This window comes from Xiphophorus hellerii, chromosome 19 (genome assembly GCF_003331165.1).
Source record: "Xiphophorus hellerii strain 12219 chromosome 19, Xiphophorus_hellerii-4.1, whole genome shotgun sequence".
NCBI lineage: Eukaryota > Metazoa > Chordata > Actinopteri > Cyprinodontiformes > Poeciliidae > Xiphophorus > Xiphophorus hellerii.
In genome coordinates this window covers 23,566,643-23,811,794 of record NC_045690.1, presented here as the reverse complement: position 1 = coordinate 23,811,794, position 245,152 = coordinate 23,566,643, and the positions used below count along the sequence as shown (strand labels likewise).

At 40.6% G+C, this 245,152-nt stretch overlaps 15 protein-coding genes and 1 long non-coding RNA gene across 25 annotated transcripts in view; 8 read left to right on the top strand and 8 right to left on the bottom strand.

The window, feature by feature from the left end:
* Positions 1-5,393: 5,393 nt before the first annotated feature.
* arg2 (arginase 2) lies at positions 5,394-13,748 on the top strand. Its single transcript, XM_032547486.1, has 8 exons — positions 5,394-5,848; positions 5,965-6,037; positions 10,625-10,799; positions 10,920-11,079; positions 12,268-12,362; positions 12,475-12,579; positions 12,662-12,798; positions 12,884-13,748. Exons 1-8 carry the CDS (start codon positions 5,735-5,737, stop codon positions 13,063-13,065), a joined length of 1,041 nt encoding a protein of 346 aa, XP_032403377.1. The 5' UTR covers positions 5,394-5,734; the 3' UTR covers positions 13,066-13,748.
* Positions 13,749-16,224: 2,476 nt separating this feature from the next.
* On the bottom strand, positions 16,225-20,574 carry vti1b (vesicle transport through interaction with t-SNAREs 1B). Its single transcript, XM_032546368.1, has 6 exons — positions 20,337-20,574; positions 20,191-20,249; positions 18,613-18,810; positions 18,311-18,484; positions 18,078-18,139; positions 16,225-16,925 (listed from the first exon to the last, which is right to left on the bottom strand). Exons 1-6 carry the CDS (start codon positions 20,566-20,568, stop codon positions 16,832-16,834), a joined length of 819 nt encoding a protein of 272 aa, XP_032402259.1. The 5' UTR covers positions 20,569-20,574; the 3' UTR covers positions 16,225-16,831.
* Positions 20,575-21,545: 971 nt separating this feature from the next.
* rdh12 (retinol dehydrogenase 12) lies at positions 21,546-29,775 on the top strand. Of its 2 annotated transcripts, none has more exons than XM_032546367.1 (7): positions 21,546-21,708; positions 22,249-22,364; positions 23,134-23,289; positions 23,383-23,487; positions 24,593-24,802; positions 25,789-25,978; positions 27,960-29,775. In XM_032546367.1, exons 1-7 carry the CDS (start codon positions 21,635-21,637, stop codon positions 28,060-28,062), a joined length of 954 nt encoding a protein of 317 aa, XP_032402258.1. In that variant the 5' UTR covers positions 21,546-21,634; the 3' UTR covers positions 28,063-29,775. The 2 variants fall into 2 exon arrangements, with proteins under 2 accessions (XP_032402258.1, XP_032402257.1); XM_032546366.1 differs by having other exon boundaries at positions 21,547-21,708; positions 22,246-22,364.
* Positions 29,776-29,882: 107 nt separating this feature from the next.
* On the bottom strand, positions 29,883-68,343 carry zfyve26 (zinc finger, FYVE domain containing 26). Its single transcript, XM_032546365.1, has 43 exons — positions 68,233-68,343; positions 66,701-66,973; positions 65,403-65,478; positions 65,163-65,249; positions 64,927-65,058; positions 62,690-63,029; positions 59,540-59,664; positions 59,253-59,417; positions 58,532-58,620; positions 58,243-58,394; positions 57,951-58,148; positions 56,438-57,007; positions 55,843-56,007; positions 54,889-55,043; positions 54,549-54,792; positions 54,183-54,446; positions 53,975-54,094; positions 52,844-53,014; positions 52,436-52,672; positions 52,256-52,361; positions 50,616-51,484; positions 49,405-49,604; positions 49,100-49,204; positions 48,825-48,947; positions 48,342-48,518; positions 46,147-46,396; positions 45,183-45,281; positions 44,911-45,098; positions 43,997-44,133; positions 43,183-43,211; positions 42,951-43,087; positions 42,394-42,614; positions 37,757-37,904; positions 37,454-37,663; positions 36,118-36,333; positions 35,810-36,007; positions 34,922-35,002; positions 34,698-34,825; positions 34,397-34,574; positions 33,413-33,472; positions 33,131-33,313; positions 32,986-33,036; positions 29,883-32,861 (listed from the first exon to the last, which is right to left on the bottom strand). Exons 2-43 carry the CDS (start codon positions 66,925-66,927, stop codon positions 32,652-32,654), a joined length of 7,821 nt encoding a protein of 2,606 aa, XP_032402256.1. The 5' UTR covers positions 66,928-66,973; positions 68,233-68,343; the 3' UTR covers positions 29,883-32,651.
* LOC116708504 (uncharacterized) lies at positions 32,868-33,757 on the top strand. The gene is made up of 2 exons (XR_004336696.1): positions 32,868-33,052; positions 33,136-33,757. It is a non-coding gene; the product is annotated as an uncharacterized LOC116708504 (long non-coding RNA).
* Positions 68,344-69,011: 668 nt separating the features above from the next.
* Positions 69,012-74,015, top strand: LOC116709070 (galectin-related protein B). Of its 2 annotated transcripts, none has more exons than XM_032547354.1 (4): positions 69,012-69,165; positions 69,459-69,544; positions 70,477-70,657; positions 71,853-74,015. In XM_032547354.1, exons 1-4 carry the CDS (start codon positions 69,040-69,042, stop codon positions 71,994-71,996), a joined length of 537 nt encoding a protein of 178 aa, XP_032403245.1. In that variant the 5' UTR covers positions 69,012-69,039; the 3' UTR covers positions 71,997-74,015. The 2 variants fall into 2 exon arrangements, with proteins under 2 accessions (XP_032403245.1, XP_032403246.1); XM_032547355.1 differs by lacking the exon at positions 71,853-74,015 and adding an exon at positions 70,735-71,421.
* Positions 74,016-75,408: 1,393 nt separating this feature from the next.
* plek2 (pleckstrin 2) lies at positions 75,409-81,607 on the bottom strand. The gene is made up of 9 exons (XM_032547353.1): positions 81,474-81,607; positions 81,171-81,335; positions 79,893-80,077; positions 79,712-79,803; positions 78,650-78,837; positions 78,436-78,537; positions 76,909-76,992; positions 76,644-76,722; positions 75,409-75,689 (listed from the first exon to the last, which is right to left on the bottom strand). The coding sequence occupies exons 1-9, from the start codon at positions 81,525-81,527 to the stop codon at positions 75,562-75,564; spliced, it is 1,077 nt and encodes a 358-aa protein (XP_032403244.1). The 5' UTR covers positions 81,528-81,607; the 3' UTR covers positions 75,409-75,561.
* A 3,315-nt stretch (positions 81,608-84,922) lies between these two features.
* tc2n (tandem C2 domains, nuclear) lies at positions 84,923-98,597 on the bottom strand. Its single transcript, XM_032546462.1, has 12 exons — positions 96,309-98,597; positions 95,298-95,391; positions 95,009-95,215; positions 93,932-94,093; positions 93,271-93,350; positions 91,996-92,065; positions 91,070-91,170; positions 90,499-90,609; positions 88,865-89,056; positions 87,145-87,259; positions 86,855-87,054; positions 84,923-86,422 (listed from the first exon to the last, which is right to left on the bottom strand). The coding sequence occupies exons 2-12, from the start codon at positions 95,362-95,364 to the stop codon at positions 86,312-86,314; spliced, it is 1,416 nt and encodes a 471-aa protein (XP_032402353.1). The 5' UTR covers positions 95,365-95,391; positions 96,309-98,597; the 3' UTR covers positions 84,923-86,311.
* Positions 98,598-98,707: 110 nt separating this feature from the next.
* Positions 98,708-116,859, bottom strand: fbln5 (fibulin 5). 5 transcript variants are annotated; one of them, XM_032546461.1, is made up of 12 exons: positions 116,390-116,859; positions 116,261-116,313; positions 116,019-116,145; positions 115,895-115,943; positions 113,599-113,877; positions 106,667-106,789; positions 104,655-104,771; positions 103,945-104,061; positions 102,153-102,275; positions 101,841-101,967; positions 101,531-101,726; positions 98,708-99,393 (listed from the first exon to the last, which is right to left on the bottom strand). In XM_032546461.1, exons 2-12 carry the CDS (start codon positions 116,284-116,286, stop codon positions 99,232-99,234), a joined length of 1,446 nt encoding a protein of 481 aa, XP_032402352.1. In that variant the 5' UTR covers positions 116,287-116,313; positions 116,390-116,859; the 3' UTR covers positions 98,708-99,231. The 5 variants fall into 5 exon arrangements, with proteins under 5 accessions (XP_032402352.1, XP_032402349.1, XP_032402350.1 ...); XM_032546458.1 differs by having other exon boundaries at positions 116,243-116,313; positions 116,390-116,855; XM_032546459.1 differs by having other exon boundaries at positions 116,243-116,313; positions 116,516-116,855.
* Positions 116,860-118,808: 1,949 nt separating this feature from the next.
* On the bottom strand, positions 118,809-142,383 carry trip11 (thyroid hormone receptor interactor 11). Its single transcript, XM_032546456.1, has 21 exons — positions 141,787-142,383; positions 138,065-138,141; positions 134,647-134,757; positions 134,259-134,561; positions 133,930-133,998; positions 132,930-133,095; positions 132,509-132,835; positions 131,997-132,037; positions 131,800-131,898; positions 130,703-130,912; positions 127,543-130,482; positions 127,301-127,441; positions 126,628-126,821; positions 126,229-126,392; positions 125,993-126,096; positions 125,789-125,888; positions 124,035-124,116; positions 123,100-123,214; positions 121,224-121,346; positions 120,330-120,471; positions 118,809-120,251 (listed from the first exon to the last, which is right to left on the bottom strand). The coding sequence occupies exons 1-21, from the start codon at positions 141,923-141,925 to the stop codon at positions 120,037-120,039; spliced, it is 5,862 nt and encodes a 1,953-aa protein (XP_032402347.1). The 5' UTR covers positions 141,926-142,383; the 3' UTR covers positions 118,809-120,036.
* A 10,354-nt stretch (positions 142,384-152,737) lies between these two features.
* ezra (ezrin a) lies at positions 152,738-170,340 on the top strand. The gene is made up of 13 exons (XM_032548209.1): positions 152,738-152,978; positions 156,331-156,414; positions 157,493-157,588; positions 160,195-160,469; positions 162,426-162,509; positions 162,766-162,912; positions 163,596-163,692; positions 163,816-163,979; positions 165,251-165,381; positions 165,817-165,977; positions 166,193-166,285; positions 167,764-168,036; positions 169,224-170,340. The coding sequence occupies exons 1-13, from the start codon at positions 152,967-152,969 to the stop codon at positions 169,386-169,388; spliced, it is 1,782 nt and encodes a 593-aa protein (XP_032404100.1). The 5' UTR covers positions 152,738-152,966; the 3' UTR covers positions 169,389-170,340.
* Positions 170,341-171,661: 1,321 nt separating this feature from the next.
* kcnk3b (potassium channel, subfamily K, member 3b) lies at positions 171,662-178,479 on the top strand. Its single transcript, XM_032548168.1, has 2 exons — positions 171,662-173,072; positions 177,493-178,479. Exons 1-2 carry the CDS (start codon positions 172,790-172,792, stop codon positions 178,383-178,385), a joined length of 1,176 nt encoding a protein of 391 aa, XP_032404059.1. The 5' UTR covers positions 171,662-172,789; the 3' UTR covers positions 178,386-178,479.
* Positions 178,480-187,736: 9,257 nt separating this feature from the next.
* On the top strand, positions 187,737-198,328 carry marc1 (mitochondrial amidoxime reducing component 1). Of its 2 annotated transcripts, none has more exons than XM_032547838.1 (7): positions 187,737-188,046; positions 189,288-189,458; positions 191,745-191,907; positions 192,934-193,074; positions 193,285-193,346; positions 193,518-193,589; positions 198,081-198,328. In XM_032547838.1, exons 1-7 carry the CDS (start codon positions 187,796-187,798, stop codon positions 198,205-198,207), a joined length of 987 nt encoding a protein of 328 aa, XP_032403729.1. In that variant the 5' UTR covers positions 187,737-187,795; the 3' UTR covers positions 198,208-198,328. The 2 variants fall into 2 exon arrangements, with proteins under 2 accessions (XP_032403729.1, XP_032403728.1); XM_032547837.1 differs by having other exon boundaries at positions 187,739-188,046; positions 192,931-193,074.
* A 6,225-nt stretch (positions 198,329-204,553) lies between these two features.
* On the bottom strand, positions 204,554-222,383 carry hhipl2 (HHIP-like 2). Its single transcript, XM_032548118.1, has 9 exons — positions 221,827-222,383; positions 218,476-219,128; positions 216,383-216,526; positions 213,382-213,713; positions 213,110-213,236; positions 212,821-212,966; positions 212,660-212,741; positions 207,111-207,193; positions 204,554-205,602 (listed from the first exon to the last, which is right to left on the bottom strand). The coding sequence occupies exons 1-9, from the start codon at positions 222,217-222,219 to the stop codon at positions 205,049-205,051; spliced, it is 2,514 nt and encodes an 837-aa protein (XP_032404009.1). The 5' UTR covers positions 222,220-222,383; the 3' UTR covers positions 204,554-205,048.
* A 2,932-nt stretch (positions 222,384-225,315) lies between these two features.
* Positions 225,316-236,706, top strand: wdr32 (WD repeat domain 32). Its single transcript, XM_032546765.1, has 7 exons — positions 225,316-226,041; positions 227,499-227,612; positions 228,537-228,734; positions 229,519-229,721; positions 231,089-231,166; positions 231,250-231,395; positions 232,697-236,706. The coding sequence occupies exons 1-7, from the start codon at positions 225,569-225,571 to the stop codon at positions 233,066-233,068; spliced, it is 1,584 nt and encodes a 527-aa protein (XP_032402656.1). The 5' UTR covers positions 225,316-225,568; the 3' UTR covers positions 233,069-236,706.
* Positions 236,707-238,063: 1,357 nt separating this feature from the next.
* LOC116708761 (probable carboxypeptidase X1) overlaps positions 238,064-245,152 on the bottom strand; it is a 15,669-nt gene continuing 8,580 nt past the window's right edge. For all 3 annotated transcript variants that reach the window (XM_032546762.1, XM_032546761.1, XM_032546763.1), the window contains 6 exons: positions 243,522-243,718; positions 242,625-242,804; positions 241,572-241,866; positions 240,470-240,609; positions 239,836-239,938; positions 238,064-238,748 (listed from right to left, as the gene is read on the bottom strand). In XM_032546762.1, the coding sequence (XP_032402653.1) occupies positions 238,444-238,748; positions 239,836-239,938; positions 240,470-240,609; positions 241,572-241,866; positions 242,625-242,804; positions 243,522-243,718 (1,220 nt within the window). In that variant the 3' untranslated portion in view covers positions 238,064-238,443. The remainder of the gene's footprint in view (positions 238,749-239,835; positions 239,939-240,469; positions 240,610-241,571; positions 241,867-242,624; positions 242,805-243,521; positions 243,719-245,152) is intronic.

Below are 245,152 nucleotides of genomic sequence, written 5' to 3'. Positions count from 1 at the left end.
ATGGCCGGGGTGTCAAACTCCAGTCCTCAAGGGCCGGTGTCCTGCAACTTTTAGATGTGCCTCTGCTGCACCACACCTGAATAGAATAATTAGGTCATTAAGGCTCTGGAGAACTGAGCTACACAAGGAGGAAGTAATTAAGCCATTTCATTCCAGTGTTTTGTACCTGTGGCTCATCTAAAAACTGCAGGACACCGGCCCTTGAGGACTGGACTTTGACACCTGTGCTATATGGCGATTAACATAAATGTACAATCATAAATTTTTTATTATTTTTTCCATTCATCCATATCTAAGGGAACACACTCACACCTAGGGAGAATTTCGAGTGACCAATTAACTCTTACCTGGCTGTCATGTTTTTGGACTGTGGGAGGAAACTGGAGGAAACCCACGCATGCAAACTCCTACAGAAAGGCTGGGAAGCGAACCCACAACCTTCTGACTGCAAGGCAACAGCCTTACGGACTGAGCCACTGTGCAGCCCAATGTATTATGGCATTCATATTAATATATCTTTGACCATTTTGACGTCACCGCCGTCCTTGACTGATGATGTTAGAGAAGCATCTAGGATGTCGTCGCCGGGTGATCATCACCCGGGCCTTTTCACGTCACTTCCGTTGAAAACAACACCACGTTTTGTTGCCCATGAATTTTAAACTTTAAATTGGATAAACAGCAAGGAGTTCACCTTTCTACAGCGATTCACTGTCGACTCGAATTACTCAGGAAACCAGCTGAATTCAAACACAAAGTTTACTATTTCAAAGCCTCTTTGCAAGATCCTTGCAAGATGCTAAAATTGGGCAATTTTTGTCATATAATGATTTATAAATCTATAAGAATGTTTCACATGTCACATTCACATCCTTCACATAAACCCCACTCCGGTTTGACATGCTTGATGTCATGTTAGACATAACATGCAGTAAAGTTAAACGTTTTTGTACTTTACTGCGATGAACCATAAATAAAGGTAAATGATCACTTATATCACTTATTAGGATCCCACTGCACATAACCTTTCCCATTTTGATTTTAAAAAAATAAAAAAAATAATGGGACCACCTTTTGTTTTTTTAACCATGAAAATGTCCAATTTCTTCATATTATTCCCTTTTCACGATGAATATGAGGTCACATGTCAATCTCATGTAATTCTTTAAGACATAACTGCATACTAAAGTGAACTTGTAGCTATGAATCAAGACTTCTACGTATATATGTACACAAAACAACAATTTATTTACTTCTGTTTGAAACTGTTGAGAACCAGAAGCAACTTTTAGCATCTGAGCATGACACCATACAGATTTGTCCAAAATTAAGCCCAGACAATAAACGTGTCGAAACGGGTTTAATACCATCAGTGCCAGTCCAGAGAGGGGAAACAGAACCTCAGGTAAAACCTCAGCGACTGGTCCTTCACTTTGTTTCAGGAGAGACTGTAGCATTCGACTGTGAACCCTCTGAGTCTCCTTAATGTCTTCAGGGATGGTTAGAACACACACACACACACACACACGTTGGCATTGGTGGCTTGTATAGGGGTCTTCTTATATATGCCAGTAACCACAGGTGAGGGTGCTGTGGGTGCTGATGCTCAGGTGGGGAGTTTTCCTTCTCCAGTGCTGAAGGTGGTGAGGTCTCTAGCTGTTCTGATGTGTTGCTACATTCATTCCTCATCTGAGCTTCACTGGACCACTGGCCTCCAAACGAAATGTAAAAATTAATAAAACAAAGCTCCTATGATCTTGACTACATTTTATGTACACTGTTACGGCCCTGGCCCTTATGGGCTGGGTTGCATGTGTCTTGTTGTCTGTCTTTGTGCTCCTCCCCTTTACAGGTGCTGCTGATTTTATTCATTTGGAGCACAGAACATTTAAACCTGGCTGTCTCCACCTTCTGGGTCGCCGTTGGCGTCCACTCTGGCTTGATGCTTGCGGTGTTTTGTTGCCAGGCCTCAGCTCCCCTCCTTTTGCACATTTGAGTTTGTTTTTGTTTTTGCACTTCAACAATTCCATATGCACTCATACATCACATCGAAACATTTGCATTGATACTGACATCCTCAATCCATTGTTGTTTGTGTTAATAAATATTCCTTTTTATGCACTTTAATCCCTGCATGGTCTCCCGTTATTGTTATGACCTTGAGCCAGTCGTAACAACACACACACACACACACCCACGCGCACACACACACACACACACACCCACACACACACACCCACACACACACACACACACACACACACACAGCAGAGTCCTATTTTTACATTAGTATGTAATTGACCACAATGACTCTGACCTGCTAAATAAAGCAGCATAACGTGACGTTGTTTGGTGACTATCATGTGTCAGGCTAAAAAAAAAAAACACTTCAGTTGATAAAACTATGATTCTCTCAGCAATGAAAAGAAAAATCACGCAGTGTTAAAAACAGTAACAGGTCAATTTATATTTTTCAGCTGGAAGAATGTGATCATAATAGCAGCTCACACATCTGCACTCGCTCCAGACATGGAGGGAGGGGGGAGAAATGGCCGTTTAATTATAACGGTCCTCAACTTTAATTTTGACTGAATAAACAGCTGCCGTCTGTTGTGCCCTCCATTAAAAAAAATAGCCGAGGTAAAGTTTAAGTAGTGAGGCATCAAACCATCAAATCCACACTAATTTGTTTTGGGAGCTTTAGGACTCAAGATAAAGATAAAGCCTTCAAACTGTAAAATCTGTACTTGGTCCAGGCTGAAAAATGTTGAATACCATTGCTGTAGCATCTAAATACTGTATTTTATTGTAAACTCCAATAGATTGTGGCATCATTTTCTCGTACGACAGGTTTTCGTCTTTGCTTTAGTTTTTTTCACATTCAGATCATATTTTTGCTCTGGAGAAGAGGCTGTAAAAGCAAGAAAGAGAATGACTCTTAGCTTTTAAACCACGTTAGATTAATAAACGTAATGGTTGGTGCTCTTTTTGTTTTCCACGACCTCAGTCAAATTTATCTTTCTAGTGAGAGAAGAAAAGTGCAGCAGCTACTGGATATTCTAAAGACTTTAAACTATATGACAGTAAAAGAGGCATTTTAAAGCCGTAACTTTTCAAAATCTTGACTTGTACACCATATCACTTCCTTCCTGTATCTGTTTGTGATGCTGTTCAATTGCTCCCATTTCCAAGGCTAGAGTCTAATCCAACATTTGTGTTGTGTGGTTTTGCATGTTTACCAGGGGTTTACCATGCATGGGTAGCCGAACCATCAAAGTTTATTGATCGTTTGATTTATTGGTCGATTGATTCCTGCTTGTTTGTCTTTGATTTTACAATTCTGCATCTTAGCGTGATAAAAACCCGTGAACTCTTGTTATGTCTTTTCCAGAATGCTTGAAGGTGAGGAAATAAATCTACCTGAACAATACATACTCAGTTATAAGACGGAAGAAAAGTCAAGGTTTGCAACCGCAAAACTAAACAAACATTTTCATATCTGCATGTTGGTCTTCGTCCCTGCATGACATGGCAACTGAGCCTCTTCTCTCACCCAAAAAGGCGCCTTCAGTTCTGAACCTGGGTTGGAAGTGTCACGGTCAAAAGCTGCAGCTGCAGTTAAGGTCATTATTGCGGCCAACATTTTAAGTTTTACCCTGACTCAACCGACAGGGGGCGAAAAATACCATCGTTTGGGTAGAAAAAACAACAACAACTTTCAGACACTTGGGGCGCCAAATATCTTACTTGGTATTTAGTGTGTGATCATAATTTGTTTTCTCGCTGTTGCCTGTCTCATGTTGATAACAGACGGCATGTGTTGCAGGGAACCAACACTTTGTGCGGTACTTCACTGTTTAAGATCTGCAAGCTGCCAAAGAACAGATCAGCCTGCTGAGTCATTCAACTGCAATGTCAAGTTCAAGTCTGAACAAATCAAGGCATGGGATGTCACTGGCTATAGAAGAAAAAAAATAGAATAACTTTACAGACACTAAGATTTTAATAAAAAATAGATTTTGTTGTTGTTTGAATAATTTCCATAAAATCCTGCGTTCATTTTGTGCTTTTCCAGATCTTTCCAGATTCTATTCCTGCACATGTCCCGGGTTTTCTCTTTTGGTGCCCCCGTGAAATTCCTTCTTAAGTGTCAACCAAATGTTGCAACTATAGGAACATCTTAACTAACCCTCTGATTTAAAAGATCTTTTACAAAAAAATGCAACTTCTTAGACTGAAGATTTAAAAAGGAGCGACTGAAGAATCATGCACAACACCGGATCCAAACGGTTCTACATTTGGATCCGAGGTTTATTTACTATGATCTTGTCTCCCATGGTGTCTTTATGTCTTGCGAAACCGTCAAGGTTTTACTTTTTTTATTATTTAAAATATGTCAAGAAAAATAAATTTAAAAAAACATTTAAAAAATTAGGGAATGTATTTATGACAGTTTACCGATTTTTGCATGGATTGCATTGTGAACTCATCTATATTCAAAATCCATCACAAAGACGACGAGCATTTAATGACCTTTGTATATAAATGTCAATTCCAACTCTAAATGCATCAAAAATAAACTTTTACTTTATTGTTTCTGCAAGTGTTTCCTCCTCTTTACGCTTAGCACGGCTTTCTGTGTGCAAACTCTAAATACTAGGGTACCAGTTTGAATTTAAGACATTGTTAAAATAAATACAACTAAATACATTTTAAATTCAAATCTTATCTCCCAGAGTGATTCAGCATGGCCACTGTACTGCAGTGCAAAAATGTGAAAAATGCGGTGCTGGTCACATTTTACAGATTGACAATGCAGCTGGTTGTAGGCTTGTTTTATAGTCTGCCAAGTTTGATTCATGCCAGCTAAATGTATGTGGTGTGTTAGAAATAAAATTTTAAAAACCAAAAGGTACTTTTTAACTTTTTTTTTTTAAATTAATCTAACGTAAAAAAGCATTTAGATTTATCTTTTGCCTTTTTAAAGTGCGTAAATTGGTCTTCTAAGCCCGGGAGTGACCCGGATGACAGAAATATGCAGATGCTCGCATGTTTTTACTAACGTTTCATAATGTTTTGCATCTGAATTTTCGGCCCCGTGCCCACCCAGGCCAGGCCAGGCCAGGCCCGTTGTGGTAGTTCGGTACCGTAAGCCGGCCCGGCAGTCTGGAAATTTCCACTTCGGTGACAGGCTGTAGATCAGAGCTCCATGACCGATCTAAGAAAAGAAAAAGAAAGAAAAAAGATCTCGGCCTACAATTTGCATTGAAAGAAAAGACACGCCCCCACAAAACGATCCCACCGATTCCGACGGCCGCCATTGGCCAGCCCGGATGCGTGTCATTCAACGTGACGTCAGAGAGCATAAATAAAACCGGACGAGCCCCCTTCGATAAACTCGAGTTGCGACACTTGAACAGCCGCCAGCACAGATAACATGCAGGTAATGTCAACTTGTGGTTGTTTGTGTGACTAAATTAGGGCGTGTTGGATCCGCGGCGAACCGCCGCTGCGTCTCTCGCGCTTCGCCTCATGAATATTCAACAGGCGTCGGACGCCAATAAAAGCCCGGCCTCCTCCTGCGCCAACAGCGTCCACCAGCGTAACGTTTCGCCGGGCTTTCATCGGAACTCTTTTCTCTGTGACTAAAGACACTGAGGATTATTTATTTTATTTATATACTTATTTCATTTTTTTTTTTTGGGGGGGGGAGAGAGGATAATAAAAGAAGAAAATGGCACTGAGGGGACCGCTTTCCCGTCTTCTCCGAACTCAACTCAGACCAACGTGCCAGCAGAGCAGAGCTCAGTCTGTGGCTGTCCTGGGAGCCCCGTTCTCCAAAGGACAGGTAGAAGAGACTCACCTTTATTATTACTATTAGTCCTCTTTCATTCATTCTTTTATTTATGAATCTACTTCTTCTACATCCCTCCACCCTCATCCCCTCTTCTGCTCTGCTTACAGAAAAGAGGAGGCGTGGAGCACGGCCCCAAAGCGATCAGAGATGCGGGTCTCATCGAGCGGCTGTCCAGCTTAGGTAGGTGAAAAGCGGGGAAGGACCGGAACGGCGCAGCGGGTGGCGCAGAGTTATTATGCAACCTCGGGTGTCTGAAAACACGGGAGGGTTTTAACTTCTACATCCGGTTTTCTCCGAACTTGTTACATCACCGCGACACGGGATAAATATACACACACCCGCGTGTAGAAGTGAGGCGCCGTTTTTCGTTTTGCTTTGCTCTGATTTGTTCTTCCTTTTTTTTTTTTTTTTTTTTTTTTTTTTTTTTTAAACTCTTTCGCCATCGCGGACGTTTTTACACGTTGTGAGGTTTTTCCTCTATTTGAAATCCACATGTCAGTGTTAGTCACGCTTTTCCCCCCCTCACGCTTTTGCAGATGCTCGGAAGGTGACTCATTTCTGAGCTTTCTTTCTTTCTTTTCTTTTTTTGTGTGTCACTGTAGCTACTGTTTTCAGACTATATACTTCCACCACCCGTTCATCCGCACCTCAACCTGCGGCTGCGCCCTGGTTACAGAAGCTGCAGGCCGCCGGCGGGTGGAGAAATCAAACCAACACCTCGGTCAGGAAAACAAACAAAACCAACAAACAACGCAATTGTCTTGCTGTGCGTCACGATTAATAAAGGAGCAATGACTCAGACATAACAGAGACGGCAAAACGTGACAGTACGCCACACGCTGTGATGAAGTTGTAGTCATCCATGATCCAGATAGCTGCGCGATTGTTGTATATTTCGTTGCCTTGCCAAGGTACTCCCACCCATAAAAACATAACCAATAGGGATTTAGATCAACGCAAAGTGGTTCATATTTGTTGCTCTCTTGGAAGGAGGGAAAAAAACAACAAAGTTTTATCATTTGCTTTTAGTTAAAATTCTAAAACAAAAATTAAAAAAAATCTAAAAAGTGTGCTGTTTGTATTCATCCTCTCCTTTCAGCCCGACTCCGCTAAATAAAACCCAACTGAGCTCATTTGCAATCAAATGAGTAAAGTGAGTTTGACCTGTGGGTCATTCTGATGGTTGGGATGACCAGGGCCGGCCCAAGCCTTTTTGGGGCCCTGAGCAGATTTTATTTCGGGGCCCCTCCGTACCAGCATGGCAAAAACCAGATACTTCATCGTTCCAACGCTAAGCCTGTGACATACCAGCGTTTATTAGCGTCAGTTGTAATTAGCTCGCATCATGTCTTTGTTGCTACGTCTGCTGGGTTTAACCTTAAAGGAATAGTAAACAAGCAAAGATGCTCTAATTAGTTAGCATTTTGAAATGGCGATCGGTGTTCAAGTGCGGCGCGTTGTTTAACTATTTGAAAGTAGCATCTGCAGACAATAAACAAGTTAGCGACTTTAATATCTTTTGCTTTTAAAATGTGGAACAGGTGTGTGAAATGTGCCAAACGTACAATCTGCCACAACAAAAATCGAATCAGAGTTATTCTGTCTTATTCAGTCTCTTAAGTACGAAATATTTCATAAACGACGGGTATTCAGCATCTGATTCAGAACAATCTTCGTTATCATGCATTTAAAACCTAAAGATTATGTCAATCAATACGAAATACACCTGATCAGATTATTACGGGTAGTTTTACAACTGTAATCTTTAGAGAATATAAACACGGTTTATGGATGGAGGGGATTTATGACACTCTCTCTGACTCTTTGAAGTACTGAAACAAATGTGAAATATATTTCTAAAATAGTTTACGATTAAGGCAAAAAATAAAATGGTACTGGAGTCGTAAAAAAGTCTTTAAGTTTGCTCTTTGTGACGTTTTGAGCTAACATGAATTATAGCAACATTTTAATTTCCCTCTGGGAGCAATCGAGTGTATTTGAACGGAGACTGAATAGTCTGTAAACTGTTTCCCTGACGACAGCGGTTACGATGCGGCGCTTATTGGAAGCGGCACTCGCTCAACTACCTAAAGTTGGACATGGAAATTCTTTATTCAACACCGGAACTACCTCAACTGCTTTTACTAAAAGTTGATATATTTCTATGCAATGCAACCTAAAACATAAACCTTTTGTATTGTGTAATAACAATCTTAAATATGTGCCTAAGGATCTCGGGTTACTGGGTTCACACACCGTCGCCTGGGTTTTCTTTTCATCAAAATGCTAAAAATTCAAGCGCAACAACACTTTGATCTCGTCGAGGCGTGCCAGGAGATGTTTTGTGGCTTCAAAGGGAAATACATTTGGCAGTCATCAGCATAGCAATGAAACGGGATCCCGTCTCTTCTGAATATTGAACCCAAAGGTAGTAAGTAATGTGGTTGAACAAGTTTGTGTTGGGGCCAAAACCGAGGTTTGCGTCCAGCTTCAGCTGCCTCAGCGACAGCCCTAGCTTGCTAGCAAGACGTGCTTCTTAACCCGAAACCGGTTGTTCTCAATGAAGCGTAGATCTTCGCTGGGGTTGTCATGGAAACGGTGTGGGCGCCATCTTGTTTGATTCACTTTAATGCCATTGCACACAGACACGACAGCGAATTTGGCAAGAAAATGTCGTCGTTTGGCTAGAGTACACGGGAAAAAAATACTGAAAAACTACAAGTGTGACTTAAAAATAAATGTAAATATGTAGAAATCTAGAATAAGTACGCAAATAGATTTAAAATGCTTATACATATTTCTTTCTAGTTTGGAAGGACAAGCTCTAAAGCAAAACATGATCTTAGTAAGTAGTTTATTTCCAGTTTAATTGAGTCATTTGGAGAATACTCAACAGTATTTACTGAAACTGATCTAAATAAAAACAGTCGTCACCTGTTCAGCACCTCTGACTGTACGACTATAAATAAAGAAGGGGAACGGGCCGAGTGTCTCTGATGCCAGCGGCTCTGTGAAATTACATAATAGCCTTCATAGCGGTGTTTGCTTTCAAACTAGCAAGGCGTAAAGCAACGGCTGCCAAGTAATCCGACCAGCTGTGCTCCCAGACATCGGATGAAATCAGAAGGGAAAGTTGCATGTGTTGGATATTGACTTTTAAAGAGCAAGTCCGACGTAGTTTCAAAGCTTGTGAGCAGAGTCGGGTTTTAAGCTAGGCCTCGTGAAAATAAAACGTACCCAATTCGCTCCTCATGTATCTAGGCAGGTATAATTTGCCTGGTAAACTTTCTAATATTTGGTCTAGAGACGTACAGTAGGTGTTACGCTGTAAAACAATGTGACTTATTTACTTGGGAAAGGTTCAATCCTACTGATGTGAACATTTCTGTTGTAAAGTGTACTTTAAAATAACGAAACAAATAATAGGTTTGCGTTGCAGTCAACAGGACGATTTGAGCGTACATGCAAAAACTGCTGTCATGATTAGCATGGCTGTCTGATGATATAACTATTATGAGGAATTACGAATGAAAGTCTTTCTTTTCTGTAGACAGTGGCCAGTACACTGTAAAAATGGGCAACGTGAATAGATTTTTCTCAACTTCTTCATCAAAAGATCTTAACTCATTGAAGTTTAAGGCAACTGGAGTGAAAATTAGCCTCCCAACGGACAAAACGGCTGCAGCGTCAGGAATGGAGTCCAGTATCTGCAACTGAACACCAACCCAACTGCACATTGTACCATCCCTGAATCTTAAAGCCGTTTGTTCATACAGTGTCTTGTGTATTTGTGCCTTAGCAATCACAGCAAGAACTTTTGAGCAATAAACAGCATGCTGTAAGAGTTCTGAGTTGGTGATTTGAACCGGATTGAGCAGAACCAGCAGATAGACCGTCCACACTCTCCTCGGTCTGTCCTGCAAGAGATGCTCGCTGTTGCATCAGGTCAAAGCTATTCCTGTCCCGCCTCGCAGGGCTGGCCAGGCCGGTAGCTCTTAGATCAGCAGAGTAATCCGACACCGCTAACAGGGTTTACATTTTCAACCCTGATGGCCTTTAAACATGGCAAATTGTTCACAATCTATCATCCTCCCTGGAGTTCACGGTTTGTTTTTTTCTTCTTCGAGTTCTTAAGTCTGCAGCAACTTTGCACGGTGCGAGGCGCAGTCACTGAAACCCGAGCCCCAGTGGGAATCAGGACAAGTGGAAAGTGCCCCGTCACTAATGTTCCACTGGCAGCCGGTGACTCAACCCTCTCAAGGGCTGCAGGGTCAGGCAAATCTCTGTGAGGAGGCGTCTGAGACACTGACACCTGGTGTTCACACCGTGCAACTGTCCGGATTGCATTGAACAGTTGAGGGGTGGCAGGTTTTATGCTCTGCAGACAGTGAGCGGTTTCTGATACGGGCGGCGGTCCAGGGCGGTTTCTCTTCTAGGGCGGCGGGAGCCTCGTTGTTTGCGTTTAACCGCTTAGAACGACACGTTTGGGATTCAGCACAAAATATTTCGGTTTTTAAGACTTTAATTCTTCTAAAACTAAACCAGGACAAGGGAAGGTAAAACTATACCTACTAATGGCAATGATGTTGTGATGTAACGTGGGTTGTGTGAAATAGCCATTAGCTGGAAGAGGCGTCGCTTCTGATCAGAGTGTTTCACAAACTGTCAAGACATGGTGAAAGTTTGAACAAATATGTATATATTTTTTTAAATAAAAGTTGCGTATTGCAGCTTGATGAAGAATGACGGTACATTTCATTTTCTCAGACTACTCTGTTCATGACTTCGGCGACCTCAGCTTCCACCTCCCGGAGACGGACGAGCCCCACATGGACGTGAAGTCCCCGAGAAGCGTGGGTGGCGCCAGCCAGAAGCTCTCCCGCGCAGTGAGCAGAGCCGTCGGCGCCGGGCACACTCTGGTCATGTTGGGGGGAGATCACAGGTATTAATCTCCAAAAAAAAAAAAAAAAAGGAGACACAAAAACGACACTTCACGGAGCACAGAATATTCTGCGCGGAGCTCAAACCGCGAGCATTTACGACTGCTTCTCACCTTTCCCAGCCTCGCTATTGGCTCAGTGAGCGGCCACGCCCAGCAGTGCCCCGATCTGTGTGTCATCTGGGTCGACGCTCACGCCGATATAAACACGCCCATGACGTCGCCGTCAGGAAACCTCCACGGCCAGCCTGTGGCGTTCATGCTCAAAGAGCTGCAAGACAAGGTGAGAAGGGCGGCGAAAGGTCTTATAGGATCATTCATTGTAGATAGAAATAATAATAATAATAATAATAATTTTAAAAAGTGGTGGCAAATATCCGCTAAGCTTCAAAAGTTGAAGATTTTCTAGAAAAAAAAAATTAGAAATAGTTTGAAAATGTTGAAAACTTTTGACTTTTGAATTTCCAATTTCCAAGTTTTTTTTCTCAAAACTTTCTGAGATCAATCTGAAAATTTCTGATCTTTTATCAGCAAATGTTCAACTTTTCAAACTCAGAAATGTCCAAAGTTCTTTTCTAGAGAACTTTGGGGATTCATCTCAAAATTTTTTAATTTTTCTCAAACAAATTTTTGACTTTTGGAACTCCTTGCTTTGTCTAGAAAATCTCAGATTCTCCAAACAAATTTTCTAGAAAATTTATCCTTCTTTTTTTCCCCCCATCTACAACCATCTTAACCCGCAGTCGTAACTTCATGGCAATAAAATACCTCGCAAATGTATTCATAGCCCTTGAACCTTTTGCACATGTTGTCACTTTAAAACGACAACCTTTAAGTTTGGTGTTTTATGTGATAAACCAACGCAAAGTACTGTATAATTTTTATTTTTGTACATTTTTCACAAACTCAAATCCAAAATGTGGGAAGTGTCTGTGTTCAGTCAGTCATTGACCCGCCTTTCACAAAGCTGAAAGTTTTGCCCGTACGTCTTTGCTAAGCTAAGATGAACTTTCTGGAATGTGCTTTCATCAAAACATTTCGTTGCAGCTCTGGCCATAACAGATTTTCTTTCGGTATTATCGCCGTTTATCTTCTTTTATCTGATCTTCAACTCTGAAGAACTTCCTCATTCCTCATCCCTCGGCAGATCCTGCCAACGACATAGCAGTGTTGGGACTTGCAGTGTAATTTTTCTACCACAAACAGCATCTTGTATGTAGGTCAAGGAACATAGGGCATCTGGTGTGGAGTCTACTTATTGAAGAGATTATGTAATGTAAGGGTACCCAAATAAAAATGCCTGAAGACAAACACACACCACAGTTTACAGATTAAAAAAAAAATATATATATATATTTCTAACCAAAATCCTGAAAAATTCTGGTTTATTTATTTAATTTTTTTCTTATTTCCTTGTTTAACAGAGCTCTACTTTTGAATTTAATAACCTTGTTTCCATCTACACACCCAGATGCCTGATATTCCTGGATTCTCCTGGACTAAACCGTTCCTCTCTTCACGGGATCTGGTGTACGTCGGACTGCGGGACGTCGACCCCGGAGAGCAGTGAGTACCAGAGTACCTGCTTTTACTTAAAATGTCTTTGACGTGTCACAAATTTTTCCTTCAAGCAAGCATTGCAAAAAACTTTTATTTGTACGCTTTCGTTTTGTTTCAGCCACATCCTAAAGACCCTGGGCATCCAGTACTTCACCATGAGGGATATTGACAGACTAGGCATCCAGAGGGTCATGGAAGTCGCTCTGGACCATCTTTTGGCAAGGTAGCGAATACTTACTGATCATGATTGATGTGCTGATTGAATTCAAAGACGCCTTGAATTCACCTTTTGTCATCACCTGCAGGAAACAGCGTCCGATCCACTTAAGCTTCGACATCGATGCGTTCGACCCGTCTCTGGCTCCTGCCACAGGAACGCCGGTCAACGGCGGATTGACCTACAGAGAGGGGATCTATGTGACAGAGGAGATTCACAACACAGGTACCAGCGTCTGCAACAACAGTCCTATAAAATTATATAGATCCTTGACTTTTGGAGTCCAACATGCTCCTGTGTCGATGCGTAGGTCTGCTGTCGGCCATCGACCTGGTGGAAGTGAACCCCGTCCTGGGGGCAAACCAGGAAGCGGTGGAGGCCACCGCGTCCTTAGCGGTGGACGTCATCGCGTCGTCTCTGGGCCAGACGAGAGAGGGCGCTCACGCCTCCATCCCTGCGGAGAAAAGCGACACGGAGCAGCTCTGCCTCTGAGAGCTTTGAGAATCGAGAGCTATCTGAACTTTAAGCCATGCCTGACCATTCCATTGTTTTTACTTTCTGCTGTTGTTTAAACTCTGGTGGAAAACAAGGGAATTTCTGGATCCATAAGCGAAAGAACGAAACGAAAGGGCTTTAAATGTCTTCATGTTGGTCATGCTGAGGAAAGTCTTTAATGTGATTTGAAAGGACCTGACGGTTTGATGAAACTGCTGCTTATCTGAAAAGCAATACTAATCCACTTTTTCTTTATTTGTATGAAGTGTTTTAAAAGATAAGGAGGTACCTGCCTCAAAGGCATGAAATAGTTTCACTTTCTTTAAAGTTCACAGTCAGGACTCTTGTTGTTTTTCGTGGCTGTGCCAGATAGTTTAAAACTACTGTAGTAACGTCACTTTTTACTTTTGGACCAGCTGTGGTTACTGTATGGAGTTTACATTGGTAGCAGTACATGCACTTTAAATATTTAAAAGATCCTTAAAAACAAAACAAAACAAACAAAAAAAAACATTTAGCATTCACTCAAACACTGGGGGGAAAAAACATATCATGTATTTTCATTAGACCTTTGGTGGTTTGTTGCTTCTACTTTGAGATCAAGACGTAATGATTATTTACAAAGGGAACTTATTTCGGTCTTCCATGATGAGTGTGAATAAATGTTGGTTTGTATACATCTCCTGTTGTCTCTTTATTTTTAGTTTCATGAAGTTGCGGCTCAACCGTCTCCGCGATCAGGCAGATGTTTGACCAAACGTCTAACATTAGAGGAAAGGAGAAACTCAAACCGTACATCGGGTTGTGTGTTTCGTAATGTTTTGGTGCTGACAAACGGATACGGTCCCCTTATTTAAGTACAGCCGTGTTATAAACGCAAGGAAAAACTGGGGAAGAGTTCATCTGAAATCACTCCGTCAATGTAATTCTTAGACCTATTTGTGCAATAGAAGAACAGATGTTTGAAATGATTTTCTTTTTTGTATTAGCAATAGCAACTCCCAAAACACATTGTGCAGAAGGTTCCTGTTCAATCTAAATCTACATTTTTACCCTCCCAGTCTCCGGTTTTCGAAGTTCACAGTCAGCACTTTATTCCTGTAAGGAAGGACAGACGGACAGATGGGTTGCTGATTGGTATGACTGATGATGGACGGACTGTGGAGAAAGCTTGACCAATAGATGGACAAACACTTCAGGGAGTGTCTTATTATTTTTTTGTCTTTCCTTACTTATTCAAAACTAGAAAATATTTTAATTTCTAGACTCTTGCTTCCAGCAATATCTTTCTTGCCAAATAAACCCGAGTGGGGACGATATTGTTGTCCTTGACAACAGGTTAGGGGTTTGGACTTGTGGGTAAGAAACCCTTAGATTTCTAATGGGATTTTGTTATGCAACAGATTGGATCGCTCTTTGCGATGGAGAGGACTGAGTGTGTGACTGATTACATAAACGTCTGTGTGGACAACAACATCCCCACCAGGACAGCGAGACGCATCCATAATAACAAACCCTGGATCACCAGTGAACTAAAGAAACTGTTAACGAAATAAAAGCCTTCAAGGAGCAAGACAGTGAGTTATTGAGGAGCATGCAGAAGCAGCTTAATGTCAAGATTAGAGTGAGCAAGGAGATGTATAGGAGGAAGATAGAAAATAAACTGCAATGGAACAATATCAGAGATGTGTGGTCAGGGAGGAAGAAGATCACAGGCTTCAAGCAAAAGGAGGATCGGATAGATGGAAGTATGGACAGAGCAAATGAGCTGAACATCTTCAACAGATTTAGTTCAGGAAAAAGCTCCTGAAAGTCCAAAGAGACACAGATGGACGACTCAACATGTGACCACAGTCTATGGGACTGAATGTCTCACAGACAACATTAAGCATTCACTCAAATGCTGGGAGAAAACAATACATATGATGCATTTATATTAGACCTGTAGTAGTTTGTTGCCTTCACTTTGATGAATCAGATATTAGGTCTTAGACTGAAACTGTACATTTTGTGGACATATATGGTGAAATATTGGATTGTGCTGAATCTACACCCTGAAGATAAAACCTTAAAAAAAATAAAAAAAGTGTATATATATATATATATATATATATATATATATACACATATACAGTACAGACCAAAAGTTTGGACACACCTTTTAATTCAATGAGTTTCCTTTATTTTCATGACTATTGACATTGTAGATTCACACTGAAGGCATCAAAACTATGAATAACACATGTGGAAATATGCACTAAACAAAAAAGTGTAAAACAACTGAAAATAGCCCTTATATTCTAGTTTCTTCAAAGTAGCAACCTTTTGCTGTGATCACTGCTTTGCACACACTCTGCATTTTCTTGATGAGCTTCAAGAGGTAGTCACCTGAAATGGTTTTCACTTCATAGGTCAACCTGCCCTGTCAGGTTAATAAGTGGGATTTCTTGCCTTATAAATAGTCATGAAAATAAAGAAAACCCATTGAATTAGAAGGTGTGTCCAAACTTTTGGCCTGTACTGTATATATAAATTTAATATATTTTTATTTTAAAAAATTAAAATATTTTAAAAATATTTTAATAAAAAAATAAAATACATTAAATATTTACTAAAATTGAATGTATTTTATATATGTAATTAATTAATATTTAATTAATTAAACATTAATTAATTAAATATTAATTAATTGTATTTAATTAAATATTAAAATTAAATATTAAATTTTAAAATATATATATATTTATCTATTTAATAAAAAATAAATAAAACCTCAAGATGCCTAAAGCACCTGATAACATCAAAAACTCGAACGGATTTGTGAGTCAAGGAAACAATTTTTTTTTTAACCTGGAAAATTCAAGTGAGCTCATTTAAATCACGTTATGTAACCCGTATGTTTACAGCGCAAAGAAAAGCAGGTCACCAAACATGTTTTTGTTCTCGGCGTGTTTCCAGGAAAGTCTGACGAGGAACACCGCGGCAGGTGTGCCTCTTCACTAGCAGCACACCAGAAATAGCCTTATCAACGCTTATTTGAGAGTAAATCCCATAGTAGCAAATGTTACTTCCCCACCGGTGTGTAAATCCACAGCGGATGTCTCCTCCCCCTCCCACCCAACTGCTTTATCTCATCCTTCTTAAAAAACTGCCATCTGAGGTCAAACATGATCTTTAATCACATGAATACTTTTAAATAAGGACTCCTGAGAGCACACTGATTACATGTACAGTTAATGTAAGAATAAAGCAGCTGCATGAAGACCTCCCATTCACTCCTAGTTCACATTCAGCATCTAATGGATTTGGGGCCTTGCTCTGATTTGGAAAACCGGCACAACGCCACAAAACAAAGTCAGCTGGTGTCAATTCCTTGATTTCTACGTCTGTCAGTTTTCACTTTCCTTCAACTATACGCAAGGAGGGTTGACACAGCTTCGTGGCGCCCGGCGCACACGTCCAGATCATCATCCCGCTGGACATCACTGGCGTTAAGAGACGGCTAGAAGAGTGCAAATGTCAGTTCGGGGTCGTTTCTGCGGGTTTGGTCCATTAACGGCTTCGAATATTCAACACCCTCGTCCCAATAGCCGATGGATACACACCCAGTCTTAGAAAAAGTTCATAGCTTCGAAGGAGTCACAGGAACGACAGACAAGTATTATTGCTACCGAACAGCTGAAAGAGAGTGTTTAGTTTAATGTCCGCGGGGTTTTTGCTCTGGATTCAGAGCTCCGCCTGTTTGCAGATGACGTTGTCCTCTTCATTTTCGGAAGAACTTCAGGTAGACCACGGCACCCAGAATGCCCAGCTCCATCAGAATGATGACGGCCAACAGCAGCTTGTTCGTCATCAGGCTAGAGGACGGGAAGGAAGCACACAAAGAGAAACTCTTGAGTTTCATTGTCGATGAACATCTACGAAGGAAAACATAAGAATGAAGAAGAACTCCATGATCACAGTGGTTATTGATGACTGATGTGAAGTCTCAAGCTTGGGATGTAACCGTACTTTGTTTTCTGTGGAGGCGTTAGAATTATTTTGTCCAAGAATATCCTTCAGATTCAAGTAAAATGAAACTTTGACTAATATTCAATCTGATAAGTAGATTTTTTACAAATTAAAGTGAGTAAGCAAGAAGAAAATTATTAGCTGAATCATCCGTCGAAACTGAAACAGTTTCTCTAGACGAGTGTTACTGGATTCAAATTACAATATAGTTCAGGTATAGTAACTTTACTAAGGTGGAGAAGTATAAACAGTCGTAATGGAAAATATCTTACAACTTTTTTACATGCTGGTAGACAAGCGTAACAATGTCCTAAAAAGTGATTTTTTATTTCAGCAGAATAATCTAGTTTACAAAAAAGGTTTAATTTGATCATTTCTATTTAGAAGGTGGACATTTTTGTCTACTAGTGTGTCTGAAGATTTCTGTGTAGTTTTTGATCATTATCCTGCAGTAACCATTTTTATTTTTGTTAGGAGAAAATGAACATTACGGTAAGATCTTTTCATTTTTCATTTTCAGATATCCTCTCTTTGTTTAACACCAAACCATCCCGGAGTGTTTGTTTGTTTGTTGTTCTGTTTGGGATTCTCGCTACGAACTGCGGCAAGACGTTTGTTGCGATTCCATTTTTTAAACAGCTGTTGTTTATCTGACTGTACATATGCACAGGATAAAGCAAGTAGCTCATTTGTTTTATCCCTTCTCTAACACAGCTGCCTTATTTGCATGGCAGTTTCACCCACTTTTTTTTTTACCATTTTGAAGAGTTGCTCACAAAACTCATCATTTTTATATCAGAGGGGGAAAAAAGGACATCGTGCTTCAGTTCTTCTAATTTCCAGGATTCTCTTATCGGCTTAAAAAAACAAAGGTAAAAATGAGAGGAAACTGAAAAGCAATCTATGTCAGTAAAAGATGAATTTATGTTAAGGTTGCTTTAAGCGTCATTATAAGTGGTGATATTAACTGGAGAGTTAATCTGCGTGGTGTTACTCACCGTCGTGACATGGAGCGAAGGATTTTTCTACTCCGGCTGAGGTTCTCTCCTGTATTCATCAGCTGAACGGAGAAAAACCAAAACACATTTTAAATAACATACATTTAACGTGTCGTTGTCTAGCAACAACATCACAGTCAGTTTCTCCTCTACGATCATGCACTCATTGCCGCCTAGCAATGCATGAATGCCACCTTTAAACTGAAACCACATCTGACCAATCGTCTACTCACTCTGTCTCTGGTCCGGTCCAGCTGCTCCCTCTGCTCTCCCAGCTCCTCGATAATATCCGTGCCGATCTGATCCGTCTCCGCGGCGATGCGCTGGCTTCGCTCGATGCTCTGGCTGGCGTTGTTCAGGTACTCTGTTCCCTGGAGTAAAAGAGCTCTCTGGGACTGCAGGTGTGTCTGCAGAGGTAGACCAAAGTGGCATCGTCAAAACGGGGTGAATTAGATTCAATTTGGACAAAAAAAAAAAAAGATCCGAAAGTGAGTGTTTTTGATTAGGTACGTATCGTGGGAATTTTGATGCTCACACTTTGTTGATTTTCAGATGAGAAAACGCTCGGATGGCTTCCCTGGACTGTCTGCGACGAGGAGCTGAACCCTTGCGCCGAGGTTTTCATGTCCCTCTGCAGCTTGCCGAGATCCCTGCGGTAGAGGCGCAGCTTTGCACTCATCGCGTTTCTGTATGAAGAAGGAGCTCCACGCAACTCCTCTTCCATGCCTTGTAACTGGAGCAAAAAATAAGAAAAAAAAAAGATGAGCAATGCCACCAAACAAAAGAAGTTCTGACTCTCTAGACCGCATGTGTCAAACTCAAAGCCCCGGGGCCAAATCTGGCCCGCCGTAGCTTTTTATGTGGCCCCCTAGACTCCAAATTACATAAATAATTCCCTCCAGTTTTTTACAAACCTACAAAATTCACACCAAAATCAACAAATCTCCACATTTTTCTTTCTGATTTTACTGCAAATTCTCTTAAAATTGGTTAAAAACGTTGAGTAATAAAGAGTCACATTTAACATCGTAATTTTAGTGCAAACATTGTAAAAATTCCAAACATTTCTAAATTGGCAACACAGAATGTGCAATTTTGATTAAAAAAAATAAATCACTAAAACAATCACAAAATCCTGAAGGAACAGCTGTTTATTGATATTTTAACAATTTAATTGGTTTTATTAATGTATTGTGGCACAACGGGCCTTTTTAGAACATTCAGATTGTTGATACGGCCCAAAATAAAAATTAGTTTGACACCGCTGCTCTAGACGATTAAGCCATCCTACTCTGTAGCTGCAAGGTTTCTAATTTAAAGGGGCAGGACATTTTCAGTGTTCAAAAGAAGTATTGACGCCCCACTTTTACAAATATTGTTGCTTTGAAAACACAAATATTGGATTTGACTGGCATTAATGAAATATGTTAACACCAAATAGGGCATTTTTGTGAAATGCTACTTGGGTTTTGATAAAAATGTTAAAAAAAAAAACTGTGGAAGGTCTTTGTATTCATTCCCCTTCACTCTAAATACAATTCACTGCAACCGATTAACTGAGTAAGTAATGACGGCAGTTCTAAAGAAGCTGATCAGAGTTAATGAGAAGATGGATTGAGTTAAATTAGGGCTGCACACCGCAAAATTTTTGTTGAATATTGACAGCGAAATTGTGAATTATAAATAGATCATAATTCTTAAAGCGTAAAACACTGTATTCTCAAAAATAACTTAAAAAAATACAGGAAATGTCTTTCTCAAACTTTATCGAGACCCCCCACTCCCCCCCCCCCAAAAAAAGACTTGCGGCTGACATCGAAAGAAGGCTCTAGAAAGCATTGGCCCAAATGGACAGAATAAAAATGCACTCCACACTTTCCAGATTTCTATTACACATTCATTTCCTTCTACCTTACAGTTATGCACCGCTTTGTGTTGGTCTATCAAATAAAATCCCAATAAGTACGTTGAAGTTGTTGGTTCATAAATGACAGATTGTCTCGAAAGTAACTGCTTATGGGGGGGGGAAAAGCATACAATTCAAATTTTATCAAAGATAAAGAGACATGTCTCCAATTTACTGCATTTAAAAGGTAAACAGACAGTAACTCACCACTTCCTCAGCCTCTCCCTGTCTCTCATCAAATGTCCTCACCAGCTTCTTCCTCTCCTCTGCATTTGAGACAGCATAAATTCAACGCTCACAGCACAGAATATCTTTTAAATGAATTATGCCAGCTGGGTGTTTACAGTGTTTACCTCCGTGGCTTGTCAAAGCCCTCTCCGGAATTAGCTTCAGCTCGTCATACAGCGACCTGTACATCTCATGCAGCTTCTCAAACTCTTCTGACGACATTTTGACTTTAAACCAAAGTCCGCTGGGCTTATTAAGAGACTCCGGCTTTTCAAACAAGACAACAACAATTACGTGCGCAAGTAAATCTGACAGTTTTGCTTTGGCTATAATCAGAACCCCGAGACTCTTCCGCATGATTGGCCCGCGCGACTCGTAGCGCCTTGAACTTCTCAACAAAAATCTAAATGTTATGTGGTTATGTGTTAAATATGGCGAATTTCAAATTTTATATTGCTGATAGCTTTTAATATAAATGTAATAATAAATGCTGTTAAATTGTAGCGTGAAAGAACTGAGGTTTTTTTGTTTTAATCAGGCACTGACGCGGGCAACCGTTGTGAAAATCTTTGGGAAGTGTAGTTTTCTAGAAAGTGTAGGTTTATCACAGTATTTCCTCCTTTCCCCCTTTTGTTTATGCTAAAGTAAATATGACATTTATAGAATGTCGATATAAATTAAAAATTAAACCTTCAAACAATGGCGTTTTAAAGTTTAAACTTAAATAATGGATACGTTATTTTTATTACTATGATTCAGAATTTGTTAGAAGTTAGTGGAGCTTGACGCTGCCTTTGTCAATTATTTACAAGTGAAGTTAATTAAAGGTAATGGGTAATGATGTTATTAACTGAGAATAAAATGCAATGTTTTTATTCATTCTTTTTCTTTTAGAATACAGTACAGAAGAACAGAATCTAAACAACCTAGATGTACGCAGTACTTATTGTGCCAATAGAAAGTCTTTATTTTTAGACTAAAAGTAGTCCATATATTTAGAAACAAAATAAATGAAATAAAAAACAAATCTACATTTATTTACCAATGTGCAAGATGATTATCCATAATTCATAATCAGTTATTATTACCAAGAAAGATAACTAAATCACTTTCTTACTTTGTGTGTGTATATATATATCTGCATATAGTTAATGTAAAGACTGTAGTTATGTTGGGTTCCTTACCTTTAACATTAATTATGTATCTTAGAAGTTGTTATTAAAATGTGATGGTCATAATTTACTTCACACACACATTTCTTTTTTTAAAACCTGGCCTTAAAAACTACAATCCCAGGATCCCGTTCGCATCGTGAGTCCGTTTCCCTCCCGTCTCGCTTCTGCTTTGACATCAGCTGTTCTGCCTACACACATCAGCTGCATCTTCTAGAAGGGGACAGCCAGGCTCAGAGATCTGCGGCGTGATGTTTGTCTTATTAATTATCGCGGGCCTCGGAGTGGTGACGCTTCTGGTGATTTTATTCGCTCCACATATACGGTAAGTACCTTTTATCCTCATGCGAATCCACGTTTCTGGCCAGATTATGCTTTGTTTGACCAGATATCGCATTGCATTGATGTAATTAGTACTACATTGTCCATTTGTCCCCGTTAGCCAATTTCTCTTCTGCGTTTGAATGTAACTGGGGTTTTTTTTGTTTAGTTTTTTATTTAAATGTACGATTTCTAAGTTTGCTGCACAATGAAGGAATGTGGGAGCTGGAAATCAATGAAACGGATTGACGGAGTGTTTGCACGGAGGTGATCCGGCGGTCTTCCGTCTGAGCTGCTCGGGCCTATCAGGAGGCTGCGCGTGGGAGGAGTTATATCTGTATGCCTCACTCCGACACGCTATTGGTTGCGGGTCGGTGCCGCTCTGTGGCGTGGGTCACACGGCTCGAAGCTCGGCGTTGTTCGGCCAAGTTTCGCGATGAATAATTAACCCGTCCGACTCAAATGTTCGTCCCCTGACGAGGTTAGGATTCAAACTGTGGCTCTACAGGGACGTGACGAGCCGCTCTGTGTTTCCAAACAGAAGATATGCAGCAGGAGCCGTGTGCAAATCCACAGCACGTCTGGATGGGAAGACGGTGCTCATCACCGGGGCCAACACAGGGATCGGGAAAGAGACCGCCCTGGACCTGGCAGTGCGAGGTGGGCTTATATTTGGGGGTCCATTTGACCGAATTCTGAAAAGTAAAAATATTTGTAAAAAAAACAAACTAGAATTGCATCTTGTACACCTACTAAACAATACAACATTTGTTAAAGGGGCAGGATTGTGTGAAATCGACTCTTTTGAGCGTTACATCATGTTATGATGTACAAACAAATCAAAAACATACCTGGGAGCGTTGCCTTAATTCTTTAATGCATGTTTGAGGAATCCTCTAGTCTCCTGTGGGAACCATTCAGCTGTGCAAAACGTTTGGGTGGAGACGAAGTTTCTACGCTTCTAGGTTTCCGCCTCACAGAGCTCCCCTTCCCCTCGATTCCACCACTTAGCTCCTTCAGACTAGCCAGCAGCAATTGGCAAACATCCGATGGAACTGCACATCTGCTGAGCTCGGTATACGTTCTACTTGTCAGTGAAATGCTGGTTTAAAAACTCCTGAAGGCGGAGTTTCAGAAAGAGCAGGAGCTTCTTAAAGAGACAGAAACCTAATTTCAAGGCGTTAAATTACAAAGCAAAGTTTCTTTTAAATTATGTGTGACATATAGACTTTTTATAACTGGAATGTAACACAGTAACTTGATTGTTCTCTATAATGGCCCCATACGTATGAAAACACATAATACTGCCCCTTTAATCCCGCCTGACATTACTCAGAGTGAAGTCCATGTGGTTTGGTTCTCAATTACATTATATTCATTCTGACTCTTTCAAATCATTTTTCTGCCTCTCTTCTCTTGAACCTCTCAGGTGCTCGGGTGATAATGGCGTGCCGAAACGTGGAGAAGGGCGAGGAGGCCGCCGCCAGTATACGAGCCGCGTACTCGGAAGCCAAAGTGGAAGTGCGAGAGCTGGATTTGGCAGACACCTGCTCCATACGAGCGTTCGCTCAGAAATTTCTGAGAGGCGAGTGAAGCGGCGGCGTCACAGCTCACAAGTAGCTGGAATTTGTTGTCATTTAACGTAACGTTTTTCCGTTTTGTTTCTCTTTTTGTTCAGAGGTCAACCACCTTCATATACTCATCAACAATGCCGGAGTGATGATGTGTCCCTACACGAAAACAGTCGACGGCTTTGAGATGCATATCGGAGTCAATCATTTAGGTAGGTCCAAAACAGAAACATGTTGGAGTCACAAATTCATCCGCAGAGGTACAGGTTTCAAGAGGAAACTGTCCCGTACGATTTTGCATCAAAGTAAAATTAAATAAATCTGGATCCATTTATTGGCCCGCCTCTAGATTCTGTTACAGGCAAACATCAAAAATGTCTTATTGAGAAATCAGGACTGGCCAAAATGTGTATCGTCGTTTTCAAAACTGACTTTTGAAATTGGCTAAAAAAAAACACTGATGGAAAAATTTGTAGTCATTTGTCTTCCTATTAAAGGAGCTATACAATTGATTGTGCAATTTTATAGCACAAGCAAGTAACTATGCTACCTTCAGTTGTTATAAAAATGCTATATATTCAAAGAAATTTTACTTCCTGATTTAACGCCTTGAAATTGGGCATGTGTCTCTTTAAGACAGTCCTGCTCTTCCTGAAGCTCCGCCTTCAGGAAGTCATCATAACATGGCTCCTCTATTAACCCCTTAACAACCTCCTTTACCAGCGTTGCACTGAGAAGTAGCTCCTCTAATGAGCTCAGCAGATGCTCAGCTCCACCAGGTGTTTGCTGATTGCTGCTGGCTAGTCTGAAGGAGCTGAGTGGGGGCGTCAGGTGAGGGTTGGGGGCTGCTCCATGTGGAAGCTGCAGCTCTGAGGAGGAACTTTGTCCTCGAAGGCGGGGCTAGGTTCATCCAGGCGTTTTGTACAGCTCAATGGTTGCCATGGAGATTAAAGGATTTCTCAAACATGTATGAAGGAATCAAAGCAACGCTCCAGGTAGGTTTTTAATGATGGAATAACATTATAACATGATTTCAAGCTAAAAAAAATTATATAGCTTAGTTAGCTTAAATAACTTTAATTATGATATATTTACCTATTTACTTGGGTAAATAAATGTTTATTGCCAGAAAACCTTCAGTGGTTATGAAATTTTAGTTAGTAAAGGTTTTATTCTGGTGTTTTTATTTTTTTTGTGTTTGAGTGTTCAACCTTGACGCTTTTTGATTTGATCCACGAACCAATACCGCGAGTTTGCAACAAAGACCCAAAGTCCTTTACCAACCACGTCGGCTTAGGTCTTGTGCATTTCCCTCAGGTCACTTCCTGTTGACGTACCTCCTGATCGGACTGCTGAGGCGCAGCGCGCCGGCCCGCGTCGTGGTGGTCTCGTCGCTGGCACACAACTTCGGCTGGATCCGTTTCCATGACCTTCACAGCCAGGGCAGCTACAACAGCGGATTAGCATACTGCCAGAGCAAACTGGCAAATGTGCTGTTTGCCAGAGAGCTGGCCCGCAGGCTAAAAGGTACACAGACGGTCAAACACGTGGGAGAACGGACAGATGACCTCTACATTCAGGGGGGAAAACCAAAAAGTTAGAATGGGGATGCTTAAAAGAAATAACTTAAAGTGACTAAAATAAATAAAATAATGCTTCGTATAGGTTTCAGTAAATGGGTACAAATTACATATTTTTTTCCAGGAAAAATGTTAGATGAATGCCATAGGCTGAACTGAAACAAAAAACAAACAGATGCATTTGGGGGGGGAAAAAAACTTTTGGGTTTTGTTGCGTCTGATCTGAATTTAACAAGGAAACTTCATCAGAGGCGACGCAATTCAAATTCCTCCCACTGTAATTTACTGAAAGTCACAGTTTGTGAAATAAAACTAATTTTCCTTCATTCTGATTTAGATTGTGTTCATTTAATCTCGACGGTTCGGCGGGAGGAGCAACCGATCGAGTTAAACTCGAGCTGAATGCCATCAACTTTTGGTGGGGGGAAAAAAAGCATTTTTTAACCCAAAACTTCAACTTAAACTGTAATTCTTACTTATATGAAAAGCAAAACAACAACAAAAAAAGCAAAACATATTAAAAAGCTGAAAAAAAAATTAATAGTGCACAAATGGGATTTTTTATTGAAGGTAAGGAGAAAAAGTGAGCTTTCAAACACAAGGCTTCTTGGTTTAATTTCCATGGAGGAAAAAGTGAACATATTTTTAAAAAGAAAAACAAATGATAGCTGTAAGTTGTCATGAAATAGCTCCCCATTTTAATATTTGAATGACTGAAACAGAACAAAGATCGCAAAAGCAGCTCAAGGCCAGAACCTGCATAAAAATCACCAGGTGAATCTCAATGCTGTGAACGCTTTGCAGCCTTCACAGTAAAGGTTTCCCTCCGCAGAAGGAGAAATCTTTTCAGTTCCCGTTTAGAAAATACAAAATATCTTTCAGTTACAGGTTTTGAATTTGAATAAATGATCTGCCGCCATTTCGCCTTCCCAGGCACCAGTGTGACGGTGAACTCGGTCCACCCGGGCACGGTGAACTCCGACCTGACCCGACACTCGACCCTCATGATGATACTGTTCACCGTCTTCTCCGTGTTCCTGAAGACGCCGCTGGAAGGAGCACAGACCAGCGTGTACTGCGCTGTGGCCGAGGAGCTCCACTCGGTGTCCGGGAAACACTTCAGGTAGGAGACGGACAAAACCTCCTTATAAAAACAAAAACCCGTCTGTTAATGGGACGGTGCTCTTTTCTGAATTATTCATCGGAGAGAAGAAGCGCCCGGAAAGAAATGTGGACATAATGCTGCAAAAGCCGGTCTGTAATTTGTTCTCGCCTCCTGTATTATTAAAGAACGGAGCATCGGGCGAGAAACTAAAAATAGGGAAAACTTGCCTTCTCAGCTGTAGAAAACCACAGCAAGTGACTATTTCACGTTTTCCGTGTAGAACAGTAAAACCTAGCTTAATATCACAACAGCTGGGCTCATTTTAAAGCTGTAATCTGAATGTAAATGGGGGCCAATAGTGAAGCTCTGCACTGGTTTCATCTACATTAATTGTCAAAACTAGGAGTAGGTGGATGAAATCCCTGTAATATTAAGATTTATTTAGCTATTAAATCTATTTTTATATAAGTAGTTCAGGAACTGTTTTTAATTTTGCCAATAAACTTTGTTTACAGAGCAGATTTTAGATGTAATAATTAAAAAAAAATTCCAGATTTTGTCACAATCTTGAATTATTCCATAGATCCAAATTGGTCTGTTTTGTGTGTCAGGATGAATAAACGAGTTCCAAGTCGCCTCCTGGCATTCTGACTTGGAAACCCAAAGTCAATATCCAACATAGGGCCAGGGGATAAATTAATTTTGAATCAATTAATTTAATTTCCTGTTTTTCCAAGATTTAATTTTCGGGGGGGAAAAAAAATGGATTTTTGTCACCAATTCATTCCTTCGTTTTGCCCAGTTCAGAGTGATGTTAGCGACCCAAGAACGGCCATCTTTTCTTTTTCTACATGCGCATTTTGCAACTTTTATTTCTATTTATTCTGACTTTGAAGTCAACTTCCAGAAGAAACGACTGAAAAAGAAAAGTTTTTGACGATATTTTCTGTCATTTGTGTTTTAATATTTTTTAATAAAAAGAAATGGGGGGAAATAGCTTAAAATCTGACATCAAATTTGATTTTAAAAATCCCTGGAGATTTTATTTTTAAACCATATCGCCCAATTCCTAATCCAATGTGGCTGCTGAGCATATAGGATGTAGTCAAAGTTGCAGAAATAAACGGCTTATATGGAGTTTTTATGTTTGGTGTCACATTAAACCGGAGGCAGACATTATACCATACAACCTCATCCTTCACAATTCTCAAATTCTGACCTGGAAAAATACTCGCCAAAGCTGAAATCAGCAACCATCCAACATGGCTGCCATCCAACATGGCTGTCATCCAACATGGCTGCCATCCAACATGGCTGCCATCCAACATGGCTGCCTCGTGTTTAAAACATAGTAAACATTGGAGGAGTCGACCGTTTATTCTGCTGTTTTTCCAATTATTTTCCTTATGAGACAAAATCAAAACAAGATGCATATCATAATGAAACAGTATGGGATTAATAGTTTGATTTGTTACATTTATTTAGTTTTAATCACACAAATGTAGGATTAATATTTGCGTGATTAAAAAACCCCCACATAAATCACATATGTGTGATTTAAATCTTTTAGGTCAAAATCTAAAATAATTTTGACCTTTTATTTAATATTTTTAAAATAATCTAAATGAAGTATTAGTAGTTTTAATTACAATTAAAATTTGTGTAGTTGTGCCATTTTAACCTTGGTTGTTTTTAGCTAGACAGTTTGAGCGTTGTCCAGGGACAACAGATGAAAAGTAGCATTTTGGCTAATTCTGGCACATTTACCAAAATTTACCATTTACCGGATAAAATAAAATTAAATTACATAGAAGGGTGGGATTTAAAAAAAAAATACAGATTAGCAACATTCTGCTCAGATCAATTAGGGTTTGGACGGTCAGTTTCTAGAAAGCCGTGCAACAAAGTCGGAATGAATGAACGGGAGCAGCTGGGGGCGACTCATGCTGTTATTAGCTCTTACATAATAACGGTGCGGGCCTTTCTGCTCCGGTTTCAGCGACTGCGCCCCCGCCTTCGTCGCTCCTCAGGGGAGAAGTGAGGAGACAGCCAGCAAACTGTGGGACGTCAGCTGCGAGCTTCTGGGCATCGACTGGGACTGAGTCCTCCTCTTCGCAACGCTCACATTTCTCAGGCTTCCTCGGAGTCCCTCACAGTTCTGTTCTTGTTTTTTCTTTTTCACATTTTTATTTCGATGTTCCGTACTGGAACATCGAAAGCTTTTCTTTCCGGTACGTTCCATAGGAAGTAAAACAATGTGAAGTTTTTTTTTTTGGTGAAATAAGATGCAGTAACGTTGGGTGTTTTGGTGCTCTGCTGCAGCTCGATAGACCAGAACCAGTCTACTGTATCGACGGTTCATATCTTAGGACTCTATTTTCATAACACAATGCGAATACAGCAAATGGCAAAAAAAAAAATTAAAAACGAACTTGATCTGTTTGTAATGCTGTTGCCGTACGATTAGCCGTCAATGCAGGGTAAAAAGACCAGCATCTTTTTCATTCTCATCGGATTTCATGTTCATTTCTTAGGAATTTGCAGTTCAATAGTTCAACTCTTGTGCCAACTTTCTTAAAAAAACAAAAAAAGTCAAAAACAGGGATTATATTTTACACTCACGTTTGTTAGCGTGACCCATAAGTGTATCGTTTTCTTCTTTATTTTAAGAGGTAAGAAATTTCTTTTCCCCTTTTCTAGTGTCCCGATTGGCACATTTCCTCAGATTTAATGATCTCCCAACTTAACGTTTTCGTTCACGTTCGTAGTTGCCGAGAGTTTACATTCTCTGTTTTATACAAGTCGAAACATGCCTTTTACGAAACTGACATTCATAGTAAGAGTTGAATGTTTACATTTTATGTAAATAAAGAGAAACATTACAACGGGGGTGCTTGTGCGGATCTTGGAATCTCAACCTGTCTCGACATTTCAGGCATTCCAGGCGTTCCGTATGAAACAGCTGGTTGCTACGTGACCCAGGGCTGTTTGGCTCTGCAAAAGGAAAATTCAAGATGGAATGCTAATTACAGGATTGCCTTTTATTCATTCAGGACTGCGTCTTGGAGGTAGACGGGTCACACACCTCAACTGTTTGGATTATTTGTGTAAAGGTATGTGTGTTTGTAGCGTATATAAAAAGAGATGGAGGGCACTGAACCCCCACACATAAAGTTGAAACGAATTGGATAAACAACACAGATAACCTGTGACAAAAGTTTAACTCCTTTGCCTTCTCCCAGTACTGTGGGAACGCACCACTCAGTTGGAAACAACCAATCAGAGATAGGCGGAGGGTTTTAGCGCTGTCGATAACTCTTGCGCTCCTCTCCTCCCTCCAACTCTTTGCTAAGCTACAGCTGATTCACCACAACAGAGTCTGCCACTAATGCTAAGGCTAGTTAGTACAGGGCATTACAATGGCAGATAAACAGTTTTTCTGTTGTTTTTCCACCATTGGCGCATTGTGGAGCATACAGGAGGTTGATTGACAGCGCTAAGACCCTCCTCCTTGCTCTGATTGGTTGGTTTTGACCAGGAGTGATGCATTTCATTTTTGCAGAACGCAATGGTAGCACAGGGAGAAGGTGGAGGAGCTCAATTTTTCACATATTATCTGTCATATTATACTGTCAAGACATGGTGACAGTTTTAATAAATGTGGAAAAAACCATTTTTGTAAAAGTTACATACTGCAGGTTGAAGTGAAGTATTTAATTATTGAAAACAAAACCAGTTAGTTTTTCCTACAAGCAGAAATTCTCTGATTAGAAACATAATCAGATACATTTAAAAATAAAGGCTATAAAAAAACACTTTTATTCTTCCAGTATCTATCTTTCTTTTTTTTTGCAAGATGTGTGTGGCTGTATTTGAAATTAAAATGACAAACACCAGAAATAAACATCTCAACAAAAAAATATATATATCAATAATTATGATTTTATTTCACAATTGACAAACAGAGCACAAAATCATTAGTCCCTGCATTTTTTTTAAAGCAGTTACTGCATTACGTATTTCATGATATTTTTCTTTTTTCCCCTAAATATTCGTTTCAGTATAAAGTGCGGCAGTGATGGGACACAACAGTCGAAGTTGAGTAGGGATAGAGTGCAGCTTCGCTCAAAATGGTTTCATTTGTTCCTCAATAATTACTACAGGAAGATTCGTCGCCAGGTTAGTGCAGAGACACGCAAGGCAAAGAGGCAACAACATCTCCACCGCCTGACGGTGCTTCTTCAAACATGTGACACATTTAATGTGACTCTAAAAGTTATACCTGGAACCTGTTGGTTCAGGAATACAAAAACAAATTCAGGTTATGTGACTCTGTGTGTGTTTTTTTTTTTTTACTCAATGTTACAAATTCGTCTGATCTACCTTAAGGACAGACAACAACAAAAAAACTAGGAGTCTGACTAAGCAACAGTGTTTCTGATCTCATAAACGAAGTGGATCCCTTCCTGCATCCCACCTGAAATTTAAACAATTAAAATGTTCTTAAATGCCCTGAAATATAATTATTTCTTTGTACAACTGCTTTAAAAGGATAGTTTGGGATATTTGAAGTGGGGTTTGGCTAAAAAAAAAATAAATCAGAAGCTCGTAATATCTTTCCTCCAGCAGATAACTTTTCATCCACATTAGAGAGTACAAGAGGCTAAAGCTAATGGCTAACCCAAGGAGAACTAAGACCAGCATAGTTGAGATTCTTTAAATGGTTCCATCACGTGCCTTCACAAGAAAATGGATAAGTTTATTTTCTTGTCAAACAACTACTGTGTTGCTACCCTGATGCTCAGTCACCTTTGGCTGCTGTTTCATAACAATGAATGATATACAGCTGCTACCGTCAAAACAAGTAACTGTAAAATGGTGGTGGGGAAAAATGTACACAGTCTCTGGAGAAGATGGAGACATTTAATATCTGCTAATGTTTGAACTGTTTCCCCAGAAATAACATTTTCAGGTTTGAATCGTTCTGAACTGCAGATAAAATAGACGACTCGGCTGGCTAGCTGTTAGCCTTCCATCACTGATTTCTGCATTGTTTTCCAACCTCACTTACTATGATGTTATATGTGTCTACTGCCAGTGAGGGAACCATTATTGATTACTTTATAGGAACCCTCCTGTTTCTGTTTAAAGAACTCAAATTTAGCTTAATTATTCTAGCTAAAAATGAGCTTAATTAACTTATTTTAGAAACTTCTACCCCTCCTCAGATAATTATTTTCAGAATCAATGGAGGCTGGAGACGATGTGTCAATGACGATGAAAAAAACAGTGGTAAAGTAAAAACGATTCCTGGTCCAAGTACTGCATTGAGGCTAGTATTTTTTTAAATTTGCCATTTTTCACTTAATCTCTATAATAGATTGGTTAGTGCGACTGGAAAAACACATTCTGGTTTCATTGCATGTTTCACACTGGAAAATGCAATGCAAAGTGAACTGTGCTCTGCTTCCTGCCTCCGCGTACCGTGTGAATAAGATCCGAATACCAACCTGTCAACGGTTTAAAGGTTCCTAAAACAATGTTTGGGTAAACAAGTGTGAATTTTTTGATACTGGAATTTAAGCTAACAAGTTAGCCATTAGCTATAACCTCCACGTCCAACTAATCTGGATAACGAGAGCGATCTGCTGTATCTAGGATATAACCTCCTCACGTTGCTTCAAACATCCTGCACTATCCTTTTCAAAGAAACAATCACTGAAAATGTGTTCTGTACACGTAAACTACGTCTCTGGGATAGCAACGAGAATATCTGTTAGGTATGTAACATTTTGACAAAGAACATTGAAAGTGGACAAACCAAAACATACAGACATTAATATCGTTAATAGAAAAAAAAAGAAAGAAAGAAAAAAAAATGGTAACATTTATCAAGGGTCAGTTTCGGATTTCTTTTCTCTTTAGGCTGAGGTAGGAAACAAACACACACCAATGCAAAGCAGCATGCGTTTCGGTCAAGTACCGTCCTTTTAAAATACCGTACCGATGAAAAGCAACGTCGTCTTTCGAGAATCGGCACAGCGGTGATTCACAGCTTTACCGCGGAAGGAACGATACTTGCGTAACAAAAGGTTTTCCAACAGGTTCTACCGTAAACACAGGGCTAGCGCTGGTTTAGCGCTAGTGTTTGCTAGCGCCAACTTACAGCACACACTTTTTGAGAAGTAAAAACTGATTCTCAAGAGTTTCACATCTGAGAAACCAATGCTACGATTTTGTGTAAAATGTTCTGAAATTAAAGGGGAAAAAAATACTTGTCAGTTATATTAGTTTTAGAAAGAATTACTGCATAATGCCAACATGATGCACAGATGTGTCCTCTTTGGTTGTAGGGGAACACCACAATTATTTCAAATGAAAGTATTTGTTCACATAAAATCTAAAAATATGTTTTGTGGCTTCTGCAGGAAGTTGAAATATTTCCCTCGTCAGCAGACTCAGCTTGGGGTTTTGAACTAAGCCCTATAAGTTTGTGCAACGCATGTAATTACCAGGGTAGGATTGCTACGATCACGCTAAAGGAGGAAGATCGATTCCTTACGGTTGTGGTGGGTAGAAACAACATGTCAGTGGGGAGATTTAAGTCGGCAGACGCTGAGGCCCACGTCGCTGTGTTTTAAACACGTAGTGTGCGGATCGCGACTCCTTTTGCTTCAGAGTCTTCCCTTCTTTACCTTGCGGTGGGCCGGCTCTGACGCGGCGGGGGGGATCTGCTGTGCTCCGAGAGCCACTGGCGGCAGATGTTCTGCATCACCGAGTCCTGCGCTCCTTCAGCCGCTTGCAGGACGTCCTGGACCAACGGGCCCGCCCGGCCCGGGTCCAGCTTCACGGCCAGCAGGTACGCCGGCCTCAGTTTACTGCACATCAGGAAGGCTTTGATCTGAGACAGAAAAGTTTCAGATGCATGCAATTAAAATTGAACAGATTTTTCTTCTGTTTTTCCCTTTACTGAAGTTCATGAAAGACTGCTTAGTGCAATGAAAGCAGAACAAACACCAGTCTACCTTGGTTTCTATGCTCTTTATCTCCATGACGAGGATTTCCAGCTCCTTGGCCTGAACCAAAACAAAGGTGAGAATCAGCCTGTCCAGACGGACTGCATGTCACAGTTTGTCCTGCAGCTTCCTTCTAGTGATTTCTGCCACTTACATCAGCCGGCCCCTTATCGGCTACAGACACACAGCTGAGGATGAGGGCGTCGCAGTCGCTCCTGGTGGCGGTGCCCGACTCGCCCACGCATTTGAGGAGCTGCTTCACGGCGCCGTACTGCCTCTGCCGGACAAGCCGGTGCCCCGCCTTGACGTAGACGGCCTGCGCCTCCAGCTGGAAGTCCTGCGAGGGCAGGAGGGGAAAGGGAAGAGAGGAAGTCGAATAAAAATTTAAAATACTCACTGTGACCGGAGCTCGAAAGAGTAGCGGCTTAACTTGTACCTGTATGACTCTGTACGCGATGCCGAACCCTTCCTCTACGTTTTTTCCTCCAAGCATCACCTGTGACACAAGTGAAAAAAAACCCATGTGATTCCAGAGTTCATTTGTTCACAAATCCTTTGTCTTGTAAAAACATCATAAAACATTAACTTTTTCCAACTTTAATGTAAGGTCTGGGGGATTTTATGAGGTAGGAAAATAAAAGACAAGTGGTTTTTGATTTTTGCCATTTTGCCTCACTAAATAATTATGGAAGGCATTTGTATTAGGTCCCCTATTTACTGTAATACCCCAAAATAAAATCCAGAGCTGACAGTTTCCTTAATTAGTCAGCACATTAGTAAACTCTGCTGACCTGTGACTTAATCTCAGTATGAATCCAGATGTCCTTTCTCAGAGGTCTATCTCTCTATTTTAATAAGCATTCTCCATCGTGAGTAAGGAACACAATAGAGCAGACGGATAAAAGTTGTGGAAAAGTTCAATTTAAAAACCGATATCACTGGCAACCCCTCTCGAAAAATGCTGCCAATACAAAGGCAAACAGAGACATCTTCGATAACGAAGACATAAATTTAAATAAATTAATTAAAAAAATTTTTTTTTAGCTGTGCCTCCCTAAACGTTTTACTGGCCTGGACACCCATAGTCAGCAGGATGATACCGTCAAAGCTACAATTAAAATGGTCTAGTCAAAGTCCAGACCTCAATCAGGTTGAGCAGCAAGACTCGAAAGTTGTTGTTTTCAAGGCAACTCTTGAGCTATTTTGTCTCATGACCTTTAAAGCTGCTAGAGAAACGCTGGGACTTTCACACATAGACACTAGGGGGTGCTAGAGCACCTGCCCTTCTTGCCCTCTGCATGAAAAAGTCCCCTTCTGAAATCCTTTTTTTTTTGTTGGTTATAATCACATCAAAATGTGACTCTTCATTCCTAAATGGATTATTAAGCTCAGAAGGCGAGTCAGAAACATCCAGCTTTACCTTGCAGGCGACCTCCATCTTCACAGAGTTTATACCGAACAGCGTCGGCGGCGAACCGGATCCGGTCGGCCTGGACGGAGGCCTGCCAGCCTGCGAGGCGCCGGAGGACGCCGCCACCGCCTCGCACCGATGCAGGAAGCGAGTCACCTCCAGCTGCAGTTCGATTGTGTTCATGTGCCTGCAGAAAGTTCAGTCACCTCTGCTTCAAATGTTCAAAAACTCCAAAGGGAAAATAACAGAGGGTACAAAACCCCCTTTTTAAAACGCAACGATAAAACCGATGAGGTGTTTATCAAATAACCTGGACACGTCGCTGGATGACATCGTCTTCCTGAAGGAGCTGACAGACGGTTTCCTCCTGCCGGCGCCTCGGCCTTGCTGCTCCTGCAGGTATGTCTTCAGGTGTTCTTTGGCTCTGGCCAACCAGCGCTGGAGAACGCCAAGAAAAGAGTCAGCCACAGGCTTAACTTAGAAAAATAAATGACAATAAAATAGTCCACTTGAAACCAAATAAGACAGAAACACCTGCTGCTCCCCCAGCTGTAGGTATGAGGTCGCTCCATGTGTGAAGAACCGTATGCAGGTCATTGCGGCGCGGACGTGATCCTGCGCAGAAAACAAAAAATAATGCTTTCAAATTCAGATTTAACACACAAAAAAATATATTTTTGTCCCTTCTGCGAGTTGTACAACGGAGTATTAGGGACAGGCTACGAGAATTTTTGTTCAATTACAAAAATAAAACCAAAAATTTCCTCAGAAAAAAACCTTTTCTCATTAAAAAAGTTGTTTTAATAAGAGAAAGGCTGGGATAGAGTTAAGAGCTGACCTGTGTAGTTCTGTCTTCATTGCTTTAAAGTCCTACCACTTGTAATTTCATGCTAATGTGTTCAAAGATGAAGTATTTTTGCTGATTAAATATTATTTGTAAAAAGCAAGATGCTCAACATTCCTCTCTTTAACGTTTTCTTATTTTTCATGTTGGAGTTCTCATAAAATGATGATTTATTCTCTTAATATTACAACTTCATTCTGGCATTATTTCAACTCTATTATCATACAACTGTATTCTTGTAGGATTATGACTTTCTCCTTGTGATTAAAAAAAATTAAAAATCATAGCCTGGCCCTAATATTCTGACGTAGAGCTGACTTGTAAACAGAAGCTGTTAAAAATGTTTGTCAAACAAGATGGCCGCCGTGGGCATGTGCATCACTCTGAAATATAGAAACCCAACGAGGGCATTTGGAGGGAGGGAGGAAAAATCCACATTTTCCAAAAATTAAATCCTCAAAATCCAAAAATTCAATTATTAAAATCGGATTATGGTTTAATCTAAATTACAAAAACTAAACCTTTACAAACAACAAGTGTTTGCCCCCAAAAAACACAGACATTAAAGCGGATCCTACCATCATGAACTGCTGCAGCTGGTACAGACAGTGATAGTACTGCTTCCGCTGCAGGAACTGGCACGAAGCGATCAGGTAGCGGCTCCACGAGTCCAAGCTGGGCTCTAGTTTTCCCATGATGCCCTGCAGCTTGCCGAGATGCCCTCGCTCCACACATGGCTGCAACACGCCCTCCAGAAACACTTCCTCGGGACACTCCTGAGCCGCCGGACGGGGTGCGATCACACACACACAAACAAACAAACAAACGTCTGGTTCTATAGCACAAGGGATCGACCCAAAGACGATCCGTAACCATGGAGCCTCACCTTGGTGAGGAGATACGTCAAGGCTTCCTCGTCACAGTTGTGGCGCATGTAGAAGCTGACGACAGCCAGGTGGGGGCCGTACGTCTTCAGGTAATGGAGACACTCCTGGTGGAGGTAGCTGCTCTGAGTCGGGGCGACTTGTCGCTCCGCTGGACCGACTTCATTCAGAGCGTCTTCCAGCTCCCGGAGGGACGCCAAAATGTCTTCGCCGTACGACTGAGGAAGGAGACAGAAGGCGGCAGTTTAACAAACAAAACAAGTCACAGCTATATGTCAGAGAATATAACTACGCCTGTCACAACAAGCAGTGAACCAACTAATCGCATGATTAACTGAAACGAGTGCGATCATTTCCGCCGGGACAGCAGCGGATCAAGAGATGCTCCTTTTTAAAGATGGTTGAAAAGCAGCCATCTTTGGAAACACTGCAAACATTTGACACCCAGTACAAAGTAGTTGGTTTAACTACCCTGTCTAAGCTGAATGATTATTAAGTAGAGATATGCAAATCTGATATTAATATCTGTATCGGTCCCAATAGTGATAAAACTTCTAGATCAGGTATCTGTGACCATGTAGCTGATCCATAAGGGCAGATCTATTCAGACTAATTCTACGTTTGTTTTTTTCTTTTTTGAGGGACAACATGCTTTATTATTAATTTTACATTATGTTTGGAATTACTAATTGTACTTTCTGCACCATCTCAAAAAAGGTTTGTTGGAGTTTATGTTTGTAAATTTCAGTATCTTTATTATTTATTTTACATTGGCTGTTATACTCCTAACTGCACTGATTTAAATTAAAGGTGTGTTGTCTTAACATGATTGACCAAGCTAGTGAAGCTATTGGTGTATTTAAGTGTGTTGCACTGGTGAGTTATCAAATAAACTTGTAAGTCAGTAAATTTATGTCTGTATTTACAAAACAAAAACATTTCAAGTCAACTAAGCTCTGTTTTTCTGTTTCACAACGGTATCTTTTGATTCTAAACCTCAGATATTGGTAAAGTGAATCAGTGCATCCCTACCATTTAGTTAAATGTTCTTTAGAAATTTATTGGGTTTTTTTCTGTGAGTGGACACATTACATTATTATATTAGTGGAAAATGGTCTCAAAATGACAGTAGTGTCGTTTATCGCAATAATGTCTGGGAAAATTTATCGCCCAGCATAATTTGTTTTTGTAACAGGCCTAAATGTAATAATACTGTAAGAACGAGGGAAACCCTGGTTTCTAAAAAGTGTAAAACTCATAGTGATGTTTTGACAGAAAGACAGGAGTGGCACCATTATATATACATATATAAATATATATAAAAATAAAGCTTCTCACCGGGGCGCAAGCGGGCCGTACGGTGGTCTCGAGGTGATGGACGATCTCCTGCAACAAAGGTGGGCCCAGATTGAGCTGGTTCCGGTCCACCGGAGGCTTCAGGCAGCGGGAAAACTTCTCCCTGGCTCCGGAAAGATTCCCGGCCTTCAGAGAACCCAGAGCCCACGCCTGCCACACGCCGCCGGGGTCGAGGCCGCTCTTTGTCGACACCTAGCAACACCGCCAGACATCATCGTCATCGTCACCAATCCGCTGAAGGGCGAAAAACTTTAAGTCGAATCAAAGAATCCCAGGAAGCCCCACCTCCACCGCCAGCTGGTAGTGTTCGGCCTCCAGCAGCTGGTTGCGCAGGCGCGTGACGGCGGTCATCTCCAGGATGTCGTCCAGAGAGGGAATGTATTTGTAATTGGCCAGCACCAGAATCTTCAACACGTCGACTTTGCTGATGTAGCTGCAAACGGGACGAATGATGAAGAAGCAAAGCTTTGAAACCGTCATTCAGAGAGGATTTAACACATTACTGTCATTCATTTGGATGGAATGATGATGCAGCTTCAGTGAAGAAAAACAAAGACATTTATTAGGCAAATGACTTTTAATTTATTGTGAATTTTTGCTAATCTACACAGGATCAACATTTGTCACACTAGCTGCTCAACCAGCCAATTTCAACTACCTCAACAATCAGCGGTGGTCAAAAATCCAATAATATTTCTGACAAAAGCTCCTTGATAGCTATAAAAAATATTTTTTTTTCAAAACAAAAAAACTATTAGTGGGGATCTATGTTTATACTTAAGCTTATATGCACACATTTGAACTTGAAAGTTAAATCAAGTCCATAATAAATAAAGACTCACTGACATTATCTACTGCATCATCCGTCCAGCTCATAAAAGGAGAAGTTCAAAAATAAATTTCCTGGATCAATAAAACCCAAAAACGGACAATTATGATGACAAATTTTGCTGGATTGTCCCAGAGATTATTGTGATAAACGTTAATATTGTAGTTTTGAGACCATTTTGCACTAATTAAATGGTAATGACATAATAATGCATTAAACACAGACTGATAAACTTTAACTTTGCACACTGGAACTGGGAGACATTTTAAATACATCAAAATATAAAACGACAACCAAAGACAACGAATAAAAAAAGCCAATTAAAAACTGAAACCATAAATAAAATGGATTATGACGTCTCTACAAAAATGCCCTTGAAAAAATATTCAAATCATTAGAATGGAAATTATTGAGCTCGTTTTAAATAATTATGCAATTAATTGATTAACTAACCTAATCCGTGATTCAGTTCAATTCAAAAATGCTTTATAGATCCCAAACAGAAATTAAATATCGTTTTAACTTATGTTATCCAAGGTTCCTCAAAGAGTTGTTGTATATGGGGATTGCTGTGAGAAGGAAGGATCTCCTGTAGCAGTCTGTGTTACAGCGGTTCTACGGAAGCCCCTGACTGAAGACTTTGTTTTGTTGTATAACACTCACATGAAGAAGGTGTGTACGTTTCTAACCTGCTCTGTACGTTCTGTAAGGACGCAGTGAGGTAAGTGGGTGAAATCGTGTGGTGAAATATCAAATAAATACTTTACGTCACGCATCCTGTGACTCAAAGGGTTGCAGGCTGGTTGCAGCGACGAGCTACAGTTTTGTAAACCTTCCGGTGTTGGTTCACTTTTGAGGAACTTCAAAACTAAATCAAAAGAATATTCCTTTCCAGGCCTTGTAAAGGAAAATGATTATTTGTTGGCGCTTAATACAGTTAATCTACGACATGTGTAACAGTTATATACAATACTCTTATTTGGAACAGGTCTCGTCTGAGATGCGGTAAGCAGACAGAGCAGGGCCCTTTGCCTCCCCCACACCAGAGCAATAAATTTGCATTCCAATGGAAGTGGGGACTACGGAGGTGTCTGTGAAATCTCATCTTAGGACGTTTGGCGCCAGGGATCTTCCGTATCAGGCAGCGATGGGCACGAAGTGGTCCGCCTTTGCTTAGATAAAAAACAGACACCTTTGCTATAAATCAGGAAGTCACAACTTTCTTTGGGGGCCTGAGGGAGTTCTAATTGGTCGAAGAGCAGAACGCCTTCTTTGCATATATTAAATAGGGAAACGCCTCTTTGGTTAAAATTTCAGGGCAGCACCGGAGAGGGGCTGAGAGAGTTTTTTCCATCTTTTTACTCCACGTGGGCGCCTTTGTCTGTCTTATGTGTTTCGTGTGTCTTCCCTTGTGTGTCTTATTTTTATGAGAAAATGCATATCTCTGTTCCTCTGCAGCTTTGTTGTCGATTGCTTTGTATGAGATTAAACTCCGTGATCTGTGACGTCAACACGTTTTGTTGTTGTTTCGTTTTAGCAGCACGCCGTCGCTCCACGTCGCCCACTGAGAGCGTCACTCGCCAAGGACTCGGAAGATCCCGGGCAAGATTAAAGAGGAAAAGAGCCAAACGTTTTGTCCAAAGCTAGCATTAAATGATCCTCTTTTTTAATAATTTAGTCCAGTCTAACACATAGGGTGTCCTAAAACTGGAAATTTAACACCACGGGACAGCACTAAAAAATTGCTCTATATTTATATGACATAAAATACCAAGTGGTATTTTATCTCCAATCTCACACTCTTTCACACCAACATAAATCGCAACACAATACAAAAACACAAAACACATTACAAAAAACACAAAACACACATCCGGCCAGGTTTCATAGTCAGTCAGAATTTCATCAGTCCCCAAGTGTCAGTCTGTGGTCATTATTCTATCAAATTTTACTGTAATTTATATCAATTTTACTAAAGTTTATATGAAATTTACTGAAGCTTCAGGAATTGTCCAATGTTTTATTAACATATTTTCATGTGTCAATTTAATTAATTTTAAAATCCAATCGTCAGGAACCTTTTAATTCCCCGTGCACGTTTAAAAAGAGAGACATCTCAAAGTTATGTTAAAATCAAACCACAACCAATAATTTTGTTTTCTGGTACCAGTTTTATGTACTGAACTCCTATTTATTTTATTTATTTATTTATGTTTTAAACTAAACGACCACGTTTTCGCCATCGTTCTACTTTCCCCGTTAAAACTGTTCTACGAACCATAGCGTATATCACGTGTCGCAACTCAGTGTCCATAAGAACTTTACAATAAAACGCAGCAAAATCAATGCAAATTCACACAAACAGCGCTATTCAAACACAGCTTCTCACTCTGCACAGACACACAGCCAGCCCGAACTCGCGCACGCACACGGCCACACACGACCACACAGATACACACGCAGATACAAACAACCTCGTGCCGCGGCAACAAACACACAATTGACCACACAAGAAAAACACAAAGAAACACAGAGCTCTGCACACACACTCCACAGAGAAGAGCCGCTAGCGTAAAAACAGCACAAACAGACAAATACAGAGAACACTAAACAAAATGATAGACAAATTAGAAAGACAGGAGGAAAAGGAAAACAAAAATACAAAGAAGGCGCCAGCTAAAAATAAAAATGCAACATCAAAGCTCACCACAATCTATACAAAGAATTTACCACAAATTCTATCAGTCGGTCTACCCCAGACCTGTTTAGTTCAGAAACAAAATACACCTCAAAGTTTACCACAAACTTATAATAAGAATTTACCACAAATTCTATCCGTCGGTCTACCCCAGACCTGTTTAGTATACCACACACTCAAAGTAAATTTTAATACACAATTTTCTTTCAATTTAGAGGCACAAGACTAAATCCTCAGGGCAAAAGAACAATAATGCAGAAAAACCCAGCCTTTTTGACAATAGGGTAGCAAATCCTATGTCCGGAACCGCCACGATCCTCTTGTTTCCTGTGTATTTCAATCCAATCAGTAATTCACTGGCTATTTCAAAGACACAATCTATCTATCTCTGCAGCTCCGAAAACTCCGCGCGGCTGGATACAGCCACAACAATCCAGCTCGCCTTTTTCGCAGCACACGGCGGTGCAAACAACAAAAGAACAATCAAAAGTATCTCACCTCACCGAGCCGAACCAGGCCAACACGTGACAGAGCCACCCGCTCAGAATCCACAACCGAACGAGCCCCCAAATTATTAAAAAAGAGGATCATTTAATGCTAGCTTTGGACAAAACGTTTGGCTCTTTTCCTCTTTAATCTTGCCCGGGATCTTCCGAGTCCTTGGCGAGTGACGCTCTCAGTGGGCGACGTGGAGCGACGGCGTGCTGCTAAAACGAAACAACAACAAAACGTGTTGACGTCACAGATCACGGAGTTTAATCTCATACAAAGCAATCGACAACAAAGCTGCAGAGGAACAGAGATATGCATTTTCTCATAAAAATAAGACACACAAGGGAAGACACACGAAACACATAAGACAGACAAAGGCGCCCACGTGGAGTAAAAAGATGGAAAAAACTCTCTCAGCCCCTCTCCGGTGCTGCCCTGAAATTTTAACCAAAGAGGCGTTTCCCTATTTAATATATGCAAAGAAGGCGTTCTGCTCTTCGACCAATTAGAACTCCCTCAGGCCCCCAAAGAAAGTTGTGACTTCCTGATTTATAGCAAAGGTGTCTGTTTTTTATCTAAGCAAAGGCGGACCACTTCGTGCCCATCGCTGCCTGATACGGAAGATCCCTGGCGCCAAACGTCCTAAGATGAGATTTCACAGACACCTCCGTAGTCCCCACTTCCATTGGAATGCAAATTTATTGCTCTGGTGTGGGGGAGGCAAAGGGCCCTGCTCTGTCTGCTTACCGCATCTCAGACGAGACCTGTTCCAAATAAGAGTATTGTATATAACTGTTACACATGTCGTAGATTAACTGTATTAAGCGCCAACAAATAATCATTTTCCTTTACAGCCTGTAAAGCTATTTGACACTTGGCTTCACGTCGCAGGGCGCGTCCTACCTGTCGCATAAAGCCAGATCGTGGCTCTGACCGACTTTCACAAACATCAGCTTGGCGCTGAACAGCAGCTGCCGCATGACGTCGGTGAGGAGGCAGGCGTCCACCTCCGGGTTGGTCAGTTTCCGGGACAGGGAGCGGCAGTGGTTGATGAGCTGGTGGCCGCAGGCGGCTTGGTCGCTGTGCAGAGACAAGATGGCCACGCAGAGGTGCGCGCTGGGAGCCTGGTGGCGTTACAGATGTTTACATTTTAGCTAGTGACACTCAAACGGATCACAATCACAGCTCTAAACATGAGAAACATATCTTTTTAAGTCGCTTTGTTCCAAAATTAAGGCTTTTATCAGGACGAATGCGGGAAGACAAGTAAACATGGAAGGAAAAGTACAACGTTAAGTTGCATATTTTTGCTCGTCATACTACAAATACAAACTTTAATGCATTTTTGGGGGGATTTATTGGGAATTATTTCTTTACAAATACACTTCTATTCAGCCTCCTGTACTCCCGATATGTCTAAATAAAAATAATGAGTTGAACCAAACAATGTAAAGTTAGACCTGTTCGTAGTAGAACTCGCTCCGCCGCTGCTGGTTCTCAGCAGGGCTTGTGCTCAGACGGATCTGTCGGTGGACCACTTCAGGCAGATGCAGCATCCCGTCCAGAGGCTCCTGGGAGACGACCGGGCTTCCAATGACTGCGCCGCGACAGACAGAGGAGCGGGAGGCTACTCAGCAAACAGAGGCCTGCAGGCGAGAGTTACTAAAACAACGGTACGGGACGTCGACCTACCTTCAGCAGACTCGGACTCCTCTTCAGAACTGCAAAAACAGAATAAAAGGAGGCGAGTTTGAGGAATGGTTGAGTTTAACTCGAGCAAACAGGTTCCTCACAGAGGAAGTTACATTTTGAATGCTTGGACTGTATGAGGCACTACGTAAAAAGACTTACGAATAAATGAAGGCTGGGAATTTAAAAGTAAATTTTTTATTTATTTATTTATTTTTTTACATACAAAAGTCCTGAGCTGGAACCTGTTTTTGACGTTTCCATTACGCCCATAAATCTGACACACAAGTCAGAAGCAACAGCGCCAGAGAACGAAGATGCTTTTCTTGGCTCACCTGGGATTCATTTGTGCTTCGAAACACGATATGATTGGACGCCAGAAAATTGTCCAATCCTATCCTGTGTTAAAGTTGTGCTAAAAGGAGTTAGCCTGTCAGTGAAACTATTCTATCCTAAATTAGCATCTCAATGCTAAACATGTAGCAGTAGCACAGACGTCCTCGATGCTAATGTCAGCATCCACAGTTCACATTTCTAAAGAAGGACTTTTTGTCAAAGAAGTTCCATGAGTGATGTGTAATAACACTTTGCACCAATCAGATGGTTGAATAACCCACATAATAGATTGAAAGCAATAAATATATTCCTTTTTGAGATTGAATGTTAATTTATTCAATAATTTAGCAGATAAATTGATTTTTGAAAGGAAAATGTTGCTTTCTTTTTGTCAGCATATGGTTTTTTGATTAAAATGTTATTATTTAAAACAACTAACACAAACTAACAACAAAAATGTACTCCTTAAAAAGGAACTCACTCTGGGTGGAAGTAAAGGTAACACTGGTCGCAGACTCTGACTTCCTCTCCTGGACGCCCGTCGAGCAGCATCTTCCGATCCGAACACGCGCTGCACACCAGGCGGCCACATCTCCGGCAGTGATGCCGTCTGTTGAACTAAAGAGCAACAGGGACGGGGACGGCGGAAATATTCAAGTCTGTTCCTTTAGTTGCCAAAAAAAACCCTCTTCTTTTAAAGCAGGAATGCCAAACTCATTTTCATCTAGAGCCACATCAAGATCATAAATGTTCACAATGGACCGGTTGTGCCTGGATAAAATAAAAACAATTAAACTGTTAAAATACATACACATCTGTCTCAGGATTCAATAAGGACTTCTTAAAATTAAATAACATTGAACATCTTTTCACATTGATCAGTATCTTCCAGATGTTGCGATTGTTTTTGTGATGTGTTGCAATCAAAATCACAGATTTTGCAGTGCTAATTAAAAAATATTTGCAATATTTTCAAATTTATGACGTTAACTTGACATCAAATAAGGCTGAAGCAGCAGCGTAGTAAAACTAAAAAAATACTGCCACCTGCAGGGGGGAGTTAGCAGCCACTTAAACCCAATGGGGCCACATGAAAAGCTATGATGGGCCGGATTTGGCCCAAGAGCCTCAAGTTTGACACCTGTGTTTTAGTGACTTACAGTACCGGAGCAACAATATAAAATACCACAAAAAAAAAAAAAAAAATTAGCAAAATGTAAATAACAGATAAATGGAATATTGTGCAAACTTTAATATTAGAAACTCAAACAGCTTTTCTATTTGTTGTTCGCTTGCTATAAATTCACTGCATGAAAAACTTGAATTCATTCGATCCCATTGAGAACTTCCAGTTTCACAATCAAAACTACAACTGGTCTTCTTGCTGCCACTCACCATGGTGAACCTCTCCCGCTGGCAGACCATGCACAGGTCGTGGCGGGTGTCGGGGACCCAGTCCTTCCGGGCCGGCGGCTGATCTGGGGGCCGGAACTTGGCAGACGAGCGCCGGCGTCGCTCCGACGAGCCTCGATCCTTCTCCCTGTCCGAGCTGTTTGCAGACGAGGTGTGTGTCGGGGTGCTGCCTGCCGTCGAACACGGGGGAAGTAAATGTGAAGAAAAGTCAAATAGAAAGAGACCAGATTATGAAGGTAGAGCGTTCGTCTCACTTGAGGAAGAAGCCGGAGATTCGATTTGGCTGAACGACTGGGTGCTGAGCTCGTGCGCGGGACACTGCAGCAGCGTGTCCTGAAGGCTGATGACGGAGTCTGGAAAACAAGGTGACGCATATATTGTTGCAATAAGCTCCACAGGGTTTTCTGAAGGATAACATACACAAATCCAATTTCGTTTTTCCCAGCAATTACAAACTCTATTTAAATAATCTTGTTAAAAGTAAAGCTAACTCCATTGGGAAACGCCATTAGAAGTGCAAGTGTCACAGCAGCTGCTATGGCTTCAGGCAAAATGAAGATGGAACATAAAATAGTTTGTTTTTTTTCTTTTTTGTTCCTTGCCAGAACTCTTTTTCATTATCCAGCATATGAGCTTTTCAGAAATATCGGAAATGACACTACAAACCTTTGGAAACAATAAAGCCACCTTCACATGCGTGAAATTGATGCAACTGAGGTAAACTAAAGCAAATTTACAGAGGATTTAGTAAAAAAAACAATAACAAAAAAAAACATGGTGTCTGCCTTTGGCGCAGCTTGACACCATCTACAAAAACTGTAGATTTCTTGTGTCTTTTTCTTTCCCCGAAGAGTTTTTGCGGCGCTAGTGGCTCGTATTTTTCCCACAGTAGGCAGACAGGAAGGAGGGTGAGGAGAGGGGGCAAGACATGCGGCAAAGGTCGTCGGGACCAGGAGTCGAACCCGTGACGTCCGCGTCGAGGACTAAGGCCTCTAAACGTGGGGCGTGCCAACCCCCTGCGCCACCACAGCACGCCCCCATATAATGTAATTTCGATGGAGGTTTCTGGTCACTGACTGTTTTTTTGGGATGCCATTGTCCTCCAAAAACAAACAATATTATTCCGCAAAAATAAATACCCCATCCATAATCAGGTAGGAAAAAAGAAAGTTAAAGTTAATTAAGCACCCTAAAAGAAAGCGGACCTGCAGCACCAACCTGAACGCGACCTCTCTTTGGGGGCGCACGAGAAGTCCAGGGCCTTGGAGGCGTAGTCCGCCAGGAGCTTATCGATGTCCTCTGCGCTGAAGCCGGCCTCGTGGCCAACCAGCAGACTGTGCAGCATCTGCACCGCCACCTCCACCCACTCCACCTTCAGGTTCATCAGCAGCTGCTCGAGCATAAGCATGGGTTCTGAGAGCAGAGGGAAATAGTCCTGCCTGGAGGCCGGTGGGAGGGTCAGCAAAACCTGGAAGTAGAAACATATTTATGTTGGGAAAGCCGACAAGAACTGGGCATCTGCGGTTTTCAGTAAATCAAATGTGCTACTTTTATAAAAATCTAAGACAAAAAAAAGAAAAAGAAAAAACGCCCGTATTACAAGGATAGTAAAAACTGTAACATTTCTGGGCTCTGCTTGTGCTTGCTTAGAGTTCACTTACTTTTAAGCTAGGCTCAAGGTGCCTAGCTTAAAGGTTTTACTCTTTTATGGAGGGGGGTTTGCACAGAATGCGCCCAGTATCATACTGGCTGTCAATAGAAGTGAGCCAGTGACAAAAAAGAACGTCGTCCAGCCAATTTGCCATAAATTTGCAATTATTCATATAAACGCAAAAAAGCTAGCTAGTTGGCTAGAAGAAAAGCTAGCTAGCTAACTAGCAAGATTCACAGCAGAGTTGGGTAGTACTTACTTACATTTACTTGAGAAACTGTTTGGAAAAGATGTACTTTTAGTAATATTTTTACTACGCTTTACTTCTTTCTTTTACTTGAGTAAAATTTCTAGATACTCTACCCACTGTCAGTAACTTCACTGACAGAAGCTCGTTCTAACCAAAAGTTCAGACAGACACACACCAGTGCTTTTTTCTTCAAGTTTCACATTGAAAGAAATAGATTTTATTTGTAATTCTTTTGCATGATTTTTGTTATTCTGTAATTATGTTATTTATATGAATAATTTTAAAAATACCAGCATTTCTTTCGGTTTTGATGTTTTTGTCATTTTTAAATGATTGATGTTTCGACCAGTTACACATCAATTGAGTAGCATTTGTTACCAAATACTTTTTTACTCTTACTTTAGTAATTTCTAGTAACGGTTACTTTTTACTTTTACTTCACTAAAACTATGCTGATGCAGTGCTAATCTTACATGAGTGCAGTTTTTGGCTACCCTCTAAGTAGCAGCTAGTTAGCGTAGCGTCAGGCATCTCGAATCACACAATAAAGATGTCTGCGCACCACTCAAAACTTTTATCTGACAAAAAAGTGATGTGAGAAAAAGACCTAAACAATTAAATAGTGATACCTCAACATAATGTAAGACTTGTGATTAACGTATTTAAGGTCAACTTACATTTATTAATAAAAAAGACGGGAACAGATTTATAGGAGAATACCTGGAAAAGATTACAGTCTCCTTGCAAATTACAAAACGTTTGGAACAGACAAGTTTCAAAATATGCTTTCGTAGGCAATGAGTTGTTCATTCATGGAAGACGGGGTGTGTCTGGGCGGAGACTTCTACTGACAAACGAAGGAGAATTACACAACAGGACACAAGGAGAACTCCAGAATGTTCTCAGCATAGGTACGAGCTGTACTTCCTGTGTTTTCAGAACACAGACACGGACATGCAGGACCAGACAGGTGCCTGGCATCCTGGCAGCGACGTGTGAAAAGAACTACAGCAGAAAAAAACAAACACAACCGAAGCATTTTGTTTTTTCTTTTGCAATTTACACTTTGTTTTTGAAGTTGATCAGAGTTTTCTAGGAACATTTCCCTTATTTGTGACTTTCTGTTTCTCTGGGGGTATAAATATGACGTAACACGGACGTGGACTTCATCTTTCAACACACACACACTTATCAGAATGAGAAAAAAGAATTCCACGGCAACGCTTGGACATCATTTATATGCCAACTTGTTGTCTTTACAAAAAACAATAACTTTTGAGTTTGCCAAACTCTACAAGTATAGTAATTATTGAATTTATCCACTGGACGCTGGATTTTATTAAATTTTCAGTTTTAAATTTTAATATTAACATGTTTTGAACACCCTTTCCAGAGTCTTAGAAATAAAATTTGAATGAACCCTCAAGTTGTCTTCATAGTTGGACATTTATAAAGCTACTAGCCACTATCATTTAACACCTAGAGATAGCAAAGGCCCTGGAACTGACTAACCTTTGAACCCAGATGAAGAGCGTGGATGTGGCGCCGACGGGCCGGAGACACCTGCCTCTGGAAGTGGACGGTGAGGTAGTCAGCCAGGAAGTGACACGCTGCCAATCCAGGGCGTCGATCCAGGGCGTGTTCGCAAACGTCAAGGGCAACGGCAACATCTGAGATGCTTTCAAGTAGCTGCGGTCACAAATGGGGAAACATTTCAAGAGGAGAAAAGACAACTAAAGGGAGTTCATGAATGTTGAAAGTTGTTTAATCTTTTGATTGTTTTTCAAGGATGGAGATAAGTTTATGGTCTTTAAATCTTAAAAACAAGAATCTATCTCCTTTGAAAAGACGGTTTCTCCTTTCTGAACAAAGTAGAGCAGATTCTCTAAGGACAATTTCTCCAATCAAGAATACTTTTCAGTTTTTCACCAATTATGTTTGTCGTCAAAAGCTCATTTTTTGATGCTAAAGTTCAATAAGGTGATTAATCCAGACCTCAAAAGCCTCATCTGTCACTTCCTCCTCCAGCAGATGAAGCAAATGCTCCGTCTGCAGCTGCAGCTTCAGCTGGTCAGAGACAGGATAAAGCTCCATCCACTGCTTGCAAAGAGAAAATTCCTGCAATAAAGAGACAAAAACAGACTAATATCAATATTTTTGAAAACTTTTTACACGTGTATTTTCATTCTCCAGGCTATATTTTTCATCTAAACTCTTACAGACAGTGCACTGATCTGCTAACTACACTGATGCGGGTTGAATGCACCCACTTTTGCCTCCAGGATCACAGACAGCATCGACTCTGGGTTTGCTTTGGATTCCGTCCTCAGCTCCTGCCAAGTTTTCCAGGGTAAGGACGGATGCAAATTCATCATCTGTGGAGGGATGAGACGGAGTAAATGGCTTTGAAATCACTAGAAAAATTAAACGTTGTTAATTGTAACACGCACAGACTGCAAAACGCTCCGTATTAAAAGCAAACGGTGACTTTAAAGGCTGAACAGGGAGCTGGATCACAAGGAGAAAAGAAAAAAAAAACGGACTGTAGAGTCAGACGTTTGAGGTTTAGCGTTACCCAGCGGTAGATGCTTAGTTCCTTCTTCTTGAGCTCCAGGTCGGCGTTGAGCGAGGTTTGCGTGTCGGGGTCATTGAGGCAGAAGTCGATCAGGTCCAGACAGGCGGACAGAGGCCAGCGCTCCAGGGCCTGGAGGGCAACACGGGCTCGCAGGTTGGCGTCCTGAACCCGGAACAGATGATCGACGCCTTCGGCTTCCTCTGCACGATGAAGGAAAAACATCTCACTGTCATCTGGAGTGTCTGGTTTTTATGTCAGTTAACTAAAATTTACTTATTTAATAAAAGAATATTTCTATGTTGAGATCCTTTAAAAACAATCTCCTATTAAGCGTCTTTTGCTATTCAATTATTAATTTGTTAATCCAAACAACTAATCGACAAACCAACCCTGCACTGTATGTAAGTCGAGTGGAAAGGCCGAACTTTCACATAGTTCATGTTGGAAGTATTATTATTCTTTGCTACAAATGATCAAACATTCAATTATGTTGTTGTATTCCAGGCACTCTCATTTAAAAAGAGCAATTGAAATATTTGTTTATTTACATCTTCTAATGTATTTCTAACATGCACTAAAAGTTCTTAAGTGGTTAAATGAATAATCTACAGAATTCTTTTTTTCTTTTCGATGAATCAATTAATCGATAGGATAATTGATTACTAAAATAATTGTTAGTTCTAAAAAAATCAGAACTGGTGTGACAGAGTTAAAAAAAATGTGTTAACAGGAAAAAGAAGTAGTAAGTTTCCACCAAAAAACTCAAATTTCTGAGATTTGTCTCAGAAATTTTCTAGAAAAAAACTTTTGAGAAGTCAAAATTTGTGAGAAAAAACTCTGATATTTAGAGATTAACTACAAAATTTCCACAAAAGTTGAAAATGATCAACTTTTCAAACTTTTGAGATTAATCTAAAAAAGATTTTTCAGTTTTTCTTAGCAAATCTTTTACTTTTTGAGCTCGGAAATTTCTGAGATTAATCTCAAATTTTCTATTTTCTATGTACAATTGCAATATGACCCTGTTGTAAAGAAAACCCTAACTGGTGCATCTCAGTAAAAAAAATAAAGTAAAAAATAAAAAGCTCCTTTAAAATAGATTTTAAAAAACAATTAAAACAAAATGTCTCATAAAAAAACATTATTCCATGGGTTTTTTTTATACAACATTCCATGAAAGCCTCAAAGTAAAAAAAACAACAACTTCCCACCTTCCAAAGCGGCACAGACCAGCAGGTGGTCCTTTAGCTCCCCCTGCTGGCTGCCTCCCTGCCCGTACAGCTCCAGCAGGGTGAGGGCTCGGCCCAGGTCTTTGGTCACCACGGCGTTTTTAAAAGCCTCGGCAGCCAGAACCTGGGTCAGCTCTTCTTGAGGTCCACACAGCAGCAGACCGATGAGTGGTTTCCCACAGATGGCGCCACCGAGGTCAGCGGAGCCCTCCTCGCCCTCGACTAACGGGGTCCCAAGCACCGGCTCTGCCATGGCGTGAAGGTACGCCTTCAGAATGGGGAACTCCCTGAGGAGGCCGTCAGCCTCTCTGGATATCTGCTCGGCGTCGAGGAAAACCTCCTTTCGTCCGCTGCGGAAGTATCCGGATAATCCGGATGATTTGGTGCGGGGGGCTTCTCCCTTACACGCCGTTAAACACGCCAGCGTGGCCAGCAAGGGGCAGCGAGACTTCAGGAAAGACAGGGCTGATGCTGTCAGGAGGAAGGTGTTTGAGGAAGACGAGGCGGAAGAAGACGAGCCGGAAGAAGACGAGGCGGAAGAAGACGGCGGAGACGTGGAGAGGTGGATGGGTGAGGAGGACGGCTCGTCCGCGGAGGCCTCGGACTCGGAGCTGCAGTCCGACGGCGGCGGTTCGGCCATCGCCAGCATGGTTTTGTAATGCTGAGAGTGCATTTGAAGCAGCAGAGACAAGCTGTCGACGCTGAAGGCTCCGCCGGCTCTCCTGCCGTCGCCGGAGGACATTTCATCGGCTGGACGCGAGCACCACACGGGCAGGGCGTCGCAGCATCTCTGAACGATGACCTGCTGGACGCTCAGCCGCAGACCCTCCTGCTGCAGCACCGACAGAACTCTGGGATTTAGGAAAAAACAAAAAACAGGTCAAGAAAAAAAAAATACACAAGTTTTAAATTTTAATTTACAGTCACTTACAGAGGTTTTTGTTCAATCGGTGCATTTTTATTGTCACAGTTAAACACTACTTTGTGTTGCTGTTACATAAAACACCTTAAGTGGCAGTATTATGTGTTTTATTATTATGTGTTTCCAACTTTGTTACTTTCAGTTGTTATTAAAATGCCATATAGTTTGACTTATAATAAATTTGACTTTGAAAATTGAAATTGGGCTTCTGTCTCTTTAAGAAACTCCTGCTCTTTCCGAAACTCATCATAACATGGCTCCTCTAGAAACCCTTTGGCAACTTTTTTTTTCTTTTACCAGCGTTTCACTGAGCTTTAATAATGAGCTCAGCAGGTATGCAGGTCCACCAGGTGTTTGCTAATTGCTGATGGCTAGTCTGAAGGAGCTGAGTGGGGGAACCAAGGGGGGGAGGAGATCTGTGATCTGGGCGGAGCTAGGTCCATCCAGGCGATTTGGATGGCTGAATGGTTGCCATGGAAGATTAAAGGATTCCTCAAACATGCATGAAAGATTCAAAGCAACACTCCAGGTATGTTTTACATACAGACAAATTCAATTTTACTTCCTTGTTAAGATTCTGTGTCTCTGCAGTGCACCCTGTTTTATCACCCTAAATGCGCTATTTCCAGACCAAAAAGTTACATAAAATATTCAAAAGTGTTTGCATGAAAACACAGTGATCGGGGATTTCTGTGTGTACCTGTCAGGAGACACCTGTCTGTCAAACAGCAGGTGTGAGACGAGCTGAAACGGGGTTTGAAGCAAAACCAGGAGTGGATTTCCAAGCTTCACTTGACTGCTTTGGTCTAAGGAAGAAAAATAAGCAGGAGTGAAAAACAGTAGTTGCTCCGGCTGGCAGAAGAAAGTCAGATAATCTTACCTTCTGAAGAGAGGCTCCTCACCAACACAGAGGCCAGTGTGTTGACGTAGTCGAGGAAGCTGCGCACGTAATCCGGCCTGCGCAGGCCTCCGTCCGGCTCGAAGGGACAGAGCTGGTCCAGGGAGCGGAGGAGCTGCTTCATGCCGGAGCGCACGGGGTGAGCGTCCAGCTCCGCCGGCTTCAGACTGGCCTGATCCACCAGCAGGGTCAAAACCCCGCTGCCCGCACCGCCGCCCTCTGGCACCCAAGACATAACCAGCAGAGACACAGCAGCTCAATGAAAATCGAATCTGACTTTACATACAAAAAAACTAGAAAACAATGGAAAAGCAGCTGACAAACAGGCTCTTTCTGTTGTATGTTATTTCTATGTTAATACGGCAGCCTCAGCTGACGGCAGCAACAGACCTGCTCCCTCTGTGGCAGCACTCAGAACCTGCAGCGGGTTCTCCAGACGCTGGGTCAGACCGAGCCGGGCGGCGATGCTCTCTTCGCTCAGAGTCGGGTGGCAACAGAGCAGCACTTCCTGGATGCAGCAGCCAAACGGGCTGGAAAACGCCTGGTCTTCCCCGGCGGCATCTGTAAACAAAAACAGACAAACGCTGTTAAAACAACAACAACAACAAAACAAAAGAGAAAGAAATTCTGTATAGCCTGTACATTTTTATTCATGATGCTTTCACACAGACAGCTTGCTATGATTTTGCTATGATATTGTATTTTCCAGGCACACGGTGCTGTTTTATAGCACAATAAATTTACCTTCAATTGTTAAAAAATGCTGTACGTATCAAATATGACTTAATGGAAATTTTACTTCCTAAATTAATGCCTTCAAATTGGGCTTTACCTTCATACGATATAGTGCAAGGCAGCTTATTTTCAAAAAGTGGCTTTTATTTCAGTCATTCCTTCTGTGAGTTGCACGACGGAGTATTATTGCGAGAATTTTTATTTTATTATGAGAATATAGTCATAATATTAGCCGAATGAAGACGCAGTTTTACCAAAACGTCTTAAAAGATCACAAGAAAAAAAGTAATTGTAATGAAAAAAAGCTCTGAGTTATAGAGATGTAACGTGAGCAGCTCAGTCTGTGGGATTCTTTCTTTGAAATGGTAATAATTACTTCATTCTCCTGACATTAAGACGTTAATCTGTTCAAATTAAACATTTATTCTTGTGTTATTTAGACTTTGTCGTGCAACTTTGTTCTATTATTACTACACCTCAATTCTTATAACATCATGACTTTATTCTCAGATTTAAGAAATTGCAAAACTGTAGCCTGGCCCTAATATTCTGTCATAAAGTTGACTTGAATTCAAAGTCCAAATAAATAGACGATGTAAAAGACATTTGTCAAACAAAAATCTGACATCACTCTGAAACCCAAGGAGTGCATTGGTGAAAAAAAACCCAACCCGTTTTCCAAAAATTTAAGTCTTCAAAAAACAAAAATTTGATTAAATCAATACAATTGATTTATTCCACAATAAGTGTTAAAACTAATATTCACATTTTACTATTTTCATTCACCTGTTTTGCCTGAAGGCTTATGAGTGGCCGAAGGATTCAGGACCTTGCTGATCTGCTGTAAAACCACGGGAAACCCACAGATCCCCTCAGAATGAGCCACTTTACGGTCAATTCTCGTCCCTTAGGAAGAATACGAAAAACATCCAAACTCACTCAAATAATCGACGTGACTACATTCATCTGACGCTGTAAAATTCAGGCGTCGTACCGCGAGCTTCGAGGCTGCTGGTGAGCCGGCGCTCCGCCGTGTCCAGCAGCTGTCGACAAGTCTTCCAGAGCTGGCAGTGGCAGCAGGCCAGGTCAAACGCCGCCATGGCGGCCGGGCTCAGCTCCTGGAGCAGCGCGTGCAGGAGGCCCGAGGCGTCCGAGGAGCAGCGGCTCAGCCAGTAACCTTCCTCCAAGGAGGGCAGCGGGTGAGCGGGCGTGCTGAGGAGGCGGTCTGCGATGTCTGAGATGGAGTAAAAAGCAACTCCTGCAGGGGGAAAACAGCAGGAAGTCACTAAAATACAGTGACTAGATACATATTAAACATGCTGGGAAAACAGAAAAAAAAACAATCCAATAGATGACAGACCTGCTGCTGCGGCACTACCGATGGCCTGCAGCGTCGACCGACCGCTGCTGCCTAGCCGACTCCTCCCGGCGCCAGGAACGGCCGCCGCTCCCAAACCCTCGGAGGAAGACGACGAGGAAGACATGGACTGACTTTCCATCTTCTGCTCCACCTGTCCCAACTCCGCCAGGACTTCTCTGTAGCGCTCCATGAAGGCCAGCTCTCCGCAACAGGGCGCCCCCGCCAGGTCGAACACCAACGACACCTGGAGAGCGCGTCGGAGATCCGTTTAACTTGCAAAAAGTACATGTTACTGTGGCGACAGCGACACACTTCCTGGCGCTACTGATTTGATAGAGACCTGATGCGCCTGCATGAAGTTTCCCCGGCGGATGCAGGACGTGAGCAGAGATTCCGGAGGAGACAACATGGCGGGCACCAACCAGCTGTGAGGATCTCCGCACGGGCAGAGCTCCAGCTCCGCACAGACCGCCGCCGCCGGCCCGCCGCCGCCGTCTGGCATCGGAGAGACGAAAAAATACGAAACAGGTTTCAATTCGATTCAGACATTTAGCTTCCAAAAAGGCCAAGACTGGAGATTTTTCTTACAAAATATATAACAATTAATCAAATCAATCGGATTTATTGATTACTGAAGTAATCGTCAACTAATTTAGTAATCGATTAATCATTAACTGGCTCATACAAACTCAAAATTATGCCCTTTGCTGAAAGAAATAAAACGCTCTAAGAGAAATAATCAGGCCAAACTGTAAAAAAAAATATACACATTTTGCCTTCAAGATGAAAAACAAAAAAAGGTTTTTTGTTTGTTTTCCAAATGTGTTTAACCCAGAATGAGCCACACACACTGATGCTAAGTGAAGCAGAAAGGGTTCAAGTATCTATGCTATGTTGTCGCATTTTAGGAAATAAAATGTTTATTTTCTTATTTAGAAAAAAGGAATTGAATTGTTTATTTGTATTTTTAAAAAAAATATTTTTAATACTGTATAAAATAAACTTAAGTGATGAAAGGACAAGTCCTCAGATTTTTTTTTATCCTCATTTTTCTTCATCCGATTACTTGATTAATCGTCAGAATGATAGGTAGATTAATCAATTACTAAAGTAATTGTTAGTTGCAGCCCTACACTTAATAACTTTTAGGATATTTCTCACAAAACACAGACGCTCCTGTGAGGAGAGTTAGGAAATGTGGCAATTTTCCATTTCTGTTCTCCCCAAGTCAATCCTCTGTAGAACCGACATTCAGCTGAAATTCGTCTCCACCAACTTGGTTTCTCAGATTTACCCGACGCGCTGGTGCTAACTTCTCCGTTATGTTTCTCTACGGAGGTTTGTCTCTCGGCAGCGTGTCTCGACGTTTTCCTCCTCTTCCTCAAACTCGACCTTTTCCTGCATCCCAGATGAGCGACAGTGGAACTATACGTTGACATCTGCACGGGGCTCTCTGAACCTGCAAGAATATTTTCCATTAATGCTTTCGCAGTCAGCTAAAAGCAGCTCGACAGTGAACTCCCAGGTTACCAACATTAAAATATTCTTGAGATAACAAGTTCATCTCAAGAAACCTATACAGAAACCTAAGAGAAGTACATGAAGTCAAGAGCGGTCGTACTCGAAAATACGTTTCCCCAATGGTTTTTTGAGAAAGCAAGTTAATTCCCAGACGTTTTCTCAAGATAACAAGTTAATTTTCCGATGGTTTTCTCAAGATCACGGGATAATTTCCCATGTCCTCAAGAAAAAGAGTTAATTTCCTGTTTTCTCGAGTTAATTTTCTGATGCTTTTCTCAAGTTAATGAGTTAATCTCCACCAAATGGGAAATTAACTTGTTATCTCTGGAAAACCAGCAGGAAATTGACTCAAATCTTTTAAAGCTCACCGTCTGCGGTGCTCTGGTTGCTGGCGATGATTTGCAGCCTCCACTGGGCCTCCGCGGTGCGCTTAGACAACCTCTGCAGGCGGGCTCCGAACGTCTCGGCCGTCACAGAGCAGCCGAGACTCGCCGCCGCCTCGGCGTCGCGAGGCAGCGCTCTTCCCGCATCCTGTCCCTCCTGCTGACCCACCACACACATGCCCTCCAACCCTTCTTTCAGCAGCTTTAAAAACCCCTCCATCGCAGCGGCGTCCACCAGAAACCCCCTGCAGCCGTGAAGGAAGTGGCCCAGGTCCAGGTGGCCGCCATGGGAACGCGGCTTCTGGTTTTCGGTCTCATCCGAACCGGATTTCCCCGCTTCCACATTTTGATCTGTTGGAGTTGATAAGCATTCTGACTGTGTCTCCTGTCCTGTCTTTGGGTCTGAGTCTTTTTGTGTGTGTTGGACAAAGTCAGAGGTGGACAGAAAGAGAAGGGAGAAGATATTCTCCAGGAGCTCCAGGCGGAACATGGCGGGTACGGTCTCCAGGTAGAGCTGACATTCGGATAAATAGTGCTGAAACATATAATGGCAGCCTGGGGAGGAGAAACGGACATCTTTAATCAGACACTGCTCTAATCGAACTGAAACCGCTCGATTTCTCAAAGCAGAAAAAATACACAAATGGAAACTGTCAGGGATAACCGCATCTTTATTTGTAGGGCGTTTACACCCCTGACAGTCCAATAAACTCAGTTTGATTTGGAGTCAAAGTTGCAACATTTGTTACATTTTTAGCTGGTGAGGTTCACTTTCACACTGCACCAAACCCTTTGAGAAACCCGTTCCCCCCTCTCGCCTGTGGGGGCGCTGCACCAAGAACCACTGAAGGAAATGACTCAAAAACACCTGAAGAAGACATGAGTGCAACTTCCTTCCTTTCAAAGCGTAATCAAAAATGGACTAACGTGAGATTTTTAGCGGATGCAGGATTTCTCTTTTGTCTTTGGTAAAAGACAATGAGCGATCTCTCCCGCCAGCGTTATTCTCTTGTGTTTGCTTAGGTTATGTTTATTTTGTTCAAATGCATGTGAATGCCAAATGGACCGGAAACCGCTCCAAAAGCAGGAAGCGGACTATATCGCAGGGCATTCTGGGTGAATACTAGCAAAACAAACACACAGATCTATCTAGCAGGAGAAATGGTTTGTGGTCTTTTGCCAACGACAAAAGTGAAATCCTGTAACCGCCAAAATGTGACGCTGCTCCATTTTTGTTTACATTTTGCAAAGAAAAAAAAAAGCTGCCGTTCATGTCTTCTTCTGAGGTTTTCGTGTCGTTTCCTTCAGTGGTTCTTGGTGCAGTGCCACCACAGGCAAAGGAGACAACAGGTTATTCAAACAGTTTGGATCGTTTGACGCGGTGCAGAGTGAAAGCGAACCGCAGCAGCTGAGAATGTTACAAACGTCGCCAATTTTGGTCCCCAGTCCGACCGAGTCTACCGGACTACCAGGGGTGAAAACACCCGCAGTCTCCTACCTTCTGAGGAAGCCGAAGTCTTGTTTGCATCCGTCTCAGCTTCTGTGGATTGGTGACGCTGCGTGGACTCGCACTCGGCACAATTCGAGTATTTATGAAAGTTGACGCACAGAGCATAGATTGCATACTTCATGGCGCAGAAGCCCTGAAACAGGACAATGTTCCTCTGCAGGCCGGCACTTTGACTGACCGCGTTTTCTGCAAGAAATCAAACCAGGAACCAAAGCGACAATTTAATATGTGACGCCGTCATCTCCGATATTTGCTTGGGAAGAAAATGTACAACGTGAACCTGTTTGAGGTGAATTTGGCAGTTGTTGTAGTAGATCTAATATCCTGCGTTCTTCGTACTCAGGCAAAGGAGTCAAAGAGTGCAGAATGTAAAGAGCCGAGTGATTGTCCAGATTCTGCAGCTGTGCCTGCAGAGCCTCCGTGGATATCCCTCTGCACACACACACACACACACACACACACACACACGCCCACGCACCCACACACACACACACACCAAGCATATTACCTATGAAATTTTTATTTAAAATCTAGAAGAACATTTTTAAAATGAGAAACAAGGAGCTTACGGATTGTTGTTTTTGCACCACTCAAGAATTCCCAGTTGGGAGGACAGAAGGTTACAGAAGTCCTGAAGAACCAAGTCATTGGCCGAACTCTGGGAAAAAAATTAATTGAAAACATAAACAGTGCATTCGCAAAGCATTAAAGACAAAGTGGAAAATATAAAATGTGATGGTCAGTGAGTTCAGATTTGTGTTGGAAAGCAGGCATGGGCTGAGTATCAAGGAGTATTAAAGTGTATAAAAATTTTCAGTAACACTTTATTTGAAGGGGTGTCCATAAGACTGACATAATACTCATAAATATGATAAAGCACCAGTTATGAAGATGAAGGAGTCTTCGTGAATGGTTATGACTGTTACCATGAAGAGTCATTCAGTAAATAATCAAGCTTTTAATGCAAAGTTAATGGACTTCTAATGCAAGTTTTAGTTCAACTTTGAATTAAAAGTGTCTTTTTTTTTTTACCAAATAATGCAAAGTTCACACTTTCAATTGATTTTTAATGCAACTTTTAGTCTATCAAGCTATTAATTGCTTTATTGCTCAGCATTGTTACAACTGTAACGGTCAACATGTTAGATTTTTGTGACAGCAGTAGTATTGTAATGCTACTTGAAATTCGAAAAACATGCGTTTCAAAATAAAAGAAAAGCGGTCACGCTTTCTGAAAGGTCGAGCAGAATAAAGTGGGTGTATGAACAGGTGGGTTGCGCCGGTTTTCACCTGCTCCTTGTGAAGGACGGTCACAAGCGCTTGAGCGGCGTCGAGGCTGCGGCACTGACTCCATCCCAGCAGCAGCAGCAGACGAGACAGAGGCCGAAACTCCAGCTGCAGCAAATCCTTCAGCCCGCCGTATTCCTCGTGTTTCATCAGGTCGAGCCCCGTGACCTTTAGGACAGAAACACTCTTACGTTGAATGGCTGAATTCTATCGCGTACGCTTTCTAATCAACTTTACGTCATAAATAAAAAAATGAATCCCTTTCTTGACTTAGCAAACTGGCACCTTACCAAAACCTGCTCGAGGAAATGCTTCCCGCTGCTAAGGCACTCAAAGAAGATGGTCCTCCAAGCAGAAGGACGATCGTTATGGCAACACAGGCTGAGGGCGAGCTTCTCTGCTTCAGGCAGGTCCACTGGGAAGGGGGGACAGACAGAAAAAGGAAATTACAATTTTTGTATTTTCATTTGCTGTGATTATAACAGCGCTTTAGCTCAATAAAAGCTACATTTGTTTTTTTTTAGTTTCATCAAAGTTACACTGCAAAAGTCAGCTAATGGAGTTTTCTCATTGGACACGTCTCTCTTTGGACTGGCACTAAATTACATATCGGTGCAGCTTTTAAAGATAAGAGGCCGTTCTTCCTCTTTTCTTCTGCTGCTTCATCGCAAAATAAAACCCACTGTTAACATTAACGGTGGGCAATATAAGTTTTACATTGTATCACAATATTCTGAGCAAAAGTGACGAATAAAAGATATCTGCGAGTTCATACAAACAAACTCTGATGCTGGATGCAGTTTTGATTTTAAAAAGTCGGTCAAGCAATCAGGAGACAATCAGGCAGAGCAAATCTGCCCTCGCAAATGTAGTCAGCCACCTTCTGTGTACGGTATGCCTGAAATGCCAAGAAAGACAGATACATTTTTAAAAAAGAACGTTTTTACAACTTCGCTCTTTTTGTTTTCAAGTAACTGCAGGACACAGTTGTTAAAACACAAACACAAATAGTGCTCTAAAAGAAAACATTCATTTTAAAAATGATTTCTTCCAGGCATCCAGGACAAGAAATTTTTTTTTGATTCTTATCGCTAAGCTGCACGTTGACTGTATTTAATCATATTTTTGAATTTACTGATGTTGCTATTGAACAAAAGGTGGATAAAATTGTGAAAATTGCAATTTGAGACAATTCCACCCAGTTTTAAGGCTTTTCCAGACACCACTGAGTAGAATTTATAACGTTCAAGGTAAATCAACATTCTTTGGACTAAAAAGAAAAAAAAACAAAACATTTTTCACAACAACAATAAACAACATGATAAATGCCTATTCTAACACCAGAAAATTTTTTTTACATTTTGCTACACATAATCAATTGGATTCAGGTGTGGACTTTGACTGGGCCATTCTGAAACATAAACATCCTTATTTATGAGCAGAAAAAAGTTGTGTCTGTATGTTTTGGGCTGCTGTCCTGCTGGCAGATCAGACTCAGAAGGTTTTCCGTCTGGATGAACCTGGATTTTCCTCCAGCTATCGACAATCAAAGCTGACCATATATTGTCAACTTTGAATCTCTCTGAGTGGATTTTTTTTTTTTTTTTTTTTTGCAAAGTGCTTTGAATCATTTGTTGTGATTTGGAACAATGAAAATTAACCTCATTAAAATTGACTCAATTCTACGAAGGCCTCAATGATATTTTACAGAAGATGACTGACCAATGTTCTATAAAAGATCCTTAACTCTGAAAGTAGAGTTATGGAAAAATGTCAAGAGGAAGATTTTTTTGTTTTTAATTCATAAAATGTTCAAATCAAAGTCTGTCACGAGTCATTTAGGGCACATGACAAACATGTGGAAGAAAACGATCTGGTCAGATGGGAGAAAAATTGGACTTTTGACCTTTATTCTCTAAGTAAATGCAAAAGACTGTTAAAGAAATAGTTGTTTTTTAGTTGCTAAACAGAGCCTTGCTACTGTTTAGCAAGGCTCCCTATAAACGGAGCAACTTTAGAGCAAACGTTTATGTTCATCAGATTTAGAGAACAGATAATTGGACAAATGAAGACAAAAGAAGGAACAAAACAGAGCTGTAGCTTTTCTAACACCAGTTTAAATGTGATATGGCAAAAGCAGAAGTGTTATTGGAAAGGGGAAAAGAGGAAATCTGCTTTTCGTCCCTGGCATTGCTAAAAGGAAACCTATTTTAAAGCTTCAACTGTCTCCCATTTTTAGCACGAGGTCTTATTTTGTCCTTTAAATTGAGAAAATGTAATAAATGTCCAAACTGACCGAGTCTTTTTCTGTTAAACATGATTACTGTAATGAGCAAAAATAATTGTGGTCATAACTTTTTAGATGATCAAGCATTACTTTCCCACACAAACACATCAGAAAAGGAACTGACTTATACAGTCATATGGCTTTGTCTGGAAACGGGTCGGTCAAATAAAATAACACGAAAACCGTCGTCAAGGAAATCGCAACCGTTTCTACAGTTCAAGTCTTTTTCAAAGTGCAGACCCAGAAAGAATGAGAAGTCAGACTGCTCCCTGTCTGCAATGCAGAAAAGTGTGGACACAATTAGAGAATTGGAAAAATGGAAACGTTAGGTGGGCTTTTAACAGCAAATGTGGGGTTTTCCAACAATCTAAATACTGTCTTTAAACGTATATGCTGCAGTAACTGATCAGTGAAAAACAGATCTAATTAACAGATCCTCACATTTTTCCTGCTAATTGTGAGTTTATTGTAAATTTTCTCCAAAAAATGGAAAGAAATATAGGATCTTTTATCCTATATTTTTGTCGCATTTACAGACGTGAGTCTGAGGTTATGAGTTATGTCAGTGTCTGCTTATACTCAGCTGTTCAAATCCTTTAAAGTGTTTGTGTCTGTTATGTTTTCTTCTTCTGTATGTAGACTTTGGAAGGGGTTTAATGAGGAACAAAATTGCAAAATTTCTTGAAAATATTCAGAAAGTAGCAAGAGAAAAAAAAAAAGAGAAAACACCAATATGGTTGCAAAATTCTGGCGAGATTGATTAATAAATAAATCAAGTTCTGAATGGGGGTCTCAGAGTAAAGCGGGCTAAATATGTGTATACGACACAAACACTTCGATTTTTAATGGTAAGAAAAGAAAACGTTATAAAAGCACGTCTTTTTTATTCTACTGGATTTACAAGCTCTTCTTTTCTAAGAGGGAAATTTAATTTTAGATAATGTTTACAAATGAGGCAAGAATATGAGCAGCTTGACCAAAAATCATGGGACTTGAGTGAATCATGATCATAAGAATTATCTGAGCTCACGATGTGAGCAGAAGGAAGACCAATTTAATTAAGCCAATTTATTCACGCAATTCCAATTCGCTCAGTTTTAAGCTCGGCGTAAGCGCTTTCCCGGTGCTACTCGCTTCGTGCCTCACACCCCACCTTGCGTTTCAGGCACATTTCTCAGCAGGTGGTCTCTGTGCAGCCGCCGGGCGGTGGAGCAGTACACCGAGACGAGCGCGTCGCATCGAGGCCGCAGCAAGCAGCCGAGGATCCGCTCCTCCCGCAGAGGGCCGCCTCGGGCCGACCACAGCGCCTCGCACAGCGCCTCCAGCTGCGGCGCGCCTCGGTCCGAGCTCCACGGCATGAGAGCCAGGACGGAGTAGATCTCCTCCACCCACTGCTCCACCCTCTCCGGGCTCCGCTCGGGGCTCCCCAGCTTCCTCATCAGGTGCTGGATGAATTTGTGCTGCAGGGGCCGGCCTTCGCTGCTCGACTGATCCTGCAGGAGACGGGAGGAAAATTATTAATTAGACATGTATGTTACACCGTTGAACACGGTGGTGGAAGAATGGCTAGTTTGGGAGTGCTCACCTGCAGCAACACCTTTTGATCACTGACGTATTCTGAAAATATCTAAAGTCTTGATAAGGTACTCACCCCCTTTAGAATTTTTATGCTGAACTCACACGCTTCACTGTATTTCATTGTGATTTTAAGTGATAAAACAAAACGTACCATACATAGAATAACAATAAAGTGCAAGAACAAACTGCTGGCAACATTTTTTGCATATATAAATAAAAGACAAAAATTAATCAGAAAAGGATCCATGGAAACCCACAGTCGATGTTTTGCAAAATCAGTTTTTGTTGCAGCCACAGCTGAAGGTTTCTTAACTTTTCTGACTTTGACTGGGCCACTGCTACAAAAGAATATGGCTGAAAGCAAAGCAGCTATGTACCCTTTCATTATAATTACATTATAATGTAATTTATAATTATGTTACAGTAATTATAAATTACTGTAATGCTGACAAATATGCGCACTGTCCTAATTAAATAAATGAAATATGCTTCAGTCTAAAGAATTTCACTGTAGCTCTAGCAGGAAGTCTAGTCTTGTCCTAATCAGATGCAAACTTCCCGCCACGATCTTAAATCTTTTGCAGCCTCTTTCTCATCTAACCCAACTTCCTTCCTTCACAGGTGATGGTTTCCCCTCCTTGTGACAAACTTTAAACTGGATTTCTTGAGGTTTTCCTTCAATAAGTTATTTCTCCCTGCCACTGTTTCATAAAGGCCAAGCATTAAAAAGAACTGAGCTTTGGCTCTCTCTTGGCGCCGTTAACCCACGTTAACACTGTGCGGTGATAAACCCTTTGAGTCAAACTCTCTCACTGTGAAACAGTCGTGAGAAGATCTCACGTCAGGATCTTAAATCTATCGTCTGTGGTTGTTCACTTAGGGTGTTTTCACATCCGACAGTCCGGTAGACTCGGTTGTATTTGCGACTGCGTAAAACAACCCAAAATAGTTGGAAAAACCTGTTCACCTCCTCGTCTGTGGGGGCACTGCACCAAGAACCACAGAAGGAAACAACACAAAAACCTCAGAAGAAGACATGAGCGCAACTTTCTTCCTCGCAAAATACAAACAAAATGGAGCGGTGTCAGGCTTTAGTGGTTGTAGGATTCTTCTTTTGTCATTGGTAAAAGACCACGAGTCATTTCTCCCGCTGGCGCTAGATGCGCATGTTTGTTTTGGTTGCATTTACCCAGAATGCCCTGCGCTATAGTCTGCATCCATATATGCATTCGAATCGCAACAGGGTTCACTTCAACCGAACTGAGACCTGGGTTTTTAGGAGGACCAGGGTCCGCTTTTTTTGTTCAACGTCAATGCACACACTGATTAACTTTATGTAGTAACTAGCTGACGATGTCAGTGTTTTATATTTAAAGGTATCAGATTGAAAAGGGGGCTTAATCCAAATGTATACAACATCCCTCCCAACTTCATTTGTAAAGGATTTTCAATTTACAATCAGGAGAAACTATCTATTGGTTTAATTCAACAAAGTTACATAAAATAAAAAATGTGCGATTTATACTCCGAGGGGTGTGAATACTCTCTGTTAGGCATGGAAAGGACAGTTGAAAAGTGACATTTATGAAGCACATGCTTTAGTTTGAGTGAAAACTGTGTTTAACAATCAGCTTCAAATTCCCCAGATTCTATTTCTGTACTCTAACCTCCACTTATCAAAAGCAAAATATTGGATTTATCCCGAGGTTTAGACTCTATCTACTCACCTGCAAAATCCTGTGTTACAAATGTTATGCAGATCAACTAATCTACTGACTGACTGCAAATACAAACCCTAAACTTTGACTTCACCTGTACGAAATGGGCCAAAGTCTGGGCAAGTCTCGGTTTCTTCTTCTCCAGTAGAGTCTGAAGGCAAGACTCGACAGCAGCAAGGGACGCCTGCTCCTCCGACTGGGATGCCAAAAAAGCCTGATGCAATTCCTGCCAAAAACCAAACCACAGGTGAGCGTTTATTTTTATTGTTAGATCCATGTCTCCTTTTTTTTTTACTTTGCACATTTACAGCCAGGATGTAAGAAGAAAACCTTGAGATCAGCCTCCGGTATGCCCTCTGACCCCAGTTCCTCCAGGAAGAGCAGAAACTCCAGCTCGCGTTTGACGTGAGGAGGAACCTGGAGAAGGAAGCCGCAAAGCTGAGACCCGGTTTTTACGTTGCAAGGTTGATATTAAAACTAACGGTGTCGACGAAAAGGACAAGAAGCAGTCCGGGATTGGGGTTAAGAAGAAAGGCAGACGTTAAATGTTTAGGGGTTTCGCAGGTTTACCTGATCTTGAGTCCATCTCTCCAAGACCTGCAGCCAGAACCAGGCCAGTTTGTGCGGACTGCCAGCAGAACCCCATCTACAAAATTTCCAGAATTCAGCAAGAATAAACGAGATACATATACATATACTGCTGAAACCAGATATCATCAAGCACTGCATAAGAAGAAAACGGGGTTTCTTTAAAGTCGGGCATTAAATTAGACAAACCTTTTCTTGTGTTAGGCCAGTTAGGATTAAGAAATATCTCCATTTGCTAAATGGAAGATAAGAGAGAATTTAGATTTTTTTAAAATTGTATATGTTCTGTTCTTCACACACACACCTTTGTAGTTCTACCCTTAGACTTTCAAGAAAGCTGAGATGTTTGTTCACACATGGACTTTGTTGTCCTTGACACCAAATTGTAGCTAATTTGGTGCTCAGCAGTCACAGTCCGTTCAGAAGACCCATGTGTGTCCAAACTTTAACCTCCTGACTGAGCCTGTCACAATAAGCAATTAATCAGTTAAATATTATGGTAAATTAAAATGAGCTAGATCAGCGTTTCCCAATTCCGGTCCTCAGGCCTCCCTGCCCTGCATGTTTTAGGTGTTTCCCTTCTGCTACACACCTGGATTGAATATATGGGTGATCAACAGGTTTCTGCAGCACTTGATGGTCATGCAATCATTTGAATCAGCTGCTCTGGAATAGAGGCACATCTAAAACATGCAGAGCAGGGAGGCCTGAGGACCGGAATTGGGAAACGCTGAGCTAGATAATTTCACTTCTGATGATTAATATTTTTTGAAGGGCAATTTTGTTTACAGAGACTTCATGATCCATTTTATTCACGGTTTCAGTTGTGTGCGTGTTTTTTTATTTCCGTTTTATTTAAAATATTTAAGAATATTTATAAATATATTATAAACCAACAATATTATCGTTTATCGCAACAACTACTGGGACGATTTATCGTCCAGCAAAATCTGTTATTGTGACAGGCTTATTCCTGGCTTTCCTCAAGCTGACTTCTGATTGGTGAAGAGTCCCTGGTCAATTTTGCATGACGCTGCAATCACTGAAGTAACAACAATGTTAGAGAACTGAAAAAAGCCATAAAAATAATTTTTAAAAAATAAAAAAATCTCACTCTATTCTGGTGTTTAACAAAGACACTAACAATTCTGGTGATCCCAACTGACCTAAAACACAAAGTTTAATCTGAATTACTGAACAAATAAAAAAAACATGTCTTTTTATGCGGAGTCTGTAAAACATTTGGACTGAATGCTGTTTTAATCCTCCAGGCGACTCACTTCAAACTGTAAGGGTGGCAGATGATAGCTCTGATTATCTTTCGCACTTTTTCAGAGGGTTCCGCCTGAGAGCTGAGCAGCTGGGGAACACAGGCGCTCGCCAGCTGCCACTCTCCGTGCTGCAGGCACCTCTTGAAGTGCTCAAAGAGGTCGCGAAGCGAGGCCTCGGCCTCGCGGCCAAAGGGATACGCGGCGGCCTCCGCCGTGACGGGCCTCGGCTCGGACATCACAGCCGGGGAGTCACGCCGAGCAGCACCTTTGACCTTTCGACACCTGACGCAGAAACAGAGTTTATGCAAAAGGAAATTTTTTAAAAACTGTTTTTCCACATTATCCATGGTGTCATACACAAATAAGTCTATGATGCTGAAGGTTTTTCTCATAAAACATCTATAACTTGTGGGGGGTTTTGCTGAATGTAAACAGTGCCTTGAAAAAAAAAATCTCAATAAAAGTTTTCACTTTTTCTTCTTTTTTTTTTTACACATTATGCAACCACAATTTTTATGCAACAGACCAACACAGAGTAGTGCGTAATAGTAAAATGGAAATACAAAGATTTATTGATTTCAGCAAGAATTTCTTTTGTTTACAGTGAAACATCTGAAAATGCCTGCATGTGTATTTTCGCTGGAGAGTGTCTGTTAACATCCAGATTTCCACCTGCATTTATGGCTTGACTATTCTGAGTTATTAATATGCTTTGATGCACATGCAGCATTTCGCACATCGCCCATGAATTTCTATTCGGGTGTCCTATGACTCACCTAATTTGTGAGTCGAAACAGCTCATCAAGAGCAAGATGCACTGGAGTTTGTTGCAGCGAGACAAAATGTTAAAAAGTTGAAGTGGATAAATGAATATTTTTGAAAGTCACACTGGTCAAAAATATAAAGAAAGCAGTCTGAATATTTGAAATCAGGTTTTGTTTAGATCATTTGTTTATTTTGCAATACTTTAGATCTATTTTAGATTTACAGTAAGACTATTTCTGACGTTCTGTAGTGCCCTCTCTCTCAAGGAAAAATGTAAAGTCTGAGACTAGTGACAACAATCCGGTTTAGTGTGATTTAACTTATTTACAGTTGTGTTCAATTTGTACAGAAGTTGGGGGAAAGTTATTTCAGCAACACCGTTTTAAATTTGTACTTTTAGAAACGTGTTTAAACGTGACACACACAAAAAAAATCCCCCTTATGATCTCCAAAATCTGCACCCAACAGAGGTGAGATTTTTATCAATGCAAACAAACCACAGCGTGACCGTAAAAAAAGACCCGAAATGAAACTCGACTGGTTAAAAAACGAAACTTTGCTTTCTCAATTACATTTTCAAAGGCTGACTTGTCTCGTAATGGCCATTCGGCTTCCATTTGATTTGACAGCTAACCCTCAAGTCTGCCTAACATTAGCTCCTCATGTCTTAAGTTGAACCTTACTTCCGTAAAAGTCAGTCGGAGAAGCTCGGTCTTCACATATAACATGTAACATATTTAGAAATTTTCCAGTAAGACAAAAACGCAACAACTTACTCATTTCTCTGACGGAACCCCAGTTAGTTTAACCTACGAAGCAAAGCTTTTCTCAACATGTTATGCTAGCCGCATAACGGAGGTCATGTGACAAACATCAGCTGATTCTCCGCCGCTGGTTGGTCAAAGGTGAAGAGGAGGAGGGCGTTGATGTTGCCTTCAGGTGTATCCGGAAAATACAGTTACTTTGACGCTTCCGTTTTGTAATGAATATTTATTTTAAATATTTGTTTGAATAAGTTATACTTATATGAGCTAAACGTAATAATAATAATAAATATTTATAATAATAATTATTATCATTATTATTATTACCTTACAAATGATCATTAATTCTAATTTGCAATAATATTAACAAATTAATAATACATTAATTTCTTTACTAATTTATTACTTGAATCTGTATTTTGTTAATTATTATAGTTAATAATAATAATAATAATAATAATAATAATAATAATAATAATAATAATAATAATAATTTATATTATTATTTCTATTTCTATTTTTGGAATTTTAACCACACAATTCTTGTGTCTGTCTTACAAATGTTTTATGTGAGAAACTTTGATTTACAGTACTACAAATAACATATGTTACTGCCCATGAAACGATTCATGGAAATTAGTTTAATGTAAACTTTACTGTGTAATGTATGTAGAACCCACAGTGGTTTTGCCCACCAAGGCGAACGTGCCCCTCACAATATGGAGGACGCCCTGTGACGTATCTCCTCAATCTGGGCAACGAGGCGTCCACTCTTGTGTCTGTCTTCCAGCATCACCTCCCAAATAGGAGCCGGTCTCCATGGCAACAGGCAGGATTTGCCAGCTGGGAGGCAGAGTCAATCGGTCCTCAGTTGGTATCACCGCCCCAGCTTCCACACCGCATCACGCCCCGAGTGGAATGGATGACCAGGACAAGAAAGACAATGTATGTAACATCCTTTGTGCTTGTATTGAAAGGCACGTTTCGCCTCGTTATTATTATCATTATCCAAAAATATCTAACTGGTTTGGACAGCCTCTGCGGCTGAGTTACTGATTGTTTCCCATCTGGATCTAAGAAGCTATTGTTCCCGCCGGTGCAACTGATCGCAGATCAGCTGGCCGTACACTTTGTCTGCATGTAGGCCTCTTACATCTGCTTCAGCTGAGGACTCTGCGTGACGGTGCGGGCCTCATCCCGCGTCAGCCTCATCGGTACGTGTCTCTTTTGTGTTGCAGGGGCAGTACGTCGGCGAGATTAAAGGTGGGATGCGGCCTTCAATGAAACTGGTTGTCATGGGAATCATTGATAAAAAGCCCAAGAGGTCAGTGCGCACAGCTGTCGTCTTAAAACTGCATAATAAAAGTCTCGTTTTACTAAACTGTCAGTAGCTTTACCGGCTGCTGCCCCCTGAACTCTTAATTGTATCCTTGTTTACAGGAAAAGCAACATTTTTAGTGCATGACTGCATGCCAACCATCCAGCTAACCCCTGTTTTGGAAAATGTCTGCGTGATGCCTTATTAGGGTTAGTCTGTGAGTGAGTGCGTGGGAGAAACGCATTTCCCATAAACTCTTAATCACTGTGGGCATTTTTTTTCTTAATTTATTTATTTTGGTTGTTACCTCTGTTTGAATTTTTTTAAAATAAATAAATAGTACTACTACTACTACTAATAATAATAATAATAAAAGCAGTAAAGACAAAATTTTACAGTGTGCATCCTCTCATCTTTATCAAATTCATATTCTCTGAGGTTTACGTAAATGATAAATGTTTTGATTTGATTTTTTTTTTTTTAAATAAATGTGATGATAAAATGTTAATGCAACATTAAAAATCTGTTTTAACATAACCTGTAAATGCTGTAGACCAAACAAGTGACTTTTTACCCTTTGAGATGTTCTCTATAAAAACAGCCAGTGACTCATTACTGTGACATAAATTCACATAATTGTGATTATTTAGTTACCATCGTCAGAATATTTCTCTCTTAACATTGGCTAAAATCAGTGGCACTCATCGAGATTATTTCTGACAATTCAGGAAAAGCTGTATTATTACAATTCTACAAAAGGCCAGCAGGTGTCACTGTTCCGTTGGTAACTCTCAGAAAAATAAAGAAAGATGGACATGGAATTTATAGTCTTGTTTTTAACCATTGAGCCGTGAATCCTGCACCACACTCATGTGCCCCTAATGTGTGGGTGTGTGTGTGCGTGGGCGCGTGTGTGTGTGTGTGTGTGGCTGACTCAGCATCGAGGTGACCGTGTCCTGCAAGCCTCAGGAGGAAGAGGCAGAGGCGGACGTGGGTCTGCAGCTGAAGGTCAGCTTCATGGATAAGGCTGTCCAGCGTAACGCCCGTTTGGCTGGGAAGTGGGGTCCGTGTGAAAACACACTCTCTTTCTTCCCCTTTGCACCCGGAGAAGCCTTTAAGGTATTTTATTTTTTTAGCTCTGTACTCAGGAGTTTTTTTTGTTGTAGATATTTTATCATTTCTCTTTTTCGTTTTAGAGAAATGATCAAATCCACAGCCTTGATTTTGCACATTCAGCGTTTAAACCTGCCGTATAAGCTGCCATGCCAACAAGTCACCGTCATCGCTTCCCCTTTGCTATATTTACGGAGCTTCGCAGAGGCTCCTGTAGTTTCCCCACATCTAGCCACAGAATCCCAAACTTTATTGGGGTTTTTCTGTGCCAGACAAAAACAAAATACAGTAGTTGCAAATAAATATTTGCATTCAGCCCCTTTTAGGCGGAGACCACTAAATACTAGAAAATCTTTGGTTAGACTCAGAAACTCCTGCACACAAACGTGTCAAAACAAGCTGAGCTTAAGTAATTCCACCAACAACAAGCAGGAAGAAATTTCAGCCAGCGTTCTAACTTTCTGCAAAAATGTCGACTTGGCAGAGCGTAATATAAATGCATGCCACACTTTTCAGATTTCTCTCTTTTTTTTTCTGTTTTGGAAAACATTTGAAAAAGTACACGCCCTTTCTCTTCCGCTTCACAAATGTAATCTATTTAAATATTAAATCAACGTGATACTATTGATTGATTGACTGGCTTGTTGCTGCAAACTGTGAGAAACTACATCAGAAGATATGACTATAAATTTATACTATTACAATGTAATTTTATAAAATAAAAGTTTTGCAAAAAACAAGTTGTTTTTTTTTTGTTTTTTTTACAAAAATCACTTTTGGCAAAAAATGATTTAAGTCTTTATTTTAAGAAGGCGATGACATATTATGATATTCTTGACTATAACCTTTAAATAGGTAAAAAAAAAATAATAATTATGCAATATTTTTAAAAGAACATTTTATACAAATTTCAGTTTAATAATATATTATTGTAATATTTTGCCACCTGCCTAAAATAAAAGCATTTTTTTTAGTGTTTAGATTACATGTCTCAAACTCGGGGCGCAGGGGCCAAATCTGGTCCGCCATATGTTTTTATGTTTGGACCGATGGTGTGTAGGTTAAAAACTTTCACTTAAAGCAGCAAATTCAGCATTTTCTTTTTATTAATTTAACTTTGACTACGTTAGCCAAATCCGTACATTTGCGAGTCGCGACTGACTCCTTCGCTGAAATAACAGCTTGTCCATTGAATTGCCAGATGGAGATCGTCTGTGAACACCAGCAGTTTCGCATCTTGGTGGACGGCCAGCCTCTGTGTGGCTTCAACCACCGGGTCTCCAAGCTCGCCTCCCTCACCGCCTTAAGAGTCTTCGGGGACCTACAGCTCACCAAGGTTGCCTAGCGCCGGCCTCTGGCTGACAGGAAGCTGAACTGAGGGTTCCCCCACGCCGCCAGGGGGGACGGTACACACACCGCCATTAGATTAGAACTCCTTTTTTTCCAGTCGCCGTCATCGGGATGCTTCGCCGTTTTAGTTCGCCGACAAAGTTGCACCAGCCTCGTAATCCTATGTTGAGACAAAGTGCCTTCGCTAAGATTACCTGACTGGAGACTTGAAGATGCCGACTGAACGTAGCCACAGTCGTCTTGTGTCTTAAATCGAATGAGGAATGTGCTTTTGAGTTGTTGTGAATTGGAACGCGATCCAAGGTCTACTCTTTGGGCGAGAAATGTTCGCGCCTTTGAAGCCACAGAAAAAGCAAGTTAAGAACTCTGGATTAGATTTTATCCCTTCAGAAAAGAAGGTTTCAGAAACCTGTCTTAGACGTTTCTGGAATTAACCTTTGAAAGCTTTTCATTTCCTAGAGTTTTTTTTTTTTTAAGTTGAAGACATAGTGAAGATTGTTAGTGCGTGCCCTGAAAGACACAGCACTGTATTTGGATTTGTCTCAGTTTACATTGGATTCATTTTGTCCCACACAGTTGCATTCAAAATGGCGGCACGTTTTGAAACATCATCTGAGCTTAAAATTGCTTTCAAATCCATACAACTGTGGAAGAACTGTAGTTTTTCTAGAATCAGACTTTTTTTAAGCAATTAATTTATATAATTGAATTTTTACTCTGTGCAATTATATATACTGTATATACATATATGGTTTTTTTTTACTTTTAATTTGCCAGCAAAAATTTCACCTGGAGAAATTTGCTGGCTTAATTTTTAAGAGAGGCTCCTGCTGTCCCTTCACCAGTTTAATTTTCTCCTCAGTCTGGTGCCGATTGCTCCGGCCGTGGTCACCAGAGGGTCACCACATTTTTTGCAGGTGAAATTTTAGCTGGCAAATTTGAAATTAAAAAACAAAATGTATACACATAATTGCTCAGGATACAATGTCATTGTTATAAATTCAACATCTTAAAATAGTCTTATTCTAATGAGACTATCTCTTCCATATACGTGTATCGGGAATGCTGCGCTTTCGATTCCAAAACCAAAATGGGTCAAATTTGCTATGAATCTAAAATTTCTAAAAAAGAAAAAGAAAAATAGAAAATCTTGACAGTACAAAATTGTGAAGCGTGACCAACACGGACTGAACGGCTTTGTTCACTTCCTCTGCTGCCATTGAAGAACTACAACCCTACACAGGCACGCTGCAAATGGAGAAATTCAATTGGAGAAATCAAGCTCAATGGGCGAAATCCCCGACAGAGCTGGGAGGGAGATGAGAATCTAGTGTAGAAATGACCAGGCTAGCATACCGTTGAACCACAGCTTCTGAGAACTGGTTCAAATCTGCGTTGCACTGAGTGGGAAATGTTTTATTTTGCCTCACAAACAACATGTTTAATGTCAATCCATAATGTCACTCTTGATTTTCTGTTATTCAAGATGCTGCTCGCTAACTAGCTTGTTTTCTTTAATTGCCTTGTTGTAAAACATTTTTCCTCTTCCCAACTTTTTCATCAAAGTGCACTGTTGTTATGAATAAGGTCTTAAATGACCCATTTTATTCTGATTGTCATAGATGAACGGACTGTAACCACTCGGTCCTTAAATAAGAGCAAAAAGTTGTTTTTTAACAGAATGGACTGAGCTCCACGCTTCTGTTGTTTTCCACTAACACAGAATTAGCAACATGAATGTTTTCACTGTTTATGCTTTTCTAACATTTCTTTTGTTTTTCATCTAGAGCGAAATTTCCCACCATTCACCTCGATTGATCTAGTTAGTGACGTTGGTCTGCTGCTGTCTTGAGCACAACTGAATACTGAGACTCGCACGCAAATCAGCTTCGACATTGAAAAAGCGTTCACGAATTGTTCAAAGGTTGTTTTTTTTGTTGTTGTTCTTTTGGCACCTTTCACTGGAATGTTTCATATTTTCAGTCACCGTAATAAAAATCAAATCTGTTTGTTACGTGTTTGTTCCGCTGTACTTTGCACGTAGGCATGTCGTTTGGATTTGACATCAAATCCGAGATATGACTCAGGTGTTGCGCCACTTTTGATCTAGAGCTGCTGCGTTTGAGTCACTCAGACAAAAGCCGGACCCAGCTTGCCGAGTGGGCGTGTCTGTCCGTGACACCTGGAAGCGCCTCAGGACATAAGTTTAGCGATAACAACACATACTTGCTGATACTTTTCTTGTCCCTGCTTGTACATTTTTTGCTGACGGAGAAACATTTTGTCCGGGGAAAACAACCTCGAGAAGAGGAAGACTCGAGGAATTTCCCCCAAGTTCAACTACAAGACTTAAAAAAAAAAAAAGGTGTTCCGGCAGGAAGCAGAGTCGTCGAGGTTAAGGCGTCGATTTATGCGATTAATGTAAAAAGTCTCAGCATGTTAAAATGATGTAATGCGGATTAACGGCTTTACCTATTTTGACCCGAACGCCTCTCGTCCGCGGAGGGTTACTCGGTTCAAAGCGGCGCTACACAGGCTTGCGCTGTGGTCAACAATGCAGTGTTGGAAATGTGAGCAAAAAGAGCCGTGCGTGATTAATCGTGATTAATCACGCAGTTAATCACTGCGTGATTAATCAGATTGAATCTTTTAATCGATTGGCAGCACTACATAAAACACAAAGGAATTGAATGGCTGTTTAATGATCATACAAGAAAATACATGGCAAAAAAAACAAAAAAAACAATATAAAATCTTGTCTCCTAGTTCAAGTGGCCAAGAAAATGTTTAAACTTGAGTTTAATTCTGTATTTAAGCTAACAGATAAAAAAAAAAAAAAGAATAACTATAAGAGGCCTACAAGAGTTTTGTTCAATGAATTGCAAGGAGAAATGTTAGTCAGAGATATTAATTCTTTAAACCGTAATGAGATTATGAAAGGTATTCAAATATGACAGATTTTTTTTTTTTTATCAGTTTTGTTTTTTAGCATGTACAGATTCTTTTTCTTTGTGTTATGTTTTGAAGTAGACTCTCCAAATCTAAATTTTGTTAAAAACATTTTTTTAGAATTAGCTATTTATGTCTGGTTTCCTGTTTACGCTCCCTTTTTTAATACCAACTAAAATTTGCTTCGGATCAAATTGTCGGCAGTGCTTAAAGACGACAGAACACACTGCTAATTGAATAAATAACATTACTTCTTTATTTTTTAAATGTCAAAAGAATAAAATAGCAGAAAATGAAATTTACAAACTTGTTCAGTTGCTAAAAAAAAATATGTAAGAAGCATTGTCCAAATGCTAACATCGAAACTGAATTACAAACGGTTAAACTTAAACACAATTAGCCAAAACACATAAAAAAATTTCTACCACTGAAGGGCTTCTGAAAAACTAAAAATATTCACACAAGAACATAAGATTTAACGTGTTGAACACAAATGAACAGAATGGTGACTACCTATAAAGTGTCTATTAGCCTTATAGTGAAAGTGCATTCACAGAAAAATAAAAAGGTTTGTCCCTGCAGATACGTTAAATATCCTGGACACAGCAGTTCTACGTGTGCTCTCTGATCGCGTCTATCCAGTTCATCTTCTCCTGGTGAGTCGGAGCCTGGATGAAGTAGTGAATGTCCGACTTTGTGATGATTTTAAACAGGTTGCCTTGAATGTTGCCCTTCACTCCTGTGTAACGGGAGAAGGTAAATATGTCAGTGAAGCATCAGCGGACTTACAAATGAGATCAAGTCTGAAATAGAACACACTGGCACGAAATAGCAAGCGCACACGTCTCGAGCCATCGCTTGAGGACCAAAGACAAACTCCGGAAACATTAGCCTTCCTCCCGTTGAGGAGTTAGCGAATGCTACCGCCAGCCCTGTTTGACATTTAACGAACGAACATTTGACAAACGAACGGACATGAAGTTAATGTAAAGAGGCGAAGGTTTGCATATCTAAGTTTTCAAATTCTGTTTTTGTCAACGCTAATAAAAATAAGACTTCAAAGATGAGCTACATAGTGAGACACATCAAGACGGTCCTGGAAGTTTCCATGTTCTTACTCTGCATATCGCCGCCATCTTCCTGAAATAATGGTCTAATTTATTTTTTTGGCAAAATTGTTTTATTTATTTATTACTTTATCTAAATTATCTTTTGCCAAAAAAAAAGGTGGTCTTTTTTTCTTTTTTTTGTTGTTGCCAAAATTACTTTTGGAAAAAAAATAAAAATATATATATATATTGGATTTGAAGAGTCTTGTATTCAAATGAGTTACAGCAACATTTCACTTCCCGTTTGGGATCAACAAAGTATTTTGGAATTTGAATTTGAATTAAATCTACACAATATTGGACCCAGAACTCAGCTAGCAAAAAAAAAAAACAACCACAAACTGGGTTGTTTTGTAGTTGGGGAACTTCACTTCCTATTTTGACTGACCAATGGCGGCTCAAGCAGCCGCCTGAGAGTACCAACACTCAGGGCCGTACATAGCCAGCCAATTGGGTGCCGTAAGCACCGACAAACGCTGTGGTAACACGGGGTGAAAATCAAATCATTTGGACAAAAACGTAGGTAAAGCTTCTAAAGTTGTTTTTTTTTTCCTCCTTAGTCACTGAAGTCCGAGTTAACCCACCTGAAGGAACTCCATTATCATCCAGAGAGGATATCAAACACCCGCGCAGGGAGAAGCCGCCAACAGGGCTGATGTCATCCTGACAAGTGACACAAGAACGGAAGAGATTAAGTCAGACATGAGGAGGCGAGGATGACGATGATGAGTTTGCTATGAGTAACACCACCTTCAGACTCCCAGCTCGTAAAAGTGGTAGCAAAAACAAAAGGGGATTCACTCTGTTTGTGTTCAGGTTGATGCGTTTAGCAGCACTGTGAGCGCTCACCTTGGTGGGGTCATAATAATGGAGGAAGTCGGGCTCCGAACGCAGCACAAACAGTCGCACCTTCCAGTTTTTCCTTCTGTGCCCCTGCAGTTAAAGATTAGCCAGAAGTTCAAACATGACCTGCTGAAGACCCGTCAGGGTCAAAGGGCATCGTGTCACACCTTAAGATGAACTGAACGTCTTATTAACCTTTAATATGGGGGAGTCTTCACAACAGGAAGCAAGCAAGTTGTTACCTTCAGATAAAACTCAACAGTTACTGTCACTGTTTTACCTATAAGAAATAATATTTTAATCGTGCTAACATTATAGACTCTTGGCTGAGCTTCAGTGGTGTTTACATCGCAAATATGAGGCAAATGAATCACATTCATGGGGAATGTGTTCCAAACAGCCAAAAATGCTGGGCCAGAATTGAATATTGGACTGAGATTAAACCCAACAGTTTAAAAACACAGCGGGATTTCCTCATTTTCAGCCACGCTGAATAAATTAGCATATGCATTCCCACGAAGATCGTCTGTCAGATTAAAAGTACATTTTGAAAACGACGACCTTTGAGCAGGTGTTAAACATGCTCTTGGTTAAGTGCACATTTATGATTTTTTTTATTTTTTATTATTGGTCTGATGTAATATTTTAATCTTACATGTCGTGTTTTCATTAGCTGTAAGAGGGAAAACATTAATTACCAGAAATAAAGCCTTGAAAGTATCAGCCTGTGTGTAATTATTGTACATAATAAGCCCAGAAGCCCATTAAAATGCTGTTTACATCGTTTTAAACTGTGTGATTGTGAGTTTGAGTGGGAATAAAAATAGCAATAGGTATTTTGTTCCATATAACACAGTAGGAGTGTAACAGGTAAAACCTTCTATGGATGCAAAATCGACTAAAAACCCACCTGTTTAGGATTGTATTTGAAACGTAATCAATTACCAATTTATTGATGGAACTTTACTTAATGTCGTGTTTTGATTATTGATTCTATGTTGCTTTGTGTTTCTGTGTTTGATATGATGTAAAGCACTTTGAAATGCCTTGCTGCTGAAATGTGCTACACAAATAAAATTTGATTCGATTTTGATTTGATTTTATATGTTTCGCTTAGTTCATTGACTTACTGAAATAAATAAACAATTCAATAATATTCAAAAGAGTAGAATGGTTCTGTGTATGCTCAGTGAGCATGCTAACTACTATTAGCCAAAACAACATACATTACAAACCTTCATTTTGTTATTTCAAACCAGTTTGGCAACATTTAAACTAATGTAGACTGTATGATATTGTGTTTGTGAAATGGTATTAAAGGTACAAGTTGTCAAAAAAGCAGTAAGCTGTGTTTGCATAAAGGCAGCCATATTGAATTTTGATTTGTTGACTAAGCTCCGCCTTTCTCATTTGAATTCCAATATCAGAGCAATAATTCTGTTCAATGTTCCGACGTGAAACTTGGAGGTTTGAGTGACTCAGTGAAAACTGTGTTCACATTCCAAAATTTACTGGAGCCTCAAGAAAGTTCACCTGTTTCAGCAGATATCCTCTTTTGACGACTTTGCCACTCAGCTCCAGTGCAGACCGCGACCTCTCTGACTTCACGCTGCCTCTCTTTTTGAAGCTGTCAGGCTGTGTGGGGAAAAGCATTGCAAATAAAGCCGACCTTTTAAATGGACTCCGTCATCCGAGCTGAATTAACATGAAAGTTGGTGCCCGCCAGGAGGAGCTCTAGGTGACGTACAAAGCTGTAGAGGGCAGTGGAGTCGTCCATGAACTGCTCACTGAGGCTGGCGGTGCGAAGGGCCTCCACGCTCCTCAGGCCGACGGTCCGCAGGAAGCCCTCCTCGAGCAGAGCGGAGGCCAAGGTCACGGCCTCCCCACGGGTCAGACTGAGCTGCATGAACACCAGCCAGTCCACCACCGCTGAACCTGAAGGGGACATTGGGAAAAGATTCTTCCAGACACATAACGTTTGTGTCTTTTTGTGGCTGTTCAAGTCCTTTGTTGCTGCTTACCCCGTAAAAGAACCGTTAAGAATTTGACTTTTTAGCCCGAACACAAGGAAGAAGGATAAACAAGGAATTAAGGAAATGTAATAAACTGAGAGAGGAAACTAAAAATATCGAACAAGAACAACCAAGCTAGAGCTGCAAGCAGTTATCAATGGGTTCCAAGCCCAACCTAGCAACTCCGTCTGCTGCCCACATCCCACCACGCCGGCTTCCCCGGGTCCATTCACATGTTGAAGGAGCTGCCATTACAGAGAGTTAGTCCAGGTGCAGTACAGCATAGGAAGGTCCGCCCCTGGTCCTGTCTTCTGTTTGTAGACTTTTAGCATTTTGCCTGCTAACTAGTTAGCACAAGCCAGCTCAAATTTTTGAAAAACCAAAACTGAAAATGTTCTCAAGGCAAGGTTTTGGTATAACTGGAATAATATAAACATATGTTCACATTCCTAGATTCCATGTTGTTATTTTCCCGAAAAGTAGTATTCCGCCTGCCTTACATTACCCGTTCTGTTCACTCCAAATAGTAGCCAAAAAAATAAATAAATAAATAAAATCCTTTTTTTGGAGTTTACTTTTTCTCTATTGTTCATCGCTTAGTGCACCCAGTCTACCCCTGTGCTAATCTGTCCATAAATGTAACTTAAAAATGCTGAGATTGGAGGCAAAAGTCAGAGTGCCTGAACAGAACCGAGCCCTTTAAACACAACAACGTAGCTAAGAGGCTGTTCTGCCTCCCAGTCTGTGATCTCAGACCAGATTACAGCTTCAAATATCATAAATAAACAATGATTCACCTGAAAAGCAGTTGCTGTAAGTGCTTCCCTGCTCCACATGGTTGCTCAACTTGATCCCACTGTGGACATCATACATGGAGTCCAACACCTTGCTGTAGAAGAGAGTGAAGTAACAGGGCTTCAGTAAGACATAAGACAGAGAAAACAAACGCGTGGGAGCGACTGTATCAGCCGGGTTTACCTCAGGTTGATGTTTTGCAAGCGGGATTCGGCAGAATCTTTCTGGCTCATCAGCTTCCCGCCGTCAGTGGCCTGCAGCTTGTTGACCGCGGCGGCGATGTCAGCAGCCCACTCATCCCTCTCCTCTCTGGAGCAAGCTTCCAAAAAGTGATCCACTCCATGCTTGGTCTGGAGTTTGAATGCAAGCTAGTGAGAAGGAAAAACAGCAACGAAGAAAAAAAAAAACACAGAAAGAGCAAATCGTGAGCTGTTCTTTGATGCTTGGCAGACAAAGAAGGTCGGGTTTGGACAAAACAACCTTGCTGTGGCAATAAATGTTCTTATTATTGAAGGTGTGGAAGTGCAGCAGGTGGCGCTGCAAATAAAAATAAAAAATAAAATAAAAATGCTGCGTCTTTTTCTTATTTTATTTTTTTTAATCCGAATGCTGAGTTCATGCTGTTGGGACAGAAGGCCAGGAGATGAGTAGTTAGCTAACTGGTCCCAGTTGACCCAGTTCTTTGGTTACAGAAGAGAACAGAAGGAGCTCGACTGTTTTCCAAAACAATTTGAAATAGTCTAGGATGAATTAAGATGATAAAATGATTCTACATGATAATTTTAATGACCCCAAACCTGCTAATGTTTGTACGAATGAGTTTGTACACTTGCGATACCTGCTAATTCGCTAGCACAAGCTAGTGCTGCAGTTCTTCAGCATTGCAGACTGGCTGTATTTAGACATAAATAGCATGAAATTCTAATTCTACGACAAACTTGACTTCTAATTATCATGGCATTGAGTCATTATTGGAAAAAATAAAAATATCTTACATATATTCTACAGGTACTTCTGTAGAAAATGGAATATTCCGTCAGATTAGGCTATTTTTTTTGTTTTTTTAGATTGCAGCAACCTTTCAGCAAAGTATTAAAGTTACTTTTCATGAAGTTCACATTTTTGGTATTTAAAATATTTTATTGATATGACCTAATATTCTACTCTTAAATGTTTTAATTACCTGAAAGTGGAAAATCGTCATAATCAACAGAAATGAAGGTTGTGCGAACTTAATGTTTTTCCACTTAAACATTCTTTATGTTTTCAGAATGGCAAATATTAGCCACCCGTTCCACAGAAAGAAGACAATGTATAACAGTATGTGCATGTGTGAAACCACGTTCTTTTTTTAAAAATGTTACTTCCATCCAAATTTAAGTTGATGTTATTTGGCATTGTTGTGTACATGTATCAAAAATATCCCAAATGTAAGAGTGTTCATGTTCCTGAACAACTCACCGGCCGATTTTCGTACTCCAGGAACGGACATGTTATGAGGCAGTCCTTCAGCAGGATTTTCCCTCTCTGACACGAATCCCGTTTCCCTCCTTCGTATTTGTAGTACAGCAACTTATCAGGCGTCAGCGCGAACCAGCGGGCCTTCCAGTTGTGAACTATGTGGCCCTGAATATACATGATAAAAACTTTTTTAACTGAGGTATTTTTTGGGGAAAAAAACATGAATAAAATCTGATTCTGTTAAATTTACACTCCTTATCCGTTTTGATAATAATAATAATAATAATAATGAAATGTTCTTACCCTCTTCACCAGGAAGCCCTCTCTTATCACAGGTACTTCGTTGTCTGTGTCCATGTTCTTCAGTGTGTAGTTAAAAAAAAGTCTTACTGGCCTCTTTTTGCCTGCTGGGGTTTTTATGCTGAGGATGAATGCGTCACACACACACCCACACACGCACCTCACACCCCTTACACACCTCTCCTCTTTAACCCAAACCCACGCAGTGAAAAAGGAAGCGATTGCTGCTCGTTGACACACGATGGCGCTCTCTCTCCTTCCCAGACGCCAGGGCCGAAGAGGACCAGCTGGCCCCGCTCACTCTGCAGCCACGCCACTCTCAATCACGTTTGGTATGCGGGGATTTCAGGATCCTGGAAATGAAACAGGGACATGTTCCTCAGTCCTCCTGCGCATTAGCTGGATCCAGGTGGGACAGCACGGATTCTGTGCACAGTTAATCAGACACGCAAAGGAAAAATAATCATGTTTTTTTTTTCCTTTCCAAACGTTGTTGTTTTTCTAATTGGTTGCCTTAAAAGCACGAACAGGCCAGAAGGAGAAGAAGGCCGGGGGAAATGTTCCTGTGAGCCCAACATTTACTCTTAAAACCCTTTTGGAAATATTTAATACGTAAAATTCAGGATTCAAATAGAATCAAAAACAGAAACAATAACACTCAAGTCATGAGATTGGATGCAGAACTTCCTTTTGCGACTCTTCCAAAAAATATTGCCTAGTGATTTGAGTGAATGAATAAATAAATTACATCTTTATTTCAGGAAAGATGATAAAAATGATTCTACAAAATAATTTCCGTTCTTCAGCATTGTAGACTGGCTACATTTAGACAGAAATAGCATGAAATTCTAATTCTACGATAACCCTCATGTCTAATTATCATGGCATTAAGTCATTATTGGACAAATAAAAATGTCATATTTATTCCACAGATTCTTCTGTAGAAAATGGAGTGTACTAGGCTAATTTATTAGATTGTAACAACCTTTCAGCAAGGTAATAAACATGCTTTTCATTAAGTCTGGTTTCAATTGTTTGAAGCATAATTAATGTTGATGGAGTGGAGGGAAAAAAAGCATGGAATGAAAATACAGTAATGCGAAAAAGAACCATATCAGACGAGCATCGTGGATAAAATACTGTCTGAGAAAACTACAACAAAATTGAAGTGAATCACATTCATGCATAAAAAGAAGTGAGAGAAGAAAAAAATGTTACTCTATCTATAAACTGTGTACAGATATTTGTACCTATAATATCTCACCAAAACCACAGTTGTTCAGTTTATATCCAGGATTATATGTTTAATGTCATCCTACATGAACGGTCACGTCTTGGTTGTGTCATTTTCAGTCAATTCTCAGGTTATTGTCTTACAAGCTAACCTTGACTTGTCTGCTGTGTTCCTTCGTCCTCAACATGAAGTTTGCTCACTAATGTTCTCTACCAAACATAACCTTAAAACAGCTGCTGCTTGCATACCAAGATAATTGCATAATTAGCCTGTATAGACTGGTTTGATGACTTCTAAAATAAGTTGTTTACATTAGATTTTATTTGGGGGCGTTAGAGAAAAGGTGGGAGGAGTCCAAATGTGTGGTGTATTTTAGGAATATTATTTGTAAACATCTTTTAAAAGATTTTTTTTCTCCCTCTCCTTACATGCTACAGCTACCCACTTTCTGCACGTCTATGACATACAAGCATCAGAAAATTCAGGAATGTTTTAACTGTGATGTGGGAAAAACCTGCCCAAAGGGTATGAATATTTTTTGTAAGGGACTCTAAAGGTGCCAAAAAGAAATTCCTTAATGATTAAAGCAACGACCATCTGTTCTCATTCCGTTTTGTTGCAAAAGTGCCGACACAATCCTTGAATTCTGTCCCAGCTTTTCTTGAAACGTGCCGCAAGCAACACTGACACATACAGAGAGAGAAAAACCGTGCAGTATGTGCAAGAATCACTACACCAGTTAAAGAAATGCTGCAATGAATGATATAAAACACTCCTACATATGTGGTAATATGAGTTATTGTGCGGTTAACTCATAACCACACAATAAACGCTGTGTATGCAATAATTAGGCAACTTCTTTTACAGAGGATTCATTATGTCAGTCAAACTTCACGTCTGGATATTTAAAGTAAAAACGACATTTTGGGATTTTGAGAGGAATATCTACGTGTGCATAATTATTGTGAAAAATTTGTGTGAATACAGTTGTGTGAGTGTAAGGAGTAGAGGAGGGGGCTTAGCACAGAGCCCTGTGGGACGCCGGTGCTGAAACAATGATGGAGGAGAACTGAGAGGTGATCCTGACAGACAGATGGATCTATCAGAAGGTTCTCTAGGCGTCTGCAGGTGGCTGTGGGTAACCCTACGGCCAGCAGTATTTGGACGAGACGTTGTTGGAGGATAATATTGAAAAAGCGTTAGCATTAGCTTAAACTAGCTTAAAATTCGCTCAGATAGACTGCAGTTCCATCCCAAATTAAGTAGCTTGTCTTAAGCGGCAGGCAGTGCAACCACAAACCAATTCCACACATACCTTAGAAAATCCCTTTTTTCAACTGGAGTGTTAGTTTTACACAGCGTCCCACTAAATAAACATGAATAATGTCAGGATGAACAAAAGTGGATTCTGGAAAGCAGAAAATCACACCTATCTCCAAAGAAGCGTAATCTTCTACTGTCTTGTTTTTTTTAAAGTAATCCTTTATTTCTTCTTTTGCTTTTGTTATTGTTGTCCTATCAGACACACAGTTTGGTTGATTTTAACAAAGATCAAAGATCATGGAGCGATCAAAAACGCTAAATCTTATTATTTCTTGCTGCTCAAGTCACTTTTACTGTATTATTTTATGTTCCTCCAACAGTTTGGGGATTTTTTTTTTGCTGGTCTACTAAAGCTCAATTTGATGAAAATCACCAGGAGGTTTCCAGAACGTCCCTCCTCTCTTTTAAAGTTTTCCATTTCCCAGTCAAGGAAACTGGAATAAGCTGCGGACTCTCGCTGGCAAGCGGCCAAAAGAATCTGTTGAACACACAGAGGAAGCAATCGGCCCTAAAAAGAAAGTAAAAAAAACCCCTGACTGCTTCGATACGGACAAGCGCCTTCTTGAGTGAGAGTCAAACATAACTCTCCGATACGACAGCCCTCTGCGCACATCTTAAGGCGTGTCTGGTATTCCTTCTGTGTTACATTAACCATTAATCAAACATTAGTATTTTTTTTTTTCAAATAAAGATGGCGGTGTTTTGGCACGCCAGGATACGGAGGCCGCTGACGCAGGTCGGCCCCGCGTGGGGCGCCCGGTTGTCCTGGTCACACGCAAACAGCCGGAGGACTCGCTTTCCAGAGTCTACAGGCTTATTGTTCTCAGGATGGGTGTGTGTGTGTGTGTGCGTGTGTGTGTGTGTTTGCAAGTCCACAGCTGGTTACACGGAACAAGGCAGTCAATCCAAAGCTTTATTGGACTGAACAGGGAAAATTCCCGTTTCAGCTGACAAACAAGAGTTACGCAAGACAAATTTTTTCTGAAGCCCTTCTTAAGTTACAGATTCTCCAGTTTGCCACGTTTGTAAAATCTTAAAGACTTCAGGTTGTTCCGTTTTTCTTTACGTCACATTTTTAATCAACCAAGTGAACTTGTTTAATGATTACACTTCACATTTCTGAACAAAAGCCTAAAAAACTATAATACAAGAAGATAAAGTGCCTTATAAGAACAAACCCCCCCCCCAAAAAAAACACGACATCGCATAGGTTAGCATCAGAGACGGTAGCCATCGTCTGAACAACTGAGAGCGGGCTTTAAACTTTCACTGACGGCAAGAAAAACAGAAACATACACTGCCACGTGAACGTTTTCACACACTTCACATTTTGTCACGTCACAACAACGTATTTTATTAGGACTTTACGTGACGGAGCGAAACGACGAGGTGCCTAATTCAATCTGAAATGTGCACTCAGACCGCTTTCGCTAATAAAAATTTCTTGCAAATCAACCCAGATTCAAAAAGCACCCCCATGGTGAAACATGGTGGTGGCAGCATGATGCTGTGGGGATGTTTAACTCAAGCGTGAACAGCAAAGCTGCGAGGAAACATTTATAAGAGATGAGACTAAGGTGGAGGTTCACCTAAAAAATTACAGCATATCCAATAGTAGCTCATCAAAATACACTGAAGTTTGTTGTGTAGTGACAAAATATGGGTAGGTGGTGTGAAAACCTTTTCAAGGCACTGCAAATGTCACCGTCCCAAATGTTAAAAGTGCCTTGTGAATTAAAGTGCACTGACTTTTAAAACTTGGGTTGTTCAGGCTTCCGTATATTTCCTCTTCGTTTCTTTCAGGCTCTGAGCTTTGATTAGGTTGGCTCTCTCTCTCAAAAAAAAAGACAAAATTGAGAAAAATTGTTCTACGAATTTCAAACTTAAGTATTTAGAACAAGCAGTAAATACAAACATCCAGAGCTTCATCAGCCAACTAATTGAAATTGAAGACTTTCTGTAAACACGGATCTAACCGAACCGGCGTTTTCACCAGAAGCAGTGAGCTGACCTACAAAGACAAAAAGACAGCCTCCTTTTTCCAGAAATGCCTCTCCTTTTTTTTCCTCTTTTCTTTTCCCATTTTCTAAAACTTTGTGCGAATCCTCTATCTACAGAATTTCGCCAAGCATCTCGAATCTCTTCCAGGTCGTCGACCTGCGGCGTAGAGTCTGGGCCGTAAACAGCCTGCTCAGTGAGCGGCGGCGGGGGCCGGTGGAGCAACCTGCCCGCGGCAGCCAGGCGTCTGCCGCTTTTAAAAGTGAAAGTCTCGGCAGCGGCGGATTTAGGGAGGACTCAGCCGATGCCAGGCTGCCACCACTTTCTCTGGGTGAGCCATCGTGTCCTTCCACTGCTCCACGGCCTCTGGCAGAGGACTGTCGAAGCCCAGCTGGATCTGAAACCAAACAGAGAGCAGAAGGTCAAGTCATCAGTTCAAGACAAAACCAGATGCATTTAAATTTTTTCATTCTCCCCCCTGATTTGCGCTATCAATAGAATACATGGAAATTTGGGGTAGTAATGTGACAAAATGAATGAAACAGTTAAAGACACCAACCACCAGCCTCATCACTGTTTCAGAGCAAATACAGGCTCTTATTGTGACAGTCTAACCCACCACCAACCACCGAGCAAAGACATAAAGCAACAAGCTAAACCCTTTACACGGGGCAAATTTTAAAATCTGGTAGAACCTCTGCAAGCAGCGACGCAAATAAAGCTGCTCAGTCACACTGGCAGTAATGACAACGCCCAACCTCACTATAAAAAGTTTAAAGGACGTCACGAGTTGAGGAAATTACATATTGACACAACCTTCAAGGCTCACCTGTCCAAGACACTGTTTCCTCCTGACGGAGCTGCGGCTGTAGAGCCTCAGCGACAGCGAGCAGGCGTGCTCCAGCGACGCCAACAGGAAGTGAAACGTCTCCTCCCAGCGACACTGGCCGCCGGACGCCTTCAGCGCTCGGGTCTTCTTCTTGATTTCCAGCTGGCCTAACTGGTGCATCTCGGCTTTGACGAAAAACACTTTGGAGGAGGCGACAGAAACAACTGAACATCGATCCCCTCGTTTGGTCATTTTAGTTGGGGACTAATTGAAAATGCAGGTGCGCTTACCCTGGGAGAGGGGAGAGGAAGACGGTGGGAGGTTTTGGACTGCGAGGATCTTGACCTGGATGCGTCCACTGACCGGCTGAAAGAGGGTGCTGAGGTGCAGCTCGGAGTGACACGCCTGTACAAGCACACGACTCGTTTCTTAACAGGCTTTTACTGCCATGTTTCAGTTGGCTGTGCTTCAACCCACATAAATAAAGTTACATTGATTATTTCACTTTTTGTTTATGTTTTTTAAGTTAGCCCTTTAATGACTGCATTCCAGTTATACTCGGAAGTTGGAGATTTCCCGTTCCCAGTGGGAAGAGTAAACTGGAACGCCATCTGAAGTCGGATTTCCCACTGGGCAACTCCAGCTACCACCAGTCACGAGACTTTTTGTTCCAAAATGGCCGCCCCTCGCCTCAGCAGCAGTGAGATGTGGTGGGAAACATGTTTATTTTACACCCTTTAAACTTTTATTTCATAAAAACTTCAAGGTGTTTTATTGGGACTTTACACGACAGAGCAACAGAAATTAAGTGCATAATTGAATCTGACAAACGTTCTCGGCCCGCTTTCAAAAATAAAATCCCTTGCGACCAACCTGTATGCTAAAAGATAAAAGAAAGGCGGAAGGCTGATGTTTTTATCATGTTCAAAATATGGCTTTACTCCTAAAAATCAATAAATGAAGACAAATTCGTCACTCAATATCACACATGTAGAAGGCTTCCTAGCATATGAAACAGACATTTCTGGTAAAAATATTAGTTTTCTTCTCTGTTTTTGTGTTTAGCAATCAGCCGTTGCCTCTAAAAGCTCCCACAGTGGCGGCGATTTGAACCATTTTTCACTCTTGTGTCCGGCAGACGGCCCCTCGCAGAGTGAATCCCGCTGACTGATGAGTCACCGTCTGATCTCTAAGTACAAAAACAACCGCCACCGGCCAGACGCGCCTCCATTTATCAGCGAAACCGCTCTCTGCTGGGGAAATGGTTCGAGGTTTGACCTACTTCCCGTCCCTCCAAATTACAGCGTCTGAACTCTGGTTTCTTCTCTCCTATAAAGTCGGCGCCACAATTTTCCTTCGAAACGAACCTTTTTGGATGTTTGGTTTGTGACTAGGCGGCCACCTCCACCAGCTCTCCATTGTTCATGCTAGCACAATGGTGAAACTGTCACAGCTCAAACAAAAGCCGCAAGAACTCTACAAAACTCTGCGTTTCTATTCATTGCATTTCTTTTCCGACCATTTACCAGACAAAAAAAAAAAAAACAACCTTAAAATTATATTTGCTACTAGAACATTTTTTGTTCAGCAAAAAACGGCTTAAAGCGTTTAAAATGAACGAGGGCATTTTGTCAGTGCTTGGAAATTGATGGAAAACACCTGCATAAGTCTAGTTTAGTCTCTAGTGCAAGTAAAACGGACATAAGCCATTTTTTAGGAAGAAATATGAGTGTGTTGTAAGTCAATAATTCATTAATATTGAAGAAAAGTTACCAGTTATAGGTGAAATAATCTACCAGTGGAACTAGAACTTCTTCATCAATATTAAGAAATCATTGACTTAAAGCAAGAGCTTATATCTTGCTGAAAAGTTGCTTGTAAGTTAGTTTTGCCTTATTTTAAGTGTACGTAAAATTACTTGATAAGATTTTGAGTTCTTTTGCAGTGAAGTTCTAATAATTTTTTTTTAACATTAAAAACCAAAACATCAGTAAAGCGACGACGCCGTACCGAGGACTTGGAGGGCTGCTGGAGGTCGAGCCAGTGCTCCGACTCCCGGGGGCCGAGCTGGCGCAGGGAGAGGACACACTCGGCCGCCGTGCGTTTCCTGGGGCTGTGCGTCTGCAGGCGCAGCACCAACGCGCTGCTCTGCAGCTGCTGCAGGCGCAGCGCGAACACAAAGGTCTCCATGAAGGCGACGTTCTGAAAGCGAAGCAGAGCAGGTGAAAAATCCTCCTGTGGCCTCAAGAAGTTAAAAGTGAATCATGAAGACGGCTGTTGCGCAAAGTTACTGTCTTCTGGAACGGGCAGCTTCGTTACACACTGCCTTGCTAACGTATTTATACAGCTTGAACTTCTGCCAGTTTCTTTTAGCTTTGTAAACACGACGTTTAATGTGTTATGCTGGGACTGTATGTGGTAGACCAACACAACGTGGTACATAGCTCTACGGCTGCAGCTAACGATTATTGTAGCAATCGATTAATCGATTATCCCGACGATAAATCGGGTAGAAAAATGTCTACAGATTTTTCACATAAGCACTTAAGCCTTTTTTATACAATATTAGAAAATATGGAAAGAAGCAAGTAAATAATTCAATCACTGAATTTAAATAAGAAAAACATTTTATTGCCTAAAATGCAAGAACATTTTTAGTAAATCTGAACCGAGTGAAGCTAAAACTGCCACTTGAGAAGTTTTGGCTATTGTTTACAAACGAAGGTGTTTTTCGTATTCTAAGTTCAAATTGAATATATTTTTTGTACAGTTTTGGCTTATTTACTGCTTATTTACTGAATACGTTTAGTTTTTACCAAACAGCCTTTTTTTTCCCTGGAGTCTGTAATCGATGAATCAGTTAACGATTAATCAATTACTAAGTTAGTTAATGCTTCTTTTCTTCTTTCTATTCAGACCGAATTGGAGTCGATACTTTGTAGAATGGCTGTTCGCTGCTATCGTAAGTCTTTAAGGTGAGTTTCTACCAGTTTTTCTCGCCTAGAAAGTAAAAATGTGGCCCGTTGCTCTTTGGAAATTCAAAGTCAGATTGGACGGCGAACACCTTTTTAAAGTCTCAACTGGATTTAGTTGAAGACTTTCAATCTTAATTTGTTGGAGTCTCTTTTTTTTCTCCCCTTGTGTTTAGCTCGATCCATCTTCCTGTCCACTCTGATCAGCGTTTCTGTCTTCGCTAAAGAAAAACAAGCCCACAGTATGATACTGCCACCACCAAGCCTCACTGTAGGAATGATATGTCCAGGTTGATGTGTCTCAGTGCCTCTTTTTCTACATATTTGCAGGAAAGCAGGACTCATTTGCAGAGTTAAAAAAAAAATAGTTTCTCCCGTGTGCTCGTCTATAAATGCCAAATTTGAGTGCTTAAATCCTAACGGTTTTTTCAACAGTGTCTGTCCTCCACAGTGTCCACTGGGCTCTTGGCTGTTTCTCAGTTTGATGCCGTCTACTCAGCGTAGCTTATCTTGGTCTGTCTCATAAAACTCCAATAAAAATACTCTGAACTTTACCAATAGGAAGAAAAATAATAAGGAGCATGGCTATGTTTCTGTAGGCTGTGCAACATGTGCAACAATCAAGCTGCGATTCAGGCATGTGTTCAGCATTCGGTACCGTTAGGTCAGTACCTGGTGATACTCTTTGAGTGTGGTCTTGAACTGGATGGGTTTGGGGACGGTGAGGATTGCTTTGAAGCCAACCTTCTGCTCTTCATCTGGATGGACGACGAGGTCCGAACACTGAGCGAAGCAACGCAAAACAGCAGCTTTATTAACAGGTTTGAATGCTTATAAACACAATAAGTGTTCAATTATGTTCGGGGGAGGGGGGGAGAAGAAGCTTCCCACAAAATGTCAAACCCCACTCACAGGTTGGAATCAGGGTGTGCCTTTTCATCTTTGTTTGGCTCCGTTTTGATTAGGAGTTTGTGCCCAACTGTCCATTAGGCTTTTAAAGCAAGCACTGCATTGTAAGCGTGCGGCCGCTTCCTCGGAGTCGCTTTTTAAAAAAAACTCCAATCTAAACTTGAAAAAGAAAAAACCAGCAACCTTTTCCTCCGAGCTTAATGGAGCACAGAGACCGGCACACAGAGACCCTTCGCTGTGGACACATAAAGGCTCCACTGTGGGAAGCTGGCGGGGAGAACAGTGGAGCCTTTAGTACCTGAGGCTCTCAGGTCTGGGCTGAGTGTAACCGTACCTGGACCAGGGTTATCCACACCTGCTCCACGTCCTGCTGGTATCGTACCCGGACACAGACCTTCCCCGGCTCCTGCTCGTCCCCCGACAAAGCGATGGATTCTGGGAATGAAAAAAAAAAAAAAAAAAAATCAAGGAAAGCGACACTTCAGCACGATGTTTGAGTCAGTGAAGTGGTTGATAGGAGGAAAGCTTGGGGAAAAAATGCAAAGTTTTACAGATTTTTTAAATATAATGTAGCTAGTTTTATAAAAATAATTGTTTTTTTTTGTTTTTTTTTAAAAGTGGGACGGAACTCGAAAGCAAAAGTAAAAATGAAGCATCGTTTTCAAAATGTCTACTAAATAAAGATCTGAAAAGTGCGGCTTGCGCATGCTCCAATTTGACTCCGACTCCCTTCAATGACATTTAAAAGCCTTCAGAAGCCGCCTAATTAGCAGAAAGCACGTGGGCGGGTCAGATGAGGTCGAAACTGAACAAAAACAGTTTCTGAAACAGAAACATCATCACCCTTACGCTACATGGTGGTGGCAGCATCATGCTGTGGGGATGCTTCTCATCAGTTTTGACATGTGAGCTGATCAGAGTTGATGGGAAAACTTATTAGGAATGCGTCTTACACGACGTTATCTTTTTTTCGTCCGTGTGTCAAGATCTCAGTGTAGTGCGACGTGACATGTGGATTTAAGAGTCGACGTGTATATTTGTAAAATATCCAGAACTGCCAAACCAAACCATGAGACCTTGTTGATTTTAGAGCACATAGAAGGTTACCGAGAAGTTTTAGGTGAAATGTTCCTTTTTCAGACCAAGTCAAGCTGGCTTTGTGTGCAAAAATATCCCACGTCTTCTTCAGAAATGCGGTTAGACTGAATGTATTAAGTAATCAAACCAAAAAGGAAAGCCAGGTCTAAATGAAATGGTTACCCAGGCTGCTTTCCATGGAGCTCATCATGGAGGAGGCGCTGCTGACGGTGCTGGAGGTGGAGTCAATTCGCTGAAGAGGCCAAAACACAGTTAGAGAGAGAAATATGTTTACTGGAAATGAAACCAGAGTCCTCAATACGCTGCAATAACTACGGATAAAATGTATTACAGGTCGTGTGCTGAAATCAAGATGAAGGGACGTTCTGCCTCAGAATCGGTTCGTCTTTTGGATCTGAAGCCGTCTGATCAATTTTTGATTCAAAAATTTAAATCAAAGCAAAATATCGTAACATAAGAAATGAAGAAAAAAAAAAAAGCTCAACAACAATGACGTCTTCATTTTAAGTCTCGGGAATGACTGATAGTAAAATAGACACTGAAGTAAGTCGGGGTTGTCCAAAGTGAGGCTTGGGGTCCAGTTGCTGCCCTCTGCAGGGTTTTATGTAGCCCTTCAGATGCTAATCTTGACGGAGATGGATTCATTTTTTTAATTTTTTGTCTTTTAGGGTGATGCATTTGCAATGTGTTCTTTAAAAAAAAAAAAAAAGTTAGGTGTCACACAAATTACGCAGGTTTCTGCGTTCATCTTCACTTTGTAGCAAATAGAACCAGAAACATTTTGATTAGGAGTCAAAATGTTTTTTTGTGGCTTCAACTTAAAGATTTTGGCCTTCATGGCAAAAAATTGGAACCACCACAGGAGAAATGATCACTGCTTCTCTTCTCTTTCTATCGTTCATCTTTAAGTTTCTTTGAAATTGTTGCGGTTATTGATTTGTACTTTGGCTTTTTATTTTTATGCGTTTGTTTGGGGTTTGTTTTTTTGTGATGTCTTTTTTGTAATGGCTGTAATATTGTGATTTTATTATAATGTTTGTAGAAGAATAGTCTCTACTGTGGTAGGGACTAATGGGGATCATTAAATAAGCTTTACTAATTGGTCTAGTCACATACAATACTTGAAAAATAGTTGCAAACTGAACATGTGTTGCTTTTCCACCTTTGTTGTACTTCTAATTTAGGCATATTTATGTCATTTAAAAAAAATCTTAAACATTTATTAGAAATTATGAGGCTAATCACATGTTTAAGTTTCGGGTTTAACCCCCCCCCCCCAGCCTTCTATCCACATAATAAGAGTTATTTGCGACATTGAGCTATAGTACCGAGGAGCTGTGCAAACTTTGCAACTATATTTAGTCTCGTTCCACACAAACGTAAGGGAAAAAAAATGGTGTGAAAAGATTAGATTAGATTAAAAGCAAACAGTCTCACCTGGATGTGGCTCTGAGGGCTGGCCAGGTCCAGCATGGAGCTGCTCAGGCGCCCCTGGTTGCCTGGTTTCAGAGTCCAACCTGGAGGACAAAACCATTACTAATCGCTCTGCTTTGATTTCAATGCAAAACCAGTGATTAACTGAATTACACACGTCACATTATTAAATTTTTCTTTTTTTATTGGTCACGATATCTTGATTAATTTTTTTGATTTATTATGTGTAGGTGCAAGTTAAACTTTTTTTTTTTTTTTACCCCTCCAGGGGGTCTTCTGTGGGCTCTAGTGTCCCTTATATGATAGTAGGCTGACAGGAAACAGGGAAGGAGAGGGGGGAAGACATGCAGCAAATATCGTCGGGTCCGGGAGTCGAACCCGCGACGGCCGCGTCCAGGACTCAAGGCCTCCAAATACGGGTCGCTCTAACCCCTACGCCACCACGGCACGCCCAGGTGCAAGTTAAACTTTTAATGACTCCTCTTATTGCTAGTTGTAACAAGCGTATAAAGGTTTGATGTTGTGTCCACGAACTGATAAAAGAGCCTAAATGGTGCATTAACACGTTACATAACGAGGTGCTGCTTTACTTCAGGATCCGACCCCAGAGCGAGACTCAAGTTTTATCCGCTTGGACCAACCGTGCGGGGCCGCCGGCCGCTACCTGGGCTTTGAGGGCCGCTCTTCAGCGCGTCTCGTCGGGCGGGGCCGGGGGAGATGTACGCCGGCATGCTGCCCTGGTGGAAGATGGACTCCGAGTTGTACGGGAAGAAACTGGCGCCCAGCAGTTCTGCTTTCCTCCCCGCGTACGTGGACCTGGCTGAGCCTGCGGACAAGAGTTGGAGAAAAGTAACTCTCCTGAGCGGTGGGGCGTGTGGCGCTAGCGCGGCAGCAGATACGCTGTCAGGTTCACAGGAACTTAGCGACAAGATTTGACCTTGTTACATTTTCCTGCACAGCAGAGGAGAGATGCTGGAAGTCCGCCTTGGTTTGACTGAATCAATTTGCCCACCTCAGTCCGTAACCTTAAGCCTTTAGTTTAAGGTAACCTTAAGGTTTTAGTTGCAGGTTATCATGTTGCTACAATGTCTGCATTTGGAATCAAATTACAGCCGTGGTTAAGCTGATTTTAATTAGGATTTTCAAAATAACTGTCACACACCATCACCTTAACCATTCACCCAATTAAAAGTAAAGATGCAGAAAGAAATTTGCTGGTCAAAAAAACTAATTATTTTTTCCAATCGGTGAATGCACCACAGGTAGTAGCGGTTTCTGATATGGGTGATGTGGGCAGATGCGCAGGGCGGCATCTCGTCCAGGGCGGCAATTTTGTAGATGATTCAATTTAGAAATACTTTGTTTTAATTGTATTATTTTTCCATAGATGTTTGTTTTTTTGTATTTGTATTGTATACTTTTAACTTCATGGTTGGATATGGGTGTTTAAAGTATTACTTAAGTTTTTTTTCAGGTTTTTCATATGAAATTAAAACGTTTGGGGGGCTTGTTAGCTTTGGGCACCAAACAGGCTAGGGTTGCTACCAGGCCACGCTAGCAACAACATTCTTTACTTTGGATGCTGTAGCTAAAACAAAATAAAAAAAAAACAAAAACAAGACAAATTTAGCTATTTTCCACGTACAACAGAAACACAATAGAGTTATTGTGTGATCCTCTCGTATCACACAATAACTCTCTAAGTAGCTCTATCGACTGATACAAATAGGCCGATACGTACTGTGCAGCCCAGGCTGCAGAGTGGAGAACTGGCGGCTCTGGGGTTGAACGTAAGTGGGCTTGAAGGTGGGCACGACGAACGGGACCTCTCTGCCGCCGGGAGGCTGCTTGGAAATGAGGTAATCTTCCGCTTTCTCCATCCTAGTCCTCTCCTCCGGCAGCTCTCCTGTCACCATTATCTCCTTGGGAGGCGCCTTTATTTTGATCACTTGGAAAAATGAAACAAAACCAAAACAAACAAAGTCAGACGTGAAATCGGCGAAAAACAAGACGGCGGACCTGGTGCTGACCTTGGGTCTCCTGTTCCTGCTTGTTCCTCTGAGAGAAATTCTTGCAGCAGTCCTTGAAGAACTCCATGACGCTTCTATGGGTGTTTATGAAAACCTGGAATTGCACGAGAAGGCTGCAGGTCAGACAGTACGCACGTTAAATGTAACTTTAAGGAATTGGATTTGAGATTGGTAAAGCCAGAAAAGTCGCAACGTTTCCACGGTTGTTCAAAGTTGCCTGGCACATCGAAGCAGACCAACGGACTCATCTGAGCTGAAAGCCTCTTACAATTATAGATGCATTTGATTCAAGGTGGAGGGATGATGTTTAATGTTTCATACTGTCTATAAGCAGCCACTGGTGGGAAAAAGGTTATGACTCAGTTATGGACTTATAAAGAGTTACAGTTTGGGCTCAGACAAATCCTGTGGACATGAACAAACTACAAGTAAAGCATGACCCTGCTGAAATAACTTTAATTTATTTATTTATTTTAATGTTTGCATTTGTACACCCATCCTGTGTTTATTCGAGCACTCATGGGGCCCAAGGACCAGCGGGGGGCCCCTAAGCAGCCGTAATGTTTCTCTAATGCCTTTGGGCAGCCATGCATTGAAGGAATCTATGAAACAGGCTTTAGGACATGCAAGGAAATAATCATTATAACATTCAGGTGGGTCAAAGTTAGAAACATTTTCAGAGCATGAAAGGTTAAATTTAAACAACTATTGTCTTTTTCTCCTGTATTTTTTCTTAAACCGGTGCAGCCAAGTTATTATTATTATTATTATTCACTGTCGATCTGCTTTTGAAAGACAAACGTGGTCACTAAGGATTTTATTTATGCCCCTTTTACATTTCCATCACTGGCCACCACTCTAATGTTCTATTTGACGACAGTATCAAGACTGCAGGCGTTTTGTGGCCCCTGTCTGTTGCCAACCCTGATAAGGTGAAACAAGTGTAGCAAATATTTATCCACAAATTTAACTGAGTTCATTTAAAAAAAATATATATATATATTAACTCACCCCGTCGTGCTTTCACTGGAAAGAGCTGCCAGTCGCTTCTCTCTCAGCAGGCAGCAGGGAGGGGAATGCCGCTGATCTCAGGTCTGTTGTTCACTTTGAGCTTCAGGTTTCTCTCTCTCTCTCTCCTCTTATTCTCTCTCTCTCTCTCTCTCCTCTTATTCTCTCTCTCTCTCTCTCTCTCTCTCTCCTCTTATTCTCTCTCTCTCTCCGTCCCGCCCTCCTGGCTCTGGATGTCTCTCCGTTTCCCCGCACAGACGCTGACCTGCTCTTCCTTCCCCGAACAGCAGCACTTTCTGTTAGATTTTTTTTTTGTTTACTATCTGTGTGTGATCAGATCTGCCATTGTGGTGTCTTCCTCCTCCTCCTCCTCCTCCTCTTCCTCAGATGGTGTGTCAACAATGCGAGTGCCGACAGAAACGTGGCCAACATTTTTTTGGGGGGTGGGGGGTTTACCACCTTTAGTCGACACTTTTGTGAATTCAAAGTGGTTCCAAAGTTAAAATGCTCTTTTTTTTAGAACAAAAATTTACGTAGAAGTGTTTAGAAATCAATATTCAGTGTAGAACTACTAAATATTGTCAAAACTCTTATAATAAACCCCAAAGACTTTTAGTTTAGCCCAAATCGGTAGCTATTAGCCACCAACACACATTCTACACTAATTAGACATGAAATCAAGCAACAGAAAACATGTTATTGATGCACTTATTTAACTTAGTCCTTTCTTGGGTTTTTTTTTTGCCATTTTTAGGGGTTTTCTGGAAAACCCATGACGACCCCATTTTAAAAATAAAATTTAAAAAAAGACCAGCGTGCTTTTAACGTCCCTATATTGTTTGCAGAAGAGCTAAAATTAAACTCCTTGCGTCAGAAAACGAGTTTTAAGTGGCCTTGAAAATATTGTTGCTGAATAAATAGCAGCTGTTATGCTGCTAAGACGAGCTTATTTCCCTGACTTACCCATTTGGTCTGGGAGGGAGATGTGTCATAATTAAATCAAAACAATTTTTTATTTGCTCTTCTTAAACATTAGGCTTATTCATAAACACAAAACGTGAGAACCTGAGAACTCTCGTTGCTGCTCCTGCGTCTTTAACTAGGAAAACATTTGCAGCTCTTTAAAACTCATTCACATTATGCCGAATGCGTCTTTAAGTCAAACCCATGCTGGGAATATTTCTATACGTTTTCAGAACGTTTACTTATGAGATCAACATAAGCACGACAGGCCACACGTCTACGAAGTAGATTAGCGTCAGGCTCGGTCCAAGGTTTTATGAGACCTGAGGCAGCATTGAATTGTTAGGTTCTGTCTCCGGGAACGCCCACTAGCAACCACAGCGCTGTCGAGAGATGGTGAAAATATTTACATTGTGTTGCAGCAGACTGTACCCTCACTTGCTTTCTGATCACTTCTTATTCCAGAAACAGGAGTCCTGACAGGCTGGTCACGACGCGGACGTTACTGGCGTGTCTGTGATCGTTTACTATATTTGCAACAATTTCACAAATTCATGGATTCTGCATCCTGCAGGTCAAAGGTTACCAAAAATAATAACTGCCAGAAACCGGAGACCCCCTAAAAATACACAAGTATTTTCCTCTATGTATTTAAAAATAAATGTAGTCAAATAAATTGCACACATGCTGAGTCACTAACACTGAACTGAACTGGAACCGATCCAGTCGTGTCCAAGTTTTAAAACCATAAAACTGTCAACGGAGCTATGGAAACGGAAGCTTTAGGATTTCAACCACTTGGCTGCAAAACAGACCGCACAGCATGATGCCACCGCCGCCGTACTTTGACAGTTTATTCAAGGCTCTGTAGGTTTTCTTCAACTCAATATTTGTGTCGTATGACCAGGAGCTGCAAATGTTTGACAAGTTTAAAAGGTGTTGAATTTGGAGCAGGAATCTCCTTCTTGGTCTGCAATCTATCAGTCTACAGTAAGGTTTGTGGTGGAAAATTACTACAAGTTAACATCTGCTGATCATGTTATAGGAAATGCTTGTGAACTCTCACCAAAAGAACTATTTGGGTTACATGTACAAGGGTGGAAGTTGTTTTCTATTTTTTTTTTAAATCGCTCCTAAACATCACAACCGGGTTCTTTTTCCACTGAGGGGAACAGTCCAAGTCAGGACGATAAAACTGGGCAAAAGACAGAAAGTTGCCATGGCAACTCTTTGTCATTTATCATTCATCCAAATATAAGCATGTAAAATGTGCATTTAAACCTCTGATAAAACTGTATTTTTCATCCAAAACCTTTGAAAATATTTGTGAAACCATGTTACAAAAAATACGTAGCATCAGCTGATGAGACAACTCTTAAAGACCTGCGGTGTGCGCGCATTGTGATAGACGCAAACCTTTTAGAAAACAAAGTCCAGGATGTGATGAACTCATTTATTGTTCTAAAAGAATCTGTGATCTATATTTTAATTAATGACTGCTCGTTACATAATCTCAAACACTTTTTTTTTTTTTCCTTTCCCCCCTTTGGCGGGAAACACACAGGTAGCTTACTCTTCGGTTCCGACAACCTGCTTTTCTTGCTTTCAGTAAGGCATGAAATGACGGCATCTACGGTCGCTTTCTCAGCTTAAATGTGAAGAGATGGGATCCCCGAGCACAAAAAAAACCAATACTCGATTAGTAATCTGAGCCGCGCCGTCGCAGAAGAGGACGTATGAAATTGTAGACTATAAATATTCCTCTGTGTCCGCAGCTGGAAAAGCATCCAGTATCCAGGAAACCCGAGGACGTTCCGGCAAAAGGAATGCCTTCGCATCCGGTGATCTTGTCCGAGTCTTTATCGGGAAGTGTTTGAACAGAAAAAAAAAAAAAAGAAGAAAAGAGTATTCTCAAACAAAAGAATTACACCAGTTACATGTGAGTGCAGCTGCGTGTGGGTTCTCAGAACGGATGCTCCGACACGTATATCGTCAGCCTGATGATGGAGCTTCCTCGGAAGTTGATGACGTTGTTGACCGTGACCATCTCCAGGTCCAGCACCAACACCTGCGGCCCTTTGATGGGCCGCGTCAGGACGAGGGTGGCGCTCACGTTGCTGGTTTGCTGCAAAGGGAAGAAAGAGGAGAGGAATGTGAGGATTGATGCACAGGAAGCGAAGAGTCAGACAGGTTGGGCTTACAGGAAGAGAAGCTCTTGACTCTGTGCCTTGTTTATTGTTACACAGTGTTCATGACCCACTTTACTTTTTATCACATTTCATCACAACACACTAGGACTGGAATGATTAATCAAATTAATTGTGATTAATCGGTTTAATACATTAGGGCAGAAATTATTAATCTAATTAATTGTGATTAATCGGTTTAAATACACTTCGGCTGAAATGATTAATCGGATAAATTGTGATTAATCGATTAGTGAAATAATCGCCAACTAATTTTGTAATCGATTAACTGAAATATATAGACTCATAAAAAGGACATTTACTGAATAAACTTATTTGGAGCAGTAATAAAGCCAAAACTGTACAAAATATATAGACATTTTGCATATAAAGATAGAAACACCTTTGTCTGTATACGTTTTACCCAAAACTCCTCAAGTGGCATAGTTTTAACTTCAGAGTTCAAATTCGCTAAAGGAAAGCTCTATTATTGTATTCTAAGCAATAAAATGTTAATTTTCTTATTCCTAATATTGTATTAAAAAAAGCTTACAAGGTTAAATAAAAATAAAACCTGTAGAATGTGTCAATTATATGTATCTAAGTAACTGATTACTCGTCAGAAAAATCATTATTCAACATTAAGTTGTTCATTATTACAAAGTAACAGAAAAAAGGAAGATGGCTACTTATAAAAATCGTAAAAATGTGGCTGGTATTTTGGTTTCAGTCCCTTTTTTAAACAAATACTGAAATTAAATTGGGTGCAGATAGTTACATTCAGTTCAACTCAAAAAACCTAATTTATCCCCACTGGGGCAATTATAATTGAACTGAAGGTTATAACTGTTATAGAGAATTTAAAAAGCATTAATGCACAATGCAAAACTGTAAGAGGAAAAAAAAGAGTAATAAGATGCCACACTTTTCAGGTTTTATAGGTATGACACTTTGAAAAGCATGTATCCTTTTCCTTCAGCTTTACAATAGTGTGCTGGTAAACTAGTTACAACTAGTTACTGTCATTTACAAAGACTGTCCTACTTTAAAATCCCGCCTTGTGTCTCAGCGATTTAACAAAAACAACAACAAAAAGAAGCAAAGCTCTGACTTGAGTAAATTGCTCCATCTAGTGGCGACACGCTGCAAGTGTCTTTCTGCTGTACCCAGACTAATTAAATAGCTTAAACAACTGGAGAACTCTCGATAATCATTCATCAGCAGCACTGCATCAAATACCTATGAAAGTCATCTATAACTAAGTTCCTACGAAAGAAGCTCGAGTGAAAAATCATTTTAAGAGACCTAATGTTTTATCTGAGACTCTAAAAATATCTAAAATCATCCTTTTATTTACGCATTTTAGACATAGATATTAAATGGGTTCATCAGCCTCAAATTGCGATTCAATGAAAAAGAAAATTGTAGGCACAATTAAGCTCGTCGCAATAAGGAATGAATCAATGAATCGCATAAATTGAAACGAGCTCAATTATTGGCATTTGCAAAGTTTCTTGTTTTTCTCTCTTTCTACTAAACCCTGGATGATAAAAGTCTCCAGTCTGCTGCTATGGCCTCAACTAGGACAATTATGTTTACAGAGAATTCATAATTCGTTTTATTAGTCGTTTCTGTTTATTTTAAATGTTCAATAGAATTAAAGTTTATTGATATTTGACTATGTGTTCTTGCACTATTATACCATTACTGTTATATTATCAAAAGAGGTCTCAAAACAACAATAATATCGTTTATCACAATAACTTCTGGGACAATTTATCATCCAGCAAAACTTATTGTGACAGACCTGACATGATTACACTTGCCCAATAATGTTATAAAAGGCTCAAATAAAAATAAAAAGATTTTATTCATAAAGATTTTGGCTGCAGAATTGACCACTAACCTGTCATTTCTGATTCAGCAGTGAACCTGATACAGATTGAAGGTAAGAGTGACCCGTTGGCACGGTTTCTGCAGGTGGCAGTGTTTTCCTTCTTTCTACATGCACGTCAACTCACTCTGACCGCCCCGCTCTGCATCCCATCTCCCGTTCATGGACTCCCGAGTGCTCACCCTCATGTAAAACTCCCGTCCGCTGTTGCCCGACTTTATCTGGAAGATGTAGAAGGCGCCGGGATAGCGCGTGGTGGCCTGCATCTGGAAGATATCGACAGGCACACTGCGCCCCGACGACAAGTCCATGTGTCGGTACAGAACGGTGAAAGCCAAGTCCCTGCAGGCAGGGTTCTCAGCTGAACACATGCACTGGCTGCAGAGCGGCGGGACATAGGAGGTTCAGAGAAATAAACCTTTAGATTCTACAACAACAACTCGAAACCTTTACATTGCCACGATGTGATAAGAGGGTGACGAGAAAACTCACTTGTCGCTAACGGCGATGTAAGGAGGCTGACACTGTAAAGGATTCAGGCATGTATAGCCTCCCTGGAAATTGAAACACACTTGTTCTGTTGTACAGGTGTTGTTACCAGTGTCACATTCATTGACGTCTTTGAAATCAAGCACACGACAGTCAGAGTCAGTGAAGTCAGAACCACAGCAACGAGGCATCAACAAGATCACAGCTTTGCATTTTTAAAAAATGAATAAATAAAATCAAGAATAAAGTGATGGATTTACATCGTAACAAAAAGAGAAAACTGCAATATGGTTAGTCCTCCGCAGCGAGCTTTACCTTCACAGCTCCGGCTGTCCTCGTATAAATAATACCCGGGCGGGCAGATGCAGGAGAACGAGCCGGGGGTGTTCACGCATCTGAACTGGCACAGAAACTCAGAGAAACTGCACTCATCCAGGTCTAAGTGAAACAAAAGGTATAATTCAGACAAATAGAAAGCGTCACAGAGAGATGAAGATGGCGGCTTTGATGTGTCTGTAAGGAGTTCGTCCATCTGCTCCGGTCCTACTCCATCAGTCCATCACATGAACGTACAGAGCGCAATGGAGACTCTGAACTCCATTTGAATTTTTTCAAATGTCCTCGTGTTTCGATGAGCCAGTTGTGGTAGATGGAGAGCATCTGTGTCCAATTTAATCTCGGGATGAACACAGCTCTGTTGTGAAGGCTGCAGCAGAGTGCATTAATCGGAGAAACACCCAAGAGGACTGTGGTAGCTCTGGAGGAGCTGCAGAGATTCACAGGATTGCAAATGTGGATTTCATGGAAGAGCGACAGGAAGAAAGATGCTTTTCAAAAAAATGTCGGAGGTTTCAGCAGCCATGAAGCGAACAAAAATAAGAAAAGGAGATGCTTGAGCAAGGTGAGGTAAAAGTTTCACTTTCTGGTCTGAAAGTGTGGTGGAAAACTACGTATGTACTAATCAGAATTAGTCTCAGAATCATAGTTCTTTTTTTTAATCACTGAATTTATAACAAAATGTTTCATCTTGTACAATAATATACAGCTCTGAAAAAAATTAGACCACTTAAAATGACCAGTTTCTGTGATTTAACTTTTTACAGATACATGTTTGAGTAAAATTAACTTTGCTCTTTCAGTCTATGAACTTCTGACAACATGCCTCTGAAATTCCAAGCAAAAATTTAGTTTTTATTTGCAGAAAATGAGAAATGGTCAAAATAAGAAAAAAGATGCAGTGCTTTCAGACCTCACATAATCCAAACAAAGCAAGTTCATATTCATTTAGGAACCACAATACTGATGTTTTAACTCAGGAAGAGTTCAGGAATCCATATTTGGTGGAATATTTCAATGGGCTTCAGCGCAGTGGGCTCTTTATCTGTATATGCATTTTGTTTTTAACCCTCTGATGCATGAATTATGATCCTTTGTGTCAGAATTTTTTTCCCATTTTTTAAAATTCTTTTCTTAAGGCATAAAAAAGGTAGGAAAATTTTTTTGTAAAAATAATTTTTTTTTTATTTTTTTTTTTTATGTGATCAATTGTAATTTTGTCCAAATACAAAGTTGTTATTTGAAAAATACATCAGTAGTATTGTTCCTTAGGGGTTATCTGATGTCACAATATTTCTTTTACTTGCAAGAGTCGTCTACAGTAGAAGGAGGGACCGGGTCTGTTCTCATGCTTTTTTGTCTGTCGGCCATATTGTATTTAACAAAAATAATTTCTTGCATTTGCAGCTGATGGCCAGTAGTTCATGGTATATTTTATGATGCATTAGTGTCCACTTCAGTGGTCTGTGTGCATTTATAACATAAAAATCCACAGGAAGCAGAAGAAAATGGCTTTTAGATAGCTGTCCACTGTAGTGACCGCTATGCATGAAAGGGTTAACTTAAAATTCGCCACAAAAATCTCCCCTCCCAAAAAAAAACAATCAAATAATAGAAATTCAATGTCTAAAAAAAAAAAAAAAAGTATGATTCTAATGAGACAGTATTTCTTCCGTAAAAAAGAAAAACAAACACCGCACCTCACCCTGAACGCACCATCTCCACTAGGAGACATTCTACCCTCAGAGCAGCGAACTGGAAGTATCCTCACCGATACAGGTTGTGCCGTCGGACGCCAGCTCGTATCCTTCGTTGCAGTTGCACATGAAAGAGCCGTAGGTGTTGAGACAGCCGTGACCGCAAGGTCGTTCGTCACATTCGTTCACATCTGGTGGACACAAAGGGGACGAAGGAATATTAAAGGTTTGAGGCAGGTTCTACCAGTCCGGGCTTACTTGACGAGACGCCGCTAAACATGGAGCTGAAGGGACAATATAGGGCTGGTTATCGGCTCGGGTCTAACAGGTGGAGCTGCACGAAGACGACAAATCACAACGAAGAAAAAAAAAACAGCCATCAAAAAACAAAATCTAAATTAAGAAGTACAGTTGAATGTGATTATCTGACTTTTCTCTCTTCACCATAGCTCTCTGCAGGGTTTTTAACAAAGCTGATTCTTTGTGGAGAACTTAAAACCTAAAAAAAAAATAAATAAATAATACTATTACCTGGTAATAATTTCTTTAAGTGCAGTTTTACATTTAGAGAGCCTATAATTTATTCTAAAGTCTTCAGAGAAGGAATCTTGGCCCACATCTGAGCTTAAAAGGTTAAAAAAAAAAAAAAAGTCTTTTTAAACTGCTTCAGGAGCTGCGCTCTGATTTATGGCATCCAAAATAACATTAAAAAACAAAAACATACTGGACAAAATTTTAAATCAACTTTATTGATTTGCCTCTGCGTTCCTGTAAATCCACGTACCCTGACAGGTCCGGCTGTCTGGATTAAGGAGGAAGCCGGGATTACACGAGCAGGAATAAGAGCCAGCGACGTTGGCACACAGTTGTTCGCAGTAACCATAGCGGCACTCATCGATATCTGGCTCAAAGGAGAGAGAGAGAGAGAAAGAAAAAGAGAGAAAGAAAGGGAGAGAAGCTGGTTATAAAATACAAAAACATATACTTAAGAAGCAGCTGCTTTACTTCACACAACCTGCAGAGGGCGCTGCTCTTACAGAAGAATGCTAACGCCTTTAGTATCGTTCCTAGATATTTTCACCCCCTCAGAGGTGATTAAAATAAATGTAGCATTTCTGCAATGAAGACAACTCTGACTGTTTTAACTCGTCACATTAGCCATTTTACATAAGCAAAACGCTTTAATGCGTGTTTTACATCTTGAGAAAACGTTCTAGTACAAGGTTTTCCCCAGAAAACCTGCTAAGCCCGATGATTGGGTGCTAGGTCAGTCATTCATCCAGCGGCCCGGCAGGTTTCTTAATTAAAACATGTTTAAAGTTGACAGGAAATTTGAAAATATCCCTTGATAATTATGTGTTATTAATAGATTGCAAAATTATTACCTGAACACTAACTATAAAGTCTTAAAAAAATGCAAACATATTAAAAAGACAAATAAATAAGCAATGCTAAGCCTGGTGGGGCACAAGTACAGCCTGGTGACCCGCCAGGCTGATAATACACTTGGGGAAGGCCTGCTAGTAGTTATAAACTGCTGCCGATTAAATGATTAAAGATTTTCTTAATGGTTGCATTTTGGATGTCAGGAAAAAAAAGACAACTAATATCCTCACCTTCCTAATATAATGGCGCAAGTATTTTTATTGACAAGATGATTTGGGAAAAGAAAAAGGAATTTTAGCAACAAAAAAACAAAAAAATAATAAATAAATAAACTAGACAGCCCGCCGTAGCTTTTTATGTGGCCTCTAGACTCCAAGTTACATCAATAAGTTCCTCCAGGTTTTCATGAAAACACGCAAAATCCACAGATCCCCACATTTGTTTCTGATTTTACTGCAAATTTTTCTCAAAATTGACCAAAAACAAAGGGCGATTAAAGAAATGTGACATTTAACACCAGATAAATTAAGCCCGCAAAAACAAAATCCTGGATGGACTGGTCAGTGTGAAAAGATGTTTAATATCATTTCATTTTAAGAGACACTTGGTGAATGCAGAAACAAACAGATGTTTGTTGATGTTTTAACAGCCTAACGAGTTTTTATCAATAGATTCTGGCACAACCGGCCCTTTAAGAACATTCAGATTTTTAATGTGGCCCAAAATGAAAATGAGTTTGGCCATTATTTTAGGACGGTGACGATATGAGAGTTTGCAGAGAAAGTTTCAACTTCGTACTCCAAGGTTGTTTCTCACATCATGAGTTTGACTGACCCCACCGCGACGTGGCTCCTAAAAACCGATCAAACCCAGGAAATCCTCTCAGAGGTGGGGGAAATGCTTCGCCCAGTCTGATAGCCCACTTCCTCAAGCAGCATACAGGATGCACTCACTCAACACAGGAGGGGGCGCCAACTCCCTTTCGATAGTATATGCGTTCATAAAAGTCAACACACAATTGAGACAGAAAAATTATGGGGTTTTTTTAATAACTGGTGCTCATGACGCCTCTCTTCTACTGCTGCTCTGGGTAGGTGCCAATATCAAAAGCTTGCCACTGACAAAAGGTTTTTATTCGATCCAAAAACTCATGCAATGTTGCCCGACAACAGTGATGCGATAATTTTTTAAATGTTTAATGAGTAAACTTTACGTATACTGCCATTTTTACATAGAAATATCACAATGTACTTTGTTGTAAAATACAAGAAAGCAGCGATGTAAACACAATAAAAAGATTTAAACATAAAAATGTTGGTATGCTGGTATGTTCACATCCTTGAGGAGGTTTTTTTTTGACAAAATGATGCTTCAGAATGACATTAGCAGCAGCAGCAGCAGCTCTCTCACCTTGACACTGTCCGGCTATGAGCCAATAGCCTTCGGTGCAGGAGCAGGTGTAGCCGCCGGCGGTGTTGATGCAGACCTGCGTGGGGTTACAGTGGTGGGAGTTCGTCTCACATTCGTCAATGTCTGGAACAGAGAAAAGTGGCGGGAGACTCAGAAACTGCCGAGGCAGACACGCAAAAGACAGGAAATAGTTTTAAGAACAGCAAAACCTCAAATCAAGCTGAAACATGAAGGATGAAACGCCATCACATTTCGGTATTAGCAAAAAAATAAATAAAAAAATAAAAATCCCACATATTTCTGTAGCATAAACTCGGTGAACGTACAATGTCACACAGCAGAAGTATTCATCTCCACTCTCACGTTTTACAACAACAAGATACTGCAACATATTTTATAGGCAGATCAACAGAAAGTAGTGCGGCGTGTCACTACGACCCCACCAGAGTGACGATGAGGAGCTCACTGTACTCCTGGGAGATCTCAGCACAACACAACGCCTTTGTTACGTGGAGGAGAACCTTTAATGCTGCCATGAAGAACTAGGTCAGTACCGGGTCCAACCCAGCATGAGCAAGGTGTACCTAATAAATAATAATATTTATTATTATTAGAATTATTAATTAATAATAAAGATGGAATTACAGGGTATTCACTCCCAGAGGCAACTGGTTGCACTGGGTTTTATTTAGCAAAAGGACAGTAAAAGAGCATGAATGAAAATGCCAATTTTGGTTTATAAGTAAACAAAAAATAAATAAATTTAACTGCACAACCTCGTTCTTCCTGTTCTCAACAATCTACTGCAGGTCTGTCAATTAAAACCTCGGTAAAATACATGTAGGTTTGTGATAACATGAAAAAATTTCAACGGGTGTGAGTATTTTTGCCAAGCGTTATATCCGAAACACGTCACAGAAAATAACAATAAATCCAATCACCGAGCTGCAATCCAAGCCAAAACCGCAAGAAAACTGACCTGTTGGCAGCTGCAGAGGTTTTACTTGACCTTCCGCCCAAACATGGAGAAGCAGGATTCAGCTTCTATTCACCACAAATCTGGAACAAACTTCCAGAAAACTGCAGTTCTCTGGCAACACCGATATCCTTTAAAACAAGGCTAGAAACTAGGCCTGTCACGATAACAAGCTGGACGATAAATATTTCCAGAACTTATTACAATAAACGATAATATTGTTGCTTTGAGACCGTTTTCAAGTAATAAAGGTGCAATAATGCAAGAACAGATTCTCAAAGCTCAATAAACCTTAAATTCTAATGAACATTAAACACTGGAACTGGAAGACATTTAAAATGTCCACAATAAATTAAAAAAACGACAAATAAAATGAATTATGAAGTCTTTGTAAACAAAATTATCTTTGAAAATAAAGGGGTCGTTGAGCTCAAAGCACCAGAATGAAGACTTTTATCATTCAGTTTCTGGTAAAAAGAGAAAAATGATAAATCAAGCAAATGAAAATGATTGAGTGTTTTTCTTTTATTCATCATGAGATTAATTGATTTATTGCTCATTGTCACAAAATTTGCATTCCGGTTAGTAGTAAACGGATCAACATATTTGATGGAATTTGACGAAAATATAACTCTTATTGCTTGCTTCAGAATTGGTGACAGCATGAAACTTTGAACGGCCTTGCTGCTGAAAAGGTGCTGCACAAATAAACTTGACTGGATGTCTGAGGTCTTGCCTCCCAGTAGATGGCGCTGCATAAAACTCCTATTTCCTTCTGGTTCCCAGATTGCATTCGAGTAATTTGGCAGCTCTCCTTCCCTCTCGTGGGAAGTCTGTGGCCACAGTTTAGGACTTTACACGTCCACGAGACGTGCATGTTTTCCCACGCCGTCACGGAGATCGTATCAGCAATCTTCCATTAAAAAAATCAAATCAAATCTTTCAAGCAATCAGGTTTTCACCACCCTGTGTAAGGAAAAAAAACAGCCTAATATTTGAGTAAGGCATACAATAGTTTCTCGTCAGGATAAGCGATATCTCGAATTTGAAGCTGAATTCCTGTGACGCCCTAATAATGGACACATTTCCTTATGAGGATATGACACTTCAGTGGTTCTCAGCCTGTGAAGTCACCTATCTCTAGGAAACCAGCAGTGAAAGTGGTGGGTGTCTTTTCTCCTTTTGTTTTTACAGGCTGTTTTCATACGGGATAACATCTTACTTTGGGAGCTTTCTGCCTGCTCCCCTGGACCGGAGAGGAGGGGTCGGAGGCCCGAGAGCGCTCGGCCAAAAGCTAGCAGCACCTGCTGGCAGCAAGACTCCGAAAGACCCTTCATGTGCCCGACATGTGTAGTCGACATACACACACCCAGCACCTGCGAGAAGCGTTCCAGATCAGCTCCTTATATAGTCCCGTTTCGGGGGCTGCTCACAAGCTGTGGGGCGGCTGCAGACAGCCGGACCTGGCTGCAGAGAAGAAGGGGATTAGCTTGAAACGCCTGAAGACTGGTCACATATAGAAAAGAAGAAAATGCCCTCAGGAGGAAGATATGTCAGCTTGTGGGCCGAAACGGGGTGAATATCAACACTCCGGGGGCAGTAAGGATGCAAAAAACAATGCAGCTGCAAGGACATGTTGCTCAAGTTATACAAAGAACGTTGAAAGTAATCCGTGTTTACAGTTAAATTAAAGACTGCAAACAGAAAAGACTATTTTCTGATCAACTATAGACTCGCATACAATTCAACTCAAAAATATCATTGATCCCAAAAGGAAATGAAATTTTGTTGCAACTCATATTAATTCGGATTCTTCAGAGTTACGCTGGAGTGTGTCAAGTTTTCCTAAGAGAGGATGATCTCCTAATCTGATTTATCCTTGGTTTCATTCAGAAGTGGTTTTTCTCTCATCTAATACCAAAAAAAGAAAGAAAAGACTCCTTAAAGTCGCGAACTGTAATTACGACCGTGTATTTTTCTTTGGCTCACAAGGAAGTTAGTCAGAGGCAACAGGAAGGTGGATGGAGTCAACTAGAGAGCAATCCTGAGAGAAAATTTAACCTAAACATAGGCAGAGTTACAATAAAATATAGTAGATTAGACTGTAAACTATAAGTAAAACCTCTAACTTTTGTGTTGGAACCACCCAGCCAAAGTAGTTGAAAATCCAATTAATTAATCTATTTGTTGTTTACAACATGAAGTGTCATTTGGCAAATAATGACGCTTTTAACGCAAAGGCGCACTAAAAGTTGCATTAAAAGTGTCAATTTTGCATTACTCAGTAAACAAACTTTTAATGCAAAGTCCCATTAAAACTTGCTTTAAAAGTCAACGAACAATTTCAACTTTGCATTAAAAGTGTCATTAATTACCAATGACACTTCATGACAACAGTCACAAACATTCATAAAGACTTCTTCAGGTTCATAACAGGTGTTGTGTCATGTTTATGACTGTTTCATGTCAGTCTTATGAACACCTCTTCAAATAAAGTGCTACCAAACTTTGAGATGTGAATAGTAAAACTGTGGCTAACCAAATCCCTAACAAGCTGCATTGTTCCCTTGCAGAGCGGCACAAACTGGCAAAAACCGGTGGCAGAAAGGTCCACAAAGGCGTTTTTTTGTCGTAGATTCAGACAGGAAGTCGCAGCGTGTGTGCAATTTCTGCCCCACGGCATCCATCAGTCAGCAACCGATTACATCAGCACACACAGCCTTCAGGAGTGTGTGTGTGTGTGTGTGTGTGGGTGGACTTGTAACGAGTGGTCCCCACAGAGGCGTGCTTGTTGTCCAAGTCTGGCCTGGGTGCAGATTTTGGGGGAACATGACCTCACTTTTGGCCCCCTGGCGGAGTGGTTTACCCAAACAAGGTCGTGAGCAGATTCCCTGGCAAGTCGCCCCAAATTCAAACAGCCCATATTTGTGCATGAAGTCAGCTCTCTTGCTCTCTTTCAGAAGAGAAAACAACTGCACTCTATGTATATATTTCCACCTCATTGCAGGATTCCATTTATCCTAAATGACAGTAAAAAAAAATTAAATAAAAAAGTCCCAATGCACTTTGAGGAGGCTATTTTTAAACAGCTTGAGTAAAATTATACCATAGAAGGTCTATGCGTGAGTGTGTGTGGATGTATTTTCATTTTATTATTACTTTATAACCTAATTTAAATTCAATAATGAGTAGTGATATAGTGTTTTCATACATGAACTCACTCACACACATTCATGCACCAATAAGCAGATCGGCAACTTCTGGGTGAAGTGCCTTGCCCGGGGGCAGATCATCATGTCAGCAGTCGATCTGTACTCTGGTTAATAATTACTATTAAACTAATTTTCTGTTGGGGAAAAGATGAATAGTTACTTCTTGAGTATCTTCAGTCAGTTGGGGATTTTTTTTTGTGTGTGTGTGGGTTGAGGTCAAAGGGCATCTGTCTGTGCTTGAGTTGGGTGAATGTGTTTTCTCCTACTTCCAAGAAAGAAGTTCTTCAAGGAGTAAAGCTTTCAGAGTACTCCTCTATGAAGGCTTCTGTAAACTTTGGGGTTCCCCAAGGCTCTATATTCAGTCCATTATTATTTTCTTTCTATACACTCTGTGTAGCAGGTATTACTCAGTCTTTTAGTAACATCCCTCACCATTCAGTTGTATGAGTTGCTAAGTTATCTAAATTAAGACTGACTGCCTACCTCAGATAAGAGACTGGCTGCTTGATGGCTTTTTAATCCCAGTGAGAACATATAAAATGATAACAGACCTGAAATACACTCTGACATCAGACAAGTGGAGTGTTGGATATTGGGAGTGACTTTTGATTGTGATGTAATCATGGACTCACTTTTAAAATTCATATCAAGGTCCTGTTTTTTTCCCCCATTTAAGCTGAGACCTATTGGGCCCAGAAACTAAAGGAAGGAATCATTGGTAGATCCGTTTCTTTTAGCTTAGATTCGTGTAAATTCATCGCTCACTTGTCTGGGCAAAGTGTTTCAGACAATTACAAGTCACACAGAGTTTTGTTTTGATTTCTTTACACTGTTGTCCCGTTGAATTCAGAATCCTTATTTTAAAGAAAATTCCTCAAATATAAAACTTGTAGCGTCAAGCTACACGTTTTGTTTCCTGTCCTGTCCATATAAAAATCAAAATGTGTTGGTTTTTCCCCTTATAAAATAAAAAACTGAAGAAGATCAAGCCTTTTGGTCTGTTGAAAAGTTCTGTGTGTTTTGTTATTTCACTCAGTTTTATTAACAAGCAGATAAAAACTCATTTTTTCAGTCTGGCATTTGTCTGCTGGCATCAGTACTTTCTGCCCGTCCATCACCTCCTGCATGGGTAATTATTTTTCTTTTATGACTATTAAGTCTAATTAGCTATTATTAAAATGTTCAGTTCCTGGGTTTTGTATGTGCAACAGGTTTATGATCTCCTCTGTGGAGACTGCTTTAAAAATAAATTCTTTATTCGCTTGTGTTCCTCCATGTCCAGCAGCGCATCATCGAAAAAGTGGGGTACACCCACACGCTCACAACTGAAGAGAAACAAAATCACCCAACATGTAGATGTGTGTTTTTTTTGGATGCCGGGCGAAAGCCGCAGTGCTGGGTTAGAACCGATTCCTGCAGAGATCGTAACCCAGCCGCAAGAGGAGGACAACTGTGCAGACGTGCAGGTGGAGTCAGTTGCTTTTCTGGGGGGTTTTTAACAAAAAAGTGCAAATGACTCTTCAGTTAGAAGAGAGGGCGTGCAGACATTTAGGAGTCGCTGGGCCTAATACCTAAAGAGGAGCAGCCAGTGCTGCAACATGGAAAGTGAACATGGAGTCCAAATTAAGTTGGAAGGCTGGCGACAGGGAGACGTCCACGCAGACAAACACAAAAGACATATAAAGGCAATACAATAACATTCAGAGTAACGTGACAAAAACAGAAAGTACAAAAGAAAAGAAAATCAAACAAAACTGAAAGTGTTTGGAGGAAACTAAGGAATTAGCTGAAGGGAAAGTGGATTCGTGAAGACAAAGCCAGACCAGAGCATCACTCATTCACAAGTAGAAGAAAACAGGGCTACCTGTTTAGATAAAAGTTAGATTTAGAGATAATTCCCAAGGAGACGATGCTGAGATGGGGCTGCATGTCAGGTAAAGGAGCAGATATCTGAAAAAACATATTGCTGCACTATATTGTTCCTGAATATAATGATAATATCAGTCACAATCAACTTCTTTTTCCTTCCTGAGTCTTATTACTAGAGTTTCTCCACCACTTTCTAAAGGTTTGAGCATCTTGGCCACTAGACATATACTGTACCTCTGCTGTGGGCAAGACATGATTCAGGTGGCGTGTTATAATCGGTGCAAGAAATGTGATATCCTGCCAAATGTTTCCTCCTTGCACAGGTGACGACTTTTAACACTTTTCTCCTCCCATCAATCCAAAGCGGAGGGAGGTTTGGTGGTTATTTTCCCGAGATGATAAAGCATCTTTCCACCGAGTAAACCGTGATGGATATTTTCTTCAGGAAAGGCAGATCAACTCCGTGAGCCAGCAAAGAGTCTCTCGGTATAATTGGAAATTTATGATGGAAATGGGAAGCCAACTGCTTTATGAGACTGTTTGGAGTTTGACTGATGAATATTGTTTGGCCATCAGTGAAAGAGTTCAAGAGTTCAAGAATGCCAGAGGAGGTGCAGCAACTAATTGTACTAATTGTGGCTTCCACACACTACTTGATCAGATTTTTTTTTCTTCCAATGGTATGAATTGCAAAGCCAGAACACTCGGCTATCAAATAAAACATCTTTCCTGCAAAAAAAAAAAAAAAAAAAGGTGATCACATTTTTTCGCTTGCTAGGACTTGCACAAGTCATCCACTTCACCCATCTTTCATTCTTTTGAAACTGTCATCATGTCTGAACTCCGAGAGCACAGCCGCTCGCCTGTTTACTCACCGTTGCAGGTGCCGTCCGCCGCCAGCGCGTACCCCAAGGTGCACAGCGCGGGATTGCTCACGATGGGGTAACTCGGCTCCGCGGCTCTCGCGGGAGCCCGCGCGAAGGTGTCCGGGATTCTGTCAGAGGGCTCCGGGTAGCTCGGCTCAGGCTGGGCGGGGCTCACCCGTCTGTAAGGCCGGTCGTAGTAGTCGCTGGAGAGGCACTGGTAGCCTCCGATCCGGTTGACGCAGAGCATCTCTCCTTGGCACGGTTGCGGCCAGCTGCACTCGTTCACATCTGGAAGGCAGAGAGGAGCGGCGGTGAGGACATTCCTGCTGCAGCTCCCGCGTCTGCGAGACGGTGGCCCACCCAGTTTATCACTAGGTTACCGATTTGTTCCACCTTGAACTTTTGAGCGTTATTTCATGATGCAACCACAAACTGAGATATGTTTTTAATGGGATATTACGCGCCAGGCCGACGTAAAGCAGCACGTTCGTAAACGGGAAAGGAAAAATGCAGCTTTTTTCCTTCCGTCGGCTAATTTGTAAACAGAAACCGTCCTGGTGTTATGGGTGGGCATTTATTGTATCGTTTATCATTTATCGGGATAGATTTCTTATTTCGTTAAGATTTTGATTTATTGTTGTCACAATAAATTCCAATTCAGTCCGTATTTTCGGGATTATTATTTTTACCCAGTGTTCGTTCCACAAAGATGTGTTAATAAATCTAAATAAATTTAAAAATATGATTAAATGAAGTTACTGTGTGCATTTTAGTTATAAAAAATAACATTTCTTAAGGTGATTATTGTCCTAAGCGCATTACACATGGGAGCGTTTTTGTCTAGAGCAGGATTTGTGCTTGTGGGGCTCTGAAGGCTGTGCCATGCAATCACAGTCACAAAGCTACCGCCAAAAATAAAAGAGAACAAAATACAAACAATTAGTTGTGACTGTCACTTTTGTTATCAACACAATAGTACCGCAGAGCATAAAACTGTACGCTCATATTGCCCACCCCGACTTGGTGCGACTTAATTTTGGGATAAATTTAACTGCTCTGTGAAGGCCTCTGGTGTTTGTTGGAAAGTATTAGTCAACGAAGACCAAGGAATGCTCCAGACACATCAGGCTTAAAGATGTGGAGAATTTTAAAGCAGGACTAGGTTATAAATCCAAGAAAAGCAGCCCAAATACGTCCATAGTAAATCCGGAGGAGCAGCAGAGATCCAATCTGTTTACAGAAATGACAAATTCATCCTTTATAGAAGAGTAGCAGCTGGAAAGACATTGTTGAATGAAAGCTACAGAGTCCTGTTAAGACACGTATGAGATACAGAAAACATGTGATTCTCCAACTCATTTTCCAAAAAACAAAGGAGAGTACGTAGCTCAAATGAAATCAAGATTCGTTGAGAACTTCATGTTCCCATTTTCCCATTGTCATGAGAAAATCCCACCAGCGCCTCTGTCTCCTGAAAGAAACCAAAGGCAGCTGGACTTGGCCTCCCAGCCTTCACTTCCTTTTACAGATGGAGGGCGACCTGAGCAAGTTTACCCCGGTGTGATACACCAGCTGCTCAAGGTTGGATATGAAAGTAGTCAAAACAGTTGGCAAGATGACTGGATGTCTGATGTCTACATCAGCTGCTGAGGGATCAGGGCTGGAGGAATCATGTGTGACCCCCCCAGCAACACTTTTAGTTCCTTCTGGAAGACGTCTGTGCAGCTGATCACCTTCGCTTAATTCAGCTTCATTCCTGAGGCTACCAGAATCATGAACAGATGTTGAACAAATTGCTCTTAGTTATTATTTTTATTCGATATTTTATAGCCTTCGTTTGTATTTTTAATGGATTTCCCCCCCATTATTCTCCAGGCTTTCAGTCCACATTTAGTTTGCGGATGTTGCGTGTTGATCCCTGGAGATGCTCGAATCTCACGACACAGAAATGGAACTCTTGGATTGGCCTAGTCAAAGTCCAGACATCAAAACTGACACTTAAAGCAACCTCTATATCCACTTTGCCTGTAATTAAGCAGTTTGGCTAATAAGAGAGGGTAAATAAAATAAAAAAAATAAAACAAATCTGACTAAATGTGTCAACTTAGTGGACACACTCCAGAAGACTTGGGAGTTGTAACTGCAAACATACAAATACACACCACACTTTTCAGATTTTTGTTTGTAGAAAATTCAAATTACAATCAATGGAGCATTAATTTGGGTTAAATTATATCCCTAAAACACATCAGAGTTTGTGATTTTCCATTTTTCTTTAAATGCCAACTTATGTAAAACGACTTACCTGAACATTGTCCTAAATTGCGGTTGTATTCAAAGCCGTACGGACAGGACTGAGGAGAGACGAGAGGAACTGTGAGCGTTTGGCTCGGATTCAGACCGTAATGAAGCAAGGTGAGCGGAGTTACCTGTCCGTGTGCTGACTGGATGCAAAGCAGAGTAAATACCAGAGCGGCCAACATTCTGCAAATGGGGAATTTTCGTTTTGTGAAGCCTTGTGGAGGACAGCTGGCCGGAGCTCGACAGAAGCATAGCCTGCTGACACAAACAGGGCAGAGAAACCGCATTAACGGAGGCTCCCGCTACGCAGAAAGGCTTCAGCTGGACTGGGAGGGAGAGAAACGAGACGAACCTTAGAGGAGAACAAAACCTGAGCGCGAGCGTTTCCAACGGCATCGTTTAATGGCTCCTGGTGAAGTCCCTCTTTAAAAAAAGAAAGATTTAGACGACCCGTAAAACCCGAATCCCAGCGGGGCTCCCTCCAACTATGCGCCCTTACGCGAAAGTCGACACCAGGTTTTCATTAACCACTGTGTGATCGAGCTGAAGCTCCGGCACATTGACCAACTCTTACAGGAATTTCCTCGGTCGAAAAAAAAAAAAAAAAAAAAAAAGCAAAACAAACCCCAACTTCGCCGTCCCGTTTTCTGCTCGGACCGCTGGGCCGCGCAGATCATTTAGCAATGCAGATGTGACGCTCCCTCCCCCCCCTCCTTCCCCCCCACCGAGCTCTTTTAGCAACAGCTGGATCCAATCAGGAGATCCAGCCCCCTGCGGTGGGCGCGCGCAGCCCGACAGGCTCAGCGCGGTGCTGTCCGCGAGCTCAAAGACATAAAGCACACACTGTGGGGGTGACTGTGTGTGTTTTCTCAGGACACGCACACACACCAGAGTTCAGTGACACTAAACAGCCACTTACTGCGCCCACTTCTGGACCATATGTACAGCTGAGACGAGTCTCACTCCCGGGCCTCGAACCAAGCGGAGGAGAAAACTCTTTACTTGTGACATAATTCTTAAATAAACACGCAGCCATGAATACATTCACAGCTCAGTTTGTCATTTCACAAACTTTACATTTATCTGCTAGGAATAGCAAAAATAAAGGGGCGTTGCTTAAGACTCGTAGTCTTCACAGGAGATTTCCCCCAAGGCTTTCTGGTGATCCTCATGCAGTCTGCGTAATAAAAAAAAAGCATTTAGTGCTTTAAACGTCTGGAAAGTCACCAAGTAACAGCAGATCAGATTATTTCTCAGATCAGGTACTATTACTAGTTAGTAGTACTTCAGTTCCGTATGATCCCTTACTAACTAGTAGTAGCGGGTTTATTAATTAATGTAATAATGGTGGGTTAAACACAGCTTGATGACAAAACTAAAGAATGATATGAATCTGAAAGTTTGTTAATAAGGAAGGGGACTACTTTTAAATTCACTCTGGTGATTTTCAAACATCTAGTTAAAAATGTCAACCAATATCAGGACATCTCAACAGGTAGGCACAGGTCCGTTTCCCACCTGTCGCAACTTACCTGCGATAAACGGCCATCAACGATAAATGCCCGGATGAGCATGTATCGTACGGTTTATCATTTATCGTGAAATTTCTCACCACGATGAGCATTTTGATTTATTATCACAATAAAAGGCAATCGTTTAAAAAAAAACAACCTCTGTATCGCTGTTTTACAATGTTTTTTTTCAGTGACGGCATCAATACATGTTAAAATATGATCGAAAGCAATAACTGTGGTATAAATCACATTTCTTCATGTGACTAACATCCTAAAAAAATAGCATATTATGAATGGGTTTGTTTTTTAAGAGCAGTGGTTGTTTATGGAGATATGATTTCTGTGTCAGTCGCCTAATGTTACCTAAAAAAGTAATAATGAATTGTTCTCAGTCACTTTTATTGTACAGTAGTACTATGAAATATTGTGATAAAACCAAGTCCATATTGCACAACCCTAGTGTCCCAATCTGATACTGATGTCGGAAATTGGTCTGGTATCAGTTAAAAAAAAAAAAGAAAAAGATTTGATTGCATCAGCCTGCATCTAAAGCAGGGGTGTCAAACTCCAGTCCTCAAGGGCCGGTGTCCTGCAACGTTTAGATGTGCCTCTGCTGCACCACACCTGAATAGAATAATTAGGTCATTAAGGCTCTGGAGAACTGAGCTACACAAGGAGGAAGTAATTAAGCCATTTCATTCCAGTGTTTTGTCCCCGTGGCACATCTAAAAACTGCAGGACAGCGACCCTCGAGGACTGGAGCTTGACACCTGTGATCTAAAGTCTCCGATATAAACACGCGGATAGAAGCACTCCGCTGCAGCAAGTGGTCCGCTCCAGGGTTTCTATCCAACAGCACCTGTATCCCACATGCAGACCCCTTGGTTAATAATAAATAGGTCAGCTGTCCTATTGGAGTTCAGTGTTGTTCTCTGACTAATATCAACCGATCAAGCCTTTTCTAACATTCCACACTACAAAATAAGTAATACGAAGGACGGCGAAGTATGCATTATTTGTGCTGATATCGTATTGCGTCATCAGTATCAGCCAATGCACAAAGAGGCAATATTGGTATTGTATTGGGAGTGACAACGTTGTATCTTGGCATCCCTATTGGTTTCTAGTATCAAGGTTTTAAAAAGGTACATTTTATAAATTATTTATTACGTTGTTTACATGCTGGAGTGACTGGAGTCTTCTTTGACTGTGTAGGATCTCCTGTTCCACCACATCCCAAAGATGCTCCGTTAGGTTCACATGTGGTGGCTGTAGGTCGTTTGACTGCAGAGAACTCATCACACTACTGAAAGTAGCCATTGGAAGACCCTGCTGCAACTCTAAGGTTAAAGGTCAATCCTTTCTATGCAACAGTTTGCAAGAAAAAGCTCATCAACAGCCGGGTCACCAGTGGCTCTTTTATTTAACGCCAGATAATAATTAAGTCACGGGTACTGATCTTAGCCCAAGACCCTCCAAGGTCATCTGAATCATTTTCTCTCCGTTTCAGATTTTTTTACATCCAAGAAAAAAAGATAAAAAAAATTCTTTCAAGTCAGGATTTACAGTTTTTACATTTCATCAACACACCTGGACTCCTCCTGTAACATTTCTTCTGCAGTGGCTGATTGATGCCTGTACAAAAATGTGGAGCGGCACAGTCGCACGCTGATCCGATTACACAAAACTTCAAAAATGTGCGGGGTTTTTTTTTCCCCCCTTCTTTTTGTTTTAGTTTGTAAATATATATTTATATTAACCATTTACACTTCTGATTATACAACTATCAAATTTTCAAAAAATGCAGGCACTTGACTTCCAAAGCATCCTCTGTGCCTACAACTAAAGAAAATAAAATAAAGAAACCTGCATTACCCATTTACATATATGTAACTGTATAATAGTGCTGTATGTGAACATAAAGAGCAGTCTTAACCCTCTGATAAACCACAGTCAGCAGCCATAATTATGCCTATTGCATATCACAGTCTGGCTGTCTGGAAAACACTAAGCCTTTCAACCAGGGAAAAAAAATAAATAAAAAATCCTTATGGTTTCAGCAGATGTACTGACTCGCATAAATCTCCATGTAGTGTGCTGCTGCCAGAGATTTTAGTTTTCGTCCACGATCAGAGGAAAACTTGCTGAATTGTTGAAGTAATACCAACAGGACAAGAAAATACAAGCAGTTAAATGCAAATGGAGGGGATGAAACCCGGCAGGCATGTTTCCTCTTGCAAACAGAGCCTCAGCCTCACGCTTTGTACGCCTGCACTGAGTTTCTAAGGTCACTTTTGCTCAGAACTGCTGGGATTTACTCTGTTTCACACGTGAAACGTAATTTCATTCATTCCTTCTGGCGTGAGATGCAAATTTGTGGGTCTGAACCTGAAAATAACGTTGAGTCTAAATCGCCTTTTGCATAGAGGGAAGAAAAAAAAATATTCCTGCTTTAGTTTCCAAGTTTTCCCAGACTTTATCTTAAACTTCGGCGTTTTATTGCTGCTCAATGTAAGAAAACAGCAGCAAGAGGGAGCAGAGGCGCACCAATAACGTCAAGTTTTTTAGTGCCGAACTCATATTGGATAAATTAAGACATCTGTGTGGCATTTATAGCCGGGGGCCGCCCCGGTCACTGCTTTAGCAAGTCTTTGAGCACGGCTCCAGCGCTGGCCTCGGCTGAGACAGGCACAGGGGTGAAGGTGGGCAGAGCGTCAGTGATGGGCTTCATCAGCAGGTGACCTCCCGAGCCGGCGGGGCCAGAACCGGCCACCAGCGGCACCGCAGCAGAACGAGGAGCCAGGAACGGATTGGATTCACCGGGTCTCCTGATGCCAGCCGCAGCTCCTGTGATGGAAACGGGTTCATTCTGGGAGCATTTGATTGAACTGTGTTTTGTTTTGCTTTGCAGGAATGCTAATTTACCCGCGGAGCCTGAAGAAGAGCCACCGGTTCTCCCAGAAGGCGGTGCGCTCAGAGGCCTGATGTCGTGGACCGGGAGCCTCGGCGCCGGGAGCGACGGGGTCGACTCCATCTCCAAGAACTTCACAAACATCTCGGAGAAAGACTGCGGCGGCGAGGCAGGATCGGTGTTTGAATGAATGAATGAATGAGTGAGTTTACAGATTCAATTAAATCGAAAATATTCCACAGAGCGAAATAAAGAACTTCAACAGGACTAGGGCTGGAACGATTAATCAGATTAATCATGATGTATCGATTATTAAAACTGGTTTAGTAGTCGATTAATTGTTAGCTGGAATTTACAGACTAAACAGCTTCACCTGGTTCAAATTCTGAAAAGGACACACAAAAAAACTCTATTAGGCACCTTTTGCTCTCCAATTAACTAGTCAACATATTAGCCATTCAATGTATTGATGTTGAGTCAAACAGAAAGAGTTGAAATTTTCAAATGTTGATGTTAGAAGTATTTTTTTAGCCGCATATTCATTCGATTAATCATCAGTATAATTACTAAAATAATTGATTATACTGAAGACACAGGAAGGTGCAATTTTATATTTCGTAGATTTGTTCTTCAGTAAGTTTCTTTTTCTTCTGTTTCTAGCGAATGATGTGCAGAACAAAAGCTACATGAAAATCTGCCCCACACAGTTCATTTTTCATCTGTCCATTTTCTCTTCGTAATAGTTTTGAAGTTAAATTTGACTCGAGCTTCATGTTTCCATTCATTGCTAAATGAATTCTAAAGAAATTACAGAGAGCCAGTGGTTTTTATGTGACTCTCCGGCTCCCTGCCGTTCTGCGTGGCGTAGGCACGGTGTGTTTGTGGCTCCCAGCCCGTTCTGAACTTACCGAGTTCAGCCCCGGGCCACTGGTGGGCCTCTGTGGCGTATTCGGCACACTCTGAGCTCCTCTGCCTCCGAGCCAGCTCGATACCCACCCACCAACACCGTGGCGGGCATCATCCTCCAACATCTACAAAGACAGAAGATTAGGAAGTACAAAATAAATTCTTCTGGAAAAATTCAATCTCTCAAGTGTCATCAACTCTTATCTTTTTTTTTTATTGTTATTATTAACTACAGTCTACAAATTTCCTTAGCAAGATTGGGCTGCCTGGATCAACGCCTGACAATTAATAGACGCATGAAAAAGAACTGCAGCACCACCGACACTGATTCTTTAAAGTCTGCTGGTTTGACTAGACTCTTGGCTTCTGTAAAGTGGAAACTCTAAATAGTTTTACCAGGAGATGAGGGAACGAAGGGGGGAAAATGAAAAAAACTTTCAGGGACCTTAAAGGTAATAAAAAATGTTGTATTCTAAGAAACAGAAATCTCTCTTGCCCCGCGTTTCCTTTTAAACGGTGTTGGGTAACGCTCTCTGGAATCGCTGGACGGATTCCCGCGCAGAAACCAGCCAAGACGATCTGGAAAAGACGATGCTTTCCGTTTCAGGTCTGAGCTCTGAGGATTTTCTGGGGATGACGGAGTTAAAATAAAATGGCTGGGCAGTGTCTTTTTCAGCCGACTAACCAGGCTCTAAAGAGCAAGAGAACAAATTAAACTAAGTGGATTATCTGCTGGTGTGGTCTGTATGTAAACAGTAAAATTAACCCAGAAGAGGAATTTGGGATCCCTGTTATGTAGGTTTCATTTTATATTTTTGTACTAGATGTCTAAAACTAAACAGGTCTGACATCAGAGTTAGGAGGCTTTCATATGAAGGGGATTAGATTTTAATTAAAGCCACAACTCTCCGCTTCTAACGGCTTTATTAAATTAGATAAATAATCACGGTAGTGTTCTAGTTGCACAAAGTTTAGCTTGTTCCTTTTTTCTGGGTTGTTTTCCAAAAGCTAACAGAAGTTGTATGGCTGTAGATGTAAACCAGACAGGCAGGAATAAATTATAATAACAATTTCTCAGTCTGACTCCCAAACGGAAAGAAATACAAAAACGTAAAACATTCTGCAAATGTCTAGAAAGACAAGTTTCACTTTTTAAATTATTGCCAAAAAATATGATTTGATGGATCCGATGATGAAATGAGAGAAATTTTGATTTAAAGTAGAGCAAAATAATATATTTTATGACATATATATGGATGCAAGTTATGCAGTTATTTCTACATTTCCTACAATATAAGGTTTTAAAATAAACAATTTTAAACTAGGTGTTAAATTATCCTGTATTTTATAATGAAAAATGTAATTCCAAATCACTTAAAACAATTGATCTGGCTTTAAATCAGTCCAAGATTTGATCATGTATTTATTGTAAGCATTAACATCTTACTATTCACAATGCTGCTGACTTGTGGCATTATTATACATATAATATATGTATATATATATATATATAAATATATATTTGTCTGTTTTTTTTAAACAGCCCCAGAAACTAAAACTTAAATGTGTAATAACGCCTCCTATTTTCAACTTCCTGTAAAAACAAAACATGAAATAAAACCCCAATTAAGATATGAATAAAAATATATATATATATTTTTAATCTTAAACTTGGTTATTGTCACTTTTCTAAAATAATTTTTTTGCCAAAAAAAGTGATCCCATTTGGCAAAAAATGACTTGGATCATTATTTTAGGAAGGTGTAGTGCCTTTATATAGTTATTCTTAAGATTTTCAAAATGTTGCTCCACAGTTGAAATGTGAAAGACCAGCTGTCCTGTCCACCGGGTTCAAATGAGTAAAGGTCGCCCTCTGACCTGATCGACTTGTTCTCTGCTCAGTCCCAACACGCTTCCCATGAGCCTCAGCACATCGGCCCGCTTCGTTTTAGGCGTGTGAAAGTAGCCCAAAAACAGGTTGCGCATCAGAACCCTGCAGACACAGCAACACAAACACAACGCGGGATTGATGGGAAAGAGTTACCAAGTAGAGTTGGCGACACTCTTCAGTACGGACGCCATTACTGACCGGAAAAAACCCCCATCAAAATGAGCAATTTTCAGTATCGTCAAGGTGTTTAACAATGAAGTCATAGAGAGATGGAAAAAGACATCTAAAAACAAGATGTACTTTCTACGGCGTGTCAAAACATGACAGTTCACTCAGTAGATACAAGAAAGGCTGATGTGATTACGGGAAAATTGCTCCGTTTCATCCTGGAGAGTTTTCTACTTCTGTCAGTCCTGGAGCACGATAGACTAGGGAAAACGCTGGCAGCATTTAAAAAGTTTGACACACACCCAAATAGTTTTGCAATGCTAACTGCTTTAATTGCTTATGTATCTGTTCTTCTGTTTTTATTTTATGGCTTTTGAAGAGAAATCTGAATCAGCCAAAAAAAAAGAGAAAAAAGATACCGTCATCAAAAGTGGGACAAATGTCTGATTGTGTGTCATGTTTTTAAAATATTTTACAACTACATCATAAAACACTGTGGCGTCAGTTTTACAGCCTTTTCATAATATTGTATTCTATTCATCATTTTAATTTATATTCAAGTTTGTACAATTATGTGATGCATTTCTGTGGACAAAGATGTACGAAAGGACCTGCTAGGTCTTTAAGTTAGGTTTTAAATAAAAATAAACTAACAAATTAAAAACAAGGATTTTGTCGGATACTTTTGAGCAAAGGTATGTCAACATATAACTGGTTGTATCAACAGCAGACGTAGGACGAAAACCCAACTTACTTGTCGATCTTTCCTTCTGTGCTGTTGAGAAGGTTCATGAGTTTCTTTTGTGCCTCCTCCAGCATCTCCTGCCTCACATTCACTGAAACACAAAACCAGAGAGGCGTCATTTCACGAGGAACAAAAAAAAACTTGCTTTCTTTAAAATAAAATAATAACTAAAAAAAACATATTAATGTTGCTTTGTTTCCCTACTTGGCACATGGCATGCTAGCAAACTAACTAACTCTGTACATCTAACCTCTAGGTTACCAATGGAAAGTCAGATTTTCTTATGTAATTTGCTATAGTGTCAGATTTCTCAAAACCCTTTGTTCTCAAGAGTTTTGCCGACTTCTGATCACTTTAAATAGAGAAATGTTCCCTGATTTAAAAGTTTTGGCTGAGGTGACGTTTGTAATTCCAGTCTCCAGTGTGGCAGCAGAGCGATGATTCAACTTCCAGATCAACATCAAAACATTGGGGACATTTGAGGCATCCATGCAGACTAGCTGGAGGTGTAAAGCGGTGCATTTGGGCCACAGCAGGTGATTCGTTCATAATTTAAGTGCACTTGTTTAATTTAATTGTCTATATATAGTTCCTGGGAGCACAGTCAGTGGTTTTTGTCCACAAAGTACCTGGTTGTGTGATGACATAATGTGGATTCTCTGTTCAGCTTGTTGAATATTAATTAAACTGAATTAAAATTAAATACAGTTCAATTTGTCATTATTATTGTTTTAGAAAATGACGGGTAAAAAGAAAATATGACGGAATTTCTACGACGCCTTCAGTCAAAATGACGAATAACAAAAAAATTCTAGCGCAATCCTTGATCTAGAGTTATGTTTTCCAGATAAGCCACACTTAGACTATATATATATACATAGAATTAGAAAGTAAAGATAAAAGGCTTGCTCCAAGACAGAACAAATACAGACTGTAAGGTCTGAGACCAGGCAACAAAAACAGTCTGAGAATTTGCTGTGATGTAATGGTTTACTTGATAAAAGTGACAGAAAAATACATTAGTCTGCAAGTCAGGCTCTGATAAGGGCATCCAACTGCATTTTATATTTTGTTTCATAATCTGAGCTCAGTTTTAAGTTTTACTTAGTTTATTTGCCAGTTCATACTTTCAGATTTGGACGCTCGTCCCTGATATTTTCACATGAATCTATGCTTGTCCTGGAGACGTTTTGAGGCCTCTTTGAAAGCTGGTAATTTCAGTAATTAACTTTTAATGTATTCATAGTCTACAGTGAGGAGATGTGGTTAAGTCATTTTAAGTAAAAACCTGAATAATCAGGAGGCTGCTCAGTTATTTTGGTTAACTCAGAGGTTACCTATGGGTTCAAAGCTACAATTAACTGGAAAATGGTTAAATTCGAAGAATAATAATATTCAAATAAATTAAATGTGAGATTCAAGAATTGGTATGATTTATCTGCAAACAGTTTTTTTTTTAAGGTTTTGTTGGCTCTAGTGGCCTTTATTTGAAGGTAGGTCGACAGGAAAGAGGGGAATGAAAGGGTGGAAGACATGCGGCAAAAGTCGCCAGGCTGAACCTGCGACCAGCGGCATCAGGACTAAAGCCTCAATATGTGGGTTGTGTTTTGGGCCACCACAGCACCCCTATCTACATACAGCAAGCAAGGGTACAAAACTGGTGCAGGGAAAAATTATCTTTAGACCTTTTAATTGCTAATTTACAATCTGTTGGGGAAAAAAACAAACATTAAACGTAGTGAAGAAACTCAAACTCATCTCACCTTGCTTGTTTAGCACTTCGATTTGCTCCTCTTTCTGATCGATCTGATCTGTGAGGCGAGACGCCGAATCTAGAGCAGCGTTGGCTTCGTCCAAGTTCAGCTGAGAGGAATAAAAATCAGTAATCGGGATCATTTCACTGCAACGCTCACCTAGCCGGATCAAGACATTACGAGAACACACGTGTTCTCTGTTCGCTGACTTACCTGCAGAGCAGATGCTTGGTCTTCAAGCAGGAGAGCTTTTCTCTTCCACTCGTCCTTCTCCTTTTTGTGCTTCTCCAGCTCTGCCGAGTACATGGCTTTCTCCTCTAAAACGCAAAGAGACAAATAACTAAAACAATAAATAGGAACAGTACCACAACAAATAAAATATAGATTTATTACAAAGAAGAGCTGCTAAGAAGCTGCTGGCGAAATGATCTCTCTTTCTGCCAACTTGCCTTGCTGGAATTGCTCTAGCACCATCTGCAGGTTTGAGAGCGACACTGCATACTGCCTGACTTGTTCCTGAGAGGTTCTGAGTTGTAAAAGTGCGTCGTCCCTCTGCTTCACCACATTGCTCAGCTGTTCCTGGAGAGACTCCACCTGCATGCTGGCCTGTTGGCTGGAAAGAAGAGCAGGAAACTCGCCGAATTAAAAAAAATAAAATCCTGTGGCTCAGAGCGAGCTTGGAGGGAATAAATCATTACAGCAAAACGTTTCTCAAGAAAAAGACGGGAAAAGGAGCTAGTACTGAACCGCATGTGGAAATACACTTTCTCACATTTAAGTGATGCGATAAAATACTTAAACATATGATGTATGTGTGTGGTGAAGGCAGTTTTTAAGTTTACGCAAACCTGGCGTTTTCCACGGCATTCGACGACGTGGCCAGTTTGTCATCCAGCAGCGCCACCCGCCTGCGCAGCTCCGTCTCCCGGTCCTCCGCAGCGAGGGCTTCCCTGGTGTAGGAGTCTTCGATCTCCAGCAGGTGGTTGCGCAGCCTCTCCAGCTCCAGGTTGAGCCGCTGCTCTTTATCCCTCGTGTGCTGCAGCTGCAAACACTCTCAAGTTAAGCAGCCTCTTAGCATAACTGTTTGCCTCATTTGTTTCTTTATAAAATGTCTTTGAACGTATTTCGTAACAATCTGCTTTCCATGACTGCTCTTTCTCTCTCTCTCTCACACTTGGAACAGTGTGACGTCGCCTCTGTTCCAAGTACAAGTCCTAATATTACCAAAATAAAGTTATATGAGGATAAAGTTGTAATATTATGACTTTTTTCTCATAATTTAATTTTTTAATTATTATTTTATTTAATTTGTAAAAGTTGTTTAATTAAATTTTTAAAAATGATTGACTTTTTTTTTCTTAATTCATTTAAATGAAATTGAAATTAATTATTTTATTTTTCTATACTGTCATAGGAAACACAGCAATTGCAAAACTGTGTTTTTCCGATATTAGCTGAATATCAAAAGAGTTATGTGCACATTTTTATTGGAAACGCAGCTTATGATGGTCGTCCTCCTACCTCAGACTGTAGCGCTGTGGCCTCCATTTGCTTCTGCTTCAGCGCCATCATCATCTGGTCCCTCTCCTGCTGGAACATCACCGCTTTCTCCTGCATGGACTTCAGTTCGTTCAGAAGCTGATTCAGTTCACCGGATTTACCCTGCGACACAAATCAACAGGAGCAAAAAAAGTTACAATGCTCATGGGAATATTTACTCTATTATTTGTTTAAAAAGGCTGTAGACCATGATTCAAACTGACCAGCTCTTTGTCTTTGAGCATCCGCTCCACCGTGGCGGCCTTCTCGCTTATCGAGCTCAGCTCAAACTCCTTCTCTCTGAGCAGAAGCGAAACCTGCATGTTTGTTTCCTGCAGAGCCCTGAACTCCGACTCCTTCTCCCGAGAGCGCGCCGCCACCTGCTCGTTCTCCTCCTTCAGCTTCCTTGCGTCCAACTCCAAGATGAGCGCCCGCTCCTTCAGGTTGGTCACGGCCTGCTTCAAAACCTCGTTGTCGTTCTCGCGGTTGCGCAGCGCCTCGCTCACTTGGCTCAGCTGGTCTCCTTTGGTCTTTATGAGCAGGTCTTTCTCCCTCACCGACCTCTGCAGGGACTCCAGTCTGTCCCGGACCTGGCGGACATCCTCAGCCTGACTCCTCTGCTCGCTCTCTGAGGCGGACGCCGCGTCGGAGAGCCGGTGGTTGTTCTCCTGAAGGGTCCTGATTAGGTTTTCTTTCTCAGCCAGCTGCGCTTGCAGAACTTCGGTGGTCTGTTGGGTTTGGGGCTCGGCTGTAAGATTGAGAGCTCTCTTTTGGGCGGTCGGTGCTGCGGCCTCGGGAGTCTGCGCAACGCTATCCAGTTTCCCCAGCAGCACATCCTTGGTGCTGCTGAGCTGACTGATGGTCTGCTGGACTTGCGCCAGCTCCAAACTCAAACCTCCCAGCCTCTTCTCCTTCTGCTCGTAGCTCTGGATCAGTCGGGCGTAGTCGACGGACAGCTTGGAGCTGCAGTCGCTGTCGGCAGACACCTGGCCCTGCAGCTTGATCAGCTCCTCGTGCAGCTGCGCCGACTCGTGCTGCATGTTCTTGACCGTGGTGATCACCTGCTGCTTCCACTCCTCCATCTTCTTCACCTGCTGCTTCAGCGTGTCCCTCTCCTGAAGAAGCTCCTCGAACTGGTTGCTGCTGACGCCGCCGGACACAGCACCGGCCTCGCCTCCCATCGACTGCAAGACGGTCACCAAGGTCTGGCACTTCTGAGTCAAAGCGTCGATCTCGATGTCCTTCTCTCTGATGATGCGGGACAGGTTTTGGATGGTCTCCTTGAACATCTCCTGGCTCCCTGCGGGGTCGCTCACGTTGGAGAGCCGCTGGTTCTCCTGCTGCAGCCTCACCAGGGCGGCTTCCTTAGCGGCCACGACGTCCACCAGGCGGTGGTAGTCAGAGCGCAGCTGCCCGTTCTCCCTTGTCTTGTCGTTGAGCACGGCCAACATCTGCTCGCGCTCCACGGCGAACGCCTGCAACTGCTGCTGGAGGTAGAGGACGTCCTGACCCGACGAGACCCGGGCATGGAGCGCTTGGATCTCCAGATCTTTCTGCCGGATCATTTGGGAGAGTTTGCCCACTTCGTCGCGAGAGAACGCCAGCTGTTCCAGCTGCCTGGTGAGCAAGAGGTTTTTCTCGTTCAGCTGGACGATCTCGGTCTCTTTCTCCTCGATGCCGCGGACTAGTTTCTCTATCTCGGCCTTGGACAGGTCGTGCTTCTCATTGCCGTTGTCCTGATTGAGAGACCACGTCTTGTCCTCCTGGAGGATGACGTCTCCCTGGAACGCCGGGAGGTGACCCTGGTCCACGCTCTGCTGGAGGCGGGTTATCTCCTCGTCTTTGGCTTGAATGAGTCTGTCGTAGTCGAGCGCCGTCTGCTGGTGGCGAACCGCGGCCTGTTCCAGCTCGCTCCGCTGAGCCTGCAGAGACGCCTGCTGCTCCTCCGAGGTTCTCTTCAGCGACCGGACTTCGTCTTCCAGCGCGTTCCTGGACGACTTCAGCTGGGCGATCTCCGTCTCCAGCTCGGTGATGATGTCCAGAGTCTTGGGTTCGGCCAGTGGTTGTGGTCTGCTCTGCTGATCCCTCAGCCGATCGATCTCCTCTTTCAGATGGCTGCTCTCCTCCTTCATCCCTCCCAGCTGCTTATCCTTTTCGTCCACTGCTTGTTTGAGGACGTCTACCTCTTTGGTCATGGCTGACACCCTGTTCTCCATCTCTCTCTGTATATCCTCCGCGTTCTGTTTCAAAGTTTCCACAAAGACATCCTTCTCTTGCAGCAAGTCCGTCAGCTGCTTCTGCCCCGCGACGGTGATCGAGAGCATCTCGTTGGTGTCTCTGTGGTCCGACGCCAGCTGCTCCATGTCTCGCCTCAGCTTGGCGATCTCCAGGTCTTTCTCCTGGTTTAGCTTGATGGCCGACTCGTGCTCGGTTTGCAAAGCCGAGGCGTCCATGGATCTGGCTCGGGTCAGCTCCTCGATGGTCTGCTGGTACTGTTTCACCTGCTCTGACAGCGCTCTCTCAGCCTGCGACAGCTCCAGTTCGAGTTGGTTCTTCTCCAGCTTGAGCGCTTCGATACGAGTGTCTTTCTCCCTTGTTGTCCTGTTTAGAGCGGCCTGGTTTTCTTTCAGCTGCTTGCCTAGCTCCTCTAACTTCCTCAAAGCATTCTCATGCTCGTCCTTCAACCTCCGGTTCGCCATCTTCACCTCATACTCTTCAGACATCCCCTTTTCGTAGGAGCTCCTCATTTGGTCCATTTCTCTCCTGAGGTCCGACAGCTCCCTCTCCTTCCCCGCCAGCTCCTCCTCCGTCCGACTCTCTCCTCCATGAGCAGTCTCTGCTTTAGCAGCGGCTAGCTGCTCCTCCCGCTTCTGCAGGGTCTTCTTCAGCTCGGCCGCTTCTCGCCTCGCTTCCCGACTCTGCTCGTTCGCACGTCCCAACGCGTCTTTCAGTTCCTTCACCCTCTGTTCCAGCTGCTGTTTGGCCATGTGGAGGTCATTGAGGGTGAACGCGCTTTGGCTCGTTTTCTCTTTCTGGGTCTCCAGCTCTCGTTCCAGCGCTCCTTTCTGGTCCTTGGAGGCGCTGAGCTCTGCGGTCGTTCTGATCAGCTCCGCCTCAGCTTCTTTCAACTGGCCAGAGAGCTGCTCTTTTGCGGTGATCAAGTGCTAAAGTAATTAAGAAGAAAAACTCCATTATTTCTTATTACTTTACTTAAGACGTTTAAAAAAATCTTGTGGCTTGTGACAGGAAATTTGTGCTTCTCACACTGCATATGGCTCCATACAGCCTCAGCCCTCTGGTGCCAACTAGTAGTTTTTCATGAATTCAACCCAAAAATAAAGTTAAACAGCTACATCATGGGGATCGAGCAGAGGCCAAGCAGACCTGTGTTGCTTCCTGGTTCTGCCGGTCCAACTCCTCCAGCTCCGACATGAGGGTGTCCCGCTCCTCCTCGGTGGCTCTCAGGACTTTCTCTCTCCTCTCAAGCTCCGTCTTCAGATCCTCCAGGGACTCCGCCTCACCAGACTCCATCAGCGACGCATTTTTGCAAACCGCTTGCTCCCCTGCTACCGTCAGTCTGTGTTGCAGCTCAAGCTGTGAAGAGAGACAACAATCAGAAAATGTCTTTTACTTCAACGCTCCAGTAGTTCACAGACGTTTAGACTGACTTTAACCACATCCAGTGACTAACATTTACACATTTGGAGTGTGCAAGTTCAAAACCGCTGAAGCCAAATATTGACATACGTTTATTACAAGGCAAAAACATTTTTTCCCCTCACATTTTTGTTGTTGTCGTTTTAGGTCTGTTGAAGTTCAAAAACTATTTTTTATTTGACAAATGTCAGAATAGTGAGTCAAATATATTTTTTTAATTACTTCCATCAAATTCAGAGGTTAACATAAATTTATTAATATTTGGTTTGATGACATGTGAAACTGTATGACTTGGGTCAAATGTTCTGGGTATTCTTCAAAATAGATGGAAATTTGGTTCCTTTAATAATAATAAAAAAACAAACTTTGACCCCTGTGATCAATACTTCATGACGTTGATTCCAATACATTGACTTTGTAAACCGTAAGCCATTTTACACCTAATTTGGTGGTACGATTATGATCCATTTTGGAATTTGGAATGTTGCTGTTCTCAGTTTTGCAAGTTTTCTCCTTTTTTTCTCCAAACGTGATGATTGTTATTACAGCCAAACATTTTAATTTCAGGCCATGTGTAAAGTATCTGTGTGCATTTACGTTCTAATGGTGTGCATGTAAACATCTGGCTTCTACTGTAACTACTAAATAAAAATGAATATGTATACTTGTAAGCTAATACAGTATTTAACTTTTGTCAAACTACAAAGTGCCAAACAGAACATCAGAAAAAAAACAAACATTTTAAACTTCATGTTTTCTTAAGAAAGTCTCAACAGATAATAATGTTAAAAAGAGAACATTACGTTTGAATAAAATAAACCAACCTTTTCTTGTTCTAGGACTTCCTTTTCTTGCCTCAACATTCCTATAATGGTGTTCAGTTCCAAGATGTCTGCATGCTCAACCTCTTCTCTCGGCTCTGCCTGAAAGTTCAAATTTGAGATCGTTTACAAGCAGTAAATACACAAAAATGTAACACGTTCAGTTATGTTTATAACTTATAGCTTGTGTTCATACTTGCCTCAGAAAAGTCCTTGAGTCTCTCTATTTCTTTTTCTGCAGCTATAAAAATAATAAAATTTCAACAAATAAAGATACTATTTTTGAAGTTGCTACTTTTTATGGTATTAATAGGGGTGCACCAATCCATCGGCCAGCTGATTTATCGGTGCCAATTTCTTTAATTTTGGTCAACCATTGACTTCTTCTGCTCTGCTGTGAGAGAAGTTTGACTGATAGACCAGCCCACCAGGTCATGTCTGCACATTTGCAGTTAACAGTCATCCCACTGTTACCAACTCAGTGACTTTCTTACTATACCTAGCGACATTTCAGACAAAGAAAATAGTTTCGGCCAAAATCGGAATCGAAAGGTAAGGCATTTTAAAAGATCGATAATCGGTGATCGGCCAAAAAACTGCAATCGGTGCAGCCCTAGTTATTACAACACATTCACATTAAAAGAAACGCTTAGAGAAAAGTTAGTGTAACGGATAATTTCATGCTGCATTAGTCAGCATATATTAAACCCACCTGCTAAGTTATATCTAAGCGTCTGAATCTCATGCTCAAACTGGGTTTTTTGCAGAGCCTTCCCCTCCTGCTCCTGGACTCGTGTCTGCAGTTCAGCCACGGAGGCCTGCAGGCGCGAGTAGTTCTGCAGCAGCTCCGCGTTCTCCTCCAGGGCGTCGTCCCTCTCCAGCTGCAGGGAGGCCTGGTTCCTCCGCGCGTCCTCCAGACTGGCAGACAGCTCGGCCAGCTGCTTCTCGCGCCGCTCCGCTGCTTCCTGCAGAGTCTGGACGTTTCCCTGGAGCTCAGGCAGTTTGGAGGAATCCGACGGAGAGCTGACCTGACCGTCCCCTGGAGAGAGTCGGTTAGAGGAGATATCTTATTAGTTTTCTCTGACATAATAACTCCCATGCTGCTGCTTTTGGCTGAAGTAAAATAATCTCACCACTGCGATTCTGCTCCTCCAGCTCCTCTATCCTCTCCTCGTACTCTGCGAGCTCCTCTCTGTGGCGGCGCGTGACCTCCGCCAGCTTTTGCCGCTGGGCGTCCTGCAGAGCCGCCAGCTCATGCTGGTGTTCATCCACCTCTCGACTCATTTCGTCCCGTAACTCCTGTTCCAACAAAGTTAAAAATCTACAGTGTCATTACTGCGTCTCCTGATAATCATCATAAATAGTAGTAGTACAGGGGTGTCCAAACTTTGTGTCACGTGGGGAAAGATCTTCAAGTCGAAAGGACCGGCGGGCCAAAAGAACAATTGGAAAAATATGGGGGGAAAAAAAGGGAAAGTAAAATATTGCATGTTTTTTTTACCTACTAAGCAATAAACTAAACTGCAATACTTTAATTTAACGTTTTGTCAGAAAGGGAGGTCTGAATTATTGAAGATCCAAAACGTGAAAAAGGCCTTGCAGGTTTGCCTCATTTAAAGATGTCCACTTTGCAAATTTTGGAATGTCTCTACTGAAAATAATAGAACATCTTTTGTCAATATTAACCAATAAAAACAAGATTAAGGCTTTTTTGGGGGGGAAAAAAGAAAGAAAAAAAGCATAAAGCCAAGTTTAATGAGCTGATGAAAAGCAGATTTGGGTGCATCAAAGCCTGCTGGATAGGACACAAAATAATTAGGGTATTGAGTGCTTTGTGTTGTAGCTGTTGTAAGATTTTAATTTGACTGTAACAATTTAGATCTTATTTAAGACAAAAAGCTACCATCTGTATTAACTACCCCAGTTGGGGGGGGAAATTTGTATTATTTTTGAATTGCAGTCATGGGCTGCAAAAAAATAAAAAAATAAATCAGTCCAGGAGCTGCAAATGGCCACAAGTCGCACTTTCGACACCCCTGTAGTAAAACTACAGAAAATAGCACTGCTGCAGATTCAGAGTGTTTAAAATGTAGGTTAATTTTATAAAGACATAATCGAAACTACAGAAGGTACCTTAATAGTTCTTTGTAGTTTGAGAATCTCCCCCTGGTCACCATTACCAGTTCCTGGGGTTGTTGATGCCTGAAAGAGAGTTTGATATAAACATAATAAAAATCAAAGAGTCTCTCTATTTAAGCTCAGCTAAATTTTAGATACATAAATTTAACACTTTTTTTAAATTATAAGGTTCATTGCTAAATTCCAAAAGTCTCACCTGGATCACACTACCTGCGACAATTATTCTGAACTGTGATTTCAGTGGCTCATCTTTAACTTACAAGGATTTAGACATAATCCGGCACTTGGATACTCCAAGTTTTGGCGTGATTGTTTTGTTTTACCTGCGACATTCTCCTCCAATGCGCCACCTCCGCCTCTAGACGCATCACTTCTGTGGACAGCTTGTTGATTTCCTGCTGCGACCAAAGGACGTCGCTGATGTCCATTTCGTCGCTATGGAAGCCGTGATGAGGCCCTGCGGAGCGCGTCAGGAAGATGGAAGGAGAGGAGGAGGTGGCGGTCAGGGAGGCGGTGGTCGCCGGCAGCACCGCTGGAGAGGAGGCGGCCGACTGCGCCGACCGCTGCAGCTTCTGGACTTCTTCCTGGAGGCCGCTTTGTCGAGCTTTTAGGTGGCTGATCTCCACCTGGGAGACGGACGGGAATTTAGACTTTCCCCATCTATGGAGAGTTGTCCCAAAACCTTCACAATTTTAACATTTTTGCACGCACATCTTTCTGCTGCAGGAGGGTTCTGTATTCTGCAGACTGTTGTTTAATCTGGATCTCTGAGGCCTCCAGCTTCTCCTCCAGTTCTGCGTGACGTTTTTTCAGCCTTTCATGCTGCAACACAGAGAGAAGACGCATATTGTATCTTACATGTGTAAAGATATCCAAGAACTAAACGTACAAATAGGAGAACGGGCAAATAGGAGGACACAAGGCAGAACAGAATAGAATAATTTCTTTTACATTCAGCCATTTTGGACATCGATGTTCTAATAATGTGGCATTAATTACAGCATTTACTGATGGGAACCTACAGCAAACAACTACAAATATTTTTTAAAACACAAGTAAATGCACAAATTCGCATGCGTCAAGGTGCAAATATGATGTTTAGTCAAATGCAACTTAGAGGGTTTGAAAGGTTGTTAATGTAACATCTTGGATAGCAGGAAAAGAAACAATCAAATAAAAATTGCGCAACTACTTCTTGTTTAAGAAAGAAAAAAAGAAATAAAAATTCACTTCAGTTATGTATTTTATTACCATTCCACCGTGGCAAAATAACTGTTCAGATTAGGGCTGGATATGCCGATATACTAAAACTCATTTTGCCCATAACCAATATGAATACCGATATGCGGTACATTTTTTTTCCCATACCTATTCCTTTATGAAACTATATCACTTTCTCTGCCGTGGAATTAAGATACTGCAGAATCTTTGTCGATTTAGCCTTCTACCAAACGCAAATGATAAAAAGGAGGCTGAAAATGATGTAACACTTTCAACTAGCATTACGTCTAATGTCAAATTTATTTATGACCTCTGCTCTTGTTACTCTTATTTTTGTTTGTAATACATGTTCATCCGCTAGGGGCACTGTTATGCGAGCAGTATATGTTTTTTGCGTTTGTACTCTTCTTCTGCTCTTGTCGTCAGTTAGTGTGTTGCACTTGGCGGAATAAAAGGTGTACAAAGTAACAAGTTATTTTTATTGACTAACACTCTCTCTAAGACAATAACACTCAAACGGTTCAAATTTGACTTGGTGCTGAGCTGCAGGCATCATTGTCACTGGTTTGTCTAATGAAAACAACGCCTTTAATATCTGTAAGTTATTTTGACGGAATGACTGATATTAAACTTTACAGCTAATATCTGCCGATGCCATGGCGATAATATTGTGCATCCCCAGTTCAAGTGAAAACCTGGAAATCAGCGTTGGACTCACACCACCAGATTTGTGTGCTGTACAATTTTTCTTTTTATACCTACAACCAGAGGTGGGGACTCGAGTCACATGACTTGGACTCGAGTCAGACTCGAGTCGTTAAAATCACGACTTGAGACTTGACTTGAAAAAATGCTCAAAGACTCGGACTTGACTTTGACTTTCATGCCATTGACTTGGGACTTGACTCGACTTGAAGCTGTTTACTTGAAAAGACTTGATATTTTTTACTCAAAGTCTTAAAATTTAAAACACATTATTTATAAAGTGGCGTCATTAATTAATTTCGCTCATTCCGTATCAATATGCGCAGACCGTCACTATGGTTTTCCTCTCTCCTTATGCATGTATGTGTACGTAGCTGCAGCACAACCAATCAAATTAACAGGATTTGGACGTTTAAAAAAACGCAGCAAAGCTACAGAGCTCAGGAACGAAATACGAAATAACCGCTCGAATATGCTTCCGCGAGTAATTTCTTTTGGCTACGTAGGTTATGAACTTTCGACTAAAAAACGAACTGCAACTTGTAAAACATGCAAGAAGAGAATATCGGATGGAGATGCCACGACGTCCAACTTTGTCCGGCATTTGAAGCTTCACAAAGATCGGTAGGTGGCACTTTTCTTTTGCTGTAAGATAGTTGACTTTAGCTAACTTCGTGTTAGCATGTGTACTCCGGGTTAAATTGGTGATGATTTACCATAAATCCGGTCCTTCAAATGCCTCCACAAATAATGTGCACCGTGTTAGCTCAGGAAGCCGGTGGATAGTGAGCGGGGCTCCGGAACAGAAAGCAGGTTCTGGACCTGAACACAGGGAACAGAGTCTCTCTGTCCCATCATGATGATGAGCCGGGTCTAGTATCATCTAAGGATGGTTGGTGTATTTGAAGACATCTACGTTGGGAAATTATATTGACAATATATTGTTTACTGCAGTCAGTGCATTAAGTCAACTGTTTTTGACTTAATGCACTGACCGGCGTGACTGTCACATGTCGCACAGAACCCATTTCCAAGTAGTATAGCTTTGCTGGGAAAAAAAAAAAAAAAAACCAAATACAGTGACTGTCCCAAATAAATTTTGTGTTTAGAATATCTGTCCCATATTTACAGATGACTGAAACTAACATACTTAGAAATAAAAGCAGAAAAATAAATGCACCAGACCTTCCTGAGTTTACTTGTGATAACTTCATTTATACTTATTTCATTTTTTGAAAACTATGATCGTTGTAGTGTTGATGTTTATTTATGAATAGAAGGAGTAAACTGAAGTCAAATGTAATTCATGAAAGGCTGTAATTTATTTTCTGACATCTGTTTACTTCTGACAGATTTGAAGAATACCAGATGAATAAGAGGATCACAAATGAACCTCAAATACATATTTTAAAAAGAACAAATGGTCTAATATTTGAATTTTATGTATAATTGCAAATTATTAAAAAAAAAAAAAAACGACTCGAAATGACTTGAAATTAAAGGTTCCTGACTTGAGACTTGACTCGACTTTTGCCTGTCTTTACTTGAGACTTGACTCGGACTTGAGGACAGAGACTTGAGACTTACTTGAGACTTGCAACACAGTGACTTGGTCACACCTCTGCCTACAACTACTGAAAATGTGTTTTCAGTAGTGTATCAACAAGTGTTTTCTTGTGCCACCAGTGAGATGCTGTTTCAACTACTAATAAAATGTCACAAAACAATTGTCCTCTTTGTATTCAAGCGACTGCCTTTAAAAAAAAAAAAAAAGCAGCTTTTCCTGAGCTACACGTGTTGGCGGCTATTTTTAGGTATAGATTACGGCCCTGTTGGCTCACCTCAGTGTTTTCAACAGCCGGCCAGTGAATGTGGAGCTGACGGAAAGCAGCAATAGTTGATAGAAAATGTTGGTCATTTTATCTGTCATCTATCTTTGAAATACAATCACCTGATAAAAGCTTCAGTACTGCCACATTCAGTCCAATAACCAGCATGTAGCCTTTCACATAAACAACAGCGGCTACTGTGTTATTTGTTTGGTGTGACTCACTTTGATTTACACAGGACCCATTTGATCTCGACTAAGGCATTTATCAGCATTTCTTACTGAGACAAAACCCTGTAAAAAATCATCTACTGTAACAAGTCAAACTGTTCTTAGGTGGTAAAGATTGTTTTTTTAAAAATAGACAAATCTAACCTCTGATTTTTGAGTGGAAAACGCAGCCTCCACCTCAGCCAACTTGGAATTGGACACGTGTAATTCTGTGGCAGCATCTGTGGTTACATGGAAAGACAAGCATGAAGAAAAACATTAGAACAGACACAACCAGTCAATTTGCATCTCCATAGAACATTATGTCAGTGCAGTACATGTTAAGTAAAAGTAGAGTGATAAAAACTCTGTTGTACAACACACAAAGCAAAATAAAAGCCGCCACATCTTCAGAATTAGGTTTTTTTTATATGTATATTTATATATGTTAAAACAACACGAGATACATACACAAAGTCAATATTTTTGCACTTATATTAACCGTAATCAGAGTTTGAAATAAATCAAAATATAATAAAATGTTAAAATTTGCTTTATTTTGAAAAGCAAACCCCACCGGCTCCGGCCTGACTGGCTGCTGCGCTGCTTTCAGGAGTGAAGAAAAACTAAAGACGACGTTCGACGTAGAGGGAGAGGAGAAGTGAAAAAAAAGATATCCAAAGAACATTTATGTTTAATGTATTTAGTTCAATCGTGTGAAAACGATCGTAATATTAAAGTACGTTGAATTTGACTGACAGTAACGTGGCTAATTAATATAGTTCAGTCTTCATACGCAATGTTTAAGATACCTTTTGAAGGCTCCCTGATTATTGCATCTAATCAGCAGAGGAAACCAATCCATACGCTATAAATGACATTTCAAACTTGAATTACTTTACCATACGTTTATTTTTATCCACATTCGATCAGATCAAGATTCCCGTTACAGTATTATATTTGACCAAGTTGAAGAAAGGGTGCTCAAATTTATTTATAAAAATCTGAAAGAAGGATGTCTTATTTTTTTTTAATTGAATTTATATAGCGCCTAAATAGCTATACTGATCAATGAAATTGTTTTACATTAAAGCCACATTCGCCTGGTCGCATGTCGACACCTGGCAGGAGAAAGCTGGAATCGAACCCACAACTTTCAGATTTCGAGATAGCAACTCTTCCTGCGCAGCAACATTTTCCTCCCACCTTACAGCAATGTACCGTGCTTACGGTACACGGTTTTGTGTACCATAAGGTCCAAGCCAAGGTTACAAATAGTAGACGTGTTTAGGTGAGTGTACATCTCCGCCCGACAGTGATAAGAACAGAGACTTTAGGTTTCTGCCTGCGGCGATGAGCTGGAGATCTGCGGCCAAAGTTCTTCCTCAGTCGATGTTTTATCAGTTCGCTGATAAAACAAAACGTCCAGTTTGAATTAGTCAAATAGGCCGAGTTTGCTTATTTACACTTTTCTACAACATGAATAAAACGGTGCATAAGTAGGAAGTAAAATTGAAATTCTCCCATATATTTTGTTCTTTAACAGACTAATGGCATCACCTTTTAAGTGGTTAGCTTCCAATTTAGCAGATACATTTAATTAAACATAACTGGACCTCAATTAGAAGTTAGGAGGAATCCATAATGTTTCAACTCTACAGTCAGATTTGAAACTAGTTTCTGCTGAAACATGTTTCAGCTTAGCCAACCTTTGGTTATATAATTGATAAAGAAATGTCTCCGTTTGATCTAAAAAAAAACCAAAAAAAACATCTAAGATGTGAGGTCTTCACTTAGACAAAGTAAATATAAAGGCCTCCAAAAATAAAGAGATTGTAAAAAGCTCTCAGCCTACAAGAATCTGCCAAATATAAAATATAATTGCATGTTTTATTGATTATATGTCCAACATATAATTAATTAAATCTAATTAACATGGAGCTTGCAAGACTTCAAAAGAAAATCTCATCTAAACTAAGTTGATGTTTCCTTCGTAATTTTAATCATTTCCTGTTAAAACCCTCATCTGGGTCGAAGGCGCATGAGAAACGAAGTTTGTGTTGCAACCAGGACAGCGACTTCATCCTTTGCTGGAATCCCAAACATTTGGTTTGTCTTGTTTTAGTGGCCTCAGGTCAGTTCACCATTTCACATAATGATATTGTATCAACCAAGCACTTTTTTATTTTTGTCAATTCCTACTTCTTTAGACTCGAGACTTAACATTTCAAAATGTTCATCATTAACATTCCCCTGACTTCCAGCTGGAGTCAGACGTATCTTGTATGCAATGGATTGAAAACAGATTGTTGATCTAACAGAAACAACTGACTGGCTTATTTACTGGAGCCACAAAACCACATTTCGTTTCAGTAAGCTATTAAAGGATTATAGAAGATTACTTTAAATGACAAGTTGTCAGAGTAGAAAAAACAAACAAAACTACAGATTTCACAAAATGAATGACCCAAAAATCCTAATTCCATCTAACTTCTCAGTGGTGATGCACTAATCAATAAATCAGGGATTGATTTTGGATCTTTTTTTTTTTTTCTTTGATTATCTTCACAAAAAATAATTTTTCTCTATTTTTTTTAAATGTCATATTCCGAAAATTCCTTCAAGTATTTTGTTCCAAGTTTCCTAAAAATCAGATAAAGGTTACGATTGAGTGCTTTGGTGCATGAATGAGGATAATCTTACAATTCCTCCATTTCAGTTGGATTAAATTTATTTATTCTATTAAACCCACATTTCTGTATTTAAAAAAAAAAGGTTTTTTCCATTGATTTAATGTAATATTCTAATCTTAATCATCACATTTTCATTAACAATGAGCAAAAAATCCTCGTAATTAACACAAGTAGAGGCTTAAAACATCCATCTGTGTGGACTTAATCTAGACAACGTGCTTCACTATGACTCACTGAAATAAATTACATTTTCAATAATGTAATTTTTTTTAATATGATTATATTAAAAATGGGAGCCCCTTTTCTGACACTCATTGATCAATCAACATGAAGCGTTATGCAGATAATCTACTACTTTATACAGCCTGGACCCATTTATAGTAAAATAAAATAAAAAAGGTAACATACAGAAAATATAGATCTAATATTTCGAGGTAGCAAACTCTTGACACCGAACATTCTTTAATAATTCAAGCATTACTTTGACATTTATTCAGTGGGTAGTTTCTAGTCATTGATTGTCTTCGGTGAATTTTATCCTTGATTAGGTTGCAGAAGTAACATGTCAAGGAGGTAAGTAGCCATTTTTTTTTCTCAGGGTGAGAGTGAACAGATGTGGAAAACATCATGTCTACTGTTAAGTATGGTCAGGGTTTCTCCCAGAAAACTGGGCTCTAGGTCAGTCATTCACCCAACGGTTCGTTGTGTTTTTTAGTTAAAAAATGTCTCAAGTTCACAGGAAACTTGAAAATATGATAATTATGTGGTATTTGAAGATTAATGCTTGAACACCAACTATAAAGTCTTAAAAAAATGCAAATATTTTAAAAAGACTTGTATAAGCAATGCTAAGCCTGGTGGGCGCATAAGTAAAGCCTGGCGGCCCGGCAGGCTTATAATATTCTGGGGGAAACCCTGCTTTTTATTGAGAAATAGATTCTGTTACCTGGACTACTCATACTATTCAAAATGCAGCAAAATTAAGTTTAAGAATCATTGTATATTTAGGTACAAATACAGAGCCCAAACATATAAAGACACATAAATACTCGGAAATATTTGAACACATCTAAACTGAATTTTGATGCATGAAAGAGGATAATTCACAGGACCAGTGTTGTTAAATGCTACAGGTGTGCTACATGGTAATGTGGACAACACAGAGGTAAAGCTAAAGCATGGACTGTAGCTTACCTCCGACTTCTTCCACTCCTTCGAGTAGCATGTCTTTGGTAAAGTTTGATATCTGCCCGGTGAACGATGACAGGCTGCCCCCGACCTGTCCCAGAGACTGGCCGAGGCCGGAGCCCAGCTCACCCAGCCAGGAAGACATCCTGAGGACCAAACAAAAACAAAACCAGTCCGCGGGACGCCGGACAGCTAGCCACGGTTTGAGCTGAAATACGCCGAGGACGGAGCGTACACGTAAGCTAAACCATAAACTCTGCTTGACATTTACGCCGGTGTTAAAATCCACTTGTTTGGCTGTGAAACGCGGCGACTTCACTGCCGACAGACGCTCACTTAGCAAGCACTAAACCCGGCTAACAACAGCTGCTCGGTCGCCTGAAGGAATCCGGGAGGACAAGCGAGTTACGAGGCATTATAGTAGAATAACGCAGCCATTACGTTTATATTTGGGTTTCTGCTGGAGTCGCTGTTGTCTGCGGAAAGTTTCAGTCATAAGTGGGAGAGTTTTTTAGCGGTCTGAAGACCTAAAAGTGCCACCTCAACTGCAGCCATTATCAGCTCCTGCTCTGCTGACAGATTTGACGTGGACACGGAGGTCTGAAGCGATGCATGATGGGATACTGGAGTGGAGGACCAACAGAAGGACGTAAAGCAGGGATGAACAGGATGTCAAGTAAAATGGTTAAGCGTAATTGCCAAATGAAATTAATAATAAATAAAAAATTCCATCATAATATAATATAATGTAATATAATATAATTTGACCCAGTTGGCCAACTGGCCGAATTACCAAGGCAATTAAAAGCAAAACAAAAATTAAACCAACAAATAAGCCTGGTAGTAACCCAAAAATATGAAGACAGACAAACACAATTTTTTACAAATGAATTAAAATAATAATAATAATAATAATATGTGATTCAGTTTGAGAACCAACGGTGGGACAAATCTGGGAACTATATGTCGTACAGTCAATCATAATATAATATTACTGCCACCAGATTTAAAAAAAGAAAAAAAAGGAAACCAGATCAGGAAAATATGGGTACCTACCTTTAACAAATGGCAAACCTTAATACTATTTTATTTATACAATTATTAGTAATTTCCACTGTCAGTAATGTTGTGTCTACCAGAGGATTCCTCTGGTCATTATCTTTCATTAGAGCCTCACTGATGACTTTATGTTGAAGCACTGAGGAGTTACAGCCACTTGAAGTTTGTATATCAGATGTTGTCCAAATGGTACACTTGGACAACACATGGTACATCCTCAAAAATAAACATGTCCAAAATGACATTTCTTTTTTGTGCTATTTTGATCAGTCTTGAAATCCAGAAGTGTTTCAGTGAAAAACACTAAACAAACCGGAATCTATATTATTGTTCAAACCTGTTTATAGTGAAGCCATTTTATAACCGATGCTGTGGCGCCCTCTGTTGTCTGAGGAGTATCACTACAGAATGAAGCAGTCCTGCATGTCGACCTGAACTTCAAGCAACAACTTCCAGCAAAATTGTTTGATAAAACCGAACAAAACTCACAATATCATAATCCATGATTGAACCTGATTGTTTTTTGAAGAAAAAAACCAATACTGCAGGTTTTACAAGTGTTGCTGAAGCAAAGTCCTAAAATGTTTTTGAGTCATTTCTAAACACCTGCAGAGTTTTGCTGCCAGCATATTAAAGCTGAATAAATAACAAAAAACAACTACTTTGACATTCTTTAGCTTCAACAGCAAAGGTAGTAAAAATATTAGGCTGCCCTCATTAAATATTCTATTAATGGATGTTCACAGGTTCTCGTCAATTTAAATTATTTTGGTGCTTTTTAGTTTTTAAAAAAAGTATAAGAAGTTGAGCCAATGGTTACTTCAGACAGGGAAAAGTTGGTCAACATGGCCAAAAGTGTGGAAGTTGAAGCTAGGGCATAAATCCCATCTCATTGCTGGGGGGGGGGGGACCATAAACAGGAAAATTTATCAAGCGCAAAGATAAAGTTTAATGTCACGTAAAATATTATTGAAAAATTTTTTTTGTGTTCAAGCCATAGGACCTAAATGTAAGTAGCAATGCATAACAAATATGTTTTTCTCAACGTGTTGAGATCCACTGAACTCAAACTAAGATTCAAATGGTATTTAGATACGAGTTTGGTTCAAGGTCACTGATCTAAATAAAAACAAGTTTTAATGAGTGACTCCACTTAATAAAATTCCTCATAAATGTTGATTTATTGCAGTGGCTCTTAATACAAGTTATGTGTTATTTAAATTATAACTTAAGTTGCTGTAAACTTTTTTTGTGGGGCGGGTCGGAGGATGTTCTGGATGGCTGAGAACCCAAACATGTAGAAACTGAATATATGGGAGAATCATAACTTAAACTTATGGTTCAGCACCAGAGTTTTCTAGAAAATATTCAGATTTTATTTTGTGGTTTTAAAGGCTCTACGTTGAAGATGATGAGAAATAAAGGCAAACTTTATTTATTGTTTTCCCGTCAGCTGCTCTGCCCTCGGCTCCCATACTGAGCTAGTGGTAACGCTCAGCCCCTCCAGTTTCAAACTGTTCTTATTAAAGTAAGAGTTAGAGAGCTGAATGTAATTGAAATATTGGATACCTTTGACAGAAAAAAAGCTAAGTCTATGAAAGCAATGTAGTCAGTTTAGCTAGTTTTGATTGAAAGCCTCATGATTCAGCCAAAGTAATGAAATATCAAACTGATTTTTATTGTTAATGTGTTTCTTCCTATTGAGCAGTGAAAGTTAATAAAGTGTGTAGCATGTCTTTTACTTTAAGTATTTACTTACTGGAGGGTTCTTTGTTTGTGCTTCAGCGGCTCTAACGGAGCCTGCACCGTTCAGCCCAACCCAAATCCTCACATTTTATTGCCATTACCATTATATTACTTTAAAAATGGTCTCAAAACAACAATATTATTGTTTATCACAATAACTTCTGGGACAATTTATCGTCTAGTAAAGTTTGTTATTGAGACAGGTCTAATTACTAACCTGCTTTAGCGTTCAGTTTTCACCCAAATGAGCAGAATTTACTCTGAATTCACAGAGTCACCAAACTTTCAGTGATTGATCGTCATCGGGTGTCCTACAATACCCAGTGGTCAAATGATGACATCACTTAGGCCACGCCCCCTGAGAACAGGAAGTGTCATGTTTTACTGTGAACGGTCGCTATCTTACCCCTTTGACCTAATCAACATGAAACGCAAAGAAGACATGTTGGTGTGTTGTGGATTCCAACCCCAACCGGCTTTGACAGAGCAGGTGGGCGTGGCGGACTGGCGAAGTGACCTGTAACGCCGTTGCCATATGTTTGGCTCTAGATTCCACGTTTTGACCGAGCTGCACCAAACTTGGCATGAGTGATCCTGGTGGGATGCCTGACGATCCTATATCATCATATAGTCTGACATCATCTAAGCCCCGCCCACTTCCCACAGGAAGTCACCTGTTTTTTCTGCTGTATGTCTTACTTTTACTGTTGTTTTTTATATGGATTTAATGCAGTGCAAACTGACATAAATGATAATATGATGAACTCTGTCAATGCTTGCTGCTGGCTTAACTGTGTGGGCATGGCAAAATGGCAAATATCAGTCCCTCGCCATGTTCATACGATTTAAATCACACATGGATAATCCGACTGGCACCAAACTCGATATGTAAGACCTTTATTCACCTCCAAAGAGCCCAACAGTATTGAAATGTAATTTGACTCCACTGTGCCCCCTAAGTTAATACATGTCGTGGAAAAAAATACTATTTCCAAGCACTGTTCAGGTGAAATCACTCAATCAGGTTTATTCATATATTGTGCACAATACAGAGAGCTTGTAGGACAATCAATAATGAAGCAAGTCTGGATGAAAAGCTCCCTCAGGCAGAGGCAACACATGACTTTTATACCAAAGATAAAGAATTAACAACAAGGGGCGAGACAGTCTGGTTCTGACGCAGCAACTTCCAACCTTCTACATGTAACCCAAATAGTTCTTTTGGTGAGAGTTCACAGTCATTCATATAACATGACTAGCAGATGTGACCTTATTGTAATTTTTCCATCACATCTCCTCGCTGCATCGACCAATCTGCACCAGATTTTTTGTGAGTCGTCGGGGAGCGCTGCCGAACGCATTCATGTGTATCACCTGGTGGACGTGCGTGGAAAATGAATGACAGCTTCTGCGGTGGCTGGCCGGCGGCGGTGCGGGAACCCCCGCGGTGGCCAATAGGCCGGAGCGGCGATTGGCTGCGAGGGCCGCATGACGCCGCTGTGTGGCTTTAATTATTATTATTATTATTATATCTCATTTCCTCGTTTGCCAGTGCATGCTTAAATCTTTAATCTGTGTTTTTAATCTTCTGCGTAGGTGTTGGCTCGGGATGTAAAGAATCAGAGTCCCCTGCAGTTAAAGCTCAGAGTTCGGTTTTACCCAGAGGATACAGAGGGAGCTGATCCAAGACGTCACCAGGAGGCTCTTCTTCCTGCAGGTGAAGGAGGACATTCTCTCAGAAAATATCTCCTGCCCTCCAGATGCTGCCAAGAAGGCGTTTCCCCCCAGGCTTTAACAGCAGTAATTAAACCACTGATAAAAAAGAACAATCTCAACAAATCACTAATGCAGAATTACAGGCCGATCTTGAACCTCCCATTCATCAGCAAAGTTATTGAAAAAGCAGTTTAAACAATTAAATAGTTTCCTAATGATAACCAACCACTTTGACTCCTTCCAGTCTGGTTTCCGATGTCACCACAGCACAGAGACCGCCCTCGTAAAAGTGTTCAATGATCCACAGTGTTAACCACAGTGGTGGTTCTGTTGGACCTCAGTGCAGCTTTTGACACTGTTGACCTTGACATGTTACTGAATCGACTGGAGAGTTGGGTCGGACTCTCCGGTCCAGTACTTAACTGGTTTGAATCTTCCATAAAGAACAGGGATTTCTTTGTTTCAATTGAAAACTTTTCATCAAAGAGGTCAAAGGTCACATGTGGGGTACCCCAAGGTTCAATCCTAGGACCCCTTTTATTCAATGTTTATATGCTCCCACTAGCTCAGGTTATAACAGGAAATAATATTAGCTACCATAACTATGCAGATGACACACAGCTCTACATTACGATGTCACCAGGTGACCTTTAACCCCATCCAATCACTGAACAGATGCTTAGAACAGATAAATGTGTGGATGTGCCAAAACTTTCTCCAGCTGAACAGAAACAAAACTGAAGTTATTATTTTTGGACCTAAAGAGGAACGATCTAGAGTTATAGATCTAGAGTCAATGCACAGCTTCAGTTATTACAACTGAAAACTAGCGATCAGGCCCGAAACCTGGGAGTAGTGATGGACTCTGACCTGAACCTCCAGAGCCACATAAAGACAGTTACAAAGTCGGCCTTCTATCACCTGAACAACATTTCCAGGATTAAAGGACTAATGTCTCAGTGAGATCTAGAGAAACTCATCCATGCGTTCATCTTCAGTCGTATTGATTATTGCAACAGCGTCTTCACAGGTCTGTCCAACAAATCAATCAAACAGCTGCAGCTGATCCAGAATGCTGCTGCTCGCGTTCTGACTAAAACCAGGAAGATAGAGCACATAACACCAGTTTTAAAGTCCCTCCACTGGCCCCCTGTAGCTCAAAGAATAGACTTTAAAATACTGTTGTTAGTTTATAAATCACTGAACGGTTTAGCACCACAATACATTAAAGATCTGCTGTTGTTGTATCAACCTTCCAGACCTCTCAGGTCTTCTGGTTCTGGTTCTGCTCTGCATCCCCAGAACCAGAACCAAACGAGGAGAAGCAGCTTTCAGCATCTATGCACCACAAATTTGGAACAAACTTCAGAAAACTGTAAAACAGCTGAAACACTGACTTCTTTTAAATCTCAACTAAAAACCCACCTGTTTAGAATTGTATTTGAAATGTAATCAATTACAAATTTATTGATGGAACCTGACTTAATGTTGTGTTTTGATTATTGATTCTGTGTTGCATTGTGTTTCTGTGTTTGTAATGATGTAAAGCTCTTTGAAATGCCTTGCTGCTGAAATGTGCTACACAAATAAAATTTGATTGATTGATTGATTGAAGATCTTGGACTTATGCAGAAATGTATGAGCAGAGCTACCAGTGAGTAACTACCTACTGTGCGTCGCGCCTGTTAATTCACTGAAACATTAGCAGACTTGATAAATAGTTTGACATCTGAAGTAACAAAGAAACACCTGCAGGTACTTTTGAATCATTTCGATCAGTGGGGGCCCACCAGAGGGTCTCAGAAAGTTTGAGGGAATAATTGAAAAAATATATATTCTAGAAGAATGATGATTAAAATTCTTTATTTATTAAAGTCATTTCTAATCAATTAATTTATTAAATAATTTGTTTATCAAATTCATATATATATATATATATATATATATATATATATATATATATATATATATATATATATATATATATATATATATATATATATATATATATATAATCATAAAATCAAATCTGTTTTATATACAAGTTAAAATAAGTAATTGAAACGTTATTTGCCTATCTCATCATTCTAATTGGTTCATTGTCAAAATTGCTAAGCTATGTGTTGGGTTCCAGTTTGTTTTCAGAAAATTTGTGACAAAATTAGCAATATTTTTCAATACCTCAACTCAATTTCAGTTCAATTCGGTTTACTTATATAGTGCCAATTCACAACAAATGTCTCAAAACACACAAAAAAAGTCATTTCAGCTCAATCACTTATACATTCCTATTGATCCTAGTTATCAAACAGCGCATTAGCTCAGTTTATTATTCAAATTAGTTTCAAAAGTTTTCTAAGGAAGCCCAACAAATTGTATTGAGTCATTCTCTTCTATCATTCAAGAACATAATCATCTGTAATCCCTTCTTTTATTACTATGATTATTATTTTTTTTACATAGAGTAAAATATAAATATGTCTCTAACTAAAACAGGGAAGAGGCTGTGATCGAGTACCTAAAGATCGACGCTGGACATGTTTGGTGTTACTTACTTCAAGATGAAAGACAAGAAGGAAGCAGAACTGTGGCTGGGAGTGGATGAGGTCCGTGTTAAAATCTACCCAAAAGACAACAAGTAAGACATTTAGCTGGTTTATATCTTTAGGTTCTGCTGTGCAAAAGCTACATTATAATTGTAACACCACTAACTGGACATATTAATAGCATTCAGACATGTTTACATGCAGTTGTGGACGTGAGGTCAACAAACCAGCATTGAAACCTCAGTCATTGACCTCGGTTGTCGTTTCCGTTTGAGTTGCACATTTGACCACACTGGTAGTTGTTCCAAAAGGCCATTGACACGATCCTCTTCATTTCGCTATGGCAAGGATTCAACATCCCCAAATGTTGTTGTTCTCACAATGCATTAGCTTTTTCACTCAGTTATCTTAAAAATATGTATTTTTCTAGACTGACCCCTTCGAGTCGATTTCTGTGGGCTGACATGAGAAACGTAAATTACAAGGGTAAGATTCTTACCATCAAAACGATGGAAAGGAGAGCCCCTGTAAGTATATAGTGGTTCCTATAATCTGTATAATGTGTTAACTGTGACAGCATATTAAGGTAAAAAAAACAACAAAAGGAGTAAATTTCCACAAAAAAATTGAGGAATTTTGAGATTAACAAAGAAATTTCCAGATTCCGAAAGTCAAAACATTTTCTGGCAAATGAACGCAGAAATTTTAAGATTATTGTCTCGAAAAAGCTTTTGAAACCCCAGAAAATTTAGAAAAATATGTCCAAATGTCCTTTCAGAAATCTCCAAGTTTAACCCCATCCCCCCCCAAAATTTCTGAAGTGTTTCTATCAAATTTTCTGCGTTTCAAAAGATTTTTTTTTGACAAAATTTCTGAGAATAGTCTCAGAATTTCTGTTTTTGTTTCTGAAAATTTTCTGAGATTAATCTAAAAATGTCTGGGTTTCTTTTCTTTTCAACCTACTCCGAAATCTTGTTTTTTGGGGCGGGGGGGAATTTCTTTAATTAGTCTCAAAGTTTCAGAGGTCCTAATATGCCGTCGTAGTTAACGGACTAACCGGGTTTTCACTTCTCCTTGTAAGTTGAGCAGTGCTTCATGAGGATTTTTTATTTTTGCAGACTTTGAAGTTGTACGCTGGACAAAGTCGGGACACAAATAAGCGCGTCCTGGAGTTTGTCACGGGCAACCACTTGTTGCACACGCGCCGCCAAGAGCCCGAGAGCGCCGAGGTTCAGCAGCTGAAGGCTCGGGCCAGAGAGAGCAGAGTCTGTGGAAGAGATCATCAGAGCCGGGGGATAAAATAAGCCCAAATTGAACTGATTTAAACAAAGAGGTTATACAAGACTTCTTTAATTAGCATCCTTATAAATCTGGAAGCCTTACTGTCCTGGAACCATGTTTAACACGAGTGATATCCTCAGGTAATTCAGTCAGATCATGCTATCTTTAAAAGATTTCTTAAAAAGAAATAAAGGCTTCTCATTTTCTCCAGGAGTCGGTCGGGTTGTCTTTTCTTTCACGCCAGATTTCTTGGGATAACTTACATAAACTTAGCCTGGCTATCGCCTTCCTAGTGCAACTCCGCTCGATTCAAATCTTGTCTCACAGGACAGTCTGGGATCTCTCCCATTGACTTGGATTCCCCATCAGCAAACACAAGGAGAAGTTGTGAAGTGTTTTTAGAATCTGACTTTGTTCCGTCTGCGTTGGCCTCGCTTCCAAAAACCGAATCAAGTTCAGCTCAGCGCTTGTCTCTCTGCAGTGAGGGATGGTTGTTGACAGCGCAGGCAATTTCCTTTAAGCTTCATAGGAGCTAGAATCCTGTTAAAGGTGTTGGGAGATCATCACATATAGTCATATTCAATAAATGATAATATGCTTTCTGGTGCTTTTGTATTTAGCAGATTAAAAAGAACCTTTTGAAAATAACAACCTTTAGGATTGTATTAAGCACACTTTTCATTAAACCTACATTCTGCTCTATAAGATGTTTTTCCTTTTATTGGTTTGATGTAGTATTCTAATTTTAAATGTTATGTTTTCATTAACTGCAAGTGGAAAATCGTCATAATTAACTGAAATAAAGGCTGGAAAACGACGGTTTGCGTGTAATTAATCTCCATAATGCGTTTCATAATGTTTTCACACTTTTGTACTTTTCAATGATATTCTAAGTTATTGAATAGGTTTGTAAACTAGATGGGTGGCAGATTATCTAAAAATAACATTAAGTCAAAATATACCGCAGGCAAATAGCAATGGATCAAATATGGAGAAAGCAAAAAACAAAACAACTAAATATTTGTGAGATACTATCATTTTAAATATGGGCCGGGTTGTACTTGTTCTATGATACCAAAACATTATGATCCACAGTATTAAATATGGCTAATAAGTTTAAAAGCACAAAAATAACAAGATTAGCCATATTAAGCTACAACTTTCTTAAAGCTTCAGTATGTAGCTTTTATTAAATGTATTTGTTAAAACTGTCACTACGTCGTGACAATAAGGTATGAGACAGATAATCTGTGAAAAAATTAGCTCCTCTGCCTTCTCCCAGTGCTAACTAGAAACAACCAATCAGAGCCAGGAGGCGGGTCTTGGTGTAACCTGGTTGTATTTTTCTTTTTTAATAATTACACAAAATGTCTTTTTTGTGGTTATTAGTCTTATTCCTTACCTGACTGAAACACCTTTAAAAGCTCTCATTGTTTTTACCGTGTTACTTTAAGATAGGAAGAACCTCCATTTTATTTCTTCTTCTGTGGTATTGTCTTTAAATTGTTTGCGCTCCTTAGACCCGCCCCTTTTGTCATGTTGTCCTGCAGGAGAAGTGTGTGCTGTTTATTTTTCATCTAAATACATCCACGTTATTTATAGATCTATTAAGTTCATTTTTATCACCATTGTTATATATGAATCCATTCTGTAATGTAAATATTTAAGTGAACCTACGATCCAAAATAGCAGGAATTGACTTTATTTCTGTTATGTACTTTTGTCTTGTGTAGGACTTGGAGCGGGCAGCATAACACGGTTGTTTTTTGTTTGTTGTTCTCGTCGGAATGAATCGAGAAACCATCCATCTTAAAGAAATCCGGCTCTGATCATTCAATAAAACCAGCACAACGCAGGAAGGATCCGGTTACATTAGCGTTGTCAATCATGCACCACTCCTCGCCCCCACATTGCTCTCTCCTACGATACAGCTTCTCCCTGCTAGCAGAACTGGTTGTGAATGCTAGGGCTAGTTAGCATAGCTACAGCTGACGACGGGATAAACGTTTTTCTAGTAACGGTGCGTTGTTTCTATACTATTAGCACATTTAATGTTCACGAGGGTGACTGACAGCACTAAGACTCTCCTCCTGACTCTGATTGGTTGCTTTTGACCAGGAGTGGTGCATTTGTTCAGACGTCAATCGTAGCTCTAGGAGGAAGTGGTGGAAATCGATTTTTTTCCCACAGATCATCCGTCTCATATTATACTATAACGACATGGTGACAGTTTCAACAAATACGTAAAAAAAACCAACATATTTTTCAGTTACATACCGCAGCTTTGAGCTTTTTAGAAAGAAATAATAGTTTTAATAACAGCTTAGGTTGAGCAGTTTGGTGAGACACAGTCATACGAAGGATCTTTCTCTCAACGTGAGCAATACGTGGACCAACAACGCCACAAACCCTCCGCATAACAAATCCCGTTCCTGCCGTTATGCCGATGCACTTCCTTCATGACTCACGTCATCTCCAAACAAGCTACAGAAATAGCACGGCCGGTGGTTTTGTAGCCCGGCGCTCTCCGATCAAAGGTCACATGGAGGTTTTAGGCGCTGAAACAGGTGATTTCCTTTGGGTGGAGTTGTGCGGGTCCCCCAACCCCCACGCTTTCTGTCACACCGGAGGTAAATCTGTCGGTTTGGTGTCAAAGTCGGTCCTCCCACGTCTCCGCGAGTTATCTCCTGAGTTCAAAGGACACGAGTCTTGCCCCTGGGTATTTGCCAGCGAGAGGCTGTCTTTATCAGGTGGAGGTTCTACTGGGAGTTGGCCACTGCAGCCTCGGTCAGCCTGGGATACACTTTCCTCTGACAGGAGCCACAGACCAAAGCCAAGATGCCCAAACTGGTAGGATTCCTGCTGTTTTAAGACACATTTTTACTTATTGCTATAGCCGCATGTCTTCTTCCTGGTTTGAAAACAGCAAGGTGAGGTTCTGTAGACTAAACCCTGCTTGTAATGCTTCAATAAATCATTTATGGTGACCAGTGGAAGAACAAAAACAAGTTGGAATTGTGGAATTGCCCCTGACTTTTTTACGTTGGTGTTATCGTCTTCGCTTCTTTCTGTTGTAAGTTTTACCAAGAGCCAGTGATCCTTCTTGTCACTTACTCATTAACCAAATGTAGAGTTTGACCCATGCTGCACACATTCCTGACACTGGATTACCCTCCAAGTGTTACTTGAACTCAGTGAATTCGTCTGTGGGATATATGGTCATGCACGTAGTGAGATAAAAAAAAAAAAAAACCCATGAAATGAGTCTCTTTAAGGGATTTCTTCAAGTCAATAATGACATTTGCCAAATTCTTCTGGCATCAGGCAAAACAAGCAATAATGAAAAATGGATGGTACAACACAAAGGTGTGGACTTTGGTCAGTTCCAGAATGGAAAAAAGATACACTTTTTCTTTGAATCTGGACAAGATGGACACTTTTATTAAGCAGGAAGAAATATGCCAGAAAATGTATAAACATTTTTATTTCAACTAAATAAGGAACTGCCAAAAGCGTGCTCTTCCAATTTTCTTCTTTGGATTGATGTAGGGCTGACTGTAAGACTGTTGATTGTGTTTTTGTTTCCACCAATGAGGAAAATAATAAAAAACAAGACAAGCAAAACAAAATAAGAACAGAATGACATTCACCAGCAAATCTTGACTTTGTGGTTTCAATTTTGTCAAAATGTATCATAAAGAAATGATTGATCAAACTAAAACAACAGAATTTAGCGATTCATGAGTCTCAAAGTCTTCAAGTAAAGTTACTCAAGTGTTCAGCATGAAGCTGATAAGACGAGTCAAGCTGCACTTTACAACAGCACCTATGTATTTTTATTGACACTGCAAGGAGACAGCCTTGATGAAGACTTTCATGTTTAATGTCTTGGTCTACAAAATGCTGAAAACATATTTCATTACTTGCCTTCTGGTTTGATTTGAGTAAGTAATCAATGAGCCTTTACATGTGGAGCAAAAATGCATTTTTTTTGCAAAGTGGCTCTTTGTACGTAATGACGCTGACGTCACATCCGCATGAGCGAAATGCGGCTTTCTTTCTTCCGCTTTGCAGCTTTGGCAGCTAGAAAAGACAAAGTCATATTTCAGAAGCAAATAAAGCAATACTACGAACATTGTTGTTTTCCTAATATAATGGGCTTTTAAGTTTTCATGGATTTCCAAACATCCCTGAATTAAGAAGACGGTGGCTTGTAAATATTTGTCGCTACCAGGTAAATTAAACTTTGCTGTAACGCCTCACAGCAAAGTTTACAGCCTTCACTTCACTCCTGATCAGCTTCTTCAGCCTAAAACTACCGGGGAGAGACAAATGGTAAATAAAGGAGCCGTCCTGTGTTATTTCCATGGAATCACTTGTGTATTCAGCCTGAAAGAGAGTTTATGGGAACGAGAGAGCAGACCAGAGCCAGACAGCCGAGCAACTGATCCGCCTGTAAACACCGTCCTGCTTCACAAGAAACATGCAAAACTAATAAAGCGAAGTAACACGGAGACCTTAAGGAACACGGCCATATTTTTCTAAAAGCAACAACTCTGAACCTGAACAGTCAGCTGAACTAGAACTCAGACCCCAGAGCTGCTCTACTGTTAAGCTATGGGCTTGTTGTGTTTCTTCAAGCTTCAGAAGCAAAAAGCCTGAACCTTAACCTCCCCCATTACTTGGTCTCTGACACTAACAACAATAAACACGTATAATATACTTAAAAATAAATACAAAATAAGGTAAAAACATTGTTTGTTAGAACGAATGAAAATGTTTAGATACTTAAGTAGCACATTTTTACAAGAAAAATGGCCGAGAATATTGCCTACTAGCATAAGCTAAAGCTAATGTTAGCCACAAAGTTTAAAGAAAGTAAAACTCACCTTCGTATCCGTGAACGTATAACGAGGCGAACATCTTAAAACCTTTCTCCAGCTTACTTGTTGGCGCTTCGGGTCCATGTACATCATTAATTGTTACTTTAGTCACACACCTAGTCTAGTGTAAAATGCTATTTTCAATAGACCGGAAACGACCGAGCCGCTTATCCCCAAACACGGAAACTGACGTGCAAAGAGCCAACTGAGAACAAATGTGGGAACATGCCAAAAAGAAAAGCTGGTCACTGCAATAATAAAGATTTTGAATTGCATATTGAGAAAGGCGCACACAATTCTTGACATCCCGTGATGTATAGTTTTTTTAATTATTGTCGGAAAAGTTTCCAAATTCAGAGGATATTCCCACAACTTCCACACAAATATTTTATGTGTAGAAATGATCCTGTGAGGATTTTCTTAGGCATATATTTTTTTCCAATGGTATAATACTATTGTGCTATATGCACTTGTGCTTTTTGCCATCATATGTGGCTCCTGCAACATACTATCCATGTAAACACAAATGCGTTTGTTTTTTTTGTTTGTTTTTCTGCAAGGTTTGTGTGATAACTGTCAAAGTGCAGGATTTTAAAATCCCGGCTCGTGTTTGCTGGAATGTCAAAAGCATTATGAAGACACCAGATAAAGCTGTTATCTCATACATGTGATCACGTAAGGTGGAAACAATTAAAAAAAGCTAGTGATGGTTCCATAATTGGATGTTCCATTGGTTCCTGCCCAACCTTTAGTATGTTTATCTTTATGACAGTCAGGGTGTGTTCTGGTGTAACTTCATAAAACTGCTCCGTGTCTGCTACAAACCCCACTGTGTGTTTTTTTAAAAATCCAGTTGAAATGAATTAAAACTAAAGCTTTTTTTTCTCTCTCTCTCCAATTTGTGGAAATCAATTTTTATGCAAACTCGGTGTCAATGCTGTTTGCTGCAACACGGGCTGATCTCGCAACGCCTTTGTGCAAGAAGCAAGTACAATGATGTTCAACCTCGTGTTCGCGCGGCTGGTCTAAAGTCTAATGAGATAGTGAGCAATTATGGTTTATGGATAATCCGGTTGACAGATCCACGTTAAGGGTGTGCTTTCAGCAAATCAGTCCGTTATTTATGTCCTCCAGTTGTGGATGTGAACGCAGCCAAGCACAGAATTTAGGCAGAGTTGGAAACATTTCTGATTTAAAGAATGAAAACAAAGAAACGATTGGAAAGAAAGCAGGTTATGCCCGTCCAAACAGGAGGTTTTTATTTAGAAACATTTTTTCAGCGTGAATGTAATCAGTAAGTTGCCCTTTTCCCACCGCAGGTCAATGTTCGCGTCACTACAATGGACGCGGAGCTGGAGTTTTCCTTTAACGGCAACACTAAAGGGAGGCAGCTGCTTGAACAGGTCTGTATGCCGCAGTCGGCAAAGCACACATCTAACAACGACAACGTTTTCTGTCCATCACAAGAGGTTCTGGGGAGGACCGAAAGATTATTTTTTTATGTGCGTGAAGCAAAAACAAAGCCTACCTCAAAGCTGAACCAAATCATACTGATAGTAACAGAAGTGTGAACACATGGCATTATAATGACCAGTGAACTCAGCGGACGAGACAACAAACAGGGCATTAATCACAGAGGTAACCAAGGCGATCATTATTCTGGAGGATCTGCAGAGAGACTGAAATCTGTTCTCGCTTTATAGAAATGTGATGCGAAGAAATCCACTGTGGACAGAAAGGCCATAAAAGCTCCAGTCAGCATCACGACATGAAGCTGAACTAGCAAGAAATGGTCAATGAGATAAAAATGGAACTTTTGATAGTACAACTGTGGTGGAAAACTGACATGGTCCACCCCCAAACACAAAATCTTACTAAGGAATTCTGAATAGTTTCTGGTGCAAATATTTTAACGCACTTGAAGTAAGACCAAACTAACTTAAAAGTAGCTTTTCAGCAAGATAAATTAGCTTTTTATTTTCTTTTTACGTCAACAGTTCTTTTAATGTAGATACAAAAACTACTAATTCCACAGGCAGATTATTTCAGTGTCTTGTTATAAGTGAAATAATCTGCCAGTGGAGCTAGTACTTTTTCTGTTTAAAACAATATTTAAGAATTACTGACTTAAAACAGTCTCCTGTATCTGTGTCCAAGTTCCTTTTAAGTTGGGTTAGTCTTATTTCAAGTGTACAGAGATATTTGCTCTACAGTTTGGACAAAAACTTGGCAGGATTTTGTGTGTTAGCATTGTGGTGGCAGCGTCGGGCTGTGGGGATGCTTTTCTTAAGTCAGGAGAGGGAAAACGAACCGATGGTTGGAGTTTGATCATTTGTTTCAAAGAACGAATAAATTAGAAACACTGTGAGAAAGATTGCAATGTTTCAGCTGCCGCTTTTTACATTTAATGTGCCTGTCTTATGGACAGTCGAGAGAAGTCCTCACGTTTCTTCTTCTTCTGTTTTTGTGTCGTGCCGTCAGGTTGCCAGGACGATCGGCCTCCGTGAGATTTGGTACTTCGGCCTCCAGTTTGTGGACAACAGAGGACTTGCCTCGTGGCTGGTAGAAGACAAGAAAGTGGGTTTTGTTCTGTCAGATTTTTTAGTGCTGCCGTATCGGCCAGTTTGAGCTTTTCTTTTCTTTCTTTTTACGATTTTTTTCCTTTTGTTTGTTTAAAATAAGAGAGCGCATGAGAATACACGAGTTGATGTTTGCATTCTTCGCTGCAACACACTAAATGACTTTGTTTCAATGCCATATATTTAAAGTTGACTCTTATTTTATGACCTTATTTAAAAATATGTGTATATTATCAGCTATCAAGAACATCAGTGATATTTTTGTGCATCAAAAAACGATTTAAGTTACACTTTCCACTAATTTTTTGAAGCTCTTTCCCTGACTAAGATAGTCAATTTCAGCATGTGCGCTTTCCCGACGGTTTTCTCGAGACAACGAGTTAATCGCGAGATGATTGTTGCTGTTGTTTGTGTTAAACAGCGCCACGTGGTTTTCTGGAGATTAATTCGTTATCGCATGAAAACTATCGGTGGAAAAAGTGTGTCCGGAAAACGTCCGCTCTCTGCTTCCGCACGTGAGGACTCAATGGCGCGTTTTTTAAAAAACAAACACACTCAACAATAAATAAATAAAAATTGCTTTGCGCTTCGGAGCGATGACATCTAAAGAGGCGCAGGACTGAAGACGAGCCGACATTACAGAATGCAAGTAATCAACTCTGAAGGAGTAATTTGCTTTAAAAAAAATGTTGATGATATCGAAACAAACTGAGCCGTCATCACTTATGTGACGTCATCAGACGGATATCTGAGTGGAGGCTCGTGCTTTGATTGGTCGGGTCTATCAAAATAGCAAAATAAATAGAAACATGTTCCTTGGGTGGCAAATTATATTTACCGTATTTTCCTTAGACTTAGACTTAGACTTAGACTGACTTTATTGTCATTTTGCATGCACAGGGTGTATACAGAACGAAATTTCGTTGCATACGGCTCAGGACAATGTTTTGAGCTTTCAATTGTGAGGTTACTCCAGAATAAAATAAAATACAGTATAAAAATATGAATATAAAATATAAAATATAAAGTGCAGGAGTGACAGTAAAATATAAGTTATTTAGCTCTGTACATGTGCAAGGTATAAAGTGGAGACCAGATTTTAAGTGCAGTCCAGTTAAGAGTTCAGCAGTCTGATGGCAAGTGGGAAAAAGCTGTTTCGGAACCTGGTGGACCTGCACCGGACGCTGCGGAACCTCTTTCCAGAGGGCAGCAGGGAGAACAGTCCATGGTGGGGGTGTGAGGGGTCACTGATGATGTTTCGGCCTCGGGACACGCAGCGCTGGGATGAAATGTCCTGGATGGAGGGAAGGGGGGCCCCGATGATCCTCTCTGCTGTCCGCACCACTCTCCTCACGTTCTTCCAGTCGGAGGCGCTGCAGCTTCCACACCACACAGAGAGGCAGCTGGTCAGAATGCTCTCTATGGTGCTTCTGTAGAAAGTCTTGAGGATGGGCGGGGGCAGGTGTGCTCTTCTCATCCTCCGCAGGAAATACAAGCGTTTCTGTGCCCTCTTGGCCAGAGACGTGGTGTTCACAGTCCAGGTGAGGTCGTTAGTGATGTGCACCCCCAGGAATTTGGTGCTGCTGACCACCTTCCGCACTATAAGGCGCACCTAAAAACCTTCAATTTTCTCAAAAGCCGACAGTGCGCCTTATAATCCGGTGCGCCTTATATATGGACCAATATTGAGCCTCAGACATGTCTCACAACTACGCAATGTTCTTATACCTCAACGAGTCTTTGTATACTGTTTGTTTAATAAATAATAATAATAATTTTAAAAAAAGATCTCGCAACTACGGTAAGCAGCCGCCGACTTCATTTTCCCCGTAGAAGAAGAAGCGTGCGGTGCAGGCTGGGTTCTGTGTAAAGACCCCAAAATGGCTCCTATTAAGAGACACGCTTACGACGCAGAGTTTAAGCTCAAGGCGATCAGTCAGGCAGTAGAACACGGGAACTGAGCAGCAGCGAGAGAATTTAACATGAACGAATCAAGTGGAGGAAGCAACAGCTGTTCATTTTGAGAATGAACGGAGTTTTCTGAACGCTGGTTTGTAATCTATTAATAAAGTTTGACTGACCTATCTGACTGTTTTGTTGACATTCCCTTTAGCGCAGCTCCATCTAATGGATGCATAACGTAACACCAGCCTCTACTGTAGCATCTATTCTATGCGCCTTATAATGCAGAAAATAAGGCAATCAGAGTTTGATTGATCTAACAGAAAAGTCTGGCTGTTAGCTTAAAAGCTACGCTAACAGTTTTGTTTTTGAGGTACTGTGTGAGGGTTTAATGCCTTAAGATTGAGGTGTTCTGAAATACTTGTTGATTATATTTAATTTATATTTCATTTCCAAACATGTTCTAAATAAACTAACAAATCTTGTGTCTAGTAGCTTTTCTCAGTGTGATTAGGTGTCGTTTTTGAGGAATAGGTGGATAACTTTAACAACAAGCACATACTTTGACGGATTGAAGTGAATTCCTTGTCTGTGTCCAGCTGTATTTTAACCAACATCTACTTAATGCTTCTTTTTTTATTTCATTCACGAGCGTCCCTCCCCCCATTTCTTATGCACATTTTAACCTCCACGCCCTCGCAGGTGACGGAACAGAACGTAAAGAACGAGACTCCCCTGCAGTTCAGATTCCGGGTTCAGTATTACCCCGAGGACGTGGACGAGGAGCTGATCCAGGACGTCACCAGGAAGCTCTTCTTCCTGCAGGTGAAGGAGCACATCCTGTCCGACGAGCTCTACTGTCCCCCGGAGACCGCTGTGCTGCTGGCCTCCTACGCCGTGCAGGCGAAGTACGGCGAGTACGACAAGTCGGTGCACCGGCGGGAATACCTCTCCTCAGAGCGTCTGCTCCCGAAGAGGTGAGCTCAAGCTGCAAGGCCTCTGTTCAGAGATCCATGGTTCCTTATGCATTTAAAATAACACACCCAAAACTAACTTAGCTACTTCAGTCATCTTTGTTTCAAAATAGAGCTAACATTCGGGAGACTCTGTCAAAAGTGTAAGAATCACAGCAGCTGGTGTAGTTTCAGAGAAAATGAGGATAACATAAAATAATTAGGATTTTTAAAAAAAAATAATACAGTATATAAACCTGAAGTAAACTAAAGCAAATTCACAGAAAATAACTTTGGCACAGGTTGACACCACCTACAAAAAATGGAGATTTCTTATGTTTTTGCTTACTAGACTTAATTTTTACATGTCCAAAATTGATTGCTTTTGACTTCAGTTTTATATACTCACATTTATTCTTTATCCCAACTTAATAACATAGTAAGAAATTTGTCGTATTTGACTCCAGTTGAAGTTTATATTTTGGAAATCTGGTGTCAAAACACAAAGAAAGATTAAAAAATGTAGGCGCATATACTGAAAAAAGAAAAAGAAAAAAAATAACACCAAAACACAAAATATTTGCATTTTTGGCACTACCTGAGCTCCATAAAATGTCATTTCGATAAAAGTTCCTGGTTACTGACGTCTGTCCTGCAGACTTTGGGCATAAACTCAAATGCTTCCTGCTCAGCTCGAATGCTTTTTAATCATCTAGCCAACAGTCTAACGTTTCCATTGATACCAAATATGTCTATGTTTTTTTGTTTTGGCACTAGTGGCCTTTATTTGAAAGTAGTTTGACAGGAAAGAGGGTAATGAGAGATGGGGAAGACGGGAATCGAACCTGCGACCACCGCCACAAGGACTAAGGTCTCAATACGTGGGTCGTGCTTTGCCCCTGCGCCACCACAGCACCCCAAATATGTCTATGTTTAACTAAATGCCGGTTCAGACTTAAGGATTGGGTCTTACATCTTAAACTTCCTCCCTCTTTTTTCTTTTTTTGTGTCGTTGACAACTAGAAAAAGACTTTTGGATGGCAAGTCAACAACAAATAGATACATTTACATGCAGCGTGTCATATTTATTCCAGATATTTAGTCAGAGGACGGTCCCACAACACTATTCAGTAACGTAAAAGTTAATATCTCCTAACTATTCATGTCATATAAACAATTAAAAAAAACAACACACAAACAAATACTATCAGATGAGCTTGAAATAGGACCTTTATCTATCGATGTGTTGGGTTCCTCCAAACTCACGTTCCTCAGTTTGGAGTAAAAAAAAAAAAAAAAGTGAAAATTATCTCAACATGTTTATTGCTTTACGACACTGCGTGTCATAACAAGCCGCAGAATTTCAAGGCCCTATTAAAGTAAGTGATCATTTTTCTTTTCAGCCAACCTTTACTCTCGTCACTTTTAACTTGTATTTTTTTTATTTTATTTTTTTTGGCTCCACTGATAGTTAAAACTTGAGCATTAGTACAGTATAGTATTGCAAGTGCACTAAGATACTTTCACTAGAAACTAGACCAAAAACACTTGGTAAAACTTTGCGTTTCTGCAGTGCAGAAACGCCTTTTTATGCGTTACATGACAGTGTTTACAGTAAAACAAGAACGCCGTTTATATTACAACATTGCATCATGTTACTTAGATTTCTGTGCAGTTTTGGATTCCTTAACGATACGCAAGATGGAGAAACATGTCAAACTTGGACTTCATTAAAAGCCAGTGTTCCCTTCTGAGACAAACATTTGTTTGTTGTTTTTTTCCCACATATGCTCCAAAATCATGCTAGGCGGTCATCAGCCACTGTTGCTAATTTAAGACGTCACAAAAAAGGAACGGGCCTCCGGTGCCTGCAGCGTGTGTTTAACGTAGCTCTGTGTGTTTAACGTAGCTCTGTGTGCGCACGCGGAGTGATCCCGCTTTGAGCCGCGCGACTCTCTGACAGCTTGTCTCTTCTCTTAGAGTGCTGGATCAACACAAGCTGTCAAAGGAGCAGTGGGAAGACAGAATCCAGGCCTGGCACGAGGAGCACAAAGCCATGCTGAAGTGAGTAAAGACCGAGTGACGTTTATATGTCAAAACAAAGCAAAAAGCAAACCAAAAAAAAACGTACTTAAAATAAAATGTCAAACATTCTCACCTTCCATGCACTTCGATTTGCTTAACACGCACAGACGAGGAAAATCTGGGATTATTTCCAGTTTAGATCGTCCTTTTTGTGCTTCAGTGGGGAAAACGTGTCGGTATTTAACGTCTCGCAGCAAAAATGTCTCTGAGCGAACGTTTTTGTGACTCCAAACAGGGAAGACGCGATCATCGAGTACCTGAAGATCGCCCAGGATCTGGAGATGTACGGCGTTAGCTACTTTGAGATCAGAAACAAGAAGGGCACAGAGCTGTGGCTGGGCGTGGACGCGCTAGGGATCAACATCTATCCAAAGGATGACAGGTAAAATTCTCAATTTAGGACTTTATTGCAAAAATCTTTATTGATATCTTTTTTTTTTTGCTGCTTAATTCAGCTTTTTCTATTTGTATTATCATTGTTCAGTTCAAAAGCTCATGGTTATATTATAAGCCTGGCGGGCCACCAGGCTTTATTTGTGCCCCCACCTTATTTTTTAAAGTCTTTTTTTAAATGTTTGAATTTTTTTAAGACTTTGTAGTTGGTGTTCAGGTATTAATCTTCCAATAGCACATAATTATGAAGTGATAACATTTCCTGTCAACTTTTTAGACTTGTATTTTTTAACTCAGAAACACGACGGGCCGCTGGATGAGTGACCGCCCTCGCACCCAACCACCGGTCTTAGCACGTTTTCTGGGGGAAACCTTGAAAAGTTGTATCATAATATCAGATTGTGCGCAATTTTATGGTGTTCAGAACTTTATGCTGAACACCATAAAATGTTGGTGTTCAGCCAACATTTTGGTGCGGCGAGGGCAACAGCCCGGAGGTCAAACCTCTGTCTCTGACCTTTTCCTTTCTCACCCTCATGTTTTTTACTCACCACACTGACCTCTGTGGATGCTGACTGTAAGAGTACATTGACCTATTTCTCTGCCTAACTACAACATGAACTTAAAATATCATTATTATTATTTTATTTACTATTTTTAAACATATTCCAGGCTCACCCCTAAAATTGGATTCCCCTGGAATGAAATTGGAAACGTTTCTTTTGACAACAAGAAATTTGTCATCAAGCCCATGGACAAAAAATCTCCAGTGAGTATTTCACCAAGTAACTAAATACGTCTTTACATGCAACATTAGATGGGGGGATGGGAGGTAGGAAGGAAGAAAACTTTCTAGACTTGTATAACGTTTGCTTTTTCATTCCTTTGGAAGCACATCATGTTTCACGGGACGCAACCTCGCATCCACAAGGGCATCATGCAGCTGGCTAAGGGCAACCATCGCCTGTACGCCCGCCGCCGCGTGGCCGACAACATCGAGGTTCAGCAGATGAAGGCTCAGGCCAAACAGGACAGGCTCCAGAAGAAAATGGAGAGGTAGACAAGAGACACTTTTTCACATTTGACCAGATTGCTTACGGAGGACCAATCCTGCCACAATTAAGAATAAATGGAGAAATGTATAAGTGCCTCGTTAAAGTAATTATAGAGCCAAAAAAGGCGGCTTGACAAGTAAATCCGCGTGCCGTTAAAAGCGACAAAATAAGAGATGCAGCCGAAAATGGCAAAGCAGAAGCGGGGCGCTCTTCGGAACAGAGTCACCTCCTCGAATTCCTGCGTAGTAGCCGAAGTCTAGCCTGGAGGACGTAGGCGCAGAGCTTGATTTTGTACGCTTTGTTTTTTTTATTTTATTTTATTTTATTTTTTTTTTCTCAATACGTGAGCAAGAAATAAAAACAAGGAGGAAAAAAAATGGAAATAAATGGTCTCAGGGAAATCTCTTTGGTTAAGAAGTAAAACTGAAATATTATAAAGGGAGAAAAATGATATCAGTTTAAGAAATAAAACTGCAAGTGAAGTCACTTGAACATAAATTTACTTTTATGGGAAAAACATGTATCAAATATGTTCGGCTGGTGATAAATATGGGGAGAGAAAGGGGCTCGTAATAAATAAACAAGAGAAAAGTACAACACCCAAGAAAAAAAGTGTGCATAAAGTAGACAAAAATTACAAAGCTTAAAAGTGTTAATAGAAATATTTATACCTAATTAACGAATCAATTATTATACAAAATCTCTTCTTTTTATTATTTTGTTGTCCACCAATTTATCTGCCATGCTGCATTTTTGACCTTGTGATTATATTAAGGAGTCATTTATTCATTTCTGCATTTATCCTTAAGTTATGGCAGGATCGGTCCTCCGTAAGTTACGGCCACAAGTCTGAATGTATTATAACTGGAATCTAATGTGACGGACCGACACAACTAGTGCATAAGTGTGAAGTGGGATAACAAAGAAACATGATCAAATATGAACAATGAGTTTTCCTGTTGCTAGTTTACACTGTAAAAAAAAAACAGTAAAATACCACCACCTATGTAAATACTCTAAACAAAAATTTTACCATAAATACCATTTATGGTAAAATTCTGGCAATCACAGCTGTCGGTATTTTAACATAAATTAGAGACTTTTTTTTTTTACAATATAGTTATATAATGATAAGTTATGAAAAAGGTAAAGCGGATATGAATATTTTTACAAGGCGCTGTGTAGGATGCAGGTAATTAATGTGTGTGATCTTGACGTTTTCTTTTTTGCTTTGCCTCTGTGTGTGTGTGTGTGTGTGTGTGTTTCCTGCAGGGATCAGCTGGAAAGCGAGAAGAAGAAGAGAGAAAACATTGAGAGGGAGAAGCAGCAGATGGAGAGAGAAAAGCAGGAGCTGATGATGAAGCTCTACGAGTTTGAAGAGACTACTAAGAGAGCGGAGCGAGGTGGGGCGCACCACGTCACACGCAAGCTGTCTAAATACGAACCGGGCTCAGAAAATGTTCCCAAGGAGAAAAGACCAAAAAAACCACAAAAAAAAAAAACCCTCAGTCAGCCTACGGACACTAACTACAAAAAAAAAAAAAATCAATCATTTTGTGATTGAAATCAAAGAATGATTTTTCAGTGAAATCCATTTTTTCACTGAAAAATGATTTCACTGCCCTCTGCTGTCCCTCCGTTTTGACAGACTCAGATCGTCAGCTCTTCTTTAAGCGGATATTCACATAATCTAATATGAGACGTTGAAATCCACATCAAAACAGAAACACATATTTAGAAGAAGAAGAAGAAAAAAAAAAAGAAGAAGAGCTTCCTGAAGCGCCTCACCGCTGTGAGGTGCCTAATAGATTTTCCCGTGTGCCTGCCTGGCCCCGCAGATCTTCAGGAGCAGCTGGACCGGGCCATGAGGCTGGAGGAGGAGAGGAGGAGGGTGGAGCAGGAGGCGGCCCGGCTGGAGGCTGAGAGGATGGAGGCCATAATTGCCAAGGAGGAGCTGGCCAGGCAAGCCGAGGAGCAGATGAAGAGCCAGGAGCAGCTGGTGAGTGTGCAGCGCATAAGTGAACCAATCCCGATGGAAGTACCAACGCACGTCAGGTGCTTCAGCTTCAGCTAAAGTCCAACCTGAGGATTTAGGGTGAAGCTCCACACCAACAAAAGTGTTGTATTATTTTACTTCTTTTGGTGTGTGTGTGTGTTTTTTTAATTTATTTTAAATTGCCTGATTGAAGTCGCTTCGCGCTGTTCCCGCTTCAGGCTGCGGAGCTGGCCGAGTACACGGCCAAGATCACTGAGCTGGAGGAGGCCAAGAGAGCCAAGGAGGAGGAAGCTGAGACATGGCACATGAAGGTGAGCGCTCTGACCGGCGGTCAAGGCAAGACGGCCAGGAGATCAGGTGGGGAAAAAAAGGTCCCAATAAAACACTCTCCTCCCTCTGGTATCTGTGAGAGATCAGGGGGGAAAAAATCTCCATTCTTTGCCTCTGGTAAAACAGATAAAAAAAAATAATAAAATCTCCCCAAATTTCTGTAATTGGTTACAAACCTTCGACATATATAAGTAAAAATGTGCAAAAAAATCAAATACTTCCACATTAAAGTGGGAAAGACAAGAGAAGATCTTATTTTTGTAAGGCAAATAATTTATTTTTCTATATTTTTGTCTACATTTTTTTCATTTTTCCATATCTAGAGTCAGAGCAAAATTGTTTAGCAACCGTAGGAAAGAGCGGTGTCCCAGAGTCTCCGTGACAACAATTAGAAATGGTTGTTTTTTTTAGGACAGAAAAATAACTACAAAACCTATAAAATGAGAGAAAAAAAAACTTTTTTTGTCCATCCATCACTACTGAATTCGTTGTATCCTAAAGCTACTGGGTTGTTCTACAAAAACTCTGAAAAGTTTTGAATTAATGAGTTATAACAACATGTAATTGTTCTAATAAATAAATAAAATGTTTCTGAATTGAATTGTACTAGTAACACACCAGGTGGGTTTGGCATGAAACAAAGAGCTTCATTGGTAAATTAAAACCTTTTAAAATAATTTTTAAAAAAATGTTATGTCCAACCCAAAATATTTGTCTATTATTAGCCTTTTTAGTTTGCTTTCATTTTCATTTAAAGCCTTTTCTGTCACTAGTGGCATTTAATTTGAATTACTTTTAATTCCAATTACTTTTTTCCATATTCCATTCTTGTTGTTGAGATTTTTTTTCTAGATCAAGACATAAAAAAATAAAAAAAATTGTTTGTTTTTGTGCAAAAACACAAAATTGTACCCAGTATTTTTGTTCAAATATCTCATTACACTTGATATAAGACACAAATAACTTACTAATAACTTTTCAGCAAGATACAGGGGCAACTTTTAGGTAAATAATTATTTAACATTGACTTTAAAAAATACAAATGCCACTGGCAGGTTTTGTTGCTTATAGCAAGAGATTTTCCCCATGTTATAAGTGAAATAATCTGCCAGTGGAACTGCTACTTTTTAATCAATATTAAATAAGTATTTACTTAAAACAAACTCCTTTTATGCTGAAACATTTCTTGTAAGTTATCTTTGTCTTATTTCAAGTGTACTGAGATATCTGCAATAAAACTGGACAAGAAATACTTGGTAAAAAAACAAAACAGCAAACACTTGATTCCTCCCCCTTCACTATATGCACAGAAAATAATAGTCAGATTTTTTTTTCTAACAATTTTAATCCTATAAAAGCAAAGCTTTGCTTCCCAGATCCGTTGAGCCATAACTTCGGTTTGCGTGTCGCGTCTCCGCTGTCCTCCGCTGACGTGGTTTCCCTCTGATGGTTCCTGCAGGCTGAGGAAGTGGAGCAGAGCCTGTTGAGGACGAAGGAAGAGCTGCAAAGTGTGAGGACCCCGTCCAACTCGGCCCCTCCCGGTGGCTCCCCTTCCCCCTCCTCGTCCTCCTCTTCCTCCTCCTCCTCGGACAGCGAGAGTGACCACGAGCACAGCGAGGACAACAGCACCTACAGCACCGAGCTGCACTCGCAGGACATCAGCGAGGACCTCCTGGAGGAGGAGCGACTCACCGAGGCGGAGAAGAACGAGCGCCTCAGGAAGCAGCTGATGGTGAGCTCGGGTTCCGAGGACACGACCGAGATCAAGGAAACAGCTCTTCCTCCAGTTGAATTCGTTTCACATCGCGAGGCGCGATCTTTGTCGTTCGCGCACCCAGACGAACTCCCGTCCAATTAGTTTAATCCTAAGAGTACAAAATCGTCATCGCTCTTTCAGTAATCTTAAGGTTGAAATCGGATCGATGCACCACACTTTTCACTGGGAGCTGCAGTAAACCAACCCAGTGATGAAGAGGTGTGCACTGTTGCCTCACAGCATGACCGTGTTTCTAAGTGCAGATCGAATGTGCTCACTGTGTCTGCGTGGGCTTTTTTTTTTTTTTTTGCCAGGTCCTCTGGCTTCCTCCCACAGTCCAGAAATACGCATGTTAGGTTAAATGGTGATTTGAAACTCTCTGGAGGTGTGAGTGTGCACGGTTGTTTCCAGTGGGTGCAGTTTTGTAAGCGCTGCAGAGGAAGCTGTTTGAAAGGTGCAACCGTGTAGGTTTAAAAATTGACCCACCTTCAAATGTCAATGGTAGATAGATGGATATTGCGACTTGCACCCTTATCTCTTAGTTTGCAGCACTATTGTGTTTTCAAATCTGAAGATTTCCTGACAAAAGAAACAAACAAAAACAAGAGAAAACAAACATTTTACTTCTACACAGCTTTAAGCTCATCACGCAGATTTAAGCTGCCTGATAAGCTAAGTAGTAAGATAAGCTATGTAGTAAGACGTCAGCTAAGTTCCAAAGTAAGACGAGCTAAGATGTGAGTTATGTTGTAAGATAAGATAAGCTAAGTTGTAAGCTAAGTTGTAAGCTAAGCTGTAAGTTGTAAGCTAAGACAAGCTAAGTTGTAAGCTAAGTTGTAAGCTAAGTTGTAAGCTAAGTTGTAAGCTAAGACATGCTGAGATGTGAGTGAAGTTGTAAACTAAAGCGAGCGAAGTTACAAACTGTAAGCTAAGTTGTAAGCGAAGACAAGCTAAGATGTAAACTAAGCTAACTTCATAGCTAAGCTAATCTCTTTTTTTCACAATACTGAAAAAAGATTGCTATTTGGAAATCTTTGAGGAGCTTTTTTAGTAGCTCGCAAGATGAAACAAAATCTTTACCCATCTATTGTACAAATGAGACAAAAATGGAACCAGGAAGTGTTTTCCCATGATTTAATCACCGTACCCGACTCTTATCGCAGGACCTGAGCTCAGATCTGGAGCAATCTAGACACGACTCCAAGAAGACCCAGAACGACCTGCTCCACGCTGAGAACGTCCGCGTCGGACGAGACAAGTACAAGACCCTCCGTCAGATCCGCCTGGGCAACACCAAGCAGAGGGTGGACGAGTTTGAGGCTTTGTAGAGAAGACCGCTCCAGAATACCTCGGGAATGATCTGCTCAGCGTATTGCATAACGTAGTGATTGCGCCCAGTGGTGGTTCCGGCAAGAACGGCGCCCTGGGCGAGGCTTTCATGGCCCCCATGACACACACACACTCCCAAAAAGAAAAATCCATTCTTTACGGCACAGGAATATTTTTTGTGACATAAATTATTATAAATACCAAAGATAATGGAGCAAAAGTGTCACAACTCACAAGAGTTTTTAAAAAGTGTAATCAGTGTAGAATAATTAAGTCTACGATTAACCATTGTGCTTTTAATGCTAGTTTTAATCTGAGGTCCCGATGCCCAAAAAAGCATTTAAAATATTCTACTTTGTGTTTTTACAAAAGAAATAGAGAATTTCTGTCCAGTTTAGAAATATTACGTTCAGGTTTGGTTATTCAGAGCATTTTAAATGTTAAACTAAAGATGAACAAATGCAGCATAAGTTCCCTTAAAAATAGTCAAATAACCTTTCAATGTAGCACTGGTCATTAGCCAATTAGCTATAGCTGGAGTGTACGGCCATTTTATTCCTTTTGTGCTTATACATCACGCAACAAACGGATCACCTTATCCCCATTGACTGAACATGCAAATAAACAATAAAAAGACGTTTTTTCGAGCTTGATAGTTACGATACATATATTGTGTTAATCATAAGTTGCGAAGTTTGCATTTGCCGTTTAGTTTCCCTAAAACATGCGACTCGGTTTAGATTTATTTAATGAACACAACATATTCATTAAATATGTAAACAACCGTTAATTGCTAATAATTAACTAGTGCTACTGGATTTCTGACTCTCAACTGAAATGTGTTGTGTGTACTTTATTTGTACTTGTAATTCGGAAATCAAAATAAGTCCGTTTCCAATAATAAAAAGAAAAAAACAATCCAATTAAACCAGACTGCTTGCTCTAAATCTATTAAGATCGTAATTATTTATCACTATTACTCAAGTTGTTATGCCTTTGAATTTTTTGGACTTAAAGAAAAGAATAAAAGGCCTGGTAATATATATATATATATATATATATATATATATAAATTATATTTATATAATATACAATATATATATATCTTCCACTTTATTCTGTTTATATTTTTCTGTTATCCATATTTTCATTTGTACACATTTTTTTCCACCAAAAAAGTTGTTCACTATATCCCACTATTATCATATATAGCCTGTAGTACACAAAGTAAATACATATCTCAGTCCTTGAAATATGTATTACTGTCTTTCATTATATTATGTATAAACAACAGTAAGAAGATATGTTAAAATATAGATTAATTGTGAATTTGTCCCAAGATATCAGCACGTCACAATATTCCAGTCATATTAGTCTTTAGTTGTATTTTAATGCCATTATATTCATTCATTTATTTATTTATCATTTCTGGCTGTCCATCAGGATTTGAGTTAAGTTTCATATGCACTTGCACTGTTTGCCCAACAGGTGGCAGTATATGGAGAGACGAGCTCTACGGATAGGAAAATTGTGCAGCGCGTTCTGTTCATTGTGATTGTGTATCATGCTGAACCAGAACTTTATATCAGTTTATGCATTTTTCACCAGCACAAAGGTCTGTAACTTGCACTACATTTAATTGAATTATTCACTTGAAAGATGTGGATGTAAACATCACTGTTACTGGAGCGAAATGAGCTAAATCCAGCTCCAATCAGCGTCCAGTCCGTCCAACGGAATGACAACAGCTGAACTTTTAAGGTGCATTCAAGTAACTCTGGTACATTGGATTGTCTATCTTCCGGAAAATAACTACAGTTAATAAAAATATTTTAAATGTCTGCAAAGTCCTATTAAAAAAAAAATCTTAGGAAACGATATGAACCATTTCAAGGGGTTTTATTGTTGTCATGAAGTGCGGGTGGTGAGAGTGGTGAGGCAGACGCTGTAGACCCAGGATGTGGTAAATTAATGGTTTTAATGATGAATATGTCTGAATATTCAAACCAGTCCAAAACCCTGTCAGCACAGCAGAGCGGGAAAACAAAGCTCAGCACTGGTAGCACAGGTACACGAATGGACATGAAGGAAAAAACAAACGACTGACTGTTGGTAGACGAGGACCCGACCAAGAACAGACACACAGGTGACACTAAATACACTGGGGGTAATCAGGGAGACGAGACACACCTGGGAACAATCAAGGGGAGGACAGGACAACGAAGAGACGCAAGGACACAAAAAACTCTAAATGAACACAGAAAACACAGATCCTGACAATTGTTGTATATCCATCTACCCATCCAGTCGGTTTTACAGCGGCCACTTTCCGTTTGTTTCTCTCGATTGAAAGGAACTGAAAACACACCGAGACTTTAAAACCAGAATACTGAACCATGATTTTTGTGTACATTTGTAGTCCCAGCCAAATGGGTTTATACTGATATTATTACAAGCAATTCAAAATGCCAAACTCCTCCCCTCCACAAAATTTTGACCAAAAGTTCCTGGTAAAAGAGAAAACATCCGCTTCTCACCTACTGTCTTTTTTGGGGTTAAACTTCTACCCTGAACATTTGGTTTTTACCCTGACAAATACAGTCAAAACAAAGAGGGGTTAATAATGATCCAAGAAAAGTTCCTTGGTTACTGAAAACTGGAGTAGTTTTCTACACACCAATGCCTACATACATGCAAGAAAGCAGCTTTTGAAAACCTGTCCATCGTGGGGTTGGTTTACCCAAACATGGTTTATGGTTTTTTTGCCCAGCAGTTTTCAGAGTGTAGGTCCACCTTTTACTGCCATAGATTCATTATATTTACAATAAAACAGTAAACAACTGCTGTTCAGGTTAACATGGGTACTCTCCCAAAGATTGTTAAGGGGGGGGGGAATTACAATTAGTAGGCGAGTGGCTGAGTCGAAGAGGATCCATGAGTGTGAACTCTCCTCAATGTTTACATAGAGGAAGGATGGCCATCATCAGGTTGCTAGACGACCTGTGCAGCAACAGGAAACAGGATGTTTAAATAGACACTGGTTGCTTTTTTTTTAACATTACAGAAGATCCTATCTACTAATGTGACAAACTTCTCGCCAAATGCTGAGGCGCTTTGTTTGTGAAAGCTAAGCGTTTAGATAGAGCTGCCACTCCAAAAAAGTCTGTGGGATTGCCCTGCGCGTTTCTTTTCTTTTCTTTCTTCTCTTTCTACCGTATCTAAATATAAGACGGTGACAAATAGTGCAAATAGCCTACAGTAGCAACCCAACTGTGATGTGGGGGTGGCGCGGCTCTATCTCCAAAAGTCTCCTCTGTTGGATCCGGAGTGCGTCAAGAGAAGGTCGCAGAGCGCCTCAGCTGCCGCGCGCGGCCGACTGTCCCCCTTTCATCTCGTTACCATGAAGCGACAAAACGCCAGGACGCTCGCCCTCATCGTCAGCATCCTCACCTACCTGGTGGTCGGGGCGGCCGTCTTCGAGACCCTGGAGTCCAAGCAGGAGAAAAGTCACAAGAGGAGGCTGGACGCCAGGAAGTACGAACTCATGCGCAAATTTAACTTGACCAAAGCGAACTTCGAGGAGCTCGAGCTCGTCGTGTTGCAGCTCAAGCCTCACAAAGCCGGAGTCCAGTGGAAGTTCGCGGGCTCCTTTTACTTCGCCATCACTGTGATCACGACCATAGGTGAGCACAGGTGACGCGAGCCTGTCGGGTTGTCCCTCTAGACGTGTTTCGTGTTGTCGTGGTTTGTTTGTTAAAGAAATGTTTCGTGGATTTCTCGCGTCACGCGCCAGGTAAGACGGCGACTTTCCCGGATTCCAACATTCTTTGATGTTTTCTGAGGTTAGAAAGGTGAAGTTTTGCTCCTCAGCGCCTTTTCTGACTGAGGTTTAGAGTTTGAGAACTAAAACCAGTGACTTTACGTAGAAAACTAAGGATTATAATAATTAAAGAAAGTAATATTTGCCTTCAGTTAGAGGAATAAAGTTAACACAGGAGTAACGGTGGATTATTCAATATAACAAAATAAATCAGGACTTCGGATGTAAATAAATTAGATATGCCAAATGAATGTGTTCACTACATATTTTGTTTTTTCATTTCACCACATTTTTTAAGGGGGGTGTTTTCTATTATATTTCTTCCCACCACACTATAAAAGTTACTCCGTTAACTTAATTTGGCTTAATTTTAGAGATGCACCAATCCGAGATTTTGAGGCCAATTTCCAATCATCGATTTTTTTTTAAGCTTTGATATGACTAAAACTGAGCTCTCTTAACAAGTTCAGTTCAATTTTAATAAAACAATGTCCAGGTGTGTGTTAGTTATTCATATGATAACCTCAGTTAGTGCTACGCATTTTCTGTGTGAGAGAGAGCAGTGGACGTTACACAGCTCTGTAATAAATCTGGTTGTAGAGTTTACATTTTAAATTACTTGCGGGTCCAAGAATACCTGTTGGTAACATACAGGAATTCACCAGCAATATTGTATTTACTTGTTTGTGTTGGTCAAACAAAGCTATGCTTTCTTTGCCTCAAGAATAAAGTTTGTTTTATGACTGAAATATTATTTGGCTCCGCAAATCAAGTAACTTTTAATATCAGGTCAGGATTACAAGATAATTTCCATGTCAACTTGGCCTAGTGTAAAAAAGTAAACCTATACTGGTTATGCCACCAGGGGGAGCATCAGCCATCCAGCATAACTGGATAACTGGTAATGAGTCTTTAATATTTAATTTTCTGTCCACTCACTTTTTCCAGAGTTGTTTTAGTTCACCGATATCGGAGGCTTAACCTTTAACACTGTTGGATTTGCATTCATATTTCACTGTGTATTTTGGGTTCTCTCTGATTACTTCCTCTAAAAGTCCAGAAGCGTTCTAGTGTCTTCAGAAAATGTTAATAAAAGATTTAACATGATAAAATTGCTCTACTTTATACAGAAAAGATTAAATTAATCCAAGTCCTACCAAATTAACTTAGCATATTGATTATAAGAGCTGTAATGATGCTACCTATACCCTGTGATGACAGTAACGCCTTACTTAGTAACGCCTTACTTAGTAACGCCTTACTTAGTAACGCGTTACTGACGTCGGACCACTTTTTTCAGTAACGAGTAATCTAACGCGTTGCTATTTCATATCCAGTAGTCAGACTACAGTTACTTATCAAAATCATTTTGCGTTATCATTTTCTTTTGGAATTTCATTTTATTTCTTGTCGAGTCATCGCCGTTTCTATGCGACGGTATCAGCAGCGACAGAAACGTAAACGATGGAGGGAAGAGGGAGATGCGCATTTTGTTGGTAGAAAAACCGGAACTACTTTGAGTTTCTGTCGGCAAGTCCGATTATTATAAGCGGCTGTGGGTTTTTTTTTTGTTTTTTTTTAAAGTCGCTAGCAAATTTAATGAGTTGCGCTTTTTGGCTCGTTTTTTAACGTGAAGTTGCTCATTTGGGCTTGGAAATAAGCAGACATAAACCCCAGAATGTGTCTGACCTCCAGTTAGTTTTACTCAGGCTCTCCCTGCCCATCATTGCCCGGATGATCCGTCCCGCTGCGTCTTTGTTAATGTCAAGTTAATATATTACCTGTCAATTACGTCGAGCTATCCAGAACATTGGAAACATCGAGACTAATATGAACAGAGCAATAAACGTGAAAACAGTCACGAATGAACGAGTCCGTAAAGTTGCGCAACTAAACGAATTATAATTATTAATATTAAGATAAGTGTCACACATCTGTGCAGCAGCCATCTGAACTGTGGAGCCGCAGGAGGAGCTCTGCGCTCTGACACCAAACACAGGGCCGTAACGCACAACCTGGAGGCTGGGGGCTGGGGGGTTGGGGGGCTAAAATCCTTCATAGAGTTTTCCAGACAATAGTGGAAAACACAAAAACACACACAAAATTACTAACGTTTTTTTTTGTACTGTAACCATTAAAAAATCTCCCCTTCAGTTCAACCTTATAAGTGGAGACACATTGTTGATGTTACCATTATAAAATAGTTTACAATTAAGTATTGGCAAAGATCAATGTAATTTTCACAGCGTTGCTGTTAACTTTTAATGTAACTTAGTTACTTTCCAAATCAAGTAGTCAGTAATCTAACTGAGTTACTTTTTCAAGGAGTAATCAGTAATCCGATTAAAGTTACTTTTTCAAAGTAACTATGCCATCACTGCCTATACCATACATGTTGTTTTGATACAGACTCATCAAAAATGTAGATTAAACAACAAATACATTTTGTAGGTGTTTACAAGTGACCCATACAGCTCTGTAATGAATCTGGTTGTAGAGTTTACATTTTAAATTACTTGCAGGTCCAAGAATACCTGTTGGTAACATACAGGAAGCTCACCAACAATATTGTATTTATTTGTTTGTGTTGGTCAAACAAACCAACAATTAAGAGAAACAAGTCTTCTCACCTCTGCACTTTCTTTAGCATCTCACTAAAAGGATATTTATCACTTTATTGTTTGTTTTACATTAGTTTTTTTTTTTCACTTATTCAGAAACTTCTTCAGAGAAAAGGTACTTTAATTCTGTTGTATTTTGGATCAAAACGTGTGAAATTTCACTAAACTCTTAAGAAATGTATAAAAATAGAAACAAATCATCTGTTTTGTAAATATTTTGTTGAGACTTTCATTCAGGTCAAAGCCTGATGGTATATGTACTTAAAAAAAAAAAAATCTAATAAAGTTGTTGCTCGATATTTCAGGCATGACTTTGGTTACCTCGGTACATGAGGTTGCTCAAGTTATTTTAAAAAGACGGATTCTATATTTGTATTTGTTTAATTAAGTATACCCCAAAATTTACCATTAGCTGTTAAAAAAAAAGCTCCTTCTGAGTGTGAAATGGTCTAAAATTATCCATCAACAAAATGGTTTAGCAACATCTTGTTAGCTGTTTTGCAGCTGAAGCTCATTAGTTACTCACGAGCGGAGGCATCCTTAGACCAAAGTCCCAACAAATAACTCATTTTAGTGAAATGGAGTCGGGAACATGTGATGGTGTTCATTCTCAAGCAGTTTTTAACAACTTTTAAAATGTAGTGATTAGCATCATTAGCTGAGTTAGCATCTCTTACTGTAGCTGCACATAGTCTGCATAGCTAGGCTGTAAATATTCTTAACACAAGTCTTTCACAATTTCAAAATCATATAATTGACGGTAGATAAAAACATAAAGAGCTTAAACCAGCTAAAACAAGAAAGGAAAGTAGCTATTTGATGTTGTAAAAGTCGCTAACTGAAATTATCAACCAATTACAGACTCTGAAGGCAATAATAGGTGATGTAAAAGAGATTAATCAGGTTGTGGTACTCTTACGACTGCAAATTATTACTATATACATATATTTTTCTGGTAATTTATAAAAACAAATATTTCTTACTTTTAGATTTGTGGTTTCTATGGTTTGGTTTTTAAGCCTGAACTCCACTTGGGAACCTACAAGAAGTAAAAGTAAAACGATCATTTTAAACAACCTTTTTGTCTACAAACTGAAATACAAACAAAAATAGACAATATAAATGCAGCGATGGATTTTATATTTACATTTTCTTCTGGCCCTGACTGGAAGGGGAGGAGCCAGAGGTGATTTGGCCTGGACAGGTAGGAAGTGTTTTTGGCTCCAGCTGTGAAGAGATGGACCCTGCGTATGGACTGAGCGGTACCTGAGGTGTTCTTGGACTGGAGAATTTCCGACCGTAGCATCTGCCGCTCACTGAGAAGAGTAAAACAATACGTGCTTTCACAAGTCCCCAAAAAACTCCAGTAACAACAGGGAAAGTTGGTAGAATTGTTGGTAACTGATTAAAAAAAATAAATAAATAAAGGGTGCTCGACGGGTCTGAAAATTTTCCATTGTTGATAGTCTAACATAAAGACTAGGACTGAACTTATACTACTAAGAGTCTTGGTTTATGAGTGTTTAGTTTGCTGAGGATATTTATTATCTGACTGGTGTTACTTTAAAATGACCAATGAAAAAGATCCGAGGTCAGTTTGTAAGACCCGTATGCTTGCCGTCCTGCACGCTGTTACAAATATGTGCTGTACTTCCCTCTTAGGTTACGGCCATGCAGCGCCCAGCACCGACTCAGGGAAGGTGTTCTGCATGTTCTATGCCCTGCTTGGGATCCCGCTCACCCTTGTAATGTTCCAGAGCCTGGGAGAGCGCATCAACACGTTCGTCAGATACCTGCTGCATCAAGCCAAAAAGTGCCTGGGAATGCGTCAGACCGAGGTCTCCATGGCGAACATGGTGACGGTCGGCTTCTTCTCCTGCTTGAGCACTCTGTGTGTGGGCGGCGCGGCGTTCTCCCACTGCGAGGGATGGAGTTTCCTGCACGCCTTCTACTACTGCTTCATCACGCTCACCACCATCGGTTTTGGAGATTACGTGGCCCTGCAGAGGGACGACGCGCTGCAGAACGACCCGCGCTACGTGGCTTTCTGCTTCGTCTACATCCTCATGGGCCTGACGGTGATCGGGGCGTTCCTGAATCTCGTCGTGCTTCGCTTCCTGACCATGAACACAGAGGACGAGCGGCGGGACGCCAAGCAGAAGGCCTTGATGACCGTGGGCAAGCCCCGAGGGGAGGTGGCTCGTCTTCTACCGCTCTCGACCTCAACCTCGTCCACCGTCGTAGCCAACAACGCCGCAAAGGCTAAAGATTTAAAAGGTGCTTACACCGAGGTGTTGCATTTCCAAACAATATGCTCCTGCTTGTGGTACAGAAGCAAAGAGAAGCTGCAGGGCTCCATACCCACCATGATCCCTCAGGAGATGACTTTCTCGGATGCCTACTTGCAGCAGAACAGTAACTGTCCTCACTACATGGATCCTGGATCGACAGGCTGTGTGTGCAGTCCACGTCAATGCACCAGCATAAGCTCCATAACAACAGGCCTACACATTCTGTCTCCATTCAATCTGTTTAAAAGACGCAGCTCCGTTTAGCCTTTCACAGCAACTGATGACAACACTTAACTGCAACTAGATGTACGTGGTGCTACAATCCTGGTATTCCAAGAGTATAATGCGCAAAAAAAAAGAAAGAAAAGGAGTATGCACACAGCAAAGTCTTGATCAAATATGTAATGCAGACAGAACAGCCAACAAAGGGTTTCATTTTGAGACTTTGTGTGTGTGTGTGTGTGTGTGTGTGTGTGTGTGTGTGTGTGTGGGTGTGTGTGTGCGTGTGTGTGTGTGTGTGCTCAAAGGAGTTAGGTCCAACCGGTTTGGAGTCACGTGGGTCACGGCACATGAACACAGCGTGGTGCATGTTGTGCCTATCGGATGCTTGGCCGGTGAAATCAACAAAGTGAGGTGACGGTGAAATTAAGAGAAACAAGAACTGAATCTTGTTTTCAATGCAGCAAATAAGGATTTTGCGTTTTCATTAACGAGCGCGGCATTACTTCCTAAATGTTTCCTTTATTCATTCTGTTCCTTCATCTTCTAAGTTTAGAGGTGTGTCAATATATCCAGCTCACAGGACAAGGCGAGTGTATGAGACAAGATTTTAGCAATATTGTTGTTATAAAGAATCTCCATTTTTGTTCCACAGATATAGCAAAGGTTTCATAAGCCACTTTTTTCTCTCTCTCTCTGTGTTATCAGAGTACAACATTCCAGTCAAGATTTGACAATTCTATATATTTAATGCTTATCTCGGTCTAAGGTGACCCTGATGCGAACAAGAGATAAGCAAATGTCACCCTGCTTTGTTAAAGGTACTATAAAAAAAACCCTTTTGCTTAATGGAAAGCAACTCAGTTAGCTTTCCATTAGCACCATTAGCGGCTAACAGTTAGCCAGATGCGTAAACCTTTGCATTTTATCTCTATATAAAAATTTCTATAGGCTTCTTCAAAATAATTGTGGATTGTACCCACTCCATAGGGCAACTCAAGAACGGCTTTCTTTTCCGCTGGTGTCAGACTTAAATCACAAACTTTCATAGCAGGGGTTCAGAATAATCACTGGCACTTATTTCACCTGACAAGGCCACTAGCTAAGGTTTGTGCTGGACGGGCTGTGATGAGAAATGTTGTGGCATTTTATGAACACCAGACTTCATGTCACGCGCCCTTACTTCGAAGACAATACAGTTTGTGAGAATTTCTCCCAGCATTTGTGACCCATCAGAACTTCACCAAGTCTGGAACAGTAGACCAACTTCATATGAGTCACATCTGTAGCTGCCCCCGTTATCCTGACTGTCAGTGCTCTGGTGCTAGTCACAAACTTACGTAATTTGTCAGGCGGAAAAGTCTAAAAACAATGTGACCACTGACAATAACACACTGAAATATCCTTTAGTTTGCATTTGTTTTACCCTGAAAGTAAACGAAGTACCACGTGTTGAGTTTGATCACATTCATCTTCAGTTTGTCTTAATGAGCTTGGTGGACTGTATTTACTGCAGGTTATGGTGTCTTGGTTCATTTTCTTTCATTTATCTGGTTGACTGGTAGCTAAACTGTAGTATTAAGATGTTTGATGTTCTTCCTGTATTGCAAGAAAATCCCCAAAGCAGGAACTGGAAACAAAAAGAAATCCATTGCGGCTCAGTAATTATCTAGTATATTTGTAACATTTATGTACTGAATAATGGAAGAAATATTTAATATAGAATTGTCTGTCAATCGGAAGAAATTTATCAAGCATTTTAAAATGGCTAAAAAAAACCCCAAACATAAAACACAAATGAGTATCTAAGGATACTTCCATTTGATTTCTTGCCAACAGAAACCATAAATACACTCATTCTGATTTGTCAGGGATATTTTTAAAAAATTCAAAGATTCTTTTAAGTTATCATAAACAATAGTATCTGTAGTAAAATGCTTGCTGCGCTTGTTGAAGAATAATTGGTAGAAAGCTAACAGCTAGTCAGTCCCATCCTAATTTTAGCCAATTTTAGCTCTTTTGAACAATTCAAACTGAAACGATTATTATCAATTTGATACAATGCTTATGCTCGTCGATATATAATTTGTGCGATTTCACGAGGGATGATTGATATTAATTTTGCTGCTGTTTTCTCAAACTACATCTGTGTTACAATGCTACAACATGGCGGCTGCTAGCTGTATCAATCTGCCTTATCAGCTGCGACTCATCAATCGGCTCTTACTAGTTCGCTTTCACCACTCAAACTACTTTACTCGCTTCCCTACAAGCCTATGCTGATAAGACATCGTTCTGCTACAGATATAATGAACCTTGAACATTGGCTTGAGGATCATTCTGTTAGCTAATTGTCATAGGTTAGCCGTTTTTGGTTATTATGCTAATTATTTCCAACTGCACAGCATAGCATATTATTGCAATTTTCTAATGCAATATCAACGAGGGCAATATTTGGTAGCTATAATCCAGGCAATAACACTGCTTTCCAATAGTTTCCACTTAAATGGACTTTGTGTTGTGTGTCGACAGCTGAAATAGACTTTAAATGATTTAAGCTGTACAAATTCTAAGATTCTAAAATATGGCTTAACCCCAAACGTTAATTTCACCACAATATCCAACAATAACTGACAATGTTATGTTTTCCTAATGTTATGCAGCTCTATGTGCTACTATGTTTGGCAGTATACTGCGTATACTTTGTTTTTCAGTCAAGAAAATCTCTTAGGCATTTCCTTTTAACATTTTCATTGATGGCAACGGAACACAGAGGATAAAAGACCTGCCCAAACACAACCCACATTACACACAATGTGCACAGAGATGTGCAGATCACATCAGGAGCAAACAGTAGATTCAATTGTGGGGTTTTTTTTTGTTTTTTTTTGGGGGGGGGGGGGAGCAGTCTGTTGGGGCAGATGGGAGGGGGGGTTACCATGTTGGTACAATGTGTAATTAGTTGGTTGTCAGTCACAGACAGCTTTGCTTGAATAGACGGAATCGGGATGATTGATGGATAAGAAAGAAATTCTCTTTCAGCTAACGTCTCACGTATTCCTGGGTACAATTTGGTGGTTTGTCCGTGGGTGGCATGATGCAGAGTCACATTCGCTTCATTTCGAGGAGGAACAACTGAATTTGAACCCCCGAAGGCGAATTATTTCGATTAGCTTATCATTGTATTCTGTGACTTTACAAATAAGCAGCTGACAAAATCAATCAAGAGGACAAGCTGTAGTCACGTTAAAGAGAAAGTACATCCTCTTTTGTCCCTGTTTTCATTATTACTTCAGCAGATGACTGGGGGTTATAAACTAAGCATCTTTGATTTGGTCTCAGCTTTTTAATTGTTCCAGAAATCTTGGGATAAATTCAGTTTTAACTTAATAAATTTGCCGTTGGAAGAACCAGCGAATTGCCAGATCTGCTGCTGTTATCGAGCTGGTCAGATTTGCTCTTCATCAGGTAATCTTTAGCATTTCACTTAGTAACGGCAGCTACGTTCTCTTTTCTAGTACCAGAAAGGAGGCACTTAATTTCCTGTATTACGCTACTCTGTTTTGGCTTTTAGTTTGCTTATACATAACGAGAATATGCATTCGCCCCGCTGCTTTTTTGTACTTTTGCCGTTTTGATCCTTTCACACCCAACTTTTATGGGTGCAAAATGGAGTCACACGCCTTGGTATTGTTCATCCTGGTCATTGTCGGTTTGTACCCACCCAGGGGCATTTTATTGTTGCTGTGGCAACCAATGTTTTACATAGCGGTTTATTTAATCTGCTCATAAGAGATTGATATGTGACTCCAGTAAATATCTACTGGCAGGAGGTTGCATAGAATTACTTTGTTTAGACTGACCCAAACGAGGATCAAAACCAAAACAATGGAAGTAGAGTGTAGTACAAAGTTGTCAAAAAATATTGCAAGTAGAATTAAAATATACATGAGATTCAAACATTTTTCTAAACACCTCTGTTAATGAAAATTTATAACTGTGAAACATAAACAAACTGATACAGAAAGTGCTCAAGATGGCTTGTTTTAGACACAAAGAAAGGCGCTTGGACACAAAACGGCGGTACGAACGAATGAAGGCATGAACCAACGTGAAAGTGTGTTCCGCATTTAAAATTTGATTCAAACGTTCTTAGAGCGTATATGTGTATATGAGATATGCAGATACATCGACTAAACTAGTAAAAATAAAGGACCACAGGCAAGAAATCATTTTTACTATAAATTAACCCTCTCACCTTTCAATTTCAGTAATTTGTTTCGTCTTTGGGAATGGGGGGAAAAAGTCAAAATATCTTAACAGCACGGTAGGTTATGTTTTAGCTTTGGAATCCAACAACGTTCATCTTAATAGCAAATATTATACATAAAAAAGTAAAACTGCCTTGAAAAAGTTGACAAGTTTAATCTGTTGTAGAGCTCTGGGTAAGTGTCACGTTTTTACCAACATTGCCGCTTTTCTATGAGTTTTCTCTGGGTTTGTAGAAAATGTTAGAAACTCTAAATGACCTGCAATATCTATATATTTTCGCCAGCTTCTTAAAACACAATTTCATCACATATCTGTGCTTGGATTTAAAAAAAAATGTATTTATTTAATGTATTTTCTTTACTTTTAGTCATTTAACGTGTTTTACTGTTTGCTTTGTTGAAATCTGGGAGTCTAGCAGACTAAACCGGTGCAGGTATTACATGCAAATAAATGATCTGATGTCTCTTCAGAGGATGAAATCATGTAGCAGCATCAACCTGTTGTGCTGGGCTGACACACACATTTACATATGATTATTAAAGAAAAGAAACTTATGCTTTCGATTCTTTCACCAAAAAAAACAATAATCTGTTGCTAATTGTATGCGCAGGTAAAAAAAGATACTACTTGGGCAATGACTGAAGAGATATTTCAGGAATATTAATCATACATTTTACAGGCCTGAAGTAAAGTGCAGAACCCCAAAGAGGTCTCGCCCACTTCCTCATGTTTCTTTGACAACAGGCAACAAAAATGTTCTTGCGGCTTTAGGAGAGAGAACAAAGTTCTATGTTCTTGCAGAATATTTATGGGCCTTAAATCTGTCAACAGTAAAACATGAATATTTTGCCAATAAAATGACTGGTTTTGAGGCTTTTTTTGTTGTTGTTGATGTTTTTTATGGCTTGATAAATTCTGATGTAATATAAGATGCAAGCATGCTCATAATTACATTTTGTAGAAGGGAGTCTCTTACAGCCATGGCAAAAAGAAAGCACACATATCAGTTCTTACAGATTTTCAAACATAATTTACAGAGATAATTACCTGGTCCTGGCCAGTTTGTAGAATTAAATCAATAGAACTTCAAATAATAATAGTCTGACTTGGCATGGATTGGTGTGAGATTCACAAGTGATGTCCTGAATTTAAAAAATGGCTGTATTTCCATTTACCTTAAATTGAGCAATTTAAATAAATTCACACAGTGAAAACACGGCAATTAAAAAAAAAAAAAAAATTCTTGTTTGTCAATAAAAAATGTTGTTGTTTGGATGACGTGGTTGTTTTTGGCCATGTCGAAATTGGTTAATTTAGCAAAACTACAATGTAAACACTTTTCACGTCACACAATGTCACATGATCTACAACCAGCCGCTGCCGCTAGCGAAAACCACGAAGAAGAAGAACGACAGGAAGTGGTAGAAGGATGAGAGCGCTGCGTTTTTAAAATGACCTATCGCGTGAACATACTCATTCACGTGTGATTTTAATTGCGTTTCTTATTTAATGGTTTCTTATTTGACATTAGTTGCATGTAGACAAAGTTTCGCGGACATTTGTAATAGAAGCACAGCTCATGTATGAGGAGAAACACGTATGACTCGGGAAAACAGACAAGACGTGGAAACTGATTGGAAAACTTAGAGACGCTATTTGACTGAAGAGTTTTTATAACCTAATTTATCAGCAATATCCCGAGGAACGGTCTTCTGTATGAGCTTATCGTTGTTGAGGAATTAACCTGATGCTTGAGCTACAAGATAATGTACTTGCTCTTTACCATGACTATAAGTCATACTTGTGCACTTTGGGCATTTTCCAGGTTGCCCCATTTTATCAATATGTGCTGAGGAAGAAAATCCTGCTGAATGTATAGAAATGACTGTTATTGTCCAGATGGTTTCCCCATGGGAATGTTGACTGAACTCCAGATCTGGACAACCTACAGTCACGAGTCAAAGTGTGGCAGCGTTTCTTTATGTGTTGCAACCAACTCCTTTCCATGTTGCCCAAGAGACTGCAGCCCAAACACTGACAGGAAGCGCTTTTACTGGAGGACCAGTGCAGCCAGAGGCATACAGTCAACATTTAAACAACAGCTTTGATTTATTTAATATATGTAGAATTTTATTTAAAAAAATTATAAAATGTTAAAATAAGTGCAGGAAAGTAGACTTTCCATGCAGTACTGATTATATTCACTAAAAGTCACTTGTTGGGTTTTCTTATGTGATTTTTCTATCTGACATAGATCAACAGACCCAATACTTTAGCCTCCCTTTGGTGGGACCATCATCTTTATTTATCTGAACCATAATATCATCACATAGTAGAAAAGTGAACCGTTTTTTGCTCAGAATTACTTACTGACTGCTTTAAATGGACCAGAATTCATCTTCTCAGATATTCCACTTTGTTTGGGGACGATGGGAAAGCTCATCCAAATTGTGATTAGGGATGTCCCGATCTGATATCAGTATCAGAAATCAGAACTCGGTCTGATACCAGCCAAAAGTATGGATCTAAAATTTCCTATACAAGCACTACAAACTACAAAAGTGCTGTACAAATTGAGTTTATCTACCGTTTAGACTGGCCTGTATTGTACACAATAAGACTTGTTTATTGAAATGTAAGGATAAGATCTGTGCAAACCTTAGTGAGAAATAAAAATAGGCAGCAATATAAATAGATGACTGGCAATAAACACATTTCACAGCTTAACTTAATGTTGCACTTCTCTTAGGAGTGAGAAAGATGAGCTCAGCGTGAATTTACTCATTTCGCTGTTCCCTTCTGTTCCAGTACACAGCGAGCGGCTGCATCCACTGTCTTAATGGGAACTGTATGATATATTTTGATGTTAAAGTCTTGAAACAGCATCCAGAGGTGCAACAGTGCAGAGACATAATGCCGATGTGGTAAATAGATGGAATAATAAAAGATTTTGTTGGACAATAAATTGTCCCAGTAATTATCGCGATAAGTGATAACATTGTTTTTTTTGTTTTTTGAGACTATTTCAAGTAATGTGTTGTTTATGGCATAATAGTGCAAATTATCTCTATCCAAGACCAATAAGCATTAATTTTGTGAGGAACACTTAATGAATGTGTTGCTTAACACATAAATTCATGTTGAGGATATTTTAAATATGCAAAAATAGAAACCACACACAACCGAAACCATAAGTCAAATTAGATCAGATTATGAAGTCTCTGTAGACAATAAATTCATTCAAAATATATTAATCATCAAAATGGAAATTATCGATCTCATTTTCATTTATCATGTCATTATCTGATTGACTACTTATTGTGACAGGCTTATTGATAGACCGATATATGGATCAAAAGCAGCTAGCACAAGTTTTAAACAGTTTCACATTTTGTAACTTCAGGTCAGACATTTTCGATTTAAAAAATTTTTTTTTTGCAGATCCAAATACATATTTTTTTCTAAATATTTTTTCTTAAAAAAGCTAAACGCTCAGTCAGATCGGATGGAAAACACCCACGGGCTCGAGTTTTAAAGTCTTACCGCAGATTCCCAACTGCTTTTTGATATAGCCTTTGACTAGGCCGTTCTATCACGAGAATGTTTTTTCGTCCGAACCATTCCATTGTGGTTCTCGCAGTGGCCTCTTTCTAGTGTACTTCGATGAGTGTACTGACAGTCACTGACCAGCGTTCCTGTTGAAGAAAAGCATCCCCACAGCATGATGCAGCCACCGACGTTCTTCAGAGCTGCGGTGTTTTGTTTAAGTTGTCGTTTTTTGGGGGCGGAGGGGTATTTTTCTTTTTTTTAGTGACCTCAAGGCAAAGAACCACTGCTGTTAATAATTTTGTAAAGAAAGAAAACATCACTAAACAGAGCTAAACTCGCAGAGCAGATACCGAGACTGGTCCGCTAATCCACTAAGAGCAGAATTATCCCATCAAATTGTCAGCGGCCGTAAGAGGGTAATTAGTGGGTTTTTTTTTTTTTTTTTGTCATTGTCAAAATTCGCTCTGCACTCCAACCTTCCCAAGCAGGCTGTGCGGGCCGGTTCTGTGCCTGTGTATCTGCCTGGAGCCATTAGACGTGGACCACGGAGAAGCAACAGAAGGAGTGTCGACTGGACAAATCCCTGTATTGACCCCCTATCGCTACAGCATCTGCTGTTTTCTACTTTGGCCACAGACCTGGCTATCTATGTCAGAGACAAAAATAGGTCCACTGAGAAGGTCAGTAATGGCATTACATCACTTGGCAACAGGTTTTAAAGAAAGGAGATATAAAAAGCCCTGAGCGGGTCCAAAGTTTGTGTCATTTATGAAAGGGAACGTTCAGGACTTTTTGATGTGAGCTTCTGTAGGGAGGTTGGTGGCGGCTGTTGATTTAAAGGGGCAGTGGTATGTATTTCTAGGCACATGGTGTCATTTTGTAGCACAGTGTAGTGCTACCTTTAGTGGCTATAAAAATGCTTTACATCAAACATAACGTAAAATAAATTTTTATTTGTGATCTAACGCCTTGAAATTGGGCCTCTGTCTCTTTAAGAAACTCCTGCTCTTTCTGAAACTCCGCCTTCAGGAAGTCATCTTGCCATGGCTCCTTTATTAACCCTTTAACAACATTTTTACCAGCGCTACGCTGAGAAGCAGCTCGTATGATGAGCTTGGCAGAAGCTCAGTTCCACCAGGTGTTTGCTAATTGCTGCTGGCTAGTCTGAAGGAGCCAAGTGGGGGAGACATGAGGGAGGGCTGCTCTGTGAGGAGGTGCTTCATCCTTGAAGGCGGTGTGAACAGCTGAATGGTTGTCATGTAGATTATAGGATTTTTTTTTCCAAACATGCATGAAATATTCAAAGCAACACTCCATGTATTTTTTTTTATGAGGAAATAACATTATAACGAAATCAAAACAGTTGGTTTTATATTTAAAATCTTGAACTATCCCTTTAATGTTCAGCTGGAACTGAACTGGGAACAGTGAGAGTGTGCGTTACTTTTATAAAGACTGGCAGAAATACGTGTGAGAAAGTCAAATTGTCTTAATTGGCCTTTTATGACACAAGGAGAGCAAGCCTAATTAACCACGCCGTGAAAGTGTCATTGAACGTCGCACCGCGGACGCCGCTGTCTCTTTAAAAAAAAGTTCAACGCGGAGAGAAAAGTCTGCGAGAGAGCGAGTCCAAAATGGATCTGAGGGAGCTGGCTGCGAACGCGTTGGCCCAGAATAAGAAAGCGGCTCTTCTGGTCGGCGCAGCCGGAGTCGCACTGCTGGGATTTGGACTCGGATATAAATACATGCGAAAGCCAGAAAAAGCCGTTCGCGTGGGCGTCGTGTCGCAGATCCTCATTCACCCTCTCAAGTCGGGCAAAGCGGTGCCTGTGAGCGTCGCAGAATGCCAGAAAATGGGGCTGAAGGCTGGAGAGTTGGAGGATCGGTGAGTGTGGCTGCACCCAGCAAGTTTTTATTTTTATTTTATTTTTATTTTAATCTGTCATTAATGTCAGCCGTCACGGTTCTGCTCGGACACTCAGGAGAAAGCGGTTCGAGTTGTGCAGAAACACAAACACGCAACACAAGCCCGCGATTACAGCAATGCTGGGTGAAAACAACAAAAAAAAAAGGAGCAACAGTTCAAAAATAAACACGGAGCACGTGTTTGTGCAGATCAACGGGTCTGTTTGCAGTCCGCAGATCAGTTGGGCCTGAGAAGAGGTGTTGGTCATTAATGTGCGGCTTGAACTTTGAACTCCTCTACAGGTCAGAGCCTTAACTCCGCATAGTTGAAATAAAATAATCCAAACTTTTTGCAGTCAAGTTCATCAGCAACAAGGCACCCCAACGTGCTTTACATCATATAAACATCACACAGTCATCAGTTAGAAAGAGGCAATAAATATTTCATTTTTGTCAAACTGCCATGACGTCACGTTTCCAAGATTTCTTTGCCAAAAACAGAAAGACCACAATTCTTTCCAAAATATGTGATAGGCCCAGAAGAAAACATTCATGATGGTTATTGTTTTCGGAAGGTAATCAAAATCATCAATCAAGTAGTTTGGTGGATTCTCCACTTTAATCAACTGCAAATCTGAACGGGTGGATTAATTTTTTTTTCCTCGTCAATGTTTCGGGTGTTTTGTAGTTTTCTGGACGTTTGTCCCAGATCCGTTTAAAATCCCTGATCTAATCTAGCCCTTTAGTGCTCTTTGAATTTTTAAATTGACATCGCGAGCAAGTCTATTGCCCACAGACAGCAGGCCTAAGAAATAGCTGGAGTCGTTGTTGTTAGCATTGCCTTTGGTGCTATCATAAATGTTTATTTTATTCTACTAATTGTTGATTTCACTTTCGTTGCGCCAAGATAAAGTCGCGCGTGTCTGTGAAGCGGGCCGACGAGAGTCTGCTTTTCAAAAAACAATGTTTTAGAAATGAACAACTGAAAAGTGCGGAAGGCGTTTTGCGCTCCAGCGCGGTCTCAACGGCAACAACCAGGACAGACTCTTATGCAACCAGTCCAGGTTCTTGTTTGTGCGACTTCAGAGTGCGGAGCTTTTCATCGCCCGAGTTTTGGAGTTGATCCAGATATGCTGAATGTTGCAGCTGTGAAAGGTCCACCTGTGTGTGTGTGTGTGTGTGTGTGCGTGTGCGTGTGCGTGTGCGTGTGTGTGTTTGCAGACACTGGCTGGTGGTGACGGAGGAAGGCAACATGGTGACGGCCAGACAGGAGCCCCGTCTGGTCCTGGTGTCCCTGTCCTGCCAGGGCGGCTACGCTGCTTTGAATGGACCAGACATGGAGGAGCTGAAGTTCCCAGTGAGGCAGCCTGAGAATCTCATCCTCGACTGCAGGTTTCATGTCCTCCACGGTTTACCTGCAAATTTAAAAACAAAAAAAAAGATGGGAAAAAACCCCATCAAAATCCTAAAAGAATAGTTTTCTCACTTTGGGGGAATATATATATATATACTGTATATACAGTATATTGATTTTAATCATTTTAAAAGAACTAAAGGAACTTAGGGCTGAAACAATTAATTGGTTTAATCAAATATTCAAATAATCATTACTGGTCATTTGTTGAAAGAACAACAGCGACAGAGCAGTAATTAGCCCGATTGTGCTAAAAGTACATACATTTTGCATATAAGATTTAAAAAAACCATCTTTTTTTTCTGCAAATATATCTAACCCAGAGCTCTTCAAGTGTCAGTTTCAGATTCACCTGCTTCAAATTCTTGGAAAAAACAAAACAAAAAACACGTCTCCAATCCTCCAGAGGAGGAATTTTCTCTTTCTTTCCAGTCATTCCCAGAAGAACAACGGTTATATTTATTATTATTATTATTATTATTATTATTATTATTATTTTATTACTTTTTTTTTTACTTTGGACCATAAAGAGTGCCACATTACAATAAATGAACAAATAACATGAAATAATTATTTAAATGTATCACTTAAAAAAAAAAAAAGAACAATTATTTCTGTGAATAAAGACAGAAATAATTTGTTGGATATAGAATCAATTATTTGCTGCTATTTAATGTATTGATTTCATTTTAAAAACTAGATGTAATAAATTGTTTTATGTTCTGGAGCTAAAGCACATCATGAATTAAATGGGCTCTTTACACCTGCCGCTCTGACGTCACATCCGCATGCGCAAATACGGCTCATTTTTTTCCTTTTGAGTGACCATGACCGCAAGGAAAGATAAACTCATATTTCAAAGGCAATTTAAGCAATACCATGAACACTGTTGTGTTCCACGGTGCACAGCGTCTTCTAAATATAACAGTCGTTTAAGTTTTCATGGATTTCCAAGCGATCCTGACTTACAAAGACGATGGCTTGTCAATATTAGTCGCGACAACTACAAGCTAACATCGCATAGCAAAGTTTGCAGCCTTCACTTCCCTCCGGATCAGTTTCATCAGCCTAAAACTCCTGGCGGGAGAAGAATGGTAAAAAAAGGAGCCGTCCCTGTGCTATTTCAATGGAACAACTTCTGTGTTCAGCCTGGAAGAGCCAGTGTATGGGAAAGAGTGAGCAGACCAGAGCCGGACAGCGGCGCAACTGCAGGTATGCAGATCACGATTATTGCTCTGTCCCAGAACCAGCTGGCCTGGACATGGTAATAAATGAAAACCAGAAATTAAAAGAAGAAATAAAAGCCCTAACCAGATCGAAGAACTGAAAATCCATTCTACCTTCGGATTACAAAGGTTCGCAGGGTCTGATGATGACATCCGATTTTACTCGAGGTAAGCATCCACACCGCAACAAACCTTTTTCTTTTTAAAATTTGTGTTACTCGCCCCACCTCTGGTTTCTTAATTAAATATGTCTGAACTCAAAAATACAATAAACAAAAATTATGGGGCTTCTCGTGCTTCCTCATGCTTCGGAAGCAAAAAGCCCGAACCGTAAATCTCCCCCGTTACTTGGTCTCTGTTTGACACTAACGACAAAAAACACGCATTAAAGCAATAAACTTAAAAATGAATACAGAATAACGTAAGAACATTGTCCGTTAGAAAGAATAAGAATGTTTAGATATTTAAATAGTACAATTGTATTAGTAAAATGTCAGAGAATATTGCCTATTAGCATAAGCTAAAGCTAATGTTAGCCACGAAGTTTAAAGAACTTTAAAGTAAGACTCACCTTCATATCCATGAATGTATGACGATACGTACATCTTAAAACCTTTTTCCAGTTTGCTTGATGGGGCTTTAGATCCCGCCTTACAAATACGATGTACATCGTTAATTGTTAGCTTTGGCAAGCCCTGCAAACACCGACTGTAAAATGACATCTTTAATAGACCGGACAAAAATGAGCCGCTTTTCCCCGAACGCGGAAGCTGAGGTGCAAAGAGCCCATTGAACCGTCAACCATCAAACTCAGTGGGCGGGACTATGGCAGGCCCTGGCGTCTGATTGGCTGCTTCAGACGGCAAATCAAAACAAATCCTTCCGTGTCTGCTAAAACCCTGAGGTCAAATCATGAAACAATCTCCATATTTTCCTTTGCAAAACTCATTGTGTATTAGAGCAGGTTTCACACTGTGCTCCTTTTCACTTTATGTCTTTATGATGTATTGATTTTAAAATCTTTTTCTTGCTTTGCAGAGTGTTTAGCAATGACATTCAGGGCAGGGACTGCGGCGACAAGGCGTCCCATTGGCTCACCACTTTCCTCGGAGGCGAGAAAACGTTTCGTTTGGTGCATTATGAGCCTCACATGAAGCCAAGGAGGCCGGCTGAGAGCGAGCCTCTTTTCCCCCAGTTAGAGGTAGCCATTAAACGCTGCTGCTGAGTTCAATTCTCAGATATTACAGCGTGTTCTTACACCAGTTTACCCGGTTCGATTGGGGACTAAATTGGCGGCATTTGCTCCGTTTGCGGTTCGCCGTTTCAAACGATCCAAAAGCTGTTCATCCCCTTGCCTTCGGAGGCGCTGCATCACAAACTACCGAAGGAAACGACACAAAAACCTGTGAAGAAGACGCTGACCTCAACTACCTTCTTCACAAAATGTAAACAGAAATGGAGAGGCTTCCGATTTTAGCGGCTGTAGGATTAATTTCTCCCGCCAGCGCTTGACTCTTGCATTGGTTTTGGTTGTATTTAGCCAGAATGCCCAGCGCCTCAGACCACTTCCTGCTTTTGGCACGGTCTCCGGTCCATTTGGTATTCACATATGCATTTGAACCGCACCAGAGTTCACTTTAACCGAGCCGAGACGGAGGTTTCGTTTTTTTTTTTTTGGTCCTTGTCAGAGTGGAGATGCACCGATCCGATATTAATACCATTTGAAACAAGTTATTTTTTTTCTTCTGCTTATTTCTTTATTCGTTTTACATTGGCTGTTGTACTAAAAATTTCACTGACTGAACAGATTAGTTTTTTTAAAATTTTATTTTACATGTTTGACTGAGCTTGTGAAGCTCTTGGTGTATTTCAGTGTGCTGTACTGGTGCAGAGTTATTAAGTAAATTTGTAATTCAGTACATTTATGTCTCTGCTTAACAAAAAAAGAAGCATTTTAAGTCAACTCAGCACTGCTTTTCTGTATTGGATCGGTATCGGCCGATGCTATATCTCAAATATCGGTATCAGAAGTGGAAAAAAAAGTTGGATCACTGCGTCCCTGCGTCGGAGTTCGATTGCGCGTTCACACCTACCCCAAGCGAACCGGACTTTCCAGATGAACAAACCCGAGTTTGCCTAAACGGCGCTGGTGTGAATGCACCCTGAGTCTGCTCATCTCCTGGGCATAATGATTAGTTATTGGTTTTTTAATCCTTTCATCCAGCAGGTGGCGTACCCAGATTATGGGCCCATCATGCTGCTGTCTGAGGCATCTGTTCAGGATCTCAGCAGCAAACTGGATCAGGAGGTCACCACGGAGCGCTTCCGCCCGAGCATTGTGATAGGCGACTGTGAGCCATTCGATGAGGTGTGTTGGTCAGTTGGACAAAAAACCCCAAAACAAAACTAGAAAACATCTTAAAAAAGCAAAACAAAACAGATTTAAAGTCTTTGCTCTACGAGTATTTGTTATTTTAGCCTGAATAAATTCTCACTCGTCTGTTCCTGACTAATAGCTCGCCCTTTTCAAGGCGAACAGCAGGGACTAAATTTATCTCCAACTGCTTTGCTTTTTCAGGATTCTTGGGAAGAGATCCAGATCGGCAGCGTGAGGCTGCAGCGTGTAATGTCATGTGGAAGGTAACGCGGTTGGACGCTTCGCGCACAGAACCTCCTCGTTTGCTGACAGAGCCAGCTGCAAACGAGCGTCCCGGGACAAACGAGCAACAGTTTGATGAAATTGGAGACAAACTCAACCTGCAATCAGTTTTTATGTTTTTTGTTTTGTTTTTGTTCCTCTATTGTTTCCAGGTGCATTTTGACCACAGTTGACCCAGAGACAGGTTTGATGAGCAGGAAGGAGCCGCTGGAAACTCTGAAAAGGTGACTGGACAGAAAGTGATGCGTTTTGTGGTTTGGGTTGTGCTCTGAGGATTAAACACTTGACAGCTTGTGAGTGGTGGCAGTATGGGATTTAATCCCACTCTCCTTATGTTGGAGGGTGGGACATGAACTGGGATTTTAGTGATAATTTACAAAGAGAGTTTTCAAGAACAGCTTTTATTAGAAGCTGACCCTTGCAGCGTTGCAATACTGCTCCTTTTTTAAAAATCACGCTGTGATCGATTTGCTTTAATCGCAGCTCTGCCAGCTGACATTCAGCTTGCTCTTACAGGCGTTAATTCTTTTGTTTTTGTTTTGTTTCCTAACAACAGGCTATTAATAGCTGCACACTAGGAGAGTTGCCAGGAATAACCAAAGGAAACAGTTACACAGTTTTACTTTTAGTTTAGTGGGGTTTTTTCTGTTCAACACTTGGAGATTAAGGAAAGTTGGTTGCAATCTGCAGCTTTGCCACAAGGTGGCTCTAGATCCTTCCACATAGGTTTTTTTCCCTCTCCGCTGACATTAATATGATTTTCCCTGCCGAAAGCCACTCTAGAGTACACCTATCACACACATCTCAACAATAAGTGTAATAATAATGACCAAAACACGGGAAATATTAAGGGCAGCTAAATTGTCGTTGCGGGACCTAAATAGGACCCTCTCCCCCATAAACCCACACGAACTGTCGCTGTCGTTACGGTTACCTAGAGACGGACACTACGCTGCCGGGATGAGCTGCTATCAACCAGTGTCTTTTTAAAATGTCCACCCGATAAAACACCGTCCTTAGAAATAAAACCTCTGGCAAAAATACAGACGGTAGTGGGAAGAAACAGGCTAAATAATTACAGTGAAGTTTAATAGGGGCTTTAAAAATGTGTCGGCGATATTCAGTGGCACCCAGTGGGTTTGACTTCAGACAGAATGGATCAGGAGAGGAACCGCAGAACCTAAAGAGCCAAACTTCAGTCTCTTCATCCCTCAGTCATTTCCTGAGACCGAAAAATAATATAGATGGCAATTTAAAGAACAAATCATACAAATAGATTAATAGTAAATAAATATTGTGAAAAGAACATTAAAAACATTTGTTAGGATTGTGTAGGAAGAATGTTGATATCTTTTATAAATACAGTGTTTTGTGGTCAATATTATTTCACCATTTTATTAATGTGGGTTGCCAGTTTGGATCAGGCTTCCTATCAAGCTGTAAGAATGATAGAAAACATGCTAACAAAAAGCCTCAGACCTGCAGCCCAGAGGCGGTTCTAGACACAGGCTAACAGAAGAGGCTCTTTGTCTCACTTATGTATTAAAATGATGAAATATTGCCCTGTTTTTTGTTTCATTCTTTTTTAATTGCCCTGTAGGCAGCCGTTTATTCACATATATGTACATTTATTATTATTGATACTTTAATTAAAAATGAGTTGTACAAGTTTATGTCGTTGGGGTGGGGCTGGGGGGGGCATGACATGTTTCATACCCCTCAGAAAGTATGCAGTTGCGCCCCTGTATAGGAATGAAAAAAACAAAAAAAACAAAGGACAACGTTTTGAACTTTTTGATGTGATTATTTAATTGTTTTGGGGCGCAATAATTACATTTGATACAGTTGATTCTGATAAATAGTTTTTATTGATGAGCACACACACACACACACATTTACAGTGCTGTATTCATGAACATATTAACACAATTCCATAATTCAATGTGCATTTGCTATTTCAAGATATAAATAAAAAAACCTAACTTCATTTAAATTTTTAGGCATTTTATTATAAAGACAAACTTTGATAATAGTTTTCAAACTTTAGCTACATATTTTTACTTTCAAAAATATTTATTACAGTGTAATATGTCCACTGTGCTATAGACAGCAGTGTGAACAAAATCTTAACAGATTAAATTATTTTTAATTTCTTTACATAAACTGTCATAACACCCTAATACTTAAAATTGAGATGTTTCACTTAAAATACACAAAAAGTGAAAGAAAAAAAAGTGCACAGTACATTAAAATGTATTTATATTATACTGGCAACACAGAGCACAGGCAGGGGTTCAGTCTGCTGGTCAAGCTGGGACCAGTTCAGTGACTGGGCCTTCTGAGACATCTGGCTAGCCACAGGTTAAAGAGAATGACAAAAATGATCTAATAGTGTAATAGAAAATAATCCCTGATTCATTCACATTCAGGAAAAAAAACAACATATCTTCATCATGTTGGATCATTGACTAAGCAGCTAAATACTTCAGACTTCTGAACTGCGAAACAGAAGTCTGAAGAAAAACAGCTGCAGCTCTGACCTTTATGGACGTGTCCTGATGAAATCCGCCGCTCTCCGCTCTGCTCTCTGGATTAATGTACTTTCAGTCCACTTCAGGTTCACTGTTATATCAAACAAATTATTTTAATCTACATCAATTATAAGAAAAATCTTACAGACAACTGACGTACCTTAAAGTAACCATGTTTGGCCACAGACAACAGCGACTTGTCTTGCGAACTTCTAGGTAACCATGGCAACAATAAACACCCCGTTACAGGTTTCTCATGGCCTTTTTAGAAAAACAACACACTATTAAAAAAAGTTAGCTAAGCTAAGAAAATAGAGTAGTTAACAGGGCCAATTTAGTTACAAAGGAAATATTTCTCGGTTGTTTAGAAGTTTGTTTCACCACAGAAATGCATAATACTGGCCACAAAGTCAAGAAATTGTGCTCATAAATTTACGTTATTATCTTTAATTCTTACCTGTGAAAGATAAAGGCAGTGGGTCCACTTTGTACTGAAACGCCGTTGAAACTAGTCCACGCAGCACGTTCTCTCCACCGCCACTTTCAAGACGGCGGTGATGTAAGTAGGTCTCAGTATATATGTATTCATGCCTATTGTCCAATCAGCAATTTCTCAGATCTCCAACTGGGACATGCCTTTTCCATTTTGTTAATGTTGTAGTGCCTCGTTAATGTTATTGTGTTTTTGAATTTGTTGAAGTGGTTTGCACCTCAGTGCCACCGTAAAATACACGTTATGTGTTGAACGTATGGTGTTTGAAATACAATAAATCTGTAGAATAAAATATTCTGCTCGTGGATTTCAAGAATAATCCAGGGAGGCGTCCAGGAGGCATCCTGACCAGATGCCCAAGCCACCTCAACTGGCTCCTCTCGAAGTGAAGGAGCAGCAGCTTTACTCTGAGTCCCTCCTGGATGACCGACCTTCTCACCCTGTCTCTAAGGGAGAGCCCAGACACCCTACGGAGAAAACCCATTTCGGCCGCTTGTATCCATGATCTCGTACTTTCGGTCATGACCCAAAGCTCATAGATGAGGGTGGGAACGTAGATCGACCGGTAAATGGAGAGCTTTGCTTTTTGGCTCAGCTCTCTCTTCACCACGATGGACCGGTACAACGCCCGCTTGACGGCAGACGCTGCGCCAATCCGCCTGTCGATCTCCCGCTCCTTTTCTCCCTCATTCGTGAACAAGATCCCGAGATACTTAAACTCCTCCACTTGGGGCAGGACACCACTCGAGTTCAGATCGGGGGGGGCTGTTCCTCCCAACCACACTCCTCCAGGTCTCACTGTCATTGACCACGTGACCATTGAAGTCCCCAGGAGGGGCACTCTCCAGTACCCCCTCCAAGGACTCCAAGAAGGGTGGGTAATCTGAACTGTCATTTGGCCCGTAAGCACAAACAACAGTCAGAACCCGTCCCCCCACCTGTAGGCAGAGGGAGGCTACCCTCTTGTTCACCGGGGTAAACCCCAACGTACAGGCGCCGAGATGGCGGGCAACAAGTATGCCCACTCCTGCCTGACGCCTCTCACCTTGGGCAACTCCAGAGTGGAAGTATGTCCAGCCCCTCTCAAGGAGACTGGTTCCTGAACCAGAGCCATGCGTCGAGGTCAGGCCGACTATTTCTAGTCGGAACATCTCAACCTCACACACTAGCTCCGGCTCCTTCCCCACCAGAGAGGTGACATTCCACGTCCCAAGAGCCATCTTCTGCAACCGAGGATCGGATCGCCAGGGCCCCCACCCTCAGCCACCACCCATCACACACTGCACCCGACCCCTTTGGCCCCTCTCACAGGTAGTGGGCCCATGGGAGGGGGCACCCATGTCTACTCTTCAGGATGAGCCCGGCCGGGCTCCATCGGTAAAAGTCCAGTCACCAGGCGCTCGTTATCGTGCCCAACCTCCAGAGTGGGGCCTCGGTGACCTTCGTCGGGGCGAGGGAACACCAAATCCAAAGTTCTTATCCATCATAAGGGGTCTTCAGGCTCCGCTTTGTCTGGTCCCTCATCTAGGACTTGTCTGTCTTGGGTAACCCTACCAGGGGCATAAAGCCCCATTTCAACCCCCCATGCTCACTCCTTGTTTTGTTTTTTTTAATCGAGAGAAAATGTTTATAAAACCTTAAAACGGTCTTTTTACACTGCAGCGTAGCCTGACGAGAAATTCTTTCCACAGCTATCGACTGTGTAAGCCATCAGAGAAGCACATCTACAAAAAGGCTCCGCTGTTCGGGCAGCTGCACACCGTCAAGAAGACGGGCGTCCTACATGTTGGCGAAGAGGTCTACAAGATCATCCGCTAAACGCAGCAACGTCACATCCAACCGGAGAAGTGTTTTGATATTAGCAGACTGGACTCCTTATGCTGCATCTGAATCCCAATCCCAACTGAAATGTGAATAAAGAGCATTCCTATCACTTGCACATTACGTCTACTTATTGATAAACTTTGATGATACTTTATCCTGATAAAACTTTGCTTCCTTCGTACGGAGGGTCTGGTCCCTAGGCTTTTGAGAAAGGATTGCTTCCTTTCTCAATGAGAAACGATTGCTTCAACTGGAATGATTGCTTCCAGTTCAACTGTGTTGGAGTTAAAAAAAATTTGCCCAATTGCTACTTTAGTGTGTTGGTTCCATATTGCTCTGGAGTTTTCCAAAAATGGCCTGCGTTGTAAGTCATGTTAACAGAATATATGGATTGTCCCAACAATCCATATATTGTTCCAATCGTCGAAGGGATCTGGAATCTCTTCTTCTTTGATGAAGGCATCTATAATCTCTGAACAGATGTAACGGGAAGTGATGAAGACTTTGCGGAGAGCATCGTATGCATGTCCTAGACATTTCCAGACAATATCCTGCTCATAAAGGTTTGAAAAATAGCTCCATATTTCCTGATCCAATCCGACTGTAGCTTGTTAGTCCATGTTATCGTCAACTTGTTGGTCCATGTAATCTCCTTTACTGGAGGGTCTGTGACCGTCATTCATTTGTGGAATGTTTGGTTGTGGGGGTCTGAACTTCTTTTCCGAAATCATCGGGGATCAGACAGCTTCCATCATAACCGAGATTCATAGCAATGAAACATTGATTGGTGAACTACAGCAGGCGACTGAAGACGAAATGGTGACAGAAATACAACAGAATGGGGATCAGCCAGATGACAAAAGGCCACTGACTAAATGTATGAAAAAGAGAAAGACGGCAATGAGAGCTGAACAAGAAACCGTTGTAAGCCCAATAGAGACAGATCAAAACTTGATCCACAACACTAAGACACCAAAAACAGATTTAGAAACACTAGAGATCCCACAGACTGAGCAAATGAGCAAATAGAGACAAAACCTTGCAAAGTCTCAGAAGATGTAACAGGTAGGGCTCCTGTAGTTTGCACAGAAGGGGAGAGTGGCCTCATAGAAAAACAGAAAACATCGCCTCCACAGATAAAGGTTGAATTAGACGAAGATGGAATCCAAACAACACCTCAGGAATCAGAGACTCAAGCAGCTGGAGCGTCAGCTGAGCAGAATCAAAAAGGCTGTAACTCCCTCATGTCTGCGCCAGTTCAAAGGCAGAAGTAACGTCCATCCAGCATAGACATCAATTTATGTCTCCAGTATATTAGATATAAAAGGGGGGTGGGGCCATGTGTGGGTTGGGTGATTGGCGGTAATTGGAAAAAGAGCTACTTTTGTTAATTGGACATTTTAATATTAAAAAGCCAGGACTGCACGGTGGGAAACGTCTCCCCGTGCAGCTGTGGGTTCACTCCGGGTGCTCCGGCTTCCCCCACGTTCAACATCAGTTCATTCATTGTAAGATTTTTATTTCTAATTCTAAACAGAAGATAAGACAACCACATTTATTAATTAAAGGGAGAATTGGAAAAAGAAAATGTAAACAACATGGAACAAAAAGAGGCTTTTAGAAGTCTAAACCTATACAAATTGGAGAAAAATTAAGACAACTATTTATCCTTCTGGGCAAGATATATATATCTATTTCTAAATTTAATTATATATATATATATATATATATATATATAGACATAGATATCTATCTATCTATATCTATATGTAAATCTGTCTCTCTATAAATGTCTATAAATCTATATGTAGATATCTATATATATATATAGATATCTACATATGGATATCAATCTATATATATCTACCTCTTCCTCTCTCTGTACATGTACGGATATATATATATATATACAGTATATATGTATGTGTGCATATATGTATATACTGTATATACTGTATATATATACACACACACACATATACAGTATATATGTATATACCCCCCTTTTATACACACATATATATATACTGTATATGTGTGTGTGATAATCTATCTATCTATCTAGGGCAGGGGTCTCAAACTCGCGGCCCGCGGGCCAACTGCGGCCCTCGGGACGATAGTTTGTGGCCCCCGCCTTAATATGAAAGTTTAATGTTAGTGTGGCCCGCAAGTTTGATATAATTGGCACTTTTCAGTGTTGTGTGCAGAGCTGAACCAACTTACCAATCACGGTGGAGTATATTGCTCTCGGGGGCGGGACATCGGCCGGGCCTATTTGCATTTTCTATTTGTCATTATTTGCATGCGGTACATGCGCAATTTCCGCGCCGCTCCCGCTTCACGTGCTTCAGCATCCAGTCTAGACCCGGAAGTTGCTGATCTAGCACGTTTCTCCCACGCTCTCTACAGAGAAGCCGTGGCGCATACTTCTGACATCATTAGCAATACTAGAGTATCTTAAAGAGACACTACACAATTACGGCTGTTACAGCGCCTGACTACGGCCAAATATGGTAATAGGCAATCAGAAAGGTTCGGCTGAGGAGACCATGTGTGTGAATGCGGCCCAGCCTCACCCAGACTCTACCTCCAGCGGCCCCCGGGTAAATTGAGTTTGAGACCCCTGATCTAGGGGCTCCGTAAAAGTCTAACATTGGAGGGGAGTAAAAATAGTTGTTGTACAATTATAACTCGTAACTTCCGCTGCCTTGTTTGGATAATTAAAGCTTCTGCTTGTGTGGACGGTGGGGATAATCAGCTCCACGTGTTGCTATAGCCTCAGACTGTCTGGTCTGTGTTGCTGCTTCGCTTCGTGACCCAGTTCATCACTTACATAACTGAGTCGAGATCAGAAATACTCTTTAGGTGGGTTCGCATCAGCAAGGGAAAGAACCCACCCAAAGCGTAGAAAGTGAGAGGTCTGACTTTGATCAGGGGTGATTTGTTTGAGTCTCACAGCTGCAGCGCAGCGTCTCACACGAGAGCATCGCTGGAAATGAGAGCAACCTGATGCATCTTTAGCACAGGCCTGCAAAATAATGGGAAGAGCACGAAACTGGCGGCTTCCTAGCAGTCATTTACTCAAACAGGACCAGTGTAGACACTTGTGCTCAATCCAAGCTTATTAGTGAAAAGTTAAGTGGAAGGAAAATGTGTACAGGTAGAAATGGGTACACAAGCAGCCGGGATAACCAGACGGGTTGTGAACAAAAAATGCTTTAGGATGATTTTTTTATTTTTGCCACTTGTGCACCTTGCCACAGCTAACAACACTTGACCACGCTGTCTGATTTGATTAATAAAAGGAAGATTAGTGTGACAAAATAACTGAGGTTATATTCTAATTTCTAAATTAAATTATAATTTAAAGAGACACACATATATATATATATGCAGGGACAGATATTTTCAAAAAAAGATGCTTAATTGATGCTTTTTAAGGATTAATCCTGCACTGAAAAATGTTGTAAGTTGGATCGCCTGTTCTCTTTGAAATATTTTACAATAAAAAGGCAAAATTCTGGACAAAGTACAGCCAAATAAAGATGTTTCACACACAATATTGTTCTCCACGTCTAATTTTTATTAGCCATAGCATGAACTTGGACGATGCTAATTGAGCTGCTTTATTAATAGAGCAACTCAATTAATAAATACGGTAAATGACAGCCATTTTGGAAAAAAAATGAAAGGATATAAAGTCAAATTTTATCATTATTTTCAATCATGCGAGAGGTGGGACGACTATGAATTGGGGGAAATAAAAAAAATATATAATTGGATGCAATCGACCAACAGAACGTATATGAAAAAATCTCACATGTGCATTTGTATTGAGCCCTCTTTACCCTGATCCCTCTAAATAAAAATATAGTGCAGCATTCTAAAGTCATCAAAAGATTTATGTGTAGGAAAAAAAAACAAAAAAAACATATCGCATAAAATCCCAATTTGATACCCTGGAGTTTGTTGTGACAAAAATGTGAAACATTTCAAATGTTTGTGCCTGACAAATACTTTTGTCAGGCACTCTGTTGCCATCTCTGTTTCTAGCATTGGTGGAGAGGGAGGCTAGGGGGGAAATAGAGTTAAAAATGTCACTTCAGCTTCTCCTTCTTAGAAGCACAAACTCCAGCTTGAGATTTATGCGACCCCAGAGTGCAGCGCCGCACGTGGAAGTCAGATGGTTTTTAATTTACTGCAGTCGTTACGCGAAGCCACAGTCACCGCGGCTTCGCTGACGATCGGTGCTGCGGCGTCTAATTACAGACGACTGCGGACATGTACGGACACTTTGAATGTTTATTTTTAACCCCCTGTGTGGCCTGTGAAATCAGCCCCGATCTAAAAATGCTCAGCTCAGTGTAGTTATTGCAGGGTTCTGTGTGTTCCAGTTGCTATTTTAGACTTTTTGATATGCACCAGATACGGACGGGCAGCAGAAACCGACGGCTCTATAACGGTTAAAAATAAAACATAAAGGAGGCGGCGAAATTACACGCATAGCTGCGTACGACAGCGGCCTGCTGCCGTGTCAAGGGACTGGCTGAACATTCAGAAGGATTGGTGTGGATTCTTGGAGAAGATGCGGTGACCTTGCAAAAGTATTGTCATGCTAAAGCCAAATTCTTATGTATTTTATTGGGTTTTTTAAGTTTAATGCTTGTGAGATGTCTGCAGCCTTCGCAGTCCAGCGTCTGGATAAATAAAGCTCGTTTGGAGCCGACAACCGATCAATGTTCATATCTACTGTAGGAAATCTGGTGTAGAACCTTTGCAAAAAGATGAGTTGTACACTGCCTGGCCAAAAAAAAAGTCGCCACCAAAAAATGGTCACACACTCTAATATTTTGTTGGACCGCCTTTAACTTTGATTACAGCCCGCATTCGCTGTGGCATTGTTTCAATAAGCTTCTGCAGTGTCACAAGATTTATTTCCATCCAGTGTTGCATTAATCTTTCACCAAGATCTTGTATTGATGATGGGAGAGTCTGACCACTGCGCAAAGCCTTCTCCAGCACATCCCAAAGATTCTCAATGGGTTAGAAACCGACTCCATGAGGATGGTATGAGGGCCCGACGTCCACAGATGGGGGTTGTGCTCACAGCCCAACACCATGCAGGACGCTTGGCATTTGCCAGAGAACACCAGGATTGGCAAATTCGCCACTGGCGCCTTGTGCTCTTCACAGATGAAAGCAGGTTCACACTGAGCACATGTGACAGACGTGACAGAGTCTGGAGACGCCGTGGAGAGCGGTCTGCTGCCTGTAACATCCTTCAGCATGACCGGTTTGGCAGTGGGTCAGTAATGGTGTGGGGTGGCATTTCTTTGGAGGGCCGCACAGCCCTCCATGTGCTCACCAGAGGTAGCCTGACTGCCATTAGGTACCGAGATTAGATCCTCAGACCCCTTGTGAGACCATATGCTGGTGCGGTTGGCCCTGGGTTCCTCCTAATGCAGGACAATGCTAGACCTCATGTGGCTGGAGTGTGTCAGCAGTTCCTGCAAGATGAAGGCATTGAAGCTATGGACTGGCCAGCCCGTTCCCCAGACCTGAATCCGATTGAGCACATCTGGGACATCATGTCTCGCTCCATCCACCAACGTCACGTTGCACCACAAACTGTCCAGGAGTTGGCGGATGCTTTAGTCCAGGTCTGGGAGGAGATCCCTCAGGAGACCATCCGCCACCTCATCAGGAGCATGCCCAGGCGTTGTAGGGAGGTCATACAGGCACGTGGAGGCCACACACAATACTGAGCCTCATTTTGACTTGTTTTAAGGACATTACATTAAAGTTGGATCAGCGTGTAGTGTTATTGCACTTTAATTTTGTGTGTGGCTCCAAATCCAGGCCTCCATTGGTTAATAAATTTGATTTCCATTGATGATTTTTGTGTGATTTTGTTGTCAGCACATTCAACTTTGTACAGAACAAAGTATTCAATGAGAATATTTCTTTCATTCAGATCTAGGATGTGTTATTTGAGTGTTCCCTTTATTTTTTTGAGCAGTGTATATATAATATATATATATGTATATATATATTATATTCCTTTATTTAATCAGGTAAACCCCGTTGAGATCTAGATCTCATTTTCAAGAGGGACCTGAGCAAAAAATTTGCAATACATAACAATATATATATATACACATGTTACTGCTTCTTTTTGGTGTCGTTTTGTTGAAATGTAACGCAAACCATTCCATGAAAACACTGAAGTGGGGCTTCAACTAAGGATTATTTTAATAATCGATTATTCGCTTAAGCCTTTTTCTATTAGAAATTCACTAAAAAATGCAAATAAACAATTCAGTTTCTTCTCCTTTTTTTTAAATAAAAAAACATTTTATTGCCTAAAATGCAATAACATAGGATTTTATTTAGCATACGCTTGCTCATGTGTGGCAAAGGATGAATCTGCAGCTAAAAGCAACACTAACAACATCAACGTGTGAATTGGTAATAATTTTTGGATTAACCGATTAATAACTGAATAGCAAAAGGTACTTAACTTTTAAGATTTTTTTTTTTTAATCTGACATGTAAAATGTAGATTCTGTTTGTACAGTTGTTATCCAGTTAGTAGACGGACATCATCTGCATCTGTACACATTTGAGCACAAGTTACCGAACACCTAAATCATTAGCTTAGCATAAACTCTATGCAGTCTGAGGAAAAGGTCGAAGGTCTTGTCAGTTTAGAAGCTGAAATCTGCCAATTATGTGTCTTTCTGACCGATGGCAGAGAAGCAAATAAGCATATTCTTTACAACAAAAAGCTGAAATGTACAAAGCAGCGACACGTGAACTTTTTCTCTTTTTTTGTCTACAGTGTTTCGGCACTTTTTATGTGCTTGCTTCTAACCCAAGGCAACGTCTTTTGTACTTTGCTTTTGACGTTTGTCTTGGTTGCATTGTTGAAGACGAGACGCTCCCTGTCAGATGTTGTTGCGTTCAGTCCCGTTGTCATCCGTGGGTAGCTCCTCTTTGAGGTGATCTTGTTTTCCCCCAGGCTCTCTGACAGCTTCCTACCCTTTAAACCGTCTGTGGCGGTCTGGGTCGTCTTCGGCTTCGCCTTGGCTTTGCCTGGCGTCTTCGCAGCCGTCTTCTTCGTTGGTGGTTTCGGCTTCCTGCCCATGGCGTTCTTGTTCATGTCTTTCTCCTTGAGCTTCTTCTCTTTCTGCCACGATTTGTTCTTGTTCCTGCCGGCCGGCTTGGGCGGCGTTTTCCTGTCCGGCTTGGCGGCAGCGGCTTTGGTTGTGGTGCTGGCTGCGGTCGTGGTGGATCTGTGCCGACCGCTCACCGCCGGCGGTTTGGTGGCCGGTTTGTATTTTCTTAGTGGTGGTCTGGTCGGTTTCTCGTTTGCCTTCAGCACAGTCTCTGGAACGGCACACATGCCAGCAGTAAGTACTTGCACTTTAACAACTCTGCAGCCAAATATTTTGTAACTTGTAAAAATGGAGCATTTGGCCACCGAAATCGGGTTTAAAAAGGGGGAATGTTTGGCATTTCCCTTTTTAAACGTGTTTGATGTAAAACGGGCTTTTAATAGTCTTATAATGTGCTAAATGTGGCTGTGCATCTTTGGTGTAAAAAGGGAATGAAACAGAGAGAGTATGGCGTTCTAAAGACAAGCACAGTATAAGGATGCTGCTCAAAAATTTATTTTAGTGTGCTTAATTTTTTGTATAATTATATTTTTAATAACTCTTTAATATTTTTTATTTTTTTTACTTAAAAAAAAGCTAAGCTAACCTAATTCTGGTAATTATTAAATTTTATCCACAAACTTATTTTATTTTTCATTTTTTTCAAATAGAAACTGATTGAATTTGATATTTAATTTGTGGAAACTCACAACAATTTGTTCACATTGTCTTTTTCTCCTCTCAGTCACATAATTTAAACAATCTCCAGACCATTTGAATAGAGAAATTGGTTTCTGAATCCAATTGTGACCCTAAAAATCGGAATGAAATCGAATCAAGTGTTCAGATTAAAGTTTTGTTGTTTTTGTTTTTTCATTGCTTTACTTTTATATCAGGTTTTGATTATTTAAATGTTTACTCTGTTTCACACAGGAAGATTATCGACGGCGCACCGCTTCCTAGCTTCATTTCTGGTGCGAAAAATCACCAGATTTAGTGTAAATGACCACCAAAAGCAAAGCTGACAACGGCTCAAATGGCTCTTGGATCGACTGCTGTTATGTTTTTCAGATTGGATTTGTTTTAAGAAAGTACAGGTCCACTTTGGTCTTGGCTCTTCTCAAACTCTGGCTGTCAGTTTTAGCCTTCGGGACCAACTCATCTGTATTTAAACGAAATGAAAATGCAAAGGCTGTCATCTACTGCAAGACAGGAACTACTTAGAGCTGACCTTTTACACCCACAGAGTTACTTTTACTTCAGCTTTTCATATATATGTCTTGTAATTGGGTGTTACTGATGATCTAATTACAGAAAGATGTAATTTACTAAAATATGTGCATGTTCCATAATTTGTGCATGTCCCAGCTGGTCGTGGAGTCTTTTCTTTTTAAAAGCAACATTTTTACTCACTTCATGCCGATTTCAAAGTGCCGTTCTTGATACGGTAAACCACAGTGTTCTTTTTTATTTTCATGACTCGGATCATGTTGTTTGTAATTGAGGGATAAACATTGCAATGCTTTGACTCTCGTTTTGAGGCCGTATCATCAGAGTTCAACCGGCTGCTGCGTTTACCTGTAAGCTCTCGTCTCTCATGTGGCGTCCCCTCAGGGCTAAATTGTTCGACGTGACCTTTTTGCCCTCTATAAGCTCCCTCTTGGACTTCTCAGAAAGCGCGGCTTCACACCTCATTAGAAAGCTGATGACACTCAGTGCTGATGAGCGTTTTTGACTTACGTTCACTGGGGACGAATGGAAACTTTTTCCCTTTCACCTTCACAGGCAGAGGTTTCTGCTTGCATTTCCCTGGAGGAGCTCTCCTGCAAAAGTTGACAAGTTAAACTCATTAAGTTGTCTTTTATAGTATAACTACTATTTATAACATAAAAAAAACTACATTTGAATTTTTTTTTTCTTTTCGGTTGTTAAACTAAGCCATAAAAAACACAACTCGGCTTAAAAATGCTCGTTTGTTCTTCGACTGGCAGGAAGTGCAGGATTAGTACCCTCACTCTATTCTGAGACCCGACAGATGTTCCCTGGAGCAAAGCACGCAACCTCTGTAATTGCTCCCTCCATCTATAGATGTGTACTATGTGTTATTTAGGTAGTGTGTGTGCTTAAATTGCTCACTGTCGGCAGCGTACTGGTAGTTTTGAGATCAGGACAAATTCCTTCGTCCGTTCCTTGGTGTGTTTCTGTGAAACAATCATTTGAACCTGAATAATCTCAAACACAGCAAGCACTAAAAAAAAGTTTGTGAAAAATAAGGTTAAACCCTTGTATCCAAACCTTATTTCTATCTATTTTTTTTTTTTGTCTTTATCAGAGAAGTCTGCGATTGTGCTGATCTTAGAAACATCTGTGTTTCCTGACTCTGGCTTATCTGGAAAATAAATGTTCCAAGGTCGCTTTTTATTGGCTTTAGTTCTACTTTCAGTACGATGATCCCACGAGACCTTTTAAAAGAACCTGGGGTCACTTAGCATCAGCGTATCTTTGTGTAGCTGGCTGTAAGGCAAACCCCAGGCGGTACATTTTGGGGAAAAACCACCTTTAACACACCCATCATGATCACTGGGGTTCCGCAGGGCTGTGTTTTAAGACCCTCAATAGCTGTTTCCTCCATTGACCACGTAGTTGCGCAATTTGACTCAAGAAATAAAATCCCTTAATGGAAACGCGGCAATTCCGAAAAAACTTTACCCCCGCATGCCCCCCCAAAAGGTTTTGCCGCTAGGATGACGCCGTATCGAAACTGCAATAGAAACGCTTTTTTCACATTACGAGTCACATGATCAACAACCGGATGCTACTGCTGGCAAAAACCACAAAGAAGAAAACAGGAAGTAGCTTGAGATATGTTTTTTATTTCTTATCACGTGAACAATACGTAATAAGAAATAATTACGTATTTCTTATTACGTAATTAATAAGAAATTAAAACATGATTTTAATTTTAAACAATTAAAATCATGTGATTTTAATTGTTTCTTATGTAATGTGAACATAACAATTGCAACTTTTTTTTTTTTTTGCATTAGTGGAATATTGACAAAGTTTTGCACACTTTTGTAACTGAAACACAGCTACTGTTGGCTTTGTTGACCTTTGACTGCCGCGCCAATTATGAGCTGAATTACATCATAAAACATAACAGCAGTGCACCTCTCCAGTAATTAGATGGTGACGCAAACAGAGAGGAAGTGAACCGACTCGAGGCCTGTGTGGCGACAGCAACCTGACGAGAGATCACTGTTGACTTCAGGAGAATGTGAACGCCGCAACAGCGGCTCCATTTTCTCCAAAGGTCTGAAAGCATCAAAATGTCCGTCTTCACGACTTCCATACAGGAAGTCCACTCTAAGCACGCCGACCTGCGACGTCTCAGTCTGATTTGGTAGCTGCTCTACCGCTGAACAGAAGGCGCTTCAAAGAGTCGAGAAAACCAGCAGGACCTCGCTCCCATCTGTTCAACAACAACATTATTTACGTTGCCAGAGCAGATCTACTGGGATTATAAATGGTCTCACTCACCCCACACATGGGTTATTAGACTGTCTGCACTCTGGAAATGGTTACTGCAGTCTGCACTGCAGAACAACTGTGTTTAACCAGAGCTTCTTATTGTCGGTAGTGGCCATATGTGCTGGCATACACTGTCTTTTGTCTTGTGTTGAGCTTTAAGAAATAAAATTTTGTTCAACACTGTCACATAGTACGAATGAAAGTAAAGCTTGCTAGTTTAATAACGTGCTAAAGCAAAAAGATCCGAAACTGATGAGGGCGCGAGAGTATAAACATTCAGGACTGCTGGATAATTAAAAAACCATGTCGGTCCGATTTTAACGGTGTGAAATGTGAAGTGATTGCCGATGTTTATTTCCATCTTTTTGCTGTTTCATGCTTTTTGGGGGGAGGCAGCGAGGAGGTCGGCCATGTGATGTAGGAGCAGGTGTCAGTGGCTGCATTTGCTTTGCAAATGTTCACAAAACGCTGAAAATACCCCACTGATGAAGAAAAAAAACAATTTCAAAAGAGTTAAAATCACATGTGAATACGTTTGTTCATGTGAGGAATACTGTTCTTGTCAATTGTGTACTTTAAACTGTGGCAGTTTATAATATGGGTTATATAGGCAGTTGCCCAGGGTGACAGTAGAAAGGGGCGAGCGATTAAAAAAAATAATAATAATAAAAATTAGCTTTTTTTTCATGCACCATTCCTGCAACCACCACCACTGTCTCTACAGACCACCCATCCAAAATAAATAACAGCTTTTTCATTCTACACCAATCTCTCCAGTGACTTCTGAACAGTCTCGCATTCAACTGACTCCATTATCATTTCAAGAATCAAGCATTATTCATTAAAATATGCTGCTTTCTTACCATCCTGGTGTATAAATGTATTTATCCAGTGGCTGACACGGTCTGTAAATAGCAGATTTTCTTCTTGAGTTTTTTTTTTTATTATCCATGTAGGAAGTATAAGTTTACACATTTTTTTTTGTGACGATGCGTTCAGCCCTATAAGGAGGAAGGTGTTGCACTTCATTCACAGTGTCATTTTCCTTTTCTGCACCACATGTTTGAAATGACGAGGCGCGCCTGTGCTGTGCAGAGCGCCGCTCTGGGACTGATTCAGGGACAATGTGGTTAAAACTTTCCCAGAGTTATTAGTTTGGGAGAAACGGAGGAGAAATCCTAAAGGCTCCTGTGCAGAACTCCAACTGAACGGCTGCACTCAAGCCTGCGTAAAGAGTTTACACCAGAAACTGCAGGAGCGAGCCAAATACATATATATTTATATTTAATATTTAAAATATTTAGTTCCGATGACTGATTATGATTTTTCCCACACTTTATTTTCTTTGCACCCCTCAGAGAAAATTGTTTGCTTTTTTTTTTTTTGCTTTGATAAACTTCATGGAGTATTTTAATGGAGCTCCACATTCCTGAAACATCACAACTGGAAGTTACCTGTTTTTTCCCCAAGTCCAATACTGTCCAGATGTTTTTTTTGGGGGGGGGGGTTTTATTGACTTCAAGTTGGGACATTTACATGAAAAGACTCAGTCATCAGAGCGAAAGAGGCCTCCAGAGGAAAGACGACCCCGTCTCACCTGTCCTTTTCATAAACTGATGCAAGAACGCCTGCATTTCTAGACTTGAATTTTGCACGTAAAGCGCATAAAGTAAGAGTACTTATGTTGATTATTTTAAAGTAGACATGTACACTAATTTTGTTTGCAGCATGACAGTGGAATCCTGCATGTTTGTTTTAGTTTACACTATGTTTAATTCAGTCATCGAGGCTGGTGACAGAGTAATGCTACTGGAGAGATAAACGGATCACATAAATGAAATATTATTTTACTTAAATGGACATTTTATGTCTGTACAAGATTTAATCCCTACAAGATTTAATCACATTGTTGGATTCACATGAAGACTGAGCGGCAAAGTTGCGTTTTTGAGCTTTTAACCGACTGGAGAAAACAAAATATGTATTTATGATACCAAGAAATTAATCAGTCTGTTAACTGATGGGATTTTTATTATTGGTGTCTACGACACCATTAGTCTTTTACCTGCCAAGTCATTAATGCAACGTAAAGCTAATTACTCTATGTTCAACATTTGACCTAAAGAATTGATCTTAATGTAAATAAAAGAAAGTAATATCTCAGTGTTACATATGACACCCCAAATCAAAACCAGGAACCATAAGTGGAGAGTAAAAAGTAATAAAAAAACATACATTTCTGAGAAAATAAGTGATAATATGCCAGTATATGTCATAAAGAAACCCCTCTGTGCTTTATGTAACAGTTTAGGAGGAATAAAATGACGAACTGTGTGTTTGTGAACCTGAGCTGTTTCAGTGTGTTGGGGAAACCGGCAGCCGATTAACAAACCGGCTTTGTTTGGCTATTTGCACACTTTAGTTATTCCTTTCAGCCAAAACGCTTGAGAGGAACACATGGCTACTTATCGGCGCTACAACATCTGAAGAAAACAGGCGGCGAGACGGAGAACATCCACAACTCTGACTGAATGCCACAAGAGAAGAAAAGAAGATCCTCTACTTGGGACAATGTCAATCAGTCGCAAAGTTTCACCAGCACACAAGGTGCCGGTGGATTCTTTAGCAGCAGAATGAGAGTGGAAGGACAGGAGACTGAACGAGAAACATTTCCTCACAATTGTTCTAAGAACCATTTCTACAGATTCCTTAGTTTGCAAACTAAACCCATAGAAGAAATCATTCATCCTTTCTGCCACTGAGCTACGAAATAACTAGAATTGATCAGGTAACGGTTTTCTCTTCATGTGTTTTATCTTTATGTCTGTGCTGCATAATGCAGCGACCTGACGCTCAATAGACCACCAATCTCATATCGACTCAACGACGGGGCCAGCAAACTGTCCAGATCTAAATCCAATCGGTTATTTACAGCAGACATTGAAAGGGGAAAAAAGACTCCATCCTGCGAAGCGCATCTGTCAGGTTGGTGTGTTGGAACCTGATTGACTGTTTTTCCAGATTGAAATTGAAGCCTCAAAGAGCTCCGTGTCACACAAGCCAGAAGGGGAGCAGCAAAGGAGCCATTGTGATCAGTTTCCATGGATGATTGTATAACTTCTCTGAACTTTGAGTTGTATAACCTCTACTTGATTTGTTCTTTATAAAAGGTTCCTACAAAGCAAGAAAGTTAGACTTCAGCTAATGAGCTCGGTGTCATGTCTGAAGTTTTTTATTGCACTTTTTGTCTTTTGCTACGAAGTCACGAATCTTGCAAAACGTCCTCCAACGGCACTGAGTGTCGTTGATACGGTAAAAGAAACATTGTTTGAGTAACTTATGTAGAGTGCATTACTAAAGCATTAATACCACTTTAAATATTGAACGTTTAATTAAACTTTTAACAGCCAAATTGCAAATTCACTAAAAAAAAAAAACTTAAATTTGTTTCAAAAGTCAAAAAAATTCAAGTTTTGACATTTTTTGGCTAGCAAACTTTTGACTTTTCAAATTCTAAAAACTTTCTGAAATTTTTTTCAAGACAATTTCCAAGATTAGCCTCAGAATTTATTTATTTTTCTAGAAAATGTTTGACTTTCAAAACTTGATTTTTCAAGACATTTTTTGAGATTAAACTTGGCGGAAATCTTCTCGTCTGTTTTTTTTATCTACAATGTCCTTAACACGCCGCCGTAGTATTCTGTAGCGCGGTGTGTAATGAATAATAATCTAAAAAAGGTCTGTGCGTGATGCCGTACCTGGACGGGTCCATGAATTTAAACACCGCTCCAGTCGGGGACGTGGCACTGGGGTACGAAGTGGCCAGAAAGTACAGCTCCCCTGACGGGAAATCACAAACAAATCGTCAAAAGGAGGCAGAAGCGTTGGAACTCATAATGAGGAACTGAGCAAAGCCAACCTGCTTCATCTTCAGCGAAGGAGATGATGAATTTGTGGTGATGATTGATGAGTCCAGGAAAGGAGCAGGTTGTTGTACTACCCATGCATATGTTCTTCTCTTTCCAGGTCCCAGTGGCTTTGTTTTCCTCTAATGCCAGGAGCCGACTAAATGAACGAAAGGAACCGGAAGGAAAAAGAAAAGTCACAGTTTTTACTCAGAAGTGTATTTTGAGCCTATATTCCTTCTCTTAAGGAGCAGAAAACCGTTATTTTTAGTCTGGATTTGGCACAGATTAAGGCAATCTTACCCAGTCATGAAGTCTCCAAAAATGTACAGGCCGTTCAAATTTGGTGATTCACATCCTCTGTACACATACCCCCCCGTCACAGACTTCCCGACATGATGGCTATATGCAAATATGGGGAGGATGTCATCTGTTGTGGCAGAGAAACGCACGTCGGACTTTACTAAAAATCTAGCGGATGGGAAAACTCTTCCGCCAGAAACGGCAGGTGGCGAAAGTGTCACAAAATGGCTCCTAGTTTCCACTGTTAAAGGGAACAGGAAGGAGTTACTTACTCAGAGAGGCGTTCTGGCACAGCTTGATGTCGTAGCACTCGAAGCCCTCCTTCGCCCTCCACCCGTAGTTCCCCCCTTTGACGATGATGTCGACTTCCTCGTAGCGGTTTTGACCGACGTCTCCGCAGAAGATCCGGCCGCGGCCGTAGCCGCTCACCGGGTCGCCGCGGTCCACGGAGCATCGCCACATGTTCCGTACGCCGTACGCGAACACCTCCGGCCGAGCATCCGGGTCTCTGGAGAACGGATTGTCAGGTGGGATCCGGTACGGTTTCCCCAGCGGGTCGCTTCCATCCACATTGATGCGCAGCACTTTGCCCAACAAAGAACTCCTGAGTAACCAGATTAAAAAAAGGAGGGACGCACAATATTGAATTTTTAGTCGATATCCGATATGCCGATGTACTAAAACTCATTTAGCCGACAACCGATGTCAATACCGATATTTTTTCCCTACACCTGCCTAATAAAACTATATGATTTTCTCTACTGTGAAGTTAAAATACTGCATTACTTTTGTCAATTTAACCTGCTGCCAAATGGAAATGCTAAAAATGATGCAACACTTTCAACTTCCAGTATGTTTAATGTTGAATTTATTCATATTTACGGCTCAGGAATTGTGCAGTGCTTATGATTCTGGAGAACTTTCCATAAATCAATGACAGATGAACGGAGAAATGCATAAGAACATTCCAGATAAGAAGCTGAAGATGAATATAGTGTGTATGTCTGTGCGGGCCAGCAGTGCGTCAAACACCAAGGAATCTCTTGATTGGTTTCAGAGAAACTCCGGCTGCCAGAACGGCCTCGTCTGACACCGAACTCACATCCAATTGAAAAATAGAAATGACCGAAGATCACAGTTCACAGAAAGGAACCAAAGATTGCCAACATCTGGTGTGAGTTTTACTTCTATGGCCCCATTAGACACATTTAAACTGAGAGAATGATCAATGCTGATCTTACCCAATGCACATCTAATTTTCATTGTTTGTATTGGTTTTATTGTTACAAATTGTGGCTAACGGTTGGTCTGTCGCAGCTCTTCCATCTGAGGACGCCGATTGGTTGGTTCCCCCTAATGAGGTCGTCCTTCCACCTCATTTTGGGGTAGTTGGCCGTGACCTCTTTAGCGTCTTCCTCAGTCTTTATGACTCTTTCTCAGTCTTTATGACTCTTCCTCAGTCTTTATGACTCTTTCTCAGTCTTTATGACTCTTCCTCAGTCTTTATGACTCTTTCTCAGTCTTTATGACTCTTCCTCAGTCTTTATGACTCTGTTTGTTCACTAAAGTTCTCCAACATCAGTGAGGATCTGCCCTGATTTACAGATCCTCACTGATCTGAAGAATGAAAATAATGCTTGTGATTACATATTCCAGGCATATAAGAACAACTTGAGACAGTAAAAATAAATAGATGCTGTTGGGATTTGACATGCTCAGTGAAACTGACTCAAGGTTTTCATCAGTTTTTGTCACAACAAAAGAGGACATTTTATTGCTCTTTCAGACCACATATCTCTGTAAAGCTTTCTATAAAAACTACGCTCCTTATTTGTCAGACTGTCAGTTCCCGAAATCGCTGGATATAAATTCCAGATTCATATCTAAAATTATAAAAATTACAGATCTCGTAGGATTAATAAGGGACATGTGTGCAGATCTAAGACAGGTGGCAGGTTTGATGCATTATCACAAGCATTATTTTCATTCTTCTCAAAAGCCCATCAAAATCAGACAAGATGCACTGTTGGTTATTCCAGGTACGTCAGAACAACTTGAGACGGTAACAAAGACATAATAACACATTGTGTGCACAGAGTCGAATCCTGCTGTTCTGGAAACAGAAGAAAATCCCAACTTTTAAGACACCGGGTCTCAACTTTGACTGATACCCTGTGTAAGTGTCAATAAAATAGTTTATTTCTTTAAAAAATGTATGTTTATTTCTAAAAGATAGAATAATGTATTTTAAGTTGTTTGGTTCACGTTTTAAGATTTGTGTTAAATGATTGTATTTTATTTCGTGTCAAATTATTTTTTGTCGAAAGTTATCGCGAGATTTGTGTACATGTGTGAGGCTGCGAGACTTAAATAACCATAGAAGAAGCAGAAGCTCATGCCAGAGCTATGTGTAGCAGCCTCATGTCCTGTCGTCATCAAGGTATTTTGTAGTTATGTTTGTAATGTTTTGTGAATTTATTGGTTATGGTGTTTTATGGTGTTTTAATTACTTAATATTTTGGTTTAGAGTGAACAACGACGAATCATTCTGTTAAAGACCTCCGAAGTGGCAGGCGGCCACGAGGTAACTTTTTTGTCAAAGCACGCGTCACCTGTCTGTTTGTAAATGTATCTATCTCTAAAGCTTTGTCTTTTATTTCTGTAGTTTTCACGGCATTTAATAAAGAGCCCGTCTTAAGAAAGCCGTGCCAGAGTTGTCACTTTGGAGCTACACCCTGCATCTGGAGAGGGTACGGTACATCCTCCATGATAGGCCCGAAGATTTTTTTTATTTAACTGGAAAGCAGTGAACTCACTTATGAAAGAGAAGAACTATTAAAGTGTATTGTACGAGCCGGGTGTTAGTTCATTTTAACAATTTCCTCTGAGTCCTTCGAACGAAAGAGAATACATCTAGTCCCAAACTGTTGATCCGAAGCCCTGCAGCCAGAGTTGACAAAACTCCAAAGAAACTGATTGGTCTGTTTCAACACCTTCACACTGCAGTATAAACCTGGGTTGATAAAAACAGGCAGATCTTCCAGTTCTCCAGCTTGGTCTGTTAAGGGATTTGGTATTTATCTGTATCTTACATCGTTTGTTTTAATAAAAACTTCACAATAGACTTTTTCCACGTGATTGGATATGAAATGGAGCTGTGACCTTGTCATGACATTTGTTGTGAACTTGTGCTAAATGACCAACGCTGAATTGACTGCAGGTGCTGTGTGTTTACATGTTCTCCCGAGCGTGAAGCAACCCGGCGGCTCTCACTTGTTCTGTGCGTTGCCGTACTTCCCAAACGGATCCCCGGCTTTCCCACCGTCTCCTGTGAAGACGTACAGGCAGCCGTCTTGACCAAACAGCAGCTGACCGCCGTTGTGATTTGCAGCCGGCTCCTCAATTTCTAAAATAACTCTGCGAATGAGAAAAGGATGCCAACAAAGTTCATGTTTATGCCTCTAGCTCGTGATCGTTAGTGAGCAGAAAACCACTGCTGGAGACTACAAATTGTGTTCTTCTTAAACGAGCATTATTATCTATTTTCCAGGCGCCATTTTATAGCACAATTATGTAACTGTTACCTTCAGTTGTTCTAAAATTGGTGAATATATTAAATGTGACTTAAAAGAAATTTGACTTTGTAATTTAACAGCTTGAAATTGGGCCTCTGTCTCTTTAAGAAACTCCTGCTCTTTCTGAAACCCTGAACAACACGGCTCCTTTATTAACCTTTTTAACAACAGTTTTTAAACTTTTTTTTAATTTTATTTTTTTTTACCAGCGTTGCTCTGAGAAGTAGCTCACATAATGAGCTCAGCAGATGCTCGGTTCCACCAGGCGTTTGCTCAGACAACAGCTCTGATTGTTTCGCCTCTAAATCCTGTCGGATTATTCAAATATTTTTCAATATACGAGTGTCATTTTCCGTCGCCTTAACTTTGCTGTGCATTGTTATGCACCTTTACTGGTCTATTACATGGCAAAATGCGAAAAAAAGTTCAAGGGAGAATACATTTTTTTTTTACAAACTGCTGAAAACGTCTGTCAGGAGTGGACATTGCAACTCATCAAAACACCTTTAGCTGAAAAGAGAGCGAAACTAGTTATTGAAGCGCTTCTGATTATAATAAGTCTTACTTTCATATAGAAAAGACTGTAAGTCCAAGTAGCTACGTGTGAGTTGAGCTGTCAGCTGGAAAACAGACTCTGCAGCGAATTAACCCCACACGCCAGCCTAGGTAGTAACGGAGAAATATTTCTTCATGAAATACGACCCGCAGACGAGCTTTCATCCAAGATTTACTCCCGCTTCTGTCATGTCCGGGGCGTAACTCAACTCTAATGCTCTATTTGCTGACAGAGGCCTGAGGCGTTTAAAAGTTGCCTCATCCAAATAACTGCAAACATTTTTTTATTATTTTCATGTCTAAATATTAGTTAACGACATCTAAGATTTCTTTGGCCTTTGTTAGAGTTTCAGGGGATTCTGCCCCAGAGAAATTTGCCCCTGCCTCAACGGGACGTCAACAATAAATCATCGGTGCAAGCTTTTGGAGTTTTTACAACATACGGTTATATTGTATGCCGTTATACACAATAACAAATTTTGCTGGGGGTCAAATTGGCCCAATAATTGTTGCGATAAACGATAACATTGTTGCTTTGAAACCTTTTCTAGGTATTGTATTGATAACGGCATGGTAACGCAAGCTGTCTCTGTCAAAGGCCAATAAACTTTAATTTTGTAAAGAGGCAAAACAAAACACACCAACCAAAGAACTATAAATAAAAACCACTTAAACTAAGCCTGTCGCAATACCCAATTAGTCAATTAATCAAATGATAAATTAAAAGGAGCTGGATCATTTCCATTTTGATGATCAATATTTTTTGAAGGGCAATTTCGTTTACAGAGACGTAGTACTACATTTGGTTTAGGTTGTAAGTGTTTTTTGTTTCCATTTTATTCATTCTTAAAATAACTTCCAGTTCGTGTGAAGTACTCTGTGCAAAATGAAAGTGTACTTGTTCACTCTGAAACTTGCATTGTCGTGAACTTATCAATATATTACTTGAAAATGGTCTTGAAACAACAACATTCTCAACAACAATGTTATCCAATAATTAATATAATTTAATATAATTAATAATAATTATAATTTATCGTCCAGCTCAGTTTGTTATCGTAACAGGCCTACTTACAACCTAAACCAAATGTATTATGATGTCTCAACATTTCCGGTGATATTATTAATCATCGGAATGGAAACCATCGATCTCCTTTTAATTGATCGTGCCGTCAATTGATGAGTTGCTCAAATATATATCGGAGTCGCATCAGAGGCCGAACTTTATCGCCTTACCTCTCAGAGTAAGGATCGGCGACGTTCATGTCGCCGTCGGACACTTTCATCTCGCTGATTCGGATTCTGTCCACCTTGCCGTCAAACTGGATGGAGTAGTAGATGAAGAAGCGGCCGTTTCGGCTGTACTTGGGGTGGAAGGCCATGCCCAGGAAGCCCCTCTCGTCCCCCAGCCAGGGAGTGGTCAGCACCGCCCCGCTCATGTCCAGGAAGGGCTGCTCCAGCCGGCTGCCGTCGCGCAGGTACACCCAAACAAAGCCCAGCTGTTCGGCGATGAACATCCTGTGCGTGTCGTCGCCGCTGTGCAGCATCAGCACCGGATTCCTCAGGCTGTTGGCCACCTCGGTCAGGCACACCTGGAGACACCCTCTGGGGTCCTCCACCACCTGCCCCAGGTTTCTGTTGAGGTCGGTGCTCTTCAGGACCCTGGGGTAGCAGTAGTCTTGGTCGGAGAGGTTGATGAGGCTGCAGAAGGTGGCCATGTCCCGTCCGGACGTGTCCAGCAGCAGCTGGTTGTCGGTCAGATATCGGACCACGTGGCGACACTTGCTGTGGAACTCGGAGCAGTAGCCGAAGCAGAGTCCCGGCAGGTCTCTGACCGGAGTGTAGGGGTCTTCCGCGTCGTACAGGTGGGCAGCGTAAGGAGAGCACTCCTGGGTGATTCATCGGAAGATGTTTAGGCAATGACGAGATGACGACGACAACAACAAAATATGTCGAACGAATCGCACAACGCGATGCATCGAAAATATCAAAAGAATCTCTTTAAGCTTTTATTCGGGGTTGAGGTCAAATAAGCAAAACATAAACGTCTCCAAAGAGTTAATTACAGTTCTAAATAAACTAATTATCAGTGTGGATGATGTGTTAATTTAGAGTTCTTAAAGGGGCTGTATCATGTATTTCCCAGGCACATAGTGCCGTTTTATAGAACAGTCAAGTAATTGTTACCTTCAGTTCTAAAAATGCTTTATATATCAAATATGACTAAAGAGAAATTTGACTTTGTAATTTAACGTCTTGAAATCGGGCCCCTGTTTCTTTAAGAAACTCCTCACCTCAGGTGTGACGTCATTCCTAACTCGGAAAAATCGAGCGCTGCTCATTGATACCAAAACCAGTTTCAATGTACGTTGATGTCATTCCTCTCTTGTACTTTAGACTCTGTAAAGCCATTTGTGATGCAATTATCTGTGAAAAGTGCTTTATAGATATATTTAGTGACCAGCTACTGCACACACCTGCTATCATTAGCGTCATTTGTAACATCGTATCACTGTTATTATAGCTATTGATTTTAACCATACAGGAGAAGCAAACTAAAAATAAAATATTTGGATTTTGAAATGTAGAGTGTGCCGCGTTATGTTAACTATTTTAAAGTAATATCAGCTCATAAACACTAAATTTACATGAAAAAGTAAATGAAAACTAGCTAAAAAATATATATAAAAATCATTTTTCCATATGTAATAGCATTTAATTTTTGTTATTCAATATTATTCAAAATTTACATATATATATATATATATATATATATATATATATATATATATATATATATATATATATATACTTTTTTACTCTTGTAGGTCCCCTATAAATATACTTTTATATATATATACTTTTTTACTCTTGTAGGTCCCCTAGTGGTGTGGAGGGCCTAAGCCAGGGATGTCAAACTCCAGTCCTCAAGGGACGGTGTCCTGTAACTTTTAGATGTGCCTCTGCTGCACCACCTGAATAGAATAATTAGGTCATTAAGGCTCTGGAGAACTGATCTACACAAGGAGGAGGTAATTAAGCCATTTCATTCCAGTGTTTTGTACCTGTGGCACATCCAATAACTGCAGGACAGCGACCCTCCAGGACTGGAGTTTGACACCTGTGGCCTAAGCAGTCACTTATCTCGCATTGCCTTGGGCCAGCTCTGCATCAGGACCACCAGCACCAGAGCACCCTCAGCATGATGCTGCCCCCACCATGTCTGACAGTGTTTTCAGGTTTGAAAACTTCCTCCTGACTGATTCACTCATTGTGGCACAGTAGCGTAATCTCCGTTAATCTGACTACAAAGCTTTCCTACTGACAACTTTTGTCTCGTCCACACAGGCAGGCTGTGGGTTTCAGTTGCGCCTGAAGGTGACAATTACAGAGCGGGCACTTCTTTGGCGGTCAGGACGTTCTCGATTAAACTCGCTTCACTGTGGACGGCGGTCCAGTTAATGCTGGATTTGTTCTTAAAACATCACAACAAATTCTCCGTAATCTTGACTGTGAAGGTTTGGGTCCGAAGGGTGGGACTTTGAGCCAGTTGGAAGTTTCCAAACAGACGATAATCCCAAACATGTGCTGCTTTTTCTTCTTCTTCTTCTTCTTCTTTGGAATGGATAAAAACATAAAAATTCTGGAACACCCTCCCCGACATAAACGCTGTTCAAAATTTATGGACTATAGATAAAAGCCTATTCTGTAGCAGAAAGCCAGCCAATTTAGAGGAGCTCTATCAGTTCTGTCAAGCAGAAAGGTTGAAAATACAGCCAGAAATCTTGCAGGATTTAAAATCTACAAAAACCAGCGGTTTACGTGCAACTAGCTAATCCGCACTGCAAATCTTAAGAGTTTGGGTTTTTTTGTCTAGTTTCTAGTGCAAATATCTGAAGTAAGTTTTCAGCAAGATATTTAAGCAAATAATTGCTTAATGTGGATGATAAAGTTCTGCTTCCATTGGAAAATTATTTCACTTATAAAATGGGCAAAAATGTCGTGTTAATAAGTGAAATAATCTACCAATGGAACTAGAATTTTTCATAAATTTTAAGGAATTATTGACTTAAAACAAGCTCATATTTCTTGCTGAAGAGTTAATTGTAAGTTAGATTTTTCTTATTTAAAGAACATTAAGATATTTGCACTGGAAACTAAACCAAAAATACCTGGTAAGATTTTGTGCTTTTGCAGAGCAAACATCAAAGGATCTCTATATGCTTGTTTCATTTTGACTCTGTTTTGAATTTGAAATTTCAAACTTGCTTTTAACAATCACTGAATTTTTTCGTACGTTGTACAAAAACCCAGCTTCAATACATCTTTAAAAGCCAAACATCACTTCAATACAGTGATGAGTGCGCAACCTCGTGTCAAAATTTCACGCTTATGTTGCATTTTCAGATACTTTTGATATTTTTTCATCCTCCTGACTCACCAGTTTATGCATTATGTAGCGACGTCAGCAATTATTTTTTTCATCTTCACCTTCGAGGTCACGCTGTGAAATTCCGCCAGCATATTAAACCCCAACCCATCACAGCGTCGTGTGAAAGCGAAATGGCCCCGGCTGTGGAGGCTCACCTGGCACATGATTTCCTTCAGCATGTCCTCACACAAGTCGTAGCCCGCCGTCTCCAGCTGCTCGATCACGTCCCAGTATCTCTCCGCGATCGCGTTGTCCGTCCGCTGGTCGCAGCAGCCGAACTGCTCGTACTGGGAGCAGAACTCCAGGTGCCACTGCGGCTTGAACGGCGGCTCGAAGTCCAGGCACTGAGGGTGAGCCGATGCTGGCTGGATAGTGGCAGGCAACATCACTGAGATGAGGATGGCGAGGATGAGGATGATGTTGATGAAGATGGCATCTGGTGCGCCGCGTGCCCGCTTTGGGGAGGCACGCGCCGCCGCTGCCGCCGTGCGTAAAAGCGCGCAAACGGCACCGCTCGGTCGGAGAGCATCCCTCTGCTTGCTCGTCATCGCAACCGTCTGACTCCCGGAGACTCCTTTACCATCGGCTGCGCGTTTATATAGGCGGCCGGCCTCGTGAGAGCGCGCGCGCGCTCAAAAGAACGCACACAACTTCTTGTGGCGTTTTGTTTGTTTGTTTGTTTGTTTTTTAACTCCAATTACGTTTCCAACCATACTTATTAGTAGTTCAATTAGCAGAAAACAAAAGTAAAGAAATAAAATTAATGATATTTTAATGTTATTCCAAACTTATTTGTGTGGTTTCTGCACCGCAGCTAAAGTTGGCAGAGCTTTACGCATAATTACCCAAAAGGGGGGCCAAGAACACACACACACACACACACACACACACACACACACACACACAAAGGGCACGGTGTCGAGGCATGCACACACAAAAAGGGTCAAAGCAACACAAACTGTAATTATGTCGCACGTCTATGTAAAGCGCCTCCGGGCAGAGCTGGATGCCCACACAATGTATAAACTGTTCCAGCATGTCAGGAGGTATTTGAATATAAAGTCTAGTCAGGTGTGGATTACACAATTTTGAGCTGCTTCCAAGAAAAAAATTACTGCTGAAAGAAAATGTAGGAGCAGTGACAGACCATGCAAAAAAAGAAAAGAAAAAAGAAGGCCCACCTTGGTGATTGATAGATATAAACAGATTAGTGGCTATGAAGCTTCGTCTGGCCTGAACTGTCTTCCATATGTAAGCTGTGTTCCCCTTTGTTGCTTGTGGCAAACATCAAATAAGCATTCTGGTGGACATGGAAATTCACTGTAAGAACACAAAATCCTCCATCACACAGTTTTTAAACTCAATCCCACAGGAAGTTTCTAGTCAGACCTAAAAAAAAAAAAAAGGTTTGTGATTACGGAGCGACTAACAAACCCGCCTCTGTTAACTGCGAAAACAACAAATCTTACCAGGTGTTTCTGGTCCAGTTTCTAGTGCAAATATCTTGAAATAAGATAAAATGAACTTCCAAGACGCTTTTCGTAAAGAAACAGAGGCTTGTTTTGAGTTGATAGTCTCTTAAGTTTGACGGAAAAGTAGTTCCACTGGCAGATTATTTCACTTATAATATGGAAAATATGTTTTTGCTGTCAGTACAATAATCTGCCAATGGAACAAGCACTTTTTTAATCAATTTTGAGGAATTATTGACTTAAAAGAAGCTCATAAATCTTGCTGAAAAGTTACCTATGAGCTAGTTTTTCTTATTTCAAGTGTATTAAGATATTAGTATTAAAATTAAACCTAAAACACAGAACTCCAACAGATTTTATGTTTTTACTGTGTAGAGGTGGGTCCTGAGAGCCATGGGGCCAAGAATGATGCCTGCAGCTTTTTTTTGTTTTCTTTTTTATTTAAATGCCTACAGCTTGTGGTGGAGCCGCTCTGGGCAGAAAGCCATATCTCTCATATTTAAAAGCACCACCATGGATTGCAAACTTACAGTTCCAATTGTGTTTGCTGGCATCTCAAAACACAGTTTCCAGGTTCTCTTGAGATCTACTCTCTTTTTTTCCCACATTACTTCATACATTTCTGTTGGCTGAAATGTCCAGCTGCGAGAAAACAAACCGAAGATCCGAAACAAAAATGTATCGATTTATTCACGCCTGATCAGAAAAATAAGCGAACTTAGTTTGGGACTGGGCGGTTGGGGAAGGCTTACCTGACGATCTGCTCCAGGACGTTGAAAGGACCTAGAAATGGCTGCCTGCTGTTTGAGCTTTTAAAGAATTTAAAAACACCCCAAAGCACTCATTAAAAGCTTATGTGCACTGCAAAAAACAAAATAAATAATTCAACTTGAAGAACATAGAAAATAAGTGTTGAACACATGAAGAGAAGCATATGAAATAAATGCATAAAAACCCAAGAAACTGAAGAAATTTAATAATATTTGATGGCCTATAACTGTCACTACAATGTATCTTGATAAGTGAGCTGAACATATATATATATATATATATATATATATATATATATATATATATATATATATATATATATATATATATATATGTGTGTGTGTGTGTGTGTGTGTGTACAGAATGAAATCCTTTCTTTCTGTTCAGCTCGCTTATCAAGATACATTGTAGTGACAGTATCTGTTCGGCAGATGGCAGCAACGAGTTCAATAGGTGCAGCAGGACGAGGAAGCGGAACCACGTCACTTTCTTCTGGTATTTGTTTTGGTCGGAACAAAAACGTTGAAACTTGCCGAAGAAGTACATAAACATCCGCACGAGCTCTTCAATTTACAACTCAGAAAGTCACATTTTTACCCAATTTATTTCCGAAACTCTGAAACAGATGAGGAATCCGTTGAAAATATATAAAATGACAAGCTAATATTTTTTAAATTATTTTAGCGTTAATGTGTTCCCCAACAAATACAGGTAAGGCAAAAGTGTTCTTGCAGTGCTGTTCTTCGTTTTCAACACGGTTCTGGTGTTATATTTTTAACAACGAAAGATGTTCCACAAAACTTTTTAATGAAAGTTATGAGTTGAAAAGAGTGCTAGTGACACTATTTGAGGCTTTTGTCTTTAATCTGAATTTAAGGTTCTCAAATTGTGGCGCACATGCTACGAATCGTACGTGGGTTCCAATTTAGTGATACACAAATAAAAATGTGGTGTTCGCTTGCTAAATACAAAGAAACTAATTACTTGTGTGGTCGTTTCTGAAGTCCGAACGTTTATATTTGAATGACATTAAACCCAATTTATCCACGGAACAAGTGTAGCCCCTTACTTCAGCCAGCTGTCAAGCAGTCAGAGGAAGGTTGGCTCACCCTTTTTGGTATGGAAGGGATTCACTTTAAACTTTAAACAGTACAAAAACGTTTTTGATTAAACTTTATGACGGTGTCTTTTGAAAGCTCTGACACTTAATAAAGCAGTGTCAGTTTATACGTTTCTTTCTCGTTATTCATTTATGTATTGTTTGTTTGTTTATTTGCTTTTATCACAAAACACAAGAAAATAAAAACAAAACGTCTGTCCTAATGGCGGACCCTGTGCAAAAGAACCGCGGAAATAAAATCCATGTCGCGCCTTTATTTTGAAGGGTCAGCTCCTGTTTCCGGTCAGATGGAAGCTAATCCTGGTTGTCTTGATGGGCGGCGTAGAGGCGCTGCCAAATCTGGCAGCAAAATAGATTTCCCCCACCGCACCACTGCTACTACGGTCCTCCGTCATGGCACATTAAGCGTGTAACGAACTCGACGTGAATTCAAGCTCGCTGGCTGATTGTATCCTGTCTGTTTCCTACGGCCGAGCTAGACGCTGACCCCACCGGAGACACGAGCCGCGGTGCGGACGGGCTGAAGCCGCCACAATGAGCTCCGAACACCAGAGCGACAGCGAGGACGCCGACGAGTCGCAGGATAGGCCCGGCAGCACCGGCAAGAAAGAAGACCCAGTTGGAAGACCGACACAGTCGGAGGTGGAAGGAGACGCCCCGCAGAGGGTCTGCGCTTCGCCGCCGGGGAGCAGCAGCGAGGACCAGCCGGAGGGTAGCGCTGGCTCTTCTCCTCCCCGCCTGGAGGATGAAGAGCGCCGCAGCTCACCGGGCGCCGCTCCGCAGGCGGGGAGCGGCGGGAGCTCCGGCAGCGAAGGCTATAAGGGGAACAGCCTGTTTTCCTGGCTGCAGAGCAGGACTATCAGACGGGGGCTGTTTGTAGACCCAGCCAGGGATAACTTCAGGACAATGACCAGCTTGTACTGCTCTATGAACCCGGCTGTGGAGTCGGTCAATCTGAGCTCCCAGACCCACGGAGCTGTATTCAATTTGGAGTACTCACCGGACGGGTAAGTACTGAGATGCTTCAGGACGTGGTCGTGGACCTCACAGGTTTCACTCATTGCATTGACACATGCAACAACTCTGTGCTTCACAATTTCAACCCTTCGTCCTTGGAAGTTTGATCTAAAGTTAACGTCACATGCGTGATGTAGTGCTGCATGTCTTTAGGAAGCTCCCCACAGCAGTCACAGCTAATGAGGACAGTCGAGCCTCCTTGACTAGACACCAGATGCAGGACCTAAATCCTGCAGCCAAACCGGGTCAAGCTGTCTTGTCTGGGTCACGTTTGTTTGTGTGCTCATGTGACAGCGGTAAGTCCTTCCTGCACACTGTTGGCCTCGGCTGGCTGCACATAACGCAGGTGCGTCTCAGTAAGTTCGACTACGATCAAAGTCAAGAGTCAAACTCTAATATAGATTATTTGCACACAGAGTGGTTTACTACTGTTCATTTTCACCGTTATGGCTTGCAGCTAATGCTAACCTAAAATTCAATTTGGGGTGAAATGATTAACCGTGATAAATCGATTATTGAAATAATTGTCAACTAATTTAGTTGTTGGCTAATCGTTAACTGGTGTAGACACACTCCTGAAATACCATTTGCTGGACCCACCCACCCAACATACTCAGAGCAGTAATTAAGGTACTACTGTACAAAAAATTTATATATTGGATTTTAAATGAAAAATCCTATTTGAATGTAAATATTTTCTAACAGAACTCATCAAGTAGCATAGTATTAGCTTTCTTTGCTTTAAATTCTGTCAAAGTCTAATATTAAGCATCCTTTGCTATGGAATTGTTAAAAATAGTCAACAAATCGGCCTACTCTGAACTGATAAGTGAAGCAGAAAGGAGTTAAGTATTTTATTTAGATGCTGAACTCACTCCAGACTTGGCAAAACTCAGCAGACAGTTGCAAATCACAACTCAAAATCACAACTAATTGTGGAAACTGTACACCGAGCACTTTTTCCTTCCACTTAACTTTTTTTTAGCTAAAAATTGCAATATCAAAATTTTTCGTAATCGGTCTTATACAATTAAAATGTAAAAATATTAGCAGGTTTCTCTGCCTGTAAGCTATAATAGTCAAAATTAAGAGGAATATATGGTTGATATGTATCATTCTGTGTGCAATTATTCTGCAGTTCTACTTTCTTATACTGAAAGAAAGTAAGTTTTCCATATTTTAACACGTTTGTGTTGTGATATATTGTGCTGCTCTGTACTTGAAATTCATTGAGAGACACCTGAACGACGTAACTTGGAGCATTTTATGCAATGCTTATTGTATCTTTCTGTTTTTACTACTATTATGAGAATAATAACGTTTTTGTTTTACTGTTACACTGTTCCCCCTCTTTCCTAAATGTAGAATAACGTGGATGACGACACAGTTAGACTTCGTCCCTGTCTTGTGGCGGCCAGTAACTCTGGTTTTTGTGCTCCCTGCTCAGGTCTGTGCTGACTGTGGCCTGTGAGCAGACAGAGGTCCTCCTGTTTGACCCCATTTCATCCAGGCACATCAAGACCCTCACAGAGGCCCATGAGGATTGCGTCAACAACATAAGGTGCACTTCTCACATGTAATATCAGACATTTAGGGTTTCTTAAAGCTGATCTGTATCACAACGGGTCACTTGGAGAGAGAAAATTACGGTGGAAGGATTTTTGTTCCTGCTTGGGAAGAAACGGCAGTTTTGCTTCCAAGATGTTGTTTCAACATTAGTCAGAATATTTTTGACATTTCAAGTTTTTTCCCCGTCATTTTTACTTTTTATTCATGAGATCAAATTTTGACTCAATTCCAGGCATTTATTGTATCGTTTGCCATTTATCGGGATAAATTTCTGTTAATGATAAGAATTTCGATTTATTGTCATCACTATAAATTCAATATAATAATTGTATTATAGTATCACTATAATACAATTAATGACGTATTAAACCTCCAAAACTGTCCAAATTGTCTGGATTCCTTGTTCCTCTACAGTTTGTTCAATGAAAATATCAACATATGATTAAATTCAGTTACTGTGTGCTGTTTAGTGACATGAGTCGCACTTCTTTATGTGAATGGTGTCGTACAGAAGTGTATTATAAATGATTTTCAAGAGCAATATTTATGTTTGTGGGGCTATGAATGCTGTCATACAGTCACAGCCATACAGTTACCTTTAAAAAAATTTAAAAAATTTAATCACTTTTATTGTTATCACAATATATGATAAAATTATATGATATTTATAGCTATACTTAATTCTTCATATTTTCAATATTATGTAACTGTGGGAAAAAAAGCTTCACCCTTTTCTTCCCCTCCTATAATATAGTTTGTATGTAAAAAGCTACTTGGTTACTTTTACTCTATTATTCTACCTGTCCAGCACATTAGTGCATCTGCAGTTGTTTTTAAATGTGTCCTATATGTGAATGAACGAATAAACGCGGCTCAAAGGCCAAAGGTCGGCTGAAACCGTCTCGTCTCCCTCCAGGTTTTTGGACAATCGCCTGTTTGCCACCTGCTCCGACGACACCACCATTGCATTATGGGACCTTCGTAAGCTGAACTCCAAGGTCTGCTCGCTGCACGGCCACGCCAGCTGGGTGAAGAACATCGAGTACGACACCAACACCCGCCTCCTGGTCACATCCGGCTTTGACGGCAACGTCATCACATGGGACACCAACAGGTTGGTTGGCTTTGCATTATGCAGGACCTCTGCAGCGGTATGCATCGATTTTGAACCTTTTAAAAATAAATAAATATCCAGCAAAATATCCACTCAATCCTATACTTTCCACTTTAAGTTTTACAACTTAATAAAATTGAAAAAAAAGAAATCTTATTTTTATTTATTTATATTGATTTATTTGTGTCACCAAGCTCAGTCAGTTTGGATGAAACGTATCTATAGGTCTATCAGTTTTGTAGTTTTGTTGGCACAATTTGCTCTCTTTTAAAGTTTACGGGTTATAAAGATTTTTTGCATGGTGTGCACGGCAATTAAAAAAAAAAAAAAGAGTAATCATCTCTAAGCTACAGCATTATAGCTGTTTCCCAGTGCAGTGCTTCACGTTCCATGTGGTCGGTTTTAGTACTGCAAGGTTTTACCTTATTTGGTTGCTGGGGTTCTACAAGGAAGTTGTAATTTATTTAATTTTGAAATATTTATGCCTCTGAAAGCCTTGTGAAATCAATGTCTTTCCCTTTATCACCTCTGTTAAGTAGTAAAAGGAAGTTTAAGTTAGTTTAGCGATGTATAAAAAAGCTCTTTTGCAGAAAAGGATCCTGTAAATATCTGAAATTTATGCTATTGACTCACTCCTCAGGCCAGTTCCTCTTTCATTTACCTCTTTTGTTTTAATCTAGACTGCATGTGTTTGATTATTGCCAAATGCCCTACATAAAATAAAATTCCTACTTATTAGAGATATTACCGTATTGTTAAACGTAGTAAACGTCCTCCCTGGCAGGTTTACGGAGGACGGCTGCCCGCACAAGAAGTTCTTCCACACTCGCTACCTGATGAGGATGCGTCTGACTCCCGACTGTTCCAAGATGCTCATCTCGACTTCCTCAGGGTACCTACTCATCCTTCACGACCTGGACCTCACCCAGTCCCTGGAAGTGGGCAGCTACCGCATGCTGCGAGCCCGACGGACCCCCCTCAGCTCAGGTCAGAACCCAGCTGTCAATTAAAAATGAAATGAAAAGTGGAAGGAAATGTAAGCATCTCCACAGAGTGTCCCCACATCCTTAAAAAGTCTGAAATGCGTGTATCTAAAATGAAATGCTTTAAAATATCTCAAAATTACGAATCTGAAATTAAAACTTTAAGATGTCTTAAATTTAAAAGAAAAAAGAATTCTGCCTTAACCCTTTTATGTACAGTGGTCACTACAGTGGACAGCTATCTAAAATCCATTTTCTTGTGCATTTATATGTTATAAATGCACTCAGACCACTAAAGTGGACACTAATGCATCATAAAATACACTATCAACTTCTGGCCATCAGCTGCAAATGCAAGAAATTATTTTTGTTAAATCCAATATGGCCGACTGACAAAAAAACATGCCAACCGACCCGGTACCTCCTTCTACTGTATACGACTCTTGCAGGTGTAAAAAAAAATATTGTGACATCAGATAACCCCTAAAGAACAATACTACTGATGTATTTTTCAAATAACAACTTTGTATTTGAAAAAAATTACAATTGATCACCTAAAATATATATATATATATGTTTTACCAAAAGTTTTTTCCTACCTTTTTTTATGTTTTAAGAAAAACAAAAAAATTTGGAAAAAAATCCGGACACAAAGGATCATAATTCATGCATGAAAGGGTTAAATATGTTTTCTTTTTCTCATGGGACTTTATTGTTTCGCAAAACTTTGAGGCGATCAAAGACCTTTTCACTGCGTTTGCTGTTTTCGTTTGTACATTTCTGTCATGATACAGGTCTTAAATTTCACAATGGTCTTTAAAAGTCTTAAATTTGTATATCTAAAATGAAGCTCTTAAAACATCCCAAATTCATTGAGGGAAAAAAATAAGTTACTAATAAGTATGTCTTCCTTTTTCTCGCAGAAAAAGCGCAATGTCTATTGCGCACAGACATTTTCATGTAACTCAAGACTGTTGCAACTGCTGGTAACTAGTTGCTAAAAGCCAGATTACTTTTTAATGCCAATTTTTGCAATTATTATTATTTGTACACTTCTGACATGCAACAGTTCTTAAATTTGATTCACAGTGGTCTTAAAATGTATATCTAAAATTAAGACCTTAAAATGTCTTAAAGCTTTTGGGGGGTAAATAAATTGGTTAAAAATATTTTCTGTTTTTTTCGTGGGACTTTATTGTTACGCATAATGGTCTTAAAAAGTCTTAAATTTGAGTTGATGAAACCTGCAGAAGCCCTTTTCCCAGTGATTCTTAATCCGTGATTCTTAAACAAGTGAATTTAAAGGAACAGTATTTAAAAACAAAACGATAAAGTTTATGTGTTTTTATTTTTTGTTGTTTACTTTTACAGACGGAGGCACATCAGCGTCCAGGTCGACCGTGACGAGCCGTCAGGGACACGACTCCAAGCTTCATCCTCACAGAGAAGGTCAGGGGTGATCTTAGCTGGATACTGATAGCCTAGCGTCACTTCAGCTTCCAGGACTGTGATCAAACCTCCTCTCTCCTCAGGTCTGTCCCCACGGAACAGCCTGGAGGTTTTAACTCCTGAAATCCCCGGGGAAAAGGACAGAGGGAACTGCATCACATCCCTGCAGCTGCATCCCAAAGGCTGGGCCACGCTCATCCGCTGCTCCAGCAACATGGACGACCAGGAGGTGAGGAACCTTTCACGCCGTTGCAAATCCAGATCTACTGCCTCGTAAAAGTATTTCTGACCTTCAGCAGTCACCTAAATGAACTAAATCATTTGTGATTTTAGTCCATTGAGTTTAATATAGCCTCACTATAAAATCCCGCTGGTCCCTGAAAGCCTCAGAGGGCTTTATTAGGGCAAATTATGGAACACATGGCATCATGAAGACCAAACAACACCGCAGCCAGGTTAGGGATGAAGCTGAGTAAAATGTAAAGCAGGGTAAGTTATAAAACATCTGTCTATGTGCAAAGCTGGTAGAGATCAGTGACGTGCAGTGAGGTTCATAGCTGGTGAGGCACTGACTTAATCATAATCATATTTACAAATACAGACCCCCTGCATGTTGTTGTTTACATAAGGAAATTTTGCGCATGCGGACAATGCTGGAGGGCAAAAGGACAATTATTTTACATGTTATCCATAGCCGCACTGCCACCGTAGAATAATTCTGTTAGCTCAATCAAACTTTTGGACATGTAGATATTATTAATTTTGTGCTGTGCTCCACAGAAAAGGGAAAAACCGTTAAAGTACAACTCAAAACCACTTCTTTCTTGGTCTCTGTATCATCGCAGCTACGTGCAGACTTGTTGCTATAGCAACTGACAACGCCACAAAAAAACCCACTCAGATATTTCCCACACAAAGAGCAGAACAGTCTGTTGCAGTAACATGGTTTTAGGCTTAATGTTTATTTTGCCATTATTAATAAGTGATTGATGTGGTAAGAGGAGAAAACTATAAATATATCGCTGCACTTGACTTTACTGTATGGCTAGCTTGCTGTTACTGTGTCTTACTCTGCAGTTGTGGAGTCACAATGTCTGGGATCATGAGCTCCCCCTGCCATGAGGCAAGAGAACTGCCTGCCTCGCCTCGAATCTGTCCTCTGCCGTTTCTGATCGCTCCTCAGCACACGAACATGGACAGTTTCTACTTTTTGCATCTTAATGTTTGGAAAAATTCTTTCCAATTCACAATGCTTCACAAGAATATGTTGACTTATCACATAAAATGCTCAGCTTTATGGTTCTAGCATGACAAAATATGAAAAAAAAGTTAATTGGCATCAGTACTTTTTCAAGATGCTGTGTTTTTAAGCCACAGCAATTAGGATGTACCATCTGTTTTTATATCACTGCAACTACAGCTTGATTTCATAATTCTCTAAAAATCTAAAAAGAGTGGTATAGCTCATTTGGCATAAACTTTATTGTCTAGATACCTCACACTTCTTCTTCCTTTGTTCTCTTTCTCCAGTGGACCTGTGTGTACGAGTTCCAGGAGGGGGCGCCCACGCGGCCGCTGGTGTCTCCCCGCTGCTCCCTGCGCCTCACCCACTACATCGAGGAGGCCAACGTGGGCCGGGGCTACATCAAGGAGCTGTGCTTCAGCCCCGACGGACGGCTCATCTGCTCCCCTTACGGCTACGGCGTCCGCCTGCTGGCCTTCGACGAGCGCTGCAGCGAGCTGGCCGACAGCCTGCCCGTTCAGACCAGCTGCCTCCGGGAGATCCGCTCCATCTACTCGCACAGCGACGTGGTGCTCACCACCAAGTTCTCCCCGACGCACTGCCAGCTGGCCTCGGGGTGCCTGAGCGGACGCGTGGCGCTTTACCAGCCCAAGTTCTAGCATCCGGCGTTGTTTAGAAAAGAGATTTTTTTTTTTTTTTAAACCCGATCACTGCAGACCTGGGGAAACGCGCACCAGTCTAAACATCTGCATATAAAGGGGTGGAAATGCATCATGGAAGTGTTTTACAGATGGTTACTTTTTGCACATTTGTGCAGAGGATTTGCTGAAGCTAACCAGAGATGCACCGATCTGAGTTCTATTGCCAATTTCTAATCTCTGCTATTTGTACAGCTTTAACCTGCCGATTCCGACTTTGGTCTATTCCAGTTTCAGTTTGAAAACTAATATATAGTATAAGAAAATACAAGAACAGAATTCAAAATATGTTTCTTCCTTGTTTACTTCCCTTAAGCTGCTATTATTTATTTATATTAGGAGCAGAAACTGTGTTTTGAAATAGTGTAACCATAAATTACAGCTACTGTTCGTTTACTAAACCAAAATTCTAGAGTTCACATTTAAATGATCTTTAGCATTTTATAGAAGTGATTTGCATTACTAAACAAATGCTGTATTCTGTTCAGCCTTCCTGTTGTCTGTGAAACTCTTGCTCTCTCTTGCTTTCCTGCAGCCTCTATGAACCTCAGACATATATTGTCCTTGCTTTCCTTTCTTACACCTCTTTGCTTCCTCTATCTTAATTTTAAGCGCCTCACTGATTCTGAAACTAGCTAACTTTCAGTCTTCACTCAGTAATAGCGTACACCCCGAAGAGTATTTTGTGCAATCAGGTAGCAATTCCATGTGGTGCATTCACTGACCCAAAAAAGGTTGGATTTTAACGCGTCCTCCATTCGGCAAAAAGACTCGTCCAACAGATTCCTCGATGCATCTCTACAGCTAGCTGAAGAACGTAGCCTAACTACAACCCTGGTCTGCAGCTGTTAAACGGGTCAAGTTCGTTTAGGTGCTAGCCGTCAAACTGACGGCCATTAACTGGCGTGAAGAAATGACAGACTGAAGCTCTGGGTTAATTGCCAGGTTGCAGCAGAGGATGGACGCTTTGAGCCCTGAATTTCAAGACATGACATAGAAAAGCAAGCTCAAAATTGAAATGCAAAGAAATTGCATTTTGTTTTTGCAGACGAAACTTTCTGAGCGGAAGTTCAATGCGATTCTTGATGCAACTTGATATCAGGCAACGGCAAACTGTTGGTCGTTTGTGGCTCCTTTAGCTACAGTTGCTTTTGGCCTCTTTAATAGTACATTTTTTTCTTCTTCTTTTGAGACTTGGCACATCCAGACGTCGCCGTCTCAGGTGGACAACACTAACGGCGCAAAAAGTCAAGTATTGGTGAACCCGGGAGACGGAACGGACTTTCGTGTACGCTGTGTGTCATGTTAGCTCGACTTCCTGCGCTGCGCCTGGTGCCGCTCTCTGCTGCTTCACTCATGCCTTCGCCACAGGTGCTGCTTCTGTGCTCATACAATCTGAACTTCAAGGACCTGCCCTCCTTTACCTGCCTGCTGCTTGTTTTGTTCCCAACATCTTCTCTCGTTCCACTGTCCAGATCCTCTGTTGTTTTTAAGAGTTTTACTTGGTGTATTAATGTTGGCACTAATTGTTGCACAGCGTTTGATTTGATAATCACTTTAGAGTTGTTACTCTGTAATCACCTCTTTACCTTCCCCAAAGTTGATGCTTTTATCTTAAGTCTTTAGATGGAAATGTCTGGTCACCTGGAAAATTGAGCAGTCATAAAAAGGCGGCGAATATTTCTGCATCATTGCTACTAACTCACAGATACATAGTTTTACCCTCCTGTGGTCTTAGTGCTACGCTCTATAGGAGCAAGGCAGATGTCAAGTCTGACGAGGGTTCTCCCCATCACTGTCGGTTCCCGGAACCACGCGCTTGCACACCCACACACACACACACACACACACACACACAAAAAAAAAAAAAAAATCGGAAAAGCGCACGCAAGGTCAGCGTGACCAGGCTGGACCACGCAGAGGGTAAAAAGCTGGCGGGGCCCCATTGACTCCATCTCTTACTATTGCAGGAGGGTTAAGAACTATTTTTCATTTTTTACCAGCAAACAGAATTTTGCCTAAAACTTGTAGGCTACTTCACATGAGTTAACAGCTTTTATCAACAACTATTCAAGGAGTTTAAAATAGCACAACAGATGCTTACAAACATTTACTAAAAGCCTTAAACCAAATTACATAATTCCAATGAAAAATCTTGTGAAAATTATAGAAAAAAAAAACCCTGTCAAGAAATATTTCCTACTACTCGCCGAGCGTGTAGGCAAGATAAATGTTGATCTAGAAATATTAGCCTACCAGCTAGCGGTTAAAAGACATGGGCTTCTGTCTTACATCGTATTTATACCCCAAGCCAACAGGAAACCTTAAAATGAATGAATAAAATTTAAAAAAGCTAAAGTTACATTCATTCTATGCTATTGGTGGAGGTGCCAGCAATCAATTGAAATTGAGAGCATTTCAGTTAAAGGTTGGCTTTTCTTCAAACTTTCGCTAAGAAAGGCGGCCGCAACAAAGGGTTGGCTTGTTTTACCTCCCTAAAACATGTAAAGGTGTTTACACCCATCAGGGGTAAAACATGGAGGGTAAATATCACAACCTGATGCCTGAACTATCATTCTCTGCTGGTTTATATTAGAACTTGAATAAAGTAAACTGTCGGATTGAGTTAGCTTCAAGTGTTCATTAATGTCCACGTGTTGGGAACAGCCCCACACTGCAGCCATTTTGTTAGTAAAACTCTCGTTTCCGCACTGAATGATTCCAGGACACAAGAAGTTGGCTAACGGTAAAACTCCTGCTATGCACATCAGCCTTTCTGGTGATTCTCCTTTATTATTTCTGCTCTATGCTGAGCTGTCAGTTGCCGAAATATGATTCTTGATGGATGAAACTGAGCCGAGACCTCGAAGAGAACTTCTGCTAGGAAAGATTTAAGAAAAGCTTCTATTTAGATTGACTTTTTTTTTTTTATTGTAAATGTATTTTTCTCTGGCCACTGAAGAGGGCGCTGTTGCACTCCCATTTAATTCAGATTTTAAAACTAAAGTAGAAGAATGTGCGACTACAACTAGTTGATGAAAATAACAACGGATTAAAAATCTGTGTTTAATCATTATTATAACGTCAGAGTTGGGAGGGAAAATGCGACTGAAGCCGTTTTGACCTGAATTTGGCTTTTAAGTAAAGGTTTCAAAACGACACCAATTAGATTTCACTTCTGATCTCCACGTTTTCTCCCGTTAGCGTCACGCGCTGGACGCTCTGATACGCGTCGTGACCTACGTTCGGGTCAGTCAGACGTAAACATTCATGGCGTCGCGACGGAGCGGAGTGTGACGGGATTCTGTTTCCTCCGCTGCTTTTTACTTCAGGTTCACCCACGAGCTCTTTGAAGTGTCTTATCTATTTTCACTCCGTGTATTTACGCAGAAAGACAGAAAAAAACAAACTGGATTTATCATGTTTTGTGTGTTATTTTTGATTGTTGTTTTGGATTTGAACTTGTATCTAGCCATGAGTTTCATGAATGTTCACACTATTACCTTTTTTTTTTTTTTTTTTTTTTTTTTTTTTGTCATGTGTGCACCATTAAGTGATGAAGGACGGGCAGATGAAAATAAAACATGGTGACATGCTTAGAGTTGCATTATTATTGCCTATACAGCAAGTACTCCAGGAACTAGAAAGAACAAAAGGTGAGTTACTTTACCACTACTGACTGCCAGGAATTTGAACTTTTTTTTTTTTTTGGTTAGGTCAAATCTGAAAAGTGTGGTGGTCATTTGTATTCTTGCTACCCTTCCATAAAGGCCAGATTTATGGAGTGCACAACTAACGGTTGCCTTGCCAACAGATTAACCTACCAAGACATGACCTTCTACTTAATTCAAAAGGAGAGCATTAGACAGGATGCCCCAGTTAACTCTGGTGAAACCAACAGGAGATATCTAAAAAGAAAAGAGAAGTATCTTTTTTTTCCTTTTATTTTATTTTTTACAATGCCTTTTACATTAGTCTGTTACATAAAGTCCAAATGTGTTAAGGATGGGTTTGCTTTGCTTTAGCAGAGCGTTTATTTATTGTTTTTACTGGTCCACCTTGTTAAATTTACCCCTTTACACACGGAGTAGGATAACTCACTACCTATATCTGTAGAAAGCACATTTTTGTTATGAAGCGAGTCTGTAGAAAAGCGAATCAATCTAGTTATTTTTTGCAGACTTTTTGCTCATTTTGAACCTCAAAAATACACAAAAAAGCTGAATAATGATATTTCAAGCTGTTAGATTTTCTCATTTATATGATCATTGCTTACGCTCAGTAAAACCCCCGAAATTAATTCTCTCAGTAAATTACAATTTTATTAAATTTCCACGAATTACTGCGTCAGTGCAACGTGGCGTGGAGGCCATCAACTTGTGGCTCCGCTGAGGTTAATGGAAGCCCACGTTGCTATGACAACATCTATCGTATGGGGTTAAAGGTCGAGAATTGTCTGGTCAATCAAGTACACCTGTGGTGGTGTACTGTATTGAAAAAGCTGTACATGTTGTTACGACTGTGAACACCAGGGGGCGCGACCGTTCCGTGGACGTAGCTGAAGCGTTCTTTTTTCTTTCTTTGAGTTAGAAACTGAAGGTTGTTGAGGCAGACCTGCATCGTCTCAATAAACTTTTTCTTTCCTTTAAAGTAGGATTGAACACTCTGCATTTTATTAACATTCAACTGACACTTTATTTCTCTGTCCTTCATTATAAACTTTTGACATTTTGCAACATGAATTATCACATTTATTTGGGCGTTTGAGGCCCCCAATGCAGAAAGACGATGTGACATATATCAGACCAGCTGACAGAGATTCACATTCTACTTGGCATACAAGAAAAAAAAAAAGAACAACGGGAGAAACTCTGATTTTTCTCCCTAATTATCCAGTATGTTTGATGTTGTATAAATAGCGCCATGCTCAGGTTTTGACGCCCCTAAAACTTTTTGTCACATTTGGCTGCGTTACCCCCCACAAACTAAAACTGTTGCAACACAAATCCCGAGAAATTACGCTTCTGCGCACATATTTTACTCTTCCGTAACTAATTCGCAGTCACTAACAATAATAGCTCTGCGTTGGTTCATCACATAAATTTCCCAGTAAAAGTTGTGACTGTAGCGCAATGTGAAAAAGCTTTAAGTGATTTTGCAAGGCACTGTAAAAGGATGTGTATTCTTTTTCTTTTCTCGGCACAGCTGATCCTGCAGTAGAAGACAATTTTTCATTAAAATCAGTTACATTTCACTTAAATCTTTTATCTACCAATAATCCATGTCATTTCAGAGTCTTCCTCGGCCCTTCGTCCTCTCCGATTCCTCTCCGGCCCTCATGAGGAGCGCGCTCGCCTCGCCTGGCTCTCTCTGCGGCGGTTGATGGCCTTGGTGCTGGCACGGAGCTTCCTCATCCGGAGAGCGCGGAGCCGCAGCTGGAGGTCCCTCGGGATCTTCTCCCCTTTGGCCCGGAGCTCCTTCAGCCTCTGTATGGGCGTTTTGGTGAGGGCGAAGTCGCAGAGCGTCGGATGAGGCTCCAAGCCGACGCGGCAGCTACGCATGGACGGAAAGTATCCCTCGGCCCAAACGACCACCTTGTACTCGCCGGGGTTCAGCAGGCGCCAGTAGTCCCCGTCGGCGGCTGTACGAGGTTGGACGAAAACATAGAGGTTGGTGGGAATGTCTGGTGGTTCAACAGCGAAAACGGGAACATTTCACTGTCTAGCAGGAGAGATGGTGGGATTTTTCTGCGTAGCCGAGGATAATGTTGCAATTGTAGAGCTGGCTTTACTGCTAGATGTTCCAAAATGTCGCCAATTTTGCGATTTGTGTCAGATAATCTGAGTAGAAATCTGCGGAATGTAACTTTTATAATATATATATATTTATAGGTTTTTGTGTGAGTGTTTTATATATATATTTTTTAACATATTTGTTAAATATCATTATGTCGTGACAGTGGCTGTTTCCATTGACTGTAAAAAAAAAAAAAAAAGAAGTGCAAAAATGAATTTTGAATATAATTTTGCTTAATGGAAACGCAGCAATTTAGAAAAAAAACAACAAATTTTTCGATAAAAAAAGTTTTTTCGCTAGGATTAGATGGCTTTTCGTCCGTATCAAGATTAGCGTATTTCGCAAAACTGCGATGGAAACACTTTATGAGCGTCACGCGAATCACGTGATCAACAACCGGAAGTTACCACTGACAGACCAGACGAAGAGGACACCGAAGCCATAGAGCCATGTTTTGTAACAACTTATTGCGTGAACAAACCTATTCACGGTTGATTTTTAATCGCATTTCTTATGTAATGGAAATACGGCAACTGCGAAACTGTATTGTTTTTTTTCCTCATTAGTGGAATATTGACAAAGTTTAGCGCACATTTGTAATGGAAATGCAGCTACTGGATGACACCTTCAACACTCAGTCCTGTCGCTGCCAGTGAATGTAACTGACATAAAAAGCTTTGTTTGGGTAGAAATACAAGATTCCCAGAAAAAGAATTTCTCGTGGCGGGAGGGAGACACTCCATGTTTCCACTTTGTGAAGCTAAAAAACACATCTTGAAATCCAACAAATAATTGTCCTGAGCTTGACTCAAACTGAACGAGAACTAGAGAGAACAACCACAAAAAAAAAAAGTACATTTCCTGTCACACTTTCATTTGCCCTGATAGAAGGGAAGCTAACCGGCAGGTTGAATGAAAACTGCAGGACTGACCTGATCTGATGTCATGGTCGTGGTCTTCCACCTTGACCACAGCGTTTTCTATTCCTTGTTTGGTGCTCTTGTCTCTGATGACGCCTTTAATTCCTCTGTGAACCTGAGCGAGGGAGGAAACCTGGTGTTGAGGCTGATGATGTGCTGCAGCTCCAGTAAGAAGCTCACACACACACACACACACGCACACACACACACACACACACACTCCTTCATGTCACACTCTTTGTGACCATCAACAAGCTGCCAAACATTTGAACAGTCGAACAAAATGCAAACTACTAGGAAATTTGTTGTTATTTTTATTTCTCCTTTTCTTTTCATCAACTTATTTTGTTATCGTTTTTGTGCGGCACTTTGGTGCCGTTTTGAACCTGTTTTTAAAGTGCTGCATAAATAAAATTGACATTAAAGAACCATGATTTTTATTTCTATGTTTAAAACCGTCGTGAAGACATGGGTTTCCTTACGGATCAACCCACTAACATGTAATCGTTGTGAGGGTGACAGTTAAGGGGCTAAGTTTTAAAATAAAGAAAAAATGTAAAACTTTGTAAAAAAAAAAAATAATGTTGATATTTATGGAGATAATAATAATAAAAAAAACACATCTGAAAGAGTTGTGGAGACTGACCTGCTCCATGTAAACTAGAAGAGACTCCTTATTGTTCTCCCACTCCACAGGAAGCTCACTGGCATGAGGGAACTTATCGCAGGACAGCTCCACGGTCACCTCCAAGCAGTTGGTGTGCAGGTAGCTGAAGTCATTCATGCCTGCAGAAAAGACACAAAGTAAAAATATGCCAAGCCGAGTCTAATCTCAAATGGCGTAGTCATATTTATTAATCCTTCGCCACCAAACAGGAAGTGACTGTATTTTCCATCAGGCGGCCAGATTTCACATCACGGCCGATCTGAACATGACTGAAAGTAATTCTTAAGGCTTGCTCTCAGTGCCACTCATGGAATAATAAGGAAATGTACTAACATCCAACTAATGCAGAAAGTCCTGAAATATGCTGATGAAAAGAAAATCAATCTCTCATAAACTTTGGATTTAGGAAATGGAAATCATTTTGATAATCCTACCTGCCCTAAAACAGGAAAAGATTAAACTAATTTAATGCCAGACGATAAGAGAAAAAAAATGTATTAGGGCCGTTGTGTATATTTATATTTATATATAAACAACAACCTTTCTGAGCTCCAAAAGGGGAAAATTTGTTAGAAAAAAAACAAGAAATTTTCTAGAAAAAAACTTGGAAATTTCTTCCAAGTTTTTGAAAATTTTGGACTTTCGAAACTCAGGAAAAAAAAAAATCTAGATTCTCAGATTTTCTAGTTTCTAATCTCAGAAATTCCATAAAATCTTTGAGATTAATCTCTAAATTTAGGAGGGTTTTTTTTTACTAGCAAACTTTCAACTTTTCAAACTCGGAAATTTCCAAGTGTTTTAGCGGTAATGTATTCTCTTTTTTGAAAAATCTACAGTGGCATTACATTGTCGTATTCAAATTTTTTTTTATTATTCTGCATCACGCAAAAGAGAATCTGTTTTACTCCTGAATTAATGGTGAGAAAAGACTGGAGCTTTTAGCCAATTCAAAACGCCGTTAGTGAACAGTGTTTTCTCTCCCTTTGTCTGTTACACTAAACTAAAACCAGACAAACCTCTTAACTTCCCTACTCAGCACTTTTTTTGTTAGTTTTTTTTTTTTATAACTCCGGTGACTCACTGCCTGGGACCGTGTGCCAGGCTCCGCCGTTGATGATGTTGTTGTGCATCTGGAAGTCTTCGTAGTGGCAGATGCGGCGGTCCGGGTTGGCCAGCACCAGGTGCGTGGAGGCGTACACGGTGGCCAGCCAGCGGAAGAAGGCGTCGTCCGCCGTGGGGGTGTTCTCCTGGGGGGCCCAGTCGCGGGTGCAGTCGAAGGGATACGTGACGACCAGCTCCCCGCCGTGGAGGTTTGCGCTGAGCACGAAGGGAATATCCTGCATCCAGCTGATGACGGCGCGGGTCTCTGGCGCAACCTGGGCAGAGGCGGAGGAAGGTATTAGCATTCTCAAGCGAAGTGGGGCGGATAAAGAAAAAGAAAAAAAATGGAACTTTCTATCATATCAGTGAGAAAAATACCAGCATGATAAAGTATTGGGGGCTGAACCCAATGCAGGCGACAAGTTTTACACTTTTACTTATTGAAAAAGGGGGAAAGCGTGCATCCTTTGTGGTTCACTTCAATGTAATGTGCTACTTTTTGACGGTCTGTCATAAAATCACACAAGGTTGTGATGAAATGCGATGAGATTAGGAAAAAAGAGGGTGGAAATACTAGTGCAAAGCAATGTTTGGAAAGAAACTGCTGAACTTACATGGAAACCACTAATTCTTTCTGCTCGAAATGACAACATTCGGAGTCATTTTCACGTTTTCCGGTTTCTTTTACTTGGAAAAGATTGAGCTGTTAATTTCCGTAAACAGGGAAACTGACTGAGCAGGATTATTGTCAGGAAAACTTCTGGCTCTTGGCTTTGGAAATGTTTTCCAATCCAAGTATCGCGTGCCGCTAAATCCAGATTTTAAGGATATACTTCTTCATCTTTTGCCTGCGCTTCTCTCTCTAATGTTATTATGCAAAAGTTCAGAGCTCTGAAGATTCCTAGCCTGTGAAACTCATTTAAAGAGTCCAATATTTGGTGTTCAGAATTACAAAAAATTCAGAATATTTGACATTTAGACTTGTTAATTTTGCCTCCTGTGGTGGAAAAAAAAAAACCCAGTTACTCCTTACCATGGCGTCTTCCTGCGTGTAGTACTCTGGGATGGGGATGTAGTGGTTGGACACTTTAGATGGATCAGCTGCAGTCTCCTGGGCATCCCACATGATGTTGTTGAGATCTGGAAAGTTATGATTCATGTCGATTCCTTCGTAACTGTACCGCCCTTCGGCCCAGCCGGCCAGTTCTGAGCCCTGCAGCCAATCAGATCGGCCCGTCAGACACAGAGTCAGGAATGTCAACGAACACATCAAATACAATGATGTACAACACAACTGTGAGATGCCCCTTTGCCATAATTCTGTGACATTACAGACCTAAAATCCATTTTAGGGTAGTTTTCTTCTTCCTTCATTTGTCTTTTTTTTTTTAAGACCTAAAAGGAGTTTGACTTTGTAATTTAGCACATTGAAGTTGGGCTTCTGTCCCTTTAAGAAACTCTTGCTCTTTCTGAAACTTCGCTGTCAGAAAGAAGTCAGAGAAGTCATCACAACATGGCTCCTCTACTAACCCTTTAACATTTTTACCAGCATTTCACCTCGTGTAATGAGATGCTCAGTTTCCACCAGGTGGTTTGCTAATTGCTGCTGGCTAGTCTGAAGGAGCAGAGTGGGGACGTCCTCGAAGGCGGCGCCAGGTCCACCCGGGCATTTTGCACAGTTGAATGGTTCCAGGAATGATTCAAAAAAACAATCTCCAAACAAGCATGAAAGAATCAAGGCAACGCTCCAGGTATGTTTTTGATGACACAATAACTTCATAATATGACGTAAAGCTCAAAAACGTTGATTCTTGCAAAACACTGCCCCTTTAAAGAAAACTATTCTTATTGTTTTCTACAAGGAAAACAATAAGAATAGTTTTGAAGACTTTCTGACGGCCCTTCATGAACGGCGTCCAGCAGCACCCACCTTCTTGTAAGCTACTTCATGTCCGTCGGGGTTCATGGAGGGCAGCAGGTGGATCCGCGTCTCTGTGACCAGCCGTACGACGCGCTGGTTGCCCTTTTTGTACTCTTTGCATAAATACTGCATGAGGTTTAGGACGAGCTCTCGACCCAGGGCCTCGTTTCCATGCATCCCCGCCACGTAGCGAAACTCTGGCTCACCTGCCAAGAGCACAGTTTAGAGAGTAATTATAATGGGTCGTCAGAGGGGCAACGGAGTTTATTTAAACTCTGGCTCTTATTTTTCTTCATAGTCCAGGGGGAAAAAAAGGAGCAGATTCCTCACTCAGATTACATTTTTAGAGTTTTGAGAAACACTTTTGAACTGGACCACTGTCAAGCTCTGACCACCTAGATCACCAGCGGACGTTCCTGAATGGAAAAAAATCCCCCAAAAAATCCAAGTATTCAAGATCCCTCAAAGATTTCACATCTGCTGTGTCTTTTATGTTACCGGAGATTTTATTTAATGGAGCGATGTAAGGTGGTGTGATATTGTGAAGTGGAAAGAAAATAATATTCTGTGGGATAAAATCTAAAACTTGTGACATGCAGTTGTTTGCAGGCGCTCTGATGCCCCTAAATAAAATGCAGCGCAGCACGACGCCACCAGGAGGCATCGTTTAATCTGCCTTTGGGATCAAATTTTGGAGCTTAAATTTAATTGAATTTGAAGAAACAAACTTGTTTCCAGAAACAGATTAGCCACTGAAAAATTCAAGATGGCAGCCATTTTTCAAAACAGCCACCAGGGTCATCAAGAAAGATTTATTTGTGCTCCAAATATGGCAATATTGATCTCCGATTGATTTGTGTGTGTGTGTGTGTGTCAAATCGTGCATAATTGGACCAATGGAATCATATTTATTGATAATGTTTTGACTTTTCAAGATGGCCACCATAGTTGTCATGAAAAATGAATTTTTGCAATAAAATTACCAGTTAAAATAATAATAGCTACATAGTTTGAACAATAGGAATCATATCAATTTGTACTAAAATCGGCAGTGGGCACAGCTAACCAAAACGTTAGCTTCACTAACCTATAATTAGCTAAACAAGAAGCTACGCTAACGTTAAACGCATAACAAAAATTAGCGGAAGCTAACGTGAACCAGACATCTTAATCTCCATCCAGCTGATGACCGATTTGAGACTCACGAACAGCAAAGTAATCAACTTCAGTTTCTGACTTTTATCGCTTTAAGTTGATACATTTCATGGCAATAATTGGTTTTGAAAAATGTCCGTCGCCCTGAAATTCAAGCGGCTTATGGGAAATGTGGAAAACATACAAACTGAGGTGTGAGCATGCTATGCTAAATTTGATGTTTGAATCCGCACTTAAATGTTTTTTGGTTTTTTTTACAGCTGCAGTATCTGCAAAGTTCTCAGAAACTACAAGTTTTCATGCCTTCCTTGTGGTTTGCATCGGAGTCACACTCAGCCACAAAACCACTTTTATTAACAGCAGCTGTAGAATGAATGCGTAGAATGAAAAAAGAAGAACAGAAGGATTTAAGAAATATATTTTTCTAAGAACAAAGCAGAACATGCTGCACCGCATTTGATTTATTTGTGCTTTTTGGTACACAT

Excerpts from the sequence above, each read along its gene's own strand:
- marc1 (XM_032547837.1), top strand. The coding sequence starts at position 187,796 with ATGGATCTGAGGGAGCTGGCTGCGAACGCGTTGGCCCAGAATAAGAAA. Across the intron at positions 193,347-193,517 it reads CGTGTAATGTCATGTGGAAG|GTGCATTTTGACCACAGTTG; the intron begins GTAACGCGGTTG and ends TATTGTTTCCAG. Across the intron at positions 193,590-198,080 it reads CCGCTGGAAACTCTGAAAAG|CTATCGACTGTGTAAGCCAT; the intron begins GTGACTGGACAG and ends TTCTTTCCACAG.
- trip11 (XM_032546456.1), bottom strand. The coding sequence starts at position 141,925 with ATGTCTTCCTGGCTGGGTGAGCTGGGCTCCGGCCTCGGCCAGTCTCTG. Across the intron at positions 134,562-134,646 it reads CCCTCCTGCAGCAGAAAGAT|GTGGAGATCAGCCACCTAAA; the intron begins GTGCGTGCAAAA and ends TCCGTCTCCCAG. Across the intron at positions 126,097-126,228 it reads GCTAGAGCAATTCCAGCAAG|AGGAGAAAGCCATGTACTCG; the intron begins GCAAGTTGGCAG and ends TTTGCGTTTTAG.
- tc2n (XM_032546462.1), bottom strand. The coding sequence starts at position 95,364 with ATGGAGTTCTTCAAGGACTGCTGCAAGAATTTCTCTCAGAGGAACAAG. Across the intron at positions 90,610-91,069 it reads TGTGGATAACCCTGGTCCAG|TGTTCGGACCTCGTCGTCCA; the intron begins GTACGGTTACAC and ends TGCTTCGCTCAG. Across the intron at positions 86,423-86,854 it reads GGAAACAGTGTCTTGGACAG|ATCCAGCTGGGCTTCGACAG; the intron begins GTGAGCCTTGAA and ends GTTTGGTTTCAG.
- fbln5 (XM_032546458.1), bottom strand. The coding sequence starts at position 116,286 with ATGCCGTTGGAAACGCTCGCGCTCAGGTTTTGTTCTCCTCTAAG. Across the intron at positions 115,944-116,018 it reads TCCAGTCAGCACACGGACAG|TCCTGTCCGTACGGCTTTGA; the intron begins GTAACTCCGCTC and ends GTCTCTCCTCAG. Across the intron at positions 99,394-101,530 it reads GACGGGAGTTTTACATGAGG|CAAACCAGCAACGTGAGCGC; the intron begins GTGAGCACTCGG and ends TTCCCTTTGCAG.
- wdr32 (XM_032546765.1), top strand. The coding sequence starts at position 225,569 with ATGAGCTCCGAACACCAGAGCGACAGCGAGGACGCCGACGAGTCGCAG. Across the intron at positions 229,722-231,088 it reads ACGGACCCCCCTCAGCTCAG|ACGGAGGCACATCAGCGTCC; the intron begins GTCAGAACCCAG and ends TTACTTTTACAG. Across the intron at positions 231,396-232,696 it reads GCAACATGGACGACCAGGAG|TGGACCTGTGTGTACGAGTT; the intron begins GTGAGGAACCTT and ends CTCTTTCTCCAG.
- LOC116709070 (XM_032547354.1), top strand. The coding sequence starts at position 69,040 with ATGGCAACAGGCAGGATTTGCCAGCTGGGAGGCAGAGTCAATCGGTCC. Across the intron at positions 69,166-69,458 it reads ACCAGGACAAGAAAGACAAT|GGGCAGTACGTCGGCGAGAT; the intron begins GTATGTAACATC and ends TTTGTGTTGCAG. Across the intron at positions 69,545-70,476 it reads ATTGATAAAAAGCCCAAGAG|CATCGAGGTGACCGTGTCCT; the intron begins GTCAGTGCGCAC and ends TGGCTGACTCAG.
- arg2 (XM_032547486.1), top strand. The coding sequence starts at position 5,735 with ATGGCACTGAGGGGACCGCTTTCCCGTCTTCTCCGAACTCAACTCAGA. Across the intron at positions 5,849-5,964 it reads CCCCGTTCTCCAAAGGACAG|AAAAGAGGAGGCGTGGAGCA; the intron begins GTAGAAGAGACT and ends CTCTGCTTACAG. Across the intron at positions 6,038-10,624 it reads CGAGCGGCTGTCCAGCTTAG|ACTACTCTGTTCATGACTTC; the intron begins GTAGGTGAAAAG and ends TCATTTTCTCAG.
- vti1b (XM_032546368.1), bottom strand. The coding sequence starts at position 20,568 with ATGCGGAAGAGTCTCGGGGTTCTGATTATAGCCAAAGCAAAACTGTCA. Across the intron at positions 18,811-20,190 it reads AGGGAGAGGCTGAGGAAGTG|TTACAAGGCATGGAAGAGGA; the intron begins GTGAGTTACTGT and ends TTTTTGCTCCAG. Across the intron at positions 16,926-18,077 it reads CTTCGCTCCATGTCACGACG|CCTGATGACGAACAAGCTGC; the intron begins GTGAGTAACACC and ends CCCGTCCTCTAG.
- rdh12 (XM_032546366.1), top strand. The coding sequence starts at position 21,635 with ATGTTTGTCTTATTAATTATCGCGGGCCTCGGAGTGGTGACGCTTCTG. Across the intron at positions 21,709-22,245 it reads TTATTCGCTCCACATATACG|AAGATATGCAGCAGGAGCCG; the intron begins GTAAGTACCTTT and ends GTTTCCAAACAG. Across the intron at positions 23,290-23,382 it reads CGCTCAGAAATTTCTGAGAG|AGGTCAACCACCTTCATATA; the intron begins GCGAGTGAAGCG and ends CTTTTTGTTCAG.
- hhipl2 (XM_032548118.1), bottom strand. The coding sequence starts at position 222,219 with ATGACGAGCAAGCAGAGGGATGCTCTCCGACCGAGCGGTGCCGTTTGC. Across the intron at positions 212,742-212,820 it reads CTTCGCTGAAGATGAAGCAG|GGGAGCTGTACTTTCTGGCC; the intron begins GTTGGCTTTGCT and ends ATTTCCCGTCAG. Across the intron at positions 205,603-207,110 it reads TCCATTCGTCCCCAGTGAAC|AGACTGTGCTGAAGGCAAAC; the intron begins GTAAGTCAAAAA and ends GTGCCGTTCCAG.
- kcnk3b (XM_032548168.1), top strand. The coding sequence starts at position 172,790 with ATGAAGCGACAAAACGCCAGGACGCTCGCCCTCATCGTCAGCATCCTC. Across the intron at positions 173,073-177,492 it reads CACTGTGATCACGACCATAG|GTTACGGCCATGCAGCGCCC; the intron begins GTGAGCACAGGT and ends CTTCCCTCTTAG.
- zfyve26 (XM_032546365.1), bottom strand. The coding sequence starts at position 66,927 with ATGTCCGAGCCGAGGCCCGTCACGGCGGAGGCCGCCGCGTATCCCTTT. Across the intron at positions 63,030-64,926 it reads CTTTGGCCCATTTCGTACAG|GATCAGTCGAGCAGCGAAGG; the intron begins GTGAAGTCAAAG and ends CGTCTCCTGCAG. Across the intron at positions 36,334-37,453 it reads TACGGCCCGCTTGCGCCCCG|TCGTACGGCGAAGACATTTT; the intron begins GTGAGAAGCTTT and ends CTCCTTCCTCAG.
- ezra (XM_032548209.1), top strand. Across the intron at positions 160,470-162,425 it reads GAGCGTCTGCTCCCGAAGAG|AGTGCTGGATCAACACAAGC; the intron begins GTGAGCTCAAGC and ends CTCTTCTCTTAG. Across the intron at positions 165,978-166,192 it reads TGAAGAGCCAGGAGCAGCTG|GCTGCGGAGCTGGCCGAGTA; the intron begins GTGAGTGTGCAG and ends TTCCCGCTTCAG.
- plek2 (XM_032547353.1), bottom strand. The coding sequence starts at position 81,527 with ATGGACACAGACAACGAAGTACCTGTGATAAGAGAGGGCTTCCTGGTG. Across the intron at positions 81,336-81,473 it reads AGGGCTTCCTGGTGAAGAGG|GGCCACATAGTTCACAACTG; the intron begins GTAAGAACATTT and ends ATGTATATTCAG. Across the intron at positions 76,993-78,435 it reads GAGGATATCTGCTGAAACAG|GGGCACAGAAGGAAAAACTG; the intron begins GTGAACTTTCTT and ends CTTTAACTGCAG.